General features: G+C 38.9%; 3 protein-coding genes across 19 annotated transcripts in view; 1 reads left to right on the forward strand and 2 right to left on the reverse strand.

Annotated features, from left to right (window-relative positions):
- The window catches only part of PRSS35 (serine protease 35), a 17,357-nt gene extending 14,392 nt beyond the window's left edge, over nucleotides 1-2,965 (forward strand). For all 3 annotated transcript variants that reach the window (XM_043890263.1, XM_043890262.1, XM_043890264.1), the window contains one exon: nucleotides 1-2,965. This exon is cut by the window's left edge and continues 22 nt beyond it. In XM_043890263.1, coding sequence (XP_043746198.1) covers nucleotides 1-1,234 — 1,234 coding nt within the window. In that variant the 3' untranslated portion in view covers nucleotides 1,235-2,965.
- Nucleotides 2,966-17,936: 14,971 nt separating this feature from the next.
- SNAP91 (synaptosome associated protein 91) lies at nucleotides 17,937-178,243 on the reverse strand. Of its 15 annotated transcripts, none has more exons than XM_043890301.1 (30): nucleotides 177,991-178,243; nucleotides 176,620-176,779; nucleotides 120,530-120,672; nucleotides 119,825-119,900; nucleotides 118,972-119,074; nucleotides 116,638-116,731; nucleotides 114,579-114,690; nucleotides 106,805-106,911; nucleotides 102,526-102,567; nucleotides 96,828-96,898; nucleotides 94,768-94,773; nucleotides 91,319-91,346; nucleotides 86,922-87,031; nucleotides 84,727-84,842; nucleotides 65,458-65,472; nucleotides 65,144-65,311; nucleotides 59,016-59,123; nucleotides 57,820-58,074; nucleotides 57,491-57,568; nucleotides 57,260-57,331; nucleotides 56,728-56,811; nucleotides 55,398-55,481; nucleotides 46,565-46,699; nucleotides 44,883-45,032; nucleotides 42,121-42,151; nucleotides 41,144-41,255; nucleotides 27,014-27,097; nucleotides 25,881-25,985; nucleotides 21,607-21,709; nucleotides 17,937-19,347 (listed from the first exon to the last, which is right to left on the reverse strand). In XM_043890301.1, exons 2-29 carry the CDS (start codon nucleotides 176,747-176,749, stop codon nucleotides 21,617-21,619), a joined length of 2,712 nt encoding a protein of 903 aa, XP_043746236.1. In that variant the 5' UTR covers nucleotides 176,750-176,779; nucleotides 177,991-178,243; the 3' UTR covers nucleotides 17,937-19,347; nucleotides 21,607-21,616. The 15 variants fall into 15 exon arrangements, with proteins under 15 accessions (XP_043746236.1, XP_043746240.1, XP_043746235.1 ...); XM_043890305.1 differs by lacking the exon at nucleotides 177,991-178,243 and adding an exon at nucleotides 177,737-177,977 and having other exon boundaries at nucleotides 44,883-45,017; XM_043890300.1 differs by lacking the exon at nucleotides 177,991-178,243 and adding an exon at nucleotides 177,737-177,977.
- Nucleotides 52,859-54,554, reverse strand: LOC122685210 (putative tRNA (cytidine(32)/guanosine(34)-2'-O)-methyltransferase). The gene is made up of 2 exons (XM_043889805.1): nucleotides 54,438-54,554; nucleotides 52,859-54,375 (listed from the first exon to the last, which is right to left on the reverse strand). Exons 1-2 carry the CDS (start codon nucleotides 54,552-54,554, stop codon nucleotides 53,410-53,412), a joined length of 1,083 nt encoding a protein of 360 aa, XP_043745740.1. The 3' UTR covers nucleotides 52,859-53,409.
- Nucleotides 178,244-283,245: the final 105,002 nt, after the last annotated feature.

The following is a 283,245-nucleotide window of genomic DNA, read 5'->3' on the forward strand; positions in this document are numbered from 1 at the left end:
AACTATGCTCTTTGGGTTGATGCTTTTCACCCTTGGGTGGACCCTCATCGATGGATCTGAAATGGAACAGGATTTTATGTGGCACGTGAGAAAAATACCCCGGCTTGTCAGTGAAAGGACCTTCCATCTCACCAGCCCCGCCTTTGAGGCAGATGCTAAGATGGTGTTAAATCGAGTGTGTGGCATCGAATGCCAGAAAGATCTCCCAGCCCCCAGTCTTTCTGACCTGGAAGACTCGCTCTCCTACGAGACTGTTTTTGAGAATGGGAGCAGAACCTTGACCAGGGTGAAAGTTCAAGGTTGGGTCCCTGAGCCAACTCAAAACCTCACCTCACAAGGAGCACCCGTGAGAAGAAAGAGACAGGTGTACGGCACCGACAGCAGGTTCAGCATCTTGGACAAGAAATTCTTGACCAATTTCCCTTTCAATACGGCTGTGAAGCTCTCCACAGGCTGCAGTGGCATTCTCATCTCTCCCAACCATGTCCTAACCGCTGCCCACTGTGTCCACGATGGAACCGACTACATCAAAGGCAGCAAAAAGCTAAGAGTAGGCTTGCTGAAGATGAGAAATAAAGGTGGTGGCAAGAAACGTCGGGGGTCTAGGAGGAACAGGAGGGAAGTGAGTGGTGCTGGAAGAGAGGGGAGCCAAGACAGTCTGAAGGAGACAGCCAAGGCTGGAAGGAGGAGAAAGGGATCTGCTCGGGGTCAGAGAGCTGCTGACGGGAGGCCCTCCTTCCAGTGGACCCGGGTCAAGAACACCCACATCCCCAAGGGCTGGGCTAGAGGAAAGAGCGGAGACCCAGCCCTGGACTATGACTACGCCCTTCTGGAGCTGAAGCGCCCTCACAAGAAGAAATACATGGAGCTGGGAGTCAGCCCCACCATCAAGAAGCTGCCTGGTGGGATGATCCACTTCTCCGGCTTTGATCAGGACAGGGCAGATCAGTTAGTCTACCGGTTTTGCAGCGTGTCTGATGAGTCCAATGACCTCCTCTATCAATACTGCGATGCCGAATCAGGCTCCACTGGCTCCGGGGTGTATCTGCGTCTGAAAGAGCCAGACAAAAAGAGGTGGAAACGCAAAATCATCGCGATCTATTCCGGCCACCAGTGGGTGGACGTGCATGGTGTTCAGAAGGACTACAACGTGGCCGTGCGCATCACGCCCCTCAAGTATGCCCAGATCTGCCTCTGGATGCATGGGGACGATGCCAGTTGTACCCACGGCTAACAGATACCCGAAATGAGGTCGTCGATGATCCGGACATGGCAGAGAAAAGCAGTTTTGATTTATTGTAGCAAAGATCATTTCATAGGTTTTGCCTGGACTTGAACCCTATCAGTAGCATTTCAATATTTTTAATGTTTCCTTTTTCAAAATTAGGAGCTATTCATACATTTTTAAAAAATGTGTAGGTATACATCTTGAAACTAGAGGGGTACTTTAATGCCAAGTGTATATTCTTCTTTACATGGTGATAAGTTTCATTTGTGGGATAGGTTTTGTTTCTTTCTGCCTTTTTAAAGATTGGACACTTTAAAATTTCAAGCATGAATATTATGTGATTCCTCAATGGACTAACTCTCAGGGTCCTACTCTAAAAAGAGGCTTATAGGGTGCTGGTTGCATATTAAATGTGAAACTGCATATACAGAAGTGGACAATCACATGGCTACAATCAAATTTGAGGCAGTAATTTACAGCACACTCTGTACTACTCTGAGATAGACCCATTCAGCCTATGCTATCCCTCTTTGTTTATATTGCGTTTTCCGTTGGGTCTAAGAAACTTTTGGGTTTGTTTTAAGAATTACAAGGAACAGAAAAATTTATAAATAAAACTATTAACTATTTTACTGCCTTAAAAATACCAACTGAAGTGTTCTTATTTATGGGAGAAATACTTTGTTCTATGAAATAAATTTAGTTTAAAAATAGGGAAGTTGAAACATTTTAAGATCTCAAGTTTTTAACTCGTATTAAAAATATGGACTTTTCAGGTATGCATAGGGAAGACCGTTGAAAAGTTATAAACCATCAGGTATTGAAAGCCTGCGTCATTTTATGCCACACAATCTCCTATGAATGAGGTGTTACAGTTTTGGACAAGGAAATCTACGTCTTTTTCAAGGAAAAGCCCTTTCATCCCCTTGACGAAGTTATTTTCTTAATAGGGCCACAGACATATTATTGGTGATTTCTCTGATTAGGGGATTTTTATATGTGTCCTTTTAACAAGATGAGTATAATTTATGAATATAATTTTCTTTTAAAATTCTGATTGTTTTTACTAGGGACCAAGGCTATATCCTCACTTGGGCCATCATGGCAGTCTCAGAAGACAAGAGTCCAGTGACTGCCCTGGGGCAAAACTCAGAGTAGGCCCTGAATACTATCTCTTTGATGAACAGATATTTGCAGAATGACTTGTGAGACGCTGTGCTATGCTCAGTTGCTTAGCCGTCTCCGGCTCTTTGCCACCCCATGGGCTGTAGCCCACCAGGCTCCTCTGTCCATGGAATTTTCCCAGCATGAACACTGCAGTGGGTTGCCATTTCCTCCTCCAGGGGATCTTCCGGACACATAAGTGGGTTAGTTTAGGCCACTGTGTTTAAAGGGTTTTCGTGATCTGTAACTGAGTGCACTATAAAACTTAGGAGCTGTAGCCCTGATTTCTGGGCTGTTCTTCCTGGCAGTTTCAAGGATGCATACACTTCTTCTAGAACAAACCCAAGTCATTGATTCTGCCTGAGTTAAAAGTTATTTTACTTGTTATTATTTTCCGTAATAAGAAGTTATACCCTTGTCTAGTATGCAAAGGGAATAAATGACTAGATTATTAGAAAAAGTGATTTTGTAAATGGTGTTGAAAATAGCTGAAATTTCATACAAGTGATATTGTTTTATAACATGAATCTGTTAGAAATCATTCAATAAAAAATAAATCAACTGTAACTCTTACTATGTTTGTATATATGTTTTATATACAGGGTTTTAGCAAGTATTCAATTAAACTGCTTATTTAAAAAAATGATTCTATTAATGATAAGTACTTTTTGCTGGGAAGTATTTAACCACCGGTAGTAGCGGAATAGGGCTGTTGTCTCAAAAATTTTGATCAGATCCTTTTTGGGGAAACATCTATTTGATCACTGTGACTCAAACATTTGCACACTTGCAAACACACACACATTCCTCATCTTAGATTCTTAGAAAATAAGTCCTGGGTTTGGGTCAGTTTGGAGGAATTTAGATTTCTCAGCATCAGTAGTTTGGTTCTTAAGGTTAAGTTCTGAATGTACATGATTTCCTTAAAATCACTGTACAATATACTTTCCAAAAATATAAAAGTTTAGCTCAGTTTATTTGCAGAGATTTGATTCTCTCATTTTCTTCTCTTTCCCAAGAGAATCATGAATCTTGTATGACTCATCTGGGACCACTAAAATGTACTATTTACATTACTCAGTTTAACTTCACATACTTTTTCTGTTACACTTAGCAGATTTAAAATAGAAAATTAATTTGAATTCTCTTAGCCAAACACATATACCCACAAACACATGCACTGTCAACTGTGTGCCAAGGAGGATACTGACTTACTGCTTAGAGATACTTATCAAGGGGTGAATTCAAAGAAGTATTTATAAAACAACTGAAACTTAGAATTGCGAGTTTTTTCTTTACCCAAACAAAATATTTCATTTTATGCTTTTTTCTTGCTCAAATCCATAAGTGTATGGGCAGAAGAGACTTAACAGTTTTTCCTTTTTTGATATGCTTCTTAGTTAAATCCCAAATGTTCATTTTGAATAAGATTTAAACATATGTATAACCAAGATCAGAGTTCTGGACAAATCATTACCCTTTTTATTTGTAGGTCAAAGAATTCTTTGAAATTCTTATTTCTTAGAATCCCAGGATTAGAAAGAACATAAAGATCAACTATGTTAATTCCACAATTTAGATTTTAATTTCCCTCCATAGCATTCCACTGAAGGGTTTGTCTAGTAATAAGAAAAATTGTTCACCACTTAAAGGTTATTTAGTTATTAAAACTAATTCAGGAATATAATTTATTGCTTTAAATCATTAGTTCATTTTGCCATGTATTGCAAAAATTGTACAGTGCTTATCTTGCATTTTAACCCAATCTCGACAATTTGAATTACTCATAATTCTTTGGCCTTATACTAGTAAATCAAATATTTACTCTCACCAAAAATGAACTGTGATCATTAACTAAGCATATTGGGATAAGGCAATTGAACCACTGTACCACCAACACAAAATGCAGACTTAAAATGAAGAAAGTAGGGAAAACCAAGAGACCATTCAGGTATGACCTAAATCATATCCCTTTCGATTATACAGTGGAAGTGACAAATAGATTCAAGGGATTAGATCTGATAGACAGAGTGCCTGAAGAACTATGGACAGAGGTTCATGACATTGTATAGCAGGTGGTAATCAAGACCACCCCCAAGAAAAATGCAAAAAGGCAAAATGGTTGTCTGAGGAGGCCTCACAAATAGCTGAGAAAAGAAGAGAAGCTAAAGGCAAAGGAGAAAAGAAAAGATATACTCATTTGAATGCAGAGTTCCAAGGAATAGCAAGGAGAGATAAGAAAGCCTTCCTCAGTGATCAATGCAAATAGAGGAAAATAATAGGATGGGAAAGACTAGAGATCTCTTCAAGAAAATTAGAGATACCAAGGGAACATTTCATGCAAAGATGGGAACAATAAAGGACAGAAATGGTATGGACCTAACAGAAGCAGAAGATATTAAGAGGTGGCAAGAATACACAAAAGAACTATACAAAAAAAGATCTCCATGACCCAGATAACCACGATAGTGTGATCACTCATCTAGAGTCAGACATCCTGGAAATGTGAAGTCAAGTGGGCCTTAGGAAGCATTGCTATGAACAAAGTTAACAGAGGTGATGGAATTCCAGTTGAGCTATTTCAAATCCTAAAAGATGTTGCAGTGAAAGTATTGCACTCAATATGCCAGGAAATTTGGAAAACTCAGCAGTGGCCACAGGACTAGAAAAGGAATGTTTTCATTCCAATCCCAAAGAAAGGCAATGCTAAAAACTGTTCAAACTACCACACAAATATACTCATCTCACACACTAGCAAACTAATTCTCAAAATTCTCCAAGCCAGGCTTCCACAGTACGTGAACCATGTACTTCCAGATGTTCAAGTTGGATTTAGAAAAGGCAGAGGAACAAGAGATCAAATTGCCAACATCCAACGGGTCATAGAAAAATCAAGAGAGTTCCAGAAAAACATATACTTCTGCTTTACTGACTATGCCAAAGCCTTTGTGTGGATCACAACAAACTGTGGAAAATTCTTCAAAAGATGGAAATACCAAACCAACTGATCTGCCTCCTGAGAATCTACATGCAGATCAAGAAGCAACAGCTAGAACCAGACAACTGCTTCCAAACTGGGAAAGGAGTACGTCAAGGCTGTTTGTTGTCACCCTGCTTTTTTAACTTAGATGCAGAGTACATCTTGCAAAATGCCGGGCTGGATGAAGCACAAGCTAGAATCAAGATTGCCGAGAGAAATATCAATAACCTCAGGTATGCAAATGACACCACCCCTTTGGCAGAAAGCAAAGAACTAAAGAGCCTCTTGATGAAAGTGAAAGAGGAGAATGAAAGAGTTGGCTTAAAACTCAACATTCAAAAAACTAAGATCATGACATCCGATCCTATCACTTCATGGCAAGTAGATGGGGAAACAATGGAAACAGTGAGAGACTATTTTTGGGGGGCTCCAAAATCACTGCAGATGGTGACTGCAGCTATGAAATTAAAAGACGCTTGCTCCTTGGAGGAAAAGCTATGACCAACCTAGACAGCATATTAAAAAGCCAAGACATTACTTTGCCAACAAAGGTCCTTTTAATCAAAGCTATGGTTTTATCCAGTAGTCACATATGGATGTGAGCATTGGACTATAAAGAAAGCTGAGCACTAAAGAATTGATGCTTTTGAACTGTGGTGTTGGAGAAGACTCTTGAGAGTCCCTTGGACTGCAAGGAGATCAAACCGGTCAATCCTAAATAAATCAGTCCTGAATATTCATCGGAAGGACTGATGCTAAAGCTGAAACTCTAATACTTCGACCACCTTATGTGAAGAACTGACTCACTGGAAAAGACCCTGATGCTGGGAAGGATTGAAGAAGGGGATGACAGAGGATGAGATGGTTGGATGGCATCACTGACTTGATGGACATGAGTCTGAACAAGCTCTGGGAGTTGGTGATGGACAGAGAAGCTTGGCATGCTGCAGTCCATGGGGTTACAAATAGTTGGACATGACTCAGTGACTGAACTGAATTGAACCAAGCACTGGGCATTATAAGGAAGTGGCTCTTTAGGTATAAAGAGCCTGAAAATATCTTCATTATTCAGTAATGTGGTTTTCTTGTAATGTATGTTTTAGCTACTGATTTTTAAAAGTACCTGCCAAGGCTTAAAAAAAAATTTATTGAAACTGAGTTTTACAAACATTGGAGATGTTACTTGTCCAGTTTTTTAAAGCTCCAATTGATTAACAAGATAATCTTTTTAATAAACTGATTTTTCTTTCTTCAATGGTCAAATCATAAAGTTCAGAGATATTTAGGGTATTTGGTCTAATTGGTGGTGAAATCATGTTCTCATCAGATGGAGTCAGTGTATAGGCAGATGCACAATTCTTTACTGATTCACCATTCAACTAAGGGGGAAAATCACACTTTGATAGTTTTCTAAATAAAGTCTAGTAGGGCATGTGTGAATGCTAAGTTGCTTCACTTGTGTCTGACTCTGTGTGACCCTATAGACTGAATCCTTCCAGGCTCCTCTGTCCAGAAAATTCTCTAGGCAAGAATACTGGAGTGGGTTGCCATTCCCTTCTCCAGGGAATCTTCCCAACCTGGGGATGGAACCTGCATTTCTCACATCTAACCTGCATTAGCAGGTGGGTTCTTTAGCACTAGCGTCACCTGGGAAGTGCAGTTTGATCCAGTTAGTGAACCAGTCTAGAGCAGGGTGGCCAAAGTCACTTCTGATCCCAGTTTGGGCTAGTCTGCTTTACCCACAGGCAAGATTAATTGTCCTAATTAACTAGGGCCGCCATAACAAAACAGCAGAGACTGGGTGGCAAAAACAGCAAAAAAATTATTTCTCACAGTTCTGGAGGCTGGGAAGTCTGGCAAGGTAGGTTTCATTCTGAGGCCTCTTAACTTGGCTTGTGATTACATGACCTCTTCTTTGTGTGTTCTCAGAGAGAGAAAGAGAACAAGCTCTTTGGTGTCTCTTCTTACAGGGGCACTATTCCCAGCATGAGGGCCCAACTTTCACGACCTCATCTAACGGATGTGAGAGCTGGACAATAAGAAAGGCTGAGTGCTGAAGAATTGGTGCCTTTCAACTGTAGTGCTGCAGAAGACTCTGGAGAGTCCTTTAGACAGGAAGATGATCAAACCAGTCAATCCTAAAAGAAATCAACCCTGAATATTCATTGGAAGGACTGATGCTGAAGCTGAAGCTCCAATATTTTTGGCCACCTGATGAGAAGAGCCGACTCATTGGAAAAGACCCTGATGTTTGGAAAGACTGAAGGCGGGAGGAGAAGGGTACGACAGAGGATGAGATGGTTGGATGGCATCACCGACTCAATGGACACAAATTTGAGTAAACTCCGGGAGATGGTGAAGATGGGAAGCCTGGCGTGCCACAGTCCATGGGCTTGCAAAGAGTTGGACACGACTGAGTGACTGAACAACAAAGCCCCGTTGCCAAATACTGTTTATTGGGGGTAGGGCTTCAACCTGTGGATTTTGGGGAGACACAAGCATTCAGCCTATAACTAGAATCTATTCCAAACCCACAAGTTGAAACTTGTATCAGGCCAAGGGAACTCATAAACAAAGCAATCAACAGAGGAACTAGGCAATGGGGTAGAATGGCAGCCCAGGCTAACCAATCCCCTTTTCCTCACTTTCATGATCATTATCTCAAATGTTTTATACCTGGCACAGAGGATGGGCTAAATATATGCTTAAAAATAGCACCCAGTGTACCTTGAAGCTTACTCTTTCAGGGCACCTACTCTGTACTGTATGATAAGGCTCCAAATACTAAAGGTATTATCATAACTGCATATTGTATATGTTCAAGTAATGGCGATGCTTATTTGCAATGAGAATTTTATTATCAGAATATCATAGTATGCCATAGGAGTCAGACACATGCCACATTCCCTTAGTGGCTATGGTATTTCTGGTAAATGTATCTTCAAACCAAAGGGTGCAGGCTCCTGGAGTCACACCTCATCCCCTGCTCTGCCATGCAAACATTTCATCAGATAATGCTTCAAAACTTGCCTCCAAGTCTTTCCTTTAAGCAATATTTTAAAATTTCCAATAACGTGGTAAAATGCATCTGTTTTTCTCAAGCCTCAGGACAAGTAGTCTACATAGAATATCTACTTTAATCCACACTGCAGTGACTGTGACCATGTGATCCGTTATTCCCTTCCAGTGTAGTTACCAAACTGAGACAATATGATATTTTTATCTATATTTGTAAATGTCTTACTAGTAGTAAAACTTGCATTTATGTTATTGAAATTGCTGCATATGCATTTATACACTGAAATGTGTGTGATACATACTCTAATACATATGGCCTAGGTAAGAGCAAAACTCTGAAAACTGTTCAACAACTGAATACAGATGAGTTTGGCAAGTTCCTCTTGCCTTTTGCTCAGCATAACTACCATTCAATTTCATCAGTGATTTGTAACATACCATACAGTGAACATCTCACTTATCCAGAATTTCCTTTGCTGGTAATTTCAAGTATCCAAGATATAACAAAAATATTAAGTTGTAAATGTTATTCTCTGCTGACCAAAATGGATGACATGAAGTTATTTTTACTCTGAAAATGATATTAATAAGTTTGGTCATCTCATTTCCCAAAACATAATTGAAGACAGTTGCCAAGATAAGTCTAGAACAATGCCCAAAAATGACAGCCTGACAAAGGATGCAAACTGCATCTAAACTACTGCATATGCAAACTAAACTACTAAGACAACAAGAAAAATAGGTATTAAAAGCTACAAAATTATAGGAGTTTGAAGCAATTGATTTTGGTGCTAATAGCTAAGAAAATGATATTAGCTTATGAAAGTATATCAATATATGTTATGTTCCAGTGTTGACTGAACAATTGATATAAAATTTAGTTATGTTCAGTATGAGTTTTAGCAGGTATCATAGAATGTTTTTCATAGAAGAGTTTAACATATATTTTTAAAGCTTTGTTTAAAAGAAGAGAAACACCTGTGGTCTACAGAATGGACTTGCTTTTGTACCAAGTGAAATCCTAAGATCAAAAATCAAGAAAGAGAAAAAAAAAATCTTCCCTAAATATTTTATTATACCCTCCAAATCCTTAACCATTTAAATACTTGTGAATTTTGACTGTTATAGCAGTACTGAAAGTTTAGAAGTAGCAATACAGCTGAATCCAATTTATGCATACACAGCACTATGGCATACAAACAGTGACTCTTGTGTACTGGAAAAAATTCAGGATGTGAAATACAATACTTTTAGTTGTCTAACCCTAGTAGACTGCCCTGTATAAAGTAAATGGTCACCAGATATAACATGCTGATAACTGTAATTCTAACTACAACATATAATTAGAATTATATAATTACTAATTAATTACAATTATAACACTAATTATAGGAATTATCCACTATGATGGAAAGAAAGAAAGACTGGAATTTCCTAAGGGCAGAGATCATCCATCATGAACCCTTAAAGAACTGGTGTGAGTGGGAATGAATGTGTACGCTGGCACGTCCTGGGAGCCCTGGGGCAATGCAACTCTCGGTTTCTGAAACTAGTCAACGTCCCCTCCCCATCAAGTCACTCCTAAGCCTCCAGCTTCCTGGGGTTTCGCCAACAACACAATGTTTTGCTAAGAACTGCCTATTAAGGAACTACTCTTGTCTCAGCTAGATAAAGTCCTTCAGGGGCTTCCCAAGAGTAATCCTCAGACTACAGAGGTTTCTGGAAGATAAGAAGTTCCTTTCTGTTACAAGCATGCTCTGTTCTTCTCCTTTTAACTGAGAGGAGTAAAAACTGCAACTTTCCCTTTCCTTAGGATTGAAACTACGGCTACTGACCCCGACACCAGATCACAGAACAACATAAACCTCAGGATATAGGAGAAAAAAACATACTACTAAACAGCAGAGAGATCTAAGAGAACACATCATTTCTCCCCCCTCAAAATGCCTTTCAATGGATCAGTTGTTAGAAAACTGCAGTGAATAATCTTAGAAGATGCACCTTTTAAACTTTTCAGTAGTTTTTCTTTACAATACCTACAAAGTGCCATTTAGTTTTGTTTTCTTCTTTATTCTTTTAAAAAATCAGAGTGGGCTTGGGGCCAAAATTCTACTGCCAAACAAAAGTACCACTTTATCAAGCAACTGCCTAAAAATAAAAGCGTATTATTTTTGAGACAGAACCAAATTTAGTATTCTGCCACTGTACTTGGAACATGTACTTTAAAAGGCTCTCTTTGTGGCCTGGGAAAATAAGCGACACCATTGTACCCACCCAATGGGCAGCTGTCCCACTTCATGTAGATGGTACGTGGCTGATGTGGTTCATGGAAGATGTCCTGGGCACTCATCGGTCCAGCATCTCTCCTGCACACAGCCACCAAATGAAAGCTTGGGTTTTGGTGCAAGCTAATGTATCAAGTTTATGACCAGGAGCTACAGGTCTCAATTTTAAGGCTAAAGGCAAAAAACAAAAACAAAAACAAAACAAAACAAAAATTCTGTGGATTTCCTATTTTGAAATATCTAGAAATTTCCTCTTTTGCTGGAATCACCTATAACTTTCAAATAGAGCTACACCCTGTCAGTCTACCAGATTTATGATATTTTAGTGGTTCCCAAATTTGGTTGCAGTCCATGGGGTCGCAAAGAGTCAGACACAACTGAGCAACTGAACAATGACAAATTTGGTTGCTCATTGTAAGGACCCAGGGAATTATTTTAGAAAGCTCGTTCTCAGGGTCTCACTGAGATCTACCTCCAGAAATTTATATTTGATAAGGCTCTCCAAGTACTTACACTGAACATAATTCAGTTTTATTTGGGAACCACCGTCACAACCCATCTTTCCTAAATTAATTGTCCTTCCAGTTTTCCCTCTGTGCACAATGATGTTTGTTTTTTTCTCCCCGATTAAATATTTTCTCAGATTTATCTGCCTTTATATATTTTCCCTGTAAACTGCCTTAAGTACTTTGGTAAGATAAGTGATGATAAAACTATCAAAATACATAGATGGTATTCTTTTTGGTATTTCTGTAAGTGGAAACACATTTTAGCAATAACATTGTCAAGTTCTGTTTCATGATGGTAAAAGCGTTAGTCACATAGCCATGTTCAACTCTTTGCGACCCTATGGACTTGTAGTTTGCCAGGTTCCTCTGTCCATGGAATTCTATAGGCAAGAATACTGGAGAGGGTTGCCACTCTCTTTTCCTGGGGATCTTCCTGACCCAGGGATCAAACCCAGGTGTCCTAGTTTGCAGGCAGATTGTTTATCGTCTGAGCCACCAGGGAAGCCCTTATGATGGTAAGAAAACAATCAAAATTATAAAACTCCTGAACATAGGCAATCATTTTACAGTCAGTGACAAAATCCAATTTTTACTTATTTCCTGGAAATTATATACTATGTTCTTTTAATTCACAATCCATTGTACAGTATTGATTAGATCAAATCAATACAGCTAAACAAACTTTTATCGAGTCCAATCTTAGGCACATGGGATACAGAATTAAGTCCTAGATTCTACCGTTCTTCAAAGAATTCATGATAGAGTAAGAAAGACATTTTAAAAATAGTGTGAAAAAGGTGAAGCAAATACAAGTTGTTGAAGGAACACATCTGAGAAGGATCAGCTCTATCAGGGTGGACAGATGTGATGAAAAGAAAGGTTTACCATCACCTAGAGGAGGTGATACTCTGACTGGGCATGGGTTGAAGTGTGCCAGCCTATCAGTGAGGGGCTTGAGGGCATCTAAGGGAGATGAATCAGCCTGTGGAAACTATGAACGTGTGAGTTTCCCGTGTGCATAGGGCACAGTGTCTGGGATTACCGCTATGGGAGGCTAGTGCCTCCTAGTGGCAAGGAATGAGGCTCCAAACTAGATTTCTAGCCTTGAATAGACTTTAAGACTTGAATGCCCCAGTAGAGAGCTTGGACTTCAACTTTAGATGCAGGTTTTGAAGTCAAGGAAAAGTCATGTGATCAGATGGGAATTTTGAGAGGGGAAACCTGGCTGACAGTGTAGGCTGGACTGGGGTGGGTTTGGGTGGGGATTAGACTAGAGACAAAGAGCCCAGTAGAAGGCTGCTATTCCAAGGAAGTTGTAGCAGGAATGGCAGGAGGTGGCAACTTACAAGACATTCTAAGAGCGGAATGTTCAGTATACTCAGTGGCCTGCTGAATGTGGGACAGAATTGAGGGTGTCATTTCAGCCCAGGTTTCTGGCTTGGGAGTCTAGGAAGACAGAGGCCACCAACCTAGACAGGAAAATCAGACTTGAGAGAAATAGAGTTCACTCTTAGACATGTTAAATATTTTTTAGAATATTTGTTAATAAGTTTGGTAACACCCAGATATACAGTAACAAAAAAGTTAAATTATAAACATGATGTGGTTTATCGTGAACTAACCCATTAGTTAACACATAACCAACCCGTCACTTATGTAACTATATATTGTTCTGAACCCAATCTAATAGGAATCACACCTTTGTCTCTGTTCTAAACTAAATGTTCCTTTTAATGTAGCTTAAAGCCATATATATACATATATACATATGTATACATACATACATATATATATATATATATTTCCCTATGAGAAGAGTTAGGTTTTTTAAATAATCTGGCCCCAAATTTACATTTAAAATATTACACACATGGTCACAACTCCATGCCCTGTTTTCAATAGAGTACCCAAAGCCATGTGATCCAAAACAGCAGATTTAAAAAATAACTCCAAATTTCCTTGACAAAGATTTGTAAGTCACATCAGGTTATAAACTCTTAATTTCCCGTTTAGGTTTTACAAAGAAAATTATTAATTACAAAATTAGTTGACTTACCCCAAAGATGTTCCCTACCCTGAAGGAGAGAGATGATTCACGGGCTGTTTGGGTATCTGGAGATGAATTTAGCATTGAAGAGTGGCTTAACAGCAGAGAACGTGATTACTCAGAGAGGACTATCTCCCGCCACCGCCCCCCCCCCTCCGCCCCACCAGCTCCTTGTTGGAAGAGGACCCTTCGAGGTCCTACTCACCTGTGGGCTGTTGTCTACAGATGTGGGTTTTGTCCCAGGCTACAGTCTCTTGCTCCTGTAAGCTTCTGTTCAAAATTATCTCCCTACTGTCCTCAGAATTGCAACCTGCACATACTACGTCCATTCTGGATATTTTTAACTTCCATCTCTGTCAAATAATCACTAAATATTTTTCTATTTAAAAAAAATCACTAACAAACCAAGTATATTTGTTGAATATAACTGATCTCCAAGCAGAAACACTTTGGCCAAGAGAAACAATTCTATTATTGGCCCAAAGCATCTATCATATCAGCATCTTTCATTGATGTCCTTAAACAGTGTGGTTAGATACTGGAAACTGTGCCTAGGAGGCAGCTCTAGGGAATCAAGAGTAATTCTGTGGTGGATGCTGGGTTGTACCATGCTCAGGTACCTCGTCCTCCAGCTCTGAGTTGAATTTTGAGTTGTATTTATATGTGTAACAGGCACTTAATGTTGACCAAGTTTTAAAACACATTTAGAACTTCTGGTGATTGTACTTTATTAAAGAATATTCCTGTGATTATTTTTTATACTATCACAGCCATCCTTTTGTGTTCTTAAAAGTTGTAGACAAATGACAAAATCTGTAGCAAAAATAACAGTAATAATGCTTAAAAATAACAACAGTCATATTTACAGAGCACTGCCTTTGTGTCAAGCATTTTCCAGGTATTATTTCACGGAAGAGTAAGTATATAGATTAAATTTTCTCCCTTCCACAGACAAGAAAACAAAACTTAGAGAACTTATGTAACTTGCCTAAGGTGAAAGTAGATGCCTGAGCAGGGATTCCGTGGAGTCTGATGCAGAATTCTCATTCCTGTACACGCCTCAGCATCCCTTAAAAAGTAACGTAGGGGCAGTGGAGGACGGCATTTGGAAAGACATTGAACAAAAGACAGTGGTGGTGGTGGGGTTATTCTGTTCACACAGGTAGAAAATGATACAATTTGTCAACTAGTAAATTTTTTCTCTTTCAAAGAACAGGAGGACAATATTTCTGTGTGTGTGGCTATGCTATGCATCATGTGGAATCTTAGTTTCCTGACAGGGATGGAACCCATGCCCTCTGCAGTGGAAGCATGGAGTCTAAACCACTGGACCACCAGGGAAGTCCCAGAAACAATACTTTGAGATCTGAAGAAGTGGTTTTCCAGCATGGTCTGAGGACTCCTGAGGACCCCACAGACACTTTTAGAGGGTCTGTGAGGTCAAAATAATTTTTATAGCCATACTGTAAGATAAAAATGGTTTTCATAGTAATACTAAGATGCTCATTTTTTTCACAAGTGTGCTCATGGTGAAATATTCCATGACTACATGACGTATTGCAACAAATTGAATATAGAAGCACATATAAAAATGTAGCTGTCTTCTGTTAAGTCTACCATTAAAGAGGTTAAAGATAGCAAAACAATGTCACTAATTTTTTTAAATTGGGATTTTTCATAAAAATATTTCACTAAAGTTACTATAGAATAGTTTTAATATTTTAAAAAATGAATTAAAATATTTACAATATTCTCAGTTTTAATTTCTAACATAGTAAGTATTGAGAGACATAAGCCATGCAAACAAATACATTTCAGGGAATTCCCTGGCAGTTTGGTGGTTAGACTCTATGTGTCCATGGCAAGGGGCCTGGGTTTGATCCCTGGTTGGGGAACTAATATCCCACAAGGTGGTGTGGCAAAAAAAAAAAAAAAATTTTTTTTTTTTCCAAATTTTAGTTCTGAAAATACAGAGTTTGAACACCTCTGTTCTGTGATCATATATAGAATACTTAATTATAGAATCAATGATAGCATGGCTTCCTATTTCAGAATCACTTGAAGAGACATGTTGTAAGCGGAAATGAACTTGGATGATTCAATGCTATAGCTCCGACAGTTTAGTGACCATTATCATTAACTCACAACATCTTGCTCCCTCACACATTTTCACTCATATAGGAGACCCGAATAGTGTATACAGCAGGGAAAGGTGCTGTCAGCAAGGCTATGAGAAACAGAAGTTTTCTTACAGTCCAAGAGGATGAGTAACAAATTACCACAAAGCCTGTTGCCTCAGAAGTATAGACCAACATGCCTTTTAAACTAAGACAACACACATTTCATCAACCAATTCCACACATGAAACACTGTCATTACCGCTCCAAGACCATGCTGATTTTTTCACGTTCAAAATTTGGGGATCTATTCCTAAAGGTGTGTCTATTTAAGAGGCAGAAAGAGGCCTTTGCACATTTTACCTTTCTGTGCCTCAGAGTTCTCATGTATTTTTTCATGTCCACTCCTTTCTTCCTCTTCTGAACCCCATGACTCCTCCCTCAAAGTCTCTATTCCTTTTCAAGCACAATAAATAACATGAAAGATAGAGAACACAGGAGACATGTTTGTACTAAGAGAACCACTAGTAATTATTTCACCATATATGAAGTAATTCAAACCTTCAGCTCAAGATGGGTTTTCAATTGTTCATTTTTCCATTGCAATGAGCTGAGAGGGAGCTACTCAAATTCCAGTAACATGTGACAATAAATGCACAAGAATTATTCTTCAGTCATCAGAAACATGGTAACAGCTGAGCAGGTAAGGCCTTCAGTAAGGCCTCTAAGAACAAACATTAGTATGCTTATCCTGCAGACACATGCCTACTGAAGTGCTATCTGCTGAAGGTCTGAGCAAGAGAAGACGTTTCCTGCCTTTCATGCTCCCAAATGGCCAGGGCAGAAGCCACCTTCCCAGATAATGATAACACAGTATGTCAAGTGCTGTGAAGGCTGATGAAAGTTGGGCCCTGAGAAGAGGAAGGTAGGGAGCCATGATGGACAGAGGAGTGAGTTGCACCGTGGGGTTGGAGAGGGGATTCAGGCAGAGGGCCATGTGTTGCCTGGCAAGCTGACCCCTTGTGTGAGCAGTGGTGTGGTCACAACCCAAACAGTGTACCTGTGCTCACGTGTGCATGCACGCAGAGCCCAGGTGAGGCAGGATAGACACCCTTACCACACAGAAGAACACCACGGCTAAAATGGACTTGTGTTGAAGGTTCTTCAGAAAGATGAGTTGTTTGAGCAGAGGACCTTACCCAGCATCTCTTCTATGAGACAATTCTCCCGACAAGGACATGAAGAATCTTAGCACAGCAAGGTTTCAGCATCCAAGTTAAAAATAATGCTCTTATATCTTTGCCTACTAAGAATTTATACCACATGGGCCAATGAACAGACAAAGCATATTAAAAATGCAATGCTAAAAGCTTAAAATTATTTACAATCTGAAATACAACATTTTATTACAATATGCCCGCAAAGTAACATATGATCAAACTGTAATCTATAAAAATCATATTATATGATCAGATACTAGTTTCTGAAAGCTAGTTCTTAAGAAAGAAATCCTATGTAACTCAGGGAAGACAATTTAGAAATAGAAATATGCTTCTACTTGAGGAATAATGGCTTCCCTGATAGCTCAGTTGGTAAAGAATCCACCTGCAATGCAGGAGACCCTAGTTTGATTCCTGGGTCAGAAAGATCTGCTGGAGAAGGGATAGGCTACCCACTCCAGTACTCCTGGGCTTCCCTTGTGGCTCAGCTGGTAAAGAATCCACCTGAAATGTGGAAGACCTGGGTTTGATCCCTGGGTTGGGAAGATCCGCTGGAGAAGGGAAAGGCTGCCCGCTCCAGTATTCTGACCTGGAGAATTCCATGGACTGTATAATCCATGGCGTCATAAAGAGTCAGACTTGACTGAGAGACTTTCACTTTCACTTTCTACTTGAGGAACACTTAGAGATTGGACTACTTTTTGAGACATTGTAACAATCTACTTATAGGCATCAAGTCATGCAAATTTACTAAAACTAGCTAATCTAGATTTTGTGTCTGAGTATCTGCGCACGCCAGTGTGTGAATGTGTAAGCAAAGTGAAAGTTGCTCAGTCATGTCCAACTCTTTGCAACCCCATGGGCTATACAATCCATGGCGTTCTCCAGCCCAGAATACTAGAGTGAGCAGCCTTTCCCTTCCCCAGGGGATCTTCCCAACCTAGGGATTGAACCCAGGTCTCCCGCTTTGCAGGCGGATTCCTTACCAGCTGAGCCACAAAGGAGGCCTATGAGCATGGAAACTATGACCTGTCATAGTTAGGTCATTAACTCTTCAACTTCCACGGAAAATTCATGCAAAAATAAGAATTTAATTGCATATTTTAAAAGGAAGTTCATCCTTTTCTTTTTTGTACTATGGGGTTTCAATTTATTTGGCAGCAGCCATGGAGTCCCAAGTTTAATGACAGCTGATTAAAATGGTTCTTTTTTTCCTTACTTTGACTTTACTGAAAAAGAATCAAAACTATGTTGGCACAGACAGTATTTCTCATCCTAAATGGTTTAACATTTGCAATATTTTGTATATTATATGTGTGTCATCTGAAACAGACTTTTTCCCATAAAAAATAATCAAAGAGAGAAAGATGATGTTTGCATTTTCTTTGTTCAAGGTGTTTATTGCATCTCAGAGGGCGTACATGCACTGGATTTTTGAACTGAAATACAAAGAAAAGCCATGTTGAAATTGGTTTTAGGTAATTTTTCCCCATTACAGTGTATGTTATCCCCACAGTAAATTCAGATACAACCACTTTTAAATGGTACCATACATCTATTGAGTAATTTGAAAAAAAGGCAAACACCTTTCCAACCCAATATGCTTTAACAAAGAGCGGCCAAGCCACTAGCAACACTGATCAACAGTGACCTCATGTATGCATCAAAATCTTAAGCCAAGCCATCAGCACAGACAATATGACAACAACTTAAAAATTAAAGAATACAGTATGTACAGTAAAGAATACAATTCTCTGATTTAGTTTAAATTCTAGTCACAATGGTACAACAAAACCTACTTTGAGCTCAATTGAGGGATGGAAGAACACTAGTCTACAGAACACACAAAGAAATACTAAATTAACAGATGTACATAAACCCCACAAGAAAATAAAAAGATTTGCAGTAAACTTTAAATTACAGCTATACCTTGGGGTGCCTTCATAATCATTTGAATAGCACACTTCAAATTGCATTTTCACAGACAAGATGGAAACAGACTTTCTTTACTTTCAGTGCACTGAATCAAGAATGAACAAGTAGGTTAATTTAGATGCAAAACCTGTCAAACATAATTAAAATAGATAACACAGCAGTGATTAAATATGGAATTCTTCCCATATGATTTTTCATTCTTGATTAAGGTAGCTTTGAGGGGAAATATTTGTTATGGACATTAACCTTTATATTTTTTTTTAAAATAAAATTTCTTAACATATACAGTGCCACAAAAATAAACATTTCCCACCACAGCTGAAGTTCCTGCGATTGGAAAAGTGTACTCCACACCGAAAAAAGTTCTGTATATTTAAGAGTGTTTTCCGTACTATCTGATATTATCACACTATATTTGTAACGCAGATACAGAAGAAAAGAGAATTTATGGGGAGAGTTCAGGTGTGTCCAAAAGTTTTATATACATTGAAACCCTCAAAAACACAGACACGTCTTTCCCAACGGCTCACCACACAACAGCTGCATCATCCGTCCATGGGCGAGGTCCAGAGAGCACTAAAGGCATCAGAAACATCCATTCATTGTTTACATCACGCAACACAGAAAGAACCCACATACACTACAATTCTGAGAGTAGGGATAACAGCTAAGGTAGTACACATTCCTAACGTTCACTTTCACAGCTGTGCTACAGTTTGGAAGAGAAGGTATGAATAAGCATTGGGATTGGTACTGGTGGCTCCCTTTGAAACTCTGAGCATCAATTTTATTTGAAGTCTCCAAAGTCATTATTTTTTTTCCTATTCAGTCACAAAAATTGCAGCTGTAAAGATAAAAAAGCACTTGAATTAGAAAACGGTATCATGTAGTTCTCAAACATTTTACCTTCCTTGCAATGTTACTTCGCTGTTTACACAGCAGGTCTTCATATTACCAAAGTCACATTTAAACACTTTTCACCATTCTTTAAGACAAGCTTAAAATTTCATCCAGGAAAATGAAAAAAACAAAAAAAAAAACAACCTTTTTTCAAAGTATAGCTTCATTTTAAGTAAGCAAATTCTATTGGTAAAATTGGGAAATTGGATACTTAGAAAGTATCCAATTTCCAAGTATACTTAGAAAAATCTTAGCAAGACATTCAGTATCAATTAAAACAGTTAACCTTAAAAAAGGGCAGTGAAAAAAAAGCGGGGGGGCAGGGACTCCCTTTTCTGGGGTTCTTTTCAGTTAAGGTTTTCAAGGAGCCACTAAGTAGTTGTACAAGTGACGGAACAGAGTGGGGAGATATCCCCAGTGATGCAAAGCCTTCATTTACACGCCCTCTCCTCCCTGCTATCTCCCATGCTATGTCATCTCTGCCAGGAAACCCTTCCTGGGGTCTTCAGGCTTAGGCATGGGGGTAACTCTCCTTTGTAACATAGTCTGTGTCTGTTCCTCTTTTGACTGTGACTCTGAGAGCAGAGGGTGTCTCAAGCACTTCTGTTTCAGGCACTTCTCAGAATTCCTGCACGTGCTGACAGCAACACTTCTGAATAACAAGTGCATAAAAGGCTGCTTCCTGCTGCACTCTTGGTCATTTCTGAAACTTCAGCTGCTAAGAAATAAGTGTTTGTTGTCTTATTTATGCATCTACATGATACCTCCCTCAGCCCAATTCAGCCCAAAGTGGAACAGAAAAGTTGGGCTCAAGGAGAATGACTTGGCTGAGATGTCAAGGCCTTAAAATGATAAATTATTAATGTTGTATGAGGAAAAAAATCGCAAGGCAGAAATCCACAAAAGTCGCCATAGGCATAACAGGAAGTTTAAATATATATATATATAGTAGCTGTACGATACGGAGAAGGCACTGGCACCCCACTCCAGTACTCTTGCCTGGAAAATCCCATGGACGGAGGAGCCTGGTAGGCTACGGTCCATGGGGTTGCAAAGAGTTGGACATGACTGAGCGACTTCACTTTCACTTTTCACTTTTAAGCACTGGAGAAGGAAATGGCAACCCACTCCAGTATTCTTGCCTGGAGAATCCCAGGGACGGCGGAGCCTGGTGGGCTGCCGTCTGTGGGGTCTCACGGAGTCGGACACGACTGATGCGGCTTAGCAGCAGCAGCAGATTTATGATAAAAAGAATACCAGACACGGGTTCAAAAACTTCAACGCTCATACTTCTCTTCCAGTGTGACCCTGGGCAAATCACTTAATGCCAAGGGACAGTTTCTTTTGCTGTGAAATGCAGGCCAAAGTATCTGGCTAGCTTATCCTGCAGGGTTTGATCTCCAACAGAGGTGATCAAAGAGTTAATTACTGGAAAGAACGAAAAATACTGTGTAAATGAAAAGCATCATTACTAGTGTTCACCCACATTCAGCAAGTATTGGGTTGGCCAAAAAGTTCGCTCTGGTTTTTCTGTAACATGAAAAATTTGAATGAACTTTTTGGCCAACTTAATATTTGTTGAGAAGCTATCCACTGTGTCAGGTTCTGGGGTTAACAGCAAATCGCTGTCTTCATTAGTTTCCTTCTATAAGTCCTCTATTAGCCATAATGTAATTTCACAAATTACGTTAGAAATTTAAAACTAGAATGTTAGAAACGAAAATTTTGCCTGAATGCAGAGATGCAAAGGGTAATAAATCTAAGTTTTACTTGATGAGGCCAAATAAGAATAAGCAAAATAAAATTACAATTGTCACCAAATATATTCTTAGACAATTTCTAAATGAAGTATTATAAATGTTACCTTTCTATAAATTCTAGTCATCATAGAATGCACTAGTAATTTTCTAATTTATGAAGTAGCTTGGGCAACCTTTTGCTTTATTAGTATAACCTGTGTGCTTTCCAGGGTAAGGACAATTTGGAGGTTTCTCTCCCTCTTAGTTTTGCAAATTAAGTAAGATTAAAAAATCACTGACAAAGATAGCTTCCAATATGGATTTCAAAAGCATACACATTCAAACAATTATTATTACATATATGTATTAAGGACACAGAAGTACAAATATTATACCTAATAAAATAGCTAAACATAGCATAGGTCACTATTACAAGCCCACAGGAAAAGCTCATTATTAGATACCTTAAATTGTTTACAAGAAATCCTTGATGTTAAGATCCGCTAATGGGTCCTTTGCTGGAGGTTTCTTGGGACTCTGAGAGGCAGGTGTAGGGCTTGGAGAAAGCTAAGGAGGAAAAGCCAGCCCAAGACAGTGGAAACAGAAAGCAAACAGAGATAGATAAGCATTAGGCCAAGCACATACCACAGAAAACAAACATGCAGAAGATTAGATGGCTAAAAGTTTACAAAATCTACTTTGTTCTACTTAGTCACAGGGTTGTTTTAGATTTTGGATTTAAAAAACACACTTCAAAGGATAGTGGCTTTCTTGAAATTATTTGACATCAAATTTAGCCAAAGTAAAATTTGAGGACTCTTGTAGAACAATATGGATATTAGTTAGGGAAGATGTGAAAAACTAGTCACATTAAAGCTACTATGAATACATAGTGAAAAAAACCAACTTCTCTATTCAAAGCATTTTGACTTTGAGTTATTAGTACCTCTAAACTAATAAAGGAATATAAACGACTTTTCTCAGACTGAGAGTGAGTTTGAAGGAAAAATGGAAAGAAAACAGCTTGCAGAAAGTCACTTAAGAAATTACTTTAAAATATTAGCTAAATAGACTAGAATTTCATATAAAGTATTTTAAGTGAACACCTGTCAAATCTGGGGGCACTGTTTGTTTTCGGATGAGCAAATAGTGTAGTTGTGAATGTCACCGAATTCCAATCTTGCCTGTCCAGCTTGTAGAGAAGATTAATTATTAGACACTACAGAAAAGAATCATACTAAACCTGAAGCAAAAGCAACCAAAAGTTTACTTACCTTGTTTCTGTTTAATGAATACTTAGATTATTCTATTGTGTGACAAACATAAGTTTTGGGAACAGGCTTTTGCAGGAATGTTACAGTCCAAGGCCTTGAAAAAGGTCATGGAGTCTACATAGAACAATAACTAACATGTATCCTTTGAGCTAATTAATCTTCTACACTTGTAACAAGATGGAAACTCAGGAATATGGGATTGAAGGGCAGGGATGTATGTTTTCTTTTTTGGTTCTGTAAACAAAGCTCCAGAAATAAGCAGTTTTAGATTTGTTCCTTTGTCCAGGAACTATTGATTAACTGTAGTATGTATCCATCAAAGTTCCATTTTTAAAACTGGGATTCTATCTCATAGAAAGGTCGGGAAAAAATAAATATAAAGGGTCAAAGTTGTTTGGAAGATAAGAAACTCAAGGACTGGTCCATAATTAATAATTAGGTGATATGACATTGTGACACCAACCAAGTGATTTACAGTGTAAGAGTCCACACACCAGTAAAGAAAAACTTCTTGTCTTCCAAAGCTACTAACTCATGATTGCTTTCTTATTTAATATCTAATCAGCTATGATTCTTCTCTGATGTAGGAATACAGCTTAGAAATTGAATAACTATGGCATAGCATTTCCCAAATTGCCATAAATTCAACTAAATGACTAAAACTGTTTTCATTGTATCATCTATTTTTCATTTTCATCCTTTGAATTAAGTAAACAAATTGATGTTATGCAACACTGGTATCAAGCAGGAAAACTAACTTATATAATAAAACTGTATTATTTCTAAAGCATTCAGCACACCAAATACAATAAGACTTTTAAAAATCTCAGTAACATCCTTTCGATTTCTTTTTTTTCAAAAAGGTGGTAGTCATGGATATATTTAACCATCAAGGAAATATTCATAAGTGAGATTCTTTCTTGGAATTTAAATGTATCTAGATTGACTGTAATCCCAACTATGAAAACCAAAACCTCCCTTAATATCCACTCCCCGCCCACCACCCTCCCCCACCCCAAACAACTTTAGGTAGCATTCATTATCTCAGAGCAGAAGAGCAAATTCCTCAGCAAGCCAGTGCTTTGGTGATGGCGTTGAAGGCTGGAGTCTCTTACATTTTAAATTTATCTTTTTTGACACCCAATATCACGCTCCCGGTCATTATGGCTTTTGAAGGGTTAAAGTAAAGAAACTAAAGCCAATTTTGGGAACAGGTAGAGAATGAATTTAGAGATGATCCAAGGAAGAAAAGGGGATTAAAGTACATTCAGAAGGTTCACAACAGGATTCCTATTGTGAGGCTGAGACAATATAAACAGACATGGTAAATTTAAAAATTATACAATAGAAGCGAAATCATTTACTGATATCCTTAAAATATATTTCAGCCATGTGTTTTGAGTGCTCAGCACAGTGCTAGAAGTTACAATGTTCTTCCTCCATCCTAAATCAATTTCACATGGTGAAAACTTCTTTGGTTCTACATATACCTTCACTTGGGCCAGGCAATTTATGAGAGAAATAAACAAAGGGTGATTTATCCGTATGAACATCATTATTAGCAGCAAAACAGTTCAACAAAGTGCATATATTTTAGCATCTTTGCAAATAAAGGTGGCACGCTATATAGTAAGAAACTTGGCCTCACCTTAAGAGAGGTTTGCCCTTTTTCCTGGACCCTGGTGATAACTTCTAAACCTTTGGAATTTTCCTAGTGATAGGAATGTCTTTGTTATTCAGAGTGGGTTTGTGGCACCACACCTGATAATTTATGCTAACTAGGTAACTCAGGGTTGGGGGCTGGCCATGCCAGAATATCAACCATGCGATTAGATTAAACAGTTCTTTCTTCGGGCCACAGGATATGAACCTGACCTTAGGGAGGGAGGAAGGCTGGAGATGGAGTTCAACCACATGAGAAATAATTCAGTTAGTCATTCCTATATAATGAGAGCTTAATACAAACTCTGCATACTGAAGCTCAGGCAAGCTTCCCGGGTTAGCAGTATTGCATGTGTATCCTCACACAGTGATACCAGGTGGGTAATGCATCCCTGAGGACAAAGCAGCTTCATGCGGGATCTTCCCAGACTTTGCCCAGTGCATCTCTTTTGGCTGGATCTGTTTGTATCTTTTCACTACAATAAAACTATCATTGTAAAGTTAGTGCTTCCCCGAGTTCTATGAGTCTTTCTAGAAAACTGTCTAATCTGAGGGTGGTCCTGGGAACCCTTAAATCCGCAGGCAGCTGGTCTGAAGTGAGGGTGGCCTTTGGGACCTGAGGGTCTGATGACGGCAGTCTTGCGGGAATTGCTCCTTCAGGCTCTGTTTTTGTTGCTGTTGCTCAGCCACACAGCCGTGTCTGCCTCTGTGACCCACGGACTGCAGCACACTAGGCTTCCCGTCCTTCACCATCTCCTGCAGTTTGCTCAACTCACGTCCATTGAGTCAGTGATGCCATCCAAGCATCTCACGCTCTGTCGCCCCATTCTCCTCCTGCCTCAATCTTTCCCAGCAACAGGGTCTTTTCCAGTGAGTTAGCTCTTTGCATCAGGTGACCAAAATACTGGAGCTTCAGCTTCAGCATCAGCCCTTCCAATGAATATTCAGGGTTGATTTCCTTTAGGATGGACTGGTTTGATCTCTCTGCTGTCCAAGGGACTCTGAAGAGTCCTCCAGCACCACAGATGGAAAATATCAATTCTTCAGCACTCAGCCTTCTTTATGGTTCAGCTCTCACTTCCGTTCATGACTACTGGAAAAACCATAGCTTTGACTAGACAGAACTTTGTCAGTAAAGTGATGTCTCTGCTTTTTATTTATTTATTTATTTTATTTTTTTTTTAGTTCTAATATCTCTGCTTTTTAATATGCTGTCTAGGTTGGTCATAGCTTTTCTTCCAAGGAGCAAGTGTCTTTTAATTTCATGGTTGCAGTCACCATCTGCAGTGATTTTGGAGCCCAAGGAAATAAAGTCTGTCACTGTTTCCATTTTTCCTCCATACATTTGCCATGAAGTGATGGGACCAGATGCCAAGATCTAGGCTTTACAGTTTGGCAGACTCACTGCAGTTAGTGTCACTAGTCTTGAGCAAACTTAGCAGCCAGGAGTATGGTGTCCCTAACCTTAATTTTGGCTAACTCTAGGAACATGTAGTAAGACAATGGATTAGAGCTACCCATTTTTTCCTGGAATAAATGCCTAGATATTTTAAACGCCTGGCAGTTCTCAGGAAACATTCCAAATCAAAGAAAGGAAGGGAGGGACCTTAGGACAGTTAGTTTTTTCTATCACTTTCCTTTAAATGTCACCACTGTTCACCTGTCTTCCATGTTCCCTTTACTTCTTCCCAAGCAGCAAACAAGGAGATGGCATCAGGTAAAAACATGTTTAAATTGTTGGTCACATGACAGTTTACACTTACAAATTAACGTTATTATTTTGTGGACATATTAAAACTGACCTGTGTGCCAGGTACAGCTGCAACTCCAAAGGGTGGCCTCATCATGGGCTGTGCAAACATGACAGGCTGCTGAGGCATCATGGGCATGCCTGTCCCCGCCGGAGGCTGAAAGAGCAATGGGGTTCACAGTGTGAGTGCAGTCCACTCTGGCAGTGCCCTGACGTTTATGTCTTTAATATGTTAAAGAAAATTTCTGAAGAATCCAGGTTTGTGAAAAAGTATCACTTGTAATTTTTTAAAAAGATGCTTACTTAAATTTATTTTTATTTATGTTTTTGGCTGTGCTGTGTGGCATATGGGGATCTTAGTTCCCCGACCAGGGACTGAACCTGTGCACCCTTACAATGGAAGTGTGGATTCTTAACCACTGGACCGCCAGGGTGCACGCTCAATTGTGTCTGACTCTTTGCGACTCCATGGACTGTAGCCCTCCTCTGTCCATGGGACTTCCCAGGCAAGAAAACTGGAGAGGGTTGCCATTTCTTCCTCCAGGGGATCTTCCCAACCCAGGGATTGAACCCGTGTCTCCTGCATAGGCAGGCAGATTCTTTGCCACTGAGCCCACCGTGGAAACTCCAGACCACCAGATAAGTTCCTACAACTTGTAATTTAGGATGATGGGTGTTGTGACGCTGGCAGATGGCAGAGAACCACTGAGGTGCCTGAGAAGCCTGGCTGGCCAGACAGCATCCTTACCCCAACCAGGCTTTGCTGTTGTTTATCTATCTTCTGTCTGTATAGTTCTTAAAGAGGTAAAGACTTGTTTCTTTATGGAAAATGGCCCTAAAATTTGCTAGTGATAAAAGTGGTAAGTGAAAAGTCAGTATACTGATGAAGAGCTGATTTTGATGATTGAGCTAAGAGCCCAGGTCACTGGTTTGGTAAACAGTACTCCAAAAATGACATTATCAGTGCACTACAAAAATTATTTTGATGGTGGAAAATTATTTTAAGTGTCTTATAACTGACTTGATCATGTCCTGTGTAGACTACTTAATGTCTAAAGCAGATGACTTAATTTTTAAATTCTATTCTATTGCATTATGGGGAGAATTACATTCTATAGTTAATCTGGGATTTGGCGAAGTCCTTAGAAGTATTAATTACAATTTTTAAAACAGGTCATCACTCACCATTCCAAACCCTGCTCCAGGCTGTCCGACAGATGGGGCCCCGGCAACAGGAGGAACTGAACTGGTTGGAGGTACAGCTCCTTGCTATCAAAAAACCCACAACACACACACAGACACATACATACACACACACACACACACAACCAACAAACAAAAAGAACCAATATAATATGGCTTTAAAAGGACAGAATATAACTTTTAAATGCATGCTCTTAAGTATGTGTAAAGATATAAAGAAATTTCAAATTTCAGTTTTCAATTTTAAAAATAGGACTAGCACCACGCCAGTGATACAAAGGTTACTAACGTGATGTTCACCACTGTGGAGTTATTTGGGCTCAGCTTATGCTCTCTACCTACTTATGCCACCTTCAATGTAAAGAAGTCAAGTTTTTCTAAACATTTTTTGGTCTAATCGTTATATTCTCCAATAGGCATTGAATTAGAAATTTGAGGAGTGCTTTTATTGACATGTATAAAGCTTGGTTTCCATTTCTCCCCACTTAAAAAAATTAATTTATTTTTTAATTGAAGGATAATTGCCTTATAGAATATTGTTGTTTTCTGCCAAATATCAACATGAGTCAGCCATAGGTATACACATGTCCCCTCCCTCTTGGACCTCCCCTCATCTTCCTCCCCATCCCACCCCTCTGGGTTGTTACAGAGCCTCTATTTGAGTTTCCTGAGCCACACAGCAAATTCCCATTGGCTCTCTATGTTACATATGGTAATGTAAGTTTTCTTGTTACTCTCTCCATACGTCTCATCCTCTCCTTCCTCCCCGTGTCCATAAGTCTATTTTTTATGTCTGTTTCTCCATTGCTGCCCTGCAAATAAATTCATTGGTACCATCTTTCTAGATTCCATATACATGCATTAGTATACAATGTTTATCTTTCTGACTTCACTCTGTATAACAGGCTCTAGATTCATCCACCTCATTGGAACTGACTCAAATGCATTATATTATATGGCCAAGTAATATTCCATTGTGTATATGTACCACAGCTTCTTTACCCATTCATCTGTCGATGGACATCTAGGTTGCTTCCATGTTCTAGCTATTGTAAGTAGAGATGCAATGAACATTAGGGTACATGTATCTTTTTCAGTTTTGATTTCCTCAGGATATATGCCTAATAGTGGGATTGCTGGGTCATATGGTGGTTTTATTCCCAGTTTTTTATATTATTCTTTTTTGTGTTATATTTGCTTCTCTCTGACTTCTGACTGTGGTACATTTGTACAAAGACCAAAATTAACTCCAAGTTTTAGGAAGCATTTAGAAGACTACATGTAATACTGTTCACATATCCCATTTCAGGCTCACGTTTGAGAGTTTTCAGTCATATACCAAAACCCCTAATACTTCCCTTAGGCATAAAATTAACCCTACTGCAATCCCTTGAAATTTATACTGTCCTCCAGTTCAGCTGTAGCCTTGAAAACAACAGCACACACTCCCAGGAATAGTATCACAAGGAGCAGAAAATATTTTAATTATTTGCTTTGTCTTGTCTCTTGTCTAGGTGGCTCCCTGGAGACACTGGCTTAAAAGGCTTGCTGTTATCTTGTCAAACTGGGAGCCCATCTAGTGCTAAAGCTGTTATCTGAAGACATTTGTGGAAAATACTTAAAGGCAAATTTTTCAGTTGTTGCTGTATCAGGTAATGGATATCAGTCACAGCAAACAGCAGCCTAAACAAAAAGCTCAGAGGAAAGGCTGGAGAATGAGATGCTTTGAGGATTAAGGGTTTGAAAAATCCAGACATCCTCCTGGGAAATTAGATAGCTGTGCACATACTCCGGAAAGACTTGAGATGCCTCGGGGCTGACTTGGAGGCTTTAAGCAAGCAGCAGTGATTGCTAAGGCAGAGTTGCAACCTGCCTGGTTGAGTCTCAGGTCGTGCCTAACACACACGCAGAGCCCCTCTGCAAAGACCGGGAGATATTTTTGGTTCCAGGAGTTTAAGTAGTATCTGCCTAACTCTCAGCTGACCAATTAGCTAAAGGACAAAACAAACAAGCAAATAACTTCCTCTACCAAAGTAGCAAAATAACAATAACAAAAAAAGTAGCAACAACAAACCTTGGGCAAGGGTAGAACATGATTTTCAGTGCTGCCGTATCATAATATTCAATGTATCCAGGTTCCAATATAAAAATTATGAGATATGAAAAGAAACAAGAACATATAGCTCATATGCAGGAAAAAGATCTCAACTCAATAATCTAAACTTCTACCATAAGAAACTACAAAAAAGAAGAACTAATTCTAAAGTGAGCAGAGAAAGGAAATAAAAACAATTAGAGCAGAGAAAAATGAAAAAAAGAATGGGAAAACAAAAGAGGAAAGACAAGACCTCTGAAAAGATCAATAAAATGAATAAACTTTCAAGCAGACAAGAAAAAAGAGAAGCCTAAATGACCAAAATCAGGAAAGGAAGTGGAGATGTTACTACCAATCTTATAGAAATAAAAAGAATTAAAAGGATATATTATAAGAAATTATATGCTAAAACATTAGATAATCTAGATGTAACAGTCAAACTCCAAGAAAGACACAAACTACCAAACCTGACTCAAGAAGAAATAAAAAAATGTAAATAGACGTATAGCAAGTAAAGAGACTGAGTTAGTAGTCAAAAACGTTTGATCACAGAGAAGCCCAGAATCAGACGGCTTCACAAGTCCATTCTATTAAAGGCACAAAGAAGAATGAATGTTAATCCTTCTCAAGCTCTCAGAGAAACAGAAAAGGAACATTTTCTAATCATTCTTTGATGCTGGTATTACTGTGATGCCAAATACACACAAGGACATCATAAGAAAACTACACCTAAATTCTTTACAATTATCAATATAAAAATTCTCGACAAATTACTAGCATACCACATCTAGCAGCATATTAAAAGATTTACACACCATGACCAAGTGAGATTTATTCCAGGAATGTAAGGTTGGATCAATTAATGTAATAAATCATATAATAATATAAGAAATACAAGAAAAACTCATCTCAGTACACGCAGAAAAAGCATTTGACAAAACCCACAATCCATTCATGACACAACAACACTAAATAAACTAGAAATAGAAGGGGAATTCCTACAACTGATAAAGGGCATTTACAAATAACTCACAACGAGGTTAGGAGTGGCGGTGGGGAGGAGCTACCCCACGACCAAGGTAAGGAGCAGCGGCTGCGCTTTGCTGGAGCAGCCGTGAAGAGATACCCCACGTCCAAGGTAAGAGAAAACCAGTAAGATGGTAGGCGCTGAGAGAGGGCATCAGAGGGCAGACAGACTGAAACCACAATCACAGACAACCAGCCAATCTGATCACAGGACCACAGCCTTGTCTAACTCAGAGAAACTAAGCCATGCTGTGTGGGGCCACCCAAGATAGACGGGTCATGGTGGGGAGGTCTGACAGAATGTGGTCCACTGGAGAAGGCAATGGCAAACCACTTCAGTGTTCTTGCCTTGAGAACCCTATGAACAGTATGAGAAGGCAAAAAGATAGGACACTGAAAGATGAACTCCCTAGGTCGGTAGGTGCCCAGTATGCTACTGGAGATCAGTGGAGAAATAACTCCAGAAAGAATGAAGGGATGGAGCCAAAGCAAAAACACACCTAGCTGTGGATGGGACTGGTGATAGAAGCAAGATTCAATGCTGTGAAGAGCAATATTGCATAGGAACCTGGAATGTTAGGTCCATGAATCAAGGCAAATTGGAAGTGGTCAAACAGGAGATGGCAAGAGTGAACATCGACATTCTAGGAATCAGTGAACTAAGATGGACTGGAATGGGTGAATTTAACTCAGAGGACCATTATATCTACTACTGTGGCCAGGAATCCCTTAGAAGAAATGGAGTAGCCATCATAGTCAACAAAAAAGTCCAAAATGCAGTACTTGGATACAATCTCAAAAATGACAGAATGATCTCTGTTCGTTTCCAAGGCAAACCATTCAATATCATAGTAATCCAAGTCTATGCCCCAACCAGTAATGCTGAAGAAGCTGAAGTTGAACAGTTCTATGAAGACCTACAAGACCTTCTAGAACTAACACCAAAAGAGACGTCCTTTTCATTATAGGGGACTGGAATGAAAAGTAGGAAGTCAAGAAACACCTGGAGTAACAGGCAAATTTGGCTTTGGAGTACGGAATGAAGCAGGGGAAAGGCTAATAGAGTTCTGCCAAGAGAACGCACTGGTCATAGCAAACACTCTCTCCCAACAACACAAGAGAAGACTCTACACATGGACATCACCAGATGGTCAACACCAAAATCAGATTGATTATATTCTTTGCAGCCAAAGATGGAGAAGCTCTATACAGTCAGAAAAAACAAGACCTGGAGCTGACTGTGGCTCATATCATGAACTCCTTATTGCCAAATTCAGACTGAAACTGAAGAAAGTGGAGAAAACCACTAGACCATTCAGGTATGACCTAAATCAAATCCCTTATGACTATACAGTGGAAATGAGAAACAGATTTAAGGGACTAGATCTAATGACAGAGTACCTGATGAACTATGGATGGAAGTTTGTGACACTGTACAGGAGACAGGAATCAAGACCATCCCCAAGAAAAAGAAATGCAAAGAAGCAAAACTGCTGTCTGAGGAGGCCTTACAAATAGCTGTGAAAAGAAGGGAAGTGAAAAGCAAAGGGGAACAGGAAACATATATCCATCTGAATGCAGAGTTCCAAAGAATAGCAAGGAGAGATAAGAAAGCCTTCCTCAGCGATCAATGCAAAGAAATAGAGGAAAACAGAAGAATGGGAAAGACTAGAGATCTCTTCAAGAAAATTAGAAAGGGAAATAGCAAGGGAACATTTCATGCAAAGATGGGCTTGATAAAGGACAGAAATGGTATGGACCTAACACAAGCAGACGATATTAAGAAGAGGTGGCAAGAATACACAGAAGAACATGTACAAAAAAGGTCTTCATGACCCAGATAATCATAATGGTGTGATCACTCACCTAGAGTCAGACATCCTGGAATGTGAAGTCAAGTGGGCCTTAGAAAGCATCACTATGAACAAAGCTAGTGGAGGTGATGTAATTCCAGTTGAACTATTTCAAATCCTGAAAGATGATGCTGTGAACGTGCTGCACTCAATATGCCAGCAAATTTGGAAAACTCAGCAGTGGCCACAGGACTGGAAAAGGTCAGTTTTCATTCCAATCCCAAAGAAAGGCAATCCCAAAGAATGCTCAAACTACCGCACAATTGCACTCATCTCACACGCTAGTAAAGTAATGCTCAAAATTCTCCAAGCCAGGCTTCAGCAATATGTGAACCGTGAACTTCCAGATGTTCAAGCTGGTTTTAGAAAAGGCAGAGGAACCAGAGATCAAATTGCCAACATCCACTGGATCATCAAAAAAGCAAGAGAGTTTCAGAAAAACATCTATTTCTGCTTTATTGACTATAGCAAAGCCTTTGACTGTGTGGATCACAGTAAACTGTGGAAAATTCTGAAAGAGATGGGAATACAAGACCACCTGACCTGCCTCTTGAGAAACCTGTATGCAGGTCAGGAAGCAACAGTTAGAACTGGACATGGAACAATAGACTGGTTCCAAATAGGAAAAGGAGTATGTCAAGGCTGTATATTGTCACCCTACTTATTTAACTTATATGCAGAGTACATCATGAGAAATGCTGGGCTGGATGAAGCACAAGCTGGAATCACGATTGCTGGGAGAAATATCAATATCCTCAGATATGCAGAGGACACCCCCCTTATGGCAGAAAGTGAAGAAGAACTAAAGAGCCTCTTGATGAATGTGAAAGAGGAGAGTGAAAAAGTTGGCTTAAAGCTCAACATTCAGAAAACTAAGATCATGGCATCCAGTCCCATCACTTCATGGGAAATAGATGGGGAACAGTGGCTGACTTTATTTTTCTGGGCTACAAAATCACTGCAGATGGTGATTGCAGTCATGAAATTAAGAGATGCTTACTCCTTGAAAGGAAAGTTATGACCAACCTAGATAGCATATTAAAAAGCAGAGACATTACAGTGCCAACAAAGTTCTGTCTGGTCAAGGCTATGGTTTTTCCAGTGGTATGTATGGATGTGAGAGTTGGACTATAAAGAAAGCTAAGCACAGAAACTGATGCTTTTGAACTGTGGTGTTGGAGAAGACTCTTGAGAGTCCCTTGGACTGCAAGGAGATCCAACCAGTCCATCCTGAAGGAGATCAGTCCTGGGTGTTCATTGGAAGGACTGATGTTGAAGCTGAAACTCGAATACTTTGGCTACCTGAGGTGAAGACCTGACTCACTGGAAAATACCCTGATGCTGGGAAAGATTGAGGGCAGGGGGAGAAGGGGATGACAGAGGATGAGATGGTTGGATGGCATCACTGACTTGATGGACATGGGTTTGGGTGGACTCCAGGAATTGGTGATGGACAGGGAGGCCTGGCGTGTTGCAGTTCATGGGGTTGCAAAGAGTCAGACATGACTGAGTGACTGAACTGAACTGAATATCATATTTAATGTTGAATGAATGAAAGTTTTCTCCCTAAGAACAAGATAAAGAGGTACTGGGAGATCTCGTCAGTGCAATTAGGTAAGAAAAAGCAACAGCATTCAAATAAGAAAGGAAGAAATAAGTCTATCTCTATTTGCAGATGACATCATCTTATATGGAGAAAATCAAAGAATTCACACACAAAAAACCGTCAGAGTTAATAGACAAGTTCAGCAAAGTTGCAAGATACAAGATAAATATACAAAAATCAATGTGGTGTTCAGACTAGCAATGAACAATTAAAAATGCAATTATAAAGAATTTAATCTATAACAGCATTGAAAATAACACACTTAGACATAAATTTAACAAGACAGTACAAAACTTACACACTGACAGCTATAAAACATTGTTGAAGAAATTAAAGACAACTTGGAAAATAGATATCCTCTAATCTATTAACGACTAGAAGACTTAATATTGTTAAGATGACAATACTACCCAATTCGCTTTATAGATTCAGTGTGTTTCCTATCAAAATTTCAATCCCTGTCAACTTTAACTGCTTCTCTTGGAAAAATGGACAATCTGAACCTGAAATTTATATGGAAATCCAATGGCCCAGAATAGACAAAGCAATCTTGAAAAACAAGAACAAATTTGGGGGATTCACACTTTCTGGTTTCAAAACTTACAACTAAGCTACATTGATCAAAACACTGTGGTACTGACAGGGGGACAGACACACAGATCCATACAGCAGAATAGAGAGTCTGGAAATAAATCCACACATCTATGGTCAACTGATATTTGAGAAGACTGAGAAGAATATTGTGGGAAAAAAACAGTATTTTCAACAAATGGTTCTCGGATTAACTGGATTTGTGCATGTAACACATACAGTCTGGACCCCTATCTCATACCACATATGAAAATGAGCCTATAATAGGTCAAAGACCTAACATAACAGATAAAATTATACAACTCTTAGAAAGAAGTCTAGGTATAAATCTTTAAGACCTTGGATTAGGCAATGGTTTCTTAAACACGACACCAAAAGCACAAGCAACAGCAACAAAAATAGATAAAATTGGAATTTATCAGAATTTAAAACTCTGTGTATTAAAAGATACTATCAAGAAAATGAAGACAACTCACAGAATGGGAGAAATATTTGCAAATCATATATCTCATAAGCATCTAGTGTTCAGAATAATAAAGATCCCTTAGAACTCACATTTCTCAAAAAAAAAAAAAAAAAAGAAGAAGATATACAAATGACCATTAGGCACATGAAAAGATTCTCAAGATCTCTAGTCATTAAGGAAATGCATATGAAAGTCACAATTGAAACCCTATGCACTGATGGTGTAAATATATAAGATGATGCAGCTGCTGTGGAAAAGTCTGTCAGTTTCTCAAAAAGCTGAACAGTGTCACACAAGTCCTGGCAATTCCACTCCTGGGTATATTCCCAAGAGAACTGAGGACATATATCCTTACCAAAACTTGTATACAAATGACATAAGTACCTTTCATAATTCCAAAACATGGAAACAACACAAATGTCCATTCATTAATGAATGAATAAACAAAATGTGGTATATCCAAACAACACAACTGTCAGCCATAAAATAATAAAGTACTGTTACATGCTACAACACAGATCAACCTTGAAAACATTATGCTAAGTGGAAGAAGCCATGCATGTAAGCCTCCTGAGTGTAGGATTCTGTTTATATTAAAAATCCAGAGAGGCAAATCCACAGACATAGTAAATTTTTGGATGTCATGGAATAGGGAAGTGGAAAATTGGGAAAGACCATGTTCCTTTTTGGGGTGATGGAAATATTCTGGAATTATAGAGAATGATAATGGTTTTACAACATCAAAAAGATACTAAAATTCACTGAATTATACACTTTTAAAGTAACTTAATGTTACACAAATTTATGTAAAACATTTTTAAAAAGAAAGAAAATATTGAAGGGTAGCAAAATATCCCCCCAATATGCTTTTTGGCATAAGGATTCTTATGAGTTGATTATTCTGAAGAACAGCAGATGCAGGAGGAGCCCTGAGAACTGTAGACATTAAACTTTTGTAAGGTGTGTTTAGATTTACAAAGGAGATCCCACTTAAGGGTCTCTCCCTCTCTGTACCAGGAAGAGAAGGATGACTAAATCACAAGAGAACCTCTTATCAATGGAGAAGTCACTGACTTATACGTAAATAACACATTTCTAGAATAATTCTACTTATTTATTTTTGGCTGTGCTGGGTCTTTGTCGCTGCACGGGCTTTTCTCTAGCTGCGGCAAGGGTGGGCTCCTTTCCAGTTGCAGTGCGCAGGCTTCTCATTGCAGTGGCTTCTCTTGTTGCAGAGCGCAGGTTTTAGGGCATGTGGGCTTCAGCATGCGACTCCCAGGCTCTCGAGCACAGGCGCAGCGGTTGTGATGCTCAGTTACTCTGCGGCATGTGAGACGTTCTTGGGTCAGGGATCAAACTCCTGTCTCCTGCACTGGCAGTCGGATTCTACACCTCTCAGCCATCAGGGAAGCCCTGTGTAACAAATCTTACCTCTGTTAACCCTGCTTTTCCTGGTAACCTCTCCATTACCTGGCCAGCCTATATTTTTCTTTCTTTTGTCTTTAGCTGAAGATGGTTACTTAAGCCAGTGGTTTAGACCACCTCAGGGAGTTACTCATTTTTTCCCCTTGGTATCTCCCATGTATACATGAGGCATACATGTTAACAAGTTTCTATTTTTCTCTTGTTAATATGTGTTACTATAGGAGTCTCCACTAAGAACTTAGAAGGGTAGAGGGAAAGTTATTTTTCTTCCTCTAAAAGAGAAATATTATATTTCAGATTCACTCTACTCATTATTTCAACAGTCTAGGGGTAGACTACTCACCAGACCAAGAATTGTATCACTGACTGGAATTGCTTTATTTATCAGAATTGTACCTTACAATAACAATTGTGTTTTTTTATAAGAATTGTATCATTAGGATTTAGGGCTGTGAAAGCAAAAAGGTTTTCAACCAGTTATCAAAACAAAATCAATCTGCACATATTCCTGATCAAATAAATGGGTCAAAAATTTAAGGAGAATCTAAGCTTGTCATTTTGTTCAAAGGGTAGATTAACTCAATAATTTATTCCCTCCATATTATTTATCCTAAGGTTTAAAAAGTTATTTTCTTTTTTAACATTCAAAAAAATGTTTCACCTATAAATGTATAAAGATAAGCTGTTTTTAGGGGCAGAACTGTGGCCTCCTACAAAATGCACATACTTCTGAGTTGCAAGTACCTTCCTAGTTTGTCTGATGGGAACTGAGCAGGTCTGTTGTGCTCAAAACTAGGAATGAATAACCCTACTGATGAGCATGGCAGTATGCCAGTCCTGTTAAAGGCTTCTAGATCTAATTTGGGTTCTGTCATCTGAAAAATTTTAGAGTTGCACCTTTAAGCAGCATTTAAGGGAAATTTAAAACAAACTGAGGAAAGTAACCTTAGCTCTTGTCTCTTAATAAAAACTATAAAAGGCAGCAGAAGGGTCTTCACCCTGACATCTGCCCTTTCATGTGCTACTCAAAAACAAAGGCCTGCAGATTAATGGGGAAATTTGCAAACCCTCCCTCATGGCTTCTGAAGCACACATTTCAGCTCTCTTCTTTTTCTTGACTGTCCTTAGAAAAAAAGACTCAAATGTATTTTAAGGAATAGAAAAATGCAAGAGACATTTTATGAGAGAACTGGGGTGGATAGAAGCCAGAGAAACTCAGAATGATTAAAGTGAAAGCAAAGCAGAATTTTGATCGGGAAGAAGAGTTCTGCAGTAAATGGAGCAAATGGTAGTAAATTTTCATGTGACTAAGTGAGGGTCAACAATGAAAAAACAACTGCCTTCATATTACTGCCCAAAACGTTAAGGAAAATACACAAAAGGAAGAGAACTACACGTAACTCTGTCCTCCTAAAAGATTACTTTTGTTGTTCTAATTTCTCTTTCCACAGCTGCTGTGTACATTTTACGCTAAAGCCTACTGTCTTTGACTTTCTGGAGTTCCATTACTAACAGTGTAAAGTTTTCTGCTTCATAAACAAAAATATGGTGTTTGGGGGTTTAAAAGAAACAAGAAGTCCTGGTTTCTGAGTGATTCCCTGGGCCCAGCAAAAGGACCAAGTTTCCAGAGCCTTGAAGACAAGGGGTAACACCCCAAAATACGGACTCATTTTCCACTCTACCTTCATTGGCCGAGCAGCTGCCAAGAACAAAGGTCACATCTCCCGATACCTGGCAAACAAATGCAGTATTGCCTCACGAATTGATTGCTTCTCTGAGGTGCCCACCAGGGTTTTTGGGGAGAAGCTTCGAGAACAAGTTGAGGAGCGGCTGTCCTTCTATGAGACTGGAGAGATTCCCCGAAGGAATCTGGATGTCATGAAGGAGGCAATGGTTCAGGCAGAGGAAGCGGCTGCTGAGATTACTAGGAAGCTCGAGAAACAGGAGAAGAAATGCTTGAAGAAGGAAAAGAAAAGGCTGGCTGCAATTGCCCTGGCTTCTTCAGAAAACAGCAGTGCCCCAGGGGAGTGTGAGGAGACAAGTGAAAGACCCAACAAGAAGAAAAAGCAAAAGCCCCAGGAGGCTCTTCAGGAGAATGGAATGGAAGACCCATCTGTCTCTTTTTCCAAGAAAAATAAATATTTTTCCAAGGAAGAGCTAGTTAGTAGTGATCTTGAAGAGACAGCTGGTACTGGAGGTCTTCCCAAAAGGAAGAAATCTTTTCCCAAAAAGGAACCAGTTACTGACCCTGATGAGTCAGAAAACAAGAGGGTACCCAAGAAAAAGCAGAAATTTTCTTCCAAGGAGGAGCCAGTCAGCAGTGGACCTGAAGAGGCTGCTGCCAGCAAGAGCAGTGGCTCCAAGAAAAAGAAAAAGCTCTGAAAGCTATCCCAGGAAAGTTAGAATGGACATCTTCCTAGTGGGACATAACTTACAGAGGTATTCCCCATCCCATCCCCTAGAGCCCAATAAAAATAAAAACAAATTCAAGAAAAAAAAAAAAGAAATGAGAATGTTAACTTCAGTCTCCAGGATGCTGCCTGCCAATCAGATAACTTGGTGGCCTTGTGGCCCTGAAGAAGCAAAGAGTTGTTCTCTAAGTATCTGATGAATTCTTAACTGTGTATGGTTAAAATCTTCATCTTAGGGGAGGTGATGGTCAAGGAAGGTCTCCAGCTCAATACTGTTTTTAAAATACTTTTCCCTTGTTCCCCTTCAGGGATAACGGCCTCATTACTCAGCAAACTGCCCCATATAGAAACCTGGCAGCCAGTGTCTTGCTGAGTTTGTTCACAATAATCCCCAGTTGAGTGGATTCTGCCTGGGACTTTTCTTTCCTATCTTACTCTCCACCTCTGGCTCCAAACCTTTTTCTTTTAACCTATGGTTGATCTGCCAGATATCAGCATTCTCACCACCTTCCCTCCACTCCCCTAACCTCTTCTTTGACTTTGCTATCACCATGACTGTTTTTTAACTAACCAGTTAAAAAACACTGAATGGGGGTGGGTAGTTGGGAAAGAGGTCCAAGAGGGAGGGCTACATATACATACAAAAAGCTGATTCCCTTTGTTGTACAGTAGAAGCTAACACAACATTGTAAAACAACTACACCCTAACTGAAAAAAACAACAAAAAAAAACCCAAATCAAAACACTGAACAGCCTTATCTTGCTGATAAGAGCAACACTACTAAAGTATAAACTACTTAGGACTGCGTATAAGATCTCTTTAATTTTACATAGAAGAGAATAGAAAAATGAGTTCTTTTAATTTGGTGATGATAATATAAATTATGAGATTTCTTGACAATATGCAGTATTAACAGATGTATAAGATGCGTTCTAAAGAATTTTTTTCTTTCTTTAGGGATTTTATTTACAGTTTTTGAATCTCTCTCCCTCTAAACCCAACACTGTTTTTGTATTTAAGAATGGAGTGCAGTTGAGGGATGGAGTGGGAGTTTCGGGTTAGCAAAAGCAAAGTCTTATACAGAGAATGGATAAACAACAAAGTCCTACTGTATAGTACAGGGAACTATATTCAACATCCTGTGATAACCATAATGGAAAAGAGTATGAAAAAGAATATGTACATATATATGTGTAGCTGAATCACTTTGCTGTACAGCAGAAATTAACACAACATTGTAAATCAACTATACTTCAGAAAAATAAACAAAGAAAATAGAGAATGGAACGCAGCTGCCTAGGCCCAGAGTGCTACCTGCTGATGGTCGTAGCATCTATGTGGGCCACCAGACACACGCTTGGGGTCCCAGAGTAACAATTCCTTTCACCCTCAAAGAGCACTAGTTTGCACAATAAATTATATGGTTATCCTGGGCATGGTGGTGGTGGTTTAGTTGCTAAGTCGTGTCCAACTCTTGCAACCCCATGGACTACTGTAGCCTGCCAGGCTCCTCTGTCCATGGGATTCTCCAGGCAAAAATACTGGATTGGGCTGCCATTTCCTTCTCTAGGGGATCTTCCCAACCCATAGGTCAGTTTAAAAGATATGGGTAGTTTTCTATTAAGTATCTTTTACAAAAATTAAAATGGAACTTTATTTATAGATAAATACAAAAATGGCCCTCTTAAGCATTGTTTTATGCAAAGAAAGATTTTAAAAGGTAAACATCCAGATATAATAGGCAACCTTCTCATTGTTACCTTTTAGAAATCACTTCTTAAAATTAAGTTCTTTCAGACTTTGAACTCACCAAAGGCAGAGAGTATCAGTCCTTGAGTTTCCTGCTCTCTTACAAACACCAGGGGGTGGAGTGGGGTGACCAGAGGAAGTGGGTTTTGGAAACCAAGTCTGAGTACAGAATGTATTGATATTTTCCTATAGAAACTACCACTTAGGTTGTAGTTCAATTAATAATAATAGTATCGAAAATGAAAGTGTTATTTCACAATCGGGTCTAACTCTTTGCAACCCTGTAGACTACAGCCTGCCAGGCTCCTTTGTCCATGGGATTCTCCAGAGAAGAATACAGAGTGGGTTGCTATTTTCTACTCCAGGGGATACAGAAATGAGACCTATCTAAATTTCATAGGAAAGGTGGTGATAGTAGTTTCAAATTTAAAAAACAGTGAGAAGACTTCATAGGGTTTTAAAATAAAAGTTCAGGTACACAATAGGAAACAATTCAGTCTTTCTGCTAAGAATAAAAGTCTTCATTATTTATGACCATCAGGAAATGTGGGCAAGAGATGTGGTAAAAACATGGACAAAGATCAATGGTATTGCATGTTTTGAAATATTGAAATATCATTTCTGTAATTGTAGAAATTAAAAAAACTAATGTCTGAAGAAGTATAAATACTATTTTGAAGTACTTAAAATAAAAAGCTAGGTCATAATCTTTAGTAAATATAAAGTCAATGGAATTTGCCTTTTGGTAAATATTGCACCTTGCTCCATTTCTTCAGCACGGATCAAGAAGTACAGCATCAGTAGCAAAATTCAGCGACAAGCTCCCTGCTCCATACACCTGGGAGCTGGCACAGTGCCTGCACCACTCTGGCCTCTGGGAGCTACGTACCAAGGGTGCGCTGGGGGGAACGCCTGCCGACCAGGTGGCGGGGGCTACTTTCGGCTGCCAGTTGGCTCCCCCAGTCAACTTCTTCTCTCCAGCATTCCACTGAAGATCTCCCCTAAAATCAACCGTGCAAAACACACACAATCAGAAAAGGATAGTATGTGGCTCCTTAAATGTTTATTTTTATTTGGGATCAAGAAGAAATAAACAGAATGGGATAAAACAAAGGGAAGAGTCTTACTACATTGTATTTAAGAGAGTTTAAGAACATTTGACAAAAAAATCAATTAGAGTTTTGATCTCAGTGATAACAGGAATTTCCTGTCACTGCTAATGGAAAAATGTGCCACAAAATTCAACTGAATTCATCACTGTTTACAAAAAGTTCCAAATAAGTATGTCATAAATACGTGTATCCTTTGCTGAACTGAACATGAATCCATGATGGCACTCTCTGGATCTTAGTGGTTTCAACAGAAGGTTTCATACAATTTAATCATGACTACCACCTGCCTTCCGGCGATTGTAAGATTATATCTATTGTTAAATGCATCACAATTTCAGAGATGTTGAAATATGCATCTAAAAAAGGTGTACATTGTTTGTCATTTTTACTATTCTTCCTTAGAATTGACTCCATGAGACACTTTTTAAAATCAATGTTAGCTAGGAATATTACAATGAATCTAGAATTTAAAGCTATTAAAGTATCCAAATCACAATTTCCAAGTATTTCTAGATTATAATTTAGTGTGAATCTGGAGACTGAAACAGATTATTTCTTCTCATTGCAGAGTCAATAGTTTGGATGTTCCAGTAGAATAACAACAAAAACAAAAACTGAGAATGAAATAAAAACCAATTTAGAAGTTACCTAGCTTGAGAATGAGTTAATACTCCATTAAGTACAAGGTTTGAGAGTCTCAAACAAGTACAAATACACTGTCATAAGAAAACCAGACAGTTTCAAAAATACTTACTTTTTGGATGTGGTACCAGAAATTCCAAGATCTATAAATGGATAAGAGAAAAAAGAATTTAAATCTCTATACTCAGCTTAAATGATATGACATTTAAAAGATCAAAGAATCAGAGGTCTAAAAAAAGTCCATATTTTGCATACAAATGACTGCATTTAGTTTTACAGAGGAGAAACCACTTTAGGAAACATATTCACAAGTCCAACATCTTCTTTCACTTCACGTTATTCTTAAGGACCAAACTTTCAAGTCAATTGGTGTTGAAATGAGTGAACTTAGGAGGCTTGAGACTGCTATCTTAGGAAGGCCTGCGTGGCTGGGAACTTGGCGAATATAACCTTCTGTGCTCAGTGGCTAGGTCATATCCCACTCTCTGAGACTCCATGAGATTTCCCAGGCAACAATACTGGAGTGGCTTGCCATTTCCTTCTCCAGGGGGTCTTCCTGACCCAGGGATGATTGGCTGGCAGTTTCTTTATCACCGAGCCACCTGGGAAGCCCAACTGTTCTTTACACTGAGATAATACTTCCCTAATGATAAGCGTGGCTCACTTGTCTGAACTGTACAATCAACTAGATTTATGCTGAAAATCTGCTTTCCTTTCAGGAGACTGGCTGGTATTTTGGTACGTTAGGCAGAGTGCCTACAGGATGAGAACCCAATAAAAACCTTGGCTGCCGAATCTCTATAAAGGGTTTTCCTGGGCAGAAAACTGTGTGTGTTGTTGCATGTTTGTGTGTTCTTCCCCTCTTGGGGAGGAGAGAGTATAAGGAAGTCCATGTGTGGATTCTTCTGGGCTTTTCCCTTGATGATCCAGCTGTAATCTTAGCTGTGAGTACAACACAGTGCTGACTCCCTTGGGTCCTTCTAGTGAATCTATGAATTATGTGAGTTGTCTTGGCAACTCCTGACCCAATGGGTTAAATCATTCTGCTCTAATCTCAATTCACTTACTACTACAGCAAATATTTATTGAGCCCCCATATGCCAGGCACAGTTCTAAGCACCTGAGATAAGCCAGTGACGCAAATAAAGATCCCAGTCCCAGAGGAATTTGCATCCTCTTGGGGTGAGATGCATGATAAAACAACAAAATAATAGAAGGTATATAATCTACTAGAGGCGATACAGCGAGCCTATGGAAAATGAATATGAAGAACAGGGTAAGAGAGAGCTGGTTGGTTAGGTTGAGAGTGAGGCTCAAGGAAGCCTCTTGGGGTGAAGCTTGTGCAAAGCTGCACAGAGATCTGGGGAAGAGCTTTCTAGGCGAGTCACCTGGTACCCTCTCTGGTGAATGGTAACTGTATGTTTAACATTTCCAGAAACTGCCAAATCACTTTTCATGGCAGCTGCTCAATGTTATCAATACATTCTCCTCAGCAATGTTAGAGGGTTTTAATTTTTCCTTGTCTTCTTCAAGACTAGTTATGATCTCTCTTTTTTATTACAGCCATCCTAATAGGTGTGAACTAGCTTCCTTGGTGGCTCAGCGGTAATCCGCCTGCAGTGTGGGGGACTTGGGTTCCATCCCTGGGTTGGGAAGATCCCCTGGAGAACGAAATGGCAACCCACTCCAGTATTCTGGCCTGGAGAATTTCACAGACAGAGAAGCCTGGCGGGTTACAGTACATGGGGTCACAAAAGATTTGGACATGATATAGCAACTAAATGGCAAAAAATGGTTGTGAAGTGATATTTCACTGTGGTTTTGATAGGCATTTCACAGATGACTGACGTTGAGCCCCTTTTCATGTGTATATTGCCCATATGTATATATTCTTTGGAGAAATGTCTTCTTTAAATCATGGGAATGGGAAACAAAAATATGTCTGCAGGAATACTGCATAGGAAAAAAGCTGTCTCAGGGATCTGCTAAACTTTTGATATAGCCTTCAGTGAAACAAAAGGTATCAGTGATGGTAAGCCCATTCACCTTAACAAAAGAATTAAATTCAGAGTTAAAACAAGGCCAGTCTTTGTAATAGCTCCCTCACCTCCTAGGATTCTCTCCTTCACTTACCCAGCTCCAGTCACTAATGTCTGTGGAACTCCTTGAATATGCCAGGCAATCATCTGTCCCAGTGCTTTTGCACTGGCCATCTCCTTTGCCCGCAAATGTTTTCCTTCAGATATCCATATAAATCATTCCCTTACCTTCAAATCTTTGCTCAAATTTTACCTTCTCAGTGAGGGCTACCCTGTAGCACTTACAAACCCTCTTTGACAGTCCTGTTTTTTCTTCATGGCACTTACAACCTAACATATTAGAGAATTTATTTATTTGAAAATATTTAATGTTGTCTCTGCCCTGCTAAGCACTGTAAGAACAGAAATTTCTATCTACTTTGTTCACTGATTTATCTCTAGAGCCTGGAAGACTGCCTGGTGCTCAATAAATATTTGTTCAATGAATAACTGAAACTAATTTGGATACTCAATTGGTAAATATGTTATTTCCAAATGAAATAAAAAATTAAGTAATTTATTTAAGATAATACACTTAGATTTCATTCTACATGCTCTCTAATTACACTTTTGGTAATTCAGATTAAAAATGGCCTTCATGTTGCTTGCGAGACAATGGCACAGGGACTATGTATCTTCCAAGGAATTATATTGGGTAAAACACTAAGAATTTCTGTATGCTCCTTGACATACTCACCTTAAGTGAATCCAGAAACAATACATACAAAAAAAAAAAAAAAAAGAGAGAGAGAAATTCACATATGATTCTGTTAAAGAAAACTATTCTATTACTCACTGCCTACTAAGCTGGCAAGAGATGAGTCAAGGTCACTCCCAAGGGCTTTGCTTGCCGCCATTGCAGGACTTGGTGGTACCAGCGAGATGGGTGCAGGCTGCCCCGTTGGTGCCATGGTTGGCATCAGAAGATCACCTAGACCATCAAACACTGGAAATCAAATAGAACAGGTTCAGAATAATTGCAAAAGGAATATGTAAAATCAAAGGGAAACTCTTTTGAAAAAGAATGAAACAAGTACATTTACAATCTTACCAAAGAAGGCATTTAATCCATACTTTTAATGACTATAACACAAAAAGAACATCTCTACATATGTCTACTCATAAAGTATGGAGAAACTAATGAACATGAAAGTGGAAAAAAAAAACTGTGTAACGTTCAGGAAAGAGCACAGACTTGGCAATCAGAATTGGGCTCACTGTCAGCTGCCTGCCTCACTAGTGTGTGACTTTGAGAAAGTGACTGCCGGAGTTTTTATTACCTGTAAGTGGGAAGAGTACAACTAAAACATGGATTTGTTGTGAAGATTAAACTAGATGATATACGTCGTGCCTTTACTATAACGCTCACTCAAAATAGGCATTCAATATGTGGTAGTTACAATGCTTACTTTTATAAAAATTCTTAAATGACAAAGAAAGACTGAATCTCCTAATTCCTATGAAATCAGTGCTGGAATAAAATCTGGTCTGATGATTAGCACCTATTAATAAATGCCTGAAAAACATAGTGTAGAAGTAAGAATTTTGATTTTTGTTTCTTTCATTGTAGTATTCACTTTTGGTTCTAACTTTAAGGGCATAGCTACAGTATATGCTATTTTCAGTATTAAGAATCATGCTATTATTGATGGTTCCTGATCAGCATGTAACAAATGACTATTTGTTTAGTTCCTGGAATACAGAAAGACTATTCAAAAATGCTGGCTCACAGGATTTGTTCTGCTGATAAACCAAAATCAAAAGTTTCATGGTTGCTAATTGTTTATATATATAAAAAAAAACAATGCATATTTCCATACACACACCACTCTACAATAATTCTAAATTAAAAGAAGGACAGCATTCAACTCAGCACTGGCAATGGAAGCAACCAAATTGTCAGGCAGAGGATATAGTTAGGGTGTTTCTGAAACACAATTACCAAAAACTCACCAATTGGGAATTTGTAGTAGGGACCCAGCATGAGAAGAGGAGAATGGAAGAAAATACAAACAAAACGACAGCAGGATGAAAGGTTAAAGGCAGGCAAAGAATACTATTCGTGTCAACGTCATCAAACGAGGGCCAGGCAAACTTCAGAGAGTGTAAGCAACAGCAGTGGGAGTGTCTACACCCTGAGATGCTGCACAAAGATCTAGCACAAAGTATTTGTTTTCCCTTAACTTTCTCTAAACATGTGCACATAAGCTCATGAAAACAGATGGTGTGCATGTTAAGTTAAATTTCTGCTAAAAAATAAAAACAAAAACAGAAAGAGACTGCAGGTTATTCTTAAAGCCACCAAAATGTATGGAAAATATTTATTTAGGTTATAGAAGGAGAGGTTTATTGAACAGTTTTAAAACCAGGTCTTCATTCAATATTTGCTTATAAATTTCCTGATATCACACGAACCTGAGGTGGTGTATTTTAGAAACAGAACAAATAAAAAGAATGTTTGAAAAATCACTGCCTCACCTGAAGGATCAAAGGAGCTGCTGCTAGAAGTTGAAGGCGTTGTTCCAAAAGCTGCCTCAAAATTGGGCTGTAGCAGGTTATTCTGAGCTGGAGTCACTGGAGATGGAGAAGGAGCCATGAAAGAACCCCCAAATCCTGGGAAAAAATAGTTTCAGAAAAATATAAGCAGAAACAACTAAAGATAGGTAAAGGCCAATAAAACAGAGTCAGCAGAAGTAACAGAAGACCAAAAAGGTATTGAGTGCATATGGATGAGAAGGCAATGAAACCCAGGAAGTTACGCTTTTGGAATAGTTTTTCAAGTATCTCAAAATTTGACACGTAATAATGAGAGATTTAACTTAATTGGAAATCAGACAGTACACAAGACTTTATGTCCCTGCTAAGAGAACCTGCAGCAATCCAATCTACTGTTATGATGGAGTACATGGCCAAAGCTGAGATGGTTTCACTATGGCTAAACTTCAGATAGTTATTTTTGTATTTAAATTTTGTTTCTTCAAATCACAATACCAGGTACCTCGAAAATGCTTAGTTTACACATTGGCTCTGTATAATAATAAAATGCAAATCAGAAAAATATGCATGTATCCTGCCATCAACTCCTTAATGTATTTCTTATATGTTCCAGTCCCATTGTTGCCATTGACAAGTTTAGGCTCACCCAATACAATGCAAAGTGGCTTTCTGCCTCTAATTTGTAGCTCCTCCAACCTAGCCTTTATAGTGCAGGCAGAGTGATCTTTCTGAGTAGAAAATGCTGACGAAGTTACTTCTCTAATATCCTTCATGAGCTCCCCAGAACTTTCAGATTCATATAATGTGGCTTCCTTTATATAGCAAACAAGCGCATCCGTCTCTGGACCCCCTTCTCCCCTCCCTGCAAACTCAGTTGCAGTCATAATACATCACAATGAGTCAAATACCAGCCCTGGGAGGGTTTCTTTGCCTCCTACTGCCACCCACAGCTACCAGCCACAACAACCCTGCCCCTCCCACACCTGGTATACATGGGTGATGTGTCCTGCCTCTGTGCTCTCAGCACTGGTACATCGCCCCACCCTACCTGTATACCATACTTTATTTCCACCCCAAGTTCCCACCCTGGGGATGGCTTTTTGGTGTCAGGAACCATCTTTTTCCATCTTTTCCACGGATACTCAGTCAAATGTCTAAAACACTGAATTAACACTTATTGAATGAAGGGTACTTTTGAATTTAAAAGATGAGGAGAAAGCAAAGACCTCAAGTTAAGTGTTTCTCTTTTGAAGCCTGGAAGTAAATTACTGCTCTCAGCAACAGACAGAAGCATAGCTCACTGCGTATTGCTTCTGTACAAAAAGACGCAGCCTATGAAGAAAGTGACTCCTTAAGAAGACATTAGATGATGTCCTATTATTAAACATGTATCAAAATTAAAGAAGTCTTTTTTATACTCAGTTTGGGTATATATATTCTTTTCTCATCTAGCTATATCTTTTCTTCACAAAATGCTTGCCAAAAACATAAAGAAGGCTTACAAAAAACCTTCAGCTTACACTTCGTAACAGTCAATTTATAATTTTGGAAATGACTTCCATTGAAGTTCTCCAGTTACTATTTCTAACCAGAAAGTCATACTGCCCCTGGAAATGGATAGTGACATTGGCTTAGGTTTCCTTGTTTATGTATGAAAAAAATGCAACTTGGAGGACTGTTACCTATTAGAAGATGCTCTCTAAAATTCATGGGGACTACCTGAAGTGATTGTAGCAGTTTTCAAGTGATTTAAGGATCATGTAACCTTCCTAAATGAAGATAAGACATCCTGTAGATATTTAAAAATTAACATCATAATGAAGCAAAGATGGGATAAATGCAATTATTTTTGAGGATATGACCATTTTGGTTTTAGGAAGGTTGGTTGCTGCGTTAAGGCTAACTTCTTGGAAACATCCCCCACAAGTTGGAATACGGTTGTGGGAAATCTAGGCAAAGAGCGTGGTTTTCTTTGTTACAGGTGAACATGGAAACAACTGTACTTGACGCTCAGTTTCTTAAAATTTGGTCAAAAAAGGACAATTTATTCTAGGGTCACAGCATGTCAGTGTTGGAAAGGACATTAAGATCAGCTGATTCAATCCTATCTTTTCACAGCTAGAAAAGATGCAAAGGGAAGTTAACACACCACCGTGACTCGGTAATGAAAACAGAAAACCATGTGCATTTACCCAGGGCTCAACTGCCTAGTGCTGCTGAGTTTCATAAGGTAAGGGGATCATTCCCACAGATGAATAAATAACAGTTTAATGAAAAAAAATCACTGCTTTCTGTGTGAAAGTGAAGGTTTAGCCAAAATTGGCATGAGGCTCACCAAATGACAGGCACATTCTGAGCAATTTTTTGAACTACCTGAGCCACATACGTTGCCAATATTCGACCATTTTGATCCTACAAAAATAGCAATTTTATGTCATTCGACCTAAGACATGTGTTAGCTCATTTAAACCTCACAATCACTCCAGGAATTTTCATGAATGAGGAAACTGGGGCCACAGAGGTTAAATAATTTGACTCAGGTGACCTGATGGCAAGTGCGGAGCCAGGGTTTCAGAAAGGAATCTTCCAGAACCCTGGTTCTTCCCCACAATACTACTTGGCCTCTTTCCTAAAGCCAGGAATGAGGTCAGAGTTTTCCCCTTTTGATAGGTTTATAAAGTCAACAGAGATCTGAAAAGATGGCTTTTCCCCATTATACTCAGTTCTTATGAAGCAGGCACTTTCACAAACCTAGCCTAATTACAAAGCTATAAAGTGATATAAAATAACCAACTGATTATTATGTTAAGGAAGAAAAATCTGTAAGTTTACTCTAAAGGAAGAGTTCAGCAGGAAAATGACAGACATTAACAAGGAGTTTGGAGAACTCCTGTTAAGTGAAAAGTTTTAGAGACTTGGAATAGAGGTAAGGAGTAAGAGACCACTAATGATGACTCTTTCTTTCTCTTTGGTTCTGAATTATATTAAGAAAGTCTGTGCAACTGAAAATAAAGTAATAACTACCAGGTTTCCTGCCTATTAATATATGTCTCAGATGTCCTGCAGACATGTTTGAGCTGTCTTACAACGGAATCACCAGCTAAAGACATACTGCCTTTCATCACAGATCATCAGTCTTATGAATGTATCTCTCTACAGGGGAATGGCATACACACTTAATGGAAGTTCTATTAATAGAGACATATCAAAACTGACAGTCATCGTCTACACACATCACTTAGGTCGAGGGAGTACCATGCTAAAATTATTGGTAGATAAATACACTCCCACACATATTTCCCCACACTCACATGTGCTCTATTATGTTAAAGATGCTGTCATTTCCTTTATTCTCAGTGGTACAGTTATTAAGTCCATTTACTAAGATCAATTTGAGAGAGTCAATATTTCTAAGAATAACAGCCTGAGAACCTTCTGCCTGACAATTTTGTTTCTGACCCCCAGAGAAGATGAAATGATTGGTCCTCTATAGACCATACCAGTTAGTGGGAACTGTTATTAATTGCACGCTGAAAGTTTTTATGTTTTAAGTCAGTTCAAGGACTTCCATGGCCCTGCTAAAGCGACCTGTGCCATGTGGTTAACAGAAAATGCAAAACTATGAAAGGTCTCCCTCTTACTGCAGGACATTATTCTCCCATACCCGTGGAATTAAAACTAGGAACAGGCACAGTCCTATGCTAGTACAGATTATGGTGCAATCACACCAGAATTGTCTGTTATGGAAGAAAATGCTTTTCCTGTTTGATGTCAACCTCAGAAGTCAGGCATATCCCTCAACATACCTAACCTCCCTTAATAGTCCATTTTTACATGGCCATCCAGGAAGCTGTCTCCATCTTTCAAACATCTGTATCTTCAGCTGATATCTCATGAGAGGAATTTGACGGTTTTACTCTTCACTGGGAGAAATAACATTTCATTTGTTATAATAACTCTCAAGTTTCCAGCCAGACTGTCTGAGATGTGGGTGATACCTGTATCCCACCAGCAACCTCAATGACTTGGAGAGATTTATTCTGTTAGCTTGTCCTCCTTGGACACAGAAAGTTCTAGAAAGTTCTCTAGTTTCACCACACTGGGTATACCAAATAGAACCTGAAATTTTTACTCAAGGAGGTGACTAAGATGATATTTTATTCACAGTTCAATTCTGGAATTGCAATTATGTCATAGCTCTAGAAGTAAATTAAATGAAAAATAACTAGTTTTTCTGGGATATGTGTCCTTTCAAGAGATTATCCATTTAGTCTTTGTTTTTGAGTTTTAAATTACACACTTAAATCTTTTTTGGGGGTGCTACAATATATGAACTTTTTTATTAGTACATCAAATTATAAGATCTTATTCACTAAAAACAATGTGAAAAGACAACCCTCAGAATGGGAGAAGAAAAGCTACGACCAACCTAGAAAGCATATTAAAAAGGAGAGACATTACTTTGCTGACAAAGGCCCATCTAGTCAAAGCTGTGATCTTTCCAGTAGTCACGTATGGATGTGAGAGTTGGACTATAAAGAAAGCTGAGTGCTGAGGAATCGGGTGGAGAGGGAGGTGGGAGGGGGGATCGGGATGGGGAATACGTGTAAATCTATGGCTGATTCATATCAATGTATGACAAAACCCACTGAAAAAATAAATAAATAAAGGGGGGAAAAAAAAAAGCAAGCTTATTCACAAACCTGGTGACTGTATAGGCCAGTTTCTGAACCCTGTTCAAGGCAGTGTGCAATACAGACAAACATTAAAAATAAAAAGTCCTGAAAAACAAAACAAAAAAAAAACAAACAAAAAAAAAAGAAAGCTGAGTGCTGAAGAATTGATGTTTTTGAACTGTGGTGTTGGAGAAGACTCTTGAGAGTCCCTTAGACTGCAAGGAGATCAAACCAGTCAGTCTGACAGGAAATCAGTACTAAATATTCATTGGAAGGACTGATGCTGAAGCTGAAACTCCAATACTTTGGCCACCTGATGCAAAGAACTGACTTCTTTGAAAAGACCCTGATGCTGGGAAAGGTTGAAGGCAGGAGGAGAAGGGGACGACAGAGGATGAGATGGTTGGATGGCATCGCTGACTCGATGAACATGAGTTTGAGCAAGCTCCAGGAGTCGGTGATGGGCAGGGAAGCCTGGCATGCTTCAGTCCATGGGGTCTCAAAGAGTTGGACACAATTGAGCAACTGAACTGGATGGGAGAAAATAATACTAAATGAAACAACTGACAAAGAATTAATTTCCAAAATATATAAGCAGCTCATACAACTCAAAATCAGAAAAACAAACAGCTCAATCAAAGAGTGGGAAAAAGAAATAAAAAGGCATTTCTCCAAAGACGACACACAGATGACGAAGAAACACATGAAAAGATGCTGAACATCACTCACCATTAGAGAAATGCAAATGAAAACTAGAATGAGATACCACTTCACACCAGTCAGAATGGCCATTGTCAAAAAGTCTACAAACAATGCATGCCAGAGAGGATGTGGAGAAAAGGGAACCCTCTTGCACTGCTGGTAGGAATGTAAATAGGAATGTAAACTGATACAGCCACTATGGAAGATGGTATGGAGATCCCTTAAAAAGCTAGGAACTAAACCACCATATGACTCAGCAATCCCACTTCTAAGCATATACCCTGAGGAAACTAAAACTGAAAAAGACACATGTACCCCACTGTTCACTGCAGCACTATTTACAATAGCTAGAACATGGAAGCAACCTAGATGTCCATTCACAGATGAATGGGAAAAGAGGCTGTGGTACATATATACAATGGAATACCATCAGTCATAAAAAGAAACGCATTTGAGTCAGTCCAATGAGTTGGACAAACCTAGAGTCCATCGCACAGAGTGAAGTAAGCCAGAAAGAGAAATACAAACATCATATACTGACACACATATATGGAATCCAAAAAGATGGTACTGATGAACTCACTTTCAGGGAAGCAATGGAGAAGAGACACAGAGAATAGACCCATGGACATGGGGGAGTGGAGGAGGGACAGGGTGAGACGTACACAGAAAGCAATATGGAAACCTACAATACCACATGTAAAACAGACAGCCAACGGGAACCTGCGGCATGACCCAGGGGACTCAAACAGGGGCCCTGTGACAATTGCTGTGACAGGGGGGCGATGCAGAGGGAGCTGGAGGGAGGCCCTGAAGGGAGGGGACCTGGGCGCACCTATGGCTGACCCCTGTTGTACATCAGAAAACCACAAAATTCTTCAAAGCAATTATCCTTCAATCAAAAAAAACGATCTTATTCAAAGTAGTGACCAAAGTGAACAGTATTTCAAGATGTCTGCAACAACTACAACATAACACTAAACAAGTAACTGTGATCTCTGTTGGTGGAAAAGTTGCAGACACTGCTTTTACTATTGTAAAAGTAATTTTACAATACTGATTTGCTGCCAGCATTCAGATTCTGGAGTAAAGCTAAAATTTCAGTTAGTGAAAAATAAAGATGTAATATTTCCCTCCATCAAGTTCACAGATACCCCTGCGTTCTACCCATGGTTAAGAAGCCCTGCTTTCAGGGTGAGTTCTGGACATATTTGGGACCCATGGCTGGAAAGATTTAGAGAAGCAAGACCCCCACTTAAGAATCCCCTCTGTAGTGAAGATGGACATTCCAAGATGTTTCTTTCCTCCTATTCATGGTTCCCACTTGGAGCTTATATGTTCAGAACCGTTGAGGAGATACTTGAAAACAAGTTCATCAACTCAAGTTCTGGTTTTTCTGACTGCAATCAGCTTCCCAGTCCTTATCAGACTGGCAGCTAACTTAACATGTTAAAACAAATAATTTACTCCACTGTCTTCCACCTCAGAGGGCTGAAGGGTCTTGCGCTGTGGAGCAGCCAGGGACTGGGGCAACCCGTCCGCTGTACTCATGGGGCAGTCCTGGGGGCGGATCTCCATGGCGAGCTTCCCTTTCTTCTTCAATGTGCAGGCCTCCTGGTAGGGTGGTGAGATTGGGGGCTGCCTGGGTGGAGTGTACTTGTATTCTGAGCCCTCCTCTAGGTCCAGTGGGTAACTGCGGTCTGAATCATAGGTGCTCAGGGCCCCAGAGGTCACAAATGGCACAATGATGTGACTGGGGCCATCCAACTGGTTGAAACTGTAAGAGTGATCCAGCAAGGGTTTGGTCAGGTCCGGCAAGAAGCCCTCAGGGGGGTCGTAATCCTTACAGACAGCAAAGGCCTCGATGCTGGAATTCCGGCCGCTCCTGGGCTTGGCACATAGCACGCTGGAGCAGAAGACACGCAGCTGGCTGTAGATCAGTGTCACATCCTGGCCTTGGAAGATCTTGGCCACAAAGCAGCCCCCTGGCTTCAAGAGGTAGGTAGCAAGGTTCAGAGCAGCTAGGAGGGGCTGGGCCTGCATGTACTCATCAACATCGTGGAGGCCGGTTACATCAGCAGCCCCGTCACACAGCACTAGATCCGCGGGGCAGTCTTCAAAGTGCTGGATGATCTCTTTGGCAGTGGACAGCTGGGTGATATCCCCCTGGATCTGTAACACGCCTGGTAGTGGAGCCATTGCCTGAAGGTCCACAGTCACCACATGGCCAGAACCCTGGCCCCCAATCTTCTGGCTCAGCACTTGGCTCCAGCTGCCTGGGGCCGCACACAGGTCAACCGCCCGCGTCAGGCCTTGGAAGAGCCGGAATTCCTCGTCAAGTTGTAACAGCTTGAAGGCACTGCGGGCGCGCCAGCCATTCTCCTTGGCTAGGCGGTAGTAGACATCTCGCTTGTCCTTTGAGACCGTCCCATCTCACACACCGTTTGCCCAGGGGCCTGACAACAGTAAGCTCAAACTTTCGGGTGGGGAGAAGAGGAACGAAGACAACCGGTCCATGAGCAGCACGAGTCACAAGTGAGAAGTCGTAGGTTTTCGGATTGTGTCCTTAGTCGCTCTGAAAGCCTGTCGCGCATGCCTAACGGCGACCAGAGTGTGGCACGTCTGTCATCGTGGAACGCAGTGGCTCGTCTGAAGCCGGGCCGGACCAGAACTTACCACCTGAGCTCCGGCATCTCGTGGAGATGTAGCCAGTCTGACGAACTGCCGTTCCCAACATGCAACGGGCGCAAGTAAAGCCACTGGTCTCGCAAGGTGAGGCAGAAACATCGCGAGGCACGAGAACTCACATACTAATTTTTGATAGCGCTTTCTCCGCAATTTTGAGATGCTCCTTAATTTTTAGTTTAAAATCTCTAAAAATAATTTTTAACATTTAGTTATGCTATATCTTTATTGCATTTCCCTTGGTATTTACATATAATTTTATTCACTCAAAAAACACTGTAAAGCAATTATATTCCAATAAAAAAAAGAGGGAAAAAAATCTAACCAATGATGGAAATGCAGAAAAGCTTCTCTTAGAGTATTCACATATTACAGAACTAACGGTCAAATATCATGGTACCTTTCCCCAGAAATCCTTAAAAAAAAAAAAAAAAAAAAAAAGACAATACAAGATAAAAATTGCTGAATTAAGCATATTACTTCTTTAATAAAAAAAGAAACATGCTAACTTAAAGTAAGGCATCTAATGAGCTGCAGGGGTGGCTTGCATACAGATGTGATTTTTAAGACCAATTTCATCAACTCCTGGGAAATAATCAACTTTCTATTATACAATGTCTTGTTTTTCAATTTCATGTCTAAAAGGAAAAGAAGACATGCACCTTGAAATTTATATATTATCTGTTACTTATAAAAATACAGCCAAACTTAACTTTCATAAAATACTATTTTATTTTAATGCAATTAATTACCAGCTAGTAGGTCTGCCGATGCTGACGAGCTAGAAGCAGCCTGAGGTGCAGGTTGGGGTTCAGAAGCACTACTTCCGAATGCATCTACCCATTATCCATTATGCAGCAAAAAAGTAAAAGAGTGTAAACAGTAAGTAAGGGAAGTGATTTGCTGAGAAATGCACAGATATGACACTCTGTGGTAAGGTTGTCACCTGTGGATATGTGAAATGACTGAATGGATTGAATTATGCTCTGACCAGTTCATTCTCTCAAAAGAAGAGTTCTAGGATATTTACAATTAACACCTCTTTGTAAGAGTAAGAAAATTATTTTTCTTCTTTTTTTTTTAAGGCTAAATCTTATAATCTGTCAAAACAGGATCAATGTTTTAAAACTTTTTGCTCAAAGCAAAGAATCCCCTCCCACTTAGAACTCTAGTAAACAAAATTTAACAAACTTCACTCAAGCAGCAGCTGCCCTACTTGCATCAAAGTTTAATGATTTTGCCACAGGTTTTGAACCTCTGAATGTCACAAACTGCGACACCTTTGTACCTCTCATATTCCTTTCATGGCAGTCACCATAATGCATCAATGTATCCTAACTACTCAATGTGGGTTTCACTTGCTAAGGATGGTATTTTAGCCCACAGCACACACATTTATGGAAATTCATAAAGAAATCAGTCCAAACTTGGACTTTTCCCAATAAATTTACTGCTAACAGAAGACACTGAATGTATCATCCAAATGAGTAGTTCTAGAGTTAATTCAGTACATCTGCCTTTCTTCCAATAGCATACAGGAAAAGAAAAATGCATTTAAGTCAGTGAAACATCTTCTAATTCTCAGGGAGGATTTAGGAACATTAAATTCAACATAAATAAACCCTATGGAATAATGCATGACATCTAGAGCTTGCGCTTTCAATTGTGACTGGCTTATCTTTTTTCAATTCCAAATTATCTATGTTTATATTGCTTTAAAGAACTTGGAAACACTGATTTAGCTGACAGATCAGGACCACCAAGGAAGAGCAGTAGCAGGAAATTCCAATCAGTTGATTCTACATTAGGATGAATGAAAAGTTAAAAACACAAGACTGCAAATGAAAAATCATCTGGTTTTGTTAGGACATGCACTGAAAAATAGGATGAGCTGATGAAGATGAAGAGGATGATGACAAAGAAATGGAAAGATCTTAAAAACGTAAGTTCACATTTAAAAGATGAAAATAACTTCACATAGTCAAAAGAAAAAAAATGAAGTACAATGAAGTACAAGATCTCAAAACTATTCTGGGGGGGGGGGGAGGATTTTGTGAGTGTTGAAGGAGGAGAGATACGCACCCCCAAAAAGGTCTATCACACCTGAAGAATCCACTTTTGCTGGCGAGGCAGTGGTTGCAGGAGATGGTGCTACAAACGTATCCACTGCAGCAAAGCACAGAACAGGACAAAGGGTACATCACCCAAAGGAAAATGAAACCCTGAGCCTCGACAAATCGCTTTCTGAGATTTCATGTTGAATAGCAGGAAGATCTATCCTCTTAAGTTAGACAGTCTTAACAGCTAAGTAAAAGCCAACAGATTTAAAAATACATACTTCACAGAAGAAAATAAAACTTGACTCCCTGAGGTCACAGGATGTAGTGTGAAAAAGAGTTTTTCTCTTTCCAGTTGGTAGTAGATTTGAAATATAGGGGGTCATCAATTGGGGATGGACAAAAAATGAGAATTTTTTTTTTTCAGTGAATTTTGAGTGTAAAAGAACTCAAGACAACCTTCATATTTTCACATCTGTCTCTCCACACATACCCCCCACACCCAACCCCCACCACTAAGACATCTAGGAAGGCTTGACCTTGGCAGAAGCACTCACCGGATAGGAGGTCAGCAGTGAGAGAGCTCTCAGGCACAGGAGAGGCCCCTTGTGGTGGAGAGGAGAAAGCATCTTCCCAGAGTGAAACAAACCAAAACCAAGCAGAAGTGAGTAGAGAGCTGAAATCACAGTCAGAAATCTAACAAGTGCATCATCACAGGGGTGGGCCAAGGGTTTTGTCATGAAAACATCGAGGCAAACTCACGTAAAGAGAGGGGGCTTTGGCTTTACCTGTCCCGAACAGGTCTATGCTAGGAGCAGCCTCTGGCTTAGGCGCGGGGGCGACTTCAGGAGCAGACTCAAACAAATCTAAGACCAAGAAGACACATGCCTTTACTCAGCTGGAGGAACCCGCCAGAAACCGCCACACTTTCCAGCTGCGGGCGAGCACTTTTGGAAGAGTTCTGAAATGAGCTGCAAATGGTTGCTGGAGAACCATTTCATGACACAGACATCATGCAGTCAAGAGTTTTGCGTATGCAGGACACCGCAGGGACCGGAATACAATCCACCGGGTGGCAAGAGTTCAGTGACATCGACAATGACAACAAAAACATTACCACCAAAGATATCTAGAGCAGGAGGAGCGGAGGTGGCGGCGGCGGAGGTGGTGGTAGCTGCTGCGGCGGCGGCGGTGGAGGCAGCGGCGGTGGCGGCCGCGACGGCGGGAGCAGGAGAAGGAGCGGTGGCGGGAACCGGAGGGGCTGCGCTAGCTGTAGGGGTAACTACAGGAACACTGGTCTCGGGTGGCTTCATGGCAAAGAGGTCCAGCTCGGGCGCAGCCTCTGCACTACCTTCAGACGGGGCAAAGGGGTCTTGGGGAAAGGAAAGTGGAGACACACACACAGCATCAGTAAGGAAACGGGCAAGAGAGCAGCGCCGTAACTACGGGGACCAAGACACCTGGCGCAGATATTCACACGCTAGCTAGGCTTTCGGCTGCTTGCTAGGCATTAGCTGCTGGCTCCACATTAGCTGCTGGCTAGGCATTACGCTGCTTGCTTTGAGCTACTACCCTACTAGTGGTGGTGGGGGGGGTGTCAGTGATTAGCATGTTCTTCTAAAGAGAAAAGAAAATTTAGCAGGTACCACGAATTCAGAAACTGAAACACTTCCAAGTGTTTGTCGGGTTAGACTACAGTCTAGGATTGGAGATTGTTATTTTTTAAACGCTCACTTAATCTGGTCAACTTGGTAGCTTGGAAGATTCATGAAAACATGCCTGTATATTGGAATTCAGTGTTACAAAAAGAGTACAATACATTGGTAGCATTTATGGTGGTTGTTGAGTTGCTAAGTCATGTCGGACTCTTTTACAACCCCATGGACTATAGCCCGTCAGGCTCCCCTGTCCATGGGGTCCATCCCAGGCAAGAATACTAGAGTGGGTTGCCATTTCCTTCTCCAAGGGATCTTCTCAACCCAGGAATCAAACCCGTGTCTCCTGCATTTCAGGCAGATTCTTTACCACTAAGCCAACAGGGAAGTCCATCAGTAGCATTAGAGGGGAACAAAAACATTAAGACAGCATACTTGCAGTGACAAAAATTGTCAATCTTGAGAAATTGTCAATTTTGATAAGTATGCCCTTCGTTTTCTTAATGTTTTAAGTGTCAGCATTCCTCATTCTGTTAGGAGGAGTGGTATTTTATGCTCAGAAGAAAGTAAAATTAGAAACACAGAGGGCTACGTCTAACTACGGGGGTTTCACATCAGGACAAAACGACAACAGACGGGCTCAGGATTGGAAACCCACCATTTCCTGAACAAGCGTCAAGTGCCGCTGCTACGGGGGTTGGGGGGGCCGGCGCAGTGGCCCCTTCGGATGCTGTAGGGGCCTCCCCGGGAGAAGCTGCAAAGGCATCTTGGGTGCAGGTTTTAAAACAAAAGAAATGAAAGGGATAAAAAGAGAAGAAAAATACAGTAAAAGAACCAAGTTAAATTGCAAAGAAGGCTCCCTTATACAACATGAATTCTTAAAATGCATTTTGACGGCCCATGCACTACTGACAGTCACAGAACAATGACTCCCAGCGCCCCTTCATGTTGGTTACATGCAAAGTGGTGCAGTGTGGAGCCTGCTGAGACCGTGAGGATCCACAGGGTAACAGGATTCTCATTGTATAAGGGCTCTGAGAAGCATGTTTTATGCATCACTAGAAAGTAATAGATGCAAAAATTAAAACACAAAAATTACTTTCTTAGGCAGTTCGAGACATTGAGCTTTCATTATTTATATACTATGTTACTACGATGTCTCTGACTCATGGTTTCTAGCAAGCATGGAGGTCCTCTTTAATGCCAATAAAATTAAACATACAATGACATAAACCATTTAAATTTAAACTTTATTTTATAGTCTAGGCAAAATTGCACTGTTAACATGACATATATTAAATATTCATAAGTTAAACTTTCATTATCTCCAAGAAACATTTTCAGACACAACCAAGGATTTGCTTTAAAGAACTAAAGAAAAAAAATTAGGAGATGATGCATAATGCCTTTATTTTGACTTAAATTTATGGCTATTTTCAAATACTGCATTGCTGTAGTTATGTGGAAAATTACCTGTTTTCAATGAACTAAAAACATAGTTTCATATTTTGAAACTACAAGTGTGTAGCTGTTTATAGTAAATTATAATAATATACAGTTAGATCCATTAACATACAGGCAGCCTCCATTTATAAATGCCCAATTTATAAAATGGCTGATGTGTGCAAAGGATCCCAAATGTGTTTCTGTCAACACACCATGTTAATTATGGTAAAATTAGTTTTACCTGGAGTTTTCAAAGAAACCCTTTCATTCCAAAGTACAGAAGGAGTGAAGTTATCATAAATACGACCTGCCTAGAAGAAATTCCTAGAAAGTGGGGACCAAAAAATACCTGCCACTTACCTGCTAGACTTATATCCTAAACTGCTGCCTTCTGCAATACTTACCAGCGTTCCCTAGAACACTGCTCCTCCAGCCATTAAGAAGAATTTGTCAAACAAAATGCTACTGAGTATTTCCCCCTTCTCAGAGATTTACCTGGTCTATTAAGTGGTAGGAAATCCTACAGTCAAGATACTTGTTTCTCAGTTTAACCCAGAGTGTTTCAAATGGATCTGAGTATGAGACACACTATGGTGTCATCCTGAAACCCAGAATTAACAAACATTAAACATTAGAGACTCACATGGGTTAAAAGGTTTTTTACAAAAACACCAATATTCCTGGAATGGACAAGAGGACAATCACATGTTACAGCTTGATTTGATTGCTTCTCACAGCTACACTGAGGGAACACGTTCTGGTAAAGGGCAGTCAAGGGAGATGGTGAATAACAACAATGGCATATGAAAAACACACTTGAAGATAGGACAGACAGCCTCCCCAGGTGCCATGTTAAGGATACTATCACAGAAGACTTAGGGAAACATGAAAGCACTAAGAACTGGGGCCAACAATCTAAGAGAAGGTTTGCTGTTGTTTAGTCACTAAGTTGTGTCTGACTCTGCAATCCCATGGGCTGTTGAAAATATTTTGCTGTGAGTCAGGTCTGTTTTCTTTCTTTTGATTCTTATAAAATCTGGAACTGAGGATAGTGTGATTGGAAGCAATAGAAGCAGTAATAGCAGTCACTATTGGTGTGCCAGTCACTATGTAAATATTTCATTGGCATTATTACATTTAATTCCTACAACGCTCTTGGGATGTAAGTTCTATCATCTCCACTTTGTAGATAAGAGAATGGAAACTTGTAAACTCTGAGGATTTGCCCAAGGTTTGGCAAATGGTGGAGTCAGGATTTGGCTGTAAGCTGTCTGACTGAAGTTTGTGTGGTTAACCACTCATGTGTGATAAACTGTGCCACTTTCTACTATACTGTTCCCTCCTCGTAGGACTGATTTAAGATCAGTTATATCAGTGCTGCTGGCTTCCCTGGTGGCTCAGATGATAAAGCATCTGCCTACAATGACGGAGACCTGGGTTCGATCCCTGGGTTGGGAAGATCCCCTGGAGAAGGAAATGGCAACCCACTCCAGTACTCTTGCTGGGAAAATCCCATGGACAGAGGAGCCTGGTAGGCTACAGTCCACGGGGTTGCAAAGAGTTGGACACGACGGAGCAACTTCACTTTCTTTCTTTCTTTCTACATCAGTGCTGAGTTCAAACAAGTATTCATGGGTGTGCCTCTTTAATGATCACTTCTGTGTAAGCAGATGAAACCCATATTTGTAACTATATCTTCAGGAAAGGTGGTTTTTTTATTTTTCCCCTGTCAGCAAGACATCTCCTTTTAATGTTTCTCTGAAACTAAACATTATAAACTTAACTCATCTACTACTGTCAAAACTGCTCTTAAACAAAGGACCCCCAGCTGCTCCAGCCCGTGGCTTTTAAGTCCTCCCAGCACAGGAGATGGAGATGTGAATGAATGAGACTGGATGATGCCAACCCCACAGCCACTGTATGACTATAGCCATGAAAGAGAGAGAGAACTGTCCAGCTGAGTTCAGCAGACCCCCAAGACTGTGAGACTGTGACAGGTAATAAAGCAATTATGATGTTGTTTTTTAAAAAACAATAAAACTTCTTAGCTACCCAGCTTTCTTTCATAATCGATGGCAGAATTATCCTTCCAGCACTGAAAGCTAAAACCACCTCCAATCTAGTTCTCTTTCCGTCGTTACCCACTCGCAGTTCATGTCTACATTCTGCCAATTACCAACCAACCCCTGCTAGTTCTAGGGAATGTGTGTTCCTGCTTTTCTACAGCTATGGACTCGGCCCAGTCTTACCCAGAAAGCCAGCCTCTCAGATACTGTGCAGACTAGCCTTCTCCTCCTTCCAGCAACACAGGAAGAATTTTCCCCTACATTTTTATTCTGTGCCTGACTTCCTATGTGAACATTTCTTACTGCTCTTGTCCTCCCCCCAGGCTGAACTATTCCTCCTTGTCTTCTCCAGCCACATAAGCCGTCTTTAAATCACATAACGTGGCTCAAAGGTTTCAATCATTCTCAACATCTTGAGCCCAAAAGCCACCACCATTTCATTTTCTTTCCCAAAGGTCTCAGATTATAACGTTGTTCCATTAAGTCTAGTTGTGAGGGCTTATACTTAAGTGTTGATTTTAAGGAAGGTTAGTTAACTTAGTTTGTTAAGCAGCCTGTACAAATGAGGTCAGGCTTGGGAAGCAAGTTCTTTGGTTTTCCAGCCACTTGGTTCTGCGCTCGCAGCCTACCATCTTCACGCAGGATGCTCACCAATTAACACAGTTGACTGAAAGGGGATCCTGGCAAATGCAAAAGGAATTAGCATCAATTTAGCATGGCACTGCTTAGAAAAACACTGTGTTGTTAAAAAAAAAAACTAATATGTTGTTGTTACTAAAGTTTACATCAATGAAAAACAATGTTTTAAAATTTTTTGTTTTCTCTCAATATCTGTTTTATTAATTTTTTAAAGTGCAACACTGCCTTGCAGTCCTGTTCTGCCTGACCAGAGAAGACAGATTTTATTTTTTTAAAAGTTCCTTTTAAAAAATAAAGCATTTAGCAAATATAATGTTTCTTAAAAAATGTTTTTAATGACTTACACTGAAATGACTAAAACATTATGTAGGTATCAATCTGAGTATTTTAAAATAACAGATAGACCCTACTTTTCAAATCTGTAATGAAAATATAAGACTAAAATGCACAGAAAATTTTAATGTTTAATATTTCATATTCCTGAAAATTAAAAATTAGCCATTTTAAAATGCATTAATCCTATTTCTAAAGTCTATTTAATCCTGCTAGCCATGTTACATAAAACCTCATAGGGGCATATTTTAAAGTCATATATGTGAAATAACTGATGCTCTTATTATTCAAAAGTTCTACCACTTGACCATTTTAAAGATACATTTTTTTTAAATGGCCACACAACATGACTGGAGAGATTTTAGTTTGAATTTTAATTTAAAGTCCTACCTCTAAATGATTTCTTATAAAGCCATGAAGAACATGAAAGAAACAAGGGGATATCACTGAAAACTACTAACATAAAACATACAGTGAAACACATAAATTTATGAACATAAAGGTTAGAGATTTTATAGCTACCAGTGGCCAGGAGACAGTTTACAGAATTAGAAAGATTAGTAAAAATAATTGTAATGAGATTTGCAGAGGTACTCATCGCCTCAGCCTCCAGCCATTTGACTAGAAAGGATATTGGTGAAATTAGAGAAGAGCTTCCATTCTTTGGCATTAAGTAATATGATTTGCTACAGTACTGACCTTTTAAACTTGTATTGCAGGGAGAAAGAATGACATCATAAAAATATTTCCAAACACACAGATTCTTCTGCTTGATGGATGTCATCAAAGCAGTAATGATCAACACAAACAGCATAATGGCACAAAGAATATTTACAGGAAATATCTTAGGCTTTAGAGGACCATGAGAGAAGCAAGATGGAGTTGATTGACTTCTTATAGGCAATTAAGCTCCTTTAAATGGACTGAAAAACAAAAATCTAAATAGCTAAAGGAACAGAAATGTTTACATACAAAATTGTTACCACCCTGCTCTTATGTTTCTTCAATTTTTCTGTTAACATAAGCCTATGAGAAACCATCCATACTGAAGACCAATCATGGGGGAAGAAGGAGGGGATGAAGAAGTTGATTTTATAAATGTAAACTAAAACTCTAATTTCTGGTCTCAAAAGTTATAGAGGCATAACTGAAAAACTAACTTTCTCTGGCAAATAATTCTTTATAATAAATTATTTAAGAATCTGAAAATCCCTTCTACTTTTTTTTTTAATAAAAGCAGATTTTTTCTGTAATAGCGTGCAGCAAGGCAGCAGCAAATTGCCTCACATGAAACAGAGGCAAAAATGCAGTATCAAGCTGAGGACTCCTTGTCTTAGATACCGTTCTTTTTCTTTTGCATCCTCTGATTTCTTTACCATATTCTCAAAATGCCCTGGGAAAGATGTTATGTTGAAATGAAGAAACACAAAACTATGATGATTATAACACTATTCAAGGTACACATCTAAAATGAGCACTTCTCCAGGTTTGGACATAAGCACGACTCAAGATGGGAAGATGTAAATAAAGTGGCTTCAGATGGTTCATTGGGTCCAGGCATGTTATACTGGCAGAGCCTAGGATATCTGAATCAGGCTTACAGCTGTAAATCAACTCTGTCAGAACTTAGATTTGCATGGAAAAAAAAAAATTTTCAGACTATCATTTCAAAGTCTGATATAAACCTGTTTTCAATCAGCATCACAAATACTGACTCCAGTGATCTCTCAAAGTTCTGAAGCCAAAGATAATCCAAATCTTTGCTTGCAAAGAACAAGCTTAAGGTTGCAAAAATGGATGTCCTTAAACGTTTCAGAGACCTCTAGGTCTGAACTTTTAGAGGACTTTTTGTCTTAAAACTTTAAAAATAACTTAGACCAGAATTCCTCCTCCCATAGTCCCCAAATATTTTTTTCCTTCTCAGCTAGTTCAAATCTAAAAAGAAATTCCAAAAACCCAATCCTAAATATGGAAGGATAGAAGGATCTGAGACCACCCTTACAGATACTGCAGGGCTGGAACCCATATATGGGACAAGAGTCCTAATAGTGACTTAAATCCTAACTTTGCAAAAAAACAGAAAATAAAATAGGTCCAAAGCATTGCAACCTGTGCTCTAAAACCACGAAAATTAAATGAAGTTGACAAACTGAGCAAAGATACATATGAATAAACATTTAAAAAGTACCTAAAAGTTGTGTCATACTGTTCTATCATGTAAAATATTTTAAACACCTTCATACTATGGTAATTTTAGTAATCCTGGAAGGAAAATGAAAGGAGAGTGACGTGACTGACTAACCTCCAAAGAGATCGACGTCAGCAGGGACAGCAGCGACAGTTGTGGTGGTTGAGGCAGAGGCTGCAGCAGCTGCAGTTTCAGCAGTTGTAGCAGGAGGAGTAGGTTCTGGTGCAAATGGATCTGAGATCTGCGCTTCGGAGGGAACAGAGGAAAGTGCAGCCAGAGAATCTACGTGGCACCAGACACGGAACAAATGCAAGAGAAGAAAAGGAAAGGACAAAAGATATACCAGGCTCCAAACGATCAAAGGGAGGGCAGTTATTAAGATATGGAAGTCTCTCAAAACAGAGGTTTACAGATAAAGCTTTACTCACCCTCTCCCAAAAGGTCTATTGATGTCCATGGGGTCAGCATATGAAGAAATAAGAAATAAAGCTGAAACTTTCAACCACACCAATGTCCAAGTAGGGTGCGGCACTAACTGGAGAAAGTTTAGCTTTATGTACCTTTCTGGACCATTTGTAATTAAAAAGTAAATGTCACCTATTATTATCATGGAACTTTAGAGCCGGAAGTGACCTTAGGGATCCTCTAGATCAAATTTCCAATTTCACAGAGGAAAACTGAGAGCAAGGGAGGTCAAGAGACTTACCTTAAGTTGGGTCTAAATGACTTTGATGAACTCAATTGATTTCTTTTCAGAGTTACCATTTTGTTTGCTTTGGCTGATTTCATTATACTCTAATTGTCAATTCTGAAGAAACCATAGTTAACTGAGCTTTGCTGGTCCTCTTTATTTGATGTGTCACTTCAGTACAGAATACCAGACCAGGAATAGAAGCTTTAAAATGGCTATAGTTTAACTGGGCAACATATTAACCTGAGTGAAAGTTTAAGGGTTAGAGAAAAGAAACTCAAACCGGTTTATTTTCTTCTTTATCAGTTTCACATTACCAGATGTTTTTCGGTTTAATATACGACTTTTACACTTATAAACATTATGTGACAACATATGAAAATTATTTTCAAGATGAATGTGAGAGATTCTGTAGTATCAAAACTTTTCAACTCTTCTGAGGTCAACATTCCATTGAGAGGTTCATACTTTCTTAGTGATCAACAGTGGGATTACAGATGGCATCCTAAATAATAAGCCTAAGATATGACTTTAAGTTAAACATTTGGAGTGTCCAATGCATTCCTCTACTATCAGACACGTGATACATCTCAGGCATCACATTCGAATTCATGAACGTTACCGGAAATTTAAACATGAAGAAACTTTATCAAAACTTATTTGGAAGCTATTTTTTTCCAGAGCTTAAAAATGATATGAGAACTCAGTAAACCAAAAGTTCCAGAAGACATTTAAAAGGTTGAGAAACATAAATTTGACATTAATAATAATTACTTTAGACATAAAGATACACAGACCGAAAGTGAGGGGCTGGAAAAATGTATTCTATGTAAATAGAAATGAAAAGCCAGGGTAGAAATACTTATGTGAGACAAAACACACTTGAAAATAAACACAGTTATAAGAGACAAAGAAAAATATTACATACTAATCAAGGGATCAATTAATGAAGAAAATATGACAATTGTAAAAATATATGTACCCAACATGTATGTGTGTGTGTGTGCGCTCAGTCATTCAGTCATGTCCAACTCTTTGCAAGGCCATGGATTGTAGCCCTCTGGGCTTTCTTGTCCATGGAATTTTCCAGGTAAGAATATTGGAGCAGGTTGCCATTTCCTACTCCAGAGCATCTTCCCAACCCAGGGATCAAATCTGAGTCTGCTGTGTCTCCTACATTGGCAGGCAGATTCTTTACCAATGTACCACCTGGGAAGCCCCATGCAACCAACATAGGGGCACCTAAATACATGAAGTAAATATAAACAGATATAAAGGGAGTAACTGACAGTAACACCAAAGGCATAGGGGACTTACATCAATGGACAGATCATCGAAACATAAAATCAATAAGGAGACACTGGCCTTAAACTATATTATGAGATGAGATAGATTTTATACATATTTTTAAATTTTATAAAAATTTAAATGTTTATGCACACATATATATAAACATTCCATCCAAAAGTAGTAGAAAACACATTCTTTTCAAGAGCACATGGAATAATCTCTAGGATAGATCGTATGCTAGGCAACAAAAGAAGTCTCAGTAAATTTAAAAAGACTAAAATCATATCAAGGACCTTTTCCAAACACAATGTTGAGACCAGAAATCAACTACATTAAAAACTTCAAAAAACACAAATCCATGGAGGCTGAACAACACATTACTAAATAAAGGATCACTGAAGAAATAAAAAAGGAAATAAAAAATACCTGGAGACAAGTGAAAATTAAATACAGTGACTCAAAATCTATGGGAAGCAGCAAAAACAATTCTAAGAGGAAGCTTTATAGCAACACAAGCCTATTTCAGGAAGTGAGAAAAATCTCAAATACAACATAACCTTACACGTAAAAGAACTATAAAAAGGAGATCAAGCAAAAGTTAGAATAAGGAAAGAAATCATAAAGATCAGAGCAGAAATAAATGAAATAGAGATTCAAAAACTATAGAAAAGGTCAATGAAACTAAGAGCTGTCTCGTTGAAAAAATAAAATTAATAAACCTTAGGCCAGATTCATCACAGAAAAAAAAAGAAGAGAGGATCCAGATCAATAAAATCAGAAATGAAAAAGGAGAAGTTATAACTAACACCACAAAGGATCGTTAAGAGATTCCCACAAATAATTAAATGCCAAAAAATGGGACAATCTAGAACAAATGGATAATTTCTCAATACTGAATCAAGACAATAAAACATACAAAACAGATCAGTTACCAGTAGTGAAATTGAATCAGTAATAAGAAAAATTCCCAACAAACAGAAGTACAGGACCCATACAGAACCCATACAGAATATGGGTTCACAGGTGAATTCTAACAAATACTTATTGCAGAGTTAACACCTATCCTTCTGAAACTATTTCAAAAACCTGCAGAGGAACGGACACTTCCCAACTCGTTCTACAAGGCCAGCATCACCCTGATCCAAAATCAGACAAAGATACCACAAAAAAGAAAGCTGGAGACTGTTTATAATAGCCAGGACATGGAAGCAACCTAGATGCCAATCAGCAGACGAATGGATAAGGAAGCTGTGGTACATATATACACCATGGAATATTACTCAGCCATTAAAAAGAATTCATTTGAATCAGTTCTAATGAGATGGATGAAACTGGAGCCCATTATACAGAGTGAAGTAAGCCAGAAAGATAAAGTACATTACAGCATAATACTAACACATATATATGGAATTTAGAAAGATGGTAACGATAACCCTATATGCAAAACAGAAAAAGAGACACAGAAGTACAGAACAGACTTTTGGACTCTGTGGGAGAAGGTGAGGGTGGGATGTTTCCAGAGAACAGCATGTATATTATCTATAGTGAAACAGATCACCAGCCCAGGTGGGATGCATGAGACAAGTGCTCGGGCCTGGTGCACTGGGAAGACCCAGAGGAATCGGGTGGAGAGGGAGGTGGGAGGGGGGATCGGGATGGGGAATACATGTAACCCCATGGCTGATTCATGTCAATGTATGACAAAACCCACTGCAATGTTGTGAAGTAATTAGCCTCCAACTAATAAAAATAAAGGAAAAATAAATAAATAAAAAAGAAAGCTGGAGGCCAATATTACTGATGAACGCAGATACAAAAATCCTCAAGAAAATATTAGCAAACAAAATCCAGCAATACATTAATGATCATGATCAAGTGGGATTTACCCCAGGAATAGTTACAAATCAGTATGATACATCACACTAACAATTTGAAGAATAAAAATGATATGCTCATCTCAATGGATGTGGAAAAAAACTTCTGACAGATTTCAACATTATTTATGATAAAAACTCTCAACAAAGGGGACATATAGGAAACATAACTCAACGTAATAAAGGTGACATATGACAAACCCACAGCTAACACAATACTCAACAGTGAAAATCTGAATGCTTTTCCTCTAAGATCAAGAATAGGAAAAGATTCCCATTCTTGCCACGTTTGTTCAGTATAATATTGGAACTCCTAGCCACAACAACCATACAAAGACAATCAGGAAAAAATGAAAGGAATCCAAACTGGAAAGGAAGTACTAAAACTGCCACTCTTTGCAGAAGATATGATACCATACATAGAAAATCCTAAAGATGCCACCAAAATAAAACTACTAAACTACTAAAATCATATCAGTTCAGTAAAGTTGCAGGATACAGAATTAATATAGAGAAATCTGTTGAGTTTTTATACACTACTGAAAAGTGAATCCACACCTATGTGGCAATTAATTTACAACAAAGGAGGTAACAATAAAGGGGAAAAAGACAGCCTCTTCAATAAATGGTGTTGGAAAATTGAACTGCTACATGTAAAAGAATCAAACTAGACTTTCTCACATTATGTATAATAATAAATTTGAAATGGATTAAAGACTTAAATGTAAGACCTGAAACCATAAGACTTCTTAAAGAAAATACAGGCAGTATACTCTTTGATACTGGCCTTAATAATAGTTTGGGGAGTATGTTTCTTCAGACAAGGGAAACAAAAACAAATGGGACTATGTCAAACCAGAAAGGTTTTGCCCAGTGAAGGAAATTATCAACAAAATGAAAAGGCTACCTACTGAACAGGAGAAAACATTTGAAAATGATAAACCCACTTAGGGGTTAATAACCAAAATACACAGATAACTCACACAGTTCAACTGCAAAAAAAGCAAACAACTTGATTATAAAAGAGATAGAGGACTTGAGTAGACATTTTTCCAAAGAAGACATACAGACAGCTATCAGACACATGAAAAGATGCTCCACATCACTAACTGTCAGGGAAATCAAAATAAAAACCACAATGAAAATTCACCTCACACCTGCAAGACTGTCTGTTATCAAAAAGACAACAACTAACAAGTGTTGGTGAAAATGTGATGAAAAGGGACTCCTCATGCACTGTTAGTGGGAAGGTAAACTGGTGCAGCCACTATGGAGAACAAGATAGAGATTCTTCAAAAAATTAAAAACAGAACTACCATGTGATCCAGCAATTCCACTCCTCCTGGTTATTGATCCAAAGAAAATGAAAACACTAATTAGAAAAGATACATGCATCCCTATATTCATTGCAGCATAGTAAGATATGGAAGCAATGTAACTGCCTATCACTAGGTGAAGAGATAAAGATGTGTGTGTCTATCTAGCTATCTACCTATAATGGAATATTACTTCTATCTATAATGGAATATTACTTAGTCATAAGAAAGAGTGATTTTTTGTCATGTGACAATGTGAATAGTCCTAGGGGGTTGTCATGCTAAGTGAAAAAAGTCAGAGAAAGACAAATACTATACAATTATATGTAGAATCTAAAAAACAAACCAAATGAACAAACATAACAAAATAGAAACAGAATCATAGATATGCAGAACAAACAGGTGGCTGCCAGAGGGGAAGGGTTGTAGGGTAGGAGAGAAATAGATGAGAGAGATTGAGAGGAACAAACTTTCAGTTGCAAAATAAATGAGTCACAGGGATGAAATGTATTGTGGGGAATATAGTTATTAATACATAACATCTTTGTATGGTGATGGATTATAACAAGACATAAGGTGCTGACTTCTTTGAAATGTATAGAAATACTGAATCACTATATTGTATAATGGGAACTAACAGTGTTTTAGGTCAAATATACTTCAAAACAAATAAACAAATGAACACAGAGAAACAGAGATCAGATTTGTGGTTACCATAGGAAGGGAAGAGTGAAGGGGAGTTTGATGAAGGCAGTCAAAAAAATGCCAACTTCCAGTTATAAGATAAATAAGTACTATGGATATAATATACAACAAGATAAACATAATCAGTGCCACTGTATGTTACATATGAAAGTTGTGAAGAGAGTAAATGCTAATAGTTCTCATCACAAGCAAAAAAACCTTTTTTCTACTTCTTTAATTGTGTATCTATGTGAAATGATGGATGTTCACTAAATTTATTGTGGTAATCATTTCTTGATGTATGCAAGTCAAATCACTACACGATACACCTTAAAGTGATATATATCAATTATACCTGAAAACTGGAAGAAAAACATAATCACATTCATTTAACTATGCAATTTGCAAACCCAATAAATGTCAGGTAAAGCACTCTACAGGTTCACTAAGATAATCAAGGCTCTTCCTAAACAAATCTTACATATTTCATAGCAACATTAGAATATGAAACCACATGGAGTTCTTAACATTAGAAATAGTTTTTAAATTTCAGAATGCACACCTAATGAAGAGCTGGAAAAAAGGACCTATGCTGACTTGAGGCTAGGGTATTTTCTGCTGTTAGGTGTCCAGGTCCTAAAACCTGAGAAGAAGATCCTTCAAATAATTCCTCAAACCAAACGGACCTGGCCCAATGCAACTGTTACTCTACAGTCACACATCCTAAAAATATAAATTAGAAACCAACTTGGTTCATCAGAAGGCAGAGAGACTTGGTTTCTCTCTTTTCCTGGCATTGGTGGGGTCTTCCCTATCCCTGCCCTTATCAATGGCTATCTTAAGCTGTGATGTGATTTAGCAGAAGAGCTAAGAACCATGTGATTTAAGTTTCCAGACCTCCCACTGCCTATGACAGGGGATGGTAATTTATTTCATACATTTGGTAACTGAGAAAGGAGAAGACTGTTTATGTACACTAGACGGAACAAAAATGAAAGGATTTAAAATAAAAAGTATGAAAGATTAAAACATTAGTTCCTTGCTCTTAACCAATGTTTTGTTAGGAAGGAGGGTGACAAGAATGACAGAAAAAGATGGAAAGTGAAATTTCCTAGAAAAATGTACAGTGATTAAGCATATTGGTGGATAACAGATGCTGAAAATCTCAATTTTCCACATGAAGCATAATTTATCATAGGGATTTATTGGTTTGTGCAAAATTTTCTCTACTATAAAAGTGAGTTCCTATTATAGGATGATGGGAACAGTTATCAAATATTCTCAAAACTGCTACCTTTTATAGAGGATTAAACTATTAAAAAAAAAAAAAAACCCACTACAGCATAAGAGTTCAATTCATTTGCAAGTAGTACTTAATCAGAGCAGTTTTTTTTTTGTATTACAGAAATTGCTAGAAAACATTCCCTGTAACCAAGGAAACAGAACTACAACTAAACTAACAAGGAGATCTATATGGTGCAGTGAGATGGAGTCATACTGTAGATTAAGTGTGTTAATATATTTAAGTGCTCACCCATATCCAGAACATAACGAATGCTTGATAATGAAAGTTAGTAATAGCAATGGCTTAGATGGTAGCTAACCTTATTGTGCTGATCATTTCAGAACGTAGAGAAATGCTGAATATAGTATACTTGAAACTAATATAATTGGTGTATGCCAATTATACTTCAACAAAAAAGAGCAACAGCTAACATTTAAGTTGACATAGGACTATGAATTTCAAAAGTTTCTATAAATCCTTCACAGAGAGAAAGTGTGTGTGTGTGTATGTATACATGAATGTGCATGAAAACAACCTACAGATGTGCCCTACCTAGATTTAATTAACAAGCAAAAGGTAATATGGGTCACAAACACTGCTTATAGTATAGCTGTTAATAATATCCACATGGAAACAAAGTCATGAGGTCACATAATACTGGTGAGCCTTCAAGAGTGTGTTAATAAATTTCTATTAAGTTTATTAATTCTAAGAAAACCCTAGGAGTAATTCTGTATTTCTCAAAAAGTAGAAATTTTACTTCAAGCATTTACAGTAAGAAATTAGCCATTTTCCACTTCTAGGATGCACAGAAGTACAATACACACACACTCACTTGTTTGTACAGAGGGATGCATTTATTATGAAGAAAAAAACACTCTCCCTATTATGGGGAGAAAGATAGGGATTTTAAAAATGCCCTATATTCTTTCAGTGAAAGACGATCATTATTAGCTAGCAGAATGCCACATGTAATGTGCACTATTTAAATTAAATTTATAAAATATGAATATGCTAAATTTGGTTCACACCAACAAGAAGTACTATCCTTTACAATATGTCCCCTAAATTGGTAATATTTATCAGTACCCAGAACCCTTACAAGAAATTTGTAAACACTTGATGTGGACACATCATTAGAAAATGAAATTCTTTTATTATCATTATGGCCAGATAAGAACATACAGATTTCTCAAGAGGCAGGTCAGGTGGTCTGGTATTCCCATCTCTTTAAGAATTTTCCAAAGTTTGTTGTGGTCCACACAATCAAAGGCTTTGGCATAGTCAATAAAGCAGAACAAAACATATTTGTTATAATTTAGAATCCTCTTCATCACTGTGTATCTATAGAATAAATGCAAACTCAAGATAACTATGGGGCCTTTCAGGTAAGCCCAGTGGTAAAAAATCTGCCTACTAAGCAAGAGATGCAGGTTCAATCCCTGGGTTGGGAAGATCCCCTGAAGAAGGAAATGGCAACCCACGTCAGTATTCTTGCCTGGGAAATCCCATGGACAGAGGAGCCTAGTGGACTACAGTGCATAGGATCACAAAAGAGTCGGACACAACTTGGCAACTAAACAGCAGCAGCAAAGGTAACTATTATCTCTCAATTTCATATTATACTAGTTTATTTGAATTTATTAAGACTTATAAGTTTTACTATTTTGCTTAAGAACTAGAGAATTTGTTCAGAGAAGGCAATGGCACCCCATTCCAGTACTCTTGCCTGGAAAATCCCATGGACGGAGAAGCCTGGTAGGTCGCAGTCCACAGGGTCACTAAGAGTCAGACACGACTGAACAACTTCACTTTCACGCATTGGAGAAGGAAATGGCAACCCACTCCAGTGTTCTTGCCTGGAGAATCCCAGGGACGGTGGAGCCTGGTGGGCTGCCGTCTATGGGGTCGCACAGAGTCGGATACGACTGAAGCGACTTAGCAGCAGTAGCAGCAGAGAATTTATTTATTAGTATTTTCCTCCCCAGCTGACTTTTCTACTGCTATGAAAATAGCTATAGATATTTTGTTGAGACAAAAGACTAATGCTGTCTAACCATCAGGTCCTAAGCCAACACTATGATAAACTATAATGTGCTTTGCACTAATTATGAAAAAGTGTTCCTGCTGAGCTAGCAAGTTGGAAAAGGTTTTCCTTACTCCTCAAGGACGAAAAAAGCCCACAGCTTGGCCAGCAGAAAGCAGGCTGAATTTCAGACCTCTTGCCCTGCCTTTGAGAAAGACAGACTGCAGGTGCATACTGCACGGCCCTAGCTAAACCACACTCATCTGCTTTCTTCTATGTCCTCTGATAGCTCAATGTTTCAGTCGTCAGTAGCTATTCATCCCTAACAAGCAAAGACTGAAGTGTGTTATAATAAAACTGACTACTATAACTTCTTTCTCATAGTATTGTGTCCTAGCAAAAAGTACTGAGAGAGGAATATGAATAAAAATGTTGGGAATTCCCTGGTGGTCCAGTAGTTAGGACTCTGCTTCCACTGCAGAGGACAGGGGTTCACCTTGGTTGGGGAATAAAGGTCCCACGTGCAGTGTGGTGTGGCCAATTTTTTTTAAATGTTACAGTACAATTTAAAAATATCTCACCTAGAGTTATTCTTTTTATTATTCCTTTGGTGTAAAACAAACCAACCAAACAAACAGGACACAATTTCTCTTCAGTTTGACACTGGAGACTATGGTGAAAGGAGACAGTTAACAGTTTCACTATTTACTTACTAAAGTTTCTAAATCACTTAACCACTATGCTTGATAAGCGCTAATAATTACAAAGTGTCAAATATCTACTGATTTAATTAGTTGAGAATAATTAGTTAATACATTCATATAATACTGAAAAATTTTTGTATAACCCCACGAATTTATAATTAACACTAAATTTTAAATTATAAAAGTTCTATGAAAAAAAAAGTTCTACTGCCATATGACCCAGCAATCCCACTTCTGGGCATACACACTGAGGAAACCAGATCTGAAAGAGACACGTGCACCCCAATGTTCATCGCAGCACTGTTTATAATAGCCAGGACATGGAAGCAACCTAGATGCCCATCAGCAGATGAATGGATAAGGAAGCTGTGGTACATATACACCAATATTACTCAGCCATTAAAAAGAATTCATTTGAACCAGTTCTAATGAGATGGATGAAGCTGGAGCCCATTATACAGAGTGAAGTAAGCCAGAAAGATAAAGAACATTACAGCATACTAACACATATATATGGAATTTAGAAAGGTGATAACGATAACCCTATATGCAAAACAGAAAAAGAGACACAGAAATACAGAACAGACTTTTGAACGCTGTGGGAGAATGTGAGGGTGGGATATTTCAAAAGAACAGCATGTATACTATCTATGGTGAAACAGATCACCAGCCCAGGTGGGATGCATGAGACAAGTGCTCGGGCCTGGTGCACTGGGAAGACCCAGAGGAATCGGGTGGAGAGGGAGGTGGGAGGGGGGATCGGGATGGGGAATACATGTAAATCTATGGCTGATTCATATCAATGTATGACAAAACCCACTGGAAAAAAAAAATAATAATAATAAAAAAAAAAAAGAGCTGTGGTACATATATACAATGGAATATTATTCAGCCATAAAAAAAACATAAAAAAAAAAAAGAAAAAAAAAGTTCTATGAAAGCCATTCATATGAATTTTATGACAGAGAAAGTCTGATTTAAGGATATGGATTTGAAGCATTCTTTAATAAATAAGAAAACATAATACGTTGTATAAGATACTGGGGCAATGAAAATAAGTTATAAGTTGAAATAAACATTTCAAAAAGATTAAGGTCAGAATGAGAAAGCATAACAACCAGAAGGCCCTCATAGTACTTATAGCTGATTAACGTTGTTGTGTAGCAGCAACTAACAGCAATGGAAAACAATTATACTACAATTAAAAAAAAAATACCATGAACACCTGAATATGGTTTTTAAAAAAGAAGGCCCTTTATAAAACCAATTCAACAATATTTTCCTTTACCAACAGAGATTTAATAAAGTTAAGTGATGTTGAGACTTTTTATTTTATTATTTTTTTCTCCATTTATTTTTATTAGAGACCCAGAGCGATGGGAAGGGGAGGGAGGTGGGAGGGGGGATCAGGATGGGGAACACATGTAAATCCATGGCTGATTCATGTCAATGTATGGCAAAAACCACTACAGTACTGTAAAGTAATTAGCCTCCAACTAATAAGAGACTTTTTATTTTAAAAAATGACAGCTGCCAGCTTAGGAGTTGAACATTTTAACAAGGGAGAAGTTTGAAGCGTTTAAATGGAAAAGCACCAATATTTTAAATGCTCATCTACAGAGTTAGCAACTTCATTTCACAACTAGTTACTTTCATTTTGTTACCAAAAAACATGGAAATAAAATCAAGAGATTATAGCATTGGCTGATGTCACTCAGCCAATGTTTACCAACCTCACCCAAGCATTATTTCATTACCTATGGAATGAAGCTTCATTTGATGTTGCAATTTAACATTTAATTAAGGACTCTGATTCTGAAATGATGTATTGAGTTACAGTTCTTGTCTGCTAGTGATTTAATACTATGTTTGAGAGAAAAGATAACCTCAAGACATGATTTTTATTGCCCTATTGGACATTAACCAGTTTTGAACCCAACCTAGCCATCTTATTTTAACATTCCTTTTCTATAAATCCCAATTCCTCAAAATGCTCTTTTAACCAGCTTTATCATCTTACTGGTTTCCTCATCAGCCAGTTAACGTCTTTTACCAGTGTTGTTTCTCCTCAACCCCCACAGCTTTACTGAGGTATAACTGATATATAAAAATTGTGTATATTTGAGATGCACAGTGTAATAATTTGTTATACATTATGAGAAGATGGCCACAATCAAACTAACACATCTGTCATCTCACATAGTTCCTGTGTTTTTGTAGTTTGAATACTTAAGATTACTCTTTTAGCAAGTTTCAAGTATACAACACAGTATTATTAACTATAGTAACCATACTGTACACTAGATCTCCAGAACTTCTTCAGCTCACAACTGACCTTTTGTACACTCTGACCAACATCTTCCCATTCCATGCCCTGCCCTCCACTGCTCAACAACAGTCCCAGGCAACAGTCCCAGAAGTAGAAACTTCTACTTTCTGCATTTATGAGTTTGACTTGTTTAAGCTTCCACATATAAGTGAGATCGTACATATTTGTCTTTCTGTGTCTGGCATATTTATTCACTTGGCACAATGTCCTTCATGTTCATCCATATTGTCACACATAGGAGGATTTCCTTCTTTTTAAAGGGCTGAATAATATTCCACTGAATATATACAACATGTTTTCCTTACCCTTTCATCTGCTGACAAACACAAGTTATTTTTTTATCTTGGCTATTGTGGCTAATGCTGCAATGAACATAGGAGCGCAGATATCCATCCACCTAGAAGTGAGATGGGTGAATCATGTGATAGTTCTATTTTCATTGTTTTGAGGAACTTCTACTCTACTGTTTTCCACAATGGTTGGACCAATTTACATTCCCACCAACAGTGTATAATGATTGCCTTTCTCCACACCCTCAACAAACACTTCTCTCTTCTCTTACTAATAAGAGTCATGCTAACAAGTGTGGGGCGTTATTTCTGGTTCTGATTTCCATTTTCCTGATGGTTAATGACACTGAACACCTTCTCATATACCTGTTAGCCATCTGCACATCTTCTATGGAAATGTCCATTTATGCCTTTTGCCCACTTTAAAATCAAGGTATTTGGGTTCTTTTTTTTTTTTTCTTGCAAATATGTTCTCCCATTTCACAGGTTGCATTTTCATTCTGTTGACTGTTTCCTTTGCTGTGTAGAGGCCTTCTAGTTTGAATGTAGTCTCACTTGCTTATTTTTGCTTTTGTTGCCTGTGTTTTGGGTGGCAAATCAAAAAATTCATTGCTAAGATCAATGTTGAGGAGTTTTTTTTCCCTATGTTTTCTGCTAGGATTTATGGTTTCAGGTTTTATATTTGTTTTAATCCATTTGAGTTAATTTTTGTGTATGATATAAGATAAGGTTCCAATTTAATTCTTTTGCACATGGATATCTAGTCTTGTCAATACCAGTTATTAAAGAGACTATCTGTTTTCTGTTGTGCATTCTTGGCAACCCCGTCAAAGGTGAGCTAACTGACTACGCATGGGTTTATTTCTGGGCTAGACTCTCTACTCTCCTGTTCTTGTTTTGTTCTGGTCCAGATGTCTGCTTTCATCCCAGTACCATCCTGTTTTGGTTACTAGAGCTTTGTAATTTAGGTTGATTTCAGGAAGTTTGATGTAGCCAGCCTTGTTTTTCTTTCTCAAGAGTTCTTGGCTAATGTGGGGTCTTTTTCTGTCTATATGAATGATAGATTTTTTTTTTACTATTTATGGGGAAATGCCACTACAGTTTTTCTACAGACTGCAGTGATTCTATAGATCACTTTGGGTAGTATGGCCATTTTAACAGTATTAATTCTTCTAGTCCATGAACAAAGGATATCTCTCCATTTATTTGTGTCTTAATTTCTTTCATCAATGTTTTATAGTTTTCAGTATAGAGGCTTTTCATCTCCTTGGTTAAGTCTATTGCTAAGTATTGGGTTGGCCAAAAAGTTTATTTGGGTTGTTACGGAAAAACCCAAACAAACTTTTTGGCCAACTCAATATTTTATTCTTCTTGATGCTACTATAAATGGAATTATTTTCTTCATTTATTTTTCAGATAGTTTGTTGTTAGTGTATAGAAATGCAGTTGATTTTTATACATAAATTTTGATTCCCAAACTTTACTGAATTCATTTATTAGTTCTAACAGTTTTTTGGTGGCATCTTTTGGGTTTCTACATATAAGATCACATCATCTGCAGAGGCTTTTTTTTTTTTGCCGAGACAATTTTATTTCTTCCTTTCCTATTTGGATGCATAGACAATTTTATTTCTTCCTTTCCTATTTGGATGCTTTTTATTTCTTTTTCTTGACTAACTGCTCTGGCTTAGATTTCCAGTACTAGGTTGAATAGAACTCAAGAGAGTAGGCATCCTTGTCTTATTCCTAATCTTAGAGGAAAATGTTACAGCTTTTCATCATTTAGAATCATGTTAGCTGTGGACGTGTCATATATACCCTTTATTATGTTGAGATACATTCCTTCTCTAACTAATTTGTTGACAGTTTTTTTTTTTTTAAATCATGAAAGGTTGTTGAACTCTGTTAAGTACTTTTTCTGCAAGTATTGAGATCATCATATGATTTTCATCCTTTATTCTACCATGTGGTGTGTATCCCAAGCAACTGTTGAACCATCCTTGCATCTCAGGGAGAAACCCCACTTGACCATAGTGTATGATCCTTTTAATGTGCTGTTGAATTCAGTTTGTAATTATTTTGTGAAGGATTTTTATAGTTTTATGTTCATCAGGAATGATGGCCTGTTATTTTCTTTTCTTATAGTGTGTGTATCTGGCTTTGGTATGAGCATAAAACTAGCCTCAAAAAAGTAAAGGTTGGAAGTGTTCCCTTGTTTCATTTTTTTTGGGAAGAATTTGAGTAGGACTGGCATTAATTTCTATTTAAATGTTTGGTAGAATTCACTCATGAAGCTATATGATCAAGGGTTTTTCTTTGTTGGGAGTTTTTTGATTTCTGCTTCAATGTCCTTATTCATGTAAGTCTGTTCAGATTCTCTTTCTTCTTGACTGTCAGTTGTATCTTTGTTGGTCAGTTGTATCTTGGTCAGCTGTACGTTTCTAGGAATTTATCCATTTCTTTTAGGTTATCCAATCATGGCATATAATTGCCCACAACTATCTCTTATGATTCTTTGCATTTTTATGGTATCAGTGATAATGTTTCTTCTTTCATTTATAATTTTAGTTTGGGTCATTGCCCTTTTATCTTATTTAGTCTAGCCAAAGGTAATTTTGGGCTTTCCAGGTGACTCAGTGGTAAAGAATTCACCTGGCAATGAAGGAGACACAGGAGATGTTGGTTCGATCTCTGGGTCAAGAAGATTCCCTGGAGTAGGAAATGGCAACCCATTCAGTATTCTCACCTGGAAAATTCCACTGACAGAGGAGCCTGGTGGGCTACAGTCCTTGGGGTCACAAAGAGTCAAATACAACCGAGCATGCACACACACAAAAGTAATTTTATCTTTTCAAAAAACCAACTCAGTTTTGTTGATCTTTTCTAACATCTTTCTGCTCTCTATTTCATTTATTTCTGCTCTAATCTTTATTATTTCCTTCCTTCTGCTATCTTTGGGATAAGTTTGTTCTTTACCTAATTCCATGAGATATAAAGCTAGATTCTTTGAGTCTTTTTTTCTTAATGGAGGCATTTAGCACTGTAAACTTCCCTCTTAGTATTGCTTTTGCAGCATCAGGTACGTTTTGACATACTGTGCTTCCATTTTCTTTTGTCTCAAGGTCCTTTAAAATTTCTTTTTAATTTCTTCTTTGACCCATTGGTTGGCCACATGTTATAAAATCTCCATGTATTTGTGAATTTTCAAAGTTTTGTTATGTTACTGATTTCTAGTTTCATACCACTGAAGGTCAGGAATAATACTTGATATGACTTCAATCTTCATCAAAATTTTTTCTTGTCCCAACATTCTCCACCCTGGAGAATTTTCTATGTGCAATTGAGGAGAAAGTATATTTGGCTCCATTGAAAGAAATTTTCTGTATATGTCTGCAGGTTCACTTGGGGCAAGCTGTTATTCAAGTTTTCTATTTCCTAACTGACTTTCTGTCTGGATGACCTATCGTTGTTTAAAGTGGCATACTGAAGCCCCCTACTATTATCGTATGGCTATCTATTTCCTATTTCAGTTCTGTTAATATGTGCTTCACATGTTTAGGTATTTTGATGTTTATATCCTCTGAATAAATTATTGTTGTTCAGTTGCTCTGTTGTATTCGACTCTTTGAGACCCTGTGGACTGCAGCATGCCGGGCTTCTCTGTCCTTCATCACATCCTAGAGCTTGTTCAAACTCATGTCCATCGAGTCGGTGATGCCATCCAACCATCTCGTCCTCTGTCATCCCCTTTTCCTCCTGCCTTCAATCTTTCCCAGCACCAGGGTATTTTCTAATGAGTCAGGTCTCCGCATCAGGTGGCCAAAGTACTGGACTTCAGCTTCAGCATCAGTCCTTTCAATGAATATTTAGGAATGATTTCCTTTACCGTTGACCAGTGTGATCTCCTTGCAATCCAAGGGACTCTCAAGAGTCTTCTCCAACACCACAGTTCAAAAGCATCAATCGTTTAGCACTCAGTCTTCATTATGGTCCAACTCTCACATCCATACATGACTACGGAAAAAAACCATAGCCTTGACTATATGGACCATTGTAGGCAAAGGTCTCTGCTTTTTAATATGCTGTCTAGGTTTGTCATAGCTTTTCTTCCAAGGAGCAAGTGTCTTAATGAATTGATTTTATCATTATATGCTGATAGCCTTACCAGGATTCCCTTGTATAGGAGAAACTGCTTTTCTTTTGTTGTTTTCAAATTTTTCTCTTTGTCTTTGACTTATGACAATTGGATTATATACTGTGTCTTAGGTAATATTCTTTGGATTGATCTTGCTTGGAGACTTTGGAATTTCATGAATTTAAATGTCCACATCTCTCTCATGATTTAGTTGGTTTTCAGCCACTATTTCGGGCTTCCCTGGTAGCTCAGTTGGTAAAGAATCTGCCTGCAATGCAGAAGACCTTGATTCAATTCCTGAGTTGGGAAGATACCCTGGAGATGGGAATGGCAACCCACTCTTGCCTGGAGAATTCCATGGACAGAGGAGCCTGGCAGGCTACTGTCCATGGGGTTGCAACAGTCTGACACAACTTAGCGACTAAACCACCACCACCACAAGCGACTATTTCTTTAAATAAGCTTTCCTTCTGAAATGGCAACCCACTCCAGTACTCTTGCCTGGAATATACCATGGACAGAGGAGCCTGGTAGGCTACAGTCCATGGGGTCACAAAGAGTCGGACATGACTGAGTGACTTCACTTCATTTCTTTCTTCCTTTCTGAGACTTCTAAAATGCATATCCTCATTCATTTTATGATATCCTATAGGTCCTGTATGCATCCTCTTTTTTCCCTTTTTATTCCTTTAACTGGCTATTTTCTAATGACCTATCTTTGAGTTTGTGGATTTTTACTCTGTCTGATTCAGTCTTCCGTTGAAGCTGTCTACAGTTTTTCTTTTCAGTTCAGTCACTGTATTCTATTTCATTTAGAATTTGTTTTATTCTCTTTTATAGTTTCTATTTTCTTATTTTGTTCATGTATAGTTTTCCTGATTTTGTTTTCTTGCCTGCATGTGTTCCCTTGAATCTCACTGAGCTTCTTTAGGATGATTATTTTGAATTCATTGGCAGACAATCTAGATTTCTTTAGGGTAAGTTACTGGGCTTTATTAGTTTCCTTTGGCAGTGTCATGGAGGTTTTTTTTTCTGCCTGATTCTTTGTATTTCATATAGCCTTGTGATGATGCCTGTGCATTTGAAGGAAAAACACCTCTTCCTGTTTTTAAACACTAGTTTTGGCAGGTGAAGATCTTCTACTGTCAGGTCCCTGGGGTGATGATATTGCCTCTGGGATTGCAGTTGAATGGGGTTGGGGCAAGTTCACGTGGCTACTCCTGGGTCTGCTGCAGTGCCCATGTTGGTGGGGCTGTGACCAGGGTCTTAGGTGGGTGCGGATCCTGCCTCCTGGTCCCTAAGTGGAGAGGACTGCCTTCACAACCTTGGTTAGTAGGGCTGCAACTGGAACAAGGGTCCACTTTGGGGTCTTCAGTCGAGTTCAGGGGTGGTGGGCTTGTTACCAAGTGCATGTTTGGGTGTAGCTTCTACGAGGTCTCTGGGCAGGGAAGGACTAGCCCTGGACTATAGCCAAGTGGGGCTGAATCAAGTCTGATATTTGCTTGAAGGTCCAAAGCTGGGACCAAGGTCTGTAGGCCTGCCCTTATGAGTATGGATAAGTCTGTCTCCCACAAAGTCCCCAGGTGGGCAGGACAGCTTCCTGACTGCAGCTGGAAGGGGCTGAGCCTAGTCACAAAGCTTCTTTAGGATCTGAGGTTGGACTACAGTCACTGGCCCTGTCTCTAAGTGCACAGACAGGTATGTCTTCTGGCTGGGCAGGCGAGACTGCTCCTGGACCAAGACTGAGAGAGGCTGGAGCTGGGTCACAGGCAGTTTCAGGGTCCACAGCTGAGACAGTTTCAAGGTCAGCAGGCCTGTTACCTAATGCATGGGTGACAGTAATGAGTCCACGAGGGCATGGCGGTGTTTCCAGGTCTGCTGCCAGGACCAAGGCTGATGAGCCTCCTACCTGGACCTGCCTTCTCAAATCAAGCCTTCTTGATCTTGGGCTTTGCAACCTCTTTCCTGGGTCCCAAAGCACCCACAAAGGCACTTTTGTCTGTGGATGGCTGCCAAATGGTTACTTCTGTGGGGAGGTATGATGGGACACCTCCTATTTGACCATCTTGCTTATGTCATTCCCTCTGTGTTATTTCTATAGTTGTATGAGCCATTTTAAAATTAAAAAAATTTTTTTTACTTTGATAGTTTGATGTGGTAGAGTAAGGTATTTAATACCAACTCTGTGAAACTTTAGGAATGAAGCAATAATCAACTTAACTTTATACTGGTATTAAGTATCCTTTTAAATCAAATATGTACAGAAGTGTAATTGTTCCCAAGATCCATGAATAAAGTGGAAATCCAGTACTTACATGTGACTGCTCTTAACAAGTTTAGTATAGATCTTTTCTGGCACAAATAAGAATCTAACCCAGATTTTCAATTGCATGAAATCAAATACAATATGAATAAAACCAATTCAGATCTAAAGAAATCAACTAGGAAGATCGCACTTAAACAAACCAAATTCAAAATGCTGCCTTTCAGTAATCTCATAATTTCTGAAGGAAACACACAATCTTCTAAGGCCTGAACTCTTAGAGAGCAATTACTAAAAATAATCAGGATTTGAGAATAGCTAAGAAAAAATACTCTCATTGTTTCAACTTTGATAATAAAACGATGTGATTACTTGAGTATTTTAACTGTATTATGGGTACTTTGGGGGCTTCCCAGGTGGCTCAGTGGTAAAGAATTCACCTTTCAATGAAGGAGACGCGGGAGACATGGGTTCCATCCCTGGGTCGAGAAGATCCCCTGGAGGAGGAAATGGCACCCCACTCCAGTATTCTTGCCTGGAGAATCCCATGGACAGAGGAGCCTGGAGGGCTACAGTCCATGGGGTTGGGAAGAGTCGGACATGACTGAGCGACAGACCACATGCACATAACACATACGGGTACCTTTTGTCTCTCTTTCAATACATATTTCAATCAATCGATGCCATTTTTAGCATTTTCTCCCCCAGTTTCTAGCACCACTTTGGATAGTCAGAAGGAAAGAGTAACAAATATAACCTGAATGAAAACAGCTAAATAGAAAACTGGCAGCGCTGTCTGATTCCACTCACCTCCCCACGCAGTGGCGCCTCCTGAAGGTGGTGCTGGTGCTGGTGCCGCTGCCCCTGCCCCTGCAGGGGAGAAGTCTGGCTGGAGGTCCAGGAGATCGCTAGACGGTTTCGAAGTGCTGAAAGGCAAACATCATTTTACAATCAGATTTTTGAAATTTTAAACTGTAGAGATGTTTTTCAAATAAAGACTTAGGCAGAAAACATCACAGATTTTGGATATTTTAAATCCAGCAAGAGAATAATATTTGTGAAAGTACAGCAGTAAAACATATGTTCCTCTATACCAAGAGCTGGCCGACTACCTCTGTCAAGGGCCAGATGCTAAGCATCTAAGGTTTGTGGGCTAGACAGCCTCTGTCACTACTTGACTCTGCCAGTGCAGCATGAAAAAAGACACAGTGTGTAAACAAACAAACATGCCTTTGTTGCAATAAAAATTTATTTACAAAGACAGGAGGCTAGATCTGATCTATGGGCCATCGTCTGCCAACTCCTGCTCCACAGATAACAAAGTTAAATCACACTTCAAGCAATGGCTTCCTCAGCGAATCATAGAGCAGAAAGAAAAAGGGAAAATCTAAATACCTCAAAGTAAGGGGGAATTTTAAACATGTTATATCCACTGGGTAGCATCTGAAATGCTGATTATGAAGACTCTGACAAAAGGAAACATGCTCCAAATATTAAAGAGAATTATTGGTAATTTTTTCCTTTTCTCTATTTCCTAAAATTTTTTGTATTTTTTTTTGTATCATGGTAAATAATTCTTATCTTGAAAAGAAGAATTTATTTATAAACCAAAGAACACTAAAATGAATAATCACTATTGTACCTTTTTTCTACATTAAATTGCAACATGTCAAGTTGGCCTGTAAGAGGCCTCATCCATAAACAATTCCATATTTTTTCACTCTTACTCAGATAGGGCTGTACTTTCCAAAGCTCTTTCATCTATAGACGTTCCAAGAAAGAGCCTAGAGCTTTGCTATTCAAAGTACGATCTCCAAACTAACAGCATCTCGGGACCTTGTTAGAAATGCAAAGTCCCAGGCTTACCCCATATCTACTATATCAGAGTCTTCATTTTAATGTGACCCCAGGTGTTCACTGTCCATTCCTGTTTAAGGAGCACTGGCTTAAAGGCTGCAAGATCAGGTACTAAGCCATCAGGGTCCAGGTTCCCCAACCCTCTTTAAAAATAGCAGTTCAATCCCTATCTGTTTTACATATTAGATTTGCAAGTAATATTCTTTGAAACTTGCCTAGTTTTGATATCTATTTCATAAGTACAACTGGTTTAAAAGCCAGAATAGAGAAACATTTATTATTAAGACCTGAATCAAATTGCTTTTAGAAGAAGCAATTTATCTTGGTATAGAGGCAGAAAGGACTTGGCCTTTCCAAGCCTGTGATTATAAAATTAGAATTAAGTGAGTGGAGACCAACAGGCATAGTTTACGTGGATACGTTATGTGGATTTATTGTTCAGTTCAAAATTCAAGTCTCCAAGTACAGAGTATTCATAATCAGAGTCACAGATACTATAAGATGGGACTAGAATCTTGTCAAGGCAAAAGAACAAAACAAAGAGTTGACCTAAAATTAATACCTGAGGAAGCCTCTCTTAGTTGGGGCTTCCTTTCAGGCACCTCAGAGATTTCATACAACACAGAGCCATCCCCATCTTTCTCACTACTATTCTGACTTTTAGGTGCTATAAAAGCAATTAGGAGCATCCTGACAGTTTCTTCCTACAAGCAGAGTTTGAGTTCCTCATATGTACCACCTACTCGACCTACAATTGCATTTCACTTCACTTCATTTCATTTTATAGCACAAGACATCCTTTAAATTTCATAAAAGAAGAAATGAATTTCAGAAAACACTGTCCGTATCATCCTTTTCAGAAGAACCTGAAATGTGTGCATCTTTCTTCCACTTTCTTTCCCAAATATCTGAGCAACAAGGCAACTCCCAGAGCTTAGGTCTTTCTTACACTTTGGGAGGTACAAACTTAAATAACTGTATAAGGTGTAGAAGAACTTACTCCGTGTACCTGAAAATAACCCAAAACAGCATACATTCACTAGAACAACATTTCATTTTGTGAAGTCATTTGAGTTCAATACATAAAAATAAAATGAAAACCTCATCAAAAGATTAATAAACAGTTTGCTGCATTCTCATGAACTAACCTGACTGGTACAGCTGCCGATGCAGTTGCAAACAAATCAACTGGAGGCGATGTGTCAATAGTTTTAGCTGGTGTAGAATTAGGCGACGTAACAGTTGTGGCTGGAGAAGACTGAAAGGGAAGAGGCACAGCATGCTCTGGTCAAATCTGAATCTACAGGACACAGGGTGACAGGCCCCCCACTCTGCAGACCTACGCCATTTGGTAGCTCCTCATGGGAGGAAAAAACTCAAGAAAATTTCAAATTGAGAATTATAATAAATAATCAATAGTGGACAAAACATGTTTGAAATATTACAAGTTATATGTAATTTATATAGAATTATGACAAAGTATTTGTCCTAACATTGCAATGACTTCTATGCATATATTTATAATCAAAGCCAAATAATAAATTAGGAGCTTGGGATTAACAAATACACACTACTATATGTAAAACAGACAAAAAGGTCCTACTGGATATGTATAGCACGGTGAACTACATTTAACACCTGGTAATAACCTATAATGGAAAAAAAAACTGAAAAGAATTCACACACATATATAAAACTGAATCACTCTGCTGAACATCAGAAACTACTACCACATTGTAAATCAACTATACTTCAATTAAAAAAAAAATGAAGGCCAAACATATTTCCTAAACAAAAAATTAGTGGGAAAGATCTTGCTAGCTGCAAAAATGAAAAAAAAAAAAAAATCAATTGCAATGATTGCTTTAAAACCAAGGCCATTCTTTTCTGCGTCTTAAACAGACTGCATGCAAAATCTTCTCAGATGCCTGTAACATCTAGAAACCTAACTTAAAAAATAGTTCACAGACAGGAGACAACAATCCCCAAACAAGATTCAAGTCACTGACAGCTTGAGGATAGACCTTCACTGATGTGAAAAGATAAAAATTTAACAAGTGAAATAAAACCCAACATTTATTGTCCTAAGCTGGCTTAAGAAGAGGACCTGATAGTCAGCTAATATATTAAAAAAATAAGATGCTTGTATAGTAACTCTCCTAATTCTATTTTTTTTAACTTGGTATATTTAATTTGCCTGTATTCACAAGAGAAAGATGAATGGATCATCTCAAAACAGTCCACTGATACTCAGTTCTGTAAGTGGAAATGAGACATAACAGCAAGCAAAATGCACAAAGACCAAGACCAAGCAAGGGCCATCAGCCACTGCTGTAACAGGACGTCTAATTTCAAGCAAACCAAATGTAGAGGAAATTTGAAAAAGAATAAATTAAGAAAAAGGACTGAGGAGATAAGCAATGTACAGGAGTTTTCAGATTTAAATAGTATCTATTTAATAGGTCCATATAGTCAAAGCTATAGTTTTCCCAGGAATCATGTACAGATGTTAAGAGTTGGACCATAAAGAAGGCTGTGTGCCAAAGAATTGATGCTTTCCAACTGTGGTGTTGGAGAAGACTCTTGAGAGTCCCTTGGACAGCAAGGATATCAAACCAGTCATTCCTAAAGGAAATCAATCCTGAATATTCTTTGGAAGGACTGATGCTGAAACTGAAGCTTCAATACTCTGGCCACCTGAAATGAAGAACCAACTCATTGGAAAAGACCCAGATGTGGGGAAAGATTGAGGACAGGAGGAGAAGGGGAGAACACACGATGAAATGATTGGATGGCATCACCAACTCAACGGACATAGTTTGAGCAAACTCTGGGAGATAGTGAAGGTCAAGGAAGCCTGGCATGCTGTAGTCCACGGTGTCTCGCAAAGAGTGGGACACCACTTAGCAACTGAATAACAAACAGCTATTTGCCTAAGAATATGCTTCCCAGGTGGCTCAGTGGTAAAGAACGGTCCTGCAAATGCAGGAGGCCACAGGAGATGGGTTTGATTCCTGGATTAGGAAGATCCCCTTGAGGAAATTGCAACCTGATCCAGTATTCTTACTTGGGCTTCCCAGGTGGCTCAGTAGTAAAGGATCCACCTGCCAACGCAGGAGACATGAGACGCAGGTTCAATCCCTGGGTCAGGAAGATCCCCTGGAGGAGGACATGGCAACCCACTCTAGTATTCTTGCCAGGATAATCTGCGGACAGAGGAGCCTGGCACTGTCCATAGGGTTGCAAAGAGTCAGAAACAACTGAGTGACTGAGTATGGGCAGAAGCACTAAGAATATAGCTGATAATGAATTCAAAATCCAAAGATGTATAAGTGCTAAGCACTCAGCGCTTCCAAAAAAGATAAAAGATAAACCCAAGAGCAGTATGAACACTGCTGCTCAGAAAGGGTCAACTCAAGCTTTGTTCTTCACCAAAAATTCAAAGTTTCCAAACAGAATGTGAAAGAGTAACAAGGGAATAGAAACAACTGACAAAAATGAATTTGCATGCTGTCCGCTGTGGACACTGACAACTCTGAAATAAATTCGTGGTTTTTGTTTCAACTGACGCATGTAAATAAGCTTAGAAAGTGATGTTTCGGAAATACGAAGGAGGATGTACTGACAGCAATGAATCTACAAACAGAAATGCAGAAATGGTCTCCAAAGGCTTATTAAAAACTGCCTTGTAATAATAAGCTCTGAAGAGATGAGGAAGGGAGGAAAACAGAACCAAAATAATCCTGTTAATACAAAAAGAAAAAAAGTCAAAATTTGATTTGGCCAAAATGCCAAAACAGACCATCTTAAAAGGATTCCAGAATCTCATCACACTCTACCCGGCAGGCCTATGACAGAATTCTTCCACAGACATGATTTTAGAGTCAGCTGTGTAGCAGAATCACCAGGGAGCTTCAGTTGTTTGTCTGTTTGACTGTTGGCTCTCCCTGAGGGACTCTCAGGCAGATGGCCACGTACTGACAGAGTACAGGGTGTCTGGGGTACCCTGGGCAGTCATAATGCCATCTTTCTTGTCTGTAATAATATTAGTTACATGACAGAAATTCGGCAAAGAGGAAAGAGCACATTTATCACATTTTTGCCTGAAAAATACAATGGCAAATCTAAACTACGGACCTATAGAACTAAATCACTCTTGTCACTGACAACCCTAATCCTGTCTTTACAAGACGCTAAAGGAGAAAGGGAGTGGAAGGAGCTCTGACAGTTATTACGACAGATTGTCTAAAAGACATGTTTGGAAGGATACCCAACGACAATTGGTTTCGTTACCATTCCAGGTGGCACTAGTGGTCAAGAACCCATGTATCAGTGCAGATAGACGTTAAGAGACTCAGGTTCAATCCCTGGGTTGGGAAAATCCCCTGAAGGAGGGCATGGTAACCCACTCCAATATTCTTGCCTGGAGAATCCCATGGACAGAGAAGCCTGGTGGGCTATAGTCCATACTATCGTAAAGAGTCGGACACAACTGAAGCGATGTAACACGCATGCACCATCAAGGCAGGCACAATATCATGTGCCTTATTTATCCCACCAGGCTATGATTCAGAGTTCTCGAAAGTCCTTTGAAACTACTAAGATGTTACACTGATACATTTGTTCTCAGCTGTAATATAAATGTATGAAAATTTCTCCTACTTAAAAAAATTTTTAGTCCAGATAGAGGGCTAAGTAGACATTGCCATATGATATTGGATTGAGAAACTAATGTAAGAGGAAATACAAAAAAAAAAATTACCTTACCTTTCCTCAAAAAATTCAAAACAAAATTACCATGAAAGTGAAGGTGTTAGTCACTCAGTCGGCCCGACTTTTTGCAACCCCATGGACTGTAACCCACCAGGCTCCACCGTCTATGGGATTCTCCAGGCAAGAATACTGGAGTGGGTTGCCATGCCCTCCTCCAAAATTATCATATGATTCAGCAATTTCACTTCTGGGTGCAGACTCTAAAGAACTGCAAACAGGGACTCGAACAGATATTTGTATACCATGTTCACGGAAGCATTATTTACAATAACCAAAAGGTGGAAGTGACCTAAGTGATCATCTATGGAGGGATGGATGAACAATATGTGGTCTATACATAGAATGGAATAGGATTCAGACTTCAAAAGAAAGGAAATTTCTGATATATGCTAAGATCTTAAGGGAAAACCCAAACGAACTTTTTGGCCAACCCAATAACAACACAGATTAACGTGGAAGATACTCTGCTAAGTAAAATATGCCAGTCACAAAAGAACAGATACTGAGAGGTTCAACTTATTTGAGGCACCCAGAGTTGTCAAAATCATAGTGAAGGAAAGTAGAACAGTGCCTTGCCAGGAGCTGGGGGTGTAGGGGATGAGGGTGGGGAATGATGAGTCAGTGTTTAAAGGGTACAGAGTTTCAGCTTGGGAAGAAAATGTTCTCCAAAATGGATAATAGCGATGGCTGCCCAACAATATGAATGTACTTACTGTCACTGAACTCTACAGTTGAAAGTTGTTAAAAAAGTCAAAACACAAGACAAACTTACCTTACTTAGTGGAGAGGGAGCACCAGATCTAAAAGGAAACCAAAAAGAATAAAAACTAAATAAACCTGAATACATTTGTAGAAGCATTTAAGTCTGATGCTTGGTCAAGCATTAACTTGTTTATATACAGACTTTTTTTTTTTTAGTGATGCATAAACTATTTTCTAAAAACAAGTTTTATCTGACATCTGCTTCTGATATTTTCCATCCACTTAATTTCTAGTGCTAAAAATTCTTAAATTCAAAATCTTTTTTTGTATCTCTAGCAACTCAGTTAACTACTGGAGTTGATCTGATTGCTTACATCCATCAAAAATAAACTGCTCAAGTTGCAATTTTAAAAACTTTGCCCAAGAAGACCTGGGAAAAATAATGCTTTATAGATTTTTTTTCAAAACTATCTGGTTTGGTATTTTTAAAAGTTAGAAAACCCATGAAGGTTAAAGTGCATTGGGATTCATTTAATCAAATTGTTATACATAAAAGGAACACTAGAATAAAAAGAAATTCCCACACACCCCATGCCTGATATGTGTCTCAGCTTTCATGTCCTGGAGCTTGTCTTTTTTTTCATGACTGTAATGAAAACTATCTATGAGAAATGTTCTCGTTATCCTGTGAAACTTGAGAGCTTGAAAAGAATGGTAACCTCAACGCTTGTTTCTAAGGGACTGAGGGAAAATCAGGATGAAATACATTTCTTTTTTCAGTTAGATTACTGGTGGCACTGATTATTGTATATCATTTCCAGCAAAATGCTTCAGAAACAACTGTCTAAACAGCTTAGGTTTTACTACCCTGAGTTGTCAGAAAATAAATTAGTAAGGAAACATGATGAAGGGAAAAAAAGAGATTTAAATAAGAAGACTATCATCAGGGTCTTAGAGGATAGTTTTGTATTTATTTACAGAGATAATAGCACATGTGGCAGGAGTAAAATAAAATTAGCAGAGATTTAGTAACTGGAGTTTGGTACAGTATCATGAATTCTTTGTTTTACTGGATATAGCAAAAGAAATTTAACAATCTTAGATGCATTTTAATATCTCTTATGTTCAACTTCATCTGCAAACACATGCCTGACATTTCCTATTTAGTTTTTACTGAAAATAAACATGAAAATAAGGGCTCACAGAGATCTCTGTGATATAATGTAGATAGAAGCCTAAGGGTAATGCTTGATTAGGCTATGTTTAGTTTGGCTGGTATCTTCACTGTAAACATACTCCATGAAGAAAAGGATATATGTTTATGTATGCTGCTTATTAAGGGTCTACTGAAATAAATGGAATCACAGTATTCTCTGTATCTCAGAAACTTAGGAACCTACAAATCTGGTACTAAGGTGGAAAATTCCCTAATGAGTTTTTGGTTAATAATTTCTCCACTCCTACCATTTCTTCTCTTTAAATATGTGGAAAAGGAAAGGAGTTAGGTCTAAATAAAAACTCAAGAAAGTAATAGTCTTAACTCTGCAAAGCCAAAACAGAAACATAGAAGCCATCTGACATGGTCACTTTCTAAGAATGAGTTAATTGAAATTAATTTGTTTCTCTCTCAAGAGCTTTTCATGAATCAATTCTTAGTGGTACTGACACAATGAGAAATATGAATGCACAAAAGAGAACTGAGGATGAATAAGAACTTTTTGAACTACGGGTCCAAACTAATATATAAAAGTTTCTGACATATTCTGTGCTCTGTAGCAAAATAAAGATATAGTAAAAATAACATAATTTCTCCACGTACTATTAAAGAATATCATGCTCAAAGCTAAGTACAAAATATCATCACTGGCACAAGAATCAGCTTGCCAAGCTCTTGCATAAGTTCTATTACTAAATGACACTTGTAGTTACCCCGTGGAAAAAATCTCCTACTGTCTGTCTTCTCCAATCATTCCACTTATTGCACTGTATCTTATTTGCCTGTCTTTGCCACTAGATGCCAAGTTTTTTGAAGGAAACGAATCTATCTCATTGCTTTATAGCAGATAAATATATTGCAGAATAAATTAGCCAAACATCTTAACAGTTATTTTGTTATGAAACTAAACTGTCAGGATGTACGATCTCTGTTTCCATGGCCCAGATCCAGGTTTTGTCATAATTTCCTCAAAAAGGTAGAACCAGAGGTGTTCCCATTGGGGCCACTACTTTAAGAAGCATCATTCATCACTGATTAAAGTCTGAGGGCTCTGAGGCTCAAAAAGGTAAATAACTTGCCCAAGCCTCATCATTCTTTAATGGTGGATTTCAGGCTCTGGTCCAAGTCTGTCTGTGCACGTTTCACATTCCAGCCTGTCCTGACGAAAAACACAGGGGAGCCCAGCACATTTGTTCCTCTCTTACATAACACACGAACTGCTTCTTTTTACCTCTTCGTTAGCTGATTTCCTACCCTACCACTGGCTGTTAACCCTTTATAAAAGAAAATGCTATAATCTTTAGATATAAAATATGACATTATTTAAAGCCTGGTACTTATTTCAATTACTTCAGCTAGAGAAATTTAGTACACAGTGAATCATGTTGGGGAAAAATAAGGCATGAATGTAATTTAAGACAAGAAAGAATGACCTATAGTAATGTACCCTAAATCTTGTAAAACATTACAAACAAACCATGGGTTTTTATGATGAACACAGAAAATGCCAAGGTTTGCTACCAATGTGTTAATGGTAAGCTATCAAAAAAAGACATTTTATTTCTTATTCATAACACTAATCCCTACACAGTTTTGGTCACAAATGCTAGCCAGAAAAATAAACAAAATACATATGAGAAAAACCTGTCTCTTCCAAATAATTTTAATTACACTAAACTTGAGGTTTCTTGCACCCTCAACAGCTAGTAAATCCACATATAAAACAAAATCAAGTTTTCTCTTTTGTGCTGTGGAATTACCGAAACAGATAATGTACAAATGCATATCACACAGTATTGCAGAAAATTCCAAAAATGAGTTATCAGTGGATATAAGGCACTAAATATAAAAGGCCTACATATTTTTTGGCAGACATTTGAAAATGCTTCTTTTTAAGTATCTACTTAGAATAATTTTATACTGCTCCTAGAAGACAAAGAAAACCTCTTTAATTAATTTTCTCTGTAACACTGTGTTTTGGCAGTTCTGCCATGAGCCATAGGGAAATCTTTTGTTTACTAAACAAGTGAAGAAGTCTTTGATTTCTAAAATCTAAGAGGAATATCTGTACAGCCACCTAAGAGAGTTCATTAGTCTTGATTTAACACCAAAATAGAGTAAAACCATTTATGCCAGTCACCTTGAGAGACAAATTTCAAAAGTATAATGGAAAAAACACAGATATGTAAAATGGACAGAAATCAGTTTTAAATGTTCTAAATACCAAATGTGGAATCTTAAGAGTGTTTTTTGCATTTTTAGTAATAACCAAATGCAAAAAAGTCACTCAATATAGTACTCACCCTTCACTTAAGTTCCCAGGTAAGCACAAACATACAAAGAAATAAACAGTTAACTACTATAGTTCATTTATTTTAAAAATAGGGAATAAGCAAGGACAAGTTCAGAGGTGGTCTTAGCCAATTCAGAAAAGAAATCTGACAAGCATAAAATGATTTTAAAGGAGGAAGGAAAATTATGCTCAAAGGTAATTCAAAACAAAGACCATTACGTTTTTATTTTACTACTCTAAATGTCCATAGTTAAATAGCCCAAAAATAGTTTGTAGCAGCCACAAGGGGGCAGCTTGAGATCTGAAGTTAGGCTGATGAAATTCACTCTGGGAGATGGCTTTTCACATGAACGCTGCCCTGGCCGATTTAAGCAGGGAAAAGGGTAGACCTGTGCAGGGTGTGAGGACATGAGGGGAAAAGACAGCAGATAAGCCAGCTTATCCGCCTTGCACCCATGCGCATCCTGCATTGCCCAGGGAGAGGCTCTCCACCGGCCAGAGGAGCAGGGACACTGCTCAGGCTTCCTGTGTCCTTTGGTTTAAATCCTAGGTAACTCATCTGGCTTCCTAGACACCCTAATATGGTGTGGGGGAAGGGGCTGCAATTACTGGAAGTGGCCACCTTCTTTTGTGACTTACTACTCTCATGCCTTTTTAGTTGACGTCAATCTACCCACAAAAGTACGATCATCCTTGGCCAACAGTGAAGTGGGGACAGATCTGGGACAACAGTACAACCCTGACAGAGCCCTTGAGAGGTCCTGCCATTTGTCACTCCAAACAGCTCTGCATCACTGCCTGAGAAAGTCCCACGTCATTGTTTATTATTGAAAATGTAAGACATGCAATAATTTTTATACTATCTTGTAATAGACAAATAACCCTTAGCTAATGAAACAACAAGCAAAAAAAGTGACTTTGAGACACAACAATCTAGATTCTAGGAGAATGCCCAGAGAGAAACAAGCAGAGAGAAGATGCATTTTAATAGCTGTATCACAGGTAAAATCCATGGTCAGCCGACAGCCCTGCAATGAGCAGTTCATGGGTTGTCTCTGCCAATTTCTGCTGTCAATCTAAACAGAATCAACTTACAGCTGGGAACATCAACAAAAACAGATTTCACACTGGCTCTGTAGAGACAGCTACATTGAGTTTTTAGATGAAGATAATGAAGTACAAAATAGTCTCTGACCTTAGCAAACAGAAAATCCATTTAAACTACATATGAGGGTGGGGGAGGAGGAGAAGGGAAGTCATAACACAGTGCAGTGCATGATTAAGGAAGGCTTCATGAGATGGCCCTCCCGGGATGTATAAGATGCCCACACACAGAGACACGGAGACGCAGGCATCCAAGATTAGCAGAGTTACAGTCTAAGCAAGGCGGTAAAACGGAAAAGGATCAGGTCTTGTGAACAGACAAGTATGACCCTGGCTGGAGAGAACAAAAATAGAACCTGGACATTTTTGGCATGTGATCGGGAAAAATGTACGTAAATCTAAGTGTCCAAACGCAAAGGTTGAAAATATACTAAAAGTGCACTTCTCGCTGCTCAACTGCTATTCTGTCTAGAAAAAGATCTCTGAGTCAAGTGTCAGCAGCATGCCATGCCGAAGGGTCCCCGTGGGGACAGCCTAGAGTGCAGAAAGCGATGCCAGAGGGCTTTGCTTTTTCCACAGTGGGGTTGGTAACATAACGGTGTGCAAAGGCTGCTTGGGAAATTGGGCTCATTCTTACTTGTGCCCATTGATGACAGCCTCAACTTTTAGACACAAGCAACTCTTTTTCTGAGGACTGTGAGTCCCTTCTGAGGGCAAATAAATAAGTCAGCAAGTTCAGCCAACACAGATACAACCTACTAATCTGCTGCATTAGCCCGCAAAGAGATCACCTATATATGGGGTCATGCTATCATAAGTTAATGGGAAGGGTGGGGGGTTTTGAGGGAACTGGGGAGAATTACAATAAAGCATACCATGAAACTGCAGTACCATGATAAATCTCATTGTATAAAGAACAACTCTAGTATTTTTCTCTCTTATTCAGAATATACAACTAATGCGTACTTGTTTCCAGGTTTCTTTCCTTCTAATGTATTTAGATGCTGTTCAAGGGTCTCCATAAGACTGCTGGGAGCCTACAATAAGAAAGAAGAAAATAAATGTCTGCACTGCTTTCTTTCAAAATAAACACACTGGAACATCACTGTAACTTTGACTAGTGGAGGTCTGTGTACCCCAATACATATGGGAGATAATTTCATTCCAGGTGCTTTTGGTACTTAAGTATTTAAATATCACACAATCTCAAAGAGGCCCATCTTACATATACATAATTTCACTGCATAACAAATAGTGTTACAGTGTGGTTTCAATGTATAAATTACATCAGATAGACTTTTTTTAAGATATTATTTAAATGTAGTAAACAATTAAATCAAATTCACAATGTATTTCTGTAAGACCACAGTGAAAAAGTAAAGATATTTACATCCAAATCAAAAATATAAGCGCCCAAATACAAACATACAGAAATATGAAAATACAGTAAAATCTCACTTATCCACACTTGACTGAAATAGTAGAGAAAGTCATTACTTTATTAAAAAAGGGAGAGTAAAAGTTGTGGGGGGGAAATATAGTTTTAATAGTTGACCACAATTAAGATTTTCTTATTGTTGAGCTATTTATATACATAATATAGAAACTTTAGCAAATATTAACATTATAATAAGACTACTACATTTTGACAAATTTAATACATATTTTCAGCTCTTATTAAGAAGTACCTGAATGTTTGTTTTCATAATTTTTAGGCAATATAAAGTGATGGCATTTTACTGTATATTAAAAAGAGACATAATAGGTTCATATAAATATTCTACCACATCTATTCCTCAACTACTAGAAATCTAATTTCACCTTTCTTGAAAAAATCTTAACTCAAATTAGACCTTGACAGCAGCATAGGCATTCAAAGACTATCATAACATTTATAGATAAATTAATTTTGATAACTGTTTTTTTAATTAATATAAAATTAATTTTGAAGCATTTTAAAGTAAGTATGCTAAATGCTGAAATAGCTCACAGAATTCAAGGTGATTTATACAACTGTACATTTTATGTTGTACTTACAATGACAAATGAAAATAGAATTCTTATTGCAATATTTTAATTCTGGAAGTTCAGACATTTAATATTCATTTTCATTTTACTAACAGGCTCATAAGCTGTTTTAACAATAATGATTATTACATATGTAATTACATTGATTATTTCAAGTGCAAATTACTAAGTGAGCCAAACATAAATTTACAAATTAGTAAGTGAATAAAAATATTAAATTGACCAAAGTGCTGAAGGTAGGGTACAAAGAGATAGCTAGCTCTATAAGCATTATATAAAAAGTTAATGTCTACAGAATAAATGATTATCAGGGGATATAATAAATTTTGAAAACTATAAAATTAGAATTTTTAAATACAGCTCAGGTAAAAGTGGACCTAGCAAATTACAGTAAACTAAAACTAAGGGTACACTTCTAAGCTTTAAAAAATGAATTTTCAAGAGATAAAGGAAATTTTGCTCTACAGCAAAACTATAAACTACTAGGATGTGATCACTTAATAAACAGAATGTGTATTGTAACCTTGAAAAGAGGAAGACAGAAATGGCTTCACAATTTTTAGATGTATCCACACTTGATAACTTCAAAACTGCAGTATTGTCATAATTATAATCATTATAATGGTCATAATAATGGAACCTAGGAGGCCTGGGCATAGAACTTTAAAAGATTTAGGTCCTCTGAATATTAAATGCAATGTAAAAGAAATGTGATTCTGTGCTAAATCTGTTTAAAGAATGCTCTTTATAGTTACAAAATAGAGAACACTACATTAAATTGACAACAAATTGATAACAAAAGAAGTAGTTTTTTCCTATATAAATAATTTCTTAATTATCTAAAACAAAAAATAAAAAACTAGGATGATAGTTTGCAGTTTCATTTTTTTAATTTCTTAATAATTTAAGAAAAAAATTAAAAACAAAGTAGTAGTTAAAAAATCACAATAGTTGAGACAAACATAGACTGTAAAACTGACTCTGAGGTGTTACTTTGCAATGCATTGCACATAAAATTAAGTTTGCAGCATTTTACCTTAGAGGTTCAAAAATGCTTTATTATTTATATCTCTTATTAGGACATTTAAAATCTAACAGAAATAAACACAAATATTTTCAGAGGGAAAAAAACTACTTTGATAAAAAAATTCATGAGTGCAGGAATGCTGGCCTTCTCAACTCCATCTATGGCACTGAGCGCATCCTGCCATGCTGCAGACAAAAATGAAAACTGTCTCAAATTTCCAAAGGGGCAAAATTTTGAGAATGCCTCTGCTGTTGTAAAAGGAACTTCAGAATAATTAGCAGTATCCTTAGTGGCTTATTTTAAATAATGCCGAAGTCAATAGACCAATCAGATGAAAACACCAACCCAAAGAATAAGAGGCAGCTTGTAAAAGCAAATAAATAACAGTGATATATCATGATTACTGATTCAGTGGTACAGTCTTTAAAAGGAGACTTTTCTTTACCAGTAGTTTTCAGATCAACCAGAATTCCTGACATCAAAACCTAAGATGTTTTTCATAAATGTAGATACATTAAATTTGGAACATGCATGCACACACACCAAACAGGAAATAATATTTTGAAAATCCTTTTCTTGGAACAAATTCATAGCTGATTTTGAAAGGAACCATCCATCTATAACTCAGATGCTTCAGATTCTAAAGCATCATTAAAACCAAATGAAAAAAAAAAAAGCAACGAAAAGAGGATTCTAATTTTTGATTATTAGCTCTAAGAAACCATTGGAAAGGGTTGAGGAGAAATATTTCAGTTCTGCTATCACATTCACTTCTTATCCAGTACTGTACTTTTGAGTATTTTAAAATATTTTTCTTCAATATTTATAAATCATTTAAAATGCTGTTATGATGCTATTATATGCACAACTTAAGAAGGGCTACAGATGCCACACTGGTATTTATTGTGCATTTTCTAAGTTAAAAGATATCCATTCAATTCCTCTGTGTCATCTTGCTGCAAAAGGAATTCTAATCCTTTTTCAGTTAGGAACAGCCTTTTCCTACTGTCAGTCGATAGGGAGCCCTGCTGGTCCCCATCTCCTCTTTAATCTTCTTCCTTGGTGGGTACTTTTGTTCATTGCCATGGCTAGATTCAATAGTCATGGCTGCCACAGAGAATGCTGGCAGAGAGCAGAATCTAATCGCAGAGATCTTATACTTCACCCAGGTTGGCATTTCTGACCCATTTCCAGATTAGTCCTGGTCTACCCCTATCTGAAGGACTAACCTTAGAACAGCTCACCTTTCAGCTTGGATCAGACCAGAATGTCACAATGGGTCTAAACCCCTCATCCAATGATGAGCCTCCAATAAGACCTATGGAGACTTCTAAATAAAAATTAGGGAGTGTGTTTAGTTTTGCTGCTAATGATCCCAACAAAAACCACAATTAGGTTACTTGTTACGAAATATCAGAATCACACAATACTCTTGAACTGAGATTTAAATATATGTTGGAGAAATGAAGTAGAGGATTTTTTTTTAATAAGGAGGTAATTTTAAAATAAATGCTAATATTGAAGTTTATGTTACTCTTAAGGTCATAACAAAAGCAGAGGAGAGAGCATTACCAGTGTCTAATGAATCTCTGCATCAGAACAGCTTTCTATTAATACCAGATCCAGAGCAAGATTTATCTTCTCTAAGGATGAGGGCAGGGCTCTGTTCCTCAAATTATGACAATACAGACATCATTAAATAAAATATTATGTCTGTAGACTTGAGAGATTATATAAATTATAATGAATATTACATATCATTAAAATTAAACCCAAATTTGTAAATCTTCTTTTAATAATTTTCTAATTTTAAAAACAAAAAGATATTTAAATATTCTTCTAAACCTTTCTTTGTCTCCCTTCAGACTCTGCCCAAACTAAGTGAGACAACTGAGGACCTATTTTCTTTTTACCTGCCAGCCTATTAAACAATAATATAGTTTTACTTCTGTTCCATGGCGAGAACAGTCTATGTAGTTGAAATAAAGATAATTCAACATTTCTAAAAGCTAATCTCTGAGTTAAATATCCACCTTTTTTTGGGGGGGTTAACATATAATTTATCTGGGTTAGTTTTAAAAACTGCCATGGAAATGTTTATTATAATTAAATAATTGTAAATGAAAGCACACTGATTTTTTTGCTTTTTATTATAGTGGTACAAAATTCATAAATCTTTATCTAATAAAGATATTTTAATAGTATTTTATGCACACTTAATCTTTAACCAAAACCAAGATGATACCAATATCTTATTTAGGTATGTAACTGATTAAAGAACACTATCTTCTCATAGTAGCAAAAATACTTTATGCTATTGAAAGTATAAAATACTTCCATAACAGAGTATAAGATACTCTAATAGAAGGTGTTATCTCCCAATTTTTATTGTTTTATCTTTATGTTTTGGCTATACCACACAGGATGTGGGATCTTAGTTCCCTAACCTGGGATCGAATCCACGACCCCTGCATTGGTAGTGTGAAGTCTTAACCACCAGACTGTCAGGGAAGTTTGCTATTGCTCAACTTTTAAATCAAAAAGCACAATTCCCCCCTCCAAAAAAAAACCACAATGCCCTCATGTTCTGAATTGTTTTTTGAATTTTATTTATAAAGAATCCTTGGTATTTAATTGATATTTTAATACTGTAAATACAGAGATCATTACTTTGGGTTTCTCTGATTTTTAACAAAAATTTAAGGTTAACATTATTCAAATATGGAGACATTTTAAGGGGTAATAATAATCACTTTTTTTTTTAATTTACAAAGACAGAAAACTCCTATATTCATTACTGATATATATGATGACAGTTCTATACTTTCTCCTATCATCCATCTTGAGTTAAAGAACATGTTTGGGATAGAAATTTACTATAACAGACCGACAAGCTGATTAAACAAAAACAGTTCCAGCCAATTAGGAGAAAAGTCCTACAATAACTGTGCATGTGTGAATGGTCTCAGTTCTACATCAGAGGAGCGCTACAGTGTACTCCCTTGACAGATAAAAGGATTCATAAGGAAGCACTACTATTGCTTTTGCTTTCTAGAAAGTCTCTAGAAAATCACTTATCTGCCCCTACTACTTTTTTAAAAAAAGGTTTTTTCATATATAGGCATTCCTCCCATTCATAGGGGAGAAAATAATTAGTGTAGTAGAAATATGACATCAGTGTTCTCCTCATTTGTGCCCCTTCTCCATCCCTGGGACACATTGAAAACTAGAAGAAGCAGAAAAACAGTTCAAATTGTTCTCATTACATGCCTACAAATAGTCATGTTTCATGGATAAAGCACCTTTTAAACATTATTCAAAGCTTCCTTTTGATTTAAGAACGAAAAAATGAGCCCAATAAGTATATTCAGTTGCCTTTTAAAAAGAAATGATTTTATAAGAGTAGGAAAATCTTCATATTATCTCTAGAAATATATTCAATAGCTAGAAAAAATAAGTAAGTTAGAATGATTTCCAAGAAAGGTGGCTGGCCTACATTCAAAATGCATCAAATGCTTACAAGACTCTGCCTTCAGTAAGACCATTTATGATAAACTATGGATTAATAATTTCATGCATACTAAGTTTTTCACTTAGACAATCACTCACCTGAGTGAGGTCAGGAATGTCACCTTTATCAATGCCAACTTGCTGTGGATTAAAAAAAAAAGTTACTTAACAGGATTTTAAAAATTAATTTCTTAGATCACCTAGAGTATTAGTTAAAAGCACAGCTCAATCTTGCTAAAAAATAGTTGCTATTATGTACATTAATCTCAGACTGAATATGTGCTTTTTGTGTAGCTTTCCAATCAACAAAAGAGCAATGATTTTGGCAACAGAGTTAGAAATAACAAATGAACAGAATTTTGCTAGAACCCAAAAAAAAATAACTTAAGAAACTGAAGTGTAAAAAATTTCCTCCATGGTTAATAGCAGCTAGAAATTTTTTTAAATGCTTAAACTAAATTTAAATGCCTGGTCAGTCCTCTGGACACGGAATACTCGTTTAGTTTTAATAACTCGTTCAGGGTATAGTGTCCAGGCTTCCTCATACAGAGAAAATCACCATGTTAGTTTTCTTTGTATTCTTGCAGAGTTTCTTTATGCATATACAAGGAAATAGGAAATATATAAATGCATTAATTATTTCCCACATTACTATACAATAACAGTATACCATATGCACTGGGATTATACTTTTCATTTGACAATGTTCTTAGAGCCCCATCCATATTAATATACAGAGTTTCCTCATTTTTTGAAGCAGCTTCCTTATCCTATAATTTATTTAACAAGTCACTTATTAATGAACATTTACGTTGCTTCCTATCTCTTGCCATTGCAAGCAATGCTACACGCATCATTTTGCATCTGTGTGGATACATCTGTAGGGCGCATTTGTAGAAGTAGAATTACTAGATAAAAGCACATGTGAATTTTTAATCTTGGTAGATTGGGGAAGGAAGAGAAGGGAGGGAAGGATAGAAAAAGAAAGAGCTAGTAAGAATGCAAATATGGGAATAGATTCACTTTTTTAAGGTCAGTCAATGAAGAGGGTATACTGGGGTTCACTATACAACTCTATCAACTCTTTTTATACATTTGAAAATTATTCAAAATAAAAAGTTGGGATAAAATACAAATCATAATTTCAATTCTCTCATGCTGTATAAATGAGGAAACTGAGGCTTACAGAAACAAAGTGGGTTATACCACGTATCTCTCTGAGAATCGAAGGGCTTTGTTAAGCTGATGGAAATGTAGAAGCACACACAGGAAGTGTAAGTGTCAGGCTTCTGCAAAGACAGTACGTCAAACTGGAGAGTGGAAAATCCACCTGAGTGACACATATGAGCTAACTTCTTTCTTTTGCCTTCTCTATATCTCCAGCAAGCTTTCTCAGCCTTGGCGGTATCAACATTTTGGGATGGTAATTCTTTGTTGGGAGCTGTCTGTGTCATCCTTAAACTCACATTCTTTCAAATTATGGAATTATAAATTAAGGCAACTTCACCCTTCCGTATATCAATACCTCTTGAGATGATCTATTAAAATACTAATATGAATGAAGTCAGCATGTCTGAAGTTAAAGCATTATGTGTGGGTAGTAGATGCTCACTTGTGTCCAACTCTTTGTGACTCCATGAACTGTAACCCACCAGGTTCCTCTGTCAATGGAATTCTCCAGTCAAGAATACTAGAGTGGGTAGCCGTTCCCTTCTCCAGAGGATCTTCCCGACCCAGGGATTGAACCTGGGTCATCTGCATTGCAGGCAGATTTTTTACCATTTGTGCCACCAGGGAAACCAAAAGCATTATAGATTCTTAATATTGGAATCATGTAGGCAAAAGGTGATGTGATTCTATTAAGTGGGTAACTCTATTAAAGACACAGTTTAGGAATTCTTCCTTTATATTGCTATTTTTACCGCCCTGAACACTTAACTAGGGGGATAGAGCTGAAGTGTGACTGTATTACAGAAATCTCATCACTTTCTGTCTGCAAGTATTCTGGGAGACATAACTCCTACGAGTTGGTATTTACCTTGGAATCACAAACTAAGAATAACTTAGTTCTATAAAAGGGAAGTGCGTTTAGCAGACATGCCTATTACCTGTTAAATAACCATTTTACAAAGTTTCAGCTGTCTGCTTTAGAAGCTTCAGCGTAAGAATTCAAAACACGGCAAGTTTTCTGTACTTCAAGCAATTCCTCTGCAAAATTTGGATACGGCCATGGGAACTATGGTATTTCTTTTAATATGATGGACAACTTAATGTTAACATTTGCCAAACAGCCTATAATAAAGTCATATTTCATAAACAACATTGTGGAAGTCTCCTACACGTCCGTCAGACAAATGGTGTTAACGACAAGGTAGCTTACCGGGAGGAAGTCCATACATATGTACCCACACAATCACTTTTCGTAGAAAGAGAAGGGTTGTACATTTGTTGAAAATTCTCTGTATTTAACATTCATAATCAAACCACTAAACACTGGTATTCAGTTAGTGTTTAAATTATGGACAATGTAATTTAAATATGAAAGAGAACACAGCTCCTTGCAATTAATATTTATTCTACTAAAAACAATTTTGTCAATTAGTATCCATTCTGGGCTTCCATGATAGCTCAGATGGTAAAGAATCTGCCTGCCACACAGGAGCTGCAGGAGACTTGGGTTCGATATGCGGGTCAGGAAGATACCTGGAGGAGGGCATGCAACCCATTCCAGTATTTTTGCCAGAGAAATCCCATAGACAGAGGAGCGTGGTAGGCTACAGTGTATGGGACTGCAGAGTTGGGCATGACTGAGCAACTCACTTTTAGGTTTTTTTCATCCAATTTACAAAAAGTCTTAGTCATAAAGTCTGAATAAAATAAAAATACTTAAAACTCTCAAAATGACATCTAACTTCTGTATATCTCCTTCTCAGCAGCTTAAAATGGGTCTGAGATAACATGAAGTTATCAAGAGACACAAAATAAAATTTTACATGTAAGAATAGAATGAATTGATAATAAGCACCCCTTTTCTCATGGAGACCTTGATCCCAGCCTTTTCATGTTGATTAGAGAAATATATACCTCAAACTGTAACATGTGCAATGCTTTATTTTTCTGATATACACAATATCAGATGAGAACACTGGAAAGAATGTATACCAGGGATTAATTGAACCGTGAAATAATCTTCTGCCCTGGATGCTTAGGTATCTTTTCACAGAAAAGAAGTAGGCAAATTTTACTAGATTATACTGATAATTATGGTTAAATCATGGGAAAATCATATAAAATACAAAAAACTTGTGTAGCAACAAAAGTTTCAAGCAGTTCTATTCTTCTTAAAGGCCACCAACTTCAGTAAACCCATGGAAGTACACATGAATGCTTTAAAGCATTAATTTATACAGCTAGTCTTTACCTTTTGTTCTCTATATAATTTTTTTTAAAAATTCTGATTATAAACTGAATGGGTCTAAGCTCAAGAGATAGCATTCTGCAAGATTATTCTGATCTTAGAATTTGAATATGACAATTATTCTTATGAATAAATGAAATTTGAAAAATAACACAGACTAGAGTACTTTTGAAATTACATATATAAAACTCCTATTCTTGTGTTATAGCCTGAAAATGGTGAAAACAGCAAAAACATGGCATAAATGCCCCACGTCCACACCATTTTATTCTTTGCTGATGAGCTTCAGAACCCCTCTCACAAAGTTGAGGGATCAGCAATCAGTTAGCTGACATGCCAGGGATCCCATACATCATCCTGACAAAGGACTGTAGTAAAATGTTATAATCTCCACTATCAGTATGAGTTGATCATTGAATTTTGTAAAAGAAAACACCAATTTACGGATAACCCCAGGAAAAGGACTGTATAGCTACACAGTTACTGTGATTACTTATAAAGAGACATCCTTAAGAAATAATTTATAAACTTTAAAAAATTAATTATACTTTGTTTCCTTTTTTCCTTGTGTTTAAATCATTTTGACAAAATAATAAAGTAAGAAAGGTCTGAGTTTATGGTTTGCCATTTACATACTGAGAACAATTGACAAACTTTTTAAGGACTTTTTTCTAGGGTTCAATACAAAGGAATAACTTTCTTACAATCAAGAACAGTCATTGAGTGGGATGGAGGGATGAACCACCTTGCAAAGCTGTGAGTGAGCTGAGCATCCATGAAACTTTTATTTGGACACAGAACGATCTTCTGATTAAAATGCAGAAGTATAGAGCACAGATCTGGGTGAGAACCTGGATGAGAGGACTTCTGCCCCTAATACATTTTGACTCTGTGGCAGAATGTCTTGCCAGACTATGAACTCTACTGTTTACTCCAGATATATGAGTTAATATTACTTACCTCTGCAACTTTGAGAAATTCAGACACGCGTGTCATCCTAGTTAGAAATCGTTTGTAGATTTCCAGAGCATCTTTACATTGTCCTTTCTTCATTTCAAAAAACTTTTCTAGGAGAGACAGATAAGCATTTCAAAAAGAGTATTGTATTCAATCTTCTTCTAAGCCTACACTGATACTATTACTTACAACTTTAATGTCTGAATTAAAACAACTGGCACTAAAACTTATGCTAAGTATGAAAACAAGGGAGGTCTCAGTAGTTCAAGAAAGGTATTATGTTCTAAAGTGTCTCACATGAAGCAATCTAAATAATGAAAATACAGCTAAAGCAGAAGAATATATTCATTGTAACGACAGATTTACTTCATGATCTGTATACCCTAGTACTCAGTTTTGGAAAATGGCCCCAAATTCTTGCTGATAACAATCTCAAAAGTTATGACTGCATCCTACAGCATCCTTATTTTCTTACTAGTTCATTATAAAGCAATAATCTATTTATTATAAGTAATCATCTATAAACTTCCCTGAATTAAAGAATTCTTTAAATTGTCTACATTCCATATAAATAACATTTGCTTTTACCAGTCATCAACTAATTCTTTCAAACATTATTCTTTTAGTTATGAAATAGTGGAGTTTCATATTTTTTAGTCTATAATCATATCCTCTTTCTCAATCTTTAACTTTCTAGAGAAAATTACAGAATCCTTTTGCTGCTCTCTTCTGCCTCCCTATGAGACTGGATCTTCTCCATACATGTTTTGAAGAAAACTAGTATGTTAACAGTGGTTTCCCTAGCCAATTATTCCTCCATTCATTCAGGCAAAAATTATTGTTAGTGCAGATAGAAACACAGTCAACTGATGTCTACAATAGCTCCCGGGCAACCTTAAGTTGTAACTGATGGCTCAGTATCTTCATCATTTTATATTTGCACAAGATTAAACGTATGCTATTTTTTATGCTTTCTCACATCTGAAAATTCTGGATTTCATTCAGCATGTTATTTTACTACCTCAAAAGTATTTTTAATTTTAATAAGTTTAATAATATATAATTACACAAAGAACTAATTATCAAGGGTAGCTACTCATTACCTTCTGTTGACAGTCTTTTGGTAATTTTACTTTTTAATATATGCCCCTGTAGGGCATTTGAGAGAAGCAAAAAGATCAAGAAAACAAACACATACTGTTTTCTACTTGTTAAGATTTGAGAGGAAAGTGGGTCTTTTCAAAAATGACCAAATTTTATGATACCATCTTTATCCACCCTACCCTGTGTTCTAAACTGGAGACAAAATTACGTATGGTGCTATACAGGAACAAATCTTTCCAGTTTAAGCCTTTGAAAATTACGGCTTATTCTGTAAAACACACTTTTTTCTTTTAAAATAATCTTCCCATAAATAATTTCTTGTAAGTGTCTAACTTACTTTTTGTTTTTAACTATAATCTGAGTTTATGTCTTTGAATTAGATCTTCAGCAATAACACAAAAAGAGAAATCAAGCTGAATAATCTAAATTTCCTCTTAGAACCAATGCACCAAAATTTTAAGCAATTTTTGTCTCCTCTGTATGCTTTTTAAATTGTTTATATTATTGTATTTTATTTTTCTTGGTAATTTAGGATTAAGGAATAAAAGAGATTCAATGATGATGGTTTTAGGTTATAATCTCATAAATGTTTCTGTAACAGTGGTAATGACATAGAAAGGCATTGATCAGTGCAAAGCTTAACTCCTCTTATCCCCTTAGAAACCAGAGAAACTGACACAGAGGGGATGGGCCTAGAAATGCGTGTTTTTCCTTCATATTAAAGATAACACGTTGATTTTCAGTATTTGAAATGATCAAATGCTGATATTTGTAACATGAATCTTTACAAAGTGCTAATGAAGTCCTTTGTCATATTAGTACTGACTTTCACAGAGAGACTGTCCTAGGAAAAGGATCAGATGAAAAGGTATCTCATTCCAGTGAAACAAACTGAGACTTTGTGTGTGGACTCTTACTAATGACCATTAGTCAGTACGGGAAGCATCTTCTTATTCATAGCTCAGAGCGATAAAATGCTTGCAAAGATCCACACCACTATAGATTACAACTTTAGATACAGAGAATTGGTCATGAAGTCCTTGACTGAAACTCACCTATAATATACAGTTAATTCCCAACACCATTTAGTAAACAAACAAAAACAGACCTGTCTCAAAACACTCAGGATACTGAGTGTAGCTTTTATCTTCTGGAGTGTTACTTTTACAAGACCAAGTTGACAACAAGGCTGAACAAAGACCATTCAATGCCAGAGTGTACAGCTACCACTTTTGAGAACTCAGGTCTCTAATTTTAAAAGGTACAACTCTTCTTTTCTGCTCCTAATCACAGCCAAGAGACCATCTTTTCCTAATGAAATAAAAATATTTATTGAGCTGTTATTATTTTAAGGAGAAAATATGTTTAGGACAATCTTTCAAAAAAGTCAACATACAGCTACGTGGCATTGAAGGAAGGAACTGTTCAAGACAACAACAGGAGAGAGTCATGTGACTTAATATCTTTAATCGCTAAATCAATCATAAGGGCATTAAATCCAATGTTCCTGAAACAGAAGTAGGGATGAAAGTGGGGTGCCCTGGGGACAGAGGATGAGAATGAATCATTTCTGACTGGCATGGATTTTAGTAAACGGGCAACTCAAAGAGAGTTTCTAACTGAGACTTCAGGTTTAAAAGACTAATTACTGTAACTCATTATAATTATCATAAACAGAAACAAGGAAGTTAAGGACAAATTTAACAGCTGTTTCAGAGACTGCCAAGTTTTAGGTAAGAACGTAGTAGCTGGGACTTCCCTGGTGGTCCAGTGGTTAAGAATCTGCCTTGCAACACAGAGGACGAGGGTTCAATCCCAGGCCAGGGAACTAAGATCCCATATGCTACGACGCAACTAAGCCCATGTGCCATAACTACTGAGTTCGTGCACCACAGCTAGAGAATCTGTGCACCGCAGTGAAAGAGCCTGTGTGCCACAACGAAGACCCGACACGGCCAAATTTTTTTAAAATTCCATAAAAAAGAACGCGGTATCTAAATTTAAATGTCAACAAATCAGTAGACATGCAAAACTGAAGCTCAGGAGGAAGGGAAGAACTGAAAGTATAGATGTGAGACTCATCATAATGAAGATAAAAACTTTCCAGTGAAGAGCATACAGAAAAAGCCAAATAGTACATGGCTGAAAATGAACTTCAGCAACAGCTCACATTTATGAGCCATAATGAAGAGGAGTAAGATCAGCCAGCAAAAGTGGCTGGCAAAAGTCTTACTTGGCTTGCTGACAAACTCCCCCACCTGAAATAAAAGTGATATGGTTTTGAACGGCAAGCCATAGGTAGAAATTTTTCCCCACAAAAGGCAAAACCTCCCAGGGCCCTGTATTCGACAGTCACTGGTGCGCCCGAGTCCACTCTTTTTCTATCCTCATGAGAAGCCAGGATGGCAAAATTCAGTTCTGCACATTAGACAGACTTCGGGGTGATCTGGAAGGGGAAACTGAGGCAGCAGCAGGCTTCCTGTTCCCGTCCAGCTGTCTCTTACGGTAAGTGATGAGCTCCTGGGAGGGCAGACATCCTCCCCAGCACTCCCCTGGCACCCTCCAGCTTCCTGGGCTTTGAGGGTAACGGCCACAGTCACAGCCACTGGCTTTGACTCCCTATATCCCTGGATTGCAGCGTCCAGGGTCACTTCTCCAGCTTTCCAGTTTGCAAGGCAGCCAAGGCGGCATCAGCACACCTTCAAGGAGGGCCTCAGAAGCAGCAGCTTCCCTAGGGCGCAGGAACTTATTACTTCAGAAGCATCTCCGGAGGCCGAGCCCAGACCCAGTTCCTGCAGGCTTCCGGCTATTACAAGAGGACCCAACCCTTTGTTCTGAATCCTCTTCTATTTAGAATACATAGAGTGGTTTCTGTTTCTGGCATAAGAAACAATATTCAGCGCTGAACTGGCTTCAGAAATCAGACCCTCAAAAATAAAGTGGGGAGTCTGGGATCAGATATGCAACCTAACTGAATTTGAAGGCAGAGATGACCACCTGCAGCTAGAGGAGAAATGGATTCGTGGAATCCATGCTGCAGAGGAGCAAAATAATTACTTAAATTATGGCCTGTGGTTTTCTGAAATGAGCACCTTAGAATGAAGCTTATCAGAACAAGCAGCGGCTGGGAGAGAACCATGATGAGAAGAGGCAGATGGAACGGTGGGGAGGGCGCCTGCTTCTGACTCCACCCGAGAGCTTAAAAAGGAAAATGACAACACAGGATTTAAAATGATTGGCTCAAGGCTCCAGTCAGACTATGGTACTCCATGCTGCCCTGCAATAATCTTATCCTTGCAGTCACAGGGCTGTCATCGCTAAAGTCAGAGTCTAATCTTGTCAGTTGCTGAATTATAACATGTGTGGCTAAATTAAATTTCTAGCCTCAATGTGGTCTCCTTTGTGAACGTTAGGGCTCTTATTGAGAAAGAAAAGGACTTGGTAGATTCAAACCAAAATGAGCTACCTTTGCTGGAAAAAGTGTTTCCTTCTCCATCTGAAGATGTTGGTCCTGCCTTGCTTGGAGATTCTATAATCACCCCACCTTCCACGTGCGTGCTAAGGCACTTTAGTCGTGTCCAACTCTTTGTGACCCTATGGACTGTAGCCCATCAGGCTCCTCTGTCCATGGGATTCTCCAGGCAATAATACTGGAGTGGGCTGCCATCTCCTCCTCCAGGGGATCTTCCTGACCCAGGGACCAAACCCTCATCTGTCTCCTGCATTGGCAGTCAAGTTCTTTACCACCAATGCCACCTGGGAAGCCCATCTGCCATGAGAGAATAAAAATTCTCCTTATGCCCCATCCCTCTACTTCTTACTCCTCTCCCCTTGCCAACTGCTTCAATTCAGAGAATTAGTTGTAGAACCCAGCAATCCAGCCTAACCTCGGGAGACAAGTACAAAGTCTGCCTCAAGAGGAAAACACCATACGTACTAAAAGCAGTGCAAGACTGTCCACGATCATGTTGGCAGTAGGGCTGCCAGAGAAGATACACGACCCTGAGTTAAATTTAAATTGTAAAAAAAATAATTTTTAACATAAGTAGCTCCCAGATATTCTAAGGGACTTACTTACACTCAAAAACTTACTCATGTTGATCTGAAAACAAACTGAACTAGATGTCTTGTAGTCTTTTTCCTCCTGAATTGGACAATCCTAATTGATATAAGTCTAGAGAAACCAAACAAATTCTAAAGGTTCTGAGCAGGAAAGAAGGACCACTACTTTCTTTTTTGTGTTGTCACTGATAATTCATCAAGGTGAGTGAACAGGCCAAAAATTACCGATTCAGAATGCTGGCCTGAGCATCCGTGAGTAGCTCCAACACAGTGGTTCCCAAATGGAAGTCCCGCAGATCAGCGGTAATGGTATTTATCAAGCCCTTCCGAGACACACAGATTCTCAGGCCCTACCCTAGACCCGCTGAATTAGATGTGTGTGCGTGCGTGCTCAGTCATGTCCGACTCTGTGGCCCCATGGACTGTAGCCTGTCAGGTTCCTCTGTCCGACAGACTCTCCAGGCAAGAATACTGGAGTAGGCTTGCCATCTCCCTCTCCAGATCTACTGAATTACAAACTCTGGGTTCAAGTCCAGCAATCTCAATTTCAATAAGCCCTCCAGATATTCTTGAGTCAAAGCCTTGAAGGACAGCCCAAAGCATCTATTCCTCCTCTATGGCAAAGGGACATTTACCAGAGTGACTACACACGTGGAAAGGGACATGCCCAGTTTTCCGGGACACAGGCTCTAAGCCGATGCTATTCTCTAGGGATCCCAAAAACGTCGCTATTATTTTCTACCAATCTGAGTGGAGGCTTTCTGGGGATTAGGAGATTAAAAAAATTACAATCGGTGGATGCACAAAACTAACATTGGTTATTTCCCCAGTTTTCTGAATACATAGATGGAACAGAAATATTCTGAACCTAGCAGAATCCTCACACCGGCTTCCTGATCTCTGCAAACCTACAGGGTAGCAATTCCATCATATTCCCAGTTAAACTTTCATATCTGGTTTGTGCAAAAGGTAAGTGGATTTTAGAGATGAACCACAAGTCACTGGAAACTTGATTAGGTGATGATTCTCACTTGCAGACAGCCAGATGTGCTGTCCTTTCCAGCATAAAATCAGCACAGTTCCTGACATGGGATAAGCATCTATCAAACTAGCAAGTTCTTTTGTACATAGTCCAGTAAGCATAGCCCATTAGAAGTCGTTTGCTTTCATCTGGCAAGGATGCCAGTACATGCTCATTGTCTTAAAATTTTAAGTATATTAATCTCTCCGGCTGTCCTAATGTCAATGGATACTATTTGACGACATCAGGCTGATCGTAGCTGGTGGGCAAGAATTTCATATATGCTAGGTGCCTTAATAAGTCACATGCAGGTCAAAGAGAAGGACAGTCTACGGAAGCCTAGGGATCTGCTACCTCAATGCAGTTTCTGCGGGTCCAAAGGTCCCCTCCACAGGAAAGACACACTGCTTCACCTTGCACTTCCTATAATGAAAATGCAGGCGCTCTGCTGAGTTTTTCTGTTTTGGAGGTAACACAGACAACACGTGTATGTGCCGCTCTAAACAGAGCGTCTGGTACAGTGTCGCATGGAAGCAGGGCCCAGATCAAGGACAACTCTGCAACTGCTCCAACCTCGAGCCCCATGGGGCTTTAGATCCTGCAGATGGAAAGACACTCAGAGTGTCTGCAGGAGATCCAAATGCTGCAGGCGGCTCTGGCGTACACCAGTAGGAAAACACAGTAGACACTTCTCGTGCTTTGAAGCAGGGCCCTATCTTTCTTAGACAGTAACTAACCTCCTTCGGAAAAATTGCTCTTGGCTTGCTTCTAGAGACTGAGGGTTCTGACCTCAGAGAACACCAAGTGATCCTAAGACCAAGCAGTATCTAATACACCAAATCATAAAGCTGAACAAGTGCGAGAATATAATCCACCACCAAATGGAGGTGGTAACATAAGAGATCAGCCTGGAGTAGCTCCTAAACACCCAGGTAAGGTTGTATGAACAGGTGGCTCAACTCCCACTGCACCTACGTCTTCTGGATGGCTATTTCTCCCCATTCAATGATGCCTATGGTCACTGGGGAGTTTTCTATGACCAGTTAACAGAGAGAAAAGAGAAATCCAGCTTGACTTAGAGATGTTTTCTCAAACTGGCACCAGCTGGAAGAGGTTTGCTGAACCATTACATCCCAGGAAGGGGTGACTTGTCAGTAGAAAGAAATCTTTCATTGGAGGCCGATCGTCAAGCAGTGTCTCTATGTCATTTTCACCTTATGTGGAAGGAAAGATGGTGAGACGAATGGAATTACATCAAAATAGGAGCATGTCAGGGGTGGCTTCAGAGGTGGTTGTCAGCACAGTGGAAGTTATTCATCATTATGAGTCTTAATCCAAGAGGCAAAGTCCAGAATCTGCTCCTTCAGGCAATCCAAAATTTTCTAAGCACCAAAACCCCCGTATGGAATCCCTTTACGCTGAAAATACCTACAGTGCTTTCCATTCCCTGCACTTAACCTTGATGTAAGAACACACACAGAAATGTGACCTGAGTTATGTCTTTAGATTTTTTATGAAGTCTATGGTATCTAAATCTCTGCAGTCTGATACCGTCTCTCTTCATAGACACCATTCAGTAATTCTACCTACCAAGTAAATTAATCACTCCATCGTTGTAACAAGCAAAAAGTTTGATAAGGTCTTTGAAAAGAAGCATAAATGCAGCATTTATGACCCCATTTGTTAGTTCATTTGGATGCACCTAGAAAAAGATGAAAATTTCATCTGTTAACTGCAAGTCATCAAATGACAATTCTTCTCAGAGCGTGTTAAAAAGTCTCAAATTATTACCAAGAAATTCACTCATATTCAACAGATGCTATATAACTCTTTTAGTAATCTTACTAATACATAAAAAAGGATTGCCAATTGTTTCTTTCAATTTAAGTCAATGAAGCTGGCCTATCAAGTATAAGAAAAATACACATTTTATGTAATTAATGATCCACAGATAAATCAAACCCAACTTCTGAACACTTGTCCTCTTGCTGTTTTCACTATGTTATAGTGCATTCTTTCCCTCCCCATATGTAATGGTCTCTTTGGAAGGGTTCAGACACCAGGGGCCTGCAGTGACTCAGAGAGGAAGCCTAGCATAGGGAATAGACACCTCAGCCAACTACCCCTAAAATAATTCTTGAGACTCATAGCATTTACCCACCACCCACCAAATACTCTAATCACCAGCACAAAGAAGAATAATTTCTCCCCATTTCCTAATCCCTGCTCTGCTCTTTCTCATTCTATGACTTCTTTTCTCTTTTAATTAAGACAATACTAACATTAAAGGTAAGGAAAGCAAAGAAAAATGAATGAATAAAGACAAAAAAGTTAAGGGAAGTAGTTCCATATATAGCTAACTGAACTCCTTACTGTAAAATCTTTCATAAGACAGTAACATGGTTTGCTGCTTTATCTGAAATTTCACGGGAGTTGGGTGCTGTGACTAGGACTTGGTGATAGACTAACCCATATAATCTTAACAGAGATTTCAAATAATAGTATTTGAGGAAAATCTTTGTTTTAGTCAACCACCAAAATGGAGGAAAGTTAACAATGTGAGTTATAAATCTCCCTACACATCAGAATGTTTTATTTTCATGGACCAGATATATTTCTTTAATTGAACTTTTTATTTAGAAATTATTGCACGTCCACATGCAATTATAAAAAAAACAAGAGATTCCACATACTATTTACAAAATTATAGTACAACCTCACAATCAGGATATGGATACTGATACAATATACCAATCTTATTCAGATTTCTCCAATTTTACTTGCTGCAAATGTGTTTAGTTCTATATAATCTTACCACATGTATAAACTAGTGTAGTTATACCAGAGTCATGACACAGGTATGGTTTTAAGAAACAAGTCATGTTGGTATCATCCAAAAGAAGGACCATGACAAAAGAAAAATAATTCTCTTCTGCAGATGGTGTCATACAAGCAGACTGTATAAAATGGTTTTTAATAGCAGGCTGGGGTATTTACTTGGACGTCCCTTCTGCAGCCACTTGATCCTGTCAAACACAACAGGAGGCCACCATCCTGCTCTGAACATAAGGATCCAAGAATGCACTGCTTGTGGTTTTCCATGACTGAAGTTATTTAACACCTGTAAACTGCTCTGACAATCTGGGAAACCAAAATTATCTCCATCACACTGACAGCCTAAACTAAGTGTTCATCCAGTTCACTGACATGAAAATGAAAGTGTTAGTCGCTTAGTCATGTCCAACTTTTTGCAACCCCAGGGATTGTACCTCTGTCCATGGAATTCTGCAGGCAAGAATACTGGAGTGGGTTGCCATTGCCTTCTCCCGGGGATCTTCCCAACCCAGGGATCGAACCCAGGTTTCCCGCATGGCAGACAGATTCTTTACCAGCTGAGCCACCAGGGAAGCCCAAGAATACTGGAGTGGGTAGCCTATCCCTTCTCCAAGGAAATCTTCCTGACCCAGGAATTGAACCAGGGTCTCCTGCATTGCATGTGGATTCTTTATCCACTGAGCTACCAGGGAAGCCCCTCACTGACATGAGGGGAATCTAAATCTACTTCCTGAGGAAGTTCTTTATCTGCAGCCCACTTTCCAACAAAAGGCAACGTAACTGTGTAAGACGCATTTTCTGGTGAGATACGCACATCAAATTCCAGCAGCGCATCAATCTGTCCCTGCAGTATGGGCATGCTCTTCAGCAGCTTCTCGGGAGCCATCGTCCTCATGACACCGTCAGCCCTACAAGTAATAAAAAAGGGAAAGGTAACACTTACTCATATGTGGAAAACTTGAGACCATGCACATTATTCTAAGCCATTTCCCTCCTGTGCTGTGCGTGCTTAGTCACTCAGTCATGTCCGACTCTTTGCGACCCCACGGACTACAGCCCCCCAGGCTCCTCTGTCCACGGGATTCTCCAGGCAAGAATACTGGAGTGGGTTGCTGTTTCCTCCTCCAGGGGATCCCAACCCAGCGATCAAACCCAGGTCTCCCACGCTGCAGGCGGATTCATTACCATCTGAGACCTGTGGGTTGATTTGGAGATATGAAGAGGCCGTGCTGGGTCTCCTCTCTACACTCACAATCCTCAACGACACAGGCAATGCTTTCTACGTGCTGCCCTCAGTGTGGGCTGGATGAAAGAGGCCAACTGAATTTATGAATGGACTTTTCTAAGTCTACAAAAGAAATATTAATACTAGTATTAACACTCTAGGTCCCCTCAACCCCAGCTTGTTTGTTTTTGAGAGAGAGATAAAACATGTCTTGGAAGACTTCAAAACCTGAAGGACTAGGAGCAGAATTTATACTATTAACCATCACGTGATGAAAAGGCCATTCCGATTTGCAGTTTGGTCAAAAAGAGTTGAGAGTAAATAACCAGCTGAAGAGAATGAGACTGCAGGGAGCACTGCAGGGAGCACTGCAGGGAGCACTCACCGCAGGCCTCCTAAGGAGCCCCTGCATCCAAACAGTCAAGAAGCAACAGGACTGAAACCGCGGAGGAAAATGCCCAAGTGATGTGAACAGGCTGATAATGGCAGCTTTTGGAGTCTCTCCCACTCCTGGGGCAGGGAAAGCATCCGCAAGTGCCCTTATGTGCCTATTCAGGGTGCAGAAGTGTCTAAGAAGGCTGTGGTCTTACTCTGGAGAGGTCATGATCGAGCTAGAACATCAGCTAAGGCTGCCCACGGCCACATAAGAAGTCAGAGGAAGGCATACGAACCAGAATCATCTCTAATAGAAGGGGATAAAGCCAAAATCTTAATTTTATAAAATGTTCACCCACAAGAAACTAATCTATTTTGAACAGGCAAGATTATATTTTTCAGCTAAGTTTAGGTCAGCTATCAGAAAATAAGAGCTATATCTTTTGGGGGTGATTCTTGAGACTAAAATATTAAATTTTCTATAATATGTTGCCATTATTTCAAATTAGGAATGGATACAGGATCTGCAGAGGAAGAGATGCTTAGATAGCATCATCAACTCAATGGACATGAATCTGAGCAAACTCCGGGAGATACTGGAGGACAGAGGAGCTTGGCATGCTACAGTCCATGAGGTCACAAAGAGTCAGACACAACTTAGTGACTGAACAACAAGATTTGTACAGATTTATGGTTGAACACTTCTGATTAAATTCAAACAAGTATTTAGAGGAAAATAAATGGTAATTATAAATTAAACATGCAAATGTTTCTGTATCAGTGAGATTTTCCTAACCAAAGATTAGTATTATCAGTTCAATTATGGTGTGTTTGTATGTGTGCTTGTGTGTGTGTACGTATAATAGTATGGGCTTCCCTGGTCGCTCAGTAGTGAATAATCTGCCTGCCAATGCAGGAGACACAGGTTTGGTCCCTGGGTCAGAAAGATCCCCTGGAGGAGGAAAATGGCAAACCACTCTAGTATTCCTGCTTGAGAAATCGCATGGACAGAGAAGACTGCTGGGCTACATCTATGGGGTTGCAAAAGAGTGGGACAAGACTTAGTAGCTCAATAGCAGCAACAATGTATAATAGTGGAACATATTACCTGTCAAAAACAGATCTCCATGCACACACACAGTTCAGTTTCACCTCAAACAAAACACACTGAAATAATTATTGTCAGCTACAGCCACATTCTTTTAAATGAAGCTTGTTTAAATTCTCTCCATTTAAAATTATTTAAAAGTATTTAAGTATTCAAGAATTTTGAGTTGATTTTTAACAAAATAAACTGTTGCACCATGTCAACTTTGAGCAGCAAATCAGATTTTCTGCATGAAAAAAAAAAACACAGTAACATTGCAACCTCAAGGCTAACTTTCATAATATTACTAGTTGAGTTTCTTTTTTTTTTTTTTTTTTAGGTGATTGTAAACTGGGCCTCCATGACCAAAATTAGTTGGTATTTAACTTAGTTAAGATAAATCAAGTATGTCTCAAAGACTTATTCTGCTCAAACAAAGATGAGAAAAAAAAAAAACATACCCTTTCTTCACTCTGGCAAAATCAAATGCCATCTGTCTGTAAGAGAAAGCCTTTTCATTCAAATATCTACTATAACGCCTTATGAAGGTAGACATGTCATAACCTGGAGGAATGACAGAGGAAATAAAACTAATTAATAAAATATGTTGAACTGTGCTTTGCTTAGTTCAAATTTTTTTAAACTCCTCAAATGTAAACAATTGTAAGATGAGGCGAATAAGTACCAGAAAGGCCTCATTTAAAATCCTACTTCAGGCAAAAATACTTTTGGCATGAGACATTCCAAGATTATTCCATTTAGTTATGCTACCATCTTTGCACAGAATGTCTTTTCTGATTTTTCCTTGCATTTTGGTTCACTATTTCAGACTTAATACATGTAGTTATCTGAGAACTATTCATGCTTGGTGTGCTTGCCTATACATAATAGACAAACAGAAAATACGATGAATGAACACATGATTGTAGTACAAATCCTATTAATTTACAAAAACATTTAAAACTGAGTATTTTTAAGTTGGGAATGTATTTTTAACTTCACTGCCTCCTATACCTTCATAAACAAACAACTGTGGGTCTAGCATACCCACTGTTATTTTTTAAGGTTATATACTGAAAGACAAAAAATAAAATGAATATATAATTCATATGCTGAGTTGCCTAACAATTAAATATTTTAAAGCTACTATAAAGTAACTATATAGCTATATTCATGTATACATTTATATTTTATCTAGTGGAGCTATCAGTTACAGTGATTTTCAATGAATTATTTTGAATTAATAATTTAAAAAATCAAAAGATTCTGTATCGAAAACATTAGCAAGAAAATTAAAAAACATAATATTCTTACCATGGGATCCACTTTTGTCCAAAAAATTGCTGAGATTGAAGAGTGTATTTCTAGAAGCCAAATACTGAATAAATCTCTGAAAAACAAAAATCAGAATCAAATATCAGTATTCTCAAAGCATTAATTTCAACAATTTCTGATATTAAATGGCATTTTTAGGGAATTTCTAAAAATAGGCATTCTCATTGTGATTTTTTTTTTTTCACTCAGTATAGTCCCTCGTCTCCCAGTTTTCTCTAATGGGGAATAAAAAAACTGAATCATACTCACTAAATCAGAATTAAATTTTATGATCTTTCATTTCTGTGTATAACAGAAACATTCGAATTTAATAGGATTCAGTAGGCATCCCATATAAAATGGCTAATTTTTAGTTTGTCAGTATTTTCCAAAATGAAACACTGTTATGTAAGCAATTTTCACACAGAGACACATAGGAATACTTTCAATGGGAAAAACAATTTTGTTGTTCCTTTCTCCTAAGATTTTTGTCTATTAATATGTTTACATGGTATATACATATTTAACACATGTCTAACAACATTTTTCTGAAAAAGAGCTAAACAGTATAGTAAAACTGTACTCCAGATGACTTTTCTATATACTTCCTCTTATTTTTCTAATTAGTAAAAGTGTAAAGGGACTTAAGGTTTATCAGTCTCCCTCCCCTGCCAAAAAAAGAAAACGTGGGTTTATGAGTTTTACCTCATTTCCATGCACCATGAGATGATGTGTAGTGACTAAAGCTTTAAATACAACCACCCAGCTACTGTTCGTTGCCCGCTCAAAGAGTGTGTCTGCCATCTGAGGAATATTAACATTGGTCTCATTGGTAGCCTGGATCAAATCTATGAGAACAGAAGATTTCAGTCAATAACACAAATGATTGTGTAAAAAAAAATCAATTTCAAATTTTAAACATTTAAACCTGTTTACAAAAGTATGAGTCCAAAATTGCATTGATAACAGCTAAAAAAATGTTCAAAAATTGTATGTAATATTTTCACACATGGACACATATTAATAAATATTTACCCAATGTATTTAATTTTTCTTGGGCTTTTTTTTTTTCTATTGAATTATCTTCTGTATCCTCTTCTGAATTTAATCAATTTTCTGGCCCCAGTGTGGTCTTTTAGAAATAGCAAACTCCAGGAATGCTAAGCTTCATGTTAATCTTTTTTGTTACCACTTCTAGAACAATGTCTCAAACACACAGATGTTTATTCTATACACCATCTGAAGGCAATAGCATATTTTTTTGAAACAGTATATCAAAAAGCCTACTTCAACTGGATTTTAATTTTGATGGGTGCTAATGAACACACTTGTCATGTACGTGGCAGAGGAGAGTAAACACTAAAAGAGGGAAGAATTCCTCTAAACCCATCTAAAGCTTTTACAGACCATCATACAGGCATTAAACTACAGTGATTTGACCTGAGTTTATAAGAGAGCAAATCTTCGTAACACATTCACTGTCCACATCTACAAATTAGCTGTGATTGCAGCTGTACCTCAGGGGAAAAAAACATCTATAGCCCCAAAAGAGGCTGACCAGAATCCAGAAAATAGAGCACTGTCAAAAAGTTAGCTGAGGCAACCAAAGATTATGTACTAAGGAACAGAAGCAAAGCCACTCTGAGGGCAGTGTGGCCTTAAAAAGACTACTGCAACTGCACAAGGTAACCTCTTCAGCAAAACAAAACTGCAGGAATTCTATCAGAGGTCATCCCCACCCTACAGAGGACCATATGTGATACCCAGGGCCTGGGATACTCCATGCAGCAAACGCCAACAACAAACCCACCCTGTTCCCCACTTAAAATCCACACTTAGTACTCATTAAGCTCCACATTTGTTTTATGCATCTATTTTACAAAAAAATAAACTTTTTAAAATTGATACTCCATCACTGAAATAGCTCTTATCTAAGATTAAAGGATATCAATCATTGATATGAATTATAAATGGACCAAATCAGATTTCTTTCCTACTTTATATTTATTTTAAACGTCTAGTCCCTGAACAGCCATCCCATAATGTCTCCTTTTATTGGAATTCTACTCATTCTTCAGGAAATCTTTCCTGGTCCTATTTGAATGTAGTCACATGTTCCTCTGCTTAAAAACCTGAGGCATTTTATTCTTAGTGCCTAAAAGCTGGTGGGCTACTGTCCATGGTGTTGGAAAGAGTCGGACACGACTGAACGCGCGCACACACACACACACATCGACATCAGATGTGTGTCTGTCATAAGTTCCTATAGTTCCCGGAGGATGGAAACAATCATACCAATGTCTGTTTCCTGGCAGGGCTTTGGAGGACACAGCATGCAGTAAACATGTGTTGAACAAAATGTATAATAACCAAAATACTTTCCCCCAAATCTAAACAAACAGTTCTTTGAAAAAGACAAATTGCTATACTCTAACATGATTTTCCAAGATTATATCATAGGACTGCTTTATACCTGAAACTCATTATCAGTTACAAGCTCTTCTATTTCTTTATTTATTAAACTGGTGATGTGGAAATGTACTGCTGATCAGAGTAGATGAATACAAGCTCAGATAGTAAACAAGTCCCTGGAAGAATACAGAGATGCAGAATGACAGAGCAGGAAAGAGTCCAAGTCCAGAGCCCAGCTCAGCAACCATTTAGATGTGCAACTTCAGAGAAATCACTTACTATACCTGTGGTTTTGTTCCTTAACTTTAAAATGGCGGTAATAATTACTACCTTTCAGAGTTATTACAGGGCTTCCCTGGGGTCTCAGCAGTAAAAACTCAGCCTGCAATGCAGGAGTTGCAGGAGACTTGGGTTTGATCTCTGAGTCGGGAAGATCCCCTGGAAGAGGGCATGGCAACTCACTCCAGTATTCCTAGTTGGAAAATCACACGGACAGAGGAACCTGGCCAGCTACAGTCCACAGGGTCGTAAAGAGTCATACACGACATGACTGAAGCGACTGAGCACGGGGTTATTACAGAGATTGCAAACGGTCTGAAGAAAGTAGGTAGGTACCCAACGTAAATGCTTGTACATGCTGTGATCCATACACTGCACTGAGAATATGGTGGGGCATTAGCAAAGATGCCATGGGAAGCAAAGAGTTGAGCGGGACCCTAAAGTCAGCTGTGATGTGGGAGAGGAGGGAGGACATTTTTAGCAAATGTGCAAAGAGTAAAGCTGTAAAAAAATGATGAATGTGACAGAGCACTGGGTTTGAGTCTAGAGGGATGAGATGGGGTGGGAGGAAGGTTCAAGAGTGGGGGACATATGTATACGTATGGCTGATTCATGCTGATGTATGGCAGAAATGAACACAATATTGTAAAGCAATTATCCCCCAATTAAAAAATAAATAAGAGGCACCATCTCACATCAGTCAGAATGGCTGCTATCAAAAAGTCTGCAAACGATAAATGCTGGAGAGGGTGTGGAGAAAAGGGAACCCTCTTACACTGTTGGTGGAAATGCAAACTAGCACAGCTAGTATGAAGAACAGTGTGGAGATTCCTCAAAAAACTGGAAACAGAACTGCTGTACGACCCAGCAATCCCACTGCTGGACATACACACCAAGGAAACCAGAACTGAAAGAGACACGTGCACCCCAATGTTCATCGCAGCACTGTTTACAACAGCCAGGACATGGAAGCAACCTAGATGTCCACTGGTGGACGATTAGATAAGACGTTGTGGTACATATACACAATGGAATATTACTCAGTTATTAAAAAGAACGCACTTCAGTCAGTTCTAATGAGGTGGATGAAAGTGGAGCCTATTATACAGAGTGAAGTAAGTCAGAAAGAAAAGCACAGTACAGTATATTAATGCATATATATGGAATTTAGAAAGATGGTAATGATGACCCTATATGTGAGACAGCAGAAGAGACACAGATATAAAGAACAGACTTTTGGACTCTGTGGGAGAAGGTGAAGGCGGGATGATTTGAGAGAATAGCATTGAAACATGTATATTATCATATGTGAAATAGATGACCAGTCCAAGTTCGATGCGTGAAACAGGGCACCCAAAACTGGTGCACTGGGACAACCTAAAGGGATGGGATGGGGAGGGAGGTGGGAGGGGGTTTCGGGATGGGGGATGTATGTACTCCCGTGGCTGATTCCTGTTGATGTATGGCAAAAACCACCACAATATTGTAAAGTAATTAGCCTCCAACTAAAATAAATAAATTTTTAAAATAAATAAAATTTTAAAAAATGAGTGCCTCCTAGGAGAACTGTGGTGGTTTAGGGCTGCGTATATGTGGACAGATGGAGGGGAGAGCTTTACTAAAGAGCCAAGGAAAGGCCAGTGAGAGATCTCACACCTCACATTAAAGAGTTTCAACTTTAACCTATGGAGCAAGGGGAACCCCTGGGAGTATTTCAGCAGAAAAGTACCAGTAGAACTCTTCTTTTACAGGCACCCACATGACTTGGCTGAGTACTAAATAACACCTGCAAGGTAAGAAGAAATACAAGATAAGAAATAATTACCTTTGTCTGAAAAGATACAACAGAGACAAGGGCAAGTCAGAAAGCCCAGCTGAGAGCCAGGGAGAAGATGAACCTGAACTCGTGAAAAGGCAGTGGAGACAGAGAGAAATAATGACAGTAGCGGAAAAGTATTTAGGAGGTAAAGCTGATGGGGATTTGCGAGTGAGCACTCAGATACTGTAAGTAAAAGGAAAAGGAATCTTAAATTTAATTACGGATTTCTAGTTTAGGGCCCAATGAATGCTTTTTTACTGACACAGGAGGAAAGCTGGTTCCAAAGGAGATATAAACTATTTTTGACATGATATATATGAAGTAGCTGTTGGAAGTCAAGTTGAGATGTCTGACAGGGGACTGGAAAGAAGTGAAATGTTAGTCGCTCAGTTTTTGCAAATCCCACAGGCTGGGGCTTGCCAGGCTCTTCCGTCCATGGGATTCTTCAAGCAAGAGTACTGGAGTGGGTTGCCATTTCTTTCTCCAGGGGATCTATCTGACCCAGGGATCGAAACGGGGTCCCCAGTATTGCAGGCAGACTGTTTACCATCTGAGCCACCAGCGAAGCTCAGAGGATTGGAAGCTGGTTCTAAAGCTTAGGAGAAACACAAGGCCTAGACACAACTTTGGGAATCACCAGCAACAACAAACAACAGTGAGAGCCAGACATGGAACAACAGACTGGTTCCAAATTGGGAAAGGAGTCCGCCAAGACTGCATATTGTCACTCTGCTTATTTAATTTATATACAGAGTACATTATGTGAAATGTCAGGCTGGATGAAGCACAAGCTGGAATCAAGATTGCAGAGAGAAATATCAATAACTTCAGATGTGCAGATGATTGACACCATCCTAATGGCAGAAAGCAAAGAGGAATTAAAGAGCCTCTTGATGAGAGTGAAAGAGGAGAGTGAAAAATATGGCTTAAAACTCAATATTCAAAAAACTTAAGATCATGGCATCTGGTCCCATCACTTCATGGCAAACAGATGGGGAAAAATGGAAACAGTGACAGAGTTTTTATTTTCTTGGACTCCAAAATCACTGTGGGCGGTGACCGCAGCCACGAAATTAAAAGACACTGGCTCCTTGGAAGAAAAGTTGTGACAAACCTAGACAGCATATTGAAAAACAGAGACATTACTTTTTCAACAAAGGTCTGTATAGTCAAAGCTATAGTTTTTCCAGTAGTCATGTACAGATGTGAGAGTTGAACCATAAAGAAGGCTGAGCACGGGTGAACTGATGCTTTCAAACTGTGGTGCTGGAGAAGACTCTTGGAAGTCCCTTGGACTGCAAGGACATCAAACCACTCAATCCTAAAGGAAATCAATGCTGACTATTCATTGGAAGGACTGATGCTGAAGCTGAAGCTCCAATACCTTGGCCACCTGATACAAAGAGCCAACTCACTGGAAAAGACCCTGATGCTGGGAAAGATTGAGGGCAGGAGAAGGGGGCAACAGAGGATGAGATGGTTGGACGGCATCATTGACACAACAGACATGCATTTGAGCAAACTCCTAGAGATAATGAAGGACAGGGAAGCCTGGCGTGCTGCAGTCCATGGGCTCACAAAGAGTTGGACATGACTGACCGACTGAATAACAACAGCAATGATACAGGAGATGAGATCATGTATGCAGAGGAGATAACCCATGGATCATACACAGAACAGTGAAAAGCATCTGTTATAAAAAAGGAAATAAGAAGAAAAATTAAGAAAGACCAATATTTAGGAGGGCTTCCCTGGTAGCTCAGGTGATAAAGAATCCGCCTGCAAGGCAGGAGACCCAGGTTTGATCCCTGGGTCAGGAAGATCCCCTGGAGAAGGGAACAGCAACCTACTCCAGTATCCTTGCCTGGAAAATTCCATGGACAGACCACGGGGTTGCAAAGAGTCAGACACAACTGAGTGACTATCGCTAATATTTAAGAGATGACTGGAAAACAACTGAATGAAACAGCAGCCAGAACGGTAGAGAGAAGCCTGGGAAAATTAAATTTTGGAGCCAATTAAGAAGCAAGCTCCAAATATCTCAAGTAGCAATTAGGGATAACTGGTATCAAACACTACTGAAAGTCTGAGTAACTAGAACCCTAAGAATAGAAGGTGTGACTAGGAGACTGCTGCCATGTAAAAGAAATAAATAAAGCCCAAGCACAGACTGGATGTGATATTTAAAGCTAGGAGATGAGACCAAGAAAGAAAAGTCAAAATGAGCTGAGTTTGAAAAGACAGTAGAGGTATTTTATGGGATCTTCTCCAGGAAGGATAAGGTCTAGAACCCAGGGCTCAGATGTTGGGATTAGCCTCAGAGAGGGTTACACAACGAAGAGGTAAAGATGGGTGCTCTTGAGTGGAGACGGAGAAGGATGACTGAAAGAAGGCCACTGAGAAGTTCCTAGTGAAGAAGTAAGTTATTAATTTTATAAAATCATAATTTTAGTATACTCATCTTTGTAATTCTCTATGTCAGGATTGGCAAACTACAGCTTGCTGGGCAAACCAGGTCTGCTTGCTGGTTTTTGTTTTGTTTTGTTTTCAAATCATCCTTTATTTATTGCTTTTTCATGCAGCCTTATTTTTTTATATTTTTCATTTATTTTTTTATTGAAGGACAATTGCTTTACAGAGTTTTGTTGTTTTCTGTCAAACCTCACCCTGAATCAGCCATAGGTAAACATATATCCCCTCCCTTTTGAACCTCCCTCCCATCTCCCACCCCATCCTATCCCTCTAGGTTGATACAGAGCCCCTGTTTGAGTTTCCTGAGCCACACAGCAAATTCCCATTGGCTATCTATTTTACACATGGTAATGTAAGTTTCCATGTTACTCTTTCCATCTCACCCTCTCCTCCCCTCTCCCCATGTCCGTAAGTCTATTCTCTATGTCTGTTTCTCCATTGCTGCCCTGTAAGTAAATTCTTCAGTACTATTTTTCTAGATTCCATATATATGCATTAGAATACAATATTTATATTTCTCTTTATGACTTACTTCACTCTGTATAATAGGTTCTAGGTTCATCCACCTCATTAGAAGTGACTCAAAGGCATTCCTTTTTATGGCTGAGTAATATTCCATTGTGCATGTGTACCACAACTTCTTTATCCATTCATCTGTTGATGGACATCTAGGTTGCTTCCATGTTCTAGCTATTGTAAATAGTGCTGCAATGGACAATGGGATACATGCGTCTCTTTCAATTTTGATTTCCTCAGGGTATATGCCTAAGAGTGGGATTGCTGGGTCATATGGTGGTTTTATTCCTGATTTTTTAAGGAATTTCCATACTGTCTTCCATAGTGGCTGTATCCATTTACATTCCCACCAACAGTGCAAGAGCGTTCCCTTTTTTCCACACCCTTTCCAGCATTTATTGTTGGTAGACTTTTTGATGATGGCCATTCTGACTGGAGTAAGGTGATTATCTCATTGTAGCTTTGATTTGCATTTCTCTAACACTGAGTGATGTTGAGCATCTTTTCATGTGTTTGTTAGCCACCTATATGTCTTCCTTGGAGAAATGTCTGTTTAGGTCTTTTTCCCAGTTTTTGATTGGGTTGTTTATTTTTCTGGTATTGAGTTGTATGAGCTGCTTGTATATTTTGGAAATTAATCCTTTGTCAGTTGTTTCATTTTCTATTATTTTCTCCCATTCTGAGGGTTGTCTTTTCACCTTGCTTATAGTTTCCTATGCTGTGCAAAAGCTTTTAGGTTTAATCAGGTCCCACTTGTTTACTTTTGTTTTTATTTTTGTTACTCTAGGAGGTGGGTAATAGAGGATCTTGCTTTGATCTATGTCATTGAGGGTTCTGCCTGTTTTCCTCTGAGAGTTTTATAGTTTCTGGCCTTACATTTAGGTCTTTAATCCATTTTGAGTTTATCTTTGTGTATGGTGTTAGGAAGTGTTCCAATTTCATTCTTATACATGTAGCTTGTCCAGTTTTCCCAGCACCATTTATTGAAGAGGTTGTCTTTACTCCATTGTACCTTCTTGCCTCCTTTGTCAAAAATAAGGTACCCATAAATGCATGGGTTTCTTTCTGAGCTTTTTACCTTATTTCATTGGTCTATATTTCTGTTTTTGTGCCAGTACCATACTGTCTTGATGACTGTAGCTTTGTAGTATAATCTGAAGTCAGGAAGGTTGGTTCCTCCAGCTCCATTTTTCTTTCTCAAGACTGCTTTGGCTATTCAGGATCTTTTGTGTTTCCCTATGAATTGTGAAATTTTTTGTTTTAGTTCTGTGAAAAATGTCATTGGTCATTGATAGGGTTCTCATTGACTCTATAGATTGCATTTGGTAGTATAGTCATTTTCACAATATTGATTCTTCCTACCCAGGAACATTGAATAGCTCTCCATCTGTTTATGTCATCTTTGATTTCTTTCATTAGTGTCTTATGATTTTCTGTGTACAGTTCTTTTTTCTCCTTAGGTAAGTTTATTCCTAGATATTTAATTCTTTTTGCTATAATGGTGAATGGGACTGATTCCTTAATTTCTCTTTCTGATTTTTCACCATTAGTACATAGACATGCAAGTGAGTTCTGTGTATTGATTTTGTATCCTGCAACTTTGCTAAATTCACTGATTAGCTCAAGTAATTTTCTGATACTATCTTTAGGGTTTACTATGTACAGTATCATGTCATTTGAAAATAGTGAGAGCTTTACTTCTTTTCTGATCTGGATTCCTTGTATTTCTTTTTCTTTTCTGATTGCTGTAGCTAGGACTTCCAGAACTATGTTGAACAACAGTGGAGAAAGTGGGCCCCCTTTTCTGGTTCCTGATCTTAGGAGGAATGCTTTCAGTTTTTCACCATTGAGAATAATGTTTGCTGTAAGCTTATCACATATGGCCTTTACTATGTTGAGGTAGATTCCTTCTATGCCCATTTTTTGAAGAGTTTTAATCATAAATGGGTGCTGAATTTTGTCAAAGGCTTTTTCTGCATCTATTGAGATGATCATATAGTTTTTATCTTTCAATTTTTTAATATGGTGTATCACATTGATTGATTTGCATATATTGAAGAATCCTTGCATCCCTGGGAGAAACCCAACTTGACCATGGTGTATGAGATTTTTGATGTGTTGCTGAATCTGTTTGCTAAAATTTTGTTGAGGATGTTTGCATCTATGTTCATCAGTGATATTGGCCTGTAGTTTTCTTTTTTTGTGTTGTCTTTGCCTGGTTTTGGTATCAGGGTGATGGTGGCCTTGTAGAATGAGTTTGGAAGTGTTCCTTCCTCTGCCATTTTTGGAAAGAGTTTTAGAAGGAGAGGCATTAGCTCTTCTCTGAATGTTTGACAGAATTCTCCTGTGAAGCCATCTGGTCCTGGACTTTTGTTTTTGGAGAGTTCTTCCTGTTTTTGTAAATAAAGTTCTATTGGTACACAATCACACTCACTTGTTTACATATTATCTAAGGCTGCTTTCACACTGCAGTGATATAGGTGAATCATTATAACACTCAACTCAAACTCAATTCTGTGGTTCACAAAGCCTAATATATTACTCATTAAATCTTTATAGAAAATGTTAGGTGACCCTGTTCTGTCCCTAAATGGGAAGGTGCATAAGGCACTTCTGATGTCTAACAAATAGGAATTTCAATAGAAATTTCTATTTCAAGAAAAAGCAATTGTGTGCTTGAATTATGAGCTGAACTAACCACTTTTGCAACAGACTACTGTTTTCACTTAAAAGTATGATTGACAGATTTCAAACCATCATGATTCAGACTTGGTATTCAACAGTTATTTCTCAAAAATAAAATGAACCTGTCACTTTAAAGAAATGAATGGCAGCACTTGCCATTGATAAATTTCAGTCTTTCAGTAAAAATTAGAATTTCAGAAAACTTATCTCTGCCATGGTAAGCCTGGGAACTCTCTAGTACTTCAAGACTTTTCTGATAAAATTGTTGGTGATATTAATGAGCATCATTTTTGATACTATTAAAATTAAATGTGTCAACATTTAGAAGATGTGAATAACTCACTTGAGCCAGTATTTTCCAAATGACTAGTGCATATTACAAAATAATGCGATCAATTCATTCAAAGCACAGATCAATAAATGCCAAAGGATTTTAATGCAACAGAGTATAGAAAGTTCACTGATGTGATTTCAGATTCAACACTGCAACTTAAATTTAAGAAATTACCACTTAGAGAGCAGGCTGGCTGGTTGGTCTAGGGGGATAGTTCTTGCCTCAGGCGTGAGAGGTCGAGGGTTCAGGTCCCAGATAAGCCCTTGTATTTTTGGGCTTTCCTGGTGGCTCACTCAGATGGTAAAGAATCCTCCTACAATGCAGGAGACCTGGGTTCAATCCCTGGTTTGGGAAGATCCCCTGGAGAAGGGCATGGCAACCCACTCCAGTATTCTTGCCTGGAGAATCCCCATGGACAAAGGAGCCTGACAGCTACAGTCCACTGGGTCGCAAAGAGTCAGACACGACTGAGCAACTAAACAGCACAGCACCCAGCACCCATCAAAGAAGAATACCCGCAATTATCTGAAAAGGTCCTCCCTTTTCCAACTGTCTATCTGTGTGAGGCCAGATTTTCCTCATACGCTTCAACTAAGACAATATATCCTAACAGACTGAATACAGAAACAGATACAAGTGTCCCTCTTCTACTAAGCAAAATATTAAAGAGATTTATGGAAACATAAAACAATACCACCCTTATTTGTCTCTTGTTTTGAAAAATGATTATTCTCCCTAAGAGTCTTGTGTTAACCTGCTAGTATGTTTACTATGATTATTTAAAAATGAAAAATATTTGAATCAGTCCTAATGAGATGGATGAAACTGGAGCCCATTATACAGAGTGAAGTAAGCCAGAAAGATAAAGAACATTACAACATACTAACACATATATATGGAATTTATAAAGATGGTAACGATAACCCTATATGCAAAACAGAAAAAGAGACACAGAAATACAGAACAGACTTTTGAACTCTGTGGGAGAAGGCGAGGGTGGGATGTTTCAAAAGAACAGCATGTATACTATTTATGGTGAAACAGATCACCAGCCCAGGTGGGATGCATGAGACAAGTGCTCGGGCCTGGTGCACTGGGAAGACCCAGAGGAATCGGGTGGAGAGGGAGGTGGGAGGGGGGATCGGGATGGGGAATACGTGTAAATCTATGGCTGATTCATATCAACGTATGACAAAACCCACTGAAATGTTGTGAAGTAATTAGCCTCCAACTAATAAAAAAATTAAAAAAAAAAAAAAGATATAACTCACATAAACAAAAGCTCTTTGAATTCCTCAATAATTCAAGAGTACAAAAATGACCTGAGACCAGTTTAAGAGCTGCTGTTTTCGGATCCATACCCAGAAAGAGAACTGCTAGGTGGTAGAGGACATGCATATTTTACATCAGGAATGTTTTAACACAGTGATTGCACCAATCTACATTCTCTGGTGGCTCAACAGTAAAGGACATGCCTGCCAACATAGGAGAGGTGAGTTGGATTGCTGGGTCGGGAAGATCCCCTGGAGGAGGAAATGGCAACCCACTCCAGCATTTTTGTCTGGGAAATCCCATGGACAGAGGAGAATGGCCTGGCAGGCCACAGTCCATAGTGCCACAATGAGTCAAACAGGACTTAGCGACTTAAGCATGAGTACATATTCTCACCAGTAGTTTGTATGCATTTATACTGCTCTACTTCTTCATGAAATAAAGAGTTTCCAGGCAAAGAATTTAAAAAAACTGAACAAAGACATAAAACATGCAGAAAAAAATTCCTGAAAATCATGAGAATCTAAATGCTAAGTATCTATCACATTTGAATTCCTCAGAATTCAAAGTTTTAACTGAACTTGGAAAAACAAATCTGGTGTCATTCTGGTAGTTTAAAAAAATAGCTTTATTGAAGTATAATTGAGAGACACAAAACTGCATGTATTTAAAGTATACTATTTGATAAGTGCTGATAAATATATGTGCCTATAAAACTATCACCATCATCAAGATGATGAGTGTATCCATCACCCTGAAGGTTTCTTCGATCAATCTAGTTTATAAATCCTCCTTCCTATCCTTCCTCACTTGCCTCCCCTGCTGTCCCTTAGCCACCACCAATTCATTTTCAGTAAATATACATTAGCTTGTATTTTCTAAATTTTCTGTAAAGAAAATCATACTTTTTTCTTTGGGTGGGGGTGGGGGCAGGTCTGAATTCTTTCACTCACATCATCATTTTGAGACTCATCATATTGTTGCATGTATCATTCCTTTCTATAACTGAAGTGTACTGCCTTATATGGACATGCCAAAACTGTTTATCCATTCATCTATGGATGGACATCTGAGGTGACTCCAGTTTTAGGTTATTACAAGTAAAGCTGCTATAAACATTAGTATACAAGTATTTGTATGGACATATGCTTTAATTTCCCTTGGGTAATTGCCCAGGAGTGGAGTGTTCAAGTCATTTGGAAATAAATATTTAAGAAACTGCCAAACTACTTCCAAAATGATTGTATCATGTTACATTCCTACCAGCAGTACATGTGTGTTTCAGTTAATTTATTCTTTACCATTCTAACAGGTGTAGTATGGCATCTTATGGTGGTTTTTCTTTGCACTTCCCTGATGACTGATGATGTTGAACATGTTTTTCATGGGCTTTTCATTAATTTACTTGCCATAGGTATATATCCTTTGCCCATTTTTATTGACTTGTTTTTACTACTGAGTGATTCTAGATAAAAGTCCTTGATCAGACACACGATTTGCAAATACTTTCTCCAGTGTACAGATTTCTTTTTCACTCTCTTAACAGTGTCTTTCAAAGAATAGAAATTATGATGAAATCCTACTGATCAAGTTTGCCTTTCATGGATTATGCTTTTGGTGTCATATTTAAGAAATCTTTACGTTATGGTCACAAATATTTTCTCCTATATTTCTTCTAGAGGCTTTATAATTTTAGGGTTGCACATTTAGGTCTATAATACATTGTCAGTTTTCACAAAGGGTGTGAGCTATGATTATATAATCTTTTTTCTTTTTTTGCAGATGGACATCAGATTGTTCCAGCACTATTTGCTGAAAAAACTATTCTTTCCCCATTGTATTGCCTTTGTGCCTTTGTTAAAAATAAATTTTAATCACATATCTTTGGTTCTATTAAACAATTCTTTATTTTGTTCTGTTGATCTATCTGCCCAACTTTATACTAATATCACACTATCTTTACTGTAAATTTATATTAACTGAAATCAGGTAAAGTTACTTTTCCAATTTTGTTCTTTTCCAAAGTTGTTTTAGCTTTTTAATCCTCTGTATTTCCTTTTGAGTTTTAGACAGAGCTGATCAACTTTGACAAAAAATGTCTGTTGGGATTCTGATTTAGATCACATTAAATCTATTGATCAGTTGGGAGTGAACTGACATCTTAACAATATAGAATTTTCCAATCCATGTATATATAGCCTTTCTCTCAATTTATTTAGATCTGCTTTAACTTCTCTCAGCAATATTTTGTAGTTTTCAGTATACAAGTCTCACACATATTTTATCAGATGCATTTCAAAGTATTTCACATTTTTGATATGGTAAATGGTATTATTTTCCATTTCAATTCCTAATTGTTTGGTGCCAATATTGAGAAATAATAACTTATTTTGTATTATTGGCTCTGTATCCTACAATTTTGTTAAAGGCACTTAATAGTTCTTTTTGGTAAATTTCATCACATTTTCTGCATAGGTGGTCATGTGATCTGTAATAAAAGTCAGTTTTTACTTCTTTGCCATCTCAATACCTTTCCTTCTCTTTCTTTTTAACTTGGCAGCAATGGCTAGAATCTCCAGTGTAATCTGAATAGAAATGGTAAGAGAAGATATTCCTGTCTTTTTTTCCCCTGGCTTTAGAGAGAAAGCATTCAGTCTTTCACTAGTAAGCACAATGTTAGCTGTAGGTTTTTCACAAATTTCCTATGTCAGGTTGAGAAAGCTCCCTTCTATTCCTAGCTTGCTGAGATTTTTTTCTTATGAATGATATTGAACTTTGTCAAATACTAATCATTATCAGTTTTCTTTTTCAGACCATTATTATGGTGAATTATATTGACTAATTTTCAAATGTTAAACCAACTTTGCATTCCCAGGATAAACACCTTTCTTTGGTCATGATACTTTATCTAAATGTTGTTGGATTTGATTTGCTAAAATTTTGAAGAATTTTTACATCTATGTTCATGGGGGATATTGATCTATAGTTTTTCTTTCCTGTCTTCATAGAATAAGAAGTGTTCTCTTGTTTTCAATTTTCTAGAAGAGTCTGTGTATTCTTCTTGAAAGGGTTTGGGATTATCTCTTTTATAAGTGTTTGACAGAATCCACCAGTTAAGTCATCTTGGCCTGGAGTTTTCTTTGTTAGAAGGTTTTTAATCATGACCTCAATTTCTTTAGTAGATACAAGGTTTTTCAGGTTTTAAACTTATTTTTTAATGAGCCTGGTAGTTTGTGTTTTTTAACAAATTTCTCATCTTCATATAAGTTGCTGAATTTATTGGCATCAAGTCACAGCAGCAGTCCCTTATTGTCCTTTTAACACCTACAGAATCAGTATTAATGTCACCCCCTTTATTAATTACCTGGTATTAGTAATTTACATCTTTTCTGATCAGCCTGGGTAAAGGCATTTGAATTGTGTCCATGTTCTCAAAAAACTAGCTCCATCTCCACCATTCAGGATCCAGCTGGGTCACAGCATCCTGTGCTATGGCATGGAGACCCTCTCATGGTTGTGAACTTGGACAATCCTAGAACTAACCGTGTTTACTTCCCATCTCTCAGGTATTTCTTTTACTGCCAAATATCCAACATATTGAAAAGAGTTATTTCATATGCTTTGTCCAGTTTCTCAGCTGTTTCAGGTAGGAGGGAAAATACCCTGCTACTCTATCTTGCCACTAAGCATAAGTGTCTCTTTTTGGTAGTCTTAAGCAATTAAAAATGTCTTAGAAAAATCTCTCTGAGGCAAGATCATATCACAAGAGAAAGATAAGAAATAGATGGGATTGGGGGTGGGGGTGGAAATCTTGAACTTTTAGAAATTGTAAATGATGTTCACTAAAAGAAGAAAATAGGAACAAACCCAGATGGCTCTCAACTTCAGGATCACCGGCTTCTTGTTCCATGACTACCTGAGCCTCTCATCCACCTGAGCAACGTGGAAAGTCAGCACATGACAAGGTCCTTGTTACCTCTTACTTGGACCTCTAGCTTGTTCTCTGGATCACCTCCAGCCCAGCTAGATATGTCTGTGGAAAAATAACTGCCTAAATGCACCCTTCTGGTTACAGAAGTCACCTGCTCAAAACCCCCTGGGTCCTCTTGCTGTTCATTGAATTCAATACCTCAACTCAGAAGGTCTTTCATTAGAAGGCTCAGCTCCCTCCCTAATTTCTTCTCTGCTACAAATCATGCATCAACAATATAGCACTGAAGTCTTCCATGCTCCTCTGATGGGAAGAATGTCTCTACCCTCAGCCTTCTGATGTCTCATCTCTCAGAGCCAATCAATACTGTGGCCTCCAGGAGGTTTTTTCTGACATCACCCTCAAATGGAAGAGAGGCTGGATTTTTGTTTCTATGCAGAGCAGGACGAAGGACACGGGATTTGAAGCCAGTGATCCAGTTCACAGCCTGACTCTGCTATTGATGGACAAGTTACTTTGACTACATTGTGGCTCTGTTTTTTCACCTAGAGATGAGGATAATATTAACTAGCTTACAGGACAGACACTGTCCTTTGTGCTAATCCTTTCTTTACACATCTCTGTTGTAGTCCTTAGTTTCTAGAAATGTAATTGTGTGTTGACATAGGGATCTGCCCCACTGAAGCTCAAGAGATCCAATAGGTAGGAATGAGGTCATATCTATATCTTTGGATCCCTGGTACCTAACACAGCCCCTAACATATAAAAGAAACTTAGTAAACAAAATGGCAGTGACTGGCTCAGCATTATCTGCCTCAATTTAAAATACTTTCATGATAAAATTGATAAGTATTAGAAGCTATTTCTTTCCATAAACCCCTAATGGACATAACTGAATCATCAAATCAGACAGAATTACTTTCTATTCCATTGTTACACATACTTTTATCAGCAGCCTACCTTTAGAAAGTATCTTTATTTCCATTTAAAAATCTCACCCTAAAAGCTAGAAAGCTACAAATAAATCAATGGAGTTAGAACACTCCCTCACATTATATATCAAACAAAACAAAACAAAACCTCAAAATGGTTTAAAGACCTAAATATAAGACATGATAACATAAAACTCTTAGAAAAGAACATAGGCAAAACATAGTCAAATACAAATTGCAACAATATTTTCCAAGATCAGGCTCCCAAGGCAAATGAAATAAAAGCAAAAAGAAACAAATGAGACCTAATCAAATGTAAAATCTTTTGCATAGCAAAGGAAACCATCGACAAAATTAAGACAACCTGCAGAATGGGAGAAAATATTAGCAAATGAAAAAACTGAAAAAGGATTAACCTACAAAATATACAAGCAATTCATGCAGCTCAGTACCGGGAAAAAACCCAATGAAAATTGGCCAAGGACCTAAATAGACATTTTCCCAAAGAAGACATACAGATGACCAAAGGCACAGGAAAAGATGCCCAAAATCTTTTATTATCAGAAAAATGCAAATCAAAACCACAATGAGGTATCACCTCACACTGGCCACCATCAAAAAGTTTATGATTAAACACTGGAGAGGTTGTGAAGGAAAGGGGACCCTGGGACACAGTCAGTGGGAATGTAAGTTGGTACAGCCACTGTGGAAAACAGAATGGAGGTTCCTGAAAGACACTAAAAATAGAGCTACCATAGAATCCAGCAATCCCACTCCTGGGTATACACCTAAAAAAAACAAAAACTCTAATTCAAAAAGATACATGCACTCCAGTGTTCATCGCAGCACTATTTACAATAGCCAAGACATGGAAGCAACCCAAGTTCCCGTCAACAGACGACTGGCTTAAGAATATGTGGGGTGTGTGTATATATAAATAGGGGAATATTACTCAGTTGTAAAAAAAGAATGAAATATTTCCTTTTGCAGCAACATGGATGGGCCTAGAGAATATTTTACTGAGTGAAGACAGACAGAAAGAGGTAAATATTATATAGTATTACTTATATGGGCAGTCTAAAAACAGTACTAAAGAATCTGTATACACAACAGAAATGGATTCACAGACACAGAAAACAAATTTATGGTTACAAAAGGGGAGAGGGAGGGAAAGCACGAGAAACAAACTAGAGAAGCATGGGATTAACAGATACACATTACTACAGACATTCGGTCAGTGCAGTCATATTGCAGTTTTTTCATTGTTGAACTTCACTGTTTGATATTGGAATACAATCTTAATAAATGTGGTTATGCTGTACATTGTTTTAATGCACATTTCTCATTTTATGTTTTTTGCTAATGACTTATTACTTGCAGTTTATTTTATATTTACAGAAATGATGCGAGACAAAAAGCAAATTCAAGTGATTTTCTTACTTGAGCACAAAATGGGTAATAAAGCAGCAGACACACATCAAAAATGCATTTGGCCCAGGAACTGCTAATGAATGTACAGTGCAATGGTGGCTCAAGAAGTTCTGCAAAGGAGACAAGCGCCTTGAAGATGAGGAGTGTAGCAGCCAGCCATCAGAAGCTGACAAAGACCAACGGAGAGCGTCATCGAAGATGATCCTCTTACAATGACACGAGAGGCTGCTGAAGAACTCAACGTTGACCATTCTACAGTCATTTGCCATTTGAAGCAAACTGGAAAGATGAAAAGGCTTGACAAGTGGGTGGCCTCAGGAGATGACCACAAATCAAGAAAATCGCCATTGTGAAATGTCTTCTCTCATTCTACACAACAGCGAACAATTTCTTGATTGGATTGTGACATGTGACAAAAAGCAGATTTTACGTGACAACTGGTGACAATCTCAGTGGTTGGACTGATAAGAAGCTCCAAAGCCCTTCCCAAAGCCAAACGTCCACCAAAAAAGTGTCATGGTCACTGTCTGGTGGTCTGTCGCCCATGTGATCCATTACAGTTTTCTGAATCCTGGCAAAACTATTATTTTGGTATTGAGAAGTATGAGAAATACGCTCAGCATCTGAGAAGTATGCTCAGCAAACTGATGAGATGCCTGCAGCTGACACTGGTCAACAAAAAGGGCCCTGTTTTTCTCCATGACACCACCAGACCATACATCGCACAATCAATGCTTCAAAAGTTGAACGAATTCGCCTAGGAAGTTTTGCCTCATCTGCCATATTCACCTGACCTCTCTCCAACTGACTATCACTTCAAACATATCGACAATCTTTTGCAGAGAAAATGTTTCTACAACTAGCAGGAGGCAGAAAATTCTTTCCAAGGGTTTGCTGAATCCCAAAGCATGGATTTATACACTACAGGAACAAGCAAACTTCTTTCTTGGGGGCAAAAATGTGTTGATTGTAATGGTTCCTATTTTGATCCATAAAGATGTGTTTGAGCCTAGTTATGATGATTTAAAACTAACAGTCCAAAACCTCAATTACTTTTGCACCAACCTAAGAAAATAGATAAGCGAGGATTTACTGTGTAGCACAGCTTGAAATAACCTATAATGGAATGTAGTCTGAAAAAAATAACTGAACTGCTTTGCTATACACCTGAAACTAACACACTACTGTAAATCACTTATACTTCAATTAAAAAAAAAAAAACTCTTCCTAAGTTCAATTACATGATTCTACCAAACCCCACTAAGAAAGCAATTTTTCGTCGACTAAATGCCAGAAAGAGGAACAAAGACTGGTCATTATTTTATCTTATGATTATCACCTAAACTTGAGCCCCCAAAAGAAAATGAGAGGCTATAGATCAAAGTCCAGTAAGAAACTAATATGCAGTTTTTTAAGTGTTCCTGATACATCATATCTCAGAGTATTTGCCACATGAACTGATGTATGTGCAAATTTATTAACTATAGTTCTGTTAAATTTCTTTTTTCTTCCTTCCTTTCTGCTAGTTAATGATATCAGAGAGTTCAGACATTTGTCAACAGAAACGAATCCTTCCAATTTGGGCAAATAGATGCTTTATCAACAAGCTGAAGACAACAGGGGGAACCGTGGAAAGCACCTGGTTCAGTGATGATGCTGCTGAGCTTCTAATCAAACCTAGGAAACCCCCCCCCCCCAGGCGTCTTGTTAAGGAAGACAGTAGGTAATCTTGAAAGTAATTCTTTACTTGGGGTATTCTGCTATTTGCAGCCAAAAGCACCCTAAGTGATACAACCTACAGAGAACACACCACAACAGGAGCCGGGCCTATGACCTCTACAGAGCTTTCCAGCTCAAACATCCTCTGAGTGTCTCACTGCTCCCAAAATCACACTACTTCTGAACTTCTACAGAGTGTCTAACACCCCTTAATGATTTCTCTTGAAATAAGCACCCACTGCACAGAAGCTCTGTTTCAGGTGAGGCAGTTCAAAGAATTATATTTGGGGAAGGAGAGTGTCGGTATCCCACGCAGAAAGACCCTGACAATGTGCAATCATTTTATAAAATATAAATTTTGCACATAGAAGTTCTGAGGTAACATGGTGGAGACGAGACAATAATCAAAACAAAAAATGAAGGAATTGTTCAGATATTGCGTGGCCATCCCCGAAATAAAAGAAGTTGAGGGGAAGTACCAGGAGAACCTTGGGGAGTCTGGGTAGGGCTAGCATGTGAAATGAAACAGAAACAGTGACAGACTTTATATTTGGGGCTCCAAAATCACTGTGAATGGTGACTGCAGCCATGAAATTATAAGACACTGGCTTCATGGAAGAAAAGCTGTTGCAAAGCTAGCAGAGACATCACCTTGCCAACTAAAGTCTGTATAGTCCAAGCTATGGTTTTTCCAGTAGTCATGTATGCATGTGACAGCTGGACCATGAAGAAGGCTGAGTGACGAAGAATTGATGGTTTTGAACTGTGGTGCTGAAGAAGACTCTTGAGACCCCCTTGGACAGCAAGGAAATCAAACCAGTCAATCCTAAAGGATCTCAACCCTGAATATTCCCTGGAAGGACTGATGCTGAAACCCCAATACTTTGGCCACCTGATGCAAAGAGCCAACTCACTGGAAAAGATCCTGGTGTTGGGAAAGATTGAGGGCAGGAGAAAAAGGAGGTGACAGAAGATGAGATGGTTGGATGACTCAATGGACATGAGTTTGAGCAGACTTGGGGAGACAGTGAAGCGCAGGGAAGTCTGGTGTGCCTTAGTCCATGGGGTCACAAGGTCACAAGATCACAAGGAGTGACCCCATGTTCTGTCAACACGACAGAACAACAACAGTAAGGGCTTAGAGGGGAAGTCACTGTGCTCTGAGCTACACGAATGAGAGCAAAGATGGAGACAGCAAGAGCAAGAAATGATGCCCTTCAAGTGTTAAGTGTAGATGGCAAGGATGAATGGAGGAGGAAACAGAAGAATAAACATCTTCCAGCTTACAGAGATCAAGAGGGTGGTTGCTGTTGTTGTTCAGCCACACAGTCATGTCCAACTCTGCGACCCCATGGACTGCAGGCCTCTCTGTCCCCCACCATCTCCCGAAGTTTGCCCAAGTTCATGTCCACTGCATCTGTGATGCTGTCCAGCCACCTCACCCTCTGACTCCCTCTTCTCCTTCTGTCCACAATCTTTCCCAGCATCAGGGACTTTTCCAAAGTGTCAGCTGCTCACACCAGAAGACCAAAATACTAGAGCTTCAGCATCAGTCCTTCCAGTGAATTTTCAGAGTTGATCTCACTTAAGATTGGCTGATTTGATCTCCACGCAGTCCAAGGGTCTCTCAGGAGTCTTCCCCAGCACCACAGTCTTAAGGCATCAATTCTTTGGCATTCTGCTTTCTTTAGGGTCCAGCTCTCACAACTGAACATGAACACTGGGAAGACCATAGCCTTGATTTTATGGACCTCTGTCAGCAGAGTAATGTCTCTGTTTTTCAACACACTATCTACGTTTGTCACAGCTTTCCTGCTAAGGAGCAATCGTCCTCTGATTTCATGGCTGTAGTCACCATCCACAGTGATTTTGGAGCCCAAGAAGCGAAAATCTGTCACTGTTTCTACCTGTTACCCTCCTATTTGCTGTGAAGTAATGGGGCCAGATGCCATGATCTTAGTTTTTTTAATATTTAGTTTTAAGCCAGCTTGTGAACTCCTCTTCTTCACCCTCATCAAGATGCTCTTTAGTTCCTCTTCCTGTCTGCCCTTAAGAGTTGGTATCATCCGCATGTCTGCGGTTGTTGACGTTTCCTCTGCCTATCTTGATTCCAGCTTGTAACTCATGTCTCATGATGTGCTCACCATATAGGTTAAATAAAAAGGGTGACAGCAGACAGCTCCTTTCTCAATCCTGAACCTATCAGTAGTTCCATACAGGGTTCTAATTGTTGCTTCTTGACCTGCATACAAGTTTCTCAGGAGACAGGTAAGATAATCTGGTATTCCCATCTCTTTAAGAGCTTTCCACAGTTTGTTACGATCCACACAAAGGCTTTAGCATAGTCGATGAAACAGAGATAGATGTTCTTCTGGAATTCTCTTGCTTTCTCTATGATCCTGCTAAAGTTGGCAATTTGATTTCTGGTTCCTCTTTCTAAACTCAACTTGGACATCTGGAAGTTCTTGGTTCACACAGTGCTGAAGCCTAGCATGCAAGATTTTAAGCATGACCTTATTAGCATGGGAGATGAGTGCAATTATCTGATGGTTAGAACATTCTTTAGCCCTAACTTTCTTTGGAATTGGGATGAAGACGCCTTTTCCAGTCCTGGGCCACTGCTGGATCTTCCAGATTCACTGACATATTGAATGCAACACTTGATTGCATCATCCTTAGGATTTTGAATAGCTCTACTGGAATTATATTGCATCCACTAGCTTTATTAACAGCAGGGCTTCCTAAGGCCCACTGAGCTACGTGAATGAAAGCAAAGGAGGAGACAGCAAGAATAAGAAGTGATGCCCTTCAAGTGTTAAGTGTAGATAACAAGGATGAAGGGAGGAGGAAATAAAAGAATAAATATCTTCCAGTTTACAGAGATGAAGGGGGAGAAGTTTGTAAATGTGCCCAATATGATGAACATATGATGCAGAGTAACAGGTATACCTCAAATTCTTCTTTAAATAGGAAGGTATAAAATGTAATCTTTAAAATTTTGTCTCTTAATTTAGTCAATTTAGCTGAATAAAAACTTTATTGGGGCACTGGTGGTCCAGTGATAAAAGACTCAGAACTTTCAATGCTGGGGACATGGGTTTGATCCCTATTTGAGGAACTAAGATTCCACATGCCATTGGTGTGGACAAGAAATAAAAACTTTCTTTCATATTTTCATATTACTACAGGTGAACTTTAATGTCATCTAATTTCTAAACTACTACGGGAACTTCTTTCATCTCAAAGAAAACTATGTATACTCTGCAACTTTTTGTAGTCCTTTGCAGAAACACATACTACAGAAATCTCCTTCTTATCCTATTTGTTCCCCTATAGGATTCTAGCAAATTCCAAATCAGGAGACACAGCATACAGATAGCACAGTCAAGTCACTCACTTAAAGTTTTGGGGCCAGACCACATCCTGTTCACTACCATCTGTTATTTAAAAACTGTGTGACCTTGAGCCAAGTTGCCTCTCTTAACTGCCATTTCTGCATTGCTGTGATGAGGATAATAACTGTACCTACCTGAAATCTGTTTCATTACAGTAAGTAATGCAAGCAAAATATTTTGCACAATGTGGAATCTAGAAGAATGGTACAGATGATCTTATTTGCAAAGCAGAAACAGAGACACAGAGAGAGAGAACTTCTGGGTACCAAGGGAGAAAGGGTGGAGCGGGATGAATTGGGAGATTGGACTTGGTATAAAATAGATGCTTAATGAGAACCTACAGTATAGCTCAGGGAACTCTACTCAATGTTCTGTGGTGATCTAAATGAGAAAGAAATCCCAAAAAAAGAGAGGATATATGTAAACATATAGCTAATTCACTTTGCTATACAACAGAAACACAACATCATAAAGCAACTATACTCCAATAAAAATTAATACATAAAAAACAAAAATATCAGAAAAAAATCTAACACAGAGCCTGATCATGCTATAAGGGATGGATACTTTGATAATACTTCAGGCTGTGTGCTAGATACTTTGCTTGAGATGTGTGTATGTATATACACAAGATTATATATATATATACACACACACATATACACACTATTTATATATACACACACATATACACACTATTTATATATACACACATACATATATACATACTTTACTATATACATATCATAGAATACACTAAAGGGATGAATATACACATACAATTATAATTAGATTCATCCTTCTGCTATCCTGATCAAAAAGGACTTTGCATACTTTAATTCATTCAACTGATTCATTCATTAACAAATATTTACTGAGTGCTTATCATGTGCCAGGCAGAGCTAAATAATGTGATGAGAAATAAGGGGACAGAGAGGGTGACCAGAAAAAGCTGCTCCGCAGAAATCACATTAGCAACCTAGATGCCGTGAGGAAGGAACGTTCTGTGCAGAACAGAGCAGATGCAAAGGCCCTGAGGTGAGAGCATGCCTGATGGATTCAAGAAATAGCAAGGAAGCCAAGGTGCCTGGGGAATAATGAGCAAGTGGCAGAGAATCCGTCAGGACCACGCAACAGAGCATCACAGGTCAACAGGAAGGATGTGGCATTTCATCAGAATGCCATGTGAAGTTGCTGGAGGCTTCTAATCACGAGAATGGCATTTTCTGACATATTTTGAAGAATTACTTAGGTGGCAAGGTGGAGCCTACGTTGGGTAGAGGGAGTGGAGTTAGGGAGACACAGAAAGGAGGCTATTTTAGTAATTCGGGTGAGAGGTGATAATGAGTGTGATAATGGGCTAGAAGCAGGAAAACAAAAGATGGCATTCCGGATAACTCAAAGGTAGAGCCACAAACAACAGGTGGATTTGATGGGAGGCGGGAGATAGAGAAGAATCAAGAATGGTAAGCTTACAGCGCCTAAACAACGGGAAGAATTGCCTCTTGTACTCTCTGGGAAAGAGAAGCTCGACAGACATATTCCTGTATGTGTTTATGTTTCTCTTTCTATTCACTTTCACCCACTGTATCACTCTCCTCTTGGCCTTTACTCCCATCCAGAGGGCACCCTATGCCCTGTGCAGTGTTTGAGCCCCAGCCAACAGAAGGTCTGTTGCTTGTGGAATACATGAAAGGATGTCCCAAGTATTACACCTATCATTTAAGCATCATGGAACCTATTCCCAAGAGAGTTCTAAACATGAGCTGATTTGAGATGCAGGCATAGACAACTTTTAAAATGAACATTTAAATGACTGTGATTCCTCTGACCAACTGGAGTAGACGAGGTATCAACCATGCTGCCTTCTGAATGCAGGATCATGACTGACAGAGCTGCAAAGAGCAGGACAAGTGCTCAACTGCCAGACTGCACAACTGTGGATCCAGGGCCAGAGAGCAGTATTGCTTGGGACTGGGGGTGGGGAGCGGGTAAGCAGTCCATATACCAAATACTGCACCCTCAGTTCACTCCTGCGTGTTAGGCACTCAGTTGTGCCTGACTCTTTGCAACCCCATGGACTGTAGCTCACCAGGCTCCTCTGTCCATGGGATTTTCCAGGCAAGAAGACTGGAGTGGGTTGCCATTTCCTTCTCCAGAGGATCTTCCCAACCCAGGGATCAAACCTAAGCCTCCTGTGGCTCCTGAACTGTTGGCAGATTCTTTACCATCTGAGCCACCAGGGAAGCCCTAGGGTAGTAGAAAATTATTAGGACAAAAATTGGAAGGTTATATTTTTTCCTTTTAAGAATCTGTACACAGCTAGTTCTGGCATTAACAATTTAACCTTGAGGTAGAAGTAATCACATATGTCCAGCAGCCAAAACACTACATTGTTTTTTTATATGTTATCCTCTTCCAATTTTTTTCTTATAAATTATCATGGGGTTCTCAAAAGAACTCTGTGCCTTAAGAATCAAATGACAATTTATATGAACAGAGAATTTTAAAAGCATACAAAAAAAGATGACAGTAATACAGAGGTAGGAGATGACATTTGTAACAGAACCACTGAAACAGAAGATCATGGTGTTCTGGGCAATCCACAGAGAATCTCAAGCCAGTTCTCTAAGCTGGCAGTAATTGCTGGAAGGATGGCCTTTGCTGACTTTGTTGCCAGGGAGATTTTAGAAGATATGTGCAGCTTGGGTTTCTGATTTCCTGCGACGGCCACACGATGATCTACCTATGTCTAATCTTCAAATGTGTCAGGTAAACTAACTCATGCCCTACTTACATGGCGACCTTCAGTTTTGTTTTTCACAGAGCCTTGGACTAAAATCAAGCTTAAGGGGCTTACATTTTAAGTTATCCCCACACAATATTTTAAGGGTGTCTGGGGAAGAATTTGCCATGTTAGTAAATTACCATGTTCCAAACACTGATCAACTCTGCATGTCTTTTTAAATGTCTAGCCTGAGTCCTTCATGCACTAACCACAGCCCATCACTTTTTAATCCATCCTCAGAAAAGAAGAGCTGTTCCACCCTCAAGTTAACTCTTTATATTCAACAACTTCTTTTGGAGCCTTCTCAAGCTATAGAGAACAGCAGCCTTGCATAGTGAGGACTCGAGCAGCAGAAATGAGGCATCAGTTTTCTGATTTCAATCAAGCTCCCCACCCACATATGTGAATCTTATGTTTCCTAAAAATAAGTAGAATCCAGAAAAGACAGCTCCTGCTGTAGACACTTAGAACTCTCCTCCTTTGCTATATCTATCTACAGTCTCCTTTCAGGGTTTCTCCCAGAAGCTTAGCCATTTTTTCATTCCAAGGCTAGTACAGGGCTGGATCTTATCTACCTACAACTCCTGTACCTCTTCTAGGCAAAGATCCTTGACAACACTTCTCAGCACTATCACATCTCCTTGTTGTTGTTATTTAGTATCTAAGTCGAGTCAGACTCCTCTGTTATTTAGTATCTAAATTGTGTCCACACTCCTCTGTCCATGGGATTTCCCAGGGAAGAATACCAGAATGGGTTGCCATTTCCTTCTCCTTGGTCTTAAATGTTTTTTATTCCTCACAACCCTCTACAGAAATTCCTAGAAAGAAATGCCTCCAAAAGACTTGTCTATTTTGTTTCAAAAATACCAAGGAATAAAGTTGCAAATACAGAAATAGTATATATATCATTTAACACATAAATAATATATAGTTCATACATAAATAATATACATTATATAAATATATATTGCTTTACCTTTACTGCAGTAAGAGGGGAAAAATAGTATTTAAGTGAAATGAAGGGAATATTTAGACCTCTCCTTCATATATATATTTAATCCCTAGGGGATAAAGGGAAGTGAAAGTGAAAGTGAAGTCGCTCAGTCATGTCCGAATCTTTGCGACCCCATGGACTGCAGCCCACCAGGTTTCTCCGTCCATGGGATTTTCTAGGCAAGAATACTGGAGTGGGTTGCCATTTCCTTCTCCAGAGGATCTTCCCAACCCAGGGATTGAACCCAGGTCTCCCGCATTGTAGGCAGACGCTTTACCATCTGAGCCACCAGGGAAGTCCAAAGATAAGGGAAAAGCTGAAAAAAGGTTTTATTATTGCTCTAGAGACACGGAAGAGAAGCTGTTGAGACTACAGATATGGATGAGTAACTACAGGAAGATGAAAGATGCTCAGAAACTCAGATATAACAGATGGCAGCAGCAGAAAGGTAAACCAGTTTGTCAACTCCTGATACTCCAGATACAAACTTTTCTTTACAGCTGTCCATGTGTAGTGTTTTGAGTACACTCTGCAGACAAGCAACCTCAGAAATCTAGGATATTGAAGCCCTTGGTTTTGCTCTGTTACATTTTCCAAACTTCATTCTTCCAAGTTCTGCCCATCTCCTTTCCCACTTTTCAGACTCACCACCAAGAACTAGGATTTGTGTGTGGTTTCTTAAGTTCCCTGATGTCTCAGTCGAGAAGAAGTGTTTTAGTCTTGGCACTCCTGGCATTTGGGGCCAGATCAGTTCTTGGTTGTAGGAGCCATTCTATGCACTGAAGAATGTTTAGCATTCTCCTCCCCACCCCACCCCCCTACCAAGCCAAGACAGTCAAACACATCTCCAGACATTATTAAGTTTCCCCATGGGGCATTTCCCCCAAGTAAGAACTGCTTGTCTGGGGTAAGAATCTGGAGATCTCGAGAGCTAAAGTCAAGCTAGATGAGGTCCCCAGGGAAGCAGTCCCAGCCTGTAACCAGTATCTTCTCCAGCTATAGTCACGGACAAAGGACAACACAGAATGAATAGCAGGCTATAAGAACTGAACATACACCGAGGGCATGTGCTTTTGTAACCAAAGATTTACACAAAAGGAACTCTCACACATAATCGAGGAAAGCAGCTCCAAGCTTTCAAAAGTGTATGACTGTAATGATTTTAAAGTTTACAATTGTACTTAGAATCAGCAACACATGCAGTTGAGCCATCGAAATTACCATTTTCATCAATCAAAAAAATGGTTTAACAACATGTGCAATTTCACATCATTCAACCTAACCATTTCCGTCTGTAGGAACAGTGGGTCCCCACACAAACCTATACAATGATTCTACTCCTGCTGCCCCTTCATCTCAAGGTCCTCAGGCACCACCGACTCCCATTTTCATTTTCACCAAGCACGGTCTCCGTCTCTGATGAGGTTTGCCACCTTTCCAGACCCTGTGGAAAAACGCACTGCCTCACAGCTCTTCTAAGACCCAGCAGTCCAGAGACTGAGAGGCACGTCCATTTCCTGTTTCTCTTCAGCTCTCTTCTCCCATTGATCTAGATCCCCAAGATAAACACAGATCATAGATCTTGGTACCGACATAAGTCCACTTCAGAATTCTATAGTTGACAAAATGACATAGATGACTAGCCAGCTCAGAGGCAAAAGAAAAAGCTGGAAAACATCAAAGAACAGATGAGGAAAGAGAAAGAACTGAACTTGCTGGAAGTTAAGAGCACTAGAGAACACCGGTTACTGAAGCTGAGTACGGTGAGGAGCAATTCTGTATCGTGGATGAGAGCACGGGCTGAGATGCAGGCCGGAGGGTTAGTCATTAAGCAGCAATCCACTCTGCACATGATAATTTGTACTGAAGATGACTCAGCGTGCTCTGCCATTCCTACCGAGCGTTCTGATATGGGGAGTGATGCCAGTAATCCTGACTCAAAGCCAGTGTGCAGAAACGCAGGAGCCAACCTTCCAGCTCTCTGGGACAGAGCTCCCGTGGTCAAGTCACAGAAGCGGGTGGGAACCCGCACTTGGGAATGTTCTTTGGAGTCACAGGATAACGAAAGCTCCCTCAAATTCTGCTGAGCCCCTCTGAAGCTCCCTTCTGTTGGTGGCCTGCCAGTCTCTGCATTCTCTCCTCCACCTGGGAGAACTGATGAGTCCTCCCTCCTTCCTACAGCCACACCTCAGTCTGGGCTCTCATGCCCCCAGGCCTCTCTGCTCACTCTGTCTCTCTATTCTTTCCATCAGATCCCTTCCTCTGTGTCTTCCAAATACAAGGTCAGCAATAACCCCTCTCGGAGGGTGAAGAAACAAGCAATCCCTCTCTTGACCCTGAGTTATACTCTAGATTTCTTGAACTAGCAACTTCTCTCTCACCATTTCTTCAATCAAGCCTCTGGAATCCACCAGAACTCAAGCACAGGAGCCTCTACAAAATGACAATCGCCTCCCATCATGCTACTAAATCTGCTCTGGGGTCTGGAGTGGCGCCTAAGCTGCCCAAACCAATACACATCCTCTAGTTCCCATTCTATTCCATTCCACGTGCCACTGAATAATTTTTTTTTTCCAAAAATTTGTTTTTAAAGTCATTATGTGGGATTTAGGGAAACCACCCATTTCTGGTCCTTTTCTTTTCCTTTTTAAAAATTTCTTTTAAATTAGAGCATAATTATTGTACAATACTGTGATGGGTTTTGTCATACATCAACATGAATCAGTATTAGATATGCATATGTCCCCTCCCTCTTCCAACCCTCCTCCAACTTCCCTCCCCATCCCACCCCTCTAGGTTGTCACACAGCACCAGCGTTGGGCTTCCTGCATCGCAGAGTAAATTCCCACTGGCTATCTATTTTACATATGGTAATATATATGTTTCAAAGCTATTCTCTTTTATTATCCTACTCTCTTCTTTCCCTACTAAGTCCAAAATGTCAGTGTCTCCTTTGCTGCCCTGCAGGCAGAATCATCAGTACAGTCTTTCTAGACTCCATATATGTGCGTTAATATACGATATTTGTCTTTCTCTTTCTGACTGACTGCACTCTGTATAACAGGCTCTAGGCTCATCCACATCATTAGAACTGACTCAAATGCATTCCTTTTTATAGCTGTTACTCAGCTGTTACTCAGCTATTTCTGGCCCTTTTCATTTTTAAAAAAAATTAATTTATTTTAATTGCAGGCAAATTACTTCACAATATTGTGGTGGCTTTTGCTGTACATCGACATGAATCAGCTACAGATGTACATGTGTCCCCCATCCCAAAACCCCCTCCCACCTCCCTCCCCACCCCATCCCTCTTGGTTGACCCAGTGCACTGGCTTTGAGTGCCCTATTTCATGCCTCGAACTCGGACTGGCGATCTAGTTCACATATGATAATATAGATGTTTCAATGCTACTCTCTCAAATCATCCCACCCTTGCCTTCTCCCACAGAGTCCAAAAGTCTGTCCTTTATACTTGTGTCTCTTCTGCTGTCTGGCATATAGGGTCATCATTACTATCTTTCTAAATTCCATACAGATGCATTAATATACTGTATTGGTGTTTTCCTTTCTGACTTATTTCACTCTGTACAGTAGGCTCCAATTTCAGTCACCTCATTAGAACTGACTCAAATGCATTCTTTTAAATAGCTGAGTAATATTCCATTGTGTACATGTACCACAACTTTCTTATCCATTCATCTGCTGATGGACTTCTAGGTTGCTTCCATGTTCTGGCTATTGTAAACAGTGCTGCGATGAACACTGGGGTACACGTGTCTCTTTCAATTCTGGTTTCCTCGGTGTGTATGCCCAGCAGTGGGATTGCTGGTTCATGTGGCAGTTCTATTTCCAGTTTTTTAAGGAAATCTCCACATTGTTCTCCATAGTGGTTGTACTAGTTTGCATTCCCACCAACAGTGTAAGAGGGTTCCCTTTTCTCCATATCCTCTCTATGCTCTACAAGCATTTATTGTTTGTAGACTTTTTGATAGCAGCCATTCTAACCGGCATGAGACGGTGCCTCACTGTGGTTTTGATTTGCATTTCTCTGATAATGAGTGTGGGTGAGCATCTTTTCATGTGTTTGTTCAGTTCAGTTCAGTTGCTCAGTCATGTGCGACTCTTCGCGACCCCATGAATCGCAGCACGCCAGGCCTCCCTGTCCATCACCAACTCCTGGAGTCCACCCAAACCCATGTCCATTGTGTCAGTGATGCCATCCAACCATCTCATCCTCTGTTGTCCCCTTCTCCTCCTGCCCTCAGTCTTTCCCAGCATCAGGGTCTTTTCAAATGAGTCAGCTCTTCGCATCAGGTGGCCAAAGTATTGGAGTTTCAGCTTCAACATCAGGCCCTCCAATGAACACCCAGGACTGCTCTCCTTTAGGATGGACTGGTTGGATCTCCTTGCAATCCAAGGGTCTCTCAAGAGTCTTCTGCAACACAATTCAAAAGCATCAATTCTTTGGCGCTCAGCCTTCTTTATAGTCCAACTCTCACGTCCACACATGACCACTGGAAAAGCCATCTGTATGTCTTCTTTGGAGAAATCTGGCCCTTTTCTTATCTCTACCTTTCCTTCTCAGTCTCCATTACTTCTTCCTCCAACCCCTTAAACACTGGATATTCCTAACATTACCTTTCTTTTCACAGTCAAGACTCTCTTTTAAACACTCTCTTCCATGCCTGGACTTCTCCCAGACCTGGATAATCTGAAATGGACCAACATGACACAAATCATTACCTTTTCTTCAAACCTACTTTGCCTCACCCAGACAATGGGGCCACCATCCACAAGGCACCTCACTTTCTAGTTCAGCATCCTCTTTGTCTTCTCTCATGTCTTTTGTATTTAATTACCAAGTCATACAGATCCTCCCGCCTACATCTCTCTGAAACTGTCTTTCTGCTCTGCTTAATCATCTTATTATCTTCTACTAGGATCACTCTCACAATCACCTAACTTGTTTCCTTCTCCTTTTCTTGTTTGATTTTTAATCAGCTCTCAAAAGTGTATTTCTAAATACGAAAGTGATCATGTTATCCTACTGATGAATAGCTTCATATAATACTGTCCTTTTCAACCTGGCTTCCCCAATATCCTAGAGCAGCCACTGTATATAACAAATTAACAGCTCTTGCGTGGATCTGGAACACTGTTAGTTATAAACCACCACTGGGAGAATTGAGGAAATAAGTCACTTAAATCATGTTCTCTGTTCTGTGGTTCAGATGAGTCACCCCAGTTGAGAAAGACTAACACAGACCTCCCCCTGCCTGACTTCCATCAGTCCTGCTACTTCTTCACACCCACCTGCCTCCAAACAGGATCCCCCACGCTCCTGCACACCCGTGTGCATTTGTACATGTGGTTCCCTGGCCTAATATTCTCTTCTTGAACTTGAACACTCAAAGGCTTCAATGCATCCTGGGTGTTCACGTAATGCTTTATCAGTTTCCTTGGATTTTGCAAAACACAGTCCTTTCCACTCTGGACACATCTTTAAAGCTCGTCTCATAATACTATGTAGGTAATTCATATATCTGTAGGCTTTATGAGGATGTGAACTCTGTTTCACCAGCAAAATCCCTGAAACAGTAGATATGCCATAAAATTTTTGGAGAGAATGATAGTAACTTTTCTTCTTCCATAATCCTGCAGTAGTAACTCCAACTCTTGGGGCTCTATCTACTCACTAAGAAAATCAGAAATTATGTAACATCACACTGACATTAATCACAAGAAACCCTCAAGCCAAGATGTAAAGACTCCTCTTTCTTAAAGGATGAGAATGAGGGGGAAAGCCATGATGACTACTGATACAATGAGCTGCACTAAGATCTATAACTTCCTCCCAGAAGATAACCAACATGTGACCAAAAAAAACCAGACGGACGATGAGAAATATCCATGAAGACCTTGTTAAAATTCTTTTTAAATACCATACTTGTTTGCTGCTCTAAGTTCCTAGTAGACAAAGGAACCAAATTTGTCCCTCAGTGTGTAAACAAGGCAAAAAATGATTGGGTGCCTCAGAGCCAACATTTATGCATCAGAGAAAGATGTATTAAATAATAAGAGCTGGAACACACCCCACATGGACACAGCTGCCTGGCTGTGCCCTTAGAACATGAATGATGAAACCCTTCTGTGCCTTTCACAAGCACAGTGGGGGTACCAGCTTGGAAGTTCAGGTGTCCTTCCACATGAGGAGAAGTCTCATTTCTGGCAAAGGGCAGGAGCGGGAGGAGCAATGCCTAATGTGTTGTTTGGCACAGACTAAGAAAGAATCGAGGAAATCATAATTACTTTGCTTTTCCCTGTCCAAAACATTCACCTCGTTGTGATTCCAGAGAATTAAAGTGAGGTTCAACACCAAGAGGGATCATCCCTAACTTTGTTAACTGCTTAACTTCTTATTCAGCCATCCTAGAACTAAATTAGAATTGGGAGCCCTGGCATCTCTCTTTCCTGATCATAGCACTAAGTGTTGCAAATGTCCTCAAGCCTTTTATTCTATCCACTCTTCCCAATTTCATTGTAAACACCACCAAACAAACCTTCAGAACCTGGTCTTCTGAGATAATTCTACCAAGTAGATTCCTATCCTTCCTTCCCTCTCTACATTCAACAAGACCGAGGTTCTCAAAATCATCTCTTTAAGCTGCTTCTTCTCTTAAAAGAAACCTCTGAGCCATGATATAATGACTCCTCTTTCTTAAAGGAAGAAGAGATGGAGGGGGAAAACCATGATGATTATTGTTACAATAAACATCAATTTCAAGGGTCTATCACATAAAATCCAGCCATTTTTATCTCAAATTCAAGGTCCCACCAAATGAATTTCTACATCTGTGCTTTCATCTCTTTTTCTATCCCACTTTTTGCCTTCAACATCTAACTCAATTTATTTATGTTTATTGCTTATTGATGGTCTTACCCACCTTTAAGGTAAACTCTACCAGGGAAGTATTTTCATCTACTTGGTTCACTGATGCACCCCCCAAGTATCCAGAACAGGACCTGGTGAACAGGAGACCTATTCACTGATATTTATTGCTAAACTGGCATGTACCCTGCCTTTATCTCAACTGCCCAGGTCTAGCCTTCCTTCATATCATATAGCCAGCCCTGATTTTTCTCTCAAAATTTTATCTGGGTTCTTCCTGTACCAGGCCTGCAAAACAGACAAAATTAGATGAAGTCTCTCAGGTGTAAGCTGGCTCCTTAGTTAAGCACTATTTTTATTACATCAAATATTCTTCAGAATAGGTTGGTCATATTTACCTAATAAAATTTACCATTTTGTTTTTTTAAGAGTTACTGGCCTCGGAGGTATTTAACAACAACCACGGAGTAGACTGTGATGAATTTATTGAAATTTAAATATTAAAGAATCTCTTTTGACAAATTCAGCAGATTACTTAAATTGAGAGCTCAATTTTGGCCTAGGCCACTATATGGGGGTAAAAATCACTCTCATACTTTACTTTTTTATACTCTGTTATTATCTAGGCAACCTAGAGGAATTTCAAGTATAATACATAGAGCTTAAATATACCTTAGGCCAGTGGCTACATCCACTTGGATTACTGGAATCATACAACAGCTGATACTAAATGTATCAATTCTAATTTCAGTTAGTACAACTTAAATTTTTCTTCAATGCTGTTTCATACAAAGGTACAACTGAGTAAAGAAGGGATGAAAGTGAAGAAGTTGATATCAACTCCTAACATGTTTGTTTAAAAAAAAAACAAAACAGTTTGAGAGTCTATTGATAATTGCCCAGTTCTGCTAATTAACAATAATGAAGCAGGACTTTCCCTAGTGGTCCAGGCCTAAGACTCTGAACTTCCAAAGGAGGGGGCTTGGGCCTGATCCCTGGTCAGGAAACTAGATCCCACATGCTGCAACTAAGAGTCTGCATGCTGCAACGAAAGATCCCACGTGCTGCAACTAACAGCCGGCACAGCCAAATAAATAAATATTAAAAAAAAAAAAACAATAATGATGGGTTTCAAGTCCATTTAGACCCTTTTGGTTTTTGCTTTAAGAAAAAGTTATGTCCACTAGGTTTTGGCTTTCTTAGAAAATAATTTTTACACAAAAATTTAAGCCCTTATGATAAAGGTCCAGTTTATCAAGTTTTTGTAGTTAGAAATGGACAGGATACAAAATTTAACATGATTGGGTAGACTGCAGTTAGCCAGGAATTCTATGCCTCACTGAAGCTCTTCAAGCTCATCCCTAGGGATTGATGAACTCTAACAATGTAGGCAGAGTAAGGGGTGTGGGGGATTTGGGGTTAATCACTCATTTGCAATGTACATGTTTACTGCATGGATTTAGTTGTTCTTACATAGCACTGTGACAATGAAAACCCGTTTCAAGAACAAAAATAGCAAATTATTCCATGCCCTTCAGGAAACTAATCCTACATGGGCCCCATGTTTGTGATGAAGTTCACCTGAAGTTCAGCTAACATACAACTGTGGCTAAAACTTCCAAACTATCCCTGCATCACAATTCACCTGAGAACTTAAATAAGATTAATAATGTGATTAATAAATAAAATAATATCTTCTTTCTACATACATTTCCTTCTCTCCTACTATATTGTAGGAGACAGAGGCCATTTCACTTGCAGGAAAGGGCATTTGAGGCAGAAGAAACCAGCTGGTACCAGGGTGGAGGCCAGCCCGACTCACTCAGGAACAGTAAGAGGGCAACGTGTCTACAGCTGGGGGTTGGCGGGGAGATCCTACAGACCTTGGAGGTCATTATAAAGCCTTTCCATCTGAGGAGGAATGGAGTGGAGGTTTTGAGCAGAGCAGAGCCACAGACTAGAATGACACTAAAAAGGATCGCTCAAGCTGCAGAATTATGCAGCTACTACAGTAATCCTGGTAAGAGATGGTGGTGGCTGGGATTGGCAGAGGAGATGGTGACAAGTGGATGGATCACTACATGTTTGCAGATAAGCAGAGCCAACAGGTTTTCCTGACTGACAGAATAAAGGGGAGGAGAGAAAGAAAGGAGTAGAGGAGGACCTCGACGACAAGCAATGGAATGGATGAAGCTGCTATCAACCGACATTCGGATGACTGACATGAGATAAAATGGGTGTGAGGGGAAAATAGATAGTTCTGTTTTGGATGTTCTGAGACAGTAAGAGTCTAGAAGTTTTCAAACTCATTAATTCTGCTTCCATAGTTCGCCAAATTAAAAGCTTAGGTTTCTTAGCCTCTTCACTTGATCTCCTTGGCAATTTCCTTGTTCAGACCCTCATTCTCACTTGACTCACTCCAATTTCCCTATTCAGTCTCCATTCTCCCTAAATGTAGACATCAACTATGTAACCAGGTATATTAACATATTCCTAAAAAATTAAATCTCATTATAAAATGAAAACTTAGCACTGGCCCTATCATCCTTTACTACGCAGTCCCACTCTAGCTCTCTTTCCTTCTCACTACACACTAAGTATGCAAGGAGATCCAACCAGTCCATCCTAAAGGAGATCAGTCCTGGGTGTTCATTGGAAGGACTGATGCTGAAGCTGAAACTCCAGTACTCTGGCCACCTCACGCGAAGAGTCGACTCATTGGAAAAGACCCTGATGCTGGAAGGGATTGGGGGTGGAAAGAGAAGGGGACGACAGAGGATGAGATGGCTGGATGGCATCACCGACTCGATGGGCATGAGTTTGAGTAAACTCCGGGACTTGGTGATGGACAGGGAGGCCTGGTGTGCTGCGATTCATGGGGTCGCGAAGAGTCGGACACGACTGAGCGACTGAGCTGAACTGAAGTATGTTGTGCCTAGTCACACTTCTTTGCCTGGCAAACTCCTATGAGTCTCCCTATGTGCATCCAAACATCGCCAGTTCAGTAAAGCCTTTTCTGACTCGCTTCTGGCAAAACTGACCATCCCTCCTTTGTGCTGTCCCAGAATATTGGTTATACCTGCTCCACATCACCTATAATGGCATATTATTACTGGTCTGTTTACCTGTCCACGCTATGAGGACTCAATAGAAGCTGCTCTGTCTTACCTGCTTTTTCACAGCATCTTACTGAGCAGTAAGTTCAGGGAAAAGTCTCTGCTAAACTGAGTCCCCACCCCACCCTTCAATGAAACTATGTCTCACTCAGAAGTAGTAAAGGTACCTGTGATTCAAGATCTTTCATCCTTCAGATGAGCCACCCATCAAGATTCAGAGTAGGTCTTAGAACAGCCTCCCCCATCCCATCTGCAACATTAGGGACAAGGACAGTTAGAACCACCCAGAAAAAGGGAAGTGGGTGAGGGGCCAAGACAGTTTGATGACAGAGCAGCCTTCACAGTAACTGAATTGTCAGGTATCCTGTGTATTTGAACATACTGAAGTCTTTATAACATGCCTATGAAACAACATAGTACAGCTTTCAAACAAGCATCCAATTAATTTCTTGGAATTAAAAGCTCTATTTTGGCTCTTTTACCAAATTATAAAACCATAAGAGCAAGAAACCCAACACCTAGCAGAATATGGTCCTCAATAAACATGTGTTGAACATATCAATGGCAAATGAACCCAAATACATTTTGATCATACAAGGAATGGTTAAAAAAAAAAAGGTAGATTATATGTAAAATTATACAGAAAACAAGTGCTAAAAAATGGAAACTTTGGGATAAATATTTTTAAAATCTGGGAAACATTAACCCAACTTCACTATGATGGTATTCTATCATTTAAGTACTCGCTTGTCATCTAAAGATCAAGAAAGACGACCAAAAAGAATAAGGCCCCTAATTTTGAAAAAAATTTTTATTCATCTTAACTTCTTTCTACTCCACCCTATCTCTGAGCAATTAATTAAAATTTCTTTTGCATTCATTTTAATATTAAAAAAACACTCTCAGATAAATTTTCTTGAACATAAGGATTAAAGGGAACATCACATATTGAAGGTTTTCCTAATGACAATGAACCTAGAGCAATAACTAAACTTGAGTATTTATATTTTTTCCAGGAAGTACCTCCTAATACTACTATGATAAACAAACCTCTCCTTGAGGAATATACTATGATGTGGAACACATTTCTGAAGTACCCCTCCTTCAGCATAGCTTTTGAAAAAACTGTGATCTCATTAGCCTTCTTTTGATGAATAAATCATATTTTAAGATGTCAAAATTAGTTACAAAGCACTTGTTGGAAGAAAGTTTGTAGGTCTAGCAAAACACGATTCAGCTCAGTTACACATTAATAATAAAATACTCAATTCTCTGTTAAAGCAACAGATACACTGAACAAGTTGCTTTGATTAGTTGGTTGCAAGGAAACTGACATACCTGCAAGGAAAGAGAAGGCAGACAGTACAAACCCTTATGCATTTTCATAGGAGTAAGTCTAGAAACAGGAAGGTGAATCTTCAGCTCAAGAGAAACAGGTTAAGTCTTAAGCTATGGCAATTTCTGCTTTTGCATATCATTCCCTAATACCCTTCAATTCTATCTCTTCTGCTATGCATTATAAGAAGTGAGACGGGCAGGATTAGTTTGGCTCCTATATTAACTAACAGTCCAAAAATAATTATTACATTAGAATGGGAAAGGTATTAATTCTTCTGAGAACAATCATATAAAGAAAATTATTTAAACTACCATATAACATGATTTTATATAAAATATCCAAGATCTGAGATACATGGTGAATCGTACAATGGTGCAACAATTGCTAATATACCATTTCTTATGCATTTCAACTCCAATGCTCTACTACCAATAATTAATTCCTGGGTTTTTTAATTAAGTTTTTAACTCAAAAAATGGTACTCCCACATCAAGACAAATGCTTCCCCTTTTCACACTGTTAACAGAGGTCAGCCAAGTTTATACATTTTCAGAAATATGTAACAAAAAACAATGTTTGAAAATGAAATAGTTCCTAATTATGAGCTAATTATGATTTTGACAACCTTCCTAATGTTATAGGGGCTTTCCAGGCGGCACTAGTGGTTAAGAACCCATCCCCCAATGCAGGAGACGTTAAGAGACTTGGGTTTGATCCCTGGGTCAGGAAGATTTTTTGGAGCAGGGCATGGCAACCCACTCCAGTATTCTTGCCTGGGAAATCCCATGGACAGAGGAGACTGGTAGGCTACAGTCCATAGGGTCACAAAGAGTCAGACATGACTGAAGCAACTTGGCATGCTTGCAAAGTTATACTGCACCTGGCCAACTAGTTTATTAAATGTTATGAATGCTTAACCACAACTACAAAGCTTACTGTTAGCTGTAAGGACTAAATTTTCACATGTAAAATTTTTAAGGATTCAATTATTCTGTTAACAGTTTTTTTAAATGTTTTCAACACAAACAATGAACATCGGTATCCTTAACATTACTTATTGACTGCATTTTGTTATGTGGTTCTACAAAGCCTTGTTTACCTTTCTATTAGCCCTAAAAATTATTAAATCCTTCAAATATTAGTATATACAATATAAATTGAGATTCATCATGAAACTGACCTAACTTTAAAATCAATTTTACTCCAGTTCAAAAATTTTTTGTAAATATTTTAAGAATCTTTCCTCAATTCAATAATGCTTAATGCAAATCAATATATTTAGTGTCTCTCCATTTCTATTCATGTGTTCAAATATAAACCGACAATAGTACAAAATGCTAACCATGAAGAATCTAGATCCAACAATAAAGTCACTCCATATGTTTCAGTTTTATCACTGCCTACGTGTCTTGTCAAACATTTCAGTGAACAACTACCATTATTTTTCTTAAAGAAGCGACAACCTTCTTTTACTAAAAGACTCTACGTTTGAAAACCTTAAAACTTAAAATGCAAAGCTTAAGCCTATACCATCAAGTCTCAACAATCTATTTTAGTAGCTGATTTTAATCAAACACAAGTTACACTTGTATTTTGATAATTAGTACTAACATCTGTCAACAGAATAAAAACAAGATCACGAAAACCACACAGTGAGGGTTTAATTGCCCAATTCTCTTATCTTCTAGGAATAAACTATCATCTCTCCAGCAGATGCCAAAGATAAGCGGAGAGCAGCTGAGGCTGAGCTTTTTATGTATATTTACTGCCACACAGTGTACCTGAAAGATTTCCTAGAATGATAACTGTTGGGGTTTGGAAGGCTTATTTCTCTAATAACAATAATCTGCAGAGTGATTTAGGGTTGGGGCTTCCCTTGTAGCTCAGTTGGTAAAGAATCTGCCTGCAATGCAGGAGACCCAGGTTCAATTCCTAGGTCAGGAGGATCCCCTGGAGAAGGAAATGTAACCCATTCCAGTATTCTTGCCTGGAGAATCCCATGGACAGAGGAGCCTGGCAAGCTATAGTCCATGGGGTCTCAAGAGTCGGACACATCTTAGCGACTAACCCACCCTTCAGGGTTGAAGTTTATTGTTTTTAACAAATCTATTCATGTAAATGTTACATAACCCCGTGATGCCTTGGAAAAAAGGAGATTGAAGTGCAAAGAAATGAAGTTCCCCTGGCCAAGATCACAGCCAGAGAGCAAAAGAGTCTGGAATTACCATAGGTCCTCTCATCACAGGGCTTCTCAGGTGGCTCAGTAGTAAAGAATCTGCCTGCCAATGCAGGAGACGCCAGAGATGCAGGTTCGATCTCTGGGCCAGGGCTCTCCCTGAATAAGGAAATGGCAACCCATTCCAGTATTCTAACCTGGGAAATCTCTCAAGGACAGAGGAGCCTGGGGAGCTATAGTTCACGGGGCCGCAAACAGTCAGACACAACTAAGCATGCACGTATGCCGCTGATCACAAATCAGTTCTCCTGTTGCACCTCCCAGCACTGCCCAAACTCCTTAATTAACTAATATGTTCAAATAAAGGTTTCAGTAGCAAATCATCAAGAGAGTAACTGTTGAGAGGAGTGAGACTGGGTTAAGGATAGTCATTTGAAACTACCCCTACCCACCTTTTTTCCCCTTAGCCAGAAGAGAATAGTCACAGGGGTTTTGCCCATCAAGCTAATTAGCTAGTGGACTGGCATTAGAGCTCACCCTGACTTTTCCTCCCTACAACAATCACATGGTATTTTAATTGGCTTAGTTTCCTTTGAATTATTGCTACCTGTGATACTAGAGACTCAGACAACAAGTAAAAAACACAATACAAGGGGGAAAAAAAATCCTTTGTCTTGCAGTTAGAACCACTGGATGCTTCCTGCAATAGATGTGGGACTTTAGGTGAGTTTCCCCACCTCCCTAGGAGAAGAGAATTTACTTCCCAGGGGTTTGTGAAGATAACAGCAACTAGATCCAGTACACATGCCAAGCACAATGCTCACCCCCTTCAGCCCTGGGGGGTGGAGGTTCCTTTCTTTTTCTTCACTTAAATCTTACAGGGAAAAAGAGACTGCTAATATATTAGACATCGAACAAGTAAATCAAGAATCATATTAAAAAAGAAATCATATCCCTGTAGACACTTGAGTAGCAGCTCAAAGAAAATTCCCTGATACGAAAATTCTATTATGCTTTGTAAAACTTAAAGGCAATTGATTAACATCAGACTCCATGCCTAGAGAAAGTGTAGATTTTTAAATGTAAAACTTCAAAGCATCCTTTCCCTGTCTCACAATTGCTATAACTGTCTCTGTTAACACAAAACAAAAAATCAAGAACAGCACCCTTTTGCTATTAAATGGAGCAAGGAAGAACTTCCCCCCCAACCCCATGGCCTAATCATACAAATTACTCTCTTACTGGCTTTTAAAGACAAGACCACTGGCATATGAACCTCAGGCTTGGAACCAACCAAGATGAATGTCAATTCTGGATAAATAAATAAATTCAGATAAATAAATCTCGTGAGCAATATGCCTCAGTAGCCAACATAGATAAATTGCCTAGACAAGTGACAGCAAATTTGTTTCACCTTAAATGTCAACTATGACTGACGGCAGAAATCCAAAACATTGTATGTGGGTGCACTCTGAGGCCAAATCAATGGCTCTGAAGAAACAGTGCCAGAATCAATCTGCAATGTCTGCCAAGGATGGAGGAATATGCAGTGAGGCTATTGACCAGCCGTTTGTCATCCACTTCCAGAATTATCTGGCCTCACAGGAAAAAAAAAAAAAACAAACAAACAGCAACCAGCATGGCTTCCCAGGTGGCGCTAGTGGTAAAGAACCCGCCTGCCAATGCAGGAGACATGAGATGCAGGTTCAACCTCTGGGTTGGGAAGATCTCCTGGAGAAGGAAATGGTAACCCACTCCAGTATTCTTTCCTGGAGAATCCCATGGACAGAGGAGCCTGGCAGGCTACAGTCCATGGGGTTGCAAAGACTCGGGCCCAACTGATGTGACTTAGCACACACACAGCTTATTGCTAGATATTAATGACATTAGTACAGCAATGAAATCTCTGGAGATCTCAGTGGCATAAAATAAGTGTTTTTAAGATACAGGTGACAAGCTATAATCCAATTTCTTTTTCCATGGGCATGGTGGAGCCAACAATTGTGTGTTCATATCCCATTTCCTTCTCCTCTTGGATTCATAGCTAGACTTCATTTCCTACTTTCTCTTACACTTTGGTGAGGCCATTGAAATCTTGCCAATGGAAAATAGGTGGAAATGATGCCCAGGCATCACCACCTCAATCTTCTCTGCAATACTTTACTCCCCTTTCTGTCTTCCTTCCTCCATAAGACAGATGCATAGAATCCTGGAGGGCTCTGAAACACTAGGTGATGAATTTGCCAAGATGGGATGAACTATCTGTAGCAAACTGTGATGTGAGCAAGAAACAAAACTTGTATCAAGCCACTAGCTCTTAGGGTTCCCCACCAAGTAGCTCTGGCTGGACTAGAAACTGTTAGCATCATGCCCTGTATTCACACAGGTCACCCAGGACCTGGGCAAAGTTAATCAGTGCTTTTCCTTAAGCTTTTCTAAAACTTTAGCTCTAAGGAGACAGTCCCTTTCTTTTGGTGAAGCTGTTTGTCAAAATAGTTTGATCTATATTCTTGTAACTCACATTCAAAACAGTCATGATTAATATGAGTATGAAGCAGAAAGTAAAAGTCCTTCCATCCACAGATAACATTTTTGCATATATTCTACCAAAATAAATACTATGGGCACACACATACTTCCTTTAAAAATGAAAACTGAATTATATCTCATCACTTGTCTTTCCATGTCAACTATACTTTAAGAAACTCATTTTTAAAGGTTGCTCAGTTGCTTATTGTTGGCACACACCATCAAGTATTTAGGTGTATTATTTTGTATTCCTATAGACTGCTGCGACAAATACCCTTAAGCGCATACATTTCTCTATTTTTCCAATTATTTATCTGAGACAAATTTATAACAAATTCCTGAGCCAAAGGATTTTCAAGAGTTTTGACTAGTATTGCCAGTCTGTCCTCCCGAAAGTCTGTATCAATGTACACTCCCGCCAATTGAGTGCCCAACTTACACTCTTATTTTTCCACCTGAAAAAGTAATACTGAACTCAATTAAAGAAGCATCTTTTGCTGAATTCACAGTGTAACTGCATGAAATGATTAGAATGATCCACAAGAAGGACCAAAGTCAAATCTCTGTTCTACCACTCCATAAATACACACACATACATACACAGAACCGACTCTTGACATAGCAATGTTACTACAGCACACTGTTCTTCAAAAAACATGCAATGAAGTATAACTAAAAATTAAATGACTCCTTTGGAACCATGATGAAAATTCTTGGGGGAAAAAAAGAACAGACAGACATAGACAAAGCAAAGAGGAGAGGCAGGTGTTAAAAACAGTGCAGCCTGTCCATTAGCACAGGCTCAAATCACTCTTCCGTGTACCTTAAATGAGTACACTCATGCTCAGTCAAGGGTAGCCAAACCAGTGTAGTAGAGTTAACCAGGGTAGTTAACCAGTGTTAACTCTGGTTAACACTTAACCAGAGTGTTGTTAAAATACTTAATGAAGAGACCAGAAAAACATGAACTCACTGCAATCCTATTGGGATAGGAAGACCAAAAAAACCCAAAACTTCATTAAGCCATGGTCTAACTGAAGTGTTTAGCTAGATGACAGATCTGTAAGCTGTACAATTTGATGCTACTTAAGTTGATAATGAGATTATATGAAGCTTTTTTAAATTTCTATTAGGGAAGAATCAATAGGATATTTTCTGATATCTTTTTAATATTTACCTCAGGAAAAATTACAAACGACAGTGATATGAAAGCAACTGGCTTTGGAAAGAATAGGAGAAGGGAAATATTCTTCACACAGATATTTTCTTAACCTAAATTTTAACAACTTTTCTATTTTTCCTTTGGTGTTAACAGGCTAACAGACCAACCCAACGAAGTATGGTGTAAACATACGTAGATATACTTAATATATATGGTGCTTTGGGGGGGGGGTGGGGAGGGTTTATATTTTGGGGTTTTTGTTTTAGAATTTTAATGGTTGGGAACCTGATTTACAAAATTCTCTTATTTCAGTCATGATAGTTAAGGGATGTTATAAATAATGTCACCACAAGAAGAAGATCAAACTAAGAGACTTTAAAGTTTATTTTAACACACCGTTTTTAGAAGACTTTCAACTAAATGACACGTGTCTGTAATCTTTACAGTCTTCATTGTCACCAATGGCATAGGGGCCATTCTCTGCTGTCAGCGCCAGGACCCAAGAGCCAAGCAAAAGACAGGAGAGGCAAAAGGTGAGCAGGGATCAGACTGGCAGGACAAGATCTGGAACAGGCATCAGGGGCAGCTGCATGACAGACCCTGTGTCACAAGTGCCCAGGGTTACGTCTGCATTTATGGTGAATGTGAATTCACACTCGTAAACAAGTGTGCAGGTATGTTACATTCCTAGGTGACCCCACACAGAGAATATTATCTGGCAAAGGCACAGCAATCAGAATTAGGTGAACAAAGCAATGACCCATTAGGGCAGCTGCTCAAGTCAGAGAGAAGTATTCAGTATTAACACACAAAGAATGTGTCATTTTCACCTCTTTGGGACTCCTCATCTGTAAAAATGAAAAGCTTGGACAACTTCTAATATTCTCTGGAGCCTAGAAGACCCTCCAGATCTGGCCCTACCCACAACTCAGGTCTTGTCTCATAGCCTTCTCAATCTTCTTTTTTTTTTTCTCCCCATTTATTTTTATTCATTGCAGGCTCATTACTTCACAATATTGTAGTGGTTTTGCCATACACTGACATGAATCAGCCATGGGTTTACATGTGTTCCCCATCCCGATCCCCCCTCCCGCCTCCCTCTCCATCCCATCCCTCTGGGTCTTCCCAGTGCACCAGCCCTGAGCACTTGTCTCATGCATCCAACCTGGGCTGGTGATCTGTTTCACCCTTGATAGTATACTTGTTTCAATGCAGATCTGAAAGAGACATGTGTACCCCAATGTTCATCGCAGCACTGTTTATAATAGCCAGGACATGGAAGCAACCTAGATGCCCATCAGCAGACGAATGAAGAAGAAAGCTGTGGTACATATACACCATGGAATATTACTCAGCCATTAAAAAGAATTCATTTGAATCAGTTCTAATGAGATGGATGAAACTGGGGCCCATTATATAGAGTGAAGTAAGCCAGAAAGATAAAGACCAATACAGTATACTAACGCATATATATGGAATTTTAAAAGATGGTAATGATAACCCTATATGCAAAACAGAAAAAGAGACACAGATGTACAGAACAGACTTTTATACTCTGTGGGAGAAGGCGAGGGTGGGATGTTCAGAGAGAACAGCATTGAAACAAGTATACTTCTCAGTCTTCTTGACCTTAGTCTTTTAGCAGCCCTTATTTAACTTCTTTCAATTCCCAAAATGTGTCTCGGTCACCCCAAGCCTCTTCCAACACAATAGTCTGTGACAGCCCTGGTCTACCCCTCACCCAGGTCAGTCATGCTCATTCTTTAAAGCTGGACTTAAACATCACCTCCACTGCAATGCACCTCCATGGAGGACTTCATCTCCCTTGTTAAAACTTCTTTTAAAACAACATGCAATTAGCTTTTTTCATTTTCTGTCTACCCAAGTAACTTGCAAGCTCTCTGATGCCAAGAGTTGTGTATCTTGCTCCCTCTAGTATCCCACGCCTTCTGGAACAATTATTGGCGGTGCTGTGTGTGTGCTCAGTAATGTCCAACTGTTTGCAAGCACATGGACTGTAGCCCACCAGGCTCCTCTGTCCATGGGATTTCCCAGGCTTGAATACTGGAGTGGGTTGCCATTTCCTTCTCCAGGGATCTTCCTGAACCAGGGATTGAACCTGTGTCTCTATCATCTCCTGCACTGGCAGGTGGATTCTTTATACTGCGCCACCTGGGAAGCCCGGAACAATTCCTGGCATTTAGTAAATACTCAAGTATTTGTTTGGAGAAGGCACTGGCAACCCACTCCAATAACTCCTGCCTGGAAAATCCCATGGACAGAGGAGCCTGGTAGGCTGCAGTCCATGGGGTCGCGAAGAGTCAGACACCACCGAGCGACTTCACTTTCCCTTTTCCCTTTCATGCACTGGAGAAGGAAATGTCAACCCACTCCACTGTTCTTGCCTGGAGTATCCCAGAGATGGGGGAGCCTAGTGGGCTGCCATCTATGGGGTCGCACAGAGTCGGACACGACTGAAGCGACTTGGCAGCAGCAGCAAATGTTTGTTAAATGAATAAATGATAGGACTGTGTTTAATAAAGCTACTAAAAGCCTCAATACTAAAAGTAACTTCTAGTTTCTCCAAACAGGCCATGAAAAGCCAAATTAAATGTGCTGACATTCACTGTTCTCTTTACAAAGGTAAAAGAATCCAAAGCTTTCAGTTATGTTGTCTCTTTTCCTCACTGTTTCTCTAAAACCCTCAAGCTGTTAATAGTAATATTATATCACTGTACATATAGTGAATAATAATCATTTCAGTGAAAACTAACAGCATGTAGCTATTTTTGAAATAACATTTTTCTTCTATAACTATCCTTACCATTAATAATGTAGGTAGTTATACATTATAAAATGGCCAGTGAAAAACAATGCTACCCAACTGTATCCAACTCAAAACGAACCAAAGCAAATGGGAACACACATCTACACCCACATGAGGCCAGTGAAGAGTTTTCTTGATATGAACATCCAGTCATCCACCACCTCATCAATAATGATATACAAGAGAAGCACACATAGGCTTTAAATCCATAACCAAAACACTTTTCCTATCAAGGCTATAATTTTAACCAATTTTAAAATCTCATTTCTGAAACCTAGTTTCACTCATTAATTTTCAGTAGGTTTCAGAAATGAGATTTTAAAATATATAAAGATACAGAAGCAGCATGTACAAAGGCCCCCAAATAATGCAGAGTATAACGAAGCTGATGAATGTCAGCGTTGCTCTGGAATGAACAATGGGGTGTGTAAAGGGGATTGGGGGGGCAGAGGATGGGGAAATAGGTGGACTGCATTTCTAGCATACAGGTGAACTAGCAAGGAGGAAAACACCTGATAATTTAGATAAATATTACAGGCACCTTCCACTCATTTGGCTGTATTCATGAAGAGGTAAAAGCAATCCAAGGCCAGAAACAAAAGAAGATGCAGAAAACCACATGGTAAACTGATCCTTGAGAGAAGGCTGACCTGAGGCCATGTGCTAGTCTGACTGGCCAGAAGCTTAGATTTTAACAGCCCTTTGAAGAACAAAAGACCGGGCAGGCGGTGGGGACTAAGCAAGACGGCTAACTGGAACCAAGACCTCCTCATAGAGCCGGGACCCTTGAGTAACTTCCTTGCTAAAATTAGGAGGAAAAAAACAACAACTAAGAACACCTTCAAGCAAAGGAAGATCACAAGAAAACAATTCACTCGACCTAGGTCTTTGGTAGATGTGGTGGGGGGAAATCTCTGGGGCATTTGTAAACATTGCTTGTCATCTTGCTGGAATTTGTGATTCACATTTTTATTACAGATTCACACTCCTCTATCCAAGACCCTTGAGTCATATATGTTTCAGAATTTAGGATTTTCCAGATTTTCCTAAAGTAGTATGAGGCACACACCCATAAACTAAGTAATCTAGTATAATCTGGGCAACATACATACAACAGTCTTTCTGTAACTCAAGATATGAACCTTCAAGGTACGTAGTAAAATGGCTATGACTAATCACGTTTTGTTAACAAATGATTTCCATAAGAATTTTGTTCTTCTGAGCTTTTTGGATTTTCAAATTATGAGTAAGAATTATGGACCTGGATCTGCATTAGATGGGAAGCTCCAAGAAGAGAAATTAACTTAAGGCACTCCCAGGATGGTAGTGCATGTGGGCCCTTATGGAAGCAAACACAAATCCTCTCTAAATACAGTTAGGCTATCTAGGATTCCCATAGATGAAGTCCTAGACAACATGATCTCAGAGTCCAAAATTACAAAACATGTAAGGAAACAAATCATTATTGAAGGTCAGGCAAAAACAATAGCAGAAGCAGAGCTTCATGTACTTGATCTGTGAGATACAGAATATAAAATGAGTTGTGTTGAAAATGGTAAAGAAATAAAAGAGAGACTTAAAATGTGAGCAAGAAATGTATATTATCTCAATGCAAGGTAATACTGAAAAACTTCAAAAATGAACAATATAAATGAATAAAGTTAAAAACTAAAGAGGAGTAAAAGCAGACAAGATATAGCTAAAGAGAGAATTAATGAACTGGAAGATATCTGAAAAAGAAAGCATAGTAAAGAAAGTATTAGAAACTATGAAAGGTATATTTAGAGATGGATGTAACGAGAAGGTCCAGCACATACATAGTCATGTCTGAAGGAGATAAGAAAGAGAATGGATGTAGGGAACAATCAAAGATAACAGAAAGGCAGGGAATTTTCCAGAACTGATGAAGGACATAAATTCTCAAATTTAGGAAACCCATCAAGTTCCAAATAGGATAAATAGAAACAAAACTACATCTAAACAGACATACAGTACAGATGCAGGAGACAAGATTTATAACGCAGCCAGAAAAAGAGAGATTTCCTGAAGGTAGCTAGACTAATAGATGACCGTTTAAGAGCAACAGTGGAAGCCAAATGTTACCTTTAAAGAGAAAATAACTCAGTCTAAAACTGTATATCCAGATAAACTATCCTTCAAAAACTGTGGGTAGAATAAGGATGTTTTTTAAGACAAAAACAGAGTTTACCACTGAAGAACCTTACAGAAGGAGCTTCAAAAGGATATAGTTCAAGAAAACCTAAGAAATAATGAAGGAATGGTTAGCAAAAAAGTAAAGGTGGATACAGCTACATAAACACTGCCTATATGAAATAATAATGTCTGGCTTTGGAGATTAAAACAACAATGGGCAATAAGACCCTGGACAATAATAGCATATAAGAAGTGGATGACTGGAATTAAAAGCTTCTAAATTTCTCTTCTGAGGGGAGGAATAACAAGAGATAGTGGTCTAAGTAGACTTTAAGGACATATATTAAATTTTTAAAGGCAACCACTAAAAGGACTGAAATAGTATAGTTTCCAAACTATAGGGGAGGGAAGTGGAATTAAAGTAAAAATGAAAGCAATCGAAAGAAGACAAAAAGCAAGCCCAGTAAAAGGAAATCAGAAAGGATCACGTATCAGTTGTTATGCTGGCAGCAGCAGTAACGGTACTAGCAATAGTAACAACAGGAACTGTACTAGCAATGCTAAGTACATCAGTGGTAGTAATAACTGACGCTCATTGCATGTTTATGGGTCAAGTTCTGGGCGAGTATCTTAGATGCATTCTCTCTCTTATTTCTCACCAAAATTGAGGCAGATACTAATATTAATCATTTTACAGATTAAGACTAATTACTGATCAAACCAAGTAGAAGACAGCTAAAGGAGGAGAGGTCAGAGTTCTAAAAGAACTGATCACCCACTGTATTTGAGTGAAAGAGAACCCTTGTGGGAGTGGCCTGGGCAATTGAGTGGACAACGTCTGACACCCTACAAGGATTTTAACATTTCATGTGTGAATTAGGCCAAAGAGACAGAATATACAAAGGAGGCTTGAGCTGTGTTTTTTGTCTTTGGAATTATGAGTGTCTGTTTCAAGAAGCTTGGTTGTGAAAGAAAAGCAAGGGGATGACAGGTTGGTTGCTGGGAAAGGTCACAGAATTCAAGGAGAGTGGTGTGTAGGAGGTTCTGTTTGTTTTCAAGGGAGATACTTGAAAATTTCATAAGAGAGCTAGAGCGAGAAGTTTAAGATACAGATGACACAAAATAACTGATGCAGAAAGGAGAGTTATACCATAAAAATAAAAGTGCTAATCCTAGGAGAAAAAACAAATGATCAGGCCCCAAGGCAAAACCACACAAAGCAAAGATCTAGCTCCTAGCTTCTCTCCCCGGGGTAGCCAGGAATGGCACATCACAAGATCTCTTCGAAGACATTAGAGCCTTCCTAAAGATGCATAATAGAGAAATCTTATGCACACATGAGACAACAGGGGAGGGGGACAGGAGGATCCTCACACACTTGGCACAAATGAAGAGAAAGCAGGAAGAAAGAGCTATAGAAGGGCTGCAGACTTCAGGTGATAACTCTTTCTGGTTGGTACTTCCATCCAACTGCTCCAAGGAAGATTCCATCATTTTTTACTTACAGGTCATCATGTAACTGATACTGAGTATGCCATTCAACTATTCTCCCCTTCACAAAAAGCACAAGATAGAGAAGCTTCCACATTACATAAACACCAAAGAAAAACAGATAGCCAACATGTCCCTTACAAGCAAGCAAAGTATTCCTCTGTACAGAGAAATGAACTTACAAAGTGAAACTGGAGAATAAACATTTTTTAATGGCAAGAAATGTGGCTTTTCAAATTATTTAACTGCATTTAGATTATAAGGAAGGTTCTCTCGGGAGCTGCTGGCTCAGGAGTTGAATCACCTAAAATACAACTCTGTAAGGAAAGCATCCTCTGCCCTCAGGGAACATGGTTATATGTCACATTTGACCTTCTTTACCAAGTTATTAAAACCAAGATAAGCTCCAAAGAACACCCTATCCCAGCATCAACCAATTTGAAGAGAGGAGGTAAGATATTTAAAAGGATATTTAGTTGTGAAGGGCTTCCCTCATAGCTCAATTGGTAAAGAAGCCACCTGCAATGCAGGAGATCCCAGTTCAATTCCTGGGTTGGGAAGATCCCCCTGAGAAGGGAAAGGCTACCCACTCCAGTATTCTGGCCTGGAGAATTCCACAGACTGTAGAAAAGATAGGCTATCCACTCCAGTATTCTTGGGCTTCCCTTGTGGCTCAGCTGGTAAAGAATCTGCCTGCAGTGTGGGAGACCTGGGTTGAATTCCTGGGTTGGGAAGATCCCCGGGAGAAGGGAAAGGCTACCCACTCCAGTATTCTGGCCTGGAGAATTCCATGGACTGTGTAGTCCATGGGGTCCCAAAGAGTCGGAGATGACTGAGTGACTTTCACTTCATTTCACTTCACCTCACTTACTTGTGAAAAGCTAAGGGAAAGATCCATGGCAACTAAGTGCACAGATTAAATTTCAAATTAAGACTTCAACAACCATTTATTAAACATTAAAACTAATATGGCAATGAACCAAAAATCTAGATTTTAATCTAAAATGCAGGAAGCTTATTTTGCAATTACGATATGAATGTACCTACTGCATACACAGTTTTACATATTTTTTCGTATACACAATCTCTTAAATCCCTAGAGTAACTTCTAAAAAAATGATTTATCAGTTTTATACTGGTTCTAAGAAAGTTATCTGCTAACCACACTGATCTCAAAAGGGAAAGAAAAAACTAAAGTGACCCAAAGATATTTAACATTATACCATAAAAAAATATTTCTCTGAAAATGTGGAAGTAAAATGATGCAGGAAAACATCTTTATTGTTCAAGTAACTGATATAAAGCCTACTTAATTATTGGGTTGGCCAAAAAGTTCATTTGGGTTTTCCCAGACCACCTTCTTGAGAGGTATGAACGAACTTTTTGGCCAACCCAATATTTTAAAATCATTTCTAGGGCAAGCTCCCTGAGATGACCTAAGACTCTGTGCCACTCTTCTTCTGCTCCTGCTAACCTCTCCACCTCGCAAGATCTCTTCTCCCCTCCTGGGATGCTGATCATCATCCGAGAATGTCACAGGACCACACAAATTGGACCCTTTCAGATTTAAGGAATGAATGATAATAGTGTTGAATGTCTTTAGAAGTCTATTTCCCTCATCTCTTCCTGACTGTCTAAAAAATAACAGACTGTTCTAAACCATTTCCACACAGGCTGGGGCTTCTGCTGAAATTAAGAAGGAACAAAGTATGCCTCTGTCTAATCAGAGGGTTTCTTTGGACAACAACAAATAGTTAAGTGAGAACTGAAATCAAAGTAAAATACATTTACAGCAAGTTAGCACACTTCTCATACTGCAAGTTACGCTAGTATTCAGTAAGCTTTCATACACTGCTGCACATTAATTTTACTCAGTGAGCTTAGCTTACACTTTTGATATTAGCACCATACGTTATCACAAGTACAGATATGATGAGCAACTGAAAACTGATCAACTGAATCAGTATACAAATAGCACTTCTATAAATGAAAATGTATTTTACATGCTATTTTCTAAGGAAGCCTATGTAAAGCAATTACATTTTTTAATTAATTGTTCATTCTGTTCACTCATAAAATTTCTTACTTATTAGTAGATATTTTATAAATGAAGTTAAAGTGGTAGGACTTCTGTGGTCATTTGCCAATATTTGCCTTGAATCAAAACATAGTCTATATCTCCTATTACCTTTACCTGATATTCTTAGAAGAAATACATTCTTATTTTTTTCTTATTTTGGGAGGGAAAGAATCATTTATAAATGTCAATATCTCTCAAACATAAGCTTTAGAACTTGAATTGCTTATTAGTAGAATAAGCTCATTATTAAAAACTCTCAAGAGGTTTAAAATGGAAAAAAATAGGATTACAGATAAGCGATTTGGCTTTTCATATGGTTTGGTCTAATGTTGATAATAATCTCTAAGATTGAAATTTTGACAACCTTAAACAGGGTATATTAACAATATAGTATATACATAGAAATTGTTCATAAGAGCAGTTAACCAAAATTAATCTTATACAAGGGCTGTAAAACTCCCTGCAGGTGTTACTTTGGGTCAACTCTTATTTTGTTGTTGCTCTTTAACCCTGACACAGCATTTGGGTAAGCAAGCACTGGATGTTATACTGGATCCCATTACTGTATTATTTGACCTGGGTTATCCCTTAGGCCATCAACTACAAAACAGAAAAGGAAAAACAATGGAAATGTAAAACAGTTTACATTTTGTAATGTGATGTAACCAAGTAGGTGAATGCTTGCCAAGTCCTGGATATTCTATATGCTATCAAATAGGTACACAATGTTACAGGGAAAGGATGTACAAAAAAACCAATGTCAAAGTAACATTGATTGCATGTTCAGTCCCTCAGTCGCGTCCAACTCTTTGCGACGCCCTGGACTGTAGCCCACCAGATTCCTCTGTCCATGGGATTCTCCAGGCAAGAATACTGGAGTGGGTTGCCATTTCCTTCTCCAAACGTTGATTAGGTGTTTAATTTTCATGTGCAAAAGGCAACATTATTCTAGTAGAGTGTGGAATAAAAGCTTTACATAATCTAAAAGAACCTGCAAACACAGAATCCTTATTTAGATTATTAAGGATTCTATCCTTAATCATATCCTTTAAGTTTCATATATAACTTCTGATTATGGAGAAACTTTTCTGAATATATTTTTCCTCTGAGAAACATACTATTACTGAAAACAAGGAAAAAAAATTGAGAATATATGTCCAGAATTTCCTTATTTCTCTACCTTCTTATTATATGAAATTCTGCCTCCAGATGTTAACAAATCATTCCTCCAAAAGCATAAATCATGTATCATTAAGCACTATTTTATAGATTACCATAGTTAACAATAATTTTTGTGGCCTATCAACCCAAAGAGAAAAAATTATCTTTTAAACCAGTATTTTAAATAATATTAAGTACACATTTCATAAAGATTCAGAGCCAAATTAACCCAAGGTTTTTTGTTTTTTTTAAATCACAGAATCACAAACTCTGTTCTTACAGCCTTCTAATCTGAACGCCAAACTGCAAAATTACATACAAATCCAACTAGCAAAACCTTTTTTGATTTCATTGCCTCAACTCTGCATTTTGTGCGCTTTTCCTCCTAATTAGCATTTAATATTTTCATGACTAAATAATCTTAAGATTATTTCAGTGCCCACAGAGAGACTTAGCTATATGTTTGCATGTTTTAATAACTGGTGTGACTCACTTTTAAAACTGGTGTATTACTGGAAACCTGTGAATAAATTACTAAGGTCATCTACTGTTATCGAAAGGAACATTACAAAGAATTCTGTACAAAGATGCCTTCCTACAATGCATATACATATAACATTATTCATTTATATGTTGAGATTTTCCATATCATGTTTAATTAAAATAGGTCATATCTGTAACTTTGATACATATCTTTCCAAATTCCACCCTAAGGTTGACTTTAAATGAAGATAATTTATTTTATGCCTTATTGGAAAAGTAAAATGTTAAAGAGAAAGACCAATACTCCTCAGTCCTTGGCTTTTGCTCATTTTTTAAAATGAAAGAATAAAAATTTTTCATGCATATCATAAAAATTACAATAAGTATGTGGAATTGTGATGCTCAATTTCACACAAAGCCATGCAAACAGGATGGGTATTCCGAAGATTAGACCATTCCAGTTCACATGGTTCCTTTCCCCCCTCTCACTAGAGAATATTACTAAAAAAACCACATATGGTAGTTAAGTGCAGTGGTTAAAAGCTATGAACATTAGTTACCTTCTCTGAACCTGTTAAGCAAAGATAAATTAGAAATGTAAAACTCAGTGCCTGGCACATAGTAACTGCTCAATAAATGTTTAGCTCTTATGATTATTCATCTTAATAATCTGATACAAGTTTCTCCTTCAGCTGATTTATTTAAATATGGAATCTTCCCCCTATATTCCACATCTTCAGAATCACCTCACTCACTAACATATGAGGGTGACACAAGATCAAAAGATTAAGGTGACTATGGAAGAGTCAGTCTTTCTCTGAATCATGTTTAAGGAAAGTCTCAAACCTCTGAATGTTCTCTGAAAGGTATCAATATATGGATCTATCATTTTCAAACCATTTAGCATATCCATAACCTATAGCTTTTTCTATTATGAGGATTGGCTACACTGACACCTACCTTTCAGACATGAGTCATCCTTTCAGAGTTGGGGAAACTGATGGAAAGATGGCTAAATGATTCAGCACACTGCAGCAAAACGAGCTGGTCATGAATTTATAATTTCCACTTGTGTTAGGGGTCCTGGCCCAGCTGACCTCTCTTACCCCCCGCACTGCATGGATAATATACAATACCATAATCACGTTTTGTAAAAAGAGTCTCTCAGGAAGAGAGTAATGGTGAGTCCCCCTCAGACAAGCTTCCAGAAGCAAAATTATCCATTTTTATGAGACAACAGGTTTGCAAGCCTGGAGAATCCTTACATCATCCAGCTACAAGCTTCATCAAGCTTTGCTTATACTAGGACCAGAGTCAATTCTTACAGTGCTGTCATTTTATCAGCTGCATAAGGCAGACACTGGGGAAGGCCCGAAGCATAAGAAAATCTGAAAATGGGCAAAGGAAGCCAGATGGGAAGTGGGTACAGCTAGCCCATGTCTCTCATGCCAACACTGACCTTTATCAACAAACAACACAGGAGGATAGATTCTAAGCAGGTCCAAAAGACCAAACAGTAACTACAGAATATATTATTACTTATAAGGAGCCTCACTACTCAAAGTAGGTGAAAACCTTTTTCTAAGGGTCCCTATTAGCCCTTCAATAACAAAACATTTACTACGCTAATCCAATGAAATCTTTAGAAATAGATTCCAAACTAGATTAAAGCCTTTCCCATCAAATAACCAAGTTTTTTTTTTAAAAAAACAAAATATGAACTGAAAGTTTTCATCTAAAATTGCACCATCTCAAATGCTGGCAAAGCACAACCATTTTGTGCCCACAGCATGGCCATTCTGCCCAGCAGTTCCTGAGAATGGGACAAAGAAGTGTGCCAGGTTGTGGAAAATGAAATCTCCATTATCTGTGAAGTGCAATTTCCTCATTTAGGATCTTGACTTTATTTCAGTTTACTGTAGTAGATCTGACCTTCCAAAAATCCATCTTGGTGGTTATTTCAGTTACCAGTGTGCAACCCCTGGCTTCTTCTAATGTGGACTCGAGAAGGGGCGGGGGTGAAAAGGGGTTTTAAAAAAGGGGGGGGGGGTGAAAAGCGCCTAAACCAGAATACACAATTTCTTGGTATCTGTGTGTGTGTGTGTGTGTGTGTGTGTGTGTGTGTCTGTGTGTGTGTGTGTCTGTGTGTGTGTGTGTATATTTCGTTTCTCCACTAAAACCTTGGAGGGCAGCAGGAGGGGGAAAAAAAAAAAAGGGCTCACAGACAAGATTTCAGGGCTGACCCACGGCGACACCTCGACAGCGGGAGATTCTGAGCTCAGTGAGGGGCGGCCCGGCCCCGAGGTCGCATGGCTGCAGCATAGGCCGGCCAGCGAGCCCAGGCCGCGCCGCACGCGTCCAGAGCGCCCCGGCCGTGCGCATGTCCCACTTATATAAAGAGAGGCTTACAGTCCAGGTGCTTTTTCTTGGGGCCCATCACTTCATGAGTGGTGGCTTTGCAGACCGCTCTGGCTACAGCGGAGCCTGTCACGCTGTACTGAGCCGCGGCGATCCGATCCGTGAGCGTTTGGCCCGACATCTTCTCCGGCCGCGTCTACCGCCTCCTCTTCTGCGGGAAAGAGGGGGGAGCGGGGGGGGGGCGGAGGAGGGGGGAGATGGTCCTGCTTTAAGCCGCAGACTTGACCCTTCGAGCACCCAGGCCTTGCCTCCTCCAGCCGCACGGAGGCTCTCTTCTACGTCCCCGCCCTGGTACCACCTTGCCGGAGCCAGCAGCGCGCTAAGCCCCGCACCGGCGACTCGGTCTGGCGGGGATTGGGGGGGTGGGGAAGGCCTTGAGCGAGACAAGGTCCCCTCCAGAAACCTCAGCGCGGATCCGGCGCCAGCATCATGACAATGTCCCCGAACGACCCTCCACTTCCCTCCCCCACCCTCACCCCCCATGCTGCCCGTCTCACCCCTCCGCGCCCCTCTGTCCAACAGCACTTTCCCCGCATCCTGATCTCCGGTGCCAGGCCAGCCCCCGTGTGCGTGCGGGTTATTCCCTGGGGGCCGCGCCCGCCCTGCGCCCACCTCTCGCCTCCCCGCCGCAGCGTCTCCTCCGAGCAGCCCGCAGGCTTCGGAGAATGGACCGGATACCCAAGCCGGGGCCGCCTCCCTCCTCCTCCCCGCGCCGCTGCAGCAACCGGCTCGGCCCCCCTCGGTCGCGGCGGAGATTATCCTAGCGTTGCGCCATGTTACGCGTCCGCCTCCCCTTCCCTCCTCGCCGCCGTCTCCGGGGCCCCGCCGAGGCCCTCCGCCTGGAGCCCCCTCCCCTGGTCCCCAAAGCCCCACCGCAGGGGCCTCCCCGGGGCTCTGCGGAGGCGCCCGAGTCTCGGAGCGCCTCGCCCCTCCTGACAGCGGAGTACAGAAGGACTGACAGCCCCAGCCCAGCCCCCCGGCCGCCCTCGAGCGCGCCGCGGAGCTGTCACCCGGCCGCTGCCCTTCCTCGCGCCCTAGGATTATCCCCTCCCGCTCCCCGCGCGGCCCGAGCGCGGAGAGAGGCCCAAGCCGGCGCCCCGGTACTCACCCCGCCCCAGGAGCGGCGCTGCCCGCCGCAGGATGAGCGGAGCCCGGGTCGCCGAAGGAAGTCGCGCCGGGTGGGTGTGTGCGGCCGCGCGCGGACCCGGTGCCCCGGGGCGCGATGCCTCCAGCCCCGGCCCAGCCCCCGCCCTCAGCTCCGCGGTCCCTGCGCCCGCCGCCCGCGGCCCCAGGAGCCAGCCGCACCCGCCCGCCGCCGCGTCTCCCCAGCCCTCCGCGCTGCGGCCCCATCCCCGCCCCCACCTCAGCTGTGGTTGCTCCGACGAGTCAGGTGACGGCGGCGGACAAACCCGGGCGAGTCCTCCACGCAGCGCCTCGCGGCCCCCTCCCAGCTACTCACACACGCCGCCCCCCCGGGGCCGCGAGCTTCCAGGCACGGGGGCCGCGCGCGAGCATCCCCGGCAGGCGCGAGCAGAGAGGAGGGAGGCGGGGAGGCCGACGCCCGCCCAGCCAACCACCCTCCGCGAGGCGCCCGGCAGCCCGTCTGCTCCCTGGACCCGCACCCGGCACGCACTGCGCGCGCGCGCCGCGCACACCTGCCGGCCGTCTGCAGGATGCGCCGGGCGGCGGGGGCGTTGGCGCAGCCGGGCGAGCGGGGTCCGCGAGTTCTGCTCCGTGGACGCCGGGGCTGGGGCGTCGTCGCGCGCTGCCTGGAAAAACCCAGCCCTTTCTCCCCTACATCTGACTCGCCCGCCAGCCAAAGGCAGCAGAGGCCTCGATGGGCAGGACGATTTTAAAATGTCAAATTCTGCTGGCCCACAGGGCCGTTACCTGTGCGTCCTCAACTCCTTGGACCGCCTCTACTTGTCTGTATTTTAGTTGGGAGCTGGCGTGGGCAGTTCGTCTCTAGACACTTTGGTCTTAAACGCATACTGAAGTCTTCTACAAGGACGCATAATTAACAAGACCATCGATCCCGTTCCAGATCATATGCAGAGTAGTTTTTTAGGTGCGTAAGGAAAACTCTTTTGCACTTTTAATTCTTCCCACTTGAATATAGCCTTTGGCTGTGTTAAGTGTATTTGAATTCCATACATGGATTTCTAAACAGGGCTTTGGCTACGTTAATGGTGTCACGTGCTGACAGTTTCTGAGATTGTTGTTTACGAACTTCACTTGTGAATTTTCTGGCCATTTTTCCTGGCTTTGTTTTATGCTTTCTTTCATTTGGTACAGGGTTCAGTACGCAAAGGCATGATTTTATAATTGTTGGGACTGATTCTAGTGTTAATTAGAAGCGTGAGGACTGAAGAAAGACAACTCAAGACTACCTTTATCAGGTTCTAAATGCTGGTCTTCCCATATCAAGTAGTACCACACCTAGATAGTTAAAAAAGAAAAACTTCCATTCAAAACCTTGTCCTCAAATTTTGTAGCAGCTTTATATGGTGGCACCAAACTGGAAGAATGTCATTCTAGTGGTAAGTGGATAAAGTATGATATATACCACATGTGAAATATTATTAAGCAATAACAGGGAACAAACAACATAGATGAGTCTCAGGTGTACTATGCTACATCAAAGAAGACCAACCCCGCACACTGCTTATGTTGTGATTATATAACATTCTGAAAAAGGCAAAATTATAGAGACAAAGCATGTCAGATGCCAGGGGGTAGGGGAAGAGATAGACTGCAAAGGGGCAGAAAATATTTTTGGAGTGATGTAAATGCTCTATATCATAATTGTGATAATAGTTACACACTGCATATATTACTCAAAGCTTACCAGTTTGTACTCTTACAATTGGTGAGTTTATGGTATGTAAATTATACCTCAGTAAATCTGATAAAAAGAACTAGAATGGCAATATCATCAGACAGAGTAGGCTGCATAATAAGAAATATCAGTAAGATTAAAAATGCACATTTCATGAAAAAGGAGAGGTTACAACAAACAATGCAGAAATAAGATTCTAAGACTATTATGAACAACTATATGGCAATAAAATAGATAACCTGGATGAAATGGACAGACTCTTAGAAAAGTTCAATCTTCCAAGACTGAGGCAGGAAGAAATAGAAATTATGAGCAACCCAGTTACAAGCACTGAAATTGAAACTGTGATTTAAAGAAATTTCCCAAAAAACAAAAGCCCAGGACCAGATGCAGAGAAGGCAATGGCAACCCACTCCAGTACTCTTGCCTGAAAAATCCCATGGACAGAAGAGCCTGCTAGGCTGCAATCCATGGGGTCGCAGAGAGTCGGACTGAAGCTACTTAGCAGCAGCAGCAGCAGGACCAGATGGCGTCACAGGAGAATTCTATGAAACATTCAGAGAAGAGCTAATGCCTAGCCTTCTAAAACTCTTTCAAAAAATTGCAGAGGAACACTTCCAAACTCATTCTACCAGGCCACCATCACCTTGATACCAAAACCAGACAAAGAAAACACAAAAGAAAACAACATCACTGATGAACATAGATGCAAAACTCCTCAACAAAATTTTAGCAAACAGAATTCAGCAACACATCAAAAATCTCATACACCATGATCAAGTTGGGTTTCTTCCAGAGATGCAAGGATTCATCAATATATGCAAATCAATCAATATGATACACCATGTTAACAAATTGAAAGATAAAAACTATATGATCATCTCAATAGATGCAGAAAAAGCCTTTGACAAATTTCAGCACGCATTCATGATTAAAGCCCTTCAAAAAATGGGCATAGAAGGAACCTATCTCAACATAGTAAAGGCCATATATGATAAGCCTACAGCAAATATTATTCTCAATGGTGAAAAACTGAAAGCACTCCCCCTACGATCAGGAACAAAACAAGGGTGCCCACTTTCCCCACTGTTGTTCAACAGTGTTCTGGAAGCCCTAGCTACAGCAATCAGAGAAGAAAAAAAAAATACAAGGAATCCAGATCAGAAAAGAAGTAAAGCTCTCACTATTTTCAGATGACATTATACTGTACATAGTAAACCCTAAAGAGTATCAGGAAATTACTCGAGCTAATCAGTGAATTTAGCAAAGTTGCAGGATACAAAATCAATACACAGAAATCACTTGCATTTCTATACATTAACAATGAAAAATCAGAAAAATTAAGGAATCAATCCCATTCACCATTGCAACAAAAAAAATTAAATATCTAGGAATAAACTTACCTAAGGAGACAAAAGAACTGTACACAGAAAATTATAAGACACTGATGAAAGAAATCAAAGATGACATAAACAGATGGAGAGATATTCCATGCTCCTGGGTAGGAAGAATCGATATTGTGAAAATGACTATACTACCAAATGCAATCTACAGATTTAATGCAATCCATATCAAATTACTAATGACATTTTTCACAGAACTAGAACAAAAAATTTCACAATTCATACGGAAACACAAAAGACTCCAAATAGCCAAAGCAGTCTTGAGAAAGAAGAATGAAGCTGGAGGAACCAACCTTCCTGACTTCAGATTATACTACAAAGCTACAGTCATCAAGTCAGTATGGTACTGGCACAAAAACAGAAACATAGACCAGTGGAACAAGATAAAAAGCCCAGAAATACTCATGCACCTATGGGTACCTTATATTTGACATAGGAGGCAAGAATATACAATGGGGCAAAGACAGCCTCTTCAATAAATGGTGCTGGGAAAACTGGACAGCTACATGTAAAAAAAATGAAATTAAATCACTTCCTAACACCACACACAAAAATAAACTAAAAATGGATTAAAGACCTAAGTGTAAGACCAGAAACTATAAAACTCTTAGAGGAAAACATAGGCAGAACACTCGATGACATAAATCAAAGCAAGATCCTCTATGACCCACCTCCTAGAGTAACAAAAATAAAAACAAAAGTAAACAAGTGGGACCTGATTAAACTTAAAAGCTTTTGCACAGCAAAGGAAACTATAAGCAAGGTGAAAAGACAACCCTCAGAATGGGAGAAAATAATAGTAAATGAAACAACTGACAAAGGACTAATTTCCAAAATATACAAGCAGGTCATACAAACTCAATGCCAGAAAAACAAACAAACCAATCAAAAAGTGGGAAAAAGACCTAAACAGACATTTCTCCAAAAGAAGACATACAGGTGGCTAACAAACACATGAAAAGATGCTCAACCTGCTCATTGTTAGAGAAATGCAAATCAAAGCTACAGTGAGATATCACCTCACATTGGTCAGAATGGCCATCATCAAGAAGTCTACAAATAATAAATGCTGGAGAGGGTGTGGAGAAAAGGGAACGCTTTAGCACTGCTGGTGAGAATGTAAATTAATACAACCACTAAGGAAGATGGTATGAAGATTCCTTAAAAGACTAGGAATAAAACCACCACATGAGCCAGCAATCCGACTCCTAGGCATATACCCTGAGGAAACGAAAATTGAAAGAGACGCCTGTATCCCATTGTTCACTGCAGCACTATTTACAATAGCTAGAGCATGGAAGCAACCTAGATGTCCATCAATAGGTGAATGGATAAAGAAGTTGTGGTATATGAACACAATGGAATATTACTCAGCCCTAAAAATGAATGCGTGTGAGTCAGTTCTAATGAGGTGGATGAACCTAGAACCTATTATACAGAGTCAAGTGAGTCAGAAAGAGAAAGATAAATACTGTATTATAGCACACATATATGGAATCTAGAAAAATGGTACTGAAGAATTTATTTACAGGGCAACAGTGGAGAAACAGACATAGAGAATAGATTTGTGGACATAGAGAGAGGGGAGGAGAGGGTGAGATGTATGGAAAGAGTAACATGGAAACTTGCATTACCATATGTAAGATAGATAGCCAACAGGAATTTTCTGTATGGCTCAGGAAACTCAAACAGGGCTCTGTATCAAACTAGAGGGGTGGGATGGGGAGGGAGATGGGAGGGAGGTTCAAAAGGGAGGGGATAAATGTATACCTATGGCTGATTCATGTTGAGGTTTGACAGAAAACAGCAAATTCTGTGAAGCAATTATCCTTCAATAAAAAATAAATTAATTTAAAAAGCACATTTCATAAAGATAAAATTCCTCAAGCCTATGTGACAATCTTACATATTTATATATTGAAAAGAAGAGCTTCAAAATGGGCTGAAGCAAAAACTAATAGCATTGTAAAGAGAAATAGGCAAATCCACAATTATACTTCAGTCTTTCAACACAATTATACTTCAGTCTTTCAACACTATTCTATTGATAAGACAGGTAGAAAACCAGTAAGATTTTAGATGACTTGAAATAACCATGTCAGTCAATTCGACTTAATTGACAATTACAAAGAGCTACACTCAAACATTCTTTCTAAGTGCTCATAGAATAGTTACCACATTCCGAGCCATAAAGCTTGTCTCATAAATTTAAAATGATTGTAATTATACAAACTGCATTCTCTTGCTACTGTAGAATTTAACTAAAAATCAATTACAGAGATATCCCTGTATGTTTGGTAATTAATGCATTCTAAATAACCCGTGGATCTGACTTCCCTACAGAAAATTTGGATTACTTTGAATTAATTGATTATAAAAATACTACATATCAAAATTTGTGGGATGTAGATAAAAACAGAAATTAGAGGGAAATTTATACATGAACATCTCTCTGCCATGGGTCATAGCAGAAAAATGTCTGAAAATCTAACTATGGAAATGTCATGAAAATTAGTGAATCATGTCAATGGTAGAACCAGCTTTTGATTGTTATTGGTTTGAAAGAAAATCTTACTAAGCTTTGAAAATAGCAGCATATTTCAAGTGGCAAAGATTAAGAAACGCCAAATTCTACATGCACCCCATTGTTCATTGAAGCATTATTGGCAAGAACCAGGGCATGGAACCAATCTAGATGTCCATTGACAGATAAATGGATAAAGAAGATGTGGTACATATATGCGATGGAGTATTACTCAGCCATAAAAAGGAATGAAATGGAGTCAGTTGTAGTGAGGTGGATGAACCTAGAGTCTGTCATACAGAATGAAGTAAGTCAGAAAGAGAAAAACAAATATTGGATATTGACACATATATATGGAATCTAGAAAAATGATGAGAATGGACTTTTGGACACAGTGGGGAAAGGAGATGGTGGGACAAACTGAAAGGGTAACACAGACATATTTACACTATCTTGTGCAAAATAGATAGCTATTGGGAAGCTGCTGTGTGGTTCAGGAAACTCAGCTCAGGGCTCTGTGATAACCTAGAGGAGTGGGATGAGGGGCTGGGACGGAGGGTCAGGAGGGAAGGGTTATATATATGCTTATAGCTGATTCACTATGTTGTACAACAGAAACTAATGCAGCATGGTGAAGCCGCTATCCTCCAATTTAAAATAATAATAATAATAATAAAGAAATGCCAGGTTCTTATCTCCAGGAAAACCTAGGAATTTCAACCATGAAAGTTGAAAGAAAGAAAACTGACTAAAAGATAAACATTGAGAGAAACAAAAACGATTGCTTATCAATCATTTTTGATTGATATTCCTCTGCAGGCCCAAGGACATAATAAATAATATTCAACAATCTGAGGCAAGAATAAGCATTGACATTCAATATTTTTACAAATTGATAGAATTTTAACCTCTCAGTGGTCAGAAAAGAAGTGGAATACAGTAGCTATCCAAAACATGTTTTTAGAAAATAAATTGAACTCAGATTTTCTGAGCCAATATATATACATGTCACCATGTGAATATTTTTCTGCATCTCTGATTTAGTACACATTTTCATATAAGGATCACATTTAATAAAGGAAAACCAACCCAAGAATAATTACATGTAGACAGACAATGTTTGCCAGCATGTGAGGGCAAATGTCTTCAAGATACAAGAGTAGATACAACAGGAGGACAAGAAACTAAAGCCAAATCTGATGGCCACAGGTAACAACCTGTGATGGAAGTGGAATTTATATTTTTCTTTAAAAACTTAATATCTTTCTGCAGGTAAAACTATAGGGAGATTTTATTCCAATGATGCTTTTCTGTCAAGGTATAAAAATATCTGAGGTGCAAATATAACTATTTTGGGATATATCCACCCCCACCCTCAAATGTGACATGTTTATCCAACCTCAAAAGTAACTAGCAACAAAAAGCAAATTTTGATATCCTGAACGCACTTGTATAGAGACAAAAAGATTGCTTCTCTTTTATGAGATGGCAAGTGAAAGAGACCATGAAAATGATGAGCATCCTAAGGTAGCAAGAAAATAGTAGGTTGCACAAAATATCAGTAAGATTGAGATTCAAACAACTAGATCATCTTAGGAAGTATAACATTTTATCCATGAAAGCATTCAAGTTATTTAAGAATGAAAGTAAATGAACAGAAAGTGTATTCCAAGACAGGACAAACATATTTATTAAGTTTTGTTCTGCTTCACCTTCAGGCTAGAAATGAATTCCATGACAATTGGCATATTTGAAGGAATATGTACATTTTAATCCATGATAACAATTAGAACCATTTTAAAATGGTCTTTCCATTTTGCTTCCCTGGTTTAAATCTCATATGGCTATTCTGGTACACATTCTGGTTACTGTTGTACAACCATCTTTGGGTTAAAAAAACAACTTCTTATTCTCTCTCACAGTTCTGTAAATGAACAGGGCTCTGCTGGGTCATTCTCCTTTGAAGTCTTTCATGTGGTTGCAATCAGATGACAGCCAGGGCTGCGGTCATCGGAAGTCCCTGCTGGGCTGCCCGAGATGGGTTATTCACTCACATGCCTGGCACTTGACATTGGCCGCTCACTGAGAGCTCAGCTGAGGTTTCTACCAGAGTACCAACACAGGGCATCTTTATGTGGCTTGGGATCCTCATGGGAAAGTGGTCCAGGGCAGTCGCATTTCTTGCCTGCAGCCTGGCTTCCGAGGGGGAGCATCCCAAGATGAGTATTCCAAGAAACCTAGGTGGAAGCTCTAACTTTTCTTGTAACCTGAATCCAAGGTCATGTAGCATCAGTTCCCTTGTGTTCTCTTGATCAAAAGCCACCTACGCAGACAGCCCAGATTTAAAGGGGAGAAGACTATTCCTGGGGGGTTCATTCGAGGACCAACTACTACAGTGACACATAGAAATAAACCCTTGTGAAGAATCTATAAGAGAAACCTATACTCTCAGTAGTATGAGGTTAAGTGATGCATTTGACTCACTGAGAACTACCCCAAATATAATCAAAAAAATACTTAGGCCTAAACTAAAATAACACAGTGAACCATTTTCTCTGGTTGGAATATTCTTTCTCACATACCAGGTAAACTCCTACTCATCCTTGAAGACCCCAGGTTGAGCTGTACATGATCTTCAAATCTTCCCCAAATCCTCTTTGTGAGCCCTTTCTTTTCACACATAAGGAGACTTAATCCTGGAGGGTTTAAGTGACTTTCCCGCTATCACACAGGGAGATCTTGGCATAACCAATCCCAAATGCTACATGTCCAACTTCCAGTCCATTGTTTTTTCCATTTTATTCACTGCTCTTTTTTTTTTTCCTGCCTGTGCTGGGTCTTCATTGTGGTGTGAGAGCTTTCTCCAGTTGTTGTGCTGGGGCTTAGCTGACCCATGGCATGTGGGATCTTAGTTCCCTGACAAGAGAGTGAACCCACATGCCCTGCATTGAAGCTGGATTCTTAACCACTAGGCAACCATCTTCTGATAAAAGATGTAATTAGTATTGTGATAGACTCTCATGTCAGAATATTAATAAGCTCTTTAGTCAGCAAAGTCCTTTTTGGAAATTCATGGGCTGGAAAGTGTGGTAGCTGATATCTTAGGTGGTAGAACTGCTTTGGATCCCTAACATTGGACTTTATTCGCTGTATGATTTTGGGCAAATTCTGTAGTCTTTAAGCCTTAGTCTCCTCATCTGTAAAATGAGTACGATCATAACATCCACCTCAAAAATTGTTATTACAATCAAATGAGACAATGGCATATAAAGGCAATAGCACAGAGTATGGTGCACATTAAAAGTCCAATAAATGTGATTAATAGTACTCAGAATTGTTCATGGAGTAATGGATTTCATTATTTTATAATATATGATTATGTTACAGTATATTTTCATTATCTTGTTTTAATCATTTGGAACTAAAATTCAAATCCAGACAGTTCTCTGATAAATATACTCTTCTACTATTACTTGTAGAGTGAGAATTTACCTAGTTCCTGAGATGTGAAACCAGATTACTTCAAATATCTTCGTAGGTCAGACTGAGCTCCCCGTAAACTAGAGTAGAAAACACATGCGTACACAGTCATTGTAGAATAATGCTTTTCCAAACAGCAGTTCTTTTCCCCATTTTTTCCAATCTAAAGAGATGATTTCAAGGGAATTCTTGGGACTGAGAAGATTTTTCTTTGAGAAAACAAGAGGATTAAGCAGAAAAATTTGTCCAGAGAAGGAAGTTTCCCAAATAAACTTGTAACTTAAAAGCAAGTGAGGGCTGAGCCAGTGGACTTCACCTTCCAGTGTGTATCCCTCTAAGTTTTCTTCTTGTTGTTTTGTTGTTGTTCAGTTGCTAAGTTGTGTCCCACTCTTTGCAACCCCATGGACTGCAGCACGCCAGGCTTCCCTGTCCTTCACTATCTCCTGGAGTTTGCTCAAACTCATGTCCATTGAGTCAGTGATGCCATCCAACCATCTCATCCTCTGTTGCCTCCTTCTCCACCTGCCTTCAGTCTTTCCCAGCATCAGGCTCTTTTCCAATGAGTCAGCTCTTCACATCAGGTGGCCAAAGTATTGGAGCTTCAGCTTCAGCATCAGTCCTTCCTATGGATATTCAGGGTTGATTTCCTTTAGGATGGACTGGTTTGATCTCCTTGCAGTCAAGGGAACTCTCAAGAGGCTTCTCCAGCACCAGAAGTCAAAAGGACCAATTCTTTGGTGCTTTCTCTATGGTCCAACTCATATGTGTGCATGAATGTGAAAGTGTTAGTCACTCAGTCATGACACTCTTTGTGTCTCCAGGGACTGAGGCCCACCAGGCTCCTCTGTCCGTGGGATTCTCCAGGTAAGAATACTGGAGTGGGTTGCCATTTCCTTCTCCAGGAGATCTTCCTGACCCAGGGATTGAACCCGGGTCTCCTGCACTGCAGGCAGATTCTTTATCCTTTGAGCCACCACGGAAGCCCCTGTACATGACTACTGGAAAAAATCAAAGCTTTGACTATACAGACCTTTGTTGGTAAAGTGATGTCTCTGTTTTTTAATACACTGTCTAGGTTTGTCATAGCTTTCCTTCTAAGGAGCAAGTGTCTTTTAATTTCATGGCTGCAGTCACCATCCACAGTGATTTTGGAGCCCAAGAAAATAAAGTCTGTCATGGTTTCCACTCTTTCCCTATCTCTTTGCCATGAAGTGATGGGACCGGATGCCGTGATCTTAAGTTTTTTGGATGTTGAGTTTTAAGTCAGCATTTTCACTTTCCTCTTTCACCACCATCAAGTTATTTTTCCTCTCTGTATTTTCAGTTGTTGTTTGTATTTGTGTGCAGTTTATATTCTGAACTGCTTAGGGCAGGTGACTCAGGCTGCCCTTGATAACAGGTATTATAGAAGGCTTACATTTGTCTTTTTCCAGCTGCTGGACCAAAACAGTGCACTAGGAGAAGACCTGAGGTTTTTCACCCTCTCAAATTGTGCAACTGGAACCTACACACATTGCTGGTCCATTTCAAAAGTTCTTGTGCAAAAATAATTACATGTATCAGCTATAATTATGTAACTATTATATCAGTCTACCACTTCTGTTTCTCCAGTAAGGAGAACATTAAAGAACATTAGGCTATTTGATGTTCAGTATAACCAGAAGAGAATACTCTCTGCTCTGTTACTGTTTAAACTAATTCTGGCTGGAACAAGTAAGGCCTTAACTCTTTATAGCACATAATGCATTTAACAATATCGAATTCATTTCTACTTGCCTCAGGTGCTTTCCTTTGTCTAAGGGCTTATGCTTCAGGCATTTGGGAGTCCTTCCATAGGAGAGAGGATTGTCATGCGAGTTTTAGAAAATTAGAAGTCTCTACAGTTATAGTTTATTCAAATACTTATGTTAGCCTTATGTTAGAAAGTTCCCAAATTAACCTCCAAATACAAAGATAATGAAACAAAATAGGTAATTTCCTTTTTAAGAAAATGTTAGTTTGGGCAAATGAATTTTCAGTGGAGGATCCTATTTTCATGTCTAAAGAGGAAAATAGGTAAAAAAAAAAAATTATGCCAAAGTGCCTGCTCTTTCCTATGGAAAGAGTGGGCCTTTATTGACTTGATCAGTGGCTGTCTTGCCCTTAAAATTTTGTCTTACACAGCCTAAAACTGGATTGATTCTATTGTCATTGTGAGTGATTTTAGATGTAGTTATAAAAGCAAACTTGAAATTCTCTGGCATCATCATTCATCACTCATGGACGTGGAGGCTTGTTATGGCTCTGTATCAGATGCTTCTAGAAGGGTACCATCAGAGATGTGATTTAATGACACCTGAGTCAGTGTCAGTGAAGCAGCTTTTATATCTGCTAGATGTGGGAAGACAGCCAATTTGTTTCCATTGTTACTTAGTTTATTCTACAGCCCCTGTCAAGTTCACTCAGGATGTTGCTGATAAGAAAGAATGAACGTTGACATTACAAGAAAACCCTAAAGCTTCCATTTCATGGGCAAAAGCAATTAAATAGGAATCAAATAAGTAAGTCAATAAACTTAGTATTTACGTAGTTATGTTTCCTAGGGACATCGAAATGTTTCTCACTAGTCAGCCACAAAATTTTGAAGATGTACATATCTCTCAGGTAACACATATTATTATTTGCCTTTTGAAGTTTTGTTGGGGGCTTTCACTCTTAGCCTGGTTCTATCCAGCGAGGGACATTATTTGGCAGCTGCATGGTTTATCGCTGGATGCTGTTCTTTGCATGTGGAGATATTATTGATTGTCATTACCACCCAGCCCTTATTAGGGATCCAGAGCCCTTTCTGAACTGTGTATATAAATATTGTTGATTGATTTCCAACTATACTCATGGTTGGCATGGCTGCTCCTATTTGAGACATCAGATACACTATCTCTTGCTTATAAACCCTTAATGGTGATTGTATTCACTTAAGTACATCATCTTTCATGGGCTATAATCCCCTCAGGGCTACAGCCTTGCCACTTACTAGGCACTGTTGTTTAGTCGCTCAACAGTGTACAATTCTTCTGCGACCCCACAGACTGTAGCCCGCCAGGCTCCTCTGCCATGGGATTCTCCATGCAACAATATTAGAGTGGGTTGCCATTTCCTCCTCTAGGGGATCTTCCCAACCCAGGGATCGAACCTGGGTCTCCTGCATTGGCAGGCAAGTTCTTTACCACTGAGCCACCAGGGAAGCCGTTACTGGGCATAATAAATAAGTCCTAAAAACCTACCTGGTACTTTCTCTAGCTGCAATTGTCTGAGCTTCAGCTGGCCATCATTGAGGCATTTCCAAGTCCTCATCCCCATCCACTTTCATTTATACAGCTGTGTGTGCCAGAGTCATTTAATGTCAGGGGTCTGCCCACAGTCAAGGTACTCATTGCTGTGGAGTCTCTGTTGCCCTCTTTTTTTCTCCCTAGCGACCATCTCAAAGACTGGATGACATTTAAGATAGGTTTAAGTGTCATCTGGAAGTTTAGACCCATACCTCTGGAGTTTGATACCTCACTGATTCTTCACTTGGCCTGCTTCATCTTGGCCTCCTTGACTCAGGAAACTAAAGCATCTATTATTAAACAATGCCCTATGGCCTCTGGCTCTGCAGAATAGATGAAAGATCCTGATTGTGGTTTTGATCTCACAGAGGCTCTACTGAGATCAGGTCAGTAGAGATGTGTTCACTCCATGGCCAGCAAGTTCCTTCCTATTTGCATGGAAACTTCAAGAAGAATAGCAATTAGCAGGATTATCTGAGAAATAAAATAACACAAGCTACCTTCATAATCCTGTGAAATATCTTGGGCTAACAGAATGAATGATTTTTTTACATTTGTGAAAGAATGTTCTGACACAAGTGGTGTCTATTTTTATCAATTGTGAACAAGTTTACGCAGAATAGATTATTTTAATTGTCGTTGAAAGCTTGTACTTGCATGCTTTCCTCAGGCCGTTGTAGGTACAAAAGTATGAAAAAATAGGATCTGAACCTCAGCTCATCTCTAGGGTTTGAAATGTAAGTGCCTAAGCCTAAATTGCACATATTAGGGTAACATTCAACATGCCAGAAAATGCTTGGTGTTCATTAGCCCTGGTGAGCTGAGGATCAAGCAAGCAATAAGGCAAGTAGGGAAAGCAAGTGAGGAAGCAGAGCCCAGTTAGCAGGTCAAGGGCAGGATCAGGGTTCCAACACTGGTAGGAGTGATTGTAAGAGAAATTCTAGAACAGGGATTAAAAGTTATTCTTTAATATTACCTGGCTAAATACGACCCAGCAATCCCATCACTGGGCATACACACTGAGGAAATCACAATTGAAGGAGACACATGTAACCCAATGTTCATCGCAGCACTGTTTACAATAGCCAGGACATGGAAGCAACCTAGATGTCCATCACCAGATGAATGGATTAGAAAGTTGTGGTACATATACACAATGGAATATTACTCAGGTATTAAAAAGAATACATTTGAATCAGTTCTAATGAGGTGGATGAAACTGGAGCCTATTGTACAGAGCAAAGTAAGTCAGAAAGAAAAACACCAATAAGGTATATTAACGCAAATAGAATTTAGAAAGGTGGTAATGATGACCCTATATGTGAGACAGCAAAAGAGACACAGATGTAAAGAACAGACTGTTGGACTCTGTAGGAGAAGGCAAGGGTGGGATGATTTGAGAGAATAGCATTGAAACATGTATATTAGCATTTGTGAAATAGATCGCCAGTCCAGGCATGAGGTGGGGTGCTCAGGGCTGGTGCACTGGGATGACCCTGAGGGATGGGATGGGGAGGGAGGTGGGAGGGAGGGTCAGGATGGGGAACACATGTACACCCATGGCTGATTCATGTGAATGTGTGGCAAAAACCACCACAATATTGTAAAGTAATTAGCCTCCAATTAAAATTAAAAATATATATATTACCTGGCTAGTTCATACTTGGAATAGCTCTGATTCTGCAAGGATGAATAAAAGAGCCCTGCTTACAAAAATGGGACTTCCCTGGTGGCTCAGGTGGTAGGAATCTGCCTGTGGTGCAGGAGAGCTGGGTTGGATCCCTGGATCGGGAAGATCCCTTGGAGAAGAGCATGACAACCCACTCCAGTATTCTCGCCTGGAGAACTCCACGGACAGAGGAACCTAATGGACTACAGTCTATGGGGTTGCAGAGTAGGACATGACTGATCAACTAACTCTTCTTCCTTTCACAAAACGGGCACAGAGGCAAGAATCAAAGCTTGGCAAGATCTCTGCCTTGTTTTAGTCATGTTATCGTGCGCTACAGTTTCATGTGAAAGCTGTCTTCAAGCGGTTTAGAAAGTAGACATGTAATCATAGTTCTTTATAGCACTAGACATATAAATGAAGTAACAATTATTTTGGTGTTTGTATTTGGTTTACTAGGTCTACCTATGGTTAAATATAAAGATTTTCTATTATAATCTCATTGTCTTACTTTCGGCCAAAGTGACTTAAAACTGGAGCTAATTGAATGTGTTTTCCTTTTATAAAATAAAATATGTCATCCTCTCTTTATATAAGCCTCCTTATTGTTTCTACAGATAAATTTCCTGACTATGTAATTGTCCCACTTTACCTCATAAAATCTGTGTCTCTCCTCAGTACAGATAAATAAATGTCCAATGCATGAGCTAATAAATGAAGGGACGGATACCTACCATGGTACTGGAAACAATAAATGAGTTTAATAAAGAAAATGAATGGGAAATCATGGGTAGTAATGACATTGACAGTAGAAATGATTTTTTTCTGGAAATTTTTTTTTTAATGAAATAAACTTGGAAACTTTTCAGATCCCTCTGATTATATGAGGTCAGATACACAGGAAAATTAAAGGGAGACTTTTCAGGACTTTTTTGCAATTCAACTGGATTTTCTCCAAGGAATTCTAGACATTGTCACAAGCTATAATTTGCCAACTGCATATTAGTCCTTCAAACACCTTCAAGTAAGGCTTTAGTCGTTCTTCAAAAGTAGGTTTAAAAGGTTAATCATTGCAGTGTTGTGAAAATACTATAATTTTGTTAGCACAGCAGAACATTTTGACTGGTCTATGTACCAACATTGTGAAATAGCTAAGGTGTGACGGTGACTCATGATTCCTGACCACGTTTCATTCTCTTTCTTTTCTAAAATTTACTCAGTGTTTTGATACTTTATCAACTAAAAACATCTGTCCATAAACTTGAATAAGGAGACAATGAATTTCTGCTGCAGCAAGAATTTTCATTTTTAAGAACTAAATCACCGTATATGCTTTGCCTAGTTATGAAAGTTAATATAACTGTTGATGGGGCTTCCCAGGTGGCGCTAATGGTAAAGACCCGGCCTGCCAACAGACGTAAGAGACTCGGGTTCAGTCCCTGGGTCAGGAAGATCCCCCGGAGGAAGGCTGGAAACCCACTCCACCATTCTTGCCTGGAGAATCTGATTGACAGAGGCGCCTGGAGGGCTGTAGTCCCCAGGACTGCAAAGAGTCAGACTCGACCAAAGCGACTTAGCACGCACGCATGGACAGCCATCTTGTGTTATAACTTTAAATGATAATGTGATATGCCATTGATTCAACAAATATCTGTTGAGAGTCCATATGGCAGGCACTTTCTAGGGGAAAAAAAAGTCCTTTCCCCAGTGGAGCTTACATTTTAGCAAGAGGAGACAGAAAGTAAGCTAACAAATAAGTAAACTGTCAAAATGTTAGTAAAGGAAAAGCTCTATGGAAGAGAGAAGAGTACGAGGGATCTGGAGGTTAATGTGTGAGGAGGGGTGGTGTAACCTGAGAAAGGATGCTCAAAGGTCAGGGTTCGTGGAAGAGGGACACTTGAGTAGAGACTCAAAGATGATGGACCTTCCCTGGCACTAGAGTCATTAAGACCCTGTGCTTTCAATGCAGGGTGTATGTTTGAGCCCTGGTTGGGTAGCTAAGATCCCACACGGCACATACTGAAAACAAACAAAAAAAATCCTTGAAGATGAGTGAGCCACTATTGTGTCTGATACACTGATAATTCCTCTTATAAGTTTCCCTTTGGGCAGCCCCCATATGTCTGTATATCTATATGGATGAGATCATTTCCCCATCTAACCCTTCAATCACTTCTTAGGCTGCTTTGAGCATAATGAAGGATCTCCTTAATTTGTTCTGTGACAGCACCTGTGATCTACTCCGGTCTCAACCTCCAGCCCTCTGCCTCTTTCTGTTGTTTACAATGCCTGAGCCACGCTGGATTTATTTCACACCCCTTTCTAGTGCCACTGGCTTTCCCACAAGCATTTCTCTCCTCCTGTAACCATTTCCCAAACTGCACTTTAATTTGACCCACTTTCCAACCAGCTGACCGCCCGCCCCCCCACCATCCAAATTATCCCCTGTTCTTAGATTCTTACTGCACATTATGTTTGCCTTCCCAGTCCTTTTTGCAACAGTAAGTAAATAACTGTTTGTGTAATTATTTAATTTCTGTTTCCCCTTATAGACCTTAAGCCATATGACTGGCATGTTGTCTAACGTCTGCCTTGTTCATTCCTACATCCCTAGTGCCTGGCATGGGGTAGAAGGTCAGTATTTGAGGGGTTACAGGAGGGCAGCCAGAGGTTGGGGGCTCAGGGTCTGGGGGCACCAGAGTAGGGCTTATGAGGTCAGTGTTTATGAGGTGAGGAGGTTCACTAGTGGTTTTGGTGGGGGCTGAAGTCACCACTGCTGGAGATGGAGGCAGCATGGGGGTCTAAATAGAAATAGGGCAAGGAGGTAGGGAGGGGAGTGACCCCAGATCCTAGGAAGCCAGGAGCCAAGTGTAGATGACATAGAGCAGCAGCATCAGGACCACAAAGAAGAGGATGAAGCCACCCAGACCAGAGGGGGTCAGAGGGGCGGGGTGGGAGCTGCCCCCCACCAGCTTCACAGCCTCCAGGGTGGCTCACAGCCCCTGGGCCTTGCCATTTCTCTCCTCCAGAGCCTCCTAACTCATCTCCCTCTTTCTACATTCACTCTTCTCAAATCCATCTTCTGCATGGTTGCCAAAGTGATTTTTCTAGAAGAGAACTCTGATCAGACTCTTCCATCTAAAACTCTCCACAGAATTCTCTATAATGTTAGGATTAAGTTCAAATTCTCAGCAGGGAGTATTCAAGTAGGACATTTGAGACCCCAGGCCCTGCCCCTGTGCCTTCACAAACTGGGTTGGATGCCCAGTTTCCATAGTTCCATAATATCCTACACATACTTCTTTTTTCTATTAAATTTTTGTTTTGGCTGTGCCTCACAACAGATTAGATCTTAGTTCCCTGACCGGGGATCGAACCTGTGCCCCCTGCAGTGGAAGCATGGAGTCCTAACCACTGGAGCACCAGGCAAGTCCCCATGTACTTCTGCATCAGTGCTTTTTGTAATTAATTGCCTTCTCACTGAAATGCTTTGTGGGGAACGTTGTGTGACAAGGAGACAAGGATGTCAGTGCTTTTCCAGGGTAGCCCAACCGCAGCCCTTGAAAATCCTTTCTTTTCTGAGCTGGCCTAGTGAATAGAAGAGACCGTACACCATGCTTGTCATGGAAATAGTCAAGTGTACATTTCTGCTCTCTAATTTATTTTTTTTCCTCAATGAAATAAAAGATATGTACCTTTCCTTTGTATTGGACATATTCAGCCTTGAATGATGTGTATGTTTTCTATATGTGAACCAGGAGTCCATTTTTCTAATCTTTTTTTATTATTGAGTGTTGCCTGCTTCTTAGGAGGTATCTCTATAGAAGCTGGAAAAAAATGACAGATTATTTTGTTCAATGTGGTTCCATTACATTTCATTCCTGTTGGGTTGAAAAGAGAGAAGAAAGCAAACCAGTGTCCACCAAGACTGAGGGGTCAGACACCAAACCCCTCAAACCATGCTCAGAAGAACCAAGCATCATGTGGTCCTATTCCAAGTAAAATAAATTGTTGGTTTAAATTTAGTTGAAAATCACCAAAGCTTAGAAACTAAATTTAAATGTATGTTTTTATATTACAGAAAAAAATCAAGTTTGAAAGACCAGGACCATATGAATAGGAAGATTGGGGCAGAAGAAAGGACCTTTGGACTAAAGGTAATTGAATGTTTATCTAGAACATCCTCCTGCCTTCTGGCAACAACCCATGTAAGTAATTCCACACTAGACTAATTCTCTTCTTTCTATGAAAACTTGAGAAATGAATTCCATAAGCTCTCTTTTTTTTGTTGAGATATATTTCTTGTGCAATGTTATATAGGGTTCAGGTGTATGACAGTGATTTTTAAAGGCTATACTCATTTATAGTTAGTAGAAAATATTTATTATATTCCTCATGTTGTACAGTATGTCCTTGTAGCTTATTTATTTTATACATAGTGTTGATATTTTATACTTCTTAATCTCCTACCCCTATATTACCCCTCCCCACTTCTGTCTCCTCACGAGTAACCTCTAGTTTGCTCTCTATATCTGTGAGTCTGTTTTTCTTTTGTTATAATCATGAGTCTGTTGTGTTTAGATTCTACATATGTGATATCATACAGTATTTCTTTTTGTCTGACTTATTTCACTTAGCATAATACCCTTCATATCCTGCCATGTTGTTGCAAATGGAAAAATTTCCTTCTTTTTTATGGCTGAGTTGTAGTCCATATATGGTAGTACTCCGCAACTTCTTTATCCATTCATCTGTTGATGGACATATAGGCTGCTTCCATATCTTGGCAATTGTAAATAGTGCTGCTATGAACATTGGGATATATGTATCTTTTCAAATTAGTGTTTCTGGGGTATATCTATCTACCTATCTAGGAGTAAATGGAGTATCATATGGTATGGTGGCTCAGATGGTAAAGAAACTGCCTGCACTGCAGGAGACACAGTTTCAATTCCTGGGTCAGGAAGATCCCCTGGAGAAAGGCATAGCTACCCACTCCAGTATTCATGCCTGGAGAATCCCATGGACAGAGGAGCCTGGTGGGCTACAGTCCATGGGGTTGCAAAGGGTTGGACAGAGCTGAGTGACTGACACTTCATGCTAGTTCTATTTTTAGTTTTTTGAGAACTCTCCACACTGCTTTCCATAGTGGCTGCACCAATTTACATTCCCGCCAACAATGTAGGAGGGTTTTCTTTTCTCCACATCCTCAGCAGCATTTTCATTTATGTTTTTTAACGATAGCCATTCTGACATGTGTGGACGATATCTCACTGTGGTTTTGATTTGCATTTCCCTGATGATTAATGATGTTGAGCATCTTTTCATGACCATAAGCTCTCTTGATTGTTTATTCTACTAGGATCCACTCATAATCCCAAACTTCTGTCTCAACATGTTGTTTAGTCACACAGTTTTGTCCAACTCTTTGTGACCCCATGGATTGCAGCTCACCAGGCCTCAACATGTTAGCAGCTTTCTAATTTCCTTACTATCTTATTTTTCAGCCTACCTTTCAAATTTTGAATTTCAGTAATCTAAAATAAAAAAAAATCTGGCTCACTTATTTCACAGTGATTTTTGTCAAGGATAAATTTTAGTTTGTATTTATTTAAATGGGTTCATATTTTTAAAAAACACATTTTTTGTCCTGTTGGTGAAAGTGATGTAATATTCAGGCCTATGTAAAATATCAGATATTTGTAGAATTTAAAAATTATGCCCATCAGCAGATGAATGGATAAGGAAGCTGTGGTACATATATACCATGGAATATTACTCAGCCGTTAAAAAGAATTCATTTGAGTCAGTTCTAATGAGATGGATGAAACTGGAGCCCATTATACAGAGTGAAGTAAGCCAGAAAGATAAAGAACATTACAGCATACTAACACATATATATGGAATTTAGAAAGATGGTAACGATAACCCTATATGCAAAACAGAAAAAGAGACACAGAAGTACAGAACAGACTTTTGAACTCTGTGGGAGAAGATGAGGGTGGAATGTTGCAAAAGAACAGCATGTATACTGTCTATGGTGAAACAGGTCACCAGCCCAGGTGGGATGCATGAGACAAGTGCTCGGGCCTGGTGCACTGGGAAGACCCAGAGGAATCGGGTGGAGAGGGAGGTGGGAGGGGGGATCGGGATGGGGAATACGTGTAAATCTATTGCTGGTTCGTGTCAATGTATGACAAAACCCACTGAAAAAATAAATTAATTAATTAATTAAAAAAAAATTATAAGTCATAGTAAAAATCCTTTGATGGCTACAAAATAAAAGATAAAAATTTACTTCATAATTAATAAAATTTTAATAGTTGTTTTTTCAAAATTAAAAGATTTTTCTTTCTGGCTTAAAATTTATTTTATAAACCATAATGTGAAAAGTATGCTTAGTTTTAAATATAAAAATATTTAAGAAAATATAGAGAATAACTAGTAGCTTATTTAAAAAACAATATCAAAAGGTGCAAAGGCTAATTTCTTATGTATACCAGGTGCTACAGATAAAATGCTTTATTTTATCCAGTAAAATTTCCCAATGCTTTTCTGCTGAGGTTTCCTTCCTAGAAGCCTGTAGCCTTTGTTATATGGGTTTCATCTGGAGATCAGGACAAAGATATTGGATATTCATGTTTTCTGAAGACACTATACAAATTAATCCATAAGACATAAAAGGAGAGGGAGAATGCTCCTAGGAAACTCTTTTACCCTTATACAATTACCAAATGCACATATTTATTTATCATATTAGGAAGCTGTCATCATAAAAGGATGAAGATAAAATAAGCAAGTAAGTTTTAGTAAAATTTAACCTTTTATTAGGATCACTGAGGTCAAAGGTATAATGAAAGGTGTTGGTGCTTTGTGTGTGGTGGTGGTTTAGTTGCTAAGTTGTGTCTCACTCTTGGGACCCCATAGACTGTAGCCCACCTGGCTTCTCTGTCAATGGGATTCTCCAGGCAAGAATACAGAGTGGGCTACATTTTTCCTTCTCCAGGTGGTCTTCCAGACCCAGGGACCGAACCCGTGTCTCCTTTATTGCAAGTGGATTCTTTACTGCTGAGTTACCAGGGATGCTTTGGGAAGCCAGAAAAAATTTGATAAACATGATAGACTGAAAAACTAAATACATTTTTGCTGTTTTGCCCAGGGCTGGTACTTCATTATTTATTCAGTTTGGCCATGAGTTTAGTTCTTCATTCAACAAGAAGTTACTGAGTATTTACTTTTCTTTAAACACTATTCCATCAAGTGACAAAGGTGACAAGAGCAGAGTCCCTGCCCTAGAAGGAGGCAGTGTTGATGCAAGGGTTTCATAAGACTCACCTAGTGGTTTTGCTTCCAAGGAAATGCCTCAATGCCATCCCCAGAGACTGGGATTCAGGAAGCATAGAGCCACAGAGGAGAGGGTACAAGTATCCTCTGGGCATGGGCTGGCCTGGGTGTGGGGTTTGGGTCTGAATTTTTGCTCTAAATTCAGACTAGCATCCTTCCATTTATTAGAAGGAATAAAGTGCATCTTGACAAGATGAAAGGAACAGACCAAGAAGGAAAGCATATAAGATAGAGAAAAAATGATCAGGAAGTGAAGGTGAGGGGCAGAGGGAAAGGAAAATGAATGTGAAGTAACTGAGTGGGTCTTGAAAGAGAAAAGAAAGTGCACCATTGGGGTGACACACAAGTGCCAGGCTCTTTCCACACAGGAAGTCTCCTTATCCCTGTAGAAGTGGCGTTCCAGACTTCACAGAGCAGGAACCGGGACGGTCCCTAACTATGAGGCACCAGCGCTTGTCCCTGCTCCTAGAAGGAGGTGCCTCCTTGGGTTATGAATTGCTGTGGCAGCCACCCTTGTGTTCTGGGGAAGAGGGGTTCCAGCAGGGTGCACATGAGGGACTTTTAGAAAGCCTCAGAGGTTCACACATTCAGTCACTGCCCCCTATTTTGGATAATTCATGTCAGGTACAGTCATGCATTTTAAAGACTTGTGGGGGCAATGGTCCGAGCCAAGGGGGCTCATAGGTACACTCTTACCACGCGCTCTGTGCCCATGAGTCTCCCTCTCCCCTGCTCTCTACCCTCTCACCTTTCAGCCATCCTGCCCAACTTGGCTCCTGGGTCTCAGTTCACCTGCCTTGGTCCTCAGCTTGGACTTGAGTTTCTCCTTATCTTGGGCTGCTAAGAGGTCACTGATCTCTGTGTCCCTTGGCCCAGTCCCAGACTCCCGTTGGTGAACTGCATTCTGACCATTTGGAGCCAACCTTGGGCCTTAAGAGGATGGACTAGATGTTGTGAGGAAAGCCATAGTCTCCGGGGCCACAAGGCAAGGGCAGAACAGAGGGCTCCTACAGACTGCTGACTGCTCCTGTCTCATCCATAACGCCCCAAGAGAGAAAGCTGCTTCCCTGTATGCCTCCCATACCCAAAGAAGAGCAGCACACCAGACTCTCCCACCTGCCTAGTCTGAGGATAAGGTGGAGAAATGGAGACTGTTCCTGGTCTGCACCTGACAGATGATGCAAAGAAATAGCTCCCAGCCGCTGGTGGATAATAGTGAAAGAGCCTGCCTCTGCTCTTCAAGAAGTAGGAGAAGCCAGCCTAGCCAAACAACATAAACAGGCAGTTCTGATGCTTCCTCTGGCTCAGTGGTTCTTGAGCACTTGCCCCTGTTTACCTTGGCTCCATGTCAGGGCTATATTCTCCTGGAGGTGGTAAACAAGATCATTTTCACGAAAACCACGCGATAGGAGCCTGAGAAGTGATTCAGGACGCTTTCCTTAAAAAGATAAAAGTATAAAGTACTTAAAAAAAGATAAAAGTATACTATCTTTTAATAGGATTTTGATCGTTTATGAACTCCTCCGATAGCCCATCAAGAACGTAAGGCTGGCTTACTCTATCTTATTTTCTGAAGCAATTTGTTGTGTTCGTTGCAGTAGAGGGCACAATTTTCTTCTTATAGATAGGAGAGGAAAGTTAGCTTGGCGGAGAGGAATGTTAGCTTGGCCGAGAGGAAGGTATTGAAAGAACTTTCTAACAATAAGAGACTTACAAGAATGGAATGACAATTTCTTAGGTAAGTCACAGAGGAAAGTATCAGGAATGAGGTAGAATTGAAAGCACAATATGAAACACATTTTTTTTTTTTTAGAGAAGCATTTGCTAGACACATTTTAACAGGTGAAACTGAGAAATCAAAATGGGTCATTGAATTGACCGAACATCACAAGCTCTGTGATTTGATACACTATAAAGACTAGATTATTTATGCATAAGCAACACACCTCTTTTCCTTAGCTTGGAGTCACATTTATTGTACTATTCTAGCCATAATGATTGATGACTACTTGCTCAGACCGTTGAAGTCTGCAGTCTCTTTCCTAGGACTCCTCTCCTCACATATTCCTGGTAAGGCACTGGGAACTAACAGGCTGCATTCCAGAGAGACTACATTTATAGTAACTTCCCAAAACTCTCCAGGAACAATGGGAGGTAATTTTATGTAAATAAAAGTTCCATCCTGGTGAATTTCCCTGAACAAAGGGAATTTGTTACCACACTTATCTGATATATTCAACTCTAGGAACTGAAACTTTCAGCAACCTCAGTTGGAAATTCCTTTTCTAAAAAATAATAATAAAAGCAATTCTTATGATTCTCCCTTAAATACCACACAGTAAGTGACAGTTACTGTCCACTGTGAATTCAGGTTAGCGTGGGGAAACAGAACACAGATGAGATACCTATATGCCTTTCTTTTAAAAAGAAATAACAAAAAGAGATCAACATCTCTAGTGTTCATTCATTCATTTAAAAAATATTTGCTTACTTATTTATTTGGCTTCTTCAGGTCTTAGTTGCAGTGTGTGGGATCTCTGGTTACATGTGAACTCTTAGTTGTGGCATGTAGGATCTAGTTCTCTGACCAGGGATTGCACAGTCTTAGCCACTGGACCTCCAAGGAAGTTCCTCTAAGTGTACATTATTTTTCTGTGTGTGATGACAAGTTCTAGCTCAGGCTTTCTTTCTATTTTCAGAAAAGCATTGACACACATTCATTCAAATAAAATTATGTTCTTATCCCAGACATTTGTGAAAATACAGATCTTAATTAAGCTGCAGAGGTCCTCTGAACAATTATCTAGAAATGAAATAAATGAAGCTCGAATACTGATTTGGTAACATTTTAAACATAAAAGTTTTAGAATTATACATATAGTATCTGTTTATTGTAGAAAAACTGGAATATATGGGAAAATTGAAATAAGAAAATACCAATAATTCTACCACCCAGAGATAATCACTTGTTATTTTGGTGTCTTTCTTTCCAGTTTATTTTTCTAATAATTAAAAAAAAAATACTGTGATTGTATGATATCTTAATTTTCTTATGTTACTTGAAATGAGAATATTTTCCTATAAGTCATTAACAAAGATTTGTAACTATCATTTTGATGATCACAAAATAGTATTATTGTTGAGCTTGTAGAGACCTTTTTAATTTCTGAGGTTAGTTACAAGCCAGTTTAGTACAGGTTGATGTAGAAATAGTTTTCTCAGAACCAAAGGTTCTTCTATATTCTGATCTGACTTACCATATCATTAGTAAGTGGCTGGACCATTCAGAAACCAGTTAAAGGCACGAGTAAATCATATGGTTTCCCTCCTATCTGAGGTGGAATGTCAGGTGGAACCCTTGGTTCTTGCCTTTTTAAGGCCAGTGAAGATTCTCAATAGTCTTGGAAGAACCTCTAATGACGGGATTGCTGAGTGGTTCAGTCACAACTACAATTGGCCAGTCCGTCAACTTCACCTAGTGGACAAACCAAACGCCTTTCCTGACATCGCCAGACTCTAGCCTAGATGTTGCATGTGCAGGAAGCAAGTAGTTCAGACCCTGCTCTGTGGCATTAGCAACCCAGCTGATATTGTTAATCAAAATTTATTTGGAAGTTTCTGTGCAGGGTTACATCTTTGAAGTGTCTCATCAATCAGTAAGCATGTGGTATAACAGAATGGATTATAATGGGATGTTCCAGTTTTTCAAAATGAAACAAATGAGGAAAAGTCTATTCAGTTATTTAGCCTATGTGCATGGGGCAAACATTTTGTAAGCCTTTAGGTTGTGTATTTGGCTGAATTCTGCAGTCAGGAAAGAGGTCACTACCTAGAATGTAGTCAATTATAGTCAAGATGAGTCATGTCCCTTCTGGAACTGAAGAAGTCCAAGGGTAAAAACTTGACTCTAAATGCCTGGTAAATTACCCTGAAATATAGTGTAGTATCAGGGACTTAAAGTTAGTCTTGGAAGCTAGAAGACTGGACATTTGACTAAATAAATGTCATTTCTCCAATCTTGGAAAAATCTTACATTTAGGAGCAGATGATGACCTTCAGGCAAATAACAATAAATTTGTTAAAAGTATACTGCACACAACATATTTTTCATAAAGCTTTTAATCAGAAGATTGTATACTAGGCACTAATTCTATATTTAGCATAATCAAATAATGGAGCTCTTATAGCTTAAAAAAAGCCATTTATTTCAGAATAAACAATTCATCCATCTTAAAAGAGATACTCTAAGTGAATTTCATGATAACACAAAATAATGCACATTTGTTATTCTAATCTGAAGAACATGACAGTCATTTCTGGTGAATTATTCTTGAATGAGCAATAAGGTCAGTGGCTTAACAAAGAGAAGAAGCAGAGAAGGGGAAACAGAGAGAGGCCAGATGTACAGTTCAGGATGTATATTTATATACCAACACCTGCTACTGAGAAATTCCAAAGTCCTCATTCCATGCATGCTGTACTAAAAGCAACCATTTTATCACATGCATATTTGAATTGTTGGTGCATTAGATAATACTCTTTTTCCATTTGCTTTCCACACTTTAAGATTCCTGAGAGTGTGGAGTGTCACTAATTATGGTGCATGAACACGTGGTAATTCCGTCAGCCACAGAAAAGGGCAAATTTGCTTTATTCAGTTATTGGTATAGCCACAGGGCAAAACTGACTCATCACTACACAGGAATTTAACACTTTCCATTGCACTCATTACCCTGTAATATATAAATAAGGACATGAATGTTTTCTAAGTATCTTTTTGACTACAGATTCTCATTTTATTTCTTTGCTTGATGCCTACATTAAAATAAACAGATCAGGACAAAAGGTAGATAATTAACATCACAATTAAACTAGCTCTTTAACTAAATATGCAAAGCTGTTAATTGCCCATTTACAAAACCTTACTAAACTGAGCTCAAATATGTGTGACTACAGACGAAGCCATATATATATTGCTTATTTATTTTTAAGGTTAGATTTTGAAGGAAAAGTTAGGATTCCACATATTAGGTACACAAACCATACAGACAAAATAGTGCTTGATAGTTAAAGCTGAAAGAGCAGGTTTTGAACCTGTTACTTTGGATGACATGTTATAGGAAAAGCATGCCTTTCATAGTGGGAAACGGTTGGTCAGTTAGTGTTGCCAATGAGTCATTGAAAAGAAACCCAATACTGTGTTTAAGAAATCATCACTAGTACTAGCTTTTGCATTTTATACTTTGTGGTATTCATTGGTGGAGAAGGAAATGGCAACCAACTGCAGTGTTCTTAGATAATACTCTTTTTCCATTTGCTTTCCTGGAGAATCCTGGAGAATCCTGGGGACAGAGGAGCCTGGTGGGCTGCTGTCTATGGGGTCGCAGAGTCAGACATGACTGAAGCAACTTAGCAGCAGCAGCAGAAGTATTCATTGGGGTATTCATTCATTTCTTAATTACAGAATGTACGAATGGCCTTGTTCTCTGGAATGAGAGATTACCAAGTCAGGACCAGTAAAGCAAATTTGCTCTAAAACCATAAAACCTAAAAATAGAAATTTCTATTAGATTCTCTTTTCAGAATGGTGAGGAGCTAAACTAACAGTTCTAGCTCTGGGACACTAGAGAAAAGTATAAGAATTTGCCAAGGGAAAGCACTAATTTAAAAGCATGTATGTATATGCATTCAGCTAAGAAGATCCATGGGCTTCACTGGTGGTTCAGTGGTAAACAATCCACCTGCAATGCAGGAGATGTGGGTTCAACCCGGGTTGGGAAGATCTGGAGTAGCAAATGGCAACTCGCTCTAGTATTTTGCCTGAAAAATCCCATGGACGGAGGAGCCGGGCGGGCTACAGTCCATAGGGTTGAAAAGAGTTAAACACAACTGAGTACATACACACAAGAAAATCCCTAGAACAAGAAAAATGTTAAGACTTTCATAAGGATTTCATTTCTATTATGCTTGCCCTGTTGCTAGAGTTAACATTGGCTAGGATGGACATCTTTTACATGCAATCATTTTAGGACTTTCATTCCAAATTTTAAGCTTCTGGCTGTAAAACAACTTTCATATAAATGAGACATTGAAAAATCATTTTGTAATACACAATAACCTCTGAGGCAGAAGTTGAATTTTATAAGTGATCAGAACACTGAACTCTTAGTTAAGTGTACCTGGAACTTTGTGCTTCCATTTTTGCTTGAAATCAACTTTAAAAAGATTAATGAAATGATGGACTAGAAGTGGTGAGGGCTTTTTGTATGAAGATAGAAGCCACCTGGGATAAAGTGGGAAGAATTCTATCTTTATAAATAATGGCAATAGCTGAATTATGAAAACAGAATGATTTTTTATGAAAAAAGCACCCGTTCTATTCTGCTCAAAAAAAATTTTATTTCTTGATGACTATAAATAAATCAGCTGTCTAGATATTAATACAATACTACTGGAAAACTATTTTATTCAAATCCAGTGATCAAGAAATATCTGATGAACCCAATAAAGTAACTTCAAATTCCACTTTCTGAAGTTTTTAATGTCTCCTCCTGAGAAAAGTTATCAGACTTAGGGGAACTTTGGAAAACTATAACATGAGGGACCTTAGGAGTAGATAGCCTTACTTCTGAAACCTGCAGGAACTACTAGGATGGAACAAAGTTCATAGCCATTTAGGGATATCCCATATCAACTTTACCTTGTGAATACGGAAGAGAAATATAATTAAGAAAAAAAATCAAAACACATATCATAAAATCCCTAGGGACATCTTATCCTTCCTTGACACAAATTACTTTATCAGGCAAGTCTGTGTAAACAATCTATCTGGATTTTGGCGTGGTATTTTGCAAAGTCTCTAATAGCAACATAAAGGACAGAAGAGAGAAATGTAGACTGCATTATAGTACAGTTGTGTGGATGCTGAGGTGGTCCAGTGAGAAGGGAGACCCTGAGTGTATGTGAGGGGTCATGCATAGGACAACAGTAAATGGAATGAAAACACAGGAGACATTTTTAATCAAATTTTAGATAATCAATTTGCTGGTGTGAATATATTAGGAACAGAATTCATATTCAGAAGAATGCTGAAAGGTGGATTAATGGATCAAATTAATGAGACTGAACTTTAAAGGAAGAAAAAAATATAATACAAAGTATAATACCCCTTTCTGATCTTCAATGAAACACTTCAAGTGTTTTTCCCCCCTCACATTATTGTTTTACCTCAAGGGATAATCTTATCTAATTAGTGTTCATTTACTACCTAGAAGTCAATAACTGGAATTAAAAGACTCCCTAGATTCATTTCCAGAGTATATGATCAAAGAAAACTAAGATGGGAATTTGAGAATTACCCCTCCTGGCAAATGAAGTTTTATCGCAGGTAGCTCATCCACCGCAAGCTCATATCCCTGAGCCCTTGACAGATGAAATGTTTATTGCCTAAAACTGAAAACAAAACAAAAACTTTAAAGCAAGAGCGTGAGTCTCGCCTTTCAGTCCCAACGTTTTGCAAGGTTTGGCAACTTTCTAAGCTTTGAAATGTGAACAAAATCTACAGAAGACTAACATTCTCTCAGTGCGGTGAGGACAGCTGGAATGCCTACATAGGGGCAGTGGCTAATGAAATATGCCAAGAACTGGCGGAGGAGGCTGAGGCGGTGGGTGGGCGGAGGTGGGAAGATGCCTGGCGCTTTGCTTTGCGCGGTGCTCTGCGTTGTGCTTTGAGGGTGGGGGTCTGAATTCACACTCTAAGAAAGTCTATGGTTTCTGTGGGTATAAACCGCAGTTTAAGATCATAATACCCCAAAGGGGAGGTGGCCTTAGTCTTCCAGGAAACATCTTACTGTCTGACACAGTCTTCTGCCTGATAGTTGGGAGAAGCCAGCAGAGGCATTTTCAGTGGAAAGTACAATCTGCCTTCTAGTGTTTGCAGCAGGAGAAGCTGGGCAATCTGTGGGGAAAGGCAGTTCTGTGGATAAAAGAGTCTCAGTCTCAGCAGGGAGAGTGAATTACATTCCAGAAACAAAGGAAACATCTTCACAATCAGGATTGCACGTGGAGCAGGGGAGGGAAGAGTCAGTGGGTGTGAGGCTACTGGGGACCACAATAGCCTGTCAAATGCCAGGCTAGGCAAATCAGCATTAAAAACAACAAACCTATTTGAGGGAGCTGGGCTCTGGATCATAATCCAGCTTTAGTCTGGATAGCTCTGGACACAAATTATTTTCAAAATGTGAGTACAACTGAAAATAAAGTGACTAAAATAAATAGCACAACCACCGACTAGTTTTATTATAGCAATATTATAAAAACTAAATATTAAAAATATAATTAGGGATAGCATAAAATAAGGATTAGGAGCCTGATCTCTGAAGTCCCTAGGTTCAAATCCTGGTCTACCCCTTACTAGCTGTGTGACCTTGGGTGAGTGAGTTAATTTCTCTGTGCCTCTAAAAGCATCTATCTCTAAGGGTTTTTGCGAGTATTAAATGGGTTGATACTCAGGAAGCACTTAGAGCCACACCTGGAAAATCATGAATGTTATATAAGCTTTTGCAAAGTGAAAATGAACATTCAGATTGATGATAACAATATAAAAGCCTATACCAACATATAAATGGGCAAAGAATATCAACAATCACACAACTGATGATTCAATGATTAAGTACAGGAAAATACTCAATATTAGCAGTAATCAATGAAACACATCTTGGAAAAAACAAGGTACCGTTATACCAGTATCACCATTGCAGAAAAGATGGAATGGGTGGTCTTTCTCTTTCCTTCACAAAACACTTGCTCTTTATGTCAGGTACGCTTGTTCAGTTCAGATCAGTTCAGTCGCTCAATCGTGTCCGACTCCCTGCAACCCCATGAACCGCAGCATGCCAGGCCTCCCTGTCCATCACCAGCTTCACACAAATCCATGTCTGTTGAGTCAGTGATGCCATCCAACCATCTCATCTTCTGTTGTCCCCTTCTCCTCTTGCCCTCAATCTTTCCCAGCATCAGGGTCTTTTCCAATGAGTCAGCTCTCCGCATCAGGTGGCCAAAGTATTGGAGTTTCAGCTTCAGCATCAGTCCTTCCAGTGAACACCCAAGACTGATCTCCTTTAGGGTGGACTGGTTGGATCTCCTTGCAGTCCAAGGGACCCTCAAGAGTCTTCTCCAACACCACAGTTCAAAAGCATCTATTCTTTGGAGCTCAGCTTTCTTTACAGTCCAACTCTCACGTCCATACATGACCACTGGAAAAACCATAGCCTTGACTAGACGGACCTTTGCTGGCAAAGTAATGTCTCTGCTTTTTAATATGCTGTCTAGGTTGGTCATAACTTTCCTTCCTAGGAGTAAGTGTCTTTTATTTATTTATTTATTTACTTTTATTTGCATTTATTTTCTGCGGCATTTATTCCTGGGCCATAAGCTTTTTTTTTTTTTTTTAGTTATGCTTTACTTTATTGTGCTTTGCAGAAATTGTGTTTTACAAATTGAAGGTTTATGGCCATAAGTTTTTGTTTCTTCAGTTTCTTCTGGGATATCTTTTTCTTCTATGCAACCTCTTCTTCTGGTTTAGGAACAATCTGTTCTTTTTCAGTAAGGATCATCTCAATGTGGCAGGGAGAGCTCATGTAGGGGTTGATCCGACCGTGAGCTCTGTTAAGTCCTGCACCGCATCTTGGGGGCTTTGTTCACTTGGATGTGCTCAATGACCAGAGAATCTACATCTAAGCCCTTAAGTTCAGCATTACTCTCTGCACTTTTGAGCATGTGTAGTAAAAATTCAGCACTCTTTTAGGGCCACCGACCCTGCGTCCAGCCCCACTGTTTGGCCTGTGCACACCTACCAACTCCACCATTGTAACGACTGTATGGCACACATTGCTTCTTTAAAGTGACATCCTTCAGATTTTCAGATATGCATACCCTTTATGGCCTGGGCAGTTTCACGAGTGTTCTTAAAGTGAACACGAAGATTTGAACCTTTTGATTTGCATGATTTTGTGGGGTTTTCTGGGTCGAGTGAATAGCGCACCATTTTTAGGGGTCAGCTCAGGCTGCTTACCGGAAAAGCAGAGTTTAAGTGTCTTTTAATTTCATGGCTGCAGTCACCATCTGCAGTGATTTTGGAGCCCAGAAAAACAAAGTCGGCCACTGTTTCCACAGTTTCCCCATCTATTTGCCATGAAATGATGGGACCAGATGCCATGATCTTAGTTTTCTGAATGCTGAGCTTTAAGCCAACTTTTTCACTCTCCTCTTTCACTTTCATCAAGAGGCTTTTTAGTTTCTCTTCACTTTCTGCCTTAAGGGTGGTGTCATCTGCACATCTGAGATTATTGATATTTCTCCTGGCAGTCTTGATTCCAGCTTGTACTTCCTCCAGCCCAGTGTTTCTCATGATGTACTCTGCATATAAGTTTAATAAGCTGGGTGACAATATACAGCCTTGACGTACTCCTTTTCCTATTTGGAACCAGTCTGTTGTTCCAGTCTGTTGTACCAGTACACTTGTAGGTACTGGAATAGAAAAATGAAGACCTCATCCTCATCCTTCCCTTGAAAATCTCACAGTCTAGGTGAAAGACAAAGATGTAGATAGACTGCCATTATGAAACAATGTGATGAGTTGTATATCTTACTCAGACACTGGCTATTGGAACGCACAGGTAGAGGTTATTAACTCCATGTAGAGGAAGAGAGGAGGGTTGGAAAGGTAAGGTGGAGTCAGATTATAAAAGATGCTTGCATAGTACTGCTAGGGAATTTGGCATAAGGTATAAAAGGATAGTAACGGCTCTTCATTTTCTAATTAAGAGGCTAAACCTAATACCTATAATGCGTGTGTGCATGCTCAGTCACTCAGTTGTGTCCAACTCTTTGAGAGCCCATGGATGTAGTCTGCCAGGCTCCTCTGTCTATAGGATTATCCCAAGCAATAACACTGGTGTGGGTTGCCATTTCCTTCTCCAGGGGATCTTCTGGACCCAAGGATGGAAACTGCGTCTCCTGCGTTGGCAGACAGATTTATTTTTTTACCATTGAGCCACCTGGGAAGGCCCCAAATCTATAATATACATCTGTTAATTTGAGGGAAACAAAGATATCCTTGTATGCTTAGAAGGCAGTCCTTGGGATTGTCATTCCTGCAGAGTCAGGGGAAGCCTAGCATTGCATCTCCTTTTTGTTTTTGGCTACATTCTTTAGTGCGCAGAACTTCCCCAACCAGGGATCAAACCTCTGCCCCTGCAGTAAAGGTGCAGAGCCTTAACCACTGGACTGCCAGAGAAGTCCTATCCTTCCATTTTGAAAGCAGTTTGGCAATAGTACTATAGATTCATAGAGGAGTTCATCTAACCTTATAATCCTATGAAATAAGTAGGATTATTTATAATAATAATACTGGAAATGCTTAATGACATCATGGTATATTAACTTGATGGAAAATTTGCAGAAGATTTAAATAGGATGAGAAATTTGGAATTCATGTAGAAATATGGAAACATACTTATGACATAATGTAAAATGAAATAACAAAGTGATACATATAATTGGAGTATTACTAAGCATAAGGAAAGATATAAGGGAAAATTTTAAATGATTGATTTGGTACGCTTAGATTAGTGGAATTGTAGCTATTTAAGTAATTTTCTGATTCTATTTTTCTTCTTTACTTTCTTTTGGCCACACTGTAAGGCCTGTGGGATCTTAGTTCCCCAACCAGGGGTGAACCCACACTGCCCGTAGTGGAAGTGCGGAGTCTTATTTGCTGGACAGTCAAAGAAGTTAATTTTAGTGCCAAAGAAAACAAGGAGAATTTCTTCATACAGGTCTAAAAAGGAGACCAGCTTGGCAACTTATCAAATAAAAAAGTCCAGAGACTTTAGCTATAAATTGAAAATAAAACAAAAATTTGATATCCCCCCCCAAAAAAACCCCAAATTCCATGTTAAGGAGTAAAACCACAAGATTAGGATTTATACTTAGTTTTCACTGATTAGACTGTCTGAAACTTACTCTGTTCTGGAAGCTCATTGTAAGAGGAACACTAGCAAATTGGACTATACCCAGATAAGAAAGGGTGAGAGAATGGAATTGAACAATGTGCCAAAACCTTAATGCAGAAAGGGGAAGGCATTTTTTGTTCAAAAATGTTAAGTGCTGTCTCAAAAATGACAGAATAGACTTCTTTATGTACGTCCAGGCATTCCTTTGAATAGTCACTTTCAAAGGCTTCGCATTGGGCTTCCCTGGTGGCTCAGATGGTAAAGAATCTGCCTACAATGCCGGAGACCCAGTTCCATCCTTGGATCGGGAAGATCCCCTGGAGAAGGGAATGGCTACCCACTCCAGTGTTCTTGCCTGGAGAAGTCCATGGACAGAGGAGCCTGGCAGGCTGCAGTCCATGGGGTTGCAAAGAGTAGGACACAAATGAGTCACATTAGTACTATTCAGAACAAAATGGTCAGCTATGAAAGATGATAAATTCCTTGGAATTAGATTGATTAACTAGATGATGTATACAATCTGATGGGGATATTACAGAGGAGGTGAGAGTTTGGACTGTTATTCCAATCCTGGAAGTTAATAACTCAAATTGTCCTCTGAAGAAATCCACAAGTTTCCTGAACATGGAGAACCTACTTGTTACTTTTTTTTTCCAACTGGGCTGCTAAGGTTAGAAATAAGAAAGGAGTGGGCAAGATGTTAGAAGGACAGTTGAAATAAAGTTAATATTTAAGGATGAAAGGGGTGGCTTGAAAAAAGTACTACAATCAAATCCTTTAGTAATGAAAAGTTGGATGAAAAGTAGAAAGCTTGTGTTATAGCAGCTATTCCAATCACTGGTGTTTTGCAATGAGGGACAGTTTTATTAAATTTCATTCCATTAAAAATTAAATCCATTTAAATCCCCAGAAGGAATGTTGAAGGAGCATTGCAGAACCTAGAGCAATAGCTATGGACTCACATATTTTCTGTTTTTTGAGAATGAAAGATACACTTAAAAATATATTTTAAAGTGGATTCTTTTTATTCTAGAAAAGCTGGTTTCTGAACTGGGAATTATTTGTGGTTGATTATTAAAGACTTAGTCTCAAAAATAGTATAGTGTATTTATTGCTCTCTCCTTCAATGATTTTCACAGGACAGCATTCATTTCTTTGAAGCAACAGCATAAACAGAGTCAAAGATTCAGATTATTGTTGTAATAATTCAAGGCTTTTTGTTTTAATTGAAGGATTTGTGGCAAATTACAAGGACATAATTCAGTCAAAGGAATGTTCTAAATCTTGGTTTGTCTTCTCATGACCCTTGAAAGTGTTGCACAGTGTAATCAACAAGGAAGCAACCAATAGTTCAGAAGTTTCTTCTTATAATAACTCATGTTAATCTATTGGATCTCAGGATTTTTATTTTAATGTGGAATTTTAAGTACGAATGTTGATATCTATTTTTAAAGTTATCAAGAAGTGCGTAAAAATACTACGTTCAGTTCTTTAATTAGAGTAATGGGATTATGTTGTAAACTAGTCTAATTAAAAATGCCTGATTCAAACTATCTTATCTTGCAAAAAACTGATCTTAAGGTTCCAAAAGAGATGACCCATGTAGCATACGTTTCATTTCACAACAATTTGGCTTTGTCCTGCCTATCTTATGAGACTTTGTTTTGATTTATTTTTTGTTGTTGTTATTGTTGTCATCAAGAATCTTGTAGATCTTGAAACTTTGATTCAGTTTAGGATCATTATTTGGAGAAAAAATATTATATATGTATACATATATATCAAATATATACATATATTATTTATTGATAGTTTAGAAATTATTCCATTTTGTAAACATTTTATGGGCAAATTTCAGAACAAATTATTTATTTTTTAAATCCACTTTTCCATGCTGAGTGGTAGACCAAGTGATATTTCTTTTGAAGATAGCAGACATGATGTAAGTAAATTAAAATGAAAAGACTTAATTATGTCTAAGCATGACATGTTAATACCCAAAAATATTTGGAAGCTCCCATTGCTAAATAAACATGTTTAAATGGATTAAATATGAGCATAATGACATATTTCTTTATTAGATTGCTACACTTCCCCCCACCCCATGCCAGATAATTATCATTCAGAACAAATATTTTAGAATCAACAAAGTGCAACAGAGGGGAAGTAGAGCTTGACAATTATGAGAAAAAATTCTTTTCTCCAGAGACTTATAAGCAGGTGTCCTTAATATGCACAAATACACACACACTCACACCCACACACGCCTTCCATCAGCAACAACTGCTGCTCTAGCCTATAGACTAATTCTGTTCTTGGCTTATGGCCATGCATTTCTGGCCTTGGGCCTTGACATTGTGCTTGAAAAAGGAAACAGATGATTGTAGGAAGCTAGTCCAAGAAGATGTAGACCTAAATTATCAGAATAGCCAGCAATTCTAGGGAGAAAAATGGACTCATGTCCTTACAGAGACTGAAGCACTGCTCATAACATCCTTTCACAGAAAAAAATAAATACAAGTGGCATTAACTGATGGAAGAGACCTTGTAGGAATGAGGAGAAATATCACCTCAAGTCTGAATCTTCCTGCATCCTGCATAGATTCTAGGAATCTGAAGTTAGCAATGTTGATCAAGAACTGAGTAGTATAGGGTTAACTATTCCAGAAGGCATTAGAATGTGAACATTTAATGAGAAATAAAAGAAAAAAAAAAAAAAGACCTGACCAAATGAAAACTCACACTCTTCCTGTTTTTGGTTGGAAAGTCTAATAAGGCATCAATACTTCCCAAATTAACGTAAAATTTTAGCATGTCTAAAGAATCTCAGTGGTATTGGAGGAATTTGCCTCAAATATTAATATAGAAATAGAGCTGACATACGATAGAATTATGTCCTCATCAGTTAATTCTATCATCATCGTGGTAGTGACTAGACTAGATGACGACAATGATAGAATTAACTGATGAGGACATATTTCCTCATCCCATCCATTTCAAACATAGAAATTCTAGATAAACATGTAATACAAAAAGCAAGAGTGAGAAGAAAATGAAAACTGAAGGACTTCATATTCAAAATGAGTCTGCAAACCAAAATGCTACCGTACATGAGAAAATTTATTTTCAGAAATATGCCCAGATTTCTACTAAGTGTGTCAAGAAATTTGATTTCAGAAAGCCATTTAACAAAATCAGCAATGGGACATAGTTTGACCTCACATTAAAACAGCATTGCGTATCAGTTGAACAAAAACTTTAAAATAAATATATGTAGAATGCTCTAAGAGCTAAATGCAGCAATCTGAATAAAAGCAAAAACCACCAATATATGAAAAGGCAAAAATTAAAAAATTAAATGGACATGAGAAAATAAACATCCAACATTATGAAAATAAAGAATAGAGTGTCTAAATTATAAAAGTATTAATAACACTGAGTTAAGAACAGACGCATGGAATCCAGGAAACAATTGTTAAGCTCAGAAAATTATAAAATGATGAAGTACTGAAAAAGTAGACTGTTAGAAATATTTACATATATAAACATTTAAGAGTAACTACCAAAAAGGTAGACATTCAACCTATAGCTTCCAAATCAGCAGAGGAGGAAAAAGGGGGCTTATGAGGAATATCAATTCAAAAAAAGGCATTCAAAAAGAAAAAAAGTAAATAAAAAGAATGATAAAAAGAAAGCCCCAAATAAGATGTATAAATCCAAATGTATCATTTGGGGCTTCCCTGGTGTCTCAGAAGGTAAAGCAATTGTCTGCCTGCCTGTAATGTGGGAGACCTGGGTTCAATAGTTAAAAACAAATACCAAGAGATTAAGCTCATAAGTGAAAAGAATTATCTAGTTTGTTCTTAAATCCAGCAATATACAATTTTCAATAGACACAATTTAAACAAAGGTATGTAAAAAAGTTGAAAATCAAAGGATGAAGAAAGATATCAATGTTACATATAGAATATGAACCAAACTATTAACAGAGCTCAAGAGGCATGACATAACAATACAAAGAAAAATCCATCAAGAACACAGATCATAAACTTGTATTTAACCACATAGCCATGAAGTGCATAAAAAGAAACTAAGAAATAATGAGCAAATTTGACAAGTCCACAATCAGAGTGGGTGATTTAACACAGCTTTTCAAAATTTATGTATCAAGCAGACATAAAATTGGTCAGAATATGGAAGATATTAATGAGGTGATGACATGTTTAATTTAATGGATATATAGAGAGAATTCTGTACCTTCCAATCAGACAAACCCACATTGAACCTTTACAAAACTGACCCGTTACAAGGCAAAAAGGAATTCCAGTAAATTACAAAAAAAAAATCACTATAACATACGTCAAATCCTCTCACCGTAATAAAATATTCAGTTCAGTCACTCAGTTGTGTCTGACTCTTTGCGTCCCCATGGACTGCAGCACGCCAGGCTTCCCTGTCCATCACCAACTCCCAGAGCTTGCTTAAACTCATGTCCATCGTGTCGGTGATGCCATTCAGCCATCTCATCCTCCGTCGTCCCCTTCTCCTCCTGCCTTCAATCTTTCCCAGCATCAGGGACTTTTATAGTAAGGCAGTTCTTTGCATCAGGCGGCCAAAGTATTGGAGTTTCAGCTTCAGCATCAGTTCTTCCAATGAATATTCAGGACTGATCTTTAGGATGGACTGGTTGGATCTCCTTGCAGTCCAAGGGACTCTCAAGAGTCTTCTGCAACACCACAGTTCAAAAGCATCAGTTCTTTGTCACTCAGCTTTCTTTATAGTCCAACTCTCACATCCATACATGACTACTGGAAAAACCACAGCCTTGACTAGACGGACCTTTGTTGGCAAAGTAATGTGTCTGCTTTTTAATATGCTGTCTAGGTTGATCATAGCTTTCCTTCCAAGGAGCACGCGTCTTTTAATTTCATGGCTGCAATCACCATCTGCAGTGATTTTGGAGCCCAAGAAAATAAAGTCTGTCAGTGTTTCCATTGTTTCCCCATCTATTTGCCATGAATTGATGGGACAAGATGCCTTGCTCTTAGTTTTCTGAATGTTGAGTTTTTAAGCCAACTTTTTCACTTTCCTCTTTCACTTTCATCAAGAGACTCTTTACTTCTTCACTTTCTGCCATAAGGGTGGTGTCATCTGCATATCTGACGTTATTGATATTTCTCCCAGCAATCTTGATTCCAGCTTGTGCTTCATCCAACCCAGCATTTCGCATGATGTACTCTGCATATAAGTTAAATAAGCAGGGTGACAATATACAGCCTTGACGTACTCCTTTCCCAATTTGGAACCAGTCTGTTGTTCCATGTCCAGTTCTAACTGTTGCTTCTTGACTTGCATACAGATTTCTCAGAAGGCAAATCAGATGGTCTGGTATTCTCATCTCTTTGAGAATTTTTCACAGTTTGTATAGAATTTTAGAAATTAATAATTAAAAAGCTAAGATTTGAAAATATAGGAAAATATATAGAAACAGAAAAGCAGCAGGAAAAGTGTTGTCAGTCATGTATGTGAACCTGCTGTAAACTCACAATAATAACAGGAGTGTTTCCCACTTAAGAATATAAAGCTCAGGTCTGACGACAGCACAGTATTTGTTATATGTTATATAAATTATATATGTTATATGTCATATAATAATTATATATTATATATCATATTTATATATGTTAATGTGCGTGTATGATATAACAATTGAGTAGAAAACAAAATGATTCAGTAAATTGTATTGAAATAAGTGGTACATAATTTAGAAAAATTCCTTTATATTCTCATCTCATACTAACACCAAAATCAGTCCCAGATGGACTAAACAGTTGAATCTAAAAGTCAAGACAGAAGATCACTAAACAATAATAGAAATGAATTTTCTGTCTCTGAGCAGGAGAATATTTTCTAAGCCTAGAAGCAAACAAAAGATATAGTAAAGATCAATTTGGCTATATAAAATTTTGCTTAAAAAAACCTCTAAAAAAGTTTGTAACATAGATTCAAATAAAGACAATAGCTATAATTATCACATAAAAATCTATGAGGAAAATGCCATGAGATAGATAAATGAGCATTGAAGAAATGAATTATTTCCTGAAGAAAACAATGTAAATATAAAATTTTCTATTCACACAGTGAAACACACCCTTCCCTAATACCTTAGGCCTCTGTGAGGTTCTGATGAGATGGTCAGTCCTGTAAAGAATTGTACTCAGTTTGGCAGTCTGTATCAAGGTTTTGTAATGTTTTTATGCCAAAGTAGTAACAAAATTTTATTCATGATGATTTTCACCTCTTCATTTGAAAAGTATAAATTGCCAATAATTTAAAGCATTCAATAATGAAGGAATAGTTAAGTAAGTTATGGTGTCCAATAAAATATGATGCAATAGAGCATAATTATATGAAGTTTTTATTATATTCCATGTTATAACATAATATGCTTTGTCCTAATTTAAAATAAATCATCATACCAACCTATAAATACAGTATCATTTTAACTACATTAAAAAGTTGGAAGAAAATATATAAATATGTTAACTGTATTTTTCTCAAGCTGGAACTGTGGCAATTTCTAGTCTTTGAAATATTCTCCTGTATTTTCCAAGTAGATCATACATCACCTTTAATTAAAAAGTAATTTAAAAATAGGGATCTGCAAGTGGCTAGAGGTGAGATATTGTAATACCAGGTAGAAATGTCAAGGATGGAAGGAGTAACAACTTTAGGAATCTTAGAAACTACTAAAAAGCTTGCCTAATGATAAAGAACTGCCTTTTAGCATTTGTATGATCTAGATCAGGCAAAACCAAAACAAAGCAACAAGCAAACAAATAAACACAAATAGTATTTTAATTTAATTTAATGTGGATATTTACTGACTAGTCTTTATGATGGTGCTTTGAAATATTAATGAACTGCAGTGTTACACTCTGAATTGTCATATAATTGGAATTCTCATTCAATTGTTAATAAATCTTTTATTAGGAGGTAAAACTGTTCTCTTATTAATGTGTACATTTTAATGTTATTGTTTCTCCAGGATCAATGAGTTAATTGATCTGCAAATCTTTGTTTTTTAAATTGACATTTATTTAACTAATTTTCGCTGCACTGAGTCTTTGTTGCTGCCCACTGGCTTTCTCTAGTTGCAGTGAGCAGGGGACTACTCTCTAGTTAGAGTGCAGGCTTCTCATTGCGGTGGCGTCTCTTGCTTCAAAGCATGGGCTCCAGGGTGCACCAGCTCAACAGTTGCATCGAGTGGGTTCAGTAGGTGTGGCATGGGCTTAGTTGCCCCTTGTCATGTGGGATCGTCCCCAACCAGGGATCAAACCCCATATTCCCTGCATTGGCAGGTGGAGTTCTTCACCACTGGACCACCAGAGAAGCCAGATCTGCAAATCTTTTCTGACACATTTTGTTTAGATACCTAGTTTCGCCCAGGATCACCTTTCTGGTACACATAGGGAAGAATGTTCTAGTGCTTCTCGGGCTTAACTGTGTATATGAATGACTTGAGGATCTTGTTAAACCTCCGCCAATTCTGGTTCAGTAGGAAGAGAGCAGGACCTGATAATGTGCATTTCTATCTGACACTTATTTTTAGTGCAGGCATCTAGAGAACTCAGAGGTGCCCAGTAGCTTCAGAGGCCCGTGGTTTCATCCCCTACTATTAAGATGATTCCTACAGAGGTGGGGTCAGTTATGCTGCAAAGGGCCATTTCTTCAGTCTCTCTCCACTGACACTTTGATCAACTTGAGTCCTTTGGCTGGAGAACAGAGGTAGGAAGAGACAACTGCCAGATGGTGACCATCAGTGTGGAAAAGATGGCTGAACAGTGGAGGCGGAGGAAGGGGAATTACATGCTGACATGAGTCTCTTTGCTGACTGAGTTCTATTTTATTGACATTGCACCCTTCTCCTGGCTTCTCACCGGAACTAATTACATATGCCCGTCAGGCGGATGCGTATCACAGCTTCAACCCCATAAAACTGTAAAATTACATTTAATAGTCCCACTCCTCCAGAGCTGGGGACTGTTTTACCTTCTGGACTCAAGCCAGGCAATGAAAGCGATAGAAAAAGAGGCTTCCAGCCCCCCAGCCTTTGAAGGGGCTTATACTCTGGTTGCGGAGAAGGGAATGGCAGCCCACTCCAGTACTCTTGCCTGGAAAATCCCATGGACGGAGGAGCCTGGTAGGCTGCAGTCCATGGGGTCGCTGAGTCGGGCACGACTGAGCGACTTCACTTTCACTTTTCACTTTCATGCATTGGAGAAGGAAATGGCAACCCACTCCAGAACTCTTGCCTGGAAAATCCCAGGGACAGAGGAGCCTGGTGGGCTGCCGTCTATGGGGTCGCACAGAGTCGGACACGACTGAAGTGACTTAGCAGCAGCAGCAGCAGCAGCATACTCTGGTTGGGGCTGCTCTGGTGTCTCAGAGGGTAAGAGTCTGCCTGCCATTCGGGAGACCGAGGATTGATTCCTACTTTGGGCAGATCCCCCGGATAAGGAAAGGGCAACCCACTCCAGTATTCTTGCCTGGAGAAATCCATGGATAGAGGAGCCTGCTGAGCTACAGTCTAGGGGGTTGCAAAGAGTCAGACACGACTGAGTGACTAACACACATTCATACTCCGGGTGAGGAGGGCAAAAAAAAAAAAAAGGGGAGAAGAAGCAATAGGAGAATAGGAGAAGAATTTGGATACTTAACTCTGAAGGACTAAGACAAAATGTTAACCTTGCTTTGTTTGACGAAAGTTTGGGGTTCAGTTCAGTTCAGTTCAGTCGCTCAGTAGTGTCTGACTCTTTGCAACCCCATGGACTGCAGCACACCAGGCCTCCCTGTCCATTGCCAACTCTCAGAGTTTACTCAAACTCATGTCCATTGAGTCGGTGATGCCATCCAAAGCCATCTCATCCTCTGTCATCCCCTCCTCCTCCTGCCTTCAGTTTTCCCAGCATCAGAGTCTTTTCCAAGGGTCAGTCCTTCCCATCAGGTGGCCAAAGTACTGGAATTTCATCTTCAGCATCAGTCCTTCCAATGACTATTCAGGACTGATTTCCTTTAGGATGGACTGTTTGGATCTCCTTGCAGTCCAAGGGACCCTCAAGAGTCTTCGCCAACACCACAGTTCAAAAGCATCAATTCTTTGGCACTGAAGCTGACAATAATGTGGATCCTCTATTTTTACATCATTGATAGACTCAAACCATAGTATTTGGATTATTGATCAATAACACAAGCTCCAAATTTATAATACTAAACTACTTTTTGTTCTTACTTCAAGAAATATATTCTAGGAACAAACTTCCAGTTATGAAATAAATAAGCTATGGGGATATAATATACAGCATGGTGACCATAGTTGATAATACTACATTGCATAGCTGCTAAGAAAGCAAGTCTTAAAAAGTCTCATCCCAAGAAATAAACATTTCTGTAACTATGTCTGGTGATGGATGTTATCCGTCAGTTACTAGACTTATTGTGATGATCATTTAAGAATATATACATATATGAATCATTATGTTGTACACCTGAAACTAATATAGTGTTGTATGTCAATATACCTCAATTTTAAAAATCACACAAAATAAATATTTTTGATATAATTCTTATTGGCCACCACAGAAAAAAAAGAACTTGGTATGATAGTTGGTAAGTCAATCAGGCGTTCCCTGTTGGCTCAGACGGTAAAGAATCTGCCTGCAATGCAGGAGACCTGGGTTTGGTCCCTGGGTCAGGAAGATCCCAAGGAGAAGGAAATGGCTGCCCACTCCAGTATTCTTGCCTGCGAAATCCCATGGACAGAAGGGCTTGGCCGACTACAGTCCATGAGATCACAAAGAGTCGGACACAATTGAATGACTAAACCATCTCAAGGCAATCAGAAACGATGGACTAGAACTTCTTTGGCAGCTGAGTAGTTATGAGTCTGGTTCTATTGCAGCTGGTGTGAATTCAATCCCTGGTCAGAAAACACATGCTGCATAATGCAGCAAAAAAAAAAAAAAAAAAAAAATTAAAAATCAAACAAAGGCAGATTTATTCTTTTTTTTTTTTTTTTAGATTTATTCTTAAACAAACAAATAAACCAATGGAATAGCATTCCTGTTCTTAAAACTCTTATTGAAAACACCCTTATTGGACATCGACCAGATATCAAAAGTGCACAGAGTGACCTTATAAGTGAAGTGAAGTTGCTCAGTCGTGTCCGACTCTTTGCAACCCCATGGACTGTAGCCCACAAGGCTCCTCCATCCGTGGAATTATCCAGGCAACAGTAATGGAGTGGGTTGCCATTTCCTTCTCCAGGGGATCTTCCTAACCCAGGGATCGAACCCGAGTCTCCCACATTGCAGGCAGACGCTTTACCGTCCGAGCCACGAAGGGAAGACCTTATAAAGCCCAATGCAAAGGAAACTGACTTCAAGTTAGCTCCCAGCAAAGTTCTGATGTCATTAGATAACATCCACGTTCTGCCTAGTGGGCCTTTTTGTTCTTCATGCTGCTCTGCTGGTTAATGAGAGCTGTTTCAAGAAGGAAAAGCTCTTAGGTAACAAGGTGCTCAGTTTTAGGATGAGGCCAAATATGGAACACTCTCAAAAGAGAAAGGGGTTCATGACTCTAAGTAAGGGTTTTTAAACTGTCTACTAGATTTAATGGTAGTGGTCAAACCTTTTAAATGACCAAGACAGAATTTGAATTGTGGATTTATAGCATCCTGGTTTGGATTCTGGGAGATAGGATAAGGCTAAAGAGGTTTTGGAACATTCTAGATCCCTAGAATTTAGCCAAACCTCATAAGCTCAGAAATTAATATCTAAATCAGAGCCTGGGTTGAACATACTTCAGTGAGATGCCATGAGTTCCCTTTTCCCTAGTCCTATTTCCCCTGCTGATATTAAATCTCAAGTTATATCATTTCCCTCCAAAACCTTATTTCATGCACAGTCTTTCTTGAAAACTGAACTAGAACTCTCTCTCAAAAGTATATTTTAAAAAGCCCTCTATGTGACCTTATAGTGTACCAAGTATTTAGATCTGTGAAATTTGGGAGTATTTTCCAAATTAAATGGAGACGTTTTGGCTTACACTCTGAGCTGCAAATTAAGATCAGGCCTGAATGAAACCTATAGTCTTTCAAGTAAAATCTGGGGTCATCTGAGACCAAACCTAATCTGCATTTTCTCTTCCTGCATCTCTGTGATGGAAACAAGCCCCCTTCCAGGAAGGACTCAATGCCCGAGCTTCTAGGTGTGTCTCAGCTGCAGATAACCCCCTCTTTCTGTGGAGTGCCCTTCCCAGAGGCCCATATCCTGTGACTGATGGTGGTGAGGGTATAAGTGTTTAGTGGGTACCACGACGATGGACAGTATGTGCTCTGGCTCCTGGGGGCATTGGCAAAGGCTTTGTCATCCTGTATCACACCTTGACATTTTGCTATATGTCCAATCTGTGCCAGCTCCTCCCTTACCCATGTTTTGATTGTTGCTTCCAGAGAAGCCAACCTGAGTCAATACCGGCACTGGTCCAAGAACACAGGCAAGGGACTTCCCTAGTGGTGCAGTGGGTAAAGAATCTGCCTTGCCAGGCAGGGAATGCAGGTTTGATCCCTGGTCAGGGAACTAAGATCTCATGTGCCCTGGCAGCTACTACTGACCCCGTGTGGCCCCAACAGAAGACCCCAAGTGCCAAACCTAAGGATTTGATGCAACCAAATAAATAAATAAATGTTTTTTTTAAAAAAAGGACAGAGGCATACAATGGGGCTTTGAAGATGGATGACTCGCTGCCCAGCTCTACTGGCGGTGGGTGGAACTGAGAACCCTTGGCTCTGACTGTGAGTTAGAATGGTTGACTGGTTCAAGGGAACTCACTAGCAGGTGTGACTTTTCAGTTACACCTTTTGAGAAGTAAATATAAGGAAAATAGCACTGGATGGCTATTATACCACTGATATACTTGATGGTAAAGAAAAGCTACAGGTTAAGAACCAGTGTTCACAGCAATAGAAAAATCAGTTGAGATTCAGATAGACTAGTAAGGAGACACATTTCTAGACTCACAGAGCCTTTTGTACAGGTGACAACATTCTGGAAGACCAAAAAAAAAAAAAAAAAGGAGGAATGAGGACAAGAAGGAGTTGAGAAGGGAATAAAGATTTAAAGACTTTAGGAAAAAAAGAAAAAAAAGAGGAGTTATCTCCAGTAATACAGCTTGCTTCTGGGTGGTCAGTCTCTTTATTAGTCTTTCATTCCTACCTTCCTTGTGGTTTTCCAGTGGTTGTCTGAATCTGCATTTGTGAATTTCATCCATGACTATTCAAACCCTTTCATACATAAGTGCGTCATTTGACTTCTTTCATTCAGCTATCTGTCATGATTGCTAATAATGAGAGGTGCAAAGGGATAATACTTCTCTTTCATTTATATTGGCAATACTCTTGAATTTTATTAATCTGAATGCATTCAATGCTGCTCATGCCAAAAGCAGAGAATATGAGCCTTTTTCTGCTTTTATCATTTTGTCATGTAGAATTAAGGCACCAAATGAACATAATAAGTATTTTTAATGGACCAAAAATTGTTTCTCAATTCCCCTGAAAGACATTGAAATTCTTCTTTTCCCAAGCCTCTTTAGAATCTTTCTAAATGATTTTTAAAATGAACAGTGCATGCATACTCAGTTGCTTTAGTCATGTCCGATTCTTGGAGACCCTAGGGACTATAGCCTGCTAGGTTCCTCTGTCTATGGGGATTCTCCAGGCAAGAATACTGAAGTGGGTTGCTATGCCCTCCTCCAGGGGATATTCCCAACCCAGTAATTGAACCACTGTCTATTATGTCTCCTGCGTTGGCAGGTGAGTTCTTTGCCACTAGTGCCACCTGGGAAGCCCAAATTGAACAGAGAGAGATACAAACCTCCAGTTAAATAAGTCACAAGGATGAAATATTCATCATAAGCAATATGGTTAATAAATTGTAATAATTTTGTATGGAGACAGTTACTAAACTCATTATGGTGGTCATTTCATAATAAACACAAATGTCAAATCATTATATGGTACACCTACAACTAATTTGATATTGTATATCAACTATATTTCAACATTTAAAAAAAATGAACAAAAACTTAAAGCCAGAAACAAAAAAAGAAGTTGAATACTGATATCAGAACATTAGTTTAACTAGTATCAGGTAGGGATATTAAATGACACCTAAGAGAAATACATACTGCTTCCTTCAGGTTTATGGATACTCTTTTGTGCTTGCCATTTTAAAGCAATAGAAATTAATAGATAGACAATAAGGACCTATTTTATAGCACAGGGAACTATATTCAATATTTGGTAACAACAGATGAGGGAAAAGCATCTGAAAAAGAACATATATATATGTATACATATATATATATATATTCAGTTACGGTATATATAAAACTGAACCACTATGCTGTCTGAAACTAACACAACATTACAAATCAATCATGCTTCAATAAAAATAAAATCAAATAAAATAACAGAAATTATCTAAGAAGGTTTTCATGGGAAAGTCAGAAATGTTTGCTCTTGAATGAAAGCAGTCTCTCAGGGAGCCCATGGGAAGAATCTACATTGAGGGGATTTGTTGGGGACAGTAAAAACAACTTTAGATTTGGGTTTCATGAGTTGCACATAGAATCAAGTTCTGGTGGGGTTGATTTTCCCCAATGGAGGAGGCAGTATTGCTCACACACATTTAAAGCAAAGCTGGGAATCAAGAAAACCTGGCCCAATCACATCACTTCCTGGGACCTCAATTAGCTCCTCATACGTAAGTAATTCTCAAACCTAGATGCACGTTAGAATGATTCAGGAGTTTTTAAAAATCGTAGATTAGTTTTGCCTTTCTTTGAGCTTTGTAAGATGGAAGAATACAGAGTGTACTTTCGTGTCAGTTGCCTAAGTTCAGCACTATTTCTGTGATATTATCCTTGTCATTGCAAATGCCAGTAGTTCATCCTTCATCACTGCTGTAAAGTGTTCATAAACATGTCATAAATTATTCATCCATTACCTGTTGATAGACATTTGGGTAGTTTCTAGTTGAGGGCTATTTTATGTAATAGTGCTATAACAATTCTGATTTGATTCTTAGAGTATATATATGTTCTCATTTCTTTGGGGTAGATACTCAGAGGTGGATTGGGTGAGTCATGGGGGCTTTGCATGTTTCATTTTACTAGATACAATTTTCCAAAAGAGTTGTTCCAAACAGCAGTAGAGGAGAGTTCCAATTGTCTCCCACCCTATCTGACCTAGGATATCATTAAAATTTTTTTTACTCATTTTGGCAGCTGTGCCACCGTATTTCATTGTGGCTTTAACTTGTACTTTCCTATTGGCTATTGATTTTGAGTACTTTTTTCAAATTCTTATTGGACAATAAGTGTCTTTTTTTTTTTTTTTAGAATTGTTCACATAGTCTTATTTTTTGTTTTATATGTAATTTATTTCTGGCCACACCACAGGGCTTGTGGGATCTTAGTTCCCTGACCAGGGATTGAACCCAGGCCCTCAACAGCGGAAGCACAGTGTTCTAACCACTGGATCACCAGGGAATTCTCAGTTTTGTACCTTTTTATTAATCATTTTTTAAAAAAATTGCAGTATAGTTAATTTACAGTGTGTTAGCTTTCAGCTATACAGCAAAGTGATTCATATTCTTTGCTGTATATGAATGGCATATACAAATGCTATTGGAAAAAGAATGGTATTTTTCCATTATTAGGTATCCTTTTTCATAAAGTGCATGTTCAAGATTTTGCTCATTTAAAAATTAGGTTATTTTTCTTTTGCTTACTGAACTATAGTAGTTCTTTATATATTCTGGATGCAAGTCCTGTGTTCAATAGTTGTATTGAAAAACTTTTATCTCTCTGTGAATTGTTACTTCCTTTTCTTTGTTGTCTTTCAATAAAGATAATTTCTTATTTTTTATTATTTTAAGATAATTTTTTTAATTTAATGAACTCTAATTTATCATTGTTCTTCTTTCTGATTAGTGATGTTTTGTGTCCTGTTGAGGAAATCTTTACCTGCCTTCTCCCTGGCCATTAAATATTCCATGTTTTCTCCTTCCAGATTTATTATTTTTAAAGCTTTTATGTAAATCTATAATCATTTGAAATTAGTGTGAGTTAAGGGTTAAGATTAATTTTGCCCCATATGGATATCTAGCCCCTTTTTTAAAAGGGGCTATTTATTTATCAGATATGCAGATGACACCACCCTTATGGCAGAAAGTGAAGAGGAACTAAAAATCCTCTTGATGAAAGTGAAAGAAGAGAGTGAAAAAGTTGGCTTAAAGCTCAACACTCAGAAAACTAAGATCATGGCATCTGGTCCCATCACTTCATGGGAAATAGATGGGGAAACAGTGGAAACAGTGTCAGACTTTAGTTTTTTTGGGGGGGGCTCCAAAATCACTGCAGATGGTGATTGCAGCCATGAATTTAAAAGACACTTACTCCTTGGAAGGGAAGTGATGACCAACCTAGATAGCATATTAAAAAGCAGAGACATTACATTGCCAACAAAGGTCTGTCTAGTCAAGGCTATGGTTTTTCCGGTGGTCATGTATGCATGTGAGTTGGACTGTGAAGAAAGCTGAGCGCTGAAGAATTGATGCTTTTGAACTGTGGTATTGGAGAAGACTCTTGAGAGTCCCTTGGACTGCAAGGAGATCCAACCAGTCCATCCTAAAGGAGATCAGCCCTGGGTGTTCATTGGAAGGACTGATGCTGAAGCTGAAACTCAAATACTTTGGCCACCTGATGCGAAGAGTTGACTCATTGGAAAAGACCCTGATGCTGGGAGGGATGGGGGCAGGAGAAGGGGACAACAGAGGATGAGATGGCTGGATGGCATCACCGACTTGATGGACATGAGTTTGAGTAAACTCCGGGAGTTGGTGATGGACAGGGAGGCCTGGTGTGCTGTGATTCATGGGGTTGCAAAGAGTTGGACAGGACTGAGCGACTGAACTGAACTTATTTACCTGTCCCTTATATAAAAGATTTCTTATATTTATGTGATAAGATAGATTGGATTAAAATTTACTCTTCTTAAGATATCCTTGTCAGGTTTTATTATCTGGGTTATGCTGGCATCACACACAAGATGGGAAATGTTTCCTGTTTCTCTACATTCTTACAAAGTTTGGGTAAGATTAGTATTATTTCTTCCTTAAATGTGAGAAGAATTCACCGATGAAGCCATCTGGACATTTCACAAATCAAAGTCTTCCTAGGTTACCATTATAGCTGTCTAGTTATTGTCTAGTTATTCTCTAGCCTGCCTATGCCCACATAATTTTTTTTGCTTATTTGCTCAGTTATAAAGCCATTTTAAAGCATGAAAGAAGAACTGAACATAATTACAGAAGATTTTCAGAAGGCATTCACATTAATACCCAAGAAGGAAGTTTTAGCTATGGTTTAAAAAGCTAGAAATCACATGTCATTTTTCCAGAAAACACATTTAAGTAGATGAAGCAGGAAAAAAAATTAGTGTGTAGGTGTGATAAGTGCTCTTTCCCTTTTGTACAAAACAAATTTGGAGAGCTGTGTCTGTGATCTGAGGATGTATTTGCTTATTTGTTAGATTTCTAAAAATGTGCCTTCACTAACAGGCTGCTGGGTGTTGGTAAAAATAAGCATTGTAATTAAATGAAATGGCATGGCTGTTGAACTGTGAGTTTTGTTTCAAACAGAGATGACTATTAGTCCCTAAAGGGAAGGAGTAGAGGATAAATAAGTAGATTGTCCAGGTTTGTAAAAAGAAAAAATTATCATCAGTATCTGCTATAGGAAGAAAGGGAAAAACCACTATCTCCTTTAACTTAGCAATATATTAAATGACTTGAAAGGGATTAATTCTACAGCAGGTGAGAATTTTCTTCAGAGACTCTGTCTCTCCCTCCTTCTCCCTCCTTTCTTTCTCCCTCTATTTTTCTCTGACAGCTTTGACCTTCTATACTTATACATTTCAGCTGCTTTGACCTCACTGACTCCCGTCTCTTCCGTCAATACAGCCTAAGTGCCTGGTACAAAATAAAATTCCCATCTTCCAACAAAATCAAAGGAAGATTAGATAATAAAAGAATTCAAATGGGCAGAGAGTAAACCAAGAAGCCAGTTTGTAGAGGTGCTTTGATGATGGTTCCTGTATGGTTGAGGGGAAAGCACAAACCAGATGCAGGATTTGGAGAGGGGGCTCCCTGGGGACCCTTGCTAGGAGGTGGAAAAACATCATTGAAAAAATTGGATGAAAACTCGGAAACATTCAGAGAAGGTTTTTAGAACGGAAGACGTGGTCAAATCATGGGCAATATTGACTTTCTGACCCAGGGATATATAATTACTGTAGTGAAAGTTTTATAAGCAAATTAAGTTACAGTTCAAGTGGGTTCAAGCAATGAAGGAGGTGTGACTTGGAAACAGGGTGGAACCTGTAGCTCAAAGAGAAGGGATTTCACATTCTCATTAACCAAGGAAGCTGGGAAAAGCAGCCCTGGTTTGCAAGGAAGGTAGTCCTACAAGTAAATTAGGAGAGGGCTTCCAAAACTATACTGCAGTACCATCACGTGCGTCAATTTATGTCAAAAGGAATGTAGTACCACAAACTCATGTAGCTGTCACCACCTGCCCTATGTGAAGTAAACTGACTGTATATTTTCTCTAGCTCACTGAACAATGGGGTGGGGGTGGTAGAAGCATGATGGGAGAGCCGGGGAGTGGAGGGGCGGGGCTCATGGTCCAAGGGGCGTGGTCTCTTCAGGAAAAACATCCGGTCTTCTGGAAGTTGGAGGCCGAAGCAACCTAGGTGAAACTGTAGGAAGCCATTTTGTAACTGCTCTTGCCCACCTAATATTGCCCTGAGACAGCAGCCAGGACTGAGATTGTTTCCCAAGCACACAGGGGAGTCCACTGTGATTGGCTGCAAGAATTCCACGTGGAATTTCATGTCAGTGTCATGCCCTCTAGGGTAAGATTTGCAACTTTGCCTTCTTGGTAGCCTATGAATTGTTTCAGCCCAAACAGAAAACCCCTGACCCTGAGATCACCGTCTGGAATTTTCTGTCAGATGCTGTGTTTCCCAGCCACTAGCAACCACATTAAATTGCTCCCAACGGCACTTCAGTGGACTCTTGAAGCTTTTCATCAGCCCCTTAGATGAAAGGTACCCTGCCCTACCCCGCCAGACAGTCACTGTGAAGCGGGGGTGCTCTGCCATTGATCTTCTTCCTGGGCCTTCCTCTTTGGATGACCTGAATTCACACACAGCTTTGCTTCCTTTCCAGAAATAAACCAGACATACTTTGCTGGGACTTTTGAGGTGTAATGCTTTCGGAGACAGAGGGCTATAGCTTAATCCCAGTGTTGCATGTGCCCTTGAGGCCATCCTAGGATACAACTCAAACAAAGACCCATGCCACAACTAAGACCTGATGCAGCCACGTAAATCAATATTAAAAGAAAAAAAAAAAAAACAAAGACCCAACTCTCTCTCTCTTTGCCCCCTCCCCCATCCATACTAGAGACAAGAAGTCTGTTGGCAGGGATTCATGACTGACTAGCAAGTCATTCTTGGGGAATACAGTAACCAGTTTTCCTGTGGTAGAGTAGGGGGGAGGTGAGACTGCTAATGATTCTAAGGAAGTTATATATTTATCAACCCTGGATGGTAATTGTATTTATCACAGATCGGGGAGATTATGCAGGTGAGACAGTTCAGAGGGGTCTCCAAAGGAAGTAGTCCCAAATTATATTTGTCCCTACCCTTGCTGTTGACTATCGGTAATAAGATATGGAAACCTATATCAATTCTCCTCTGATTTCTAAAGCGTGAGATCCAGTAAAAGTCTGGACTCACACTGAGTTCATTAAAGCTCTGCTGACGTTCATTTTTTGCTCATTCCAGTGCACTCACAAACTCCTACCCTGATCTTTTGCTCTCTGATCACTCTCTGCTCTCTGACCACAGCAGAAAATGAGTAAATGTTGACAGGATACATGAGTGAGGAATTTGTGGTCAATATCAGACAAGTGAGGTAGGTAGAGCAGAGCAGTCAAGGAAGGAAAATACAGCATGGAAAACTGGATCGGAGGCAGAGAGATCTGAGGGCAAGAGGTTTGAGGCATCAAGTTGCTGTTATTGTGTTAGTCACTCAGTCAGTATGTCCAACTCTTTGCAGTCTCATGGACTGTAGCCTTCCAGGCTCCTCTGCCCATGAGATTCTCCAGGCAAGGATATTGGAGTGGGTAGCTATTGCCTTCTCCAGGGGATCTTCTCGGCCCAGGGATCAAACCCACGTTGCCTGCGTTGCAGGTGGATTCTTTACTGTCTGAGCCACCAAGGAAGCCTGAGGAATAAGTAGATGAGGTTTTGTAAAGGGGGTCGGGGAGGTCTCAAAATAGTTCTCCCTGAATGTTAAATGGGAAGCCTGTTCCCTCCCTGCTTCTTTCTCATTCACTGTGGGAACCAAAGGTCAGACGTGGAGGAAAGAACTGGGTGTTTGATTAGGATGTTAGTGGGTTTGGAGAATATTTGAGGAGGTAAAGCTAGCAGACCCCAACCCCTTTTTCTTTTAGGTCCTTTGTATGTATGTGTTGATTCTCTTTTCTAAATCCTTCTCTTCTTTCCCACTCCAACAGTGTTCCTTAATTCTGGCCCTCACATTATTTCCTATCTTAAAGCCTAGAGTGACCTTTTGACTTGCTTTCCAGTCTCCAGTAGTGCCGACCCAATTCACTGCCAATGATGCTACCAAAGAGATCTTTATAAAGCACATATCTGGTTGTATTATGACTGAATTAAAAATTATTCAAAGGTCTATTGTCTTCCAAACTCAGGACTCATCAGACACATCACGATCTAGTCCCTGCCTAATTTTTCAGTCTGTCGCCTGCGAGGGGCCCAGTACCACCAAACGACTTGCAGCCCCAGGAGTTCACCGTGTGTCACTGACCACAGTGCTTTGCCCAAATAGCTCCCCCTGCCAGGAATCCCCTGTGTTCTTCTCTTCACCAGCCTCCCACCCATATCACTCCTGTTTGTTCTTTTAGAATCAGCTCAGGCATCGTCTTACCCGAGGAACCTCCCTGGAATCCCCATCTGCTGGGGTGCCCTTTCTGAGCACTTCTTTAGCATCCTTTATTGTAGCTGTTATGACAATACCTGCCAGCAGTTGCTAGCTTGCTTTTCTCTCCTCACAGACATAACTTCTCAAAAAGCAGAGACTCAGTCTTTCAAACCCTGTTGCCTGAAATAGTAATGGGCACATCCTGAGTATTCAGCAGCTACTTGAAAAAACAAAAAAGAGAGAGGAAGTTAAAAGAAGGTTATACTAGAGAATTGAGCATTGCATGCCTGGCCCCCTCTGTACCATGTGATACTATTCCTCAGCCCCAGTGGATTAGACCCATCAGTGGTAGAGCTTGTAAAGATGGGCTGAGCCAGTGACTCATTTCTTGGGGTTTCAGAGTTGGGGAATGAGAAGCTGAGTGAATTAAGAAAGGAAACTGGAGCTAAAGGCATAATGTAGAGTCAGGACACAGGCTTGGTGGAAGCAGAAATTAATAGTGATAAGTCAGTTAATAGAGAGGTGCAAATAGAACAGACGCACAGAGAAACACAGGTGTCATGAGAAAGAACATACAACCAGAGAGACGGCGAGATGGACAGACAGACTTCTGTGGTTCCTGTTACTTCCAGTGTCTTCTGCATTTTGACATTAAATTCTTATGGGAATGAATCTGAATTCTGTTCCATGTAAGTAAAAGAGTCTAAACTGAAACAGGGAGAGAGGAGAGAAGAGGTGTGATGGTGTGATCTTTAATAAGAAATATATATTTGGTCTTCATCCCATTTTTGGCACAGAGTTCCTAAGATCCTTGGAATTTCCTAAGTGGTGAGAACTACAAAGATGTCTTTTGTTGTGTTAATGAGGTGACTTCTGGACTGCATTTAAGGATGGGGCTGGTTGCCATTAGAACCAACCCTGTGAAGAGGTTAGAACCTCAGTCCCACACCCCTGACCTCTAGGGGAGGGGAAAGGGACTGCAGGTTGAATCAGTCAACAATGGTCAACGATTTAATCAGTCATGCCTGTGTAATGAAGCCTCCATAAGAGCCCAAAGGAAGAGGTTTGAGAGTTCCAGGTTGGTGAACACTTGTAGATTTAGGGAAAGAGGCATGCCTGGAGAAGGCATGGAATCTCTGTGCCCTTTACCCATATGTTGCCCTCTTCATCTGGCATTGTAACCCATTGCATCACTTCGTCTGGCTCTTCCTGGATTGTATCCTTTTAATAATAAACTGGTAATCTAGTAGGTAAAACAATTCTCTGAGTTCTGTGAGCCACTCTAGCAAGTTGACTGAAGGAAGGGTCGTTGAGACCTCTAATCCATAGCTGGTTAGTCAGAAGCACAGGATGGCAACCTGGACTGAAGGATGCAGCAGTTTTGAGGCACCTTAATTGTGGTTAAGGGCTCACCTTATCTGAGCCCTGTGGGATCTGATGCTGTTTCCAGGTAGAAAGTGTCAGAATTGGGTTACATTATAGGACACCCTACAATTCGCATCAGAGATTTGCTGGGTGGCAGCCACCTCATGTGAAGAATTAACTCATTGGAAAAGACCCTGATGCTGGGAGGGATTGGGGGCAGGAGGAGAAGGGGATGACAGAGGATGAGATGGCTGGATGCATCACCGACTCAATGGACATGAGTTTGAGTAAACTCCGGGAGTTTGTGATGGACAGGGAGGCCTGGCGTGCTGTGATTCATGGGGTCGCAAAGAGTCAGACACAAGTGAGCTACTGAACTGACCGACTGACTGACTGATGGGAAAGACTCCCACATAGTGAAGTTAGTGATGAGATTTCTAGGAGGGAAAGAAAAGAGCAAAAAGATTTGTTTAGACTAGTGACTGTCCTCTTCCCTAGACTTCTGTGCTTGCTTCAGGATTGACTCCATGCCAGAAAGAAACAAAGAAACCCCTCCCCCATCCACTAGCCCAGACCCTGGGGGCTCTGATCCCTGCAATCTTCTTCCTCTGTGGGCTCACCCTGGTCACTGCTCTCCTGCACTGTCACTGTGAATCATATACAAATGAACAGAGGTCTGAGGAACACTGAATCCCTGGTGCTAACATGAAGAAATTAATTAAGGAAGTTAAAAATGTTAGTCTACTGGACTTCAGATGTAATTTCATTAAAAGCCAAACTTCAATAGCTAAAAATAAATGCAATCAAGAACTATTTTTGACTTTAAAAAATTGATTACTAGTTGTTTTTAAAATAGGTAAAAATTAAACATAAATACTTTCAGAGAAAATTTGTAAAATAATAAATGAAACACACAAAGTGTTTTTTTTCTAATGCTATATCTAAACAATTGTTTTACTGTTGCAAAGTTGGCATGACGACTTAATGTCATCATGCCAAGAAATACAACTCTTACTTTACTGTTTTCTGGATTTATCAAAAAGAATATCTTGAAAAAATGTCTTACAAGGACTTTCAAAATATCTTCAGATACTAGTTGATAGACAAGAATTTATATGACTATGTTAGACTCCAAACACTGATAGAAGGAAGTAAAATGATTTGCTTATACTGGAATAATGGCTAATATTTTAATAATTTTTAGGAAGTAAGGATTTATGATACAATATTAGATGCTGGCACAAATTCATTAGCTTTGTAATACCTGCCATGGAGAGGTTATCTTGGAGGGAAAGGTCCCTAAAGCATGTTTGTATGCAGAGAACCAAAATTTCCAAGAAGGATAGCTTTGACTTAAGTGAGAGGAAGATTCACATTTAATTCTTGAATTATTTCCTTATAAAAAGGAGAAGCTGGGAAACTGCTGACTAGAATGATGGGTGTGCCATGCAAAATCTAACATTTACTTTTTCAGCTCTATTGAGGTATAATCGACAAGTAAAATGATAAGATACTTAGAGTGTTCATCCTGGTGATTTGATATACATACACATTGTGAAAGGATGTCCACCATCCAGTTAACTAACACTTTATCACCTCACGTATTTATCTTTTTGTTTCTATTGGAAGGGTAAGAGCATTTACGTTTTACTTTCTTAGCAAATTTCAGTTATATAATACAGTGTTATCAACAATAGTCAGCACATTTTGTATTAGATGCTCAGAACTTATGCTCAGAACTGAAAGCTTGTGCCGTTTTACTGACCTCTCCCTATTTCTCCCACCCACCCCCAGCCCCTGACAACAAATTTCTACTTTGTTTCTATCAGTTTGACTTAAAAAAAAAATACCCCACAAATAAGTGATACCGTGAAGTATTTGTCTTTAACTAGCTTATTTCACTTAGTATAAGGCCCATCCATGTTGAGCCAAATGGCAGGATTTCCTTCTTTCCCATGGTTGAATATATGTGTGTGTTGTGTCAGATGTAATATATATATGATGTTTTATATATATATATTTATATAGATTAATATATATATAAATATATATTATACTATATAAAATATATATTTATATTTATTATTTATATATTAGATATATATGTTTTATATATAGAGAGATGCTATATATATACATATATACATATATGTATATACATATATACATATGTATGTGTATTTTGTATAGTTATATTATTATAATTATATTTATATGTATATAAATATGTATATGTATATGTGCACATATGTGTGTATGTCATATATTATATTATATATTATTATTATATATTGTTATATATAATTATAATTACAAGTATATAATTATATATGATGTATAATTATATAATTATAATATTATAATAATATGTTATTATGATATATAATTATATATAATTATAATTATACATATATATATTGATGGCGAAGGTGGCTTGGGGATAGTATGTAAGGATTAATATATATAATATAATATTATATAATTATATATATAATATAACATATATTTTATTAATATCATAATGTATTGTTTATTTATATTTATTAATTACATATTTATTATTTATGAATTATATAATATATTTATTAATATATTAACAATAAATTATATATTAATAATATGACATATATAATTATAATTATTATATATTATATATAATGTTTTATAGATAGAGATATTATATATATATATACATATATGTACATATATATATATATATTGATGGCAAAGGTGGCTTGGGAGATAGCATGTAAGGATTTCAACAACTTAAGTTTCCTTTAATCAAAGCTGGTCTGAATATTACTCCTGCTGAATGCTCAACCAGAAAACAGGCAGACATTTCTCAGCCCCCAGCAGGGGGCTCCCTTACAGTATCACCAGCCTTCCTGGTAGCAAGTGAATTGCAGTACCTTCCTTCTGTTATAGAAGGTCCAGATGTTTATACTCATTGAAAATAGAAACATATTCTGTTAAGTGCCTTTGTTTTCTCCAATCAAAATCTACCAAAACCATCTTTGTAGATTTGCGGAATGCCCTAATTATTGTTATAATGTTTCACACCACATTGTTTCTGATCAAGGTGTTTGTTTTACCAGTAAATATCCAAGGAATTCACTGCCTTCATCAGAAGTAACAAACCGTGAAAAAGCTTATATCCTGTTTAAATCTTACCTCATACAGTAAAGGTGATATCCAAGGCAGCACATTATATAATATGAATCAACTTTAATAAGTGGTGACTTTTTTCCCATTGGCATTCTCAGCCTGTGAACCAAGTGACAGAGAATGGAAGTGATTTAACTTTTAACTTAACCACTTAACTTCTCCTCTAATGGGCCATACATACCCTTTCTTCTCTTCTCAGGCCTTCACTTTTGTACTCTGCTGATTTAAAGTCTTAAGTCTTATAAAAAGTCTACAGAACCAAAACAAGTACTGCAGTGCAGTGATTTTGGACACTTATATTCCTTAATCATGAAAAAAAATCCATATTATTTTATTTCCTAAGTGACTGATATTCATTATCCAGGAGAGTTAGGATTGCTGCTGTAAGGAAGGAATGAGAAGACATGTGTCTGTTTTCCAGGCAACTCTCTTGGTACCTTGTTAGTACTTTTATAACTAGTGGCAATAAGCACTGTGGATCTGCACGTGATCAATTCTTTCAGCTTGGGTATGTCTGAAGGGTTCTTTATTTCTTTTAAAAATATTTTTTTTACTAGGTGTGTAATTCTAGGTTATTATTTATTTATTTACTTAAAGGTGTTGCACTGCCTTCTTACTTGCATTTTGTGTGTGTGTGTGTGTATAGGAGAAATCAGCTTATATTTGTGTTTTTTTACGTAGTATATTTTTTAACTTCTCTGATATTAAGATTTTATCTTAATCATTGGTTTTGAATAATTTAATTATGATATACCTTGGTGTAGTTTTCTTTATGGTTATTATATATATTGAGCTCATTCATCTTTTTTCATGTATGGGTTATATTTTCCATCAAATTTGGAAAATTTTCAGCCACTATTGCTTAAAATAGTTTTATCTTGCCCCTTCTTCTGGGACTACAGTTGCATATATTTTATGGTGATTAGCGGAGAAGGCAATAGCAACCCACTCCAGTACTCTTGCCTGGAAAATCCCATGGACAGAGAAGCCTGGTGGGCTGCAGTCCATGGGGTCACTAAGAGTTGGACCCGACTGAGAGACTTCCCTTTCACTTTTCATTTGCTGCATTAGAGAAGGAAATGGCAACCCACTCCAGCATTCTTGCCCGGAGAATCCCAGGGATGGCGGAGCCTGGTGGGCTGCTGTCTATGGGGTTGCACAAAGTCGGACATGACTGAAGCGACTTAGCAGCAGCAGCAGCATGGCGATTAGAGTTAACCCACAGCTCACTGATGTCTTGTTTATTTTTTAAATTATTTTTTCTTTGTTTCTTATAGGTACTTTTGTTATTATGGTTATGTCTTCAAGTTTACTAATCTCCTTTCAGCACTGTCTAATTGGTTGTTAATACCACCAATTGTTTATCTAATTGGTTGTATATTTGTCATCTCATACATGGTAGTTTTTATCTCTAGGAGTTTGATTTGAGTCTTTTTTATTTTTTTTTTTCTATGTTTGATGTCATGGTGTGATGTCACAGAAAGATACTTGGGCTTTGTCCTTGATTTCTGAAATAGAGATATTAAAAGCCTTGGAACTTCTTAAGTGATAGGGCCATAAGATTCTCTTTCATTCTAATGCAATGTTTCTTGGAGACCTCCATAGCTTTAGGATGGGGATGATTACCACAAAAACCAAGCTTTGATTCGAAACAGAATTTTCAGTTCAATCCTCAACCTCCAGGAATTGCAGATTGAATTAACTGCTAATGGCCAGTAATTTCATCAATGAGTTTATGCACTGAAATCCCCTCAAAAAGTCCTGAATGATGAGTCCCCAGCTTGGTAAATACATAGAAGTGCTGGGAAGGGCATGTGTGCAGAAAAGACATGGAAGCTTTACTCCCCCTACCCCCTTTATCTTTCCTTTTTTGCTTCCTGAGTTTTATTATTTATAACAAACCTGTAATGGTAAGTAAAGTGCCTTCCTAAGTTCTGCAAGCCGTCCTAACAAATTGTTGAACCTGAAAGGAGGAGACTGTGGAGGCAGCCCCAACTCTGTAGCCAAGTCAAACAGAAGAATGAGTAACCTAAGGACCTGATCTTGTGACTGGTATCTGACACAAGGATGGTTTTGTGGGACTGAACTCTTAAACTAGTGGAGTCTGAAGCTAACTCTGGGTAGTTAGTGTCAAAATTGAATTACATTATAGGACACCCAGTTGAAAAATTGGTTGGTATGAGGAAAGAAAGCAACATATTTGGTATCAGAAGTGTTGTGAATAAAGACAGATCACATAGCCAATAAATCATTGTCAAAAACAATGTCATGAAGTTTTACCAAATATTTTCATCTAAGAGTTTTATTTTAAGCTCTTACTTTTAGACCTTTGCTCCATTTTGAGTTAATTGTGAAATGATCCACCTTCTTTCTTTTGCATGTGGGTATCGAATTTTCCCTGTACCAAAGTTTGGAAGGACTGTCCTTTTCCCACTGAATAATCTTGGAAATCTTATTGAAGATCAGTTCAGTTCAGTTGCTCAGTTGCATCCAATTCTTTGTGACCCCATGGACTGCAGCACGCCAGGCTTTCCTGTCCATCACCAACTCCTGGAGCTTGCTCAAACTCATGTCCATTGAGTCAGTGATGTTGAAGATTATTTGACCATAAATGTAAGGGTTTATTTTTGGGTTCCTTATTTTGTTCCATTGTCTGTAGGTCTTTTATGTTAGTGTCATACTGTTTTGATTACTATAGCTTTATAATAAGGCTTGAAATCAGGAACTGTAAGACCTCTAACTTTGTCCTTAATTTTCAATATTCTTTTGGATATTCAAAGTCCCTTGAGATTCCAAAAAAGTTTTAGAATGGATTTTTCTGTTTTTGCACTAAACACCATTCAGTTCAGTTCAGTTCAGTTGCTCAGTCGAGTCCGACTCTTTGCGACCCTATGAATCGCAGCACGCCAGGCCTCCCTGTTCATCACCAACTCCCGGAGTTTACTCAAACTCATGCCCATCGAGTTGGTGATGCCATCCAGTCATCTCATCCTCTGTTATCCCCTTCTCCTCCTGCCCCCAATCCTTCCCAGCATCAGGGTCTTTTCCAATGAGTCAACTCTTCGCATGAGGTGGCCAAAGTATTGGAGTTTCAGCTTCAACATCAGTCCCTCCAATGAACATCCAGGACTGATCTCCTTTAGGATGGACTAGTTGGATCTCCTTGCAGTCCAAGGGACTCTCAAGAGTCTTCTCCAACACCATAGTTCAAAAGCATCAATTCTTTGGCACTCAACTTTCTTTATAGTCCAACTCTCACATCCATACATGACCATTGGAAAAACCATAGCCTTGACTAGATGGACCTTTGTTGGCAAAGTCATGTCTCTGCTTTTTAATATGCTATCTAGGTTGGTCATAAATTTCCTTCCAAGGAATAAGCATCTTTTAATTTCATGGCTGCAATCACCATCTGCAATGATTTTGGAGCCCCCAAAAATAAAGTCTCTTACTGTTTGCACCGTTTCCCCATCTATTTGCCATGAAGTGATGGGACCAGATGCCATGATCTTAGTTTTCTGAATGTTGAGCTTTAAGCCAACATTTTCACTCTCCTCTGTCACTTTCATCAAGAGGCTTTTTCGATCCTCTTCACTTTCTGCCATAAGAGTGGTGTCATCTGCATATCTGAAGTTATTGATATTCCTCCCGGCAATCTTGATCCCAGCTTGTGCTTCATCAAGCCCAGCATTTCTCATGATGTACTCTGCATTTAAGTTAAATAAGCAGGGTGACAATATACAGCCTTGACATACTCCCTTTCCTATTTGGAACCAGTCCATTGTTCCATGTCCAGTTCTAACTGTTGCTTCCTGACCTGCATATAGGTTTCTCAAGAGGCAGGTCAGGTGGTCTGGTCCCATCTCTTTAAGAATTTTCCACAGTTCATTGTGATCCACACAGTCAAAGGCTTTGGCATAGTCAATAAAGCAGAAATAGATGCCTTTCTAGAACTCTCTTGCCTTTTTGATGATCCAGCAGATGTTGGCAATTTGATCTCTGGTTCCTCTGCCTTTTCTAAAACCAGCTTGAACATCTGGAAGTTCACGGTTCATGTATTGCTGAAGCCTGACTTGGAGAATTTTCAGCATTACTTTACTAGCGTGTGAGATGAGTGCAATTGTGCAGCAGTTTGAGCATTCTTTGGCACTGCCTTTGTTTGGGATTGGAATGAAAACTGAGCTTTCCCTGTCCTGTGGCCACTGCTGTGCTTTCCAAATTTGTTGACATATTGAGTGCAGCACTTTCACAGCGTCATCTTTCAGGATTTGAAATAGCTCAACTGGAATTCCATCACCTCCACTAGCTTTGTTTGTAGTGATGCTTCCTAAGGCCCACTTGACTTCACATTCCAGGATGTCTGTCTCTAGCTGAGTGATCACACCATCGTGATTATCTGGGTCATGAAGATCTTTTTTGTACAGTTCTGTGTATTCTTGCCACCTCTTCTTAATATCTTCTGCTTCTGTTAACTTCATACCATTTCTGTCCTTTATTGAACCCATCTTTGCATGAAATGTTCCCTTGGTATCTCTAATTTTCTTGAAGATATCTCTAATCTTTCCTATTCTGTTGATTTCCTCTATTTCTTTGCATTGATCGCTGAGGAAGGCTTTCTTATCTCTCCTTGCTGTTCTTTGGAACTCTGCATTCGGATGGGAATATCTTTCATTTTCTCCTTTGCTTTTCGCTTCTCTTCTTTTCACGGCTATTTGTAAGGCCTCCTCAGACAACCATTTTGCTTTTTTGCATTTCTTTTCCATGGGGATGGTCTTGATCCCTGTCTCCTGTACAATGTTATGAACCTCTGTCCACAGTTCATCAGGCACTCTGTCTATCAGATCTAGTCCCTTAAATCTATTTCTCACTTCCACTGTGTAGTCATAAGGGATTTGATCTAGGTCATTCCTGAATGGTCTAGTGGTTTATCCTACCTTCTTCAATTTATGTCTGAATTTGGCAATAAGGAGTTCATGATCTGAACCACAGTCAGCTCCCAGTCTTGTTTTTGCTGACTGTAGAGAGTTTCTCCATCTTTGGCTGCAAAGAATATAATCAATCTGATTTCGGTGTTGACCATCTGGTGATGTCCATGAGTAGAGTCTTCTCTTGTGTTGTTGGAAGAGTGTGCTTGCTATGACCAGTGGGTTCTCTTGGCAAAACTCTATTAGCCTTTGCCCTGCTTCATTCCATACTCCAAGGCCAAATTTGCCTGTTACTCCAGGTGTTTCTTGACTTCCTACTTTTGCATTCCAGTCCCCTATAAGGAAAAGGACATCTTTTTTGGGTGTTAGTTCTAAAAGGTCTTGTAGGTCTTCATAGAACCATTCAACTTCAGCTTTTTCAGCATTACTGGTTGGGGCATAGGCTTGGATTACCATGATATTGAATGGTTTGCCTTGGAAACGAACAGAGATCATTCTGTCATTTTTGAGGTTGCATCCAAGTACTGCATTTCAGACTCTTCTGTTGACCACTTTGGGTAGTATTGACATCATAGTAATAGTAAGTCTTCCAATCCATGAATACAGGTGTTTTTCCATTTTTTTGTCTCTTCTTTATTTCAGCCACATTTTGTAGTTTTCACTATACAAGTCTTTCACTTCTTTAAGTTTTTTTAAGGTGGTGCTCATGGTAAAGACTCTGCCTGCCAATGCAGGAGAGGTAAGAGATGTGGGTTCAATCCCTGGGTTGGGAAGCTCCCCTGGAAAAGGGAATGGCTACCCACTCCAATATTCTTCTTCTTGCCTGGTGAATTCCATGGACAGAGGAGCCTGGCAGGCTACAGTCCATGGGGTCTCAAAGAGTCAGACATGCATGAGCAACTAACACATACACACATACACAACATCCACTAACAATTTCTCCTAAAAGGTTCTGATTTGATTCTCCTCTCAAAGAAGCTCCTTCTTCTATTTCCTCATATTATTCATTACCTGTCCTTTTGGGTAGCTGTAGAGCTTTATTTTACAACTGCTAAAGCTAGATAACTGATTTTCTATCCTCCACTCTCAACCTCCCTTAAAAAGACATGCACATAATTTTATCTTTCCTGACCCATTTCAATGCTTTCAATAATGTGGCAAATGTAGAGACTTATCTTTGACGAATAAGCCAGTGTGGTAATTTCTCCCATTTTCTACATAGCTTCAATATGGTTATGAAAAAATAATTGGGGGTTAGGAATTTTGGGGAGCCAGTTGAATGGGAGGTGAAGGAAGCTAGTTTGTTTTTTTTTTCCACCAATGACAAGGCACTCTTCATAACTTTACTCCCAAGGGAGGATATCCCATTCTGAAAAACACTTCACTTGAGGTGATAAGGTGGGAAGGAGGAAACATTACACCACAGGAGAGGAAACAACTGTTTGATAAAGCATGTGCTATAAACCATCTCTGGCAGCTGTCATCCCTCCTTTCCCGTTAAATTTAGGAACGGTCCATAAACCACTTTCTCTAATATTTCACCAAAAGAATCTCTTGGACTTGAAAATAAACAGTTCCTACTTCTAACCTTCCATCACCGTATGGTATCTAGAGCAAGGAACTTCAAATATTTTAAAAGTAAACTTCTGACAAAACAACTTCTGATCGCTAGCAGAGTGCATAGGCACCCAGAAAAGCAGCCCATTTTCTTTGAAAGGAGGATAATATTCTAAATTTAAAAAAATAAATAAATAAAAGTAAACTTCTTATTGACATGTAATACACACACAGAGAAGTACATAACTCTCTCCAAACCTTTCTGATCTCTCTCCAGTTAGTTAAAACAAAAAAGACTATATACTCCTAATATGTTTTTTCCATATACATGTAGCACTGTGCTAATATTATGTGCATTAAAAACATAGAAGAAAAATATATCTTAAAAGTTCTCATCACAAGAAAAAAACTGTAGCCGTATGTCAGTGATGGATGTTAACTAGACTTACTGTGGTTATCATTTCACAATATATACATATATTAAATCATTCTGTTGTATACCTACAGCTAATATAATGCTCTATGTCAACTATACTTCAATAAAAAAGTAGGAAATAAAAAGAATGAGAAAAAATAAAGAGAAATTACTTTGTATACCTCAAAGACCAGCCTTGCACACTACTTGGAAACCACACTTGGAAACTGCAAACAGTGGGAGCATGCTGTCTTAACAACCAGATCAAGCAGAGGCTCTCCAGCAGGTTTGATAATTTCTAGTCTTGGTTGTATGGCACCAGCATAATCTACAAATGTATACTGGACAGACATCCAGATGGTCCTAAACCTTTAGGACTATGGCCACAACATCTGTGATATTCAGGAATTGACTCCCCAGTAGCATGTGTTTATTCACAATGGCAGTCGTCTAGGATCAGAAATTTGAAGAAGGAATGTACAAGCATGTTTTCCTTCTTCTTTGTGATAATTTAAAATTAAAATTACTTAACTGCAGTTAACTGCAGAAAACACTAAGGGTTGGCTTTTAGTTCTTAATAAAGTTTAAAGTTATCTTGTCAAAGGAAAATAGAAATAGATTCTCCATTTTAAATATGTTTCTAAGACTTATATTTAAACTAAAATAACTTGTTTAGCTGACTGTGGATTCAACAATGAATTAGCTCTAGTTTTAGCTCTCCAGCTAATGAGTTAGGTGACCCCTAGGTAAGTTTATTCATATGTAAATGAAGGCACTAAACTGGATAAGCCTAAAGCAAGAGAGTTCCAGAAAAACATCTGCTTTATTGATTACACCAAAGCCTTTGACTGTGTGAATCACAACAAACTGGAAAATTCTGAAAGAGATGGGAATGCCAGACCACCTGACCTGCCTCCTGAGAAATCTGTATGCAGGCCAAGAAGCAAAAGTTAGAACTGGACATGGAAAAACAGACTGCTTCCAAATCAGAAAAGGAGTATGTCAATACTCCTTTCAATACTGTATATTGTCACCCTGCTTATTTAACTTATATGCAGAGGACATCATGCGAAATTCCAGGCTGGGTGAAGCATAAGCCGGAATCAAGATTGCCGGGAGGAATATCAATAACCTCAGATATGCAGATGACACCATCCTTATGGCAGAAAGTGAAGAGGATCTAAAAAGCCTCTTGATGAAAGTGAAAGAGGAGAGTGAAAATGTTGGCTTAAAACTCAACGTTCAGAAAACTAAGATCATGGCATCTGGTTCCATCCCTTTATGGCAAATAGATGGGGAAACAATGGAAACAGTGAGAGACTTTATTTTGGGGGCTCCAAAATCACTGCAGATGGTGACTGCAGCCTTGAAATTAAAAGATGCTTGCTCCTTGAAGAAAAGCTATGACCAACTTAGACAGCATATTAAAAAGCAGAGACATGACTTTGCCAACAAAGGTCCATCTAGTCAAAGCTATGGTTTTTCCAGTAGTCAGGTATGGATGTGAGAGTTGGACTGTAAAGAAAGCTGAGCATTGAAGAATTGATGCTTTTGAGCTGTGGTGTTGGAGAAGACTCTTGAGAGTCCCTTGGATTGCAAGAAGATCAAACCAGTCAATCCTGGTTCATTGGAAGGACTGATGCTGAAGCTGAAACTCCATTACTTTGGCCACTGATGGGAAGAACTGACTCATTTGAAAAGACCCTGATTCTGGGAAAGATTGAAGGTGGGAGTCGAGGGGGACGACAGAGGATGAGATTGTTGGATGGCATCAACTACTCAATGGACATGAGCTTAAGCAAGCTCTGGGAGTTGCTGATGAACAGGGAAGTCTGGCGTGCTGCAGTCCACAGGATCGCAGAGTCAGACATGACTGAGTGACTGAACTGACTGAACCGAAAACATTCTGAGTATTGTGTGTGACTAGCACCACCTCGTGGATATTTGTATAGTAACATATGACCAGGGATGCAGTGTGACCAGATGTCAGCCTCCACAATAATAAAATGGTTTAAGTTCTTCAAAAGAAAATGAAAATTAGAATTTTTAATTATTCAGGCCCCTTTATCTTAACAATTGATATACTGATATCCACAGAGTGCTCTAGAAACAGCCAAAGATATCCTTACTGAATCCCTCATCACTGGTTTATTTGGGAAAGAAGGAAAACATTACGAAGAGAACAGAACTCTGTCTCATGGAGTTTAGGAAGAAGAATTTCAAGCTGCTAGAGCCAAAAGCATTCTGGAAATCGTGCACTCCATTGACATTATCTTCAAGGCTAGCATAACAGGGAGGTGGGGTTGGGGGTGGAGGGTGGGGAGGGATGGCATTTCTGTCGGATGTGAATGGTGCGCCCTTGGAGTTGTTCCAGGAGGCTAGACTGGCTGAAGCAGGCAACTGGCCTGGCTGAAACTGATTGAAGACTGAGGCCTTGAGGCTAAGAGGTATAAACTAACTGAAGACTTAGGTATTTCAGCAGTTGTATGAATTGGCTCCACAGGATTGTTACAGCACAGCCAAATTTTACCCTTCAAAAATCACCCTGAGAGCTTATTTTGGCCATTCCCTGGGCCTCAGCCCACTTTTGTACAGTGTAATTTTATTTGCCATCACTTTGTGCCCTCTATACAATTTCCCAATCCTGGGCTTCATGTGTGGCCAAAATGTAATCATCTTACAGTGAATACACTTTCTCCTTTAAGCATTGAAACTTAAGAAAGCTTTAAAGTTGTAGTTTTTTGGGGGGAGTGGGTGGGGTGGTTTGTAGGAGATAGGTGACTTGATGTGAACTGCTGATGACATTTCTTGTGTTCACTATAACTACAGATAATAAAAAAGTTTTCACTCCTCCTATATCCAAATTGATCTCAGTGCTAAAAAGAACGGGCTTCCCTCACAGTTCAGTTGGGAAAGAATCCGCCCTCAATGTGGGAGACCTGGGTTCGATCCCTGGGTTGGGAAGATTTGCTGGAGAAGGGAAAGGCAACCCACACCAGTATTCCGGCCTAGAGAATTCCATGGACTGGGTAGTCCATGTGGTCGCAAAGAGTCGGACAAAGGATGGCACAAACCTTCACTGTGCATCTTCTCATTTATTATTACTGTAGCTTGGTTTGCTATTATTTCCTCCACTTTACAGAGAAGGAAATGAGTTCAGAGATCATAAAGCCATTAAGCACCAAACCCAAGATTTGAATCCAAGTCTTCTAACTTTAATTCCACTGTTTATTCATCTATGCCCCAGTGATATTAACTTCAAGTTCAAGTGCCAAACATAACCCCTACTCCCATCCATCATACCTTCACTTCTGAATGGGAACCAAAGGGAAATCAAGAAAATAAATGTCAGATGGCAAGAATAAGCAAAAGAATCTTAGCAAGCAAGGATTATCAAGGGAATTAAGGGTTGCATGATTTCTCAAGCATCAAAGGACTATTTAGAACAATTAGTAGGGACTTAAACATATGTGTTCAATGAACACTTGAATGAAAAGGTGTTTGAAAAGCTTTACAGTATCATCCCACAGATTATTCATTTACAAAAGGGAAAAAAATGTAGTTTTAAATGAAAAGATCACCATCTTAAGTGATCATCTTAGTGATCACCAGCAGTGGGGCAACTTGACATTGTGCAGCCCTACTGATGCACTAAGAGATACCCAACACAATTAGAAAGAGTAATCTGAATCTACTAAGAAAACAACCAGAAAAAATTCAAGATTTAGGACATTATACACTGACTTGGATATTTGAAATAAGTTCAGTGTCATGAAGGGAAAAAAAAAAGGCAGAAAAGATTATTTCTGATTAAATTAAAAGAGGAGAGACATAACTAAATGAACTTAGATTTTGGTTGAGGAAAAAAGTTCTAAAAGACATATTGGGACAATTGGGGCAATGATTGCATACAAATCTATCATATTAGATATTACTGAGCTTTTCATCTCGGGTTGGCAGAGGCACACTTAAGGGTGTAGAAATACCCTTATTCCTAAGAGATGAATGCTTACGTGTTCAGGGAAGGAGTGTCATATTGTCTTAACTTACTTTTAGCAAAGCAAATAAAGTACTTGTGGTAAAATTCAAAAATTGGTGGGTCTAGAGGGAGGTTATACTATTGTCCTATCCCTTCAACTTCTATGCATATTTAAAATTTTTCAAAGTCAAAATGTTTTTTAATTCCTGAAGCTCATCAAGACCATTAGCATCAATTCAACTCTTCTATGATCATGACTTGTGAAAATACCAAGTTGTAACCCATCAGTCAATTTAAATGTTTATTATCCTCCTACTCATATACTAATAACCACTGTCCTAGATTCTGGGAACTATTGTGGTAAAAAATAAACATGGTTCCTGTTTTCATGGAACCCACATAGCATACAAGAAAAAAAGTTTTGGTTTCCTCCAAATATTCATTGCTCATATTTTCCAGACTCCCTGGAAATAGTTTTTCCATCTTTACTTTCATTTCATCCAGGAGTCATGTATCAGTTATGTATCTTGAGTGTCTCTTTTCTTAGTTTATGCTTGTCAGTTCACTCATTTAATGATGTCTTCTTAAAGTGGAAAATTTTCAGCGTAAATCAATTTCTCAATTTTTTTCCCTTTACTATTTAATTCTTTCCGTTTTTTTTTTTTAACCTACCAATTGATCTTCAATTGCTTGGTATTTTGTTGTATGTTCGTGTGTGTGTGTGTGTGTGTGTGTGTGTGTGTGTTTAGAGTCCTATTTATTAATAGTCGTTAACTACAATGTTTCTTCTCTCAGCTCCACAGTTTTATCAAAGATTCTTCTCATCATGTCAACATTAGAGCAATACCTTTCAAAATCATCTATTACCTTGAGTGGAAAAAGGTCCTCATATATCATACTTACCATATATCTTCCCTTCTTATTAGTGAACTCAGGCTGCCATAATCAAATACTATGGACTGAATGGCTTTCATCAGTGAGAAATTTATTTTCTCACAATTCTGGAGACTGTAAGCTCAGAATTAGGGTGCCAGCATGGTCAACTTCTGGTGAGGGTCTTCTTTCTGGATTGCACATGGGTGCCTTCTTCCACCATGCCATCTGTGTCCGCACATAGAGAAGAGGAGAGAGAAAGAAAATCTGCACTCTGCTCCCTCTTCCTCTTTGGTATGAACTTCAACATGTAAATTTTCAGTCTGTCATACCTTTTTTCTTAAATGTTGATCACACAGTTTCTCAAAATTGTCCACTCTGGCATCATAGAACATGTTTTAACTATTTTATTCAGTTTTTAGAGTTGTTCTCTCCAAGGAAGAATTGACTTGTCATTTAAGTTTTGAAATTAGATGAACTCAAGAGAAACCTTCATCATCTGTTGTTTGTCCCTTGGCCTTGGGCTCTGTTGTGTCCTTCTCAAGAAGGTGATTTGAATACAATGGCAAATTTCTAGTCCACTTCTTATTTCCTTTAAATTAAAAACAATTATAGAAACATGTACACAATAAACATGAGTCAATTATGTACGTTGGTGAACAATTTTCAGAAATTGCTATTAGATAACCTTCTATTCATTTCACTGGCTCATAGTACCCAGTCCTAAACTGTGTTTGTGGAAAACAAGTGACGTTAGACATTTGTGGCATAGAAATTAGATATCGGACAAATACAATGAGAAATCAAAAAGAGTAAATCTAGTGGAAGTAAGAGGGGTTGGTTAGGATGCCACAACTTTTAAAAATTTTGATCCAAAGTTTTGTCGTCTCTTTTGCAGTGTAAGAGATTCTTCAGCTAGGCCCAATGTAGAAGATAGTGTGACGATTAATTACATTACACTGAAACTGTAGGTTTGGTTCAATCAGCTATTTAATAGATAGCATACAATCCCTAAGGAACACCTGGGAGAAAAAACACATTTAGACTTTAATTTGCATGTAAAATGAAACATTTTGTAACTCTTGCTGCTAGTTTTGTGTCCTTCCTTTAGATCATTCTATTCTTCTGAAGCTGAATGAAACTTCTCCATGGAGTTTCTACTGGCCATTGAATTTTGTGAGGCAGTATTATATTGCCCATACTTTGAAAGTTCATCAGAATTCCTAATGGGTTTCCCACATAGGCTACTCACACATCCAGATCAGAATGTTTTCACAAGTAACTTCAGCTTAAGGGAAAAAGCACTTCTGACTACAGTAAAACTCATTTTGGAAATAAATAAAATCACAGGTATGATTATGGATTATTCTATACATGAAGCCTAAATGAACCAAAGTCATATAAGAACTAAATACATTTAATGATTCATTCAATAGGAATGATTGAGAACCTACTATGTTATAGGCATATTGAATATAATTATGACAGTTACTAAAAGCTACCCTTCCAGGACCTCACATATCATCTAGCTACTGCAAAGTGACAGTTTTAAAATAAACACTTTTATATGTTTCTTCTTAAAATTCTTATTGTTACCCTAATAATATTCTGGGGTTTGGATTACGATCCAAAACTGCGAATCCATGACAATCAGACCTTTCATTATTGTGATATAGTTCTCCCCGGTGGAGATGTGGAGATGCGGATGTCCTCATCCGCCAAGACAGAGAATAAAATAAGAAACAGAGATGGTTAGGGTGGAAGTAGGAAGACAGGGTGCAGAGAGATAGAGTTATATAACATCACTGAGTGTCAATTAAATAATGGATATTGGGTTTCATGTCTTCACACATCAGTTTATTGTTCTTAAAAACAGTATGATGATGACAGTGTTTACATTTTTTTGAGTAAAAAGATCCATTGAAGATAAATAACATGTCCAAAAGCATATACTGTGTAAGTAGCTGAAGCAAAATTAAATGAGGTGTTGTTTTACTTCAACTTTTGTGAGTCTTATTTTTCTTCACTATCCAGTATTACCTGCCTTGAAAATGCAAAAGTATTGACGAACTAATGAATCTATACACTTATATCAGCATTTTAGAATTAGAACTGTGTATACTCTGCAGTTCCTGTCCATCTTTTCATGGATTAACCCTAAGGATCACGGAGGTTCACTTGGCAAATATCACTTAGTTTACTGACAGCTGGACAACAACCAGGTCTCCTTCCTCCCAGGAAAAGTTCACTCTAGAAACAGAACTTTGTCAACAAGAGTAAGAAGGGGGTTATATGGGTCTCAAAAATTGTATTTGTAATAAAGTAATGACACATAGTAGTTGTGCATAATTTATTCCCTAAAATGTTGTGACTATTACATTGTGTGAGAAATTTTGAATACATCTCATTCTCAAATAAGGGCAATACCTCTTCATTTGTGTGGTTAGATTGCCCCTTTGACACAGCTAATTGTCTGACAGAGCTGCTAATATATTACAAATACTATAATTAGAAATTTTACTTCACTTTGTATATTTTTACATTTCTAAGCTGTTCATAGTTTTATTAACTGAAAACATAACTGTTCCTATTTTCACAGGAGGTTTAATTTTAACAATATGGAAAAGGCTCATGACATCAGAATTTGCTCAGGCTATGGTGTAACCAAAACTTATGTGTGGGGGGTCTGGCTGCTCACCACCCAAAAGCCAATAAACAGGCCAGGTTGGTGGAAAGGAAAGTTTGTTTCATTTCAGATGCCAGCAACTCAGGGGAAGGGGGGAGGGTGGTGGACATCTGTCCAAAGGCTGACTCCACGGCCCCCAACAAGCAAGGGATGAGAGTTTTTATAGACAGAGTGAGGGGGCTGGGTTACATGCAGAAATAGCATAGCCATCTCTAACAGTCATCTTCAAATTGGTCATCAGTGGTCTGACCAGTGTCATCTTCATTGTTTTAGGTAAAATTGATCTTCAGTTCCAGGGTCCATTTGTTCCCATTTCTTTGTGGTCAGTTCTTGGATTTGTGGCGGCTCCTGTCCTGGGTACAGTCTGGCCATGTAGTTAATTCCTCCACCTGGTGTTTTGGTACCTATAAGACCGCTCACAGGATATGGCTCAGAATATTATCTATAGCCCTTGAGAAGGAACTAAAAGCCCTCGGCTATGCTTAAAGACTACATTATTATTATTTAGTCTCCTTTGACTATTTTCCTTTGTTTCAGAATTTCTCACTTCTCTGATTAAACTTACTCTTTGACTAAAGTTTTCCACAGGCAAAAGGTAGGCAGAGGGCATGGTGGGGTGGCAAGGACCATATATATGGTCCTGCTCCATTTCAGTGACAAGATTCCTCATTAAAAGGCTACTGTTAATGCCAAGTCCATAGTAGTCTAAATTTATGCTGTTACATGTCAATCAATTTAATTCCATGAATAAAAGCAATCAAGTGTTATAATGAAAATTTAATGATTCTTATTATCCCTGCTTCATCTTTGTATTTTCAAAGCTACCAGCCAATAATTCCCCCTGCCATCCTCCCTTCAGAATTTAGCTACATACCTGGTGGAAGCCTAATTAATCCCATAGAATGCCTGAGTACACATGAATATGTCAATGTCTGTTTTGAAGGCAAGTTACACTATTGATGTTTAAGGTTTTCATATTTATTCCAGTGCTCACTCATAGATTGCCAAGTAAGCAGTACAAATTCTCCTCTAAGAGATTATTCTTCAAGATACAACTTTGAGCATTGAAGAGAGTTTTTAAGTAAATTATATTCTAGGACTGAATTCAAAGTACCTTGCCATATGAGCCCAATTATCAGTCCATGCAGTGAAAGAGGCTGCTTTCTCAGTGTCTGACCACTTGGAGGAATCATTTCACCATCAAGTAGAAAATTTCTGAGCTACTCTAGACTAAACCAAACAAAACTATAATTTTCCTTTTAGCTATAATTTTTGTTTCTAATTGAAGCCCCTAAATAATAAAGCTCATGTTAAAAATGAATAAAAAGTACCTGAAACCACGTTTAAATCCCTGCTAATGGCATAAACCAAACTAATTAAGTAGGCTAATTATCTTCTGTTGGTTCTCGTTAGGTAGTTATAATAGGAAAAAGGAGTCCGAAATGGCGGTGCCTAAAAGACAAAGGAAGGGAAAAGTCTGCAAAATGGAACAAAAGAAAACCCAGGGATCCAAGTGAGAACTTCAGAGGAAACAAACCCACCCACTTCCTGGCTGACCCAATTTGCATAGGGCAGGCCCAGCGGGAAGGAGACAAACAAATAAAAGGAGGAAGCCAAGACATACTGAGGCCTCTTCTTTTGGGCTGGCCTGCCCTCATGCCTCCAGGATGTATTTTCCTTTGCTTGCTAAATAAAACTGAGCTGTAACCTCCCTGTTTGTAAGACCTCCTCAGACAACCATGTTGCCTTTTTGCCTTTCTTTTTCTTGGGGATGATCTTGATCACTGCCTCCTGTACCTCCATCCATAGTTCTTCAGGCACTCTATCAGATCTAATCCCTTGAATCTATTTGTCACTTCCACTGTATAATCGTAAGGGATTTGATTTAGTTTGTACCTGGATGGTCTAGAGGTTTTCCCTACTTTCTTCAGTTTATGTCTGAATTTGGCAATAAAGAGTTCATGATCTGAGCCACAGTCAGCTCCCAGTCTTATTTTTGCTGACTGTAGAGAGTTTCTCCATCTTTGGCTGCACAGAATATAATCAATCTGATTTTGGTATTGACCATCTGGTGATGTCCATGTGTAGAATCTTCTCTTGAGTTGTTGGAAGAGGTTATTTGCTATGACCAGTGAGTTGTCTTGGCAAAACTCTGTTAGCCTTTGCCCTGTTTCATTCTGGACTCCAAGGCCAAATTTGCCTGTTACTCCTGGTATCTCTTGACTTCCTACTTTTGCATTCCAGTCCCCTATAATGAAAAGGACATCTTTTTTGGGTGTTTGTTCTAGAAGGTCTTGTACATCTTCATAGGACCATTCAACGTTGATTTCTTCAGCATTACTGGTCGGGGCATAGACTTCAATTACTATGATATTGAATGGTTTGCCTTGGAAATGAACAGAGATCATTCTGTCGTTTTTGAAATTGCATTCAAGTACTGCATTTCAGACTTTTTTGTTGACTATGATGACTACTCCATTTCTTCTAAGGGATTCTTAACCACAGTAGTAGATATAATGGTCATCTGAGTTAAATTCATGCATTCCAGTCTTTTTTAGTTCACTGATTCCTAAAACGTCAATGTTCAGTCTTGCCACCTCCTGTTTCACCACTTCCAATTTGCCTTGATTCATGGACCTAACATTCCAGGTTCCTATGCAATATTGCTCTTTACAGCATCGGACTTTACTTCCATCACCAGTCACATCCACAACTGGGTGTTGTTTTTGCTTTGGCTCCATCTCTTCATTCTTTCTGGAGTTATTTCTCCACTGATCTCCAGTAGCATGTTGGGCACCTACTGACCTGAGGAGTTCATCTTTGATGGGAAAGATGAGCAATATCTTCAAGAAAATTAGAGATACCAAGGGAACATTTCATGCAAAGATGGGCACAAAAAAGGACAGAAATGGTATGGACCTAACAGAAACAGAAGATCTTAAGAAGAGATGAGAAGAATACACAGAAGAACTGTACAAAAAAGATCTTTATGACCCAGATAATCACGAAGGTGTGATCGCTCACCTAGAGACAGACATCCTGGAATATGAAGTCAAGTGGGCTTTAGGAAGCATCACTATGAACAAAAGCTAGTGGAGGTGATGGAATTCCAGTTGAGCTGTTTCAAAACCTAAAAGATGATGCTATGAAAGTGCTGCACTCAATATGCCAACAAATTTGGAAAGCACAGCAGTGGCCACAGGACTGGAAAAGGTCAGTTTTCATTCCAGTCCCAAAGAAAGGCAATGCCAAAGAATGCTCAGACTATCGCATGATTGCACTCATCTCACATGCTAGCAAAGTAATGCTCAAAATTCTCCAAGTCAGGCTTCAACAGTATGTGAACTGTGAACTTCCAGATGTTCAAGCTGGATTTAGAAAAGGCAGAGGAACCAGAGATCAAATTGCCAACATCCGCTGGATCATCAAAAAGGCAAGAGAGTTCCAGAAAAACATCTACTTCTGCTTCATTGACTATGCCAAAGCCTTTGACTGTGTGGATCACAACAAACTGTGGAAAATTCTTCAAGAGATGGAAATACCAGACCACCAGATCTGCCTCCTGAGAAATCTGTATGCAGGTCAAGAAGCAAAAGTTAGAACTGGACATAGAACAACAGAGTGGTTCCAAATTGGGTAAGGAGTACATCAAGGCTGTATATTGTCACCCTGCTTATTTAACTTATATGCAGAGTACATCATGCGAAATGCTGGGCTTGATGAAGCACAAGCTGGGATCAAGATTGCTGGGAGAAATATCAATAACCTCAGATATGCAGATGACACCATCCTTAATGCAGAAAGTGAAGAATTAAAGAGTCTCTTGATGAAAGTGAAAGAGGAGAGTGAACAAATTGGCTTAAAAACTCAACATTCAGAAAACTAAGATAGCATCTGATGGCCATGGCATCTGATCCCATCCCTTTATGGCAAATATGTGGGGAAACAATGGAAACAGTCAGAGACTTTACTTTTGGGGTGCTCCAAAATCACTGCAGATGGTGACTGCAACCTTGAAATTAAAAGACACTTGCTCCTTGGAAGGAAAACTATGACCAACTTAACATATTAAAAAGCAGAGACATTATTTTGCTGACAAAGGTCCGTTTAGTCAAAGCTATGGTTTTTCCAGTAGTCGTGTATGGATGTGAGAGTTGGACTATAAAGAAAGCTAAGCACGAAGGAATTGATCCTTTTGAACTGTGGTGTTGGAGAAGACCGTTGAGAGTCCCTTGGACTGCAAAGACATCCAACCAGTCAATCATGAGGGAAATCAGTCCTGAATATTCATTGGAAGGACTGATGCTGAAGCTGAAGCTCCAACACTTTGGTCACTTGATGCAAAGAACTGACTCATTGGAAAAGACCCTGATGCTGGGAAAAACTGAACGCAGAAGGAGAAGGGGATGACAGAGGATGAGATGGTTGGATGGCATCACCAACTGGATGGACATGAATTTGAGCAAGCTCTGGGAGTTGGTGATGGACAGGGAAGCCTGGCGTGCTGCCGTCCATGGGGTCACAAAGAGTCAGACATGACTGAGTGACTGAACTGAACTGAACTCTCCCTTCACCAAAATCATATGTACTGGCCTTCCCCACTACCTCTTTGAAGCAGTTTCTCAGGGCTATCTGAGGTGCTGTCTCCAGGGCTAAATTCCTCATATTGCCCCAAATAAAACTTAACTTGCAACTCTGACATTATGCATTTTTTTTAAGTCGACACAGGTAAAGAGAATTAAAGAGGTTCAGATTTTCCATTATGAAATAAATAAATCAAAGAAATGTAGTACACAGCATAAAGAATATAACCAATAATATTGTCATAACTTTGTATGGAAACAGATGGTTACTAGAGTCATGGTGACCATTTCTTAATGTATTTAAACAGTGAATCACTATGTTGTACATCTAAAACTACTATAATATTGTACATCAACTATGTTTCATTAAAAAGAAAAAAGAAATTAAAAAAGAATATCAAAACTGTATCTGTAAAATTCACAAATATTTAGAAACTAAACATAAAGAAACAAATAATTCCTAAATAATGGAATATATGACAAAGAACATTTTTTAAAATTTACTGAATAAAAATAAAAATTTGACAGTCCAAAATCAGTGGAAGACTGCTAAAGCAGTGCTTCAAGGGAAATTTATATTTTTAATAGTTAATTGGAAAAAGAAATGGGGTCAAAAGTGAATGTTAAGAATTAAGAAAGTCATGTTAAGAATCAAGATGACAAAAATAAACTCAAGGTACAATAAGAGGAAGAAACTAATGAGTGGAAATCAAGGAAATAAAAAAGAATAATGGATCAACAGAACCATTATCAAGTCCTTTAAAAATGTGAGTAAAGTTGATGTAGATACACAAAGAAGACATTAATGATCAGTATCAGAATTTTATGAAGGAACATCACTATGTATCCTACAGACATGAAAACAATAATAAGGAAATATTATGAGCTAAATGATGCTAAAAAATTTGACAACCTAAATAAAACGTATTCATGGCAAGACACCCCAGGTGGCACGATGGTAAAGATTTCACCTGCCAAAGCCGGAGACACAAGAGATGCAAGTTTGATCTCTGGGTCAGGAAGATCACATGAAAGAGGAAATGGCAATCCACTCCAGTATTCTTACCTGGAAAATTCCATGGACAGAGGAGTCTAGCAGGCTACAGGCCATGGGGTCACAAAGAGTCAGACAGGACTGAGCATATATGCACATAAACAGTACAGAAAAATGAATAACCATTATTTATTAAATACTTTGAATGCTTGATGTAATAACTTCCCTCAAACAGGATAGATGGTTTTACTGCTTGCCTTCATCCTGCCAGGCCACTATAACAAAAATATCATAGACTGAATGATTTAAACAGCAAGCATTTATTTCTCAGTTGGAGGCTGGGAAATTCAGGATCAAGGTGCTGAGAGATTCAGTGTCTAGTGAGAACCAGCTGCCTGGCTCACAGAAGGCCATTTTCTGTCTGTGTCCACACACAGCAAAAGGAGGGAGGAGGAACAAGAGAGTTCTCTAGGGTCTCTTATAAGGGCACTAGTCCTATTCATGAGGATTCTACTCTTATGATTTGGGCATCTCAGAAGGCCCTCACTTTCTATTATCATTACATTGGAGGTTAGGATTTCAACATGAATTCGGGGGACACAAACTTCCAGTCCATAAGGGTTCACACTTGGTCCCCCAAGTTCATGTCCTTCTTGCATAAAATATGTATTCATTCCATCCCAACAGTCCCAAAAGTTTTAACTCATTTCAATATCAATTCTAAAGTCCAAAGTCCCATCTAAATCCTCTATGGATGAGACTCAAGGTATAATTCATCCTGAGGCAATTTCTTCTCTGACTATGAACCTATGAAACCAAAGAAGGTGTGTATCTTCTAAGATAGGGCAGGCATAAAATAGACATTCCCATTCCAAAGGGGAGAAATAGGAAAAAGAAAGCAGTAACTGGTCCTAAGTAAGTCCAAAGCCTAAAACCTAAAAGTTTAAGCAACATGAAATCTTAAGGCTTCTTGATTTGATTCTTGTCCTCTACACTTTCTGGAGGGTCAACATTACCCCAACAGCTTAGTCCGGGGGGGGTCCTTGCAGCAGCTCTCTTCTTATTGATCACTTATTGCAAGTAAACAGAGAAATTTTTTGGATTTATTGGGCAGAGCTGGTGATGGGAGTTTATCTTGTAGGGTATTTTTTAATCTGTGTAAGTATAAAACAGCATAAAACAGGGGAGCCCCCAAAGTAAAATCACTGCCTTTGAGAACAGTGTATTTGCACACATTTTTCAGAATACATCTGCTAATCTGAATTCAAATTGCACATTACTGCACCAGAATGAGACAATTAGGGTGCAGTGTCTGAAGATTTCTTGCCATCCAAAAATAAATTCTGTCTCTGTTTCTTACTTGTATTCTCAAAATCATTAAATAAATTTAGGATTGGGAAAGATTTACAATTCATATGAATCTGCTTTGACAGTTATATTCTTTGTGTTAACACATTCACAGTAAGAGAAATGCAAATTAAATACATGCTGGCCCACCATTTCTCTACTCTGAAATTAGCAAAGCTAATTCATGAAACATTAAGTCTTTATTACCAGTAGCAGGGCAAAATAGTACAAGACTCACAGAAGAATCTGGCCACGTATAACAAAATAACATACATTCTCACTTTTTAAAAGCCTTTTTATTTTGCTATAATTATAAATTCATCAGTTCAGTTCAGTTGCTCAGTTGTGTCCCACTCTTTGTGACCCCCTGATGTGCAGCATGCCAGGCTTCCCTGTCCATCACCAACTCCCAAAGCTTGCTCAAACTCATGTCCATCGTGTCGGTGATGCCATCCAACCATCTCATTCTCTGTCGTCCCCTTCTCCTCCCACCTTCAACCTTTCCCAGCATCAGGGTCTTCTCCAATGAGTCGATTCTTCGCATCAGGTGGCCAAAGTATTGGAGTTTCAGCTTCAGCATCAGTCCTTCCAGTGAATATTCAGGACTGATTTGCTTTAGGATTGACTGACTAGATCTCCTTGCAGTCCAAGGGACTCTCAAGAGACTTCTCCAACACCACAGTTCAAAAGCATCAATTCTTCAATGCTCAGCTTTCTTTATAGTCCAACTCTCACATCCATACATGACTACTGGAAAAACCATAGCTTTGATTATTCATAGGGAAGTGCAAAAAATATACAGGGAAGTTGCAGGCACTCATCACCTAAATTCCCTCAATGTTAAGATTTTACATGATCAAAACCAGGATACTGACATTGCTTTAATCCATTTAGCTTGTTCAGATTTCATTAGTTCCAGCTGTATCATTTGTGTACCTGTATTTGTATTTGTACATATTTATGGGCTTTCCTGGTAGCTCAGACGGTAAAGCGTCTGCCTACAATGCTGGAGACCCAGCTTCGATCCCTGGGTCGGGAAGATCCCCTGGAGAAGGAAATGGCAACCCACTCCAGTATTCTTGTCTGGAAAATCCCATGGACAGAGGAGCCTGGTAGGCTACAGTCTGTGGGGTCGCAAAGAGTTGGACACGACTGAGCGACTTCACTTCACTTCACTTCATGTGTATTTATCTCTTCAAATTTATCACATGTGTAGCTTTGTGTAATTACTACCATTATTAATAGAATATACTTAACTGTACCATCATCACAAGACTCGGTCATCATTCTACCTCTTTACACTGCTTCCCCTGTGGCTCAGTGGTAAAGACTCCACCTGCCAATGCTAGAGACACAGATTCAATCCCTGGGTCAGGAAGATCCCCTGGAGAAGGAAATGGCAACCCACTCCAGTACTCTTCTCTAGGCAATTCCATGGACAGAGGAGCCTGGCAGGTTATAGTCTATGGGCTTGTGAAAGAGTTGAACACAACTTAGTGACTAAACAACAAACATTCTTTGACTTGGATGCACAAGTTTGTTTATTCATTTATCCACTAATGCCATTTGGGTTCCTGGCTATTATAGTTTTGGGCTACTACAAATAAAGTTGCAATAAATATCTGTATACAAATTTTCTGCCTGGAAATAAGTTATCATTTCCCTGGGATGTGTATCTAAGAGTTTAATTGCTTAGTTATGTAGTAAGTCCATTTTTAGTGTTAAAAGAAAATGCCAAATTGTTTTCCAGAGTGGTTTTGCCATTTTACATTCCTGTCAGCAACATATGAATGATCCAGTTTCTTGCATCCTAACTAGCATTTATGTTACCACTATTTTTTATTTTAGCCATTCTAACAGGCATGTAATGATATCTCACTAAGGTTTTTAATTTTAATTTCCTCAATAGCTAGTGACGTTAGACATCTTTTCATGTGCTTATTTAACATCCATATCTTTTCTTACCTAAAATGTGCTTTTATGTCTTTTGCTCATTTTTAAAATTAAAAAAGGGGTACTCTTTCTACCCCCTTCTGATGTCTATGTCAGAAGCTTTCTCTATCTCCTTTATACTTTAATAAAACTTTATTGCACACACACACACACAAATTCAGCGGTTACAGTTACTAAAACTTGAGGCCAGTAGGAGACTGAGGGGCTGCAGGCAAAGAGTAACTTACTTGCTGGGCATAGGCTGTAATGGTAGGTAGTTAATATGAATATGTTTTAATGAGGGAGGACTCATTGGGTTGGGGGCAGGGAAAGAAATGGTGGTCTCCTCTACAGTCTGCAGTGCCTGAGGTCCTATCTTTCTTCCTGGCTGTAGGAGACACAGCGCTACTTCCTGTAGGTAGGGGAACAAGGGAGGAAATTCATGAAACGTGCTCACTGTGCCAGGAACGTAGCAGATGTCCAGTACAGGTTACACAGAGGCAGCCGCAGTGGCAGCAGTATCCACGGGCACATAGCACTTCAGGTAGGGGAAATATGGAAGGAGGCAACATGGGAAAAGTAAATGTGACGTGCACTCCAACGCCAGCTAGACCGTAAGGGAAAAGTTTTCAGTGGGCATTGGTGAAAAGTAAAATATTTAAGGTAGAACCAGGACAACGTCATAAAACTCAAGATACTGTCCTATGGTTATTACTGATAAACTCCTGTTATATGACTTGGCAATGGTTTATGAGACTGCCCTGTAAAACATCACCTCTGTTGTAAAGTCAATTGCTATAGACTCTTGATTGGATGATGTTGCCTGGTATTTCTGCAAAATTAATAATATTGATATGGGAGACACTGATGCTCACCTAGACAATAGAAAGTCCTTCTTCATCTGGGTAAGAGTCCTATTTTTGTCCTGGTTTCAGCCTTTCATCCATGTGGTTCAGGTAGCCTGTACCCATCTAGGCTATAATGATGGTTCTGTTCTTGTTGCTAATGATTGGTTCAGGGTGGAAAAAAAAAAAAAAAAGAAAAAAAAAAAAAGAAAAAAAAAAAAAAAAAAAAAAAAGAAAAAAAAAAAAATAAAATTTAAAAAAATATTTAAATTGAAGTATAGTTGATTTACAATGTTAATTACTGCCATAAAGCAAAGTAATTCAATTATACACGTATATACATTCTTATATACATATATATGTACGTATTGACACACACCCACTCCTAGAAAAGTTTTCTGCTCGGCCCAGTAATGAGCAAATGGCTAGGTAGATTGTTGGATTGGATACTTAATTAAAGAATTTCATTTTCATTCAAGAACTCAATAAGTGGAATCCTTTTTTTTTTTTTTAGTAGCTGATTTTACTCCATATTTAATTAAGTTGAACACTATGACATAACTAGAGAAAATTTTAACAGGGTTAAAAATTATAAAAGTGGCCAAAAAAGTATTTCACCAACAGTGTAACAATGAAAGTGTTAGTCGCTCAGTCATGTCCAACTCTTTGCGACTCGATGGACTGTAGCCCGCCAGGCTCCACTGTCCATGGAATTCTCCAGGCAGCAGTACTGGAGTGGGTTGCCATGCCCTTCTCCAGGGGATCTTCCCAACCAAGTCTCCGGCATTGTAGGAAGATTCTTTACGGTCTGAGTCACCAGGAAAGCCCCCAAACAGTCTCAAAGGTAAGATAAAGACTAAGTACAAGAGCAGCTCAGGAAAGAGTGGCAAACACAGGCTGAGATTAACACAGTATTGACCGGTGCCTATTAGTACGTCTTGTGTCACCCGAACTTTATTGACCGGAGATATCAATACATTTTTAGCGAGTGATATGATTAACATCGCCGTGTGAAGTTAGAGCTTAAAATTGATCAAGGGTTCATTATGCAACTTATGATTATTGTTATCATTCACATTTTGCTCCATTAGGTTTTCATTCTAACCTAAATGTTTGAGTTAACTCCGGGAGTTGGTGATGGACAGGGAGGCCTGGTGTGCTGCGATTCTTGGGGTCGCAAAGAGTTGGACACGACTGAGCGACTGAACTGAACTGAACTGAATGTATGTTGTAAATATAAAGTTTTCTAAAATGACGCTTTGTGAAGTTTTGAGTGAAGAACATTTTGGTGAATTTTATGCAGATACCTTCTCTGACTGTCCAAGCAACATATATACTAGTGTCTCAGAAGATGATAATTCTTCAGAATATAGTTCTGATTCAGACAATGTGAATATTAGACCAACAAAAAGACAAAAAACCTTAGTGATTGATTCTGATATGGAAAGTGAAAATGAAACTCACCGGTTTGGGGAGAATGCTTCTTTGCTTCTGTAGAAGAGTGGATTGAAGACAACATTTCACAAAAATTGGAAGACTTTACAGTGTATCAGATGTAACTATTGAATGTAATAACCTGCAAAGTGGTAGTGAAATAACAGAAGTAATTTTTGAGCAGCCAAAATAAAAACTGCCGACCACAGGCTTCAGTTTCTGTAAAAATCTCCCAGTCAATAATTAACATAAGAAGAAAGTAGGACCAAAAAGTGTGAAGAAAGCATTGCCAGAAAAATATTACAGATATGGCAATGACAGCAGGCTGTATCAGGAGCAAGACTACCACATTGATGGGAGAATTGGAATGTGAAAAAAGTGGTGGATAGTAAATTTGGGAAGATCAATTAGGGCCTCTTTAAGAAATGCCTTTAAATTCAGACTGAGGAATTTTGAGGCTCTTAAGTTATATGTTTTAGTTTAATAACAAGGACACAATGCTTGCACAATACTCAGGCTTTCTGAATGTTTGTTTCTTGTTTGCTTAGCAGAGTCTTTTAAATAGATTTATTAATATACAAGCATACAATAAGCTGCATATTTAAAAATACATTCACTGATGAGTTTGAGAAGTTTAATATATGTGTAGAGATTTGAACCCATCATCATAGATAATGACCATATGTGCTATTCTAAAAAAAACTTCTTTTCCCCTTTGTATTCTCATCTTCAAGAACCTCCCAACCCCTTACATCTACTCTTTCCCTGCCCCACATGCCAGTAACTCCTCACCCCAACCTGCGCCCCAACTTCACAGGCACCACTGATCTGCTTTCTATCACTGCAGATTAGACATTACCTAGAGTTTTCATTCAAACAGCTGCACACTCTTTTTTTATCTGGTTTGTTTCAGTTGTCACAATTATTTTGAGATTCAGCTATCTACTTGCACTTGTCAATATTCATTCATTTTTATTGCTTAGCAGAAATTTTAATTGGAAAAATGAGGGAATTGGAAAGAGACTGTTGAAAGTCTGAGGCAGGATAATGCCTTCCCTTAAAAAGCTTTCAACATGATTAAGAAGAAACGTTAGAACTGATACAATCAGAGAGCAGTAAGAGGCCAAAGCATAAGATACTGGCCAAAAGTGAGAATGCTGTGAGCTGGAATAGTCTGGGAATAGAATAAGACTGGAAATGAATCTTGAAAAAAAGAGTAAATGTTGATGGATTAAAAAAGAAAAGTAATCCATGAGTAAAGAAATAGAATGAGCTAAAGGACAGAGTTTGAAATTAATATGCACGTGCTAAGTCGCTTCAGTGGTGTCTGACTTTGTGACCCCATCGACCACACCTGCCAGGGTCCTCTGTTCCTGGGGAATCTCCAGGCAAGAATACTGGAGTGGGTTGCCATGCCCTCCTCCAGGGAATCTTCCCCACCCAGGAATCAAACCCACATCTCTTATGTTTCCTGCATTGGCAGGTGGGCTCTTTACCACTAGAGTCCCCTGGGCAGGTTCTCCACCATCTGAGCTACCTGGGAGCCATAAATTAATATGGCATAATATAATTGGAAAATTGGGTGAGTCCATGACATAAATTTTAGTTTGAATAGTAAAAAATATAGCATTAATTGTGTCATTGGAAAGATGGGTACCAGAAAAACAAGTTTTGGTCAAGGTTATTGAGAATGATGTCGTTCCTGCCACTGAAGCCAAGTAAAATGTTCTTCAGAGGAAAAAGCAACAGAAGGTGAGCACAGTTTGGCTATGAAGAAGGAAACACTTTTTTCTTCACTAATATTGATTCATGAAGTTTGTCATTTTGACAGTAGATCAGTAGTTTATTGTATGTAGAGTTGTGAGGAGTGGAAATTTTAGAGTTTCCAGTATGACCAGTTTGTTGTTTGGTCAAACCAGAGCTTTCTCTTTTTAACAAACTAACAACTGTTAAATTTACAACCTTGTATTTCCTTTACTGAGGCCAATTGTTGGGCTCCTCTAGCCACTTTTTCCTATGTTATCATTTGGGAACCTATCCCTTTAGCTGTGACAGAGATTTGGCTGCTTTTACCTTAAGGGCAGCATTAATGCTTACCTTTAAGGGCAGCATTCCTTGTGGAAATATTGGCAGGGTGATTTTCTTCAGCTAACAGAGTCAAGTTTAGAATGCCTTGGGATCTTAATAATAGCTAAAGTTGCAGGTAAAAGTATCGCAATTCAATAATTACTGAATATAGGGGCCATATTTAATTTTATTTCCACAAGATGTAATTCCTTAAAACCTCGTCATTGAGAACCAGGAGGACATTGGAAAGGCTGTTGAGAATGCTGAAAGCACATGAAACACTTAAATTTATAATAACCTATTTCCAATGTCCTGGATTTTTGCAATAATAGAAACTGGGAGGGTTTTTGTTTTATTTAGGAGCCTTCATTTCCTGGAGCTGAAGATTAAGAATTTTGACAGTCTTCCTTTCAGGTGATTCATCCAGAGTATGAGAGAACTGGTTTGCCAGATAAACTAACTCCAGAATAGACCTAGTCTCCTACTTCATCCTGGTCCTTTTTCACTGTAAAGGAAAGGTCCCAGTTCAACCCATTAATAAACATAGCATTCAAAACCTACCCAGGTGGAATCAACATCTAAAGGAAGGCCAGAATTTTCTTTAAAATCAACCTGAAGTTGGATGTAATCGTCATGAACAGGTTCATCAGAATTTTGTTCCAACCAACAAGTTTGGGGAAAATTCTAGAAATTGCTTGATGAAGTCACCTAGATTGCTCGAGTCTGAGCATGTAATAAGTTAGTGGGTTGATCTCCCAATTGTCATTCTAGAGATCTTTCAAGATTTCCCTATTAGCAGGTTTTATGCAATGCTGAGTCTGGTGTTCACCAACAAGCATATGAACTAGCTAATATAAGTCAGAGAAACCAGTTGGGTAAGTTTGAAAGACAATGTTAAATTCCTTAGCAAACCTGTGAGGATCTTTGGTTACTTTGGGAAAATCTTTGACAAAGACTTGCAGTTCAGATTTAATCCAGGAAATATAAGAAATTAAAGGTTTGCTCTCTGGATCCTCAGAAGGCTTATTTAAAGAAACAGATCCCAACAAGTTCAAAAGAAAAGCGACTGTGGAGAGTTTCAGAGAAAGGGGGAAGTTGGGTGAGAGAGTTAGCATGGGAGAATTGATGGTATAGAGGGGGTGTGGGTGGTATAGAAGGAAGCGGGTGATGGCATCAGAGCTAGAGTCTGGCCAGGGGGAGATGCGGAAAGAGACAAGCTGGTACTGAAAGAGGAACCAAGGGAGAAGAGCATGAGGATTTTGGAGACATTTTATCTTTTTTAAATTGTTTATCTCAGTTAATCTTAAAATCTTAATTAGTGGAGAGACAATTTAAGACTCTCAATAGTATTGGGAAGCCTAACATACCAACTGAAGTAAGCGTTCCCTCAGTTCTGAAATTTTTTTTTTTTTTTTAATTTACTTGGCTTCATCCAGTCTTAGTTGTGGCACGCATGAGGGATCTTTCATTGTGGTGCAGGCTTAGTTGCCGTGTGGCGTGTGGGACCTTAGTTCCCCAACCAGGGATCAAACCCGAGTACCCTTCACTGCAAGGCAGATTCCAACCACTGAACCACCAGGGAAGTCCCTGGAAATATTTAAGCAATTGTAGTACAATTTGGTTTTAAGAAAATTGTTTGGAGATTTCAAAAATTCCCCATAATGGTCAATGATATTTTTTAATTGTCATTGGTCAGGTTGATCCATTTGGTTATAAATGTGCAAGAGGAGAGTCATTGTTTTTAAATATAAAATTGGCCAGAGTCCTGGGGAGACACTCTCAAAATACTTAGGTAACTGTGATACTGTTTCTTGGATGTTTTTCTTTAGAGTGAAAATGAGGTGAGAGGTAGATGGGCCCTGGGCCTGAGCAGCTGGGGTTTTTCAAGTGAAGAAAATTGGAGTTTAATCTTCCCTAGACATGCCAAGGACAAAGTTAATGGCAGAAGCTGAGCTCTGCTGGAATAGAGAAGGTGATCACAACTATTACTCTTGAGGTCAAGAAAACCTCTCTGACTGCACACGCGCAGGAAGGCTCCTCAAGGGTCAAAAAGGGAAGAGGTGGTTTCCCATAGTGAAGTGAAGTGAAGTGAAGTTGCTCAGTCGTGTCCGACTCTTTGCGACCCCGTGGACTGTAGCCCACCAGGCTCCTCTGTCCATGGGATTCTCCAGGCAAGAATACTGGAGTGGGATGCCATTTCCTTTCCCATAGTAGGTGTTGTCAAAACTCCCATAAGCCTCTGCACTGGAATCCATCTTGGCAAAATTATGCACACACATATCAGGTAGGGCCCTAAATCAGGTCAGATGTAGGAAAGAAGCAATATAATTGGTCAGAGGAGAACAAACACCCAGAGGAACTGCCCCTTTTTAATTGATTTAATTTCCATTTTATGGAGCTCCTCTTCACTAGGAAAGACACCCATGCACTTTCTCTCCAGGTGAGTGTTCCCATTTTGCTTCTGTCTAAATAAACTATTTCTCTGCTTTCCCACATGTTGTACTATGTGTCTAGTAATAAAATTTCTACCTGGTTTTGCCCCCTTAAAACAGTCTTGCTTTCAAACAAGGGCAAGAGCCAGGGCAACTTTGCTCCTAGCCTCTAGTCCCTGCTGGTCTCGGGCTAGGTTTCCTGGTTTTCCTCCAGACTACACAGGTTCAATTCCTGGGCAGGGAACAAAGATCCAACTTCAAGACCACTTACTACTGGCCTGCCAAGATCAAGAGAACAATTTTCAAACAACTTGAACAGCTTACAGCTCAATTCAAACGCTTGCAATACCAGCCAATGCTAAGCAAACAAGCAAAAGAGCTTGGTCTCAGAAGAGCCAGGCCAAAAGCTTCTTCAGACAATTTCCAGAAAACAGTACCTTCCAAAGGAATAAGTCAAAGGCTAAAAAACCTATACAGTTTCAGTGACATAGCCTCTGTCCCCCCACAAAAAATGCATTTTAGCCAGCTTCAGTTGAAACAGTCTAATCCCAGAATCAGATCGAAGTGCCAAACAAGTGCTTGCATATAGAACAAGGACTTAACCAGAAAGATAAAACTTAAAACAGATCCCAAATAAAGCGTATGTACTGTGTGTGGGTTAACAGCAGCGGCAACAACAAAGATGTATCTAGTATATCTAGCTTTAAATGAGCCTAGTAAATCCAACCCTTGATCCTTTCTCTTTTAGACAAATTAGCTGATCGATCCCACACAAAGGATGGTCTGTGGTCATGAATCTGAGGATCATCTATGTACCTCTGTGGACAGTTGGTGGGCTGATGAGTTTAATGTAACAATCAAACCTCAAATTGATGACCTTTCCTCAAAGAATCAATTCAATATAGAATGTGAATTGTAGAAACAAAGAAATGAATATTTGTAGAAACAAATAAAGAAATGCTTTTATAAACATAAAAGAAAACTTTTTGACGCAAATAGTGTGAATGTTTTGACATGATATTTTAAAAAGATGTTTTTAAAATTAGTAGTTAATTTATCCAATTTTGAAAATGTCAGTTATAGAAAACTAGTAAACTCAAACCGTGATTTAAATACATAGAACAGAAGAATTTGTAATACATTGTCAAATAAAAGTTTGTTAAAAAGAAAAAACTCTAGATACATATTAAAATATTTTCAAGATTTATCGGATCTTCAAATTTAGAATACAAATTCATGAAAGTATAGCGTTCTACAAATGTTACCAATTTTTTTCTTTTTCACTTATTGTGCTTTAGAATTTATTAGTATTTTAAAATTCTTCAGTTGTTATACATGGTTTAAAATAGTAAATTTACAACATAAATCCATTTTGCCTTATGAGAGGTTTTAAAGAGAAGTGTATTCTAGTTGCATATGAGACCAAGGGAAATTTCTGATAAACTTTTACCATGTTTCTAGATCTGTGGGTTTACTTATATGTTAACAATAGTAATAATAGCTTTTCACTTATACAAACCTTAATTATTATCTCTCTGCAACAATGTTCCTTGCTGCAGTTGATTCTAGCATAATGGGAATATCATAAAGCAATGTCACCTCTCTACCACCATCCAAGGATCAGATCAAATTTTGTTACAATGTTTCTAGCTGTTATTCATCCTTTCCAGAAACAATGAAAAAATTGAATAAATTTTACCAGTTTGGGGTTTTTTTTTTAGTGTTTTAATTAAGACTTTTATAGAATAGTCAGGTAAATTTTGAATAATGTTGAATCTGGTGTTTTTTATGCCTTGAACAGTATGTTCCTAAGGAATAAAGTTCTAATATAAAAATCTTTATTGTGATATTGCATGACATGATATCTCATTAGAACCCACATTAACAATCTAATATTAAGGCCATCCTATCCATTCTTTTCACACCAAATAAACTATATACAAAGCCTATAGAAATTATGGCTTCATAGTGCATGTTCATCATATTTTCAGGTCAACTGAGCAATAACAATCAGTAGCTCCAATGACCTTTTGAAGTACTTACAGGCTGCACATGTCTCATCCTTGACGGTTGCCAGTGAAAAATTTCACAATAGGTAAGAATGGATGTAGAGTTATTTTTTTTTAAAATCTTACACTATTTTCCATCTTACACTATATTTTTCACTGAAATCTTTTTCAATTTACCTATATATCAACCTTTGGGAAATATTATAATAAAGAGAAAACTGATAAGAAAAAATTTACTGGATAAAATTTAAAAGTATTTTATAAGTAGAAAGACTGCTAGATCAAGTGATACAGATAATATAGATATATAGATATAAAATTATTCACTACAAATTAAAATTTCCTTCTCAATAAGAAGAGAAAATGGAATGTAAGCTGGTACAATTACTATAGAAAAAAAAAACATGAAGATTCCTCAAAAAATTAAAATTAGAACTGCTATATAATCCAGCAGTTCTACTTCTGGGTATTTATCTGAAAAAAATAAAAACACTAATTTGAAAAAATATATACTCCCCCGTGTTCATTGCAGCATTATTTACAATAACCCATTATGCTAGTATGGGCCAGTAGAAATCCTTTTTGACAATATATCCATCTTTAAAAATATTTATCTACTTTCATTTGGCTGTGCTGCATCTTCATTGTGGCATATAGGATCTTTAGTTGCTGCATGTGGGATCTGGTTCCCTGAATAGGAATCAAACCCAGGCCCCCTGCATTGGAAGCACAGAATCTTAGCCACTGGACCACCAGGGAAGTCCCTATCCATTTATTATTGAACACTTTATTGCTTTCTGAAATTACAGGATATTTTAAATTCATTTTTCTTTACCTGCTTCAACCCTAGAATAGGCCATTCCTCAAAGGCATCCTTCTCCATTTATTGGAAAATGATGTTTTGCACCAATACAGTATCAGTTCAGTTCAGTTACTCAGTCGTGTCCGACTCTTCGTGACCCCATGAATTGCAGCACACCAGGCCTCCCTGTCCATCACCAACACCTGGAGTCTATTCAAACTCATGTCCATCGAGTCGGTGATGCCATCCAACAATCTCATCCTCTGTCATCCCCTTCTCCTCCTGCCACCAATCCCTCCCAGCATCAGGGTCTTTTCCAATGAGTCAACTCTTCACATGAGGTGGCCAAAGTATTGGAGTTTCAGCTTCAGCATCAGTCCTTCCAATGAACACCCAGGACTGATCTCCTTTAGGATGGACTGGTAGGGTCTCCTTGCAGTCCAAGGGACTCTCAAGAGTCTCCTCCAACACCATAGTTCAAAAGCATCAATTTTTCAGCGCTCAGCTTTCCTCATAGTCCAACTCTCACATCCATACATGACTACTGGAAAAATCATAGCCTTGACTAGACAGACCTTTGTTGGCAAAGTAATGTCTCTGCTTTTTAATATGCTATCTAGGTTGGTCATTCCAAGGACTAAGTGTTTTTTAATTTCATGGCTGCAATCACTATCTGCAGTGATTTTGGAGCCAATCAATAAATAAAGTCTGACACTGTTTCCACCGTCTCCCCATCTGTTTGCCATGAAGTGATGGGACCAGATGCCATGATCTTAGTTTTCTGAATGTTGAGCTTTAAGCCAACTTTTTCACTCTCCTCCTTCACTTTCATCAAGAGGCTTTTTAGTTTCTCTTCACTTTCTGCCATAAAGGTGGTGTCATCTGCATATCTGAGGTTATTGATATTTCTCCAGCAATCTTGATTCCAGCTTGTGCTTCATCCAGCCCAACGTTTCTCATGATGTACTCTGCATGTAAGTTAAATAAGAAGGGTGACAATATATAGCCTTGACATACTCCTTTTCCCATTTGGAACCAGTCTGTTGATCCATGTCCAGTTCTAACTGTTGCTTCCTGACCTGCATACAGGTTTCTCAAGAGGCAGGTCAGATGGTCTCGTATTCCCATCTCTTTCAGAATTTTCCACAGTTTATTGTGATCTACACAGTCAAAGGCTTTGGCATAGTCAATAAAACAGAAATAGATGTTTTTTCTGGAACTCTCTCACTTTTTCAATGATCCAGCAGATGTTGGCAATTTGATCTCTGGTTCCTCTGCCTTTTCTAAAACCAGCTTGAACATCTGGAAGTTGACGGTTCATGTATTGCTGAAGCCTGGTTTGGAGAATTTTGAGCATTAGTTTACCAGCGTGTGAGATGAGTGCAATTGTGTGGTAGTTTGAAGATTCTTTGGCATTGCCTTTCTTAAGGATTGGAATGAAAACTGACCTTTTCCAGTCCTGTGGCCACTGCTGAGTTTTCCAAATTTGTTGGCATATTGAGTGCAGCACTTTCAGAGCATTATCTTTCAGGATTTGAAATAGCTCAACTGGAATTCCATAACCTCCACTAGCTATGTTCATAGTGATGCTTTCTAAGGCCCATGTGACTTCACATTCCAGGATGTCTTGCTCTAGGTGAGTGATCACACCATCGTGATTATCTGGGTCATGAAGATCTTTTTTTGTACAGTTATTCTGTGTATTCTTGCCACCTCTTCTTAATATCATCTGCTTCTGTTAAGTTCATACCATTTCTGTCCTTCATTGAGCCCATCTTTGCATGAAATGTTCCCTTGGTATCTCTAATTTTCTTGAGGAGATCTCTAGTCTTTCCCATTCTGTTGTTTTCCTCTACTTTTTTGCACTGATCACTGAGGAAGGCTTTCTTATCTCTCCTTGCTATTCTTTGGAACTCTGCATTCAAATAGGAATATCTTTCATTTTCTCCTTTCCTTTTTGCTTCTCTTCTTTTCACAGCTATTTGTAAGGCCTCCTCAGACAGCCATTTTGCTTTTTTGCATTTCTTTTCCATGGGGATGGTCTTGATCCCTGTCTCCTGTACAGTGTCATGAACCTCCGTCCATAGTTCATCAGGCACTCTGTCTATCAGATCTAGTCCCTTAAATCTATTTCTCACTTCCACTGTGTAGTCATAAAGGATTTGATTTAGGTCATACCTGAATGGTCTAGTGGTTCATCCTACCTTCTTCAATTTATGTCTGAATTTGGCAATAAAGAGTCCATGATCTGAGCCACAGTCAGCTCCCAGTCTTGTTTTTGCTGACTGTATAGAGCTTCTCCATCTTTGGCTGCAAAGAATATAATCAATCTGATTTTGGTGTTGACCATCTGGTGATGTCCATGTGTAGAATCTTCTCTTGTGTTGTTGGAAGAGGGTGTTTACTATGACCAGTGCATTCTCTGGAAGAACTCTATTAGCCTTTGCCCTGCTTCATTCCATACTCCAAGGCCAAATTTGCCTGTTACTCCAGGTGTTTCTTGACTTCCTACTTTTGCATTCCAGTCCCCTATAAGGAAAAGGACATCTTTTTTGGGTGTTAGTTCTAAAAGTTCTTGTAGGTCTTCATAGAACTGTTCAGCTTCAGCGTTTTCAGCATTACTGGTTGGGGCATAGGCTTGGATTACCGTGATATTGAATGGTTTGCCTTAGAAACGAACAGAGATCATTCTGTCATTTTTGAGATTGCATCCAAGTACTGCATTTCAGACTCTTTTGTTGACCATGGTGGCTACTCCATTTCTTCTAAGGGATTCCTGCCCACAGTAGTAGATATAATGGTCATCTCAGTTAAATTCCCCCATTCCAGTCCATTTTAGTTTGCTGATTCCTAGAATGTCAACATTCACTCTTGCCATCTCCTGTTTGACCACTTCCAATTTGCCTTGATTCATGGACCTAACATTCCAGGTTCCTATGCAATATTGCTCTTTATAGCACTGGACCTTGCTTCTATCACCAGTCACATCCACAACTGGGTATTGTTTTTGCTTTGGCTCCATCCCTTCATTCTTTTTGGAGTTGTTTCTCCACTGATCTCTAGTAGCCTATTGGGCACCTACTGACCTGGGGAGTTCCTCTTTCAGTATCCTATCATTTTGCCTTTTCATATTGTTCATGGGATTCTCAAGGCAAGAATACTGAAGTGGTTTGCCAGTCCCTTCTCCAGTGGACCACATTCTGTCAGACCTCTCCACCATGACCCAACCATCTTGGATGGCCCCACACGGCATGGCTTAGTTCCATTGAGTTAGACAAGGCTGTGGTCCTGTGATCAGATTGGCTAGTTTTCTGTGATTATGGTTTCAGTGTGTCTGCCCTCTGATGCCCTCTAGCAACACCTACCATCTTACTTGGGTTTCTCTTATCTTGGACGTGGGGTGTCTCTTCACGGCTGCTCCAGCAAAGCACAGCTGCTGCTCCTTACCTTGTACTGATGCATATATATGGAATCTAGAAAGATGGTAACTGTGACCCTATATGTGAGACAGCAAAAGAGACACAAATATAAAGAACCGTCTTTTGGACTCTGTGGGAGAAGGCGAGGGTGGAATGATTTTAGAGGGCAGCGTTGAAACGTGTGTATTATCATACGTGAAGTAGGTCGCTGGTCCAGGTTCAATGCATGAGACAGGGTGCTCAGGGCTGGTGCACTGGGATGACCCTGGGGGATGGGATGGGGAGGAGGTGAGAGGGGGGTTCAGGATGGGGAACACATGTGCGCCCGTGGCTGATTCATGTCGATGTTTGGCAAAAAGCACTATAATATTGTAAGGTAATTAGCCTCCAATTAAAATAAATTAATTAACTAAGGAAAAAAAAAGAATGAAAATGATGTTTTGATGTCAGAATCTGAGTGGTTGCTATGTTCATCATTTTGGGGATGTCCAAGCTCACAGACCCTCTCCATATACTCATATGCCTACTTTTTCTTCATTTATAGTAGCAACTATTGGTTTCCCAGAAATAAGACTGTCTTACCAGACTGTCTATGGTATACCTTGTAATCTGGCTCATTTTATACTGCAAAATTTCAAAATTATTGTCAACACCAGCACTACAAAGCTGGTTTCTTGAGTAGTAACTGAAATGATCCTTTAAGTATGTGCTGTTTTCTTACCAGTCTCATAAAACATATAAATGTGTGAATATAAATTTATTTCTTATTTTGATACTTTTTAAAAGATTACATTAAGCCAAATAAAACTTCCTCAGTCATTCTATAGAAGAAACCATCACATGGACTAAGAATGCTGTCTGCCATGTCAGTAAACAAAGGATGTAGCTGCCATTATTGCTTGCAGTCACCCCTGATGGTGAGCCCTGAGGGAACTCAGGATGGAAACAAGGAATGTCTCCCCTCCTGCTCTGCCCGCATCTAGCAGTCATCAGAGTGCAGCCACCTCCAACAGTGCAGCTTGAGGAAACTCAGGATGAGAAAACACAGGATACTGTCCCAGATAGCTGAGGTGCATAGAAGAGGAATGATTTCAGTGAGCCCAGGCTCTTGCATCTTCCTATGCATATAAAAAAGCGCTAAATTCCTAAACTTGAGATATCTGGTTTTCTTTAATTAATAGTAATCTTTTGACATTCCAACTACCTGGTCTTTGCTGTGAGAACACCCATATTTCCTGACTTCCCCCTTGCCTCCCCAGAACAGTTTTCCCAGCATTATCTGAGATGCTGTTTTCTAGGTTTGAAGTCCTAAGAATGTCTGCCAAATAAAACATCGCTCTCAGCTTTTAGGTTATGCATTTTTTCAGTTGACAATTGCTAGATGGTACTATGCACGTGTGCATGCCCAGTCACTTCCGTCGTGTCTGACTGTGCGACCCCATGGACTGTAGCCCTACAGCCTCCACTGTCCATAGGATTCTCCAGGCAAGAATTCTGGAGTGGGTTCCATGCCCTCCTCCAGGGAATCTTCCTGACCCAGGGATCAAACCCGCATCTCCCATCTCCTGCATTACAGGTGAATTCTTTACAGCTGAGCCACCAGGGAAGCCCAGAGATGGCACTGTACAACCTCCTATATATATATATATATATTTGTGCTGTTCTCTGTTATTTACCTTCCGCACCTACCTGACAGCTTTTCTTGGTCTGTCTTTGTTAGTATTTGTGGAGTTTTCTCTTTTTATTGGGAGCTATTTTGTCTTTTTGAACTGACTTATTTTGTCTTTTTAACACTGTCTGTCTTCAGGCAATATTGAAGGTTTGGTTTTGTGTAGACATTTCATAAATGGATAGTGATTTCACATCTTTTGGGGTAGAAGATCTTGGCAGAGTGTTTACTGCACTGCCTCTGTTAGGAAATGCTCTGCGTGGTTTTGGATTCAGTCAAAACTTAAGTCATGATCTTGGCTCATCAAAGATGTTTTTACTGCTCCAACAATACAGCACATGTCACTGATCTTTGAGCACAGTTATTGCAACAATTGCTAATTTTTGTGGATGCCTACTACACATTGGGAAGAGCCCTCGTCACTTTATGTTTTTATTGACTTCAGAGAATAACTCTGCAAGTAGATTTTATAATCTTGTTTTAACAATAACCAAACTGAGGCACAGAGGAAATTAGGAAAATTGCCCAAGTTCACCCTGGAAAATGATAGAGCTGAGATTTAAACTACCTCTTTACTCCAATGCCCATATTATTCAAACCAATTTATCAAATTTCTTTTTCCAACAGTTAGTGGGTAGATTTAGTCTACAGATGAGTCCCAGTGATAGGGACGGAGTAAAGAAACAAAGGGGGCTTCCCAGGTGGCACTATTGGTAAAGCACCCGCCTGTCAATGCAGGAGACATAAGAGACGTGGGTTTGATCTCTGGATAGGGAAGATCCCCTGGAGGAGGACATGGCAATGCGACTGCAGTATTCTTGCCTGGAGAATCCCGCGGGTTGATGAGCCTGGGGGGGTAGGGAGGGGCTACAGTCCATAGGATCACAAAGAGTCAGACATGACTGAAGCGACTTAGTACACAGGCATGCTCAAACGAATAGAGAAAAGTTCTTAAATAGTTAATCACACTAGGGGATTCTAATTTAAGAAAAAGTGTGGGAGACTCCCGTTAAGTTAATGATCACTCAAGACAGCAGGTTTGCTTAGACACAAAGCCGAGCAGACGTGCTTAGCAACAAAACCATTCAATGGCTTTATGAGACATGCCCCCAAACACTCAAACAATGGTGGCCTGAGACCCATATCCTGCCCAGAGAGCTCTATAAGTTAATGAGTTCTAGAACATGCTCCTTTATATGCACTTAAAGCAAAAAATATAAGAAAAAGCATTGGCATTATACTAAAACCTGAGATGATTTACCATTTTTAGTATATGTTACTGATATTGGTGGCTTCAGCCTGCAGGGGCTTGAAATGGGGCTTCAGTTCCCCACTGGAGATTGAGGTCGAGTGGTGGCAAGGATAGCGCTGAATCCCAGTCACTAAACCGGTGATCAGTGACAAGACGCTGGCTCTTCGGCTTTGCAGAAAAAGAATTTCCACAAAGATAAAAACTAGTAAAACAAGTAGAGTATTTATTCAGTTCAGTTCAGTTCAGTTCAGTCACTCAGTCGTGTCCCACTCTTTGTGACCCCATGGACTGTAGAACGCCAGGCCTCCCTGTCCATCACCAACTCCCGGATTCCACCCAAACCCCTGTCCATTGAGTCGGTGATGCGATCCAACCATCTCATCCTCTGTCGTCCCCTTCTCCCACCTTCAATCTTTCCCAGCATCAGGGTCTTTTCAGATGAGTCAGTTTTTCTCATCAGGTGGCCAAAGTGTTGGAGTTTCAGCTTCAGCATCAGTCCTTCGAAAGAACACTCAGGACTGATCACCTTTAGGATGGACTGGTTGGATCTCCTTGCAGTCCAATGGACTCTCAAGAGTCTTCTCCAACACCATAGTTCAAAAGAATCAATTCTTCAGCACTCAGCTTTCTTTATAGTCCAACTCTCACACCCATACACGACTACTGGAAAAACCATAGTCTTGACTAGAACATTTGTGGGCAAAGTAATGTCTCTGCTTTTTAATATGCTGTCTAGGTTGGTCATAACTTTCCTTCCAAGGAGTAAGCATCTTTTAATTTCATGGCTGCAGTCACCATCTGCAGTGATTTTGGAGCCCCCCAAAATAAAGTCTCTCACTGTTTCCACTCTTTCTCCATCTATTTGCCATTAAGTGATGGGACCAGATGCCATGATCTTAGTTTTCTGAATGTTGAGTTTTAAGCCAATTTGTTCACTCTCCTCTTTCACTTTCATCAAGAGGCTCTTTAGTTCCTCTTCACTCTCTGCCATAAGGGTGGTGTCATCTGCATCTGTGAGGTTATTGATATCCCTCCCGGCAATCTTGATTCCAGCTTGTGCTCCTTCCAGCCCAGTGTTTCTCATGATGTACTCTGCAGGTAAGTTAAATAAGCAGGGTGACAATACAGAGCTTTGACGTACTCCTTTTCCTATCTGAAACCAGTCTGTTTTTCCATGTCCAGTTCTGACTGTTGCTTCTTGACCTGCATACAGATTTCTCAAGAGGCAGGTCAGGTGGTCTAGTATTCCTATCTCTCTAAGAATTTTCCACAGTTTATTGTGATCCACACAGTCAAAGGCTTTGGCATAGTCAATAAAGCAGAAATAGGTGTTTTTCTGGAACTCTCTTGCTTTTTCGGTGATCCAACAGATATTGGCAATTTGATCTCTGGTTCCTCTGCTTTTTCTAAAACCAGCTTGAACATCTGGAAGTTTACAGTTCATGTACTGTTGAAGCCTGGCTTGGAGAATTTTGAGCATTACTTTACTAGCATGTGAGATGAGTGCAATTGTGTGGTAGTTTGAAGATTCTTTGGCATTGCCTTTCTTAAGGATTGGAATGAAAACTGACCTTTTCCAGTCCTGTGGCCACTGCTGCACTTTCCAAATTTGTTGGCATATTGAGTGCCGCACTTTCGGAGCATCATCTTTTAGGATTTGAAACAGCTCAACTGGAATTCCATCATCTCCACTAGCTTTTGTTCATAGTGATGCTTTCTAAGGCCCACGTGACTTCACATTCCAGGATGTCTGGCTCTAGGTGAGTGATCTCACCATTGTGATTAACTGGGTCATGAAGATCTTTTTTTATACAGTTCTTCTGTGTATTCTTGCCAGCTCTTCTTAATATCTTCTGCTTCTGTTAACTTCATACCATTTCTGTCCTTTATTGAGCCCATCTTTACATGAAATGTTCCTTTGGTATCTCTAATTTTCCTAAAGAGAGTATTTATTAGGAGGAAAAAAAGAATACAGTATTCAGAGATAGACTCAGAGTAGTGCCCTCATAGTAGTTTGAATCACTTTCATCGGGCATTTCTTCCAGGTTTCCTTTGATGAATCACCTTGCTTGTCTGGTTCTAAGTCTATATTTGGTTTATCTGAGGATCCTTTCATGTATGTCTGCTCATCTCTTAGTCAAAATGGATTCTAGTGAAGAGACCTATGGGTAGGTTGACATCACTTACTGTGAGATGACACCCTTTCCCTTTTTGACCTCCAAGGAGCCTTTCTGTTCATGTGTATGTTGGGAAGGTCTCCTTGACTTTGAGAATGAGGAATATGTGGTTTTTTTATATCTCTTATCTGTGCAAGGCCCAGCCTCCTCCATCATGTTGCTTTTACGGAGTTTCTGCTATTGCGCAGTTTCTGTCCACAAGGGAGAGACTCCTCAGCCTGGGCCCATCTATCTTCTGCCTCATAGCCACCTTTTGCTCATTTCCACTGCCCCATGACAGTCCTGGCTTGACCAGAGACGGGCAAGGAAACTCCCCCACCAGGCATGGAGGAGGAGCTGCTGATGTTTACTCAAGAAGAAGGTGGTCTTCTCCTCCTCCCCACTTTTGCTTTGATTATAAATCTGTAGCCCACTAAGTTCTTGGGGAGTAGCAACCCCTTGCCCACAGGCTAGCAGGCCTCACAGGTTTCCTATTCTAATAAACTGCTTATCTATCACTTTGCCTCTCGCTGAATTCTTCTGCACTGAGACATAAAGAACCCGAGCTCCCTGGAGCCCCCCAAAACCAACCTACATTGTTTCTTCACTCTGTCTCTATCACTGGAAAACATTTTTTTTAAATGACATATTCATGATTTTTTTAATATACTTTTTTTAAAGGTTTTTTTTGTTGTTGTTGACAGGCACACACAGTTTTATTTATTCATTTACTTAATTCATGTATTTGTTTTCGCTGTACTGGGTCTTCGTGGCTGTTACGGACTTTCTCTAGTTGCAGTGCACGGGCTTCTCATTGTGGTGGCTGCTCTTGTTGCAGAGAACAAGCTCTAGGCACACAGCTTCAGGAGTTGCAGCTTGCTGGCTCTAGGGCACGCGGGCTTCAGTGGTGGCAGCACGGGGACTCTAGGGCATGTGCTCAGTAGCTGTAGTATACGGACTCAGTTGCTTCACAGCATGGGAAATCTTCCTGGACTAGGGATCAAACCTGTGTCCCCTGTCTTGGCAAGTGGAATCCTATCCACTGCACCACAAGGGATGTTCTGGAAAACTTTTAATGAACGCTTCATGCTCTAAAATTCACCACTACCTAGCCAGTTTCATCTGTCTCCTCAGAGAGCAATCTTGACAACTTTGATCCTTAAGGATTTATTATCAAGTGTGGACCAAAGGAAGGGAAAATTGACTAATTACTGTAAACTTGTCATTAGTGAAAACACACACACACAAAACCCTAATAAATTAATTCTATATTCTATTTGTCAGCTCTGTTTTATGAGTTTTAAAACTTTGTCAGTATTTCAGTTTAAAATGTTCTGGACTTTGGTTATAAATCAGCAAGACATATTGGTCTAAATTTTATGATATTGGGTTACATAGGATAACAGCAGAAGAGTCATCCAAGTTTATTGTCTGTTTATTTATTTCTTGGTGATTTATGATAGCTTAATACAATCTTCTTTAGATCTGGAACATTTTTAAGTATTAATAAATTCAAAAGTCAAGAATTATTAATTGAGCAAATAATCATAGCATTAATTTGAACTTGGCGATGGGAATGCATGGACAAAGTCCTAACACATGAGCATAAGTCAAAGACACCAGAAACAAGAAACACCGGAACAAAACAGAAGAAACACCAGAAACTGTATGATTGTGACAGTGTTAAATTTTGAAATTACTGTTGCTCAGCATGTTAGAATTGTTCATTTTGATTCATTTATCATCCCAGAAATGTTGGATTAATGATTGCAAACACTGCTTCCAAAAACTTTAGAAGTAGCGTCTTTGCAGCCTGTGTCTTCATTAAAATTTTCCATAGAGTTAAAGATAGTGAACCTGGAAAGGATACAAAATAATTACAAGTAAATTAAAATGTATACTCATTTGCTAAAATGTTAATTTTAAATAAAATTCTATGTATTTTGGGTATTGGAGAAGGAAATGGCAACCCACTCCAGTGTTCTTGCCCGGAGAATCCCAGGGATGGGAGCCTGGTGGGCTGCCAGACTATGGGGTTGCACCGAGTTGGACACGACTGAAGTGACTTAGCAGTAGCATGTATTTTGGATACAAATATATGTGTACATTACATGATAGTTATACACATAAATCTTTAAACTTGAAATTAATTGACCAGATTTTCATACAAAAATCAATAAGAAACATAAGCCATTAACCAGAAAACTGGGAAAAGAACACATATTCAAAAAATTGTGAATTCATGTAAGAGTGAACTAGCACTTTCTACATTACACACAATTTTAGAAATTGCTATATGATAGTAGGTTGGAGAAAAAAGGAAACTCAATTCATTTATAACAAAAATGTAAACTGAAAAATTTTTGAACACCATTTAGCAGTATATGACCTACCAACTTGAATACATTTCCTTTATACATATTTTTTGGTAAAATAACAAATTATGGCAAGAAATGCATACATAAAGTGCCATTGTTATAGTATTTCCACTAGCTTATAGTATGTTATAGTATTTCCAGAAACTTATGTCCACAGTTATGATGTATTCATTAACACTGCATATAATTTAAACTGAATGGGTTAGATCAATCTGTCCTGATACTGAAAAAGCTCCATGTAGATTTTCCAATAAAAAGTATGTGCAGAGCAGTGAGTATAATTTCATTTGTACTAGCAGCATGGGTTTTATTTATTCAATTATTTTCACTGTTTTAAGTATATTTCAAACTCTATAAGTTTGCACCAAGGACTGATTCTTTAAAACTGGGTGATGGACCAAGCATTCAGTTGAGTATCCTTTCCCCTTTTTCCTTGTCTTTTACTTCTCTTCTTTCCTCAGCTATCTGTAGTCTCCTCAGACAACCGCTTTGCCTTCTTGCATTTCTTTTTCTTTGGCATGACTTTGGTGACTGCCTCTTGTACAATGTTACAAACCCTTGAATCTATTTGTTGCCTCCACTGTATAAATCATAAGGAATTTGATTTAGGTCATACCTGAATGGCCTAGTGGTTTTCCCTATTTTCTTCAATTTAAGGCTGAATTTTGCAATAAGGAGCTCATGATCTGAGCCACAGTCAGTTCCAGGTCTTATTTTTGCTGACCGTATAGAGCTTCTCCATCTGTGACTGCAAAGGACATAATCAATCTGATTTTGGTATTGATCATCTGGTGATGTCCATGAGTAAAGACATCTCGGGTTTTTTTTTGGAAAAAGGTGTTTGCTATGATCAGCATTTTCTCTTGACAAAACTCTGTTAACCTTCATTCTGTTTCCTTTTGTACTCCAAGGGCAAACTTGCCTTGTTACTCCAGTATAACAGATACTCCAGTTAGCTCTTGACTTTGTACTTTTGCATTTCCAGTCTCCAGTGGTGAAAAGGACATCCTTTTTTTTTTTTTTTTTGGTTTTAGTCCTAGAAGGTCTTCTGGTTCTTCATAAAAACAGTAAACTTCAGCTTCTTGGGCATCAGTGGTTAAGGTGTAGATTTGGATTACTGTGATGGTGAATGATTTGCTTAGGAAATGAACTGAGAGCATTGTGTCATGTTTGAGGTTGGACTGAGTACTGCATTTCCAGCTCTACGGTTGACCATGAGAGCTACTCCATTTCTTCTATTCTTACCCACAGTACTATATATAGTGGTCATCTGAATTAAATTCACCTGTTTACATCCAATTTAGTTCACTGATTCCTAAGATATCAATGTTCAATCTTGCCATCTCCGGTTGATCACATACAATTTACCTTAGTTCATGGACCTAACATTCCAGGTTCCTATGCAATATTGTTCTTTACAGTATCAGACTTTACTTTCATCACCAGACATATCACAGTTGAGCATCGTTTCTGCTTTGGCCCAACCACTTCATACTTTCTGGAACTATTAGTAATTGCCCTCCACTCTTCTCCATTAGCATATTGGACATCTTCCTACCCGGGGGACTCATCTTCCAGTGTCATATGTTTTTACTTTTTCATGCTGTTCATAGGGCTCTCGTGGCAAGAATATTTGAGTGGGTTGCCATTTCCTCCTCCAGTGGACCATGTTTTATCAGAACTCTTCACTATGACCCATCTGTCTTGGGTAGCCCTGCCTGACATGACTCATAGCTTCACTGACCTATGCAAGCCCCTTCACCATGGCAAGGCTGTGATCCATGAAGTGGAGAATATGTGTAGTCAAGGATTAAAAGCTGATGCCATTGAAGATGGACAGGTGGTTGAGAATTTTACATAATTAAAAAAATTTTTTAAACTACATGACAATTCTTAGAACTGATGACATTCTTCATCAGTGAAATGTTAAAGAGCTAATTGGAAGTCTGAAAAGCCTGCTTTTATTTATTTATTCAGTGAATTTAACTCAAATTCCTTGTGAAGAGCATCATAAAGTATCTCTGGAGACTAAAAGTTACTTAAATGATATTTTGAGAGGAGTTTTGTGAATGTCATATGTGTCTTTTTAATTAATTTAAATGCTCATTTTTGAATATCACTATTTGTATTTAATAATGCTTTGCTTTTAATATACCTGTTTTCTCTATTTTCTGCTTATTTGGAGATCCCAAAGCCTTTGGTGCTGTTACTGAATTTTGACTGACAGGGGGAATGTGGAGAGTGATTAGCCAGGACAATAGTGGATAAATAATAGTAAATACCTTGCTATGTGATATCTAAACAATGTTATCAAGGTTTGTTTTTTTAATCATTAGTTTTCCATATTTAATCTCCAATTTTTTTCTGGTGAAAGCAACTCAAAATCACATATTAAATTCAAAGCTAAATTTTGGAAAAATTGAATCTTGCCAAACTATTGCAGTATAGGCCTTCCCAGCTTTCAAGGACCTTCAACTCCTGACTCAGTTCTTTGCCCTTTAATCTTAGCAGGGAAGAGCCAGTCTATATGATGCAGGGCTAGAATACAATCATGCTATGTGATCATTTGACAGAGATGGCTAGGCAGATCCTAAAATATATGCATTTCCTTTCATGGGGTAGATTTGTCACAGAAAACTGTCCTTAGGCAACAATTTAATTCCTTAGCCCCCCCCCTTGCATCCAAATATGGGATAATGTGACTAGGTCATACCAGTAGAGTATGAGATGAAGTAAAGGAAGAGTCAAGACTTTCTCCAACACAGTATCTTTCTGTTGGTGAGATGTGAATAATGCAGAGGTTGGGGGTTGGAAGAGCTAGAGTTGAAAGCATCTTCAGTCAGCATTGTGTGAAGGAAAGCTGCCAGTGACTGAGAACATTGCCCTGGAACCATTATTGGAGTAAGCAAGAGGAGACTTCAGTTGCATGAAGCCCCTAAAATGTTTGGGTTTGTTATTGTACCTAATGCAAACGAGATTTCAGAAACATATAGTTTAAAGTTTACTTTGCTTTTATATCTTTTATATCTTTCAGACTCATTTTTTTGTTGTTGTTTTAAAAATACTAACATTTGGGGACTTCCATGGCAGTCCAGTGGTTAAGACTTTGCCTTCCAATGAAGGGAGTGTGGATTTGAGCCCCAGTTGGGGAGGTAGAATCCCACATGCCTCATGGCCAAAAAGCCAAAACGTAAAATAGAAACAATATTGTAACACATTCAATAAAGACTTTTAAAATGGTCTGCTCAAAAAAAAAAAAAAAAAAAGCTTTAATTTTTTTTTTTTTTTTTAAGATACTAATATTTTAATTTTGTTTTAAGTTTGGTACACTGCATAAGTGCCTGTCTGGAAAACTGGGATGATGTAGTAATTCAAACTTGCAATTACAGATTTCTTTTTTTCACTCTGCTAAGAAACTCTGCAACTGAGGGGCTGAAGCAGAATACTTCTGCTATGACTAGTAAGGCTGGTAAAGGGAACTCATATAAGTTAGTTTGCTAGTTTTCTCATTAATCATGGTAGGTTTTTCTTTTTTTCCTAAATTTAAGAGTGACATTAAGGCTTTAAAAAAAATACTGTAACAACAACAAGAGAAAGAATATATCTGGGTTTGT

Source organism: Cervus elaphus, chromosome 28, assembly GCF_910594005.1.
Source record: "Cervus elaphus chromosome 28, mCerEla1.1, whole genome shotgun sequence".
Lineage (NCBI taxonomy): Eukaryota > Metazoa > Chordata > Mammalia > Artiodactyla > Cervidae > Cervus > Cervus elaphus.

What these genes read in the sequence shown, in the direction of transcription:
- LOC122685210 (XM_043889805.1), bottom strand. Translation starts at nt 54,554, where the DNA reads ATGCGCGACAGGCTTTCAGAGCGACTAAGGACACAATCCGAAAACCTA. An exon ending in CCTCTTCTCCCCACCCGAAA is followed by an intron (nt 54,376 to 54,437) that starts GTTTGAGCTTAC and finishes ACGGTCTCAAAG; the next exon opens with GACAAGCGAGATGTCTACTA.
- SNAP91 (XM_043890301.1), bottom strand. Translation starts at nt 176,749, where the DNA reads ATGTCGGGCCAAACGCTCACGGATCGGATCGCCGCGGCTCAGTACAGC. An exon ending in TGACGTCGATCTCTTTGGAG is followed by an intron (nt 59,124 to 65,143) that starts GTTAGTCAGTCA and finishes CCTGCACCCAAG; the next exon opens with ATGCCTTTGCAGCTTCTCCC. An exon ending in CATAGACCTGTTCGGGACAG is followed by an intron (nt 57,332 to 57,490) that starts GTAAAGCCAAAG and finishes CACTCTGGGAAG; the next exon opens with ATGCTTTCTCCTCTCCACCA.